Genomic DNA, 247786 nt, shown 5'->3' with positions numbered 1-247786 from the left:
TGTGAGACAGAGTAGACCTGAACATCCATCCTGTCTTGTTTACTTGACGCACTGCCTTTTTTTTTTTTTTCTTCTTGCAATTGTACAAAGATCCAGATAATAAAGGCATTGTTTAATTATCTCCAATATTCACATGAGCCTATAGCTCCATTTATAAAAATGTAGTCTCCATTGTACTGAGCTCATTAAAAATTGAACAAGGTCAGGAATGAAACTGCTCTTACCATTATTCATTTTGTCCCTAATTTCAAGTATTATTCCATTAATCACCTGGAATGACTCGAGTAATTTACAATGTCATAAGTTTCCGGGGGATATTAGCCAATTTAATACTTATAAACGTACATCTTTTGTACGCTAAATGGAACAAGACACCTTCTAATGTCTTCCTTTTTCTAAATCAGAGCCTGTTGTAGTTGTTTTTGGTTGTATTTTATTTCCAACTCACTTTGATGGGGTAAAACTTTTATGTGTTTTTTTTTTTAGGCGTAAAGATCATTTTGTTCTTAAGCAGCTCACTGTCAGATTTTCTGACTGGTTGATTGCATCATAGGCACACAAAAAAAAAAAAAAAAAAACCTTGTTCTGTGTGTATGTGTATTTGTACGTGTGAGTTTCTGACATCGCCAGAGCCAGTCAGCAGGTGCCATCACTTCTCATTCCCACCATGTACAGTGTAAAGACATGTTGAGGACGAGCAGGATCAGGAGAATCTGCCAAAAGGAACGTGTGGGAGAGACCGCTCTAAATTTCTGCCTTTCAGCCAGTTCTTCTTCAAGGCATTTTAGCTACGATTCCACGTCAAGCTAGCGCTGCTGTAATTCAGTTTGTCAGGCTGTATAGCAGAAAAGCTAAAGATATCTGAATGTAATGTCACTGTTTACCTGTAGGCAGCATTTAGACAAGACACAGTGTTCCAGATTATTTCAGACACTTAATGCTTAATATACCATAATATACAATGCTGTAGGTATATACATTTTTTCAAAACATACAAAATAACATTTTCTTCTCACAAAGAGTTTTGTTTTGTGGTTACATTCTCTGTATCACTGCTGCAGTGCTGCCTTCAAACACTGAGTACAATATTCCATGCATATTCCCTCACAATGCTCCATTACTGCACAGCAGATTTCTAAAAAAAATTAAAAAAAATCCCTATCACACAATTGTAGGTAGTAGGTGCCCAGTTCTTCTTAAGCATTATGACTCACACCAGGCATAGAGCAGCTATCCAACTCTAATCCACATGAGATAATTTGGTATTCATGTTTTACAAATGTGCTTGAGAAAAATCCCTAAATCTTTTTGGCAAGTGCAGTCGAGAAAAAGTCGTGCAAGCATGTCATCCGGCGTGAAAAGGCGGCAGGATGGTTGAGTAAAGCTGGGCTTTGTCTCCTGAATTCAGCCTGAAAGACACTGCCATCATCAGCTTTCTTTGTTGCAGACTTTGTCTTTCCAGTATTTTACCGGTTTCTCAAAGGTAAATAGAGGCTTGACTCAGAGGGGCACATGCAGTTTTTCCTACAACAGGTAATAAATTTGCGTGTCAGGCCTGCGCGTCACAGATTAAACATGCTTTGTTTGGGATGATTTATGAGCACGATGTCGTGCTGGGTGCACTTGGCTGTGAGGAGCCCATGGTTTGATGGCGGTGAGGGGGTAGCAGGTGGGGCGGTGAGTTGGTGAGTGTCAGATTTGTCTTACAGGAAGACTGATCTGTAGCTGCTCCGAGGGTGCCCACTGCAACACACACCTCTGTCATTAATCACACACAGCCTCAGAGTACAGAGTGCTTTGTCTTCTCCTGCTCTCACTTATGTACTGCAAGCTGTCACCAGTCTGAGAAAAGCTTACTTCAGAATAACTATCAAGAAGTAGGAAACACTTCGGCTGCCTTCTAAAATCTGCTGGGTATATACTGTATGTGTTTCTACAGAGAAAGCTATAAAGTCACAGCAGAAAATGGGACTCAGTTTCCTCCTCACAGTACAGAAGTGGTTGTCAGTGTGTCTGCAAGTAACTTAAGAAAGAAAAAAAAGCTTCAAAACCAAAAGATTTTAACCTCCTGTATGAATATATTCTGTTTTTTGTCTAAACATTGCTCGACTATAAAGACTCCCCTATAATTCTGTACTCTTCCTCCTTGAGAGAAGGTTACCTATATATAGGATTAAGATCGTTCACTATCCTCACTAAGAAACAGCTGATTCAGCAAGCAGCCCTGCTAAAAGCATGTTGACTTATAATCCAAATACAGCGGAGCGCTGATGCTACTCTTTCTACTGATCCTGCACACTCGCTCCTTCAACATGCAGCTTGAATTTGAGGTCTTTGATCACGGCGACAGTATGAAATTAAAATTCTTCTCCAATGAAATATTGGGTGATTTTTGTCCTGAAGTAGAATATCAGGAAAAAATACTGACAATACATTAAACCATGTGACATACTTGTGTCTGATACTCGTTGCATAGAGTGCATTCAACCCTCCATAGGAAAAAGAGGTAGATGTTATCAAACTTTTAAAAAGACATCTCTTTCATTGACTGCGTAAACAGTGGAAGTAGCCACCTGGATTTTTACTCATTTGTTTATGTATTCATATTCGCCCCAACTACAGCATTTTGACCTTTGCCATGTTGGTTTCCTGGAGCTTAAAGATACTATATTTTAATAAAAGAAGGTGGAACAACATTTGAGAGGTTGGCAAATGCTATATTACACAGTGAAAGCCCACGGCTAATTTATTAGCTTGCTAATTAGCTAGTTAACAGAAGTGCTTCCCTCAGAATGAGATTCTATTTGTGGTATTAGCTAACCACAAATTAGAGTTGTCAGAACTTAAGAAGCTTGGAGAGCTTGTGCGAGTAACACCAGCTCGTACACATCTTTGGTAGGAAACAAGCGCTAGTTTAACAAAATAAACTGGTTAAAAAAAGCAACCAGCCTTCGAACAGCCTCTGCCAGCCATCTTTAATCCTGACTCATACACACAATTAAATCAATGTACAATAAACACTGACTGTGCTAACAAGTTTCCAATAGGCACAGGGAGGGCAGACACAGATTCCTGCTAATTGGTTCTAACTTTTAAAGAATATTATACTGGATTTTCAGTCTTGGAAAAAGCTGGAGCATAGGCTTTTTGTTGAGTCTGTCAGCCCGACAAACCACACAGCAAACCACATGTTCCATATTTGCATGAAAAATCCCAAAAAGGCACGACCCATGAACAGAAGTTTAATGACTAACTGATGTCTTAATGGGCATTGACTCCCTTTTGTATAGTTAGCCTCAAGTGGCCACTAGAGGAACTGCAGTTTTTGGCACTCCTACATTGTCTTCATTTTTTTTCTTTTGCCCTGGAGGCTTCTGATACCTTTCAAACAAACAAACAACTAGATGGTTGGTTATGAGTGACATGAAAACAATACTATAACTTATTTTTCATGTACATTAAAAGAATGATATGTGACACAGGGTCTAGGATATTTTTTTTTTTTATGAGGCAGAGAGTGATGACAAGAAAACTACACAGAAAGTAAATCAAAAGTCCTTGAAAAGGTATATTCAGAAAAGAAACAATGCAGATAAGAGAACATCATATACAGCACACACTCAAATATATAGCATCTGACATATCAATGACACTTTCATCTGTTTTCTCAGTGCATTTTAATATGTTCTCCGCTCCCTGAAACTGTGAAAATCTCCCATCAAAATCTTTATTTTCTTCACACTGAAATACAGGCTCAAGTTTGCCCTGCACCCTGGGCATCTCATAAACAGTTAATTTCTAAATGTATCCCTCGGTGGTCAGGAAGGGGAATAACGATCTGTCAAAATAGAGCTTGCTTCCACAAAGTGTGCTTTCAGTGTGCACGGCCAGATATGTGAAGTATATAATTGCACACACTGTTTAACATTTATGACATTGGGTACACCATTGCGGTTTGTTTATCGTAACATACCAGGCAAACAGACTTAATGTGTGCATGAGCAAATATTTGCAGCACTATATCAAATTCTGCTACCAAATTAAGGATATCAGAGAGGCCAAATAGGGTCGTGTGTGAAATAACAGAGATGTTAGACCATCCACTGCTCCGTACACAGATTGCCCTATCTCATGAGTTGTTGAAGTGTTTGCACACAGAGCTTTGCCGCCTGCGGGCTTATATCACACTGTGCCTTATTAAGAGCTTTAACAAAATCTGGCTTTCACTAGCCCCCCCTCAGCCACCAATGTGAGGGCAGCCGTCTTCAGGACCTGGTTTGTACACGGCCTCCTCTAAACGCCTTAACAGATCGAGCCAGTGTACATGTGCTGGATAGATAAAAGGCCAGGACGGAAGATATTAAGGTTGTGCTGTATAAAACTCAGAGCAGAAGTGGTTTAAGAGATATGCTTCTTTCTGTAAGTGGTGTAGGAGATCAGTCACACTCAGCTTTATTGGATGTCATGGCTTGACGTGATTCATTTCTGACTATTTAGATGCATGCCACAAAATCCTTAACATTATTCCAATAAAGTTCAGAGTGGCTTGTGTTGAAAACATTTTCTCACTTATAAATGTCATAAAACAGATTTTACAGTAACAAGTTCTGAAAACCATGACCAGAGTACGGTTATGGTCTCGTGACACAAGTTCAGCTGCTAAAGCCTTTTACATTTATGCAAAAGTTACAAGCAGTGGTCCGAAGAGTGAACCACTGACCCATAAATTGATTATTTCCAGCTGCACACTGACCCACTGAAATGATTTCACTGTAATCGTTCAAAGTTTATGATGTATTTTGGGTGTAGCCTGACTTTGTCCTCTTTCTTCGGTCGCTAAAATAGACGACTCCATTTTATTATAGCATGCTGGGAATTCCCCTCCATTTCCTTCTGCTCTTGACCTCTCGCTCTCCATTGTATGGGCGAGGAGAGGGTCTGGGGCCTGAGTAGCCCGTGCAGCCCTGCCAGGCTGACAGATCGGCTGGTCGTGCCCTCTGCTGCTCCGTCTGCACTGCGGTTCCATTGTTCTGCCCTCACAGACCGAGCTGCAGGGCAATTCCTCACCATTGTGTCTGACAGACCTGCAACCTGATACCATGGCAGCAGGCGCCTGCCTCCATCCCAGTGGAGCATGGATGCAGCGTGTACATGTTGGTGAGTATGCATATGTGTGCTTGTATGAGTTTACCTTGAATTTGAACAAAAATTTAAAAAAACTAAGGCTTAACTTCAAATCTTATTTACATCTTTTGCATGTTTTAGTTTTAGTTTTTAGCCCTTTTGACATCCAAATCCAGAACTGACTACAGAGCTGCCAAGTCTCATGCATTGACCGTGAGAGTCACGCAATTAATCACCTTCACACGGTCACACTGCTGCTCCTTTCACATTTCACACAATGAGAATCATAAATTGCACCTCTTTATTTTTCTCCCCTCTCATATGTTTCCTTCCTTGCTGCTTGCTGTACTTGACGCCCACCTCTGACCAATCATCTGTCCTCATGCCTAAATCTAACCAACCCAACGAAAGGCAACAAGTACAAACCAATCAGAGGCAGAGTAGGGCGGGTCATGCCGTCACCATCTCAGGAGAAGGAAACTTGCGCAAAATTTTTTTCCTTGAAAGTTTATAAATAAAAATCTTTATTTTATTTGTCTGAATTTTTCTTGTTCTATGAGATTTCACAAATATATTAAATTCTACTTATGCTGGACCATTAAGAACAATATGTAAAATTGCAGGAAACTGTTTTTTAAGTTGCAACAAATAATTGGGAGATGGACTGTCTGAATAATGACAGCATAAGACTTAATAATGACATCACATCAGTCTAATCTTAATGTTAACTCGGTGTATGAACATTCTTTCGAGTCACTAATTTAATTAAATGTTTCTTGCATGTTCACTGGTTGTATTTAGAGTAACAGAGAGGGAGAGAGCACACAGAGACCAACAGGGCAGGGAGAGTAGCTGACATGGAGGTTAGTAAGAAAATGAGCAAATATTGATGTTTACAACTAAATAATGACATCACAACAGTCTAATCCTATAATGTTAATTTAAAATGAGATATTACTGTAAATCTGGCTTCAAATTGCCCCATTTTTCCCACAGCTTCCAAAGGTCCCTTCCCCTGAAGTCTCACTACAAACCTGAAACTTGGCATCCTTGTAACTATACTGTTTAAATGTTGTTTAAATAAGAGTTGGAAACTTAACAGACTCAGAAATAAGATTCGATCAAAAGCAGAAAAATAACCATTTAAGTTTCTTTTAAGTTTTTATGTAATCAGACTCCTATATTAACAGAAATGTAGAACCCATGGGTTAAGCTCTGTTATTTTAAGGCACTTTCTAAGACTACAAAGCTATCACTTTGCATTGCATTCAGCTTTGAGAACAAAAAGGGGCATTTCAGCTAATGTTGAATATGCTAACTACTAACTATGATATGTATATCAAAGAATTTTGTAAGTCACCATTCATTGACAAATTGAAATGAATGTTTACTGACAGCAGAGCCAGGGAGATGTCAATCAAAAATGTGATAAGCCACACCCACACAGTATAAAGAAATGGTCCAAAATGCAAATTGAGCTATTTCTTTCTTGTATTTTCATTGATGAACTTTTATTTATGAAGATATTTTTGGAGTAAAACAGTGGAATTTTTACTTGAAGAAAATAGTCACATGTGTATCTGTAAATTTGAAGGTTGTTAGGTACACAAGTCACATGTATGAGTATATATATGTCACAGGTATGTATTATTATTATTTTATTTTTTTTTAGGAAAAAGCTTCTGGTTCTGCCTTTAAGTCTTGTAAACATGTGAATTAAAATCAAGGGCAACAGAGTAGCCGGAACATGTATCTTTACTTACATAGAGGACAAATGAAGATGATACAGGCAGCACCATAAGTAGAGGAACAAACCTGTGACTACACTGTTGTAGGATGTAGGTCTACAAAGGCTCAATGCTCCTATTTAGTGGAAAACTATACACCCACAGTTACATCTTTACTGCAACAAGACTGACATCTTATCTCACCTCCACAGAGAAATAGAAAAACTGAGCCTGAAGAAGCCTATAGTGCAGACACAACACAACAGCCTATACACATCAAAGCAAGCCCCGACCAAGCCAAGCATGCCGCTGTGTGTCACTGAGGAATAGTCCTCTTTTTATGTAACACACAGATGATTAAAGAGTTCAACACAGCAAGCAGACTAATGACTCCACTGGGTTGCAGGGGAACTCAGGAGAGAAGAAGGCACGGCCTCTGGAGAATACTTGCTGAAACAGGGATAGGGTTCTAAAATATACAAATTTATTCATCAGAAAGCAGTCTTTTTATGTCATCGATGTGTGCGTATGTGAGGGTGTGCAGGTGGCAGAGAGCGAAGAAGACGGAAGGGGGAGAGAAGGAGATGAGAGAGAGAAAGAGAGATAGCAGGTCTGATAGCATCAGCCTTCTGTGAGCTAAAAAACATCAAGCTGAAGGTAACAACCAGCAGGAAAAGAAACTGAAACTCTGCCATAATGTTGGCTTCAGTCTCTGTATCCTCTAACAAAATAATAGATACATTAAATATCATTGAAAAGTTATCTTAAACCGTGTTAACAGATCTACATGCTTTCTTGTTTTGTTGTCTAGTATCAGTTTTCAAAGCTCTAGAGTGTGTACAAAGAATAGTCTGATTTGTTTTTCCAATGGCAAGATACCCTCAAGTCTCTCCTGAGAGGTGACACAGTAATTAATAACTGTCTTCACTATGGCTCATAAAACAATAAAAATGTTGATTGTCATAGCAATGCATATATTTGTTGGTTGATGTCTATGAGCCTGGCTACAAAAACAGAAATACTTCAAACCATTCAAACTCAACCAATGCCACAATCAAAGACACATTAAAATGCACATTTATCATAATTGCATGCTTCTGTATACTTTACCTTGAATTATACAGAATATTTTTTGCAAACTAGTAACATAAATTCAGCGTTGCATTCAAAGTGACGGACTACTAGCGCTAACCTGTCTATGTATCAGCCACAGGACCAAATACATGAACACTGGAAACACTTGGAAAAGCTAGTAAGTTGTCAAAATAATATTTTTTTTGAATTTGTGTGAAACTTATCAGCTTTTGACCATCAGAAATATTTTATTAAGTGGTCACAAACTGGCACTGGTGCTACAAAGTTATTTCAGTGAACCCTAGTTTTCTCTGTTTAGAGTTCCTGTGTTCATCAGGGTTACGGTCACACACTTTCAACCCACTCCACTGAGATCAGTCTAAGCTGGGGGGGGGGGGGCTTTAAAGCAGCAGTAAAGTGACAACATTTTCATTTGTTTTACCTGGAGATGTTTTCTGCAGACGTTACAGAGCTTCAGTTTAAGGACCATGTTCATGGATGTTTATAGAGATTCATGATGTTACATTAATAAACCCACAGAATGCAGCCGTGCAGTTACTGTATTACATACATTCTCTATGCATCTCATCATGGAGCCAATTAATTCAGTTTGTGATGCAGGCCTATATAAAACCACCCACCCTTCAGTCTTCATGTATGATTCACACTTTTAATTTCAACACATCAATCCTACAGTAAAAGAACTAGGAGCATCTTCAGATACTTTAATGTTTAGTCCTGATATCTTGAAAAGTTAGTTTAATGTGGCTGGTTTTACAACACAAACCCAGATAATAAAATTGAATTATTCTTCAGAGTCGACTGTTTTTTAAAAATTAATCAACAATCTAGGTTCAGAGTTTTAATTCTGTTCAGGGTGGTAGCCTGTCCCAGCACACACTGGACGAAAGGGAAACATCTCCTTCATGGTCTATAAGGGCTTCTTTGTTATCAATGCATTTTTCATAACATGCTTTTTTTGTCATCAGCAGAGTATTCCATTCTCTGCCGAGGCTGTTCCAAAATCACTCCCTCTACTTGTAAAGAAATTGGAAAGATCAAAGATCACATTTGTAAAATTCAAAATCTGAAGTATTTTGACCTAGTCTTTTTTCAAAGTTGAAAGTATAATCATTAACAACATAGTTTTAATTCATATATATATATATTTAAAAAAGGTCTCTCACTCTCACAGGAAAATAGTTTGTACCCTGTTGTCGATGACACACTGCGCATTAAACCACAATACTGTGTTTCTAGAGTAGTATATATATAACTACTATGTAATCGCATTGCAAAGCATTTAGAAGTGTAAGGTTCCTTCAGACTTCATTCAAAATGAATATTTTAAACATGGTCACTTTTAGTTTTAAGCATGAACAATAATCACAGAGGACATTAAAAAAAATGTGAGGTAACCCTTTTTTAAGCAAATCTATTTCATTTAAATGTATTAAAGCTTTTATCCCATCTACTTCAATTTCAATCTTTTCAATTCCATTTAGGGATTGTTTAATTTCAGTCTCATATCTGCGAGAGCTTTGCTACCCCTTCTCTTTAGTTTAAGACCTCTTTTAGAAATAGAACATAATACCCAGAACAAACGTTATTTTGGAGAAAGCGCTCCTCATCCCTGGATATGGCAATGGAAGAGTGAAGGCAAATCCAGTCAAATGGTTCCTCCTCATGAGTGCAATCCAGCAGGGATGACAACACAAACAATGGTACCGATAGTTGTTCAAACCAGCTGCACATTGCTTTTGTTAGGATTAGCATGGTAATCTCAGGGCTGGAAAAGCTTACTATAGAGACACCTGATCGGCCAGGATGGATGAATGTGGTTCTTTTTCATTCCAGACAATCATTACAAACGGGGAACCTCGGTGTTATAATGGACGTTTAGGTTGATCTTGATTGAAAATAGAAAGTGATGCAGAGAAGTGATTGCAAGATTGAAATTACAAGAGACGCAATGTAGAGGAGGGCTTTAAAAAGGCAAATAAAAGGAGGAAGAAGCTGATAAAGGAAGAAAAAAGACAGTCAAATAAGAGCTGGTGTTAGTCTGGACGGGCAGAAGGCCTGCAGAGCTTGGCAGGAGTCCTGCTTCTGACAGCAGCTGTGGCCTCAGCCTTATATCTTAAGGTGCTTCCTTTCTATCTCCAGCTCTCATGTTTCCAATCTGAGGGGACCATAAATTATTGTCAGCAGTAATCACAGCTGTCTACAGCGGGCCTGCTGAAGGGTCCCCGCTTGTCTGGGTGCATCATGTCACTCTGGATCACGGCACCTCTGACATGGGCAGAGGGCAAGACCTGCGAGCGGGCAAAGAGACCACAGAAAAAAGTTTTTGAGAGGTGCTGTTTGTCCAAGAACCTAAAGCAAATGTAAATGATCTGCTGGATAAAGAAAAAGAACTCAGATTTAAAGGAACAGATCACCTGAAAATAATAATAGTCGTAACTCGTATCATTCTTAAAAGTCACCAACTTTGTTAATGTTCTAACTTCAGTATACTTTAAATGACAAAGGGATGTGTTGTTGACTGCTGAATATTAACAATCGAGTGAACAAACCCTTTTTTTCTGAACTGTTGGAAAGCAAAAGAAACTGTCAGACTGTACATCTGTGCTTAAACAGGATCATTAATTGTTGCATTCCTTAAAAAAAAAAAAAAAGATGTAGTCTCATTTCATATTAACCCTGAATGAAACAGAAGTTCTTGTTAGATTCCTCGCTAAATGCTGGCACAGTTCCCCTCCCTAAAGTCGTAAAGCAGACAAAGTGGGTTTCCCCTTCTTTCTTCTGTCCGTAAAAATTCATCTGGCTCCTTTGGCTGACTGCCCGGGTAATCGTGGCACGGTCTGTGTTTTTCACGACAGCGCTGTTATTTTGCTGTGAAAACTCTCAGCATGGGGTGGCACACCCACCTCTGGCAAGACACTGCTGTCGGAGCTGATCACCAGAGAGCAGCCTTCCCTTTCAATTAGCCATGTCTGTCTAAGAACAGGGCCAGGAGGGCCCGCACGAACGACACGGGCACCCAGTGACGGAACAGAGAGGAGAGCAGGTGGGCGGAGAGGGGAGAGCTGCAGAAGTAAGCCCCAAAACTCCAAACGGGGACTGAAATACCCTCCACTGCTGTGTGCTAAGTCCCTCTGTACCAGAAAGGGCTCTGCCATGGCACGTCACAGTAAACACAGCCAGGCTCCATGGAAACACGGCCATTTGGCAGAAAAGCATGGGATGAGATATGGCACCAATGAGGCAGATAATTCCCTGAATAACTCTATCTTCCCCCTCATGTGCTATCACAGTAATGAAGAGAGTGTGTGTGAAAGAGAAAGTAAAAGAGAGCAAGCAGCAAAAAAAAAGCCATGTCAAATGAAACCTGTGAAATAACACACCACAATTTCGATGGCACTAATCAAGGCATAAATATGAGGCTGTTTGGGGAGCTTATGAGCACTGTTGAAGGGGCTCAAGGAGGAGTCCTGGGATTGGAAAGAGAAAGGGTGGCAGCCATGCCCCTAGGTTGTTTATTACAAATGCCACATCCAGGTGGGATTTGCAGAGTTGCACCCTTGCCAGCATCTTTCTCTCAGTGGAAAGAGCCTGAGGTGGAGGATGGTAAACATGGGCAGCTGTAACACAAGCACAAATGTCCCCAACGACTTGTCTGAGGAGGAACTGCGAGAAAAAAAAAGAACCTTATCAATAACCCGATGAAAGTCTGTAGCGGTTCGAGCATTTAGGAGACGGATTAGCAGATTTTAAACATTTTACTTTGAACACAGTCAAGTCAAAGTAGATTCAACCAGCGATGTAAGTCCGACTGGTAGGAGAACTCTTTTCAAAGGCCTCATTCAGTCTAAAACAGAGCATAGCCTCTGGACGGGGCCTTTTCTTCAGACTCAAGTGTTTTACTCTCCAAAGCCAAGTGGGCTGAATAAAAGCAAGAAAAAAGAAGTCAAAGAGAGAACAAGAGAAGACTTTGTTGGTGTGCTGCTCCAATTTTCCAATCTTCAAATACAGAGATGTTCTGCTCTAATGAGTATTACGTGTTTCAAGCTGTTGTTGATGGCCAGTGTACCTATAAAACCAACAGCTCTGACAGCAGCAGACTGAAATCTGGGGAACACATCACTGACTACAACTTGTAAAACTTCAATTGAAGTAAAAAAAAGTTTTTTTGTCACATGCCTTTTGTTTTTATGCCACCTTCAAAGTAAGAGCACTTTGTTTGTTTTGTGACAGAGTGCTTTCAATACCAGGACAAGGCCTGTTTAGAAGTGGTTTAGGACCAATCATATACCATTATCTTCATCAGTAGATAGTTTTCCAAGAATTCACAAACATCAATCAAGCGGCAACCATAGTTGTTAAAAAAAACGAAGCCAATGCGGAATTGTCAAAAAAAAAAAAACTGCGGTTCCCTGAGTGTCCACTAGAGGCTGCCTCCAAAAGCAAAGGAATTCCCTTAGATTCCATATTAAAATGTGAATTTCTTTAGCATATTTCTTTTTTGGTAAAAACTATATGGGGTGCATCTGGTGTGATTATATTAAGGCTGAATGTTCTGCACATATTTTCATAATTAGATCACGGCTGAGTTGCCTGACAGGTGGCCACCTAGTGTTTGTTTGCCAGGAGTTTTAAGGCCGCCTTAACTTCAACTCTTTGAATCTTTTTAAAGTTAGTTGGAGTCAGTATCTCAAATATGGTGACTGCCTATAAACTGATGGGTATGTTGTCTGTGACATGCTTCATATCAACTGTTGAGTCCGTGGCCTTCAGAGTTCTGATCGGTATAATACCTACATATTGACAAAGAATACCATTGTTATTTGAAATGTGCGAGTTGTCACAGCACAATTCTGCCACAGCAACAGTAAATGATGTGAACATTTATATGAGTATTGAAGCAAAAAAAAAAGTATGCTCAAGTTACTTTTATAATGCATTAACACCGGTAATTACTTTTTGATAGTAGTAACCAGTAACTCATTTTCAGTAACGTGCCCAACACTGCTGGCTACAGAGGCTAATTTGTTGAATTCTAGTTTAGATAAGGTTGTAAGGATTATATTTACACACTGTGTCTAAGTTAACTTCAGGATCGACAAGAAAAGAGAGAACTTTTTGACACAAGATGGATTTATATACAGTATCTATTCGTTTGCAAGCATGAGACATAACTTGCGTTTGATGACTTCCTGCACCCAGTAAAGCTGCTAAACAAGAGACAACAGTGACACCGATAACAGTACAGTCAAATGTTACATCGCAATCTGTTATGAATAATATCTGCAGGGATGTACACTCTGCTGTCAGACTGTTGCTTTCCAATTAGTCGTGAAAATGATCATAATACTTGCTGGGTTAGTGTAACAAGTATATGCATATGTAGTATGCTGAGTCTGAACGTTCTGTTTAAGCTGCTGTTACGCAAAGCTCTCACCCACATGAATCAATGCCTGTCCAATATTTCCTCTCTGGTTTCTTGTTCTGTAGGTCCCTTTTTTTTCTCCTCTTAGCTTCATCCGTCATCGTCCTCATCTGTCTCTTAGCTTTAGCCACAGTATCAAACAGTACAGAGACGGCTGAAGGCTGCTGTATGTATGTCTGATGAAGGGCGAGGGCCTGAAACGTTACAGGTGGTCATTTTTCCTTTTATTTGAATTTAATTGGAGCAGCTTCTGGTGACTATTTTTCCTACTTTTCATGAGATAACCACGCTCTGCTGCCTCAGTAAAGTAAAACATCTAATGGCAGGCGCCTGGGCCGCACTGTGGACATGAGGGAGACACTAGTCTCCCTGTTGAAAGCCATCGACTTAAATGCTCCTATTTTAAGGTGGGAAAGTTACATATTGTTGCTTTAATCTGTATCTAATATCCTGGTTGAATGCGACACTGTTGTTGTAATCATAGTGAGGACTTTAAATGAGTATGTTCATTCTGTAGATGTCACAAATCAAGATTAGAGCTGTTTCAATGTTTACATGTCACCCAACATGTTGGTATATTTCTGTGTTTTCTGTCAGAGCGTCTTCAGGGAACAAGACCGCGTATTGTTGTTGGGTACTGATGAGGTTGTGAGATGCTCGAGTGAATGTAATGCTATTAGCGGCGCAAATGTAATTCTATTAGTAGTGCAATGTAATGCCACAAAAGCAAATCTAATAAGACAGTTATTATGAATGTCACAGCACAAACACAGTGTTATGATTGTAAAGTGGTATGGATTTCTCTGTGTCTATGAGCTCCTGCTTTCATTATTACTTTTCCATCACTTTCAAGCAATGCCAAACTCTAAAAAAGCAGCTGCTGTTTCATATCTCTGCATGCTCCCACATGTATCATGTTCAATCCATATGTAACTGAGGATAAGACTCTGTCTCTTTGTTCTTTTGCCACTTACAAAATATCAATATGACATTTGTGTGATATTTCATCCATATTTGACCGAAGTTAAAATGATAATATGGTCTGACTTACGCTAATAGAAAAAATGTCTTTAAATAGTTGGTGAGCCAGAACGAACATGTTGTCTTCTGAGTGAGAGAGTAGAGGAGTTTGTGGACACCTGAGAGGTGTAGATTCAAATACATATGGATATATAGAGAGTATATATGGCTGTGTTTCCTCTGTGTAAGGTTCAGAAAATACATTGAAAAAGAAAATGCACATTTTTAAAAAAGTACAAGAATTTTCGAAAAGGAGAAGATGAAGATGCAGCGCTCGAGATACAGAGGGAAGGACGACACCTTCTCTCACCTTTCCCAGCTGATGTGTGGGATGAGGGGCCCCTTTGGTGAGCCGCTGTTGTCAGCCGAGACAAACTGCCGCTCCTGGGAGCGCCCCAGATCTGACAGAAGCCTCCCCCTCCATCAGTCACGTCATCCGAGTCAGTGAAGGAGTCTGCGCCCTGCTCGCGGTCACACTAACCAGGAGACACAAGCTGTTCCTCTCCAGGTGCTCATTAATGCACGTGTCCTTGATACCTCCAGCATACAACAACACAAAGACAAACACATGCCTGCCCGTGTTCTAATTACACTCGTATGCGCACACTTCGCAAAGGGTGTGCATCGTTCGTTTCACTAAGAGACTTGTAAATGTCAAACAAAGGCAGACGCCCCCTTTACTCCCCCCCCTCCCCCCCGCCTCCTGATGTTGTTGTGTTTTTGTTTTTATTTTTTTTGGAGGAGGGTGTGCACACTGATAGGGACTGTTGTTGTGCAGCAGAAAGACACAGAGTGAATGAAGTGCTATGCAAAGATGGTTTGAGCCTTTGAAGTTGGGGGACGTTTGGGATAGCTGATAGGAGAGCCAGCACTGAAGTGGAGAAATTCATCAAGCTTCCTGAGCAATTAGCATATGGGCCTAATTATCATATGAAACCAATCCTCCATAACCAGCCTGTACTTGATATGACTTCCTCTGCCTTCTACGTTATCGCCCATCCCTCTGAAAAATGGTGAACATGGATGACCCCAGTATTGTCTTATACTTTTCCTCTCCAAGGCCTGCGTGAATAACTACCATACCTCCAATGTTCCTTTTCTCCATTATGCAGTTAAGTCAGACAGTTAATTATCCAGGAGCAGGGAGGCCGGGTCTCTTTGCTGGCTGCGATAACGATATGCTTTGCTGGACACAGAATGAAGAGGGCCAGCCCACAGGGAACCGTGCTGATGTCAGGCAATCTTTCAAAAAAGGGCCCAGGCAATTAGATGCACCAGTGCTACCAGGGATGACTAGTGTTATTGAGGATACTGGCTAGCCTCCCTAATGGGGGTATTTAGGGCAATTATGATAAAGATGTCAGGGCGACCTCCCTGCGACTGCTGCTTTTACAAGGGGTGCCTCTAAGTGCAAGATCACAGAACAGGAATAAGGAGTGACTAAAGATGCGGCCGGTCCCGTGTGGAAGTCTTGCCACCAGCATAACTGCACTTAAGACTCGTCTCATGTGGAAAACAGTGTCTGGAGGTGCTAAATGGGCTAATCTGCCCTCACAGTTGAGGTTTTTTTTGGAGTCGATTATGACAGTCTCAAGAAAATAAACACTCCAGCGCTCAATTAAAGAGTAAAGCCGGGCGGATTTGTTTCCATTTAGCATCACAGAGGTTCAACACATCTGGCCCGGGGAGAGATCGGAGCGCTGTTATTATTAAATGGACGAGGGACGTTGGCCATCTGTAAGGTAGTCGCCGGGGCCCAGAAAAGGGGGCCTTTCATGCAGCTTCTGTTGTACATCTGAATTGTTTCCTTACACACATTTACCCCCAGTCATCACCTTTCCACCCACCTCACATCAAAGTAACAGCTCAGGGACAAAACCAAGAGCTACTGGTCACAACACACACCTCCAGCCAGCCAACCCAACTGCAATGTTAGCATATGCCATCCACATGGCTGGCATGACACTAAACACACACTGACTAATGTTTGAAGTAAGTTCAAAGAGGAAAGTGCAACGTGGAAGCAGCATGTATCCTCTTTTCCTCCAATAAAACAGCCAAACAGCTGGTCTTATTCCTGCAAAGTGCTCAGTACATTTCCATGATTGTTTTTATATCATGGCTGTGGATAATACAGAATGATATCCCTCTCTGTGTAATAACCTCTCAGGATAGATATTAGACTGTCAGGAAACAGAAACCCTTCAATCCAGATGGAGAAAAGCTCTTCAGTGAAGCACATTCCTGGAGTAAGTGTTTCTTTCTGGTGTAGTTTGTGGAACAGAGCCATACACTACTCAGGAGGGACTGGAGAGATTAGATAGGAAGTTTAGTGCAGTGAAACACTCCAAGTACACGAGCCTCTCATAATAATACTGTAATGAAGAACTGCCACAAGAGAAGAGTTAACAGATGAAACCATTCAAATTTGCTTCAGACATTCACGTCATCCCCCTTCCTTCCCCTTTCACAAAATTTGAACATGACCAACACTTTGGCTGATGACCTAAAACCTGCAAAAATAGATATAACCGTTTAACATGAAACACCAGGATGTGAGGGAACATCATTAGCATGTTAGTGTTGGAATGATGCATACTGGGCCTGTTGTAAAGATAAAGATAAAGATAAACTTTATTGATCCCCCATTGGAGGACATTTTGTTGTTACAACAGCTCAAAAACAGGAGTATAATTAGCAAAAATAGCAAAAAGTTAAAAAATAAAGATACATAGTCCCACACTCATTAAATAAAGCAAGAACAATACAATAGTGATAAAATAATACGAGGCATATACTATATACACTTTCACTTGTGTACAGTCTCACAGAGCAGCTAGTTATTCTTTATGATCATAGTGTTGTTGTTCATGTGTAGACACGTTGTTTGAGGCGTTGCAGTAACTTGTCCAAATAGAGTTTTTTTCATTACCGCTGCATTAACTCTATTCACTACAATGACGTATAAAGGCCACAGTAAGGAGAAAAAAATCAGGGACTTGGGCAACAAAATCATAATATTGTAAGTAGAGGCCATCATTTTTTTTTTTAATTCAATAAAAATGTAACATTAGTAGAATAAGAACAACAACAAGAATGATATCTTACTATTTTGAGTGAGAAGGCAACATTGTAACGTGTGTTAAATTGAGGAATGTGGAGCATCTTGCAAAGTTAAGACTTTAGAAGAGGTTTCACAAATAACTGAATACTTTTGGCACATCTTTTTCTCATTTTCAAACAGTATCCTGACTCTGAAAAGATTATGCAAGACACTGAGTTTGTTCCTGAGAAAGGAAGTGTAATCAGCAACCTGAGGATTCTGGTAAAGTTTTGACTTTTTTTATTTTGTACTTTTTTCCTGGAAAATATACAGCAGTATTCTCTTACAACTTTTTCTCATGACTTCACTACATGAAACATTACATTTATATTCTGGTCAAGTTACGACTTTATTCTCAAAACCTCATATTTCTATTCTTTCATAATTCTTTCTTAATCTTCATCGTATATACTGCATGCACCCAAACTACAAAAAAAATATATATTTACCTCTAGAACATTAAAGACTAAAATAACCAGGATGCATTCACAAGTTAAAAAGCACTCTGCTTAAATATAATATTTTCATGATCCTCCTCCCATTGCCCAATTTGACCTTTTTCCTAATCCCCTCTTAATGTTTTTTCATCCAACATTGTCTGTTTGTTTTTTTTTATCATTTCTTTACTCCTTTTACAAAATGCTATACCAAAGCATTCCAGCATCATAAGCAAATGGGAACGAGGTTCCTCTCTGAAATACATCCAATCAATCAGAGGAGGTTCGCCCTTCTGGAGAAACAAGCCCCCATAGTACTCCTCCATCAGTCATGCCCCACCTTTGAATGTCCTCTTTCCTAGTTTCACACCATTTCTTTCACTCCGCAGCTAACACCATGACTTATTATGTTTTCCAACTTGATTCCCCTTGATGTTTGCTCTCCAACTCTCCTGGTGCCTGTGAGTTATAATCCCATCTGACGATTTTTTTCCATCAGGCTAGCTGAAGAATTAGCTCCATATATTCGGTGGATACTCAAGAATAAGAAGGGGAAACCAAGAATAAAAAGAGATGTGTTTATTAATCGTATCCTAATATATTCCATTTATTTATCTTAATCAATGATATCTATATTGCAACTGAGACGGGCCCTTGGTGGAGAGTGGCAAGCAGTAGTTACATCATCCATGAGCTTATAAAAGCTTTTTTTGAGCCCAATTGGAGTCTCTGTAAACACTGATCGACAGACAGAAGTGACATCTGTATCCTCACTTTGCTGCCTTATTATAAACTAGAATGAACTGTTAGTCGTTCACCTTAAGCCCCTCTCTTGTACTTTTGATTTTCACCAGCTTCAGAGTGGCCAATTTGGGCTTCTTGCTTCAAGGTGTCAATAATAAACTTTATTATGTCAATTTAATTATTAATCCAATGTAATGATATGTTAGAGCAAGGGCGTTATGGAATATGCTATTACAATAATCGCTCAGAAGACAAAAGTTATTGTATAACTCAGGTACCAAAGAAGGTTTTTGTAAATTGTCATATGTATGGTCTTAATCAGAATCAGAATCAGAATCGGGGTTTATTGCCAAGTACATTTACACATACAAGGAATTTGACTTGGTGTATTGGTGCTAAACAATTAACAAGGAAATAAAGCAGAACTAGCAACAACTTAAATAATACAGTATAAGAAGCTATTACAATATATAAAATATCATTTAAAAATAAAAATATAAAAATAAAAAACACAAAATGTACAAAAGGTGCATTGTAGGAGCTGTGGAGTGGACTATGAGAAAAAAATCTTCATGTGTGTAACAACTCACAGAGTGCATGAAAGGAAGACACATTTTTAAAGTCCAGTGGGCGTTAATGTAACGCATAAAGAACAGTGCCCTGAGAAACTTAGGGCAACTTGTGCAGCCACTGAATTATGGTCCCTTGGTAGGTTAAACTTACAGCACAAGGTCTGTTGAAAAGGACAAATACTACTTGTGCTAATAAAGTATGCTATGCCTGTATGTGGAGGTGTATGGGGGATCAGGCTTCATCCCAGTGTGATGAAAATTAAACTTATTTCGAAGCTTTCCCCTAAAGGATCCAACAAATGCCTGACCTTTAAGGATGATTTGCTCTGTGCAGGTGTAGTGAGAGACAGAGTAAGTGCATTTGTCTTTTCATAATGTACCTACATTTGGAGCAAAGGTTCATAATTCAAAACTTGCAGATAGGCATCCTTAGAAAGCAAAACATAACCATACAAATCTGCAGCTGTGTGGGTCATGTAGTTCCATTAGAGGGAGGTGTTTCTCTTAATGCAAATGGATAATAAAGGGCTCTGCATCAGGCCTGGACAGCGGACCAGCACGACCTGCTGTGTGTACATAAACCTCAGCTGTAGTGATGGATGGCTGGCTTGACAGACTGTTGTTCTGTGATGTAGTGGAAGAAACTCCCACTGTGACCCTCATCCACCACCCCGCTCACAAACCCCTCAAAACAACACATGTCTCTGTCTGCAGATGTGTAAATGAGGATGTACGACAAAGGGATTTTTTGGAAAGAGAAGGTGTAATAAAAGGGTAAAAAATATGCGTTGTTGCATAATCGAGCACACATAACAGCTCTCTTTTTCTGATTACATCAGAGACACAAAAGGAGTGAAAATCTGTCACCTTTGCTACATAAGCTCTTCTCCACTGTTGTTTTCTGCTCCATCTGTGGTCAACAGGAGGATAACAAAAGATAAAGCAAGAGGAAAAAAGAGTGAGAAAAAGACACACCGTGCTCCACGAGAGGACCCTGAAGGGTTTGGGGCCCTGAAAAATAAGGCTAATTTGAAGGTCATTTAAAGAGCGGCAGGCAGTGCGGCACAGGAGGGGGGCCACTGAACGAGTGCAGGGGAGCAGTTTGGTTTGCAACCGCTGTGAGGTAGGAGTTCTGCCGCTCTCCCTGGTGCTCTTCATCAATCTCCCCCATCCACAGAGAGCCTCCTCTGACCCACATAGCAGCCAAAGAGAGGCGGCTGCCTTTCTTCCATTATTGATACCACTGCATCACACAACATGCTCTCACCTGGGCCGAGTCAGCAGAGGAGCCACAAAGGTCAGAGAACCACAGGTGGACATTTAGCCCCTCATTCACATTCATAGGAAAAGGCAAGACAACATGCCTTAATTTGATTTCCCTATTCTTTTTAAAGTCCCTCATATTAGAATAATAGAATACGGATATAGATTTATGGTCGTTGAAGTCAAGCGTGGAAGAGAGGGAACCTACTGTATGTCTTAAGTGGTCAGCATCCTTCACCCACCGGGATAGCACGGACACTTAACTGCTGTAACGATTACCTGAAGGAATCGAAAAACTTCATCACTGAATAGCAAAAAGGTGCGTTAAAGTGTCATTTAATCCATAACTGTATGAGGAGATCTGGGTTGCGCACAGAACACGACAAATGTTGGACACCGAGTTTGAACATGTGATGCCAGACGTGATCGTTAGACAGAGGCTAAATGAAATACAGAAAAGAAAAACGACAAAGTGTCCAATGTTTGTGATCAAGGAGAAACATTTAAAATATTCTCAACTATGTCTTTTGTAAGACCTTCATTCAGACCACATTAGCAGAAAGCATCCAGTCTGTGCAGTAAACCTGACACAAGCTTGTCACTCTTAAAGTGTGACGTTGATCTACACGAGTTCTTGTTGAAAAGGTTACTTAACAAAAGATAAATATGGCAAGATGGTGAAAACTGCAAAGTCGTTGAAGTTGAACACACACAACGCAAGATCGTCCTCCTCCTTTCTCCTGCCTTGCATCACTTGATCTGTCACAGCATCTCACACTTGTCAGCTGGAGAAGTTGGCCTTCAAGGTTTATATGTAAGTCAAGTTCATGTAAGTGTAGACATCTCCGAACTCGTCTCGTTGTTGATGCTGCACGTTTTACACGTTTTTAAGAAAAGCAGGTGAAACGTGTGTTCATTCTGGATCTCTCTTTGCACAATTAACTGTTAATGTCAGCACTTTGTGTGAAAGGAGAACTTACAGGTGTTCCCCTGGTTACCAACTGGATGACAGAGGGTGCAAGGCTGGAAAGCAGAACGCCAAGGATGAGGAGATACACCTTTTTCTCTTCATTTATAGGGGTGTCCTTGGCAGTGCCATCTTTGTGTTTATTGTGTGTGCGTTTTAGATAAAGTTAATGTCTTGGTACATGGCCTCTGTGTAGTCTTGGTAACAGTTGCAGATCCATGTTTAAGCAGCTGAAAACCTTATTTCAGGGCCATTGGAAACTCCCCAAAACACATATCTCCCCGTCACAGTGCAGCTAAAACTGCCATTTGAAATGACGCTGTCGGCACACAAAACACAGTTATTGGTTTAGTGCACCATTGTCTCAACAAAGAATGGCAATATCACCTCCAAAGCTGTACGTAATCTTTGATTCTGACATAGAACATAAAGGCGAGACGAAGCTTTAGTGGTGAACAATAGTCGATTTTGTTTGCTGCGTATGCTTCAAATTAGGGCAAGGTTTGGGTAAGGATAAACACAAGTTTAAGCCATTCTAAGTCTGTTTCATAGCAGGGGGAACAATTCACATTTGAATACAAAACTACTGTCGAAACAAAGCACTGGCATGGAGCGAGATGCTGCTGGATGGAAAGAGAGCTTATCTTATCGTACTATGACAATGGTGTCTCTGCCGTGGACAGCTTCAGTTGGTTGAAAAGGAAGGGTTGCCTTGCTTAAGTGCCTTGCCTTTGTTTCTACCTCTTAACAGCAGCATTACTCGCACATAAACATTTTGATTACGGTTCTAAAACAGATTACGTATATCCAAATGTCACTCTTTATCTGAAGTGCAGCAGCTGTGAAGACATTGGCACATTTGCCGCGATCACAACAGAATAACTTCTGCAAGTTAAAGACGTGAGGGGCAGATGCAGTTTAACAGAACTGTGCCCGTTTCCCCAAATATGGTGCTAATAGAAACTCAAATAAAAATATTAAGATCAGAGTTTCAGACAAATAAACAAATATGTCACATTGTAAACCACCTCTTCCAGAAGTGTGTTTCTACACACTATTTGTCATGACAGGGTCTGGTGTTCATGTCAGAGGGAGTAGGGGGTCTGTGGGTTAACTAACACAGGAAGTGGAGACATCTGTATAAAGGTTAGGTGCTAGTTTGTGGTTTTAACAAATAACTGTGACACATCTGAAAAGCTTGAGCATATATTTATTCATGGTTTTGGATGATTGACAAACAGAGTTATTAATGTTCTGTCTGATTGACACATAACCTTTGTCTGCAGGTGAAACACGTTTGGAAAAAGTTGTACATGAAGACATATCAATATCTACAACCAATTGCCTTTTTAACCCACTAATAAGAAAACAACACAAATGATCTCTTCATAAAACTGCTAAAACAGTTACAAAGAGATTGTTAAGTTTTCTTTTTTTTAATTTTATCAACAGTATCTGTACATCAGTCAGCTCTCATTCTGCCTGTAAAGTCAGAATTTCTGCTGCTGCCTCCTCTAGGGCTGTTTTCTGTTTACATCTAAAGCTTTGGGTTTACAACTGAAGTTGACAGGGTTGCCATGAGCCTCTTGAACTGTGAACAGGAAGGGCAAGTGCTGAGGTCCTTGAGTGAACATTTCTATGGTTGAGATCCTTGTCTTGCCCCCCCTCCTGCTGATGAAAATTAAATCATTGCAATCTCATCGTCATTGCGATGTGAGCAATAGCAATAACCAAATCTCAAGGATCTAAATACATCACTATAGATAGATAAATAGATATATAATAAATAGATAAATGTAAACAAGCGATGCTTTCTTACACAGCATGTGCACATTTTACCTGTTGGATGGCGACCTGATTATTATGACCTTGCTTTCACATCATTTTAGTTAAAATGCTAGAGAGAAACATGTTGCAAACAAAGGTATTTGGTAAAACATGAGGAAGAGCAGACAGATACAAAAAACTGTGAGCTTTAGCTAATATGCAACCTTTAATTTGTGTTTATTTACTGCATCTCATCTGGTTATCGTGATATTGAATAATGTTTTTGCAGATTGCATATTTTCTCTTATTGTGCAGGCTGAGTACAGGAACAAGCTCAGGGACTCGGTACAAACTAATGACATAACAGCTCTTATTAATATCAAATTGTATTTGTTGTGAACTAGTTCTTTTGTGTTATTTTTAATATCAAATATGAACAGTCATTATTTTACTATTACATGAATGATTACTGTGACCACTTCCTGTGTCTTTCACTGAAATGGCCTCAATGTTTGTTGGACTGGGTTCGGATAAAATAGAGATGTGTTTGATGTTTAAAGGGTAAACATACATTAAAAACACGACGCTTGAATAGTGTTACTAAACTTAAGAGCATGCAACAATGTTAAAATATCTCTAAATGATCTCAGTAGTCACCTTAACATAACAGAACTGACACTGTTATTACAGTTTTAATGTCTATAGTGAATATGACGTGGACATGCATATATTTTTTCCCAACTCCAAACTGTCTCTGTCTGTTTAAAAATGTCTTTCTACGCTAAATATGAATAGAATTTTTCATCATTAGATTATTTATTGCCATATTCAAAGGCAAGCCCTTTAAAGAGGAGCTCCGTAGGATCCCTGCAGCTGACCCCGCTGTCTGTGTGGACACGGTGAAGGTGTAAGCCGCAGCAGCGATGCACCTATCACACACTGGGAGTTAAGGACCATTAAAAGAAACAGCACTATAATGCTACACACCCATCACAGCATCACATGCATACCTTTTTTTTTTTTTTTTTTGGAGAATTTTAGCAAATGCTTTGTAATTGCTCTTTCAATCACAACAAAAAAAAAAAAAAAATCAGACAACAGGAATGCTGTTTCATCTTATGACTCAAACATAATATTGAGGGTTTCAGGACACATGCTTCATGGATGCTTAAAAACATCATTAACTTTCAGGCCAAAGTTCAACAGCCTTTAAAAATGATGACTAAACCCTTACCAAAGGACACAGATGTGACTTCATGTCTGCAGAGTGAATATTGAGAAACTGTGCATGCTTAAAATGCTAGCGTGACCAACCACTGCTGCTTGTTAAGTTTAATGTTTCATTCAGAGAATTTAACAGTTGAGCTTAAAATAACCAAAACAATACTACCTTATGTGAAGCCCAAAATGAAGCTCTGCTGTTTGGCTGAAGACAGTGTGAAAAACCCCTAATATTTTAAACACTTTCAATCATTTGCACCAAAGAGTACAGGTTTACTCTCCAGCCTCACAGTGTTGTTGGAATAAAACAGAGAAATGATTAGAAGTGTTTAAATGGACTTTGGCAAAGGGGGTAGAAATTTTAAGTGCCCGCGCTGCACCTCTCATCATCCACCCCCACACACTCCCTTGAATGTCTACACATACACACAAAAAGACACAGATGTCAAAGAGGTAAGAGTGACTCTAGACCTGTCACTGAGTGCCTGCTGCGAAAACAGCCCCCCCACCCCCCCCTTCCCTCGTCTCTCCTCAGCCACCTCCCCCCTCTCTCCCTCTTCTCTGGACGCCAGCCTGACATACCAGACCTTGTTCGTTAGCACATATTTTTACCCACCGTTACTAAATTAGGAAGCCAGAGGGAGCAAATGGAGTGTGGCTGCCAAGGCAGAAGAAGAAGGGTCTGATCAGACCTGGGTTTGCTGAGGGCCCATGCCAACCCTACGGGCTTCATTAAGAGCCACTTGGGTTTCAGAAATAGAATCCCAACAGGGACCGGGGCCAAACAGAGCCCTCAACGGCCAGCCAAAAACTCACGGGACAAACAAACAAATAAACGGGTTGTCTCATGGCCTGCCAGAATCAACCGGCAGCAGCCATCCCAAGGAGCCATAAGAAGTTATCTTAGGCAGTCTTGCACACAAAAAGTGCCCTGCCCAAGGTTTAAAAGTGGTGACAGTACACACAACGCCAGCCCCAAACAGAATAAATTAACCTAGAAAGCTGTCTCCGGAGACCAATCTCTCAAAGCAGCCACTGAGACATTACTACTAGTTTGTTTGGCATGGATTCTGGGTAGATGTAAGAAGGGATATTTTCACAGGGAAATGTACATTTCCTCTCCTCACTTTTGACAGACAACATTTATGTCTCTGAAAATACAAAATGCTGTGGAACACAGAATCATTTCTTTATTTTAAGACCATTTATTTTATTTCTGGAAAGCCTCATTCAAATATAGTTTTATGCCCCTAAATACACTCTCTTTGTACAGTTAGGACCCGGTCTTTGACAATAAACTGCTAAGAGATTGTCAAGCACTGATATAGGCTACAGTAAACTCCTTGCTATAAATTAGTAAATGTTCTTATGTGGAAGATTTAATCAGTTTTAAGAGTCTATCTCTTCACAGAGCCTGTGAGCAGATAGATTTAAAATCAAAACATATAATCTGGCAGTGACAAATTGAAAACAATGTTGTGTAATGTGTAATCTTTCAGGTTCATTGGTCACCATTTTATAGAGTGGCACCTCTTTCCTGTTTACTACATCAACTTCAGTCTATCAAGCACCTACCCATTAAAACTACTGAGCTACAGGCTTTGGTTATACAGCCCTTGAAAGGCATAGTTATTTTCATATTTACCATTTTTTTTCTGACTGCTGGCATTGATGACAAGAAGATGGTTCACCAAAGTCAGTAATATCTTTTGAAGTCTGAAAAAACATGATATTATAAGTATGATATGTGCTGAGGATGCGGTTCAGATATTAGACTACTTAAAAAAGGAGGATGGCCCTAGGAATCACACGTCCCTAGTTTGACACTCTGAAGTGAGGAGGCCCTTAGGTGAGGCCAAAATCCCAGCCAAGACATCTCCAAAGAACACAACAATATTACAATACTCCCATGAGTACAACTGTAACACACACACGCACACACACACACGCACACACACGCACGCACACGCACACACACGCACGCACACGCAAACTATATGTGGGGATAGGCTATAGGCTACACTACTACTCTGATGTTACATTACCGACATCTTGTGGCGACATTAGCATACTACAACTCATCTGTTTAAAAAAAGATTACATCTAACCAGCAGTCTTTGCTTCTAACACAAGATTTTTTTTGTTACACCCAAAGGCAGAGTCAGTGGCATCTTTTAAATCACTTCTTAAAACTCACTTTTATAGACTTGCTTTGATGTGATTTCTCCTTTAAAGATCTATCCCTTCCTTTTATTCATTTTATTGCTTTTAACCCTTTTTTTTTCTTTCTCTTCTTTAAATGTTTTAGCCTTTAAATGTATCCCTTCCTGTATTAATTTTACTGATCTTAGTCTTTTTTAAATTCCTACTCCTTTTATCGTTTAACTCTTCAGCTCTCTGTTGTTTTATTCATTTAACCAATGTCCTGTTTATCCCTTCTTTTTTTATCTTCATTCTGTGTTTACAGCCTGTGATGTGATGTCGTCCCACTCTCTCTCAATTTGTATTTTGTTTTCTCCTGATTGATTTTAAACTAATTCTTCCTTCACTGTCCTGAACTGCCTCTCCATACCTGCCTGTTGACTCCACATCATTCCTGTTATTTGCATTTTTACAATTTTGCCCTCTCTGTTGATCTCTGTACTGTTGTTGTTTTGCTGTATTTGCTTTATCTGTCACAGCACTTTGTAAACATTTGTTTTTAAGTTGCTATATAAATAAAAATATTATTATTATTATTATTATTATTATTAAAGTTACAACTGATGTTGAACTTAGGTGGGTATGCGGGGAATGAACATATGTATCCAACTAAACGATCTAGTAACAATAATAATGGTGTTAAAAACTCAACACCTACCTTTTTTTTTTTTTAGGCGAGCTGTTATTGAATGTTGTTCTTGAATGCACCCTGCTGGCGCTTCCTACGCTGGGCTTGCGTGCGTTTTGATTTCCGTCCATCGTCTAAAAAAAAAAAAACCCACTGTTTTGAAAACAGAGTTTGTCTAAAAAGGGGAGCTAGCTCCAGTAGCTTTGAAGAGGTTGAAACACCTTCTGAAAAAAAGGCGAGGAACTGTTTCCGCCTATTTTAAACTATCTACATAAAACACAGAAACAGAGAGCGAGGCGCTGCGTAACCACGGAAACGGCCCCGTAAAGAACACAAACTGCAGACGACGCGCTTCATGTTGCATCCAGATCTAAACGGATACATGTCACACTGACTGCTTTAAAAAAACTATGGCTGATGATGAAGCAGTGACCAAACCGAATCCCTATTCTTCTTCTGAATCTCCCGAGTAAGTGATTTTATTTTAACTAACATTGGTGTCGCAAATGCTTTATTGTTAACCCAACCAACAGAAGTAAAACATGTTTTTTTTACAGTGCATTATCTGTATCCTTGAGTGTGTCCTTGGTGCATTTTGCATTTACAAAGTGTACCTTTTTAACAGACTTTTTACCTACCTTGTTTGGCAGCATTGAAAGCACCAACAGTAGCGTGGATGCATCTCCTCCCTGTGCCTCACAAACAGGATGTGCCAGGAGGGACTTTATCATGATGCCACCTGAAGAAAAGCTCAGACACTTTGAGGGACGAGCTCAGAACCATGAAGAAAACCAAGAGGTAGATGTACACTATAGGTCAGGGATGGGCAACTTTGGTCACAGCAAGGGCCACATTCATTTAATTCTCACTGCCAGGGGGCCAAATTGTAGGATACAAAAACGATAACAGTCGATTATGTCTCAAATTTAACTCAACATATACCAGTGATCAAATATTATTATGGACATATTTCTGGTTTTCATGATTTCATGGCAGATTTTCGTCATGTTTTCCAATTAATTGATATGTAAAAATTGCCCTGAGGGGCGACGTTGAGGGTTGATGGGGGCCGCATGTGGCCCCCGGGCCGCCAGTTACTCACCCCTGCTATAGGTAGTGACAAAAACACATCAGATCCATTGTTTGCATTTGTCATTTTGTAACTTTAAGAATAGGCCTATAAGATTTCAAAACATGTCCTGAAGACTTTACCGTCGCTCAAAGGACTGATACCTATTTCTGAATCTGCTGCAAGTACACCCTTGCTATGTATACACATTTTAATTATCATTGAGTCCAGGGTCTGAAATGAACTCTTTGACTCACTGGCCAAGGTGGCAGGTAGATGAAAAAATTCACAGGCCAAACATATTTTGTTACCGGCCAAAATAACAAATTGTGTTTTTATGTCCCATACACGTCTGTTACAGTACATGTAATTGAGAAGGCATTATGTTCTGTTTAATCAATAACAGATTTAAGTCACAGATTCAATCATTTCATCAGATCAGGAAATTGAAAAATTGTAAAAAAAAATACATATTTGCTGGCCTTTATTTTATTTTTTAAAGTGTAGGCATGTGAATTTGAAATGTACTCGCCAAGCGGAAAATCTACCCGCATTTGGCGCTTGGCGGGTGTTAATTTCGGACCCTGACTGAGTCTATTTAAAAACATCAAAAGTAGTATTCATAAACTATCATAACAGTAATCAGGTATCTGATTCCTCAAAATCTCATCCACTAATTCTCCATCAGAACAGTACGGTGGATCAGGGGTTTAGGGTAATAATATCCCAATAGAGATCTGCACCATTTGGAAAGTTGGATATATTACAATCAACTATCAAGAAATGTGATACTAACAGTCAATTACTGTACCTCCTCAGTTTGATGCTTGCATCCAGGACCTGGTGCGTTGTGTGGCTCTTACGAGGCTGGTGTATGGAGAGGGACATCTGAAGCTAGCCCAGGTCCATGTCAGACTGGCTAAAGCTTATTTCCAATTCAAAGGTAATTTATTTTTTTAATATACATACATATATACATATATATAAAGCTACTACATTGGTCATATTGTATTTAGAGTTGCAAAAATTGGCTCTTTATCCTTCAGGCTGGGGTCTGCAGGCCAAGGAGCACCTGGCCCTGGCCAGAGAGCTGCTTCCCTTCTGCTCCTCCATTTCGTCTTGTGAGGTCGAAAAGCTCGAGGCTCTCTTATGCCTCCTGAGTGTTCACCTCACACAGGGAGGTTCTGCTCTTCTGACAGCCAAATATCTTTTCAATTAATATGTTTTACAATAATATACACAATTTAACAGAAATTAATATCAAGGCAATCAACAACATGAACAAATCCTTAACTCGCTTAACTCTCGAGGAGGCAGAATCCTCTTTTCTGGAGGCAGAACAAGTTCTTGAGGAGCTTCATCAACTTGGGGACATCAACCAGGAAGAGAAGATAAAGACTGAGCTGGAAATCTGCAATGGCCTATTCAGGTGTAGTACTATAAGCTTCTTTTTTTAACCAGCAGATATGAGATCAAATTAGAGAACTGGTAAATACATTAAAGATAAGAGGGTTTAGCACAGATTTTGAAGCCTCAACAATGTAAACTTCAACTTCAACTTTATTTGTCCCCAAAGGACGATTGGTTTTGCAGTAAGGGAAAAAGACTAAATACATTTCAAAAAGCTAATGAGGTAAAATGTAAGAGGCACTGAATGTAGCAGCCTCCTAGAAACAACAGTGATCCTTGACTGATGCTCTTAGCAGCTTCCATTACAGATAAAGTGCTGAGTCAACATGAAATATTAACAGGTCACAGATATTCATCATTAGTAATACAAGTCAAAAGTGCAAATTTTGAACACAGTGAAATACACACTGTACATCACCACAATGATATTAGCCTACATACACATGTGAGTAACTGCTGACAGTGTTTTCAACAGAGAACATGCGACACAGCCAAGGTCAGATACAAACTGAAACACAACAATAGCATCTGCAACAACAGCATAACCAACACAACTATCTCCCTCCTGACTTCAATTAAGGAGAGAAATGGCACTGGGGACAAAAGAGTCTGTATCTATGGCTTTTTACAGAGAGAAAAAAGCAGCGTCTACATGTTTTGGAAGCTGTCTGGTATTCAGATGATTTGTTCTATTTATTTCCTGTGACACATGTGGTATCATGTTTAACCTGGGCCAAATAACTTGGTGCTTCTCAAAATAATATTGTAACGGGTTAGGCCTTTCCAGGGTATTCAGAGTATAGCATGGGTTATTTAATATTTACACAAGTTGTTATTAAAAGTACATCATTGTTTATTTTTCTCCATAAAACTCCACAGTTCTTTTCTTTGGCCACAAGGTGGCAATAGATTGCTGCAAATTTGCCCAATATGAGTCCTTTACATAGCTTTGTTGTGAAAGTGGTTTCCTGGCTCAGTAACAACATTACAACATCAGTAACATTATTTGATGTGCTCTTACAAACAACAGCTTAACAAATCAGGGTTTTCCCCATTTGCTGTCTCGTCCACTCAGCAGTCAGTGTGGGTGTTTTTCATCGATGCTTGCAGTGCAGCAGGGTGGGGTCTCTGCATCTCCACTGAGCCAGTCACTGATCAACCAAAGGCACAGAGTGGGGAGAAAGCATTTCTTCTTTTTCAAGCTTCATACCAACCTTAAATATGTCCTTCAATGTCTGTTTGAGTAAAGTCATGTATTTCTCTATCAGCTGTTCACCTCTCACTCAGTAGTATTACCATGTTATTGATTTGGATCAAACATTCTACAATGTGCATTTGTTACTTGATAGTGTTGACAGCAGAGGTTCCACATGCTAAGGAAACAGTTAGAGGCATAGTGAATCATAGAGGAAACAGAGAGCTCAGACATCAAGTGTAGGAGAGATTGATATCATTGAGCCTGTTGACGGAACTGTGGGGCGTGGCAGCATAACACATTGCAGCCTCAGTTTAATTAGTGTGGTTTGACACTGTAAGCATAACAATGAATTTAAAGTATTGCTTATCCTGGATTACCACCAATGCCTGAATGTTGATGTTAATATTTTTATAAAAGTGAAGGCTGGTTTTGGCTGTATGTATTTTGACCCAGTTAATAGCTTCTGCTCTCATTAAATGTTAATATTTTATACATTTCAGGTATAATTTCCACATCAGTATCGACATTATTCCTGTAATAGGAGTTGTGGTCTTTCAAAAAATCATTACAACTCAATACAAATCTGTCTCAATCACAACTTCAGACAGCTGCACAGTGTGTCTGGAGTCATGTAGGCACCCTGTCTCTAAGGATATGCAGCCTCTTATACAAACTGTACGTGTAGTCAAAGCTGGTCTTGGTATTACGTAAGAAACTTTGGACGCTTGTGTTAATTGAGGGGCTGCACCATAGAAATAAGTTACATCATAACTGTTTATATTTATCAAAAAGTTACACACGTGTTTAGAGTGGATCTAATTCATAAAATGACCCAGAGTGATTATCATTCATGGTAAAACAACAGATGTTCCTGCCACAAAGCAACCTTTTTTTATTTTTTCATTATTATCAACTGTCTGCCATTTTCAAACAATTGAAACCTATTTTATTAATGTGATATTTCAATTCAGATCTTACTAACTACTTTGTGATACAATATCAAGTGACTGGACATCTAATGCGCCCAGGAATCATGATGGTGGAACAATATCTTTAATCATTGATTTACCTTTTGGCTTGATCATGACTTTACTTCCAAACCAGTAATAATGAGTGTGCAACTCATTTTAGTAGCTGATTTACTTACAAGTTACTTTAGTTTCCACTTTACTTGCTAACCTTAAAATACAGCCAAACCAACCCAGTGTGGGTCTTTAAAACAGTCTCTTATTGGTTTAAATAAAGAGAACAGGTCTAGGCTTACACATTGTATTGCTAAGACAACACTGTCAAAGATCGAGAGTGTTTCAAAAGGCTTCCCCCTTCCTATAATAGCAAGCTTTACACCTTAACTCTTACGCTTTGTATGGTGAACCCTGTTTCTAGGATTCTGTTGCTAGGTAGAGGACTAATTCTTCAGCAGGATTGACTGTAAACAAACCATATCAGCTGCAGAGGTGAGCTACACTCAGAGGAATTTGAAAATGATGCCATCTTGGTCTGTTTCAAAGAGAGTCAGAGTTTGTTGACATGATGGTGTGTAATTGAAAAAATGTGCAGACTCTGGCTGGTGTGTAAGCTCGCTAAATCTCTTTTGTTAGGTGGTGACTAAGAATTTGGCATGCTCCTAAAGCCCTGTCAGTCAACACTGTTGTGATGAGGGGGAATGTTCCCACCAAAGCCTGGAAAAAAAAAAAAAAGTAAAGAAAGCTCAGCTCTCCTGTAGAACCTGGTCCAAATATTCTACTGGCTTTTAGATCCACATTCAAGGTGTGCACTTATTTTAGCAAGCTGGCATATCATATACAAGGAGAATGTTTTTCTTTATGTGTGATCTCATAATTTAACCCCCTCCCCCCCATTACTGCTGGCCTAAATCTGAATTTTGGTCAATAGATTCATTTAATTTTATCATCAGTTCTCCCTTGTAATCATAAATTACCTAACATTACATCATATTTCCCCCACCCTTAACTTAATGATCATGTTCATGCATCATATTAATTTAAATTTCCTCTCTGCTCACAACTTTGTGCAAGTACATCAAAGACTTTGTGCTTTTTCAGGAATCAGTTGCCCTGGTCCACCTTCCTTATTCACAGACCTAGCACCAATACACAACAAAGCTAATGTACATGAAAGACCAGTGCTTTTATTTCTAATAACACTCCTGTATTGTTATGTTTGAAAAGTGGGCTGAAATACAAGCAGCATCTTCAAGAGATGATTTTCAGTTCTTCCTCATACACTTTTATCCAAATTGCCTCATCAGTCAGAGTGCCATCAGGTTATAGCACTGTACAGAGTTTCTGGAGGACATTCTCATTCTGTTTCTACTTTAACTTTGCCTTTCTGTGTCATTTTCTGAGTGAAAGCACAGAGAAAAACCTACGTCAACCCTCGCTCTGGAAACATTTACAATAGTGGACTGTGTGGCTTGCTTGGCAACACATCTACAAATCCTTAATTACATAAATACCCTGCTCTTTGGCCTCTTCGTAGATTGCAGTGGGCCGGGGCATATTACAGTTTTTGGGGGCAGGATGTGCGTAAGGATGTGGAGTGAATGAGAGGATAGAGGGGTATTGTGTTTGTGTCCATGCAGGCAGGCTGGCAGGACTCGAGCGTTACTGGAATCTGTTGCCCTAAAAGGACTTGGAAGAGTCTACCCCGTGAAAACTAACGGGTGGGGTTCTCATCTATCCGTCATGTTAGGATAACATTGGAATCATGGGAAAATTTTAGAGAAACAAGCCATCATAGTAACCTGTACAGGAAGTTATTTAACCACAGAGACATAAATTCTCTGATTCATGTGGTCCAGGGACGCGAGCATTACATGATACTGTCAAGCGGATGTTTCCCACTCAGGCTTCCTCTTCTAGAAAATATAAACATACTCATGCTGAATCAAATCTTAAATCGAAAGTAAGACTTGCATAGTGTGGATGCGGGGAGACTGATTTGTGAAAACAATTATCCTGTAGTGCTGCAAGACAGAATATTAGCGAGTTTAGTGTCCTTTGAGAAAAGGTCAACCTCTCGACTGGAGAGAGAAATTAAATTTAGAGTCCATTAGACGGTTGGAAGCTGCTAGCAGAGTAGGCTGATGGATTGAGTGTCCTTGCAGGGGTTAATCGTCTTATACTTTCTCTCTCTCTCTTCACTCACCCATCATTGCTCTGTAAAAGCCTGCACAAATTCAAAGCACAACAGGACAAGACATATCTGTCTTTCATTTTGAAGATGAAGAACTTGGTTTGCAGCTGCACATTTACACATGGGTGACAGATTGTTTTAAGATGTTGAACTCTGAGCTTTTGTCTCACAAAGGATCATGAAAAATATTTTTAACCCTTGATTCGGTGGTTTAAACTGAGACTGCAAGAGTACCCCCTTATGGACGACACCTTACACTGAGTGTTTGGACACACTGCAGGAGTTATTTGTAAAAAAAGCTGAAGATAGAATCGGGGCGGGGGGGTTAGAGGCAGCATAACTTTTAGCCTCAGAGGAGGAAGTTACGAGAATTGTAAGAGAATGCAACCAAAAATGGTTAAAAGGGTAATGTGCAAGCTCTCCCTATTATAGTCTGCACACAAAACCAGGCTTCTGCTGCAGCTACCAGCCAGAAATCCTTTTTACACCTCTGCTACGTCTGTGTTGGCCGGAGACCAAGAAATGTCTTCAGTGAGCCAGTAAAGCAGGCTCAATGTAACCCTATGTGAGTATATGTTGTAACCTCATAATGCCATCAGCAGGGGGATTGATGCAAATAAACCTCTTGAAGGGGTCCCGCTTGAATCATTACCGCCCTATATAGTGGGCTGAATTGGTCACTGTCTGTCTGGTTCTAAATGTCTCTTCCTTTGTGTGTCCTCTCTATAGGGTCTATAAGAGGCAGAACAGACCAGAGGAGGCCCTGCACCAGTGTGAGAAGTCTCTGCATTTTCTGAAGGACTGTGGTAAACCAGAGAAGATGTGCTCTGTCTACAGGGACATGGCTGCTATCGAACAGGACAAAGGTCATCTGGACCAGGCCATAGAGCATCTAACCAAGGCAAGGGGCCTTACGCATCAAATGCAATATATTATATATATAAACACGAGGGTTTTTTGAGCCAAGCTTGGTTGTTTGGTAATGTCCCCACGCCTCTTATTTGGTGATATGTGATCTGTCTTATTTCACATGGGGGTTACTGCTAGGCTCATGCCATTGCTGTGAGTCACAGCCCAGAGGAGGTAGAGGGGGCTCAGATCTCCCACAGCCTGGCCCTCATCTTCTCTGCAGCTACAGAGCCCCATCACAATGGTGAGTGTATTCACAGACAGAGGCGGGGATTGAGCAAAACATGCACTGTGGGTTAATTACGATTTGAATGAACTATTGTCTTTCTATATGTGGAAACCTTTAAGATGGTGCCACTGAAACAAGATCACTTAATATCCTCATTGAAGACATCCAAGTACAGTTATGTCGGTTAAAATGTTCCTATATATGTTTCCCATATTACTGTAACTGAGTGTGTAAACAAAACCTCTGGAAACAAAGAAAGAATTCATGTAGAACACCTAGAAAATATTTTTTAGGCACTGGTATTGTGACATTTTATATGTGTCTGTCATTCAAGCTGACTTGCAACATTTGTTTGTTCCTCCACATGCTAGTGTAGACTCCGCTGGTCAATACTTTGAGCAGAGTCTATGTGCATATAAGAAGTCTGTAGGTCCACAGGATCCAGCATTTCTTGCTGTGCAGGATGACTTCTGTCGTTTCCTCCTCTTCAGTGGCCAGCAAGAGGTTACACACACAACACACAAACATGCACATCTGCATAAACAATGCTTTGAAACCATTAATAGATTTCATTGTCCACATGCTGTTCATAGAGGACCACCATGGAAACCGTTTTTTCATCAGGGGATTTATTTCATCTGATAGACGGGGTGGAATAAACCCATGCATGGAAACAGATGTTTTACCTTTTATTTCCTCGACGTTCCATTGCAGAGATGTGTGGAGATACAGAAAGCTTCTCTCCCTTCAAAGAGATCCACATTCGGTGAGCTGAGTGCTGAGGTAGCAGAAACTCTTCAGCTGATTGGCAGTGTGGAGATGACTGAGGGCAGGATGAAGCAGGCCCACAGGACCATGACAAAGGTGATCACATGTTACAGATCATGAGCATCACAACTAATGTTTATCTTGGTGACAACCTTTTAAACGAATTCTGGAAATGCTGGACAGAGTAGAAGTTAATGTCATCCAACATGACATTGAACCTGCCAAAGTATTTGAAAGGCTTTAATAAAAGGCCAGCAGGCAGTGGGTGTGTCCATCTACACCAGTGAGGAGCCTGTTCAAAACATACACACAAAGAGCCCCTGTCATTTTGAGATGTGCTATTTCCACCGTCCTCCCTAAGCTCGGTGCTATCAAAGTCGAATGCTAATCTTGGAAAGGGTGCAGTGTGCAGAGGCGCCATCCCTGGTGTAAAATATCACACAGTGTAAGTTTGTGTTTCCTCCGTCTGGATGGAGCCTGACAGATGGGCAACACAACTCTGAAAAGAGGAAGGCAGTTCGCTAACTGCTGTCTATCAAAGGGACTCTGACCCCAATTAGTGTGGCATGCCATTATGTCCTCTGCAACATAATTTAATTTCCCATGTCTTTCCAGCACACATGATTTGAATCAAAAACTGCATTTTGAGTTATTTAATTAGACTCCTCCTTTAAATCTGTTTTCACTTTTGTCTTATGTAACAAGTGTTTTTGTTTTCACTGACACAATGACGGCATAAGTTTATCTACAACTTCAATTCTGCCGCCCGACGAATGCACAAAAATACACCACTAAAGGGGGATTTTCTTATTTAAGATTTAAGTATTGGCATGACTGTAAGTAAAGGAGCCCAGTTGCTATGATGGTTTGTTTTGGCATGTAAGTGTCAGAGGGGGTTTCAAGTCCCCCTTTTACACTGCCAGGGTACACCATGACTCTCTCTCTGTCAGCACCACGTCCGACTAGTAACCTTTCTGAAGTTCACTTACACATCCACATATGTTTTTTGTTTTTTTTCCCCCCTGTCATCATGACACCATCTTCACACTGATAGAGGAACTTTTGTTTTTCCAAACGAAACATACAGTACGAAAGATCTACTGAAAAAACATAGAGAACAATGGTACACACACACTGACTTACACTTGACATTCCCCGTTCCTCTGTAGTGCTGCTGAAAAAGGCCTTCCATTACATCAACCTTAGCAACAGTGAAAACATCCAAGAGGCCACATGGATCTACTCCAGATTACTGAGTGTTTTACTTTCCCTGACGAGGAGGGGGACTTATTCACCCTTTTTTCCCCTACTTCAAAAAAGTTATTTTCACATATTGGTATGTTCTTTGCCAAAAAAGCAGACATGCTTTTATCAGGTCTGTTTTGTATCTTATGTTTGTGACTGAACGTTTTAACTTTTTTATGTTTCTTTTTTTTTTAATAAGGCAGTCTTTCCTGACAACACAGACCCACACACGTATTACTCTTTCCCCTCATTTGATTGGACTAAACTAAAAGTAGAGTGGAAAAATGACTCAGGCTTCTCTTTTAAATGTGTTGACTTAACTACCACAGACCATGCAATGTCGGTTTGGAGACCTTGTTGTAAGCCCAGCACATCCCCCTTGTTGACCTGAAACATGAATGGTCAGCACAGGTGTTATATATAAACCTTGGGAGTGCAACAGTGGTTATTTTTGGGATGTTTAGTGCTTTCACATGTCGCTGGAAGTGTTTTTTATTTAATCTCTGAGTATGAGTTTCACCTATCATCTTCCCTTGACCCATCTCTCTGCTGTCATTATTTTTGTTTTATTTATAGTGCCTGGAGATCCTGAGTTTGTTGTATGGTCATCAACACAAGAAGACAAAAGCTACTCAAAAAGCTGTGGACATGCTAGCCCGGTAAATCACTGCATACAATTCAGTTACATTTGCCCCTTATTAAACTCAACTTAAAAACAATGATGTGTGATAAATGAAACTTCTGAAGTCTCATTTAGTTCAGAGGAAATATTGGACTGAAGAAATTAGGCATGTTTCAAGTAATGCAACCATGTACTGTTTTGCAGGGCACCAGAGGTTGTAGCTGAGAGACATCAACGGAAAGGTAGAAGGAAAACAAAACCTCAAACATCATCAGTTGTACCATCCAGTGGGGATGATGGAAACTCGATGTCAGATTCTTAAAATCTTTTTTAATGTCTCCACAATAATCTTTTAGTTTTGGACCAAGAGCTCAAAACTCCTTTTCCAATGCACATGTTTATCTGTTAGATAACACAAGCAGCAGCCACTGATGTCAAATAGCTTCTGCACTAATCATTTCTGCTGGCATTACATGAAGAAATACTCCCACTCAGAAAACATAATCACAATCATCTTTTATTGTGTTAGTATGTCAATCCGTTTCCACATATAGGCCGGTACTTTTGTAATCAAATCAATCATGTTCAGTCAACAGAAATCATGATGACAAGACAAATGATGGGTTATCAGTGAGGACAAACACTTGTGTCATTAAACGTTCTTTAAACACAAATCATTTGTCTGTATGCTGATGATGACATTGATTAATGCTTTGAAATGGCACGTTATCTGGAATACAGTGAACATCGACATGTTCATTCCTTTTGTTTGATACAATTTAAGTGCACTGATTTATTCATGTATTAGTTTAAAGTACTGCAGCTTTCAGAGGAGATTGTGTATGAAAATATGTTTTACCTGGCACCTACATTTCTAGGATCAACCTATTCATAACAGCATGCCTTTCACTCTAAGCACTGCAGTTCTGAACAGTCTGCTTCAAAGAATAGATACAAAAAGCTTTTATATTATTCAAAGACACTGCTCAATTGTTTCAAATAGTACATTTTGAAGTCACTTAGAGAAGACATCAAATGTGAAATAAATGAACCCAGGCTGTAATGGTAGTGGACTATTACATCTTCTGCAACTAGTAAACAACATAACACAACAATCTACAGTGAACAGTCAATGCCACTAAGCTGATGACCATGATGAACAAACACTTATTTGAGTAATGGTGAATGCTTCAAGCCGAGGTGAAGAACACATCTCTACAAGCAAAAACTGTCCAGACAACACACACTGTACATCAAACAGATGGAATATCTTTTCTAAAGTTCCTTACTAAACTATCAGTGACTTGTTTCAATGCATGTGGTTCTACTCCTTATTTACATTCTTTAATGTTACTATATACTTTACACATTTATAGTCATGTTTTAATGATTTCGCTTTTTATTTCCCAGACCCCGAAACTTTTGTTCAGATCAGATTGTTCACTGTTTAAAATTCAGATATTTATGGAATTGAAACAAACATTTAAGACACAATTGCCAGACATTCTTTCCAATGTTCGCAGTGACTATGTTTCCTTCCTTTTTTATTATTTAAGCAATCATTTTTTAAATTAAATGTGTAATATCAATTGGTTGCGTGTAAAGTAGAAAGATCTTGAAATACATAACTTGTAACAAGCGCCTTAAAAACGTGCATTACACATTAATTCTATCATTCTAAACTTGCTAAGTTCCTCACGACAAATAACCCTCTCTTTCTCCTACCCCACTATAATGTCCTCAACTACAAGCTTTGACTTTACTCTCTACACATCACTTACTAGCGCCTCAAAAAAACTGTTCCAGGATGCAGTTTATACTATAAGTTTTCCATTTGGCAGCACTGCCCAAGTTAAAATAAAGAATCAATTTTAAATCTGCAAACAGCAGTGAAGCACCTCAGCACTCTAAACTGTCTTGTGCAGCTGTAAAATGCAGAGTGTGTAAGCTGTACAGAAAAAGGTTAGTACAAAAATAGAGAAATCTGGAAGGTAAATAACCTCTTTGGAGAGAAACTGCAAGCGATATGGGTGAGCACATACCTGAGCTCACTGAGCAACACCAACATACACGTTTCTACAAAGGTTAGATGTTACAGTCTTTAGTTTAACTAGAAGCTGTTAGTTAGAAATCAGTATTCTTAACAGTAGTGCTGCCATGATTTAACAAGTCTTATTATTTTATAAAATAATTGTTAAATGCTTCTTCACCTGCAGTTAGGTACAGAATTATCACAGTCTCACACTCATAGTGGGTATGGTCAAAGATATTTAATGTTTTACTGCAAAAGCTTAAGCGTGATGTTGATGTCTGCAAACAGCATTGAAGCCATGTGTGGACTGCTTTGTTTCAACCAAATATATCTCAACTGTATATGCCTGTCAAAAAGTGACATTGGCAAGTTATAACTGACTTCTTTCTTAATCATCTGTTGGACTTTCAAGGTAAAGTGTTGCAACTCTTTTCTCTTGAGAAACCTTCACTGGGGTCTCGATGATGTCAGATTGCAGCCCTTGCTTTGAGGTTGTCTCAGCATGGCTGCCTTGAACGTCCATCTGGAAGGGGAAGGACTTTTCTGATGGCCCCAGCTCAAACTGTTCCTCAGTGCTTTGAGAAGCAGACTCTCCTTCAAACTCAAAGTCATCCTCATACTTTACATCCTCTTCTTTGGACACTCTGAAACTGTATCCTGCTACTGCCCCACCTTGTAAGACTTTCTCAAGCCCCAGGTTAGAAGATCTGAGAGTGGCCATGATCTGCTCATCAGAGAGGTCGTCTCCTTCGTCCAGCAGCCCGGAGTCCTCCAGGGTTTGAGAGACGTTCAGCTCTGCCACGATAGTCATGGTGCCATTGTCAGTTGACTGTTGCACTTTTTTGATCGCCACGTTCTGTGGACTCTCACTGCTGTATTTTGTGAGCAAGGCCAACTCTTCCCTCAGTGGACCTGACACTGAGCTTTGCAGTTTCTCCAGCGCTCCCTTCAGCTGCTCTTTGGGCTCCAAAGACTCTTCCCGCAGGAACTCCAGCATCGACTCCTGGACTATCGGAGAGACGCGAACCTCTTCTTCGATGATGCACTCTGGGAAACTCTCCTTGATAAACGAGTCCTCCCCTGACTTTAACTTGTGTTTGTCACTCTGCTCTACGGTCACTCTTTTTGGCGGAACATCTTCGTCTTGATAATACCTCTCGTCTGACAGGTCATCTACAATACCGTAATGGCCGTATGAGGTGATGCCAACACCCTCCTCGGATTCAGAGAGATTTTCATCTGGTGTGGAGACAAAGTACTCGTCAGGCTCTCTGCCGTGGGAGAAATATTCACTCTCTTTGGAAACTTCTTGAACTTGTACAGATCCACCCTTCCAATGATCGGTATCTGTCTTGGAGGTTTTCATGGTATCCCCTTCATTTCTCTGAAACTGAACACTCTGAGGGACATTTTCCAGCTCCTCAATTTGAAAATACGTTGAGGTCGGCTCATAAAAAGTAGATCTTGACTTCAGTTCGGCCTCAAGCTCCTCATCACTGTAACTCTCCACCGGCTCCTCAATAATTTCTACATTGACCGACTTATTTTGCAGGTCCCCGCTTCCCTGCAGGCCACTCAGCAGGTTCTTGATCATACTTCCTGTGGTGGTGTCTTCGATGTCCTTCAGTGACACCTTCTTAACCCCTTGGCTCAGTAGTTCCTCCAGGGTTGAGTCCTCTGAAAAGTCAAGCTCCTCTTCCACTTTCGACTCCAGGACAATCTGCGTCTTTGTAGTGCCATCCTCTTGCTCAGTTTTCTCCACATGATACTTCACCTTAGAATCCCCCGATGAGCAAACACTGGCCTCCAAACCAGCAGGTTTCATCACTTTTTCTATAATCTCTTCTACAGTCACAGAGTCTAACATCTTTTTCTCACTCGGGCCTATCACATACCCCTTATTTTTGAACTCATCTCCATCAACAATATCTCTCTCTTTTTCATCAGACACTTGCTTCTTGCTTTCTGCTTCTGTCTTCCTGCTGATGCTCGTCATCGGAGGCGAGACCACTCTCTTTGATTTGGTGACAGTAGTGGAGGATTTGGTTGGACTGCCTTCGTTCTCCAGCTGAGAGACCTGTTTGATCGTCACAGTTCTCTCATCAGCTCTTGCTTTCTGTACATTTTGGTTAAGTAGGCTTTCACTCGTGCCTGATTGTTTATCTTTGGATACACTGACAGTGGTGGACATGGGGGCGGAAGCAGAAGCCCGAGCTTTGTTGAATGAGATCATGTCCCTTCTTGATGCAGGACTCTGATGCCTTTCTCGGCCCAAAACTGAAATAGGAATGACCCTCGAGGGACTTATGGATCCAGAGGGATGCATAGGGGACCTTCTCAGGTTGGACGTTGGCGGTGTGTACCTGGTTTGTTGTCTGGTGGTTAAAGTGGAAGCTCTTTGAGAGTAGGCTTGGGCAGGCACCTTGATATCTAAGGCAGAGAATTAATTAGATTGGATAATTAGACAGATACTTTCTTGGCAGGATGAGGATAAAAAGGTTGAAGCTTAGCTTCACAAGAATACTGCAAACACAAGCAGAGTGTAAGCTGCCAACAAGCTCCTCTAAATCTCACTAATTAAAGTTCATCTTGTTCTTGAATTTGGACCACAACATAATTTAGAAATTGAAAATGTAACTTTAGAGAACGTTATGTGCAGAATTATTTCTTGGCAGGGAGCAGTGCCAGGAAGTCACCAGCAAAGACCCCACTGCTACAGTGAAAATAAATATCACACACACACAACCCCAGTTAAACCTCAAGTTTAAATTCTTACACAGAGTACTGACAATGTTATTAATCTTCTCTCCTTGGTCTTGACCTGAAGGACATTTATTATATTTAACTATTCCTGAAAAAAAAAAGTTTTAAAATGAACTTGCTACAAAAACCTACCTATTACTCTTTCTCTTTGGTGTTGATTCACTCTTCTGTGAGGACTCAGTCTCTCACCTTCCAGGAGAGCCCTGAACGAACAAGAGAGAAGACAAAATACAGATGAACGCATGAGCTAATTAGTAATGATAATTTTTCCCTTTAAAATAAAGAGTTCAGAGGAAGACATACCTCACAAGACGGTTTACTTCATCCAGCTCAGCCATGACAACGCTCTATAACTAAATGCAACAGGCTTACAAGAAACTATGAGCACCGGAGACGGCCATATAAGGTGGTAATGATCAAAAACACAACAAGCCAGTGGCATGTGATAAAGAGATCTTAAAAATGAGCTTAGCTGCCTCGCTTCTCCTTGTTCATACTTACAACAAGCAAACAACAGAAAAAGCAAAGTGTCTCAAAGGACTCAACCTCTCCAGAGAGTGGCTTCCCAAAGACTGACCTAAAAATAACAGCCACAATGTGGGGCTGTCCATGCTTCCTTTCGATCCTAAAGCAAAAGCTGACTCGTGACACATACAAACACATGCCACTGCTACGTCTCAGAGCAAACATTCAGTCTATTCTGAAAATTCAAAACAAACTGGATGTGCTGGCCAACTATATGCCATATATAGGAACACACAAATAGGAAGTCTTAAAACGCATTTCCTGGGAATTGGTTTAAAAGTGATACACTTTTGCTCTTCCTCAAAAACTTCTGCACAGCACTTTAAACAACAGGAATGTCCTGTGAATTGCAGGTAAGTGACTAAAAATTGTGGAAAAAAAAGAAATGAAAGTGGAAAATGCAGTGTGTTCATCAAAACTTTTCCTTGGAGTAAAAATAGTCTTAGTGAGTGACCTTGTGTAAATCTGTCTATGTTTGGAGGAATAGCATTCTTACATACCATTCTTTACAAGACACAAAGTGCAAGCTATAATTCGTCTGGCTTAAAATGTTAAAAACCTCGATTAAAAATGCATGTTCAATCTGTGCAGTGTTTATGAAATGGTAAATGTGAGCTGCTAGTTTTCGGTTTATTTATGAGTGACAGAGAGCACTTATTGTCTTGACAGCACAAAGTAAGCAGATCATTTCTTCTAATGTGTTTGAGGAAATCACTTATTAAGACCTATTAAGCTTAGAGGAATTCGCTCAGTGGGGGGATGGTTTAACTAGTAATCTGGTCAGCTCTATTTTCACAGACTATTTATTAGATCACCAAAATGACAAAAAGAAAAGAAGAAATCCTTGTCCCAGTGTTTGTCACTTTGTGGTTTGGCCAATGAAGACACTTTGAGAAACCCATATAACTATTACGCTTACAATAATAGCAGAATACTTCCATGCACACTATACTGTTTGAACATGTCGGAGCAGGAAAAAGCAAAGGTGTAATGAATAAAATATACGCTAGCTGATTTATATTTAGCAGCTCCGGGTTTTGGAGTACTGGTGTTGTGCATGCTGCCTCTCCATCACACTGTTTTGACTTACAGGAACATTTGAATAGAAAATTATAGAAAAAAAATAGAAAAAAGAATAGAAAAAATAAATTGTCTGTAATATTTAAAGTGATTAAGTAAAAATCTGTTTTCCATTGTCAGCTGAAAAATAAAAAAGCTCATCACCTGTAGGAAGCCACCTCCATGCCCAGATCCATCTTCACCTGCAGAAGGTGCTGATGCTCTTTCATCTTTTCTTCCATAGTGTTTGCCATCATGTTCCTCTCATGCTCCAGCTGCTCAATTATCATCTGGAGGGGGAAATGAAGTACAAAACATTCAGTTTTTTGCTTAGCAAATAGTTACATTTTAACGTCTGTCATATTTCAATTTGATACAATAATTGTTTAGTCAAGCCCAGAGCCATATCAAATAGATTTTAGCTCTCGTCAATCCCTGCAATTTTAATTAAAAATACTGTGATCATTCATCATGTAATAACTTGAAAATTTTCATTGTGTTGTGAATTGCATTTTAATCAAAGACAGTGGGACCTGTAATGTCTGATCCCACCAACAGACTGCATTGATCATTTCACCACTTAATCCGATGTCTGCCTCTTTAGAACGCCATTTGTCCAACATCAACAACAGATGTCATAGATATAAAACTGTAGAGTTATTCAGGGAAAATGTAATGATGATGGTCTCCATATTATTGATGATGATGATGGTAGTGACGATGGTTTTTGTTTGATAACGATGACTTATAAGATGGTTTCTATACTGATTAGAGCTCTCAAGAACTGCCCTCAATGTTGTGCTTTGCCTCTGGTCACTTCCTGTCAGCACCTGTGTGTCCAATCAGACTCAAAGCTGATCGTTTGCTCTTACTGACATTGTTCCCTTTTTTCTAGATCCTTGCTTGTGTTGTTCTTACTCTCTGATGTACGTCGCTTTGGATAAAAGTGTCTGCTAAGTGAATTGTAGAATAGTAGAATTGTAGAATTGTAGAAAACGTGTGTTACTATTTTAGAAGGCATCCCTGCAGCCTATGACTAGTGTAGACATCTGTTATTGACTGACCTGCTTAGGGCTCCGTCTTTGGGCGGCTAATAGGGATTTGTTAGTCTGACAGCTAATTGGTTTAAGTGGCTGGTGTAATCTAGCAGCTATAAAGTCCCACAGGGAGGTCGAATGTCATTTAGACTTCAAGCTGATCGATCCATTTATACTTGGGTCAATGTTGCACGCAAAGATCCCATGTTTGACAGGTAATAGTGTCAGACATTACTTCATTTTAGAAATGTCATTATGTATCATATTATACAATAAAGATGTTTGTCCTTTTTTGACGAAAGGGAGTAGGTATAGTATGTCACCATTCTTTCTTTTCAACCTATATTTAACAAGTAAATAGATATCTTGCATAGGCACCAGGGTCAGTTTGATCACAGAGCAGACACAGGAAGCTTCAGCTGCTGCAGCCCCTTTAAGCACAGTGGGTGTGGCAGGTTGAAGAGTCAGGAGCCTCTCCCCCCTCTCTCTCTCTCATGCTGGCCCAGTGCAGCACATTATTCTGTGTGCATGTAGTAAAGCTGCTCTCATATCTTGAATGATGTATTTTGGGAGTTCATAAAATATACTAAATAAAGCCTCTAGAGTCGTCCATTGGAAATACAAACCATGACATGTTCAGTGTTTTTTTTTTTTAATTACCTGGTATTCACTGAAGTCCACTCTGAATTTCTCCTGCATGTTCATCAGTTGTTCCTCAAGCCGCAGCTGAACCTGACCCTGTTTTTCCGCCTCTCTGTGCAATTTGTCCAACTCTGACACATACAGCATCTTCTCCCTCTGCATGTCGGTCAGCTTCGCCTGGTCTGCTCTGATCGACTGCTCCATCTCATCCACTTTGTGCTGGTACATCTCAAAAGTCTCCATCCATCCGTCGGACAGACCCCGGGCGCACTCTTGCACCTCTTCCATGGAGGCCGCAGGAGGACCGCGGTAAGTCTCCGTGAGGATGGGCACCACCCGGGAATCCACCTGGTGCTGCAGACGGACCATTTGTTGCCTGTGCGCGTCCTCTAAGCGTTTGTACTCGATCTCCAGTTGGACTAATCGCTGCTGGAGATCACTGTTGGTTTTGTGCGCCTGGTGCAGCTCCACTCCGCGGCCTTTCAGCTCACCACTGATGTCCCTGCACACCTCCGTCTGCTCGCTGCACAGAGACTGGACCATCTGCAACTCCCGCCACAGCTTCTCCTTCTCCATCTCGGCCTGGGACTTCTCAAACGACAGCTGTCCCAGCATCCTCCTCAGCTCCCGCATCTCCTCCTTGTACTTCGGCTGCCGCTCCGCCGTCCTCACCTGTCTCAGTTTATTTATCTCAGCAATAAGAAGTGCATTTTCCTGCTCCAGCTGCTTCGTCCTGGAGAGATACTGAGCAAGTCTGCCGTTGAGCTGCTGCAGCTGCTGCTTGTCGCTGTCAAAAGTTCTCTTGAAAGGCAACATAGTGGCATCTAATAATAAAAAAGTACGTTTTCAAAAAAAGATCCTATATTTATTCAGGAGATAGTTTGTCCCGATGTTATTTGCGTCTAATGGGTTCGACTGTGATGTACTTTGCGATCAGTGCCCTTTGACAAGTGCAGGAGGAGGAGGAGGAGGAAGAGGAGGAGGAGGAGGAGGAGGAGGGCGTGTCCTGCTGCCTCACAGGATCATCCCATACACCGCCCTGCTAGATGTAATGTTGCATTTATGGATTGTCTGAAATGTAATCTCTGATTACACAGTAGCCTAATAGAAGACTTTTTTATACACTCAAATAGAATTGAGGACTTAAAACATTTAGGAAAAAAATCAATCGGTTGTTTAAAACTATATAGTTTAGGATTAAGATATAATATGTAGGCTATGACAGACTTTCCTCATTTCGTCTAAAATTCTTTATCAATCCAGCAGTTAATATTCAGATATTATTTAGTCATTATTTATAACAATAGTCAAAGAACAAACAAAAACGTATTGAGAAAACTCTTGTTACATTGTCATTTCTTCTTTAAAACAAAAGTGAATGTAGACTAGTTTCAGTTTTTTTTAAGAATAGTGCAAAATATGAGATATTGAGTTTTAAAAAAGGGTAAAAAATTAATGATCACACCGTTTAAGAGTTTATTTTTCAGATCTCAGAACTCACCGGAGGTACCTGAACGCACCACGTCCAGAGCTTACAGTCTATGGTCCAGACTGACTCTTCAGCATTTATTTACCGGAGAGTAGCTCCCCCATGTGGACAATATGTGAGCTGCATGACTGGGTCGTTTTGTTTTTCTCGTTCCAGATAACTCGACATAAACTAACTTTGTGAAGTTTGCTGCGTCATGAGTAACGGAGACTCAGTCATGGTCACAGGTGAAGTAAAACGTGGATGTTTATGAACAGGACACACAAACTTGTCATGAAGACGTTACATTTCGTGCTCTTTGTAAATCTGTTATTCAGGCTTTGGACCTTTCAGGCAGTTTTTAGTGAACCCCAGTTGGAAGGCAGCACAGGTAAGCCTACTCATGTTTGACTAACTTCTGTTTCTCATTGTTGTGCAGAATGTCGTGAACATGTCTCCTATCTTATGATTTCAGGAGTTGAAGTTGGTTGGACTCGGAGAGAATACGGATATTTACATCAAGGAGTTACCAGTTAGTTATGTTAAGACTGAACAAATCATTGCTGAGATTTGGAAGACTTTGAACCCAAAGGTAAAACAAAAAAAACAAAAAAAGTGTACATGCAAAACCAGGGACGTAGACATTTTATCTTTTAGAAATAATGAAACAATGACTTAGTCCCTCTGAGTCAGGAAATTGAAAGACAATTTAGAAGAATAAAAAGTGTCAAACTATTATTTTGGACACTTCAAAACATTTTATTTTTACTATTTTTTCCTTAATTATATTAAAATGTTCTTATTCACACCATGGCCTTTATCCAGTTTCAAATACACTAACGGGAAATAATGAATCCTTAATCAGTTTGTCAAATAACCAGTCCAAGTTATCCAAAAAACATCAATATCCACCGCTTGTGAGTGTTAATCTGTTGAGAATAAACCACAAGAAACATAACTTTGACATTCACAATGGTGGCTACAGACCTTGTGTTAATATAAAGTGTATAAATGAAATGAATACAGTCTCATTATTGTGTGAGAAGGTCAGCATCTCACTTTGACCTCTGTGTTTTATTTGATCCAGTTTGCCGTCCATCTGGGCATAGCCCGAGGTTCCAGTGGCATCATCCTGGAGCAAACGGGGAAGAACTGCGGATACAGAGACAAAGACGTGTGTGGCTTCTGTCCAAAGAGTCTCTGCTGTGTGGAGGGAGGACCTGAGAAGCTGGACTCCATCGTTAACATGAGAGCCGTCTCCAAGGCGTTTAGACAAGCAGGCATGGATGTTATTTATTCAAGAGATGCCGGCAGGTGGGTATTTTGTTTCTGTGCTGTGTTGACAGACACACGACGAGTATGTGAGATAATGTTTCTTGTTTGATCCTCTCAGATACCTGTGTGATTTTGCATATTACTGCTCTCTGTATCACGGTCGGAGGAGGGCAGCCTTCATCCACATTCCCTCCCCTAGCAGCCTGAGCTCAGCGGACAGATTGGTACCTTTGCTGCAGAGCCTCATCCGGACCATGCTTGACCAGCTGGAGGATCCTTCAGAAGCAACGCGAGAAGACAACGAGCAGCAGGCCCATTGAGGTAGATCTCCTGATGAAAGATAATTTAACTCAGTACGGACATGAAGCCATATCGCTGAAGGATGTGGATGAGAAAGTGCAGGCACAGTCATAGTTCTCATTCATTTATTTATTCAAAAATTTCAGAAAAAAAAAAAAAAAAAGAAAATACAAGAAATTCTCAGATACACATTTGTAGTGATGGCATGTCAAAAAAGATACCATCTCACCTAATAGATTGAAAAAACTTTTGAGGCCTCAGATACAGAACTTGGGAAAAAAAAAAAAAAAAAAGACAGATTTTAGTGAAGGATTTTTTTTGTCTGTCCCCACTCAGGAAAAGAACACACAGATTTTTGTGAAAGTTTTATAATAAAATAATAGTAGTAGAGCAAGGCCCCTTCAGAAGGCATGGGAATGCAAATAATAAAAACAGAGGCATGACAATAATAAACCTCATACTCATTATTGCAGTTTGAATGCACTGAAGCATACTCCATGAACCTGAGGTCTGCATGAAGAACATTCGGAAGAATTCAAATGATAAAAGATGATTAAAGTTGAATGTGTTTTTTTTTTTTATTTCTATTAAGTAGCTGTAGTACCTTTACGCTGAAAAATCTGGTAATGCAAGAAGCGAAACGTAGCAACTAGAGTGAAGCTGTAAACTTAAGCGTATCATTATTTTTTTTTTTACTAATCATGTTTGTTTACTTTTAACCTCTACTACCCGTAATCTACGCAACATCCCTGTCCTTTATATGTCCGTGTGTGTGTTTAAATGCTGCAGTTATGAGACGTGTGTGTGATCTAATAGAAACTAGTAATGAATCAGTACTTCACCTTACTACAGCTCAATGTCATGTCTACTGCCAGAACTGAGAGGATCTGAAATAAATCACTAATGTCTGTATTTTATCGTAATATACAACGGAACAGGTAAAAGACAATAAATGCACAGATATGTTCAGTTACGACTCAAGCTGATGCTTGTCAGTGGTGATTTGTGTACCGGTGTGATATTTAGCAGCAATCAGACTGTTTTTCATCCAAAAGAAAAGTTCACTCTTTGATTGTTATTCTCTTAAATCATGCACTAATCAGATGTTGTAGATTCAAGCACCTAAATTTCACATGTGAAGCCTGTTCATCGTCCATGTTTTTATTGCTTTTTTTGTTTTTGTTTTATTTTAACAAACATTTTCAATTGAAGCCTCCAGCCCCAGAGCGCTCTCTGAAGCAGCACTCGGAAAGAGTTTTGTGAGGCGCTTTGAAAAATGTAAAAAAAAAAGCTCCGTTGCCGCCTTCCCACTCGCCATTTTTAACTCGGATGGCGACGTAAGGTCCACTGAGGTGACTGTTTGAGGAAGCAGCGCTGATTTACGTTTCAAACAGGCCAGAAAAGGCATGACGAGTTTGCTTCCACATGACCAATAAGAAAAAAAAAAAAAGACCGATAATGGCCACTTGATTTACCTTGATGACGGTGGAATTGAGCCATATGTAGAGCTAAAATGCAATGAGGGCATTTACACAGCCACAAAAAAAAAAGTCTAGAGGTTTAAAAGAGGTGGTGAAATCTAGACAAAGGACTTAAGTTGTCAATGTAGGACTGGAGCTGCTGCTATCTCTATGTATGTGTTGTGTGTTAAGTACATCAAAGTCCTTGTTACATTCACAGTACTGACCTATATACAGAACAATATGTCGTTTTTTTTTGAGAGTGTTAATGGTATCTGGATGCTTGGAATACACTGAAGTAGTGGTGTAAAATAAAAAGATTTCCCTTTGTTATAAAAAAATTCCACATGATAACTGTCTAGACTTTAATATAAATGCATTTAAAGATGAAAATGTTGGTTTCTGTTTTGAGGATTTGAAGGTTGTGACTATATATTTGGAGTGAGTGGAGTGGAGATGGGATATCTGATGTGGATGTTGTCTGATCAATAACTGTGTAGCACCTGCTTTCACCCCTGCAACACCACTAATTAAACAGCCTTTATGAAGGCTACTCTCATCGTTCTGCGTCGCACACACTTTCTAGGCGAGAACCTTGATGGGCCGAAATGACAACATTGAATCCTCCACACAGATATTCCATTTCCTGTCCTGGTCTGCTGTGTGAGGTTTCTTTAGCTCCCTGTGGGTTTTTGATCCAGATGTTGAGGTTGCTATATAGAACTGACGAGAAAGAGCGAGATGTATTTGTTTTCAATGCGCGTACATGTATTTTAAAAAAGAGTGAGGTAGATATATACTTAAATGAAAAAAAAAAAAAAATGTTTTTTTTAAGTCCCTCAGTCATGACACCAAAGGAAAAAACATACAAAAAAAATCCAACTTTATACTGAATCATGGGGCATTTATACAGTGATTTAAACTGATATCACAAAAGGAAAAATAAAAAAATAAATAAATAACACAGAAATCTTTTAAAGATAAAGAGATAAAAAATAATCACCAGGCAACATTTCCAAACGATGAGGAGAAATCCTTCAAAACACTTTCACTGTTCAGCCTCTGCTTTTAAGACCTTTTTTTTTTTTTTTTCCATTCATGACATTGAAGTGTGTTCCCTTCCCTGGCCTTTAACCCATCCTTTATTTGGTTCTCAGAAGCAGTGATTATGAAGACAAACAATGAGACCTGTTCTCATTGTCTAGAAGTAACTCAGCAGAGGGAGCAATGGATTGCGCTCGAGAAGCTTAAATGTTTGAGGGACAAATTTTTTGAATAGTTGCGAGATGGTTGGCGTGATTAAGGCAAATAAGACAACCCAATTAGCCCTGTTCAGTCAAGAAGAGCCAGGAAATGGATGGGTTAAAAGACAGTATCTGGTGCAAAGTACGTATCTCAGATACTGGGACTAATCCTGACTTCAAAAGGAGGCACCAGGGGAGGAAACAGGTACAGTTTGTTATGAGCCAATGAGGGACCAGAGGGGAGAAAATAGGGCACTACTGATGGGGGCAGGAGAGGAGGGGGGGGAGGTGCAGCTGGGACAAGTAGAGGACAATCATGAGAATGTGTGGAGAAAGCAAAGCCTTTACTTTGACCTGAGATTGAGTCGCACCTAGAGGGCAATGCTAGGCGCAGTGCTAGACAAGTACAAAAAGGGTGCAGAAAGTACACACTCACACATCGAGCTAAGGTGTCCATTCCAAATAATAATAATAATAATAACAATAATAATAATAATAACAATAATATAGACATCCACAAAACAAATACAGGAGGAAAGATTTCATAAAAATAAAAGGCAATGAGCAAAGTATAGTGTTGAAGAAAACCTTTAGGGATAACAGAAAAAAAAGATGTCTTATACCTAAATCAATGTTTTTTTGTCCTTGTTTTATCTTTTTTTTTTTTTTAACAGAGTTTGATGATATAAGAAGTTGACATTTGTGGAGACCGTAAAATACCAAACCTGAAGGATTTCTTTATATATAACATCCAAAAAGAGAAAAAGAATAAAATAGCAGCTTTGTTCTGTACAGACATAGAGGCAAATATTTTTGAACCGTAAAAAGGTTTTTTAAAAAAGTGACAAAACCAATGATGTGTAGAAAAGTGATCTTGCAGTCTAAAAATACAACTGTAAGACCTTCATATGTGTTTGAAATGCAGACTAGCTAACCACTATTCCAAAAGAGACCTGTTGTGATTTTAAAAGTCCTCTCTAGGCTGCTAAAAAATCCAATCCAACACCTTCTTGTTTCTTGTCTCAGTTCTTTTGACTCTGCTTGTTTCTTGTGTTTGGTGTCATTTTATATGAACAGCAGTTTAACAACCTGCCGCATGAAACGCACACTTAGAAAAAGAAAAATCTGATAAATAAAAGTGGAGGCAGAATCGTATCCTTTTGATGAACATAAGTGATTACAATGACTTTGAAATTTGGTTTATACTAGAATATAAATAAAACATCAAAGTCAGGTATATACCTTTCATTCATATAGTTTATGGTGCTTTTTTCACAAACCCAGACGAAGGCTGTGATTCAGAGTTGGCACTTGCAGCACACTCACACTAAGCAATCTGTACTGGTGCTCAAGCATGGTGGCACCTCGTTGGCTCCGGGCACGGTTGGAAGAGGTGTGCTTTGGTACCGAACGGCTGCTCATGCATGAGCACAAGCACAGGTACGCAACAAGGAAAAATCTATCGGCGCCTCGCATTATCCAGAAATCAAGGAGCGTTAGAGGGCAAGTTCTGACCAAAAACGACTCAAAAGAAGTCACAAAGTCAGTAAAGTTGTGGTCATGTTCTTTGTCATGTTGTGCTGAATCTGAGACCGCAAGTGCAAACCAGCAGGGAACAATCTTGTTCAGGATGGTACGAGACTACTGGGCCTAGTGTGAGTGCGCCTTAAGTCTTACAAAATTCAATTTAAAGTATCACAGGACCAAAAGGATTTACTACATCCTTTAAGACACTGAACATTTTGAGAGAGCTTTTTCCTGCAGGTGTCAATGCAGCCCAACTGAAGAGTAACATTGTATTTTGTTCTGTTACAAACCAACCACACACACACACACACACAGCTGTGTCAGGAGCAGCTGGGCCTGAAGATAAGCAATAAAGTCTGAATATCAGCAAACAGTTTGGCTGTTATTCCACACGCAGATGGATCTCAACTCTGAATCACACCCTTTCACAAGAAGGCTGACCTGTTTGAAATTTGAGAGAAAGCGAGATTTGGCAATTTTGGCAGACACACAACAGGCCCTCGTCTTCAGATTTTTGACCTGCTCCTGTCGGGATCTACATCCATAGAAACATCAACAGGGGAAATTAAAACGACTTTCTCGGTCCAAACGTTCTAATTGAGGCGTCCTCTCACATGACATGAGCCACTCTGCTCACGTAAACAAAGTCTTTTTTTTTTTTTTTTGATGGAAAGTCATTTAGAAATGAAACTATACCGTATCATAGAGAGAGAATCACGTTTGTATAAATACACACTCAGATATCCACAACATCCTCTCTGAAATCATGAGGAAAAAAAGTGCTCTTCTGTTGGATTTGCTGGCGGATATGCTTAGAAATGATTATTCTTTAAGTCCAATGTCGGAATCTGTAAGTCAGGATACATATGCCTGTGTAAGTTTCCTCCTTGAAGGATTCATGTAACAAAGACTGGAGTACAGGCTGCACAGGAAGGAAATTCCCAGTGTTGAGTCTGAGCCACCAAACTCCAAATGCTTTCAACAGGTTTCTGTGCTCTTTTGCAGTTTTTTTAGAGTTTATGTTTGACCTTAAAAAGAGTGGAGAGACAATCTACTGGCACACAGTAGAAAGAAAGTCATCCATCTCTCATAATGAGATGGAGGAGAGTTTGTGTTACCCTGTGTAAGAGAAGGAGGAGGAGGAGGGGAGGGGTGGGGGGTGGTCTGATATCAGCAGGCCGACGACTGGGGCAGCGGTAATGCACGTTCGTTTTTTCTGCCTCCGTTCATGTGTGCATAGGGTTGTATCTCGTCAAAGTTAGGCCGCAGCACCACCACGGGCCCGTTGGCCGTCACATGTCCTGAGTGCTTGTCCAACGCTTGGCCTGGAGACGCCAAACCTGAGGCGACGGGGCCCGGGGACGAGGGAGATACAGGTCCCAGTAAAGGAGTACTCGGGCCTTGCACAGGGGATAACTGCTGCTGCTGCTGCTGTGTCGATGGAGGGGGTGTGCTTCCCATACAGCCTGATAATGGAGCAGCTGACGAGGGCTGCCTGGTGGATGCAGGGTCCAGTGGAATGTTCTCCATATTCTCTACCTCCATGTCGAGCTCCTCTGTGTCCGGCGGCTTGTTCTCCTCGCTGTAGAAGAAGCTCATTTCCCTGAAGGGAGGATCCAGGTCATCTTTGATGCTGCTGATGATCTCGAGGAAGGACGGACGCATCTTTGGGTTATACTGCCAGCACATCCTCATCAGCTCGAAACTGCAAATGATGTTCAAAAGACAAAAAAAGGTGAAGGTCAGTAAGGGAGTCTTTCATTCTCTTCCGCATTGGTTTAGAAGTTTAAAACACTCACAGACATATTGAACTGAAAACCTGTGCAAAAAGACCATATTATGAAAGATATCAACGGACTACACTTTTGTCAATAGCTGATCTATTTTTTATTTTTTTAAATCTATTTTTTAGTATCTATTTTTTTTGTACATTCTTAATTTTTCTTTTTTAATTTAAATTGTACTGTGTTCACTTTTTGTCTGCACTCTTTGCTGCTGTAACACTAAATTTCCCCATTGTGGGATAAATAAAGGATTATCTTATCTTAACTGATTATATGATACTGATGCCTCATTAAAGCCTCATATGAGCTTTATCTGGGGAAAAAAGGTCAAAAAGTGGTGTTACTGTGCTTAAAGGGATACTTGACAGCTAGTGGACATGAGGATGGAGAGTATTGTTTAAAGAAAGACTTGAACAAATGTGAATCCATCCGTCCAAGGAGCAGTAATACTTAACATTTATCTCCAGCAGGTGGCAGTAGAAACCTACATTTACCAATGTTTTAATGCTCCAGCACTTAATCTCAGTAACATAACTTCAACATAAACAAGCTGAACTTGTTTTTGTTTTGCTTTCACTTTGTTTTCATTCTGCTGTGTTTGTATGTCTGATGATGTATGTGCCATATGTTCACCTCCTGGATGTAGAAGATTCATTTCATAGAGGTGTGCTGTTAAAAATGTCCAGTGCAACGCTTACTAAGCAACTATTTACTTAAACTTAATTACATGCATTAAGTTTATTTATTTGTTTGTTCAATAGGACCTTTAGAATTTGCATACATGTGATTCATTGCTACATTACAAATTTGTCACTTAGATCAGTAATGCTACATAAACTTTGCAGCACAGTAAATCATTCCTCAGGTTACTGTGCCAGGCCAGCAGCCGAGCTTTGGAAATGTCAAAACAACATCATAAAAGGAAAAAAAATTTACAGTGTTGTGTGGTGAAACACCACAAACCACAACTTCAATTATACAAAAAACAAGCTCAGAATTCTCTGCAAGGCCTCCTGACATTAACACCTCAGTCATCTCTCCTTCACTCTCGCTGCTCCCTGGCTCTTGTTTTCTGTCTCTCCTACCCTCCCAGTCGTCTCTGCAGTCCTCTGCAGCTCAGTGCCAGCCTCTCTCCTTATGGGTAGAGGCACGCGGATCAGTTCGTTCGGGGGGGGGGGGGGGCGGCTCTAGATTGTTTACCAGCACTGCAGCAAGTGTTTTAAAGTTGAGGTTCAAATGTCCAAAGACCTCCCATGAAAAGATGTGCAGTGCTCAGAGCTCCAGGGTGAACTCTCCCTCCACCATCTGTTGCTGCACCCCAGGCATGTTGATGCAAATTTAGACAACAAACACCGCAGTAAATCTTGACATCTTGTCAACATCTTACCAACCATGGCACATACAGACACATGCGTATGCTATTAAGTTAATTTGACTTGTATTTGACCTGTCAGCTACAAGATAAGCAACATGTAAGTGCTCATTTTCTTAGAAGAGCTCCTATGAACGGAATAAAAAATGTTTTTCAGCCGCTACAAAAATAGCTCCTCAAGGTCAAAAAACACATTTTATGTCTTGTTTTTTTCCCACTAGGTTTTTTTTTTTTTTGGGTTCAAGTCTTTTTTGTTGTTGCAGCTTTTTATGTTGTCACTTGTGTTTTTTATTATTCAATTAACATTTGGTACATTCAAGTCTGTTTTCATATCCAAAAGTCCTGCTTTAACTTGAAAGCAGTTAGTTTTTAAATGACCAACATGGTGCCATTCATGACACGCTTACACCAGGCTTTTAGAATAATAATAACCTTCGTGAATTTGAGCCTTGCAGTATGTTTAAGCATACTGACAGCTTTTAAAAAAACATGATACTAAGGTGTACAAGCAAGTATGTGTTGTGCTACTTGTTCAAGTCTTCCAAAATAAAATCTTGGAGGCAGTCTGGCTTTTATAAAAAGAAGAAGAACAACACTGCACTAGTCCAGCCAAATGTTCAACAGAGAAAGAGATGGGACAAAAGACCTTGAAGCAGTCAGATTAAAATAAGAAACAGACACACTTTCAGGCCCAATGAGATTACAGAGCCGTCTCCCCAACATCTATGCTAAACGTTTAATCAAACGGAACAGGAGTCTTTTTTTTTTTTGCAACAGGACTGCAAAACTTTCCAAATGCAACATCCTTGGCCTGCTGAAACCTTGAAGTAAAATAGGGCTGTAAGTGATACTGCAACATTCCTCAGTAAATTGTGATGTTTACTACGAGCACAGGGAGTCTGCATCTGATTTTTGCCCAACCCTGAGAGGAGGGATGCACTTTCTGTGGATAGGGAAACTCTAGACAGAAACATGGGAAATCCAATCAGTGACCCATAGCTACCTGACCATGGGAAAGACGGAACAAAGAGGCGTTCAAAGCTCTCCAAATATGACTCATCCCCCCCGCCTGTTTTCCAGACTTTTCTTCTCTCGTATCTTCCTGATTGGTTTTTTTGCATCGACTTCTGGCTCCACCACACTTCAGCACTCTTATGGAAATCTCCATTAAGTCACAGCAGCAAAGGGGACCTGTGGTGAAACCCTTGACTTCCCTGTGTGTTGAGCAGCAGAATAACCCACCCACCCACCCTACCGCCAACACCACCACCACCTCTGTAACACAATCCACACACTCCTGTAATCAGGACAAAAAAGTCAGGCTGCCATAGAAACCAGAGGTTTGTGTCTGCACAACACTGGGCCCTCTTTTTTTTTTTTTTTTTCTGCTCACACTCTCTTTCTAAGGTGAGGTCAGCCGTGGAGAGTGGGAGGGGAGAGAGAGAGCAGAATGCCTTCTTATTGAGGTCAGAGAGGGAGAGAGGAGACATGCATATATGTAGCACTGCACGCTGACACGCAGGCTGTGTTTTCTCTCTTTTAACAGCCACATGGGTAACTAAATGAACTATGAATAAATTGAATTCTTTCTCCGTCTCGTCCACTCTCTGCTGACGGACGGACACCATCTCCCCGCTCATGTCTGCTGCCGGCAGACGGAATGCAGGGCATCTTTCACACACGGCTCGTGGCATCCCTTCTATGGGCCGAGGCAGGACGGGTGAGGATGCTCCTCTTGTGCCAGCTGACCCACCAGAGCAATGTCGTCAACAGACCACATTTAACCTATGACGTTAATGTCAGGCCCTCTACCTTAGCACACACATCACATGATATCCCACACACGTAAAACCCACAACTCTAAATAGACGCCGGGATAAAAATTTAATGGGGAGAGAGGACATGTGAGGCGGTGCAAGTTGAGGATAAAACAAATACATACTCTAAGGTCAACCGTAAATCTGCGAGGCCTATCAAAAAGCACGAGAGTGAAATGTGAAACAGTTCATGTTCGAGCAGACTTACAGCATGTCGGGGCAGTTGTCGGGTTTGTCCAGGAGTCCTCCCTCCATGACAAAACGCAGCACTTGTTCATTGGACATGCCCTGGTAGGGCTGTTCTGCTAAGGTGGCAATCTCCCACAGCACCACGCCAAATGACCTGCGGAACAAACAAGGAATTTGTACTTCATACATATCTTTGAAGTTTATCTGATGCTTGAATTGAGCGTAACAGCAGATAAAATGTTATGGGTGTACAGAAGGAAGGCAAGCCCAGCTGCTTTTTCTTACTGGACTCAACTATTTTCTTTCCTTTTCCATATTGTGTCTATTACATCACATCTATACGTTCAGATCAAAACCTTTTGACACACACAGCAAGGACACACACACTCTTTCTAGTCACTATTTTTCTTGTGAAATTCTTTGAACTGATTTCATTGAGGAATATCTAATAAAAAGGTCTGAGGTCCGGAACTTCATTGATGGTGTACAAATTGGTTGGCCGGCGTCTACAGGGGAAACTGGAGTTGTGTAATATAGAACAACAACCCATCTGTTTTTCTATCATTGGCTTCAATTCATTTCTCTATCGAGCCCTGACTCCGCTGTAAACACAAGTTGCATCATTTCACCTTAGAAAGTTGAGAGCAGAAAACTACAACCAATTCATCAAAGTCACTTTTAATGGAATTAGTATTTTAAACTTGTATTGAATTTGAAAAACCCAATAACACTTTATGTATCCTGTTGCACACTAAACTAAATAATGCTTTCAATTCTTACATCTTACCTACAGGACTAAAACATTACAAGATGAGAGGATGATCTCCTCATGTTATATTGATCAGGTTAAACTAAGTCAAAGCAGCCTTGGTATTAAGAATAACAAGTTCATTACTCCAAGGCTCGAAATACTTTAAATTAAAGGGGGAAATAATTATACAGTAGTACATATGTTGGGAAACAAACTCCTGGAATATTCTACAACAGGACCTGAGTTTGAGCACTTTTATCCCTTATGAGATATTATTTTTAAGTGCCCAATACCTGACTGTAACTGTTTTATTTGATTTTAATTACTGACTTATCATTGTAGTGATTTCAAGCTTTTAAATTATTTTAGTGTTTATATTTTATTGTTCTTATTACTCTTTTATTGATTTTATTTTCTGTAGTAGCTTTATCTCATCTCTCGTTGTTTATCATTTATCATTGTAAATGAGGGTCGCCCTCAATGATCTCTCCGAGAACTTCAAGAAAATAAAGGATGATGATATCTATTGACTCTCGTTGTTCACATTTTCACCGCTGTCCTCAGTCATGACAGTAAACTCCACCGTGTAGAAAACAGCCTCATCACAACACTGAATCTGCTCAAACAGAGACAGACGCATTCACACAGCTTTTCTCGATCAACAAAATAATAATCATCAACTTGCGGATTCTTCAGGAGACCACACTGGGGTTCGTCTTACACTCGAGTTCATTTGTACGACTTCAAAGAGGAAGATATAGTACACAAATGTGGAGGTGGGTTTGTGCGGGGAACGGCAAACCTATCATTTGAGAACATCTGGAGTAGTTTAAGCCCACTCTTAGGGACCGACCTGAGGGACATTCTGAGTTGGGAAACAAAAACTTGCAAGGGGGAGCTAGTAAACACTTGTATTTCTCTACAACAATATCGGTCTGGATAGAAAGATGTGCAGCACTCTTAGCTGAGATTTCAGTGCAAGCTGGCATTAAAAAAAGGTGTCTGAAAAAAAAGATGAATCTTGTTTTATGCTCTCCTGTCACACAGAGAGGAATTTCCAAAGAGCCAGCAGGAGACCAAAAGATTTTGATGGTTTTGGAAGCTTTTATAGCGCAGACACACAGACTGAATGTTCAAAGTGTAACGTAACAATGTAGCTGAGAATACAGGCTTAGAAGTGATCTGTGTGTTTTTAGAACTTTGACTCCCCCAGCATGAATAGTTTTAGCTGATCCACACGCACAAACACACAATATGTAGACATTTCTGGAATCGTTTCCATGCCCCGGATTAGTGCAGGTTTACACATGTTTAATGAAGGGCCTTATTGTGATGTGTTCTCATACCAGACATCAGACATTGTGGTGAACACGCCGTCTTTCAGTGACTCCGGAGACATCCAGCGAACAGGCAGCAGGCCCTTCCCTCCTTTTCGGTAGTAATCCGTCTCATAAATATCTCTCGTCATGCCAAAATCTGAAGAGAAGAAAAAAACAAAATCAGAGGTTGGGAAAGCCACTAGAAATCACTCATTCTGTGTCGGAGAGGAAGCTCCTGAGAGCTCATCCATCCCCTGATCTCCTCCTCCCCTACCCTCCTCGCTCCCTCCGTCCATCTACATTAAGACTCCACTGCCTCAGGCACTCAGTGAAAGCCAAAGACTTATTTCACAAGGCTGGCAGAGTAGGTTCAGCATTGAGCAACCAGGGGAGGCTGATGCCACCGTATTAACTGGACTTACCTCCAATCTTCACAGTGAAGTCCTCTGCTACCATGCAGTTCCTGGCAGCGAGATCTCTGTGGACAAATTTGTTGGCATTAAGGTACGACATGCCATCGGCGATTTCCCCTGCCATTTGGGTCATCTTTTTGAGCGGGGGTAGGACCTGGGTTGTGGAGTTCTGGGAAGGAAAAAAAGAAAAAAGAAAAAACACTGTTAAGCTCTGCAGTCAGTCATCTTTTTCTTGCTTTCCAAGATGCCAGCTCAGAAATACAAAGTGGGTGAAGGACGCTTTGTGTGGACTAATGAACAGGAGTCAGGGAGAAAGACTGAAAATAAAAAAAAAGACAGAATATTCAGTTCAAGTCTAGATAAAAGAACACACCATACTTAAAAAAAAGACAATTCAAACAACCCAAAACAATTTACACCATAAAAAAAAAACAGTAGTGAAGTATGTGAGTGTGTGTGCGTATGTGAGTGAGGAAAAGAGGCTCACTTCTTTGCGCAGAGAGCGCAGGTGGCTCTTGAGATCTCCGCGGGTCATCAGCTCCATAATCACTAAGGTTGGCTGTCCCTGAGAGACCACGCCCAGCAGCCGGACCTGCACCAATCACAAAACAACAGATAAGTTGTTCATAACAGATAGTGGGGGAAGTCAAAAGGTGCAATACGAATGAATGCCCCATATTACAATTAAGAAACAAAGTTTGAGAACCTGAGTACTGTCGCACAACTGGATTAAAATATAACAACCAGCTGTGCCGTGATTCATCTGCAGGATTTCTCACTCAGGTGTCTCATAGTTTTTTTTTTTCTTTTTTCTTACCACATGGTGACAGTTGAACTCCTTCATGACTGAGGCTTCGTTCAGAAACTCGATGCGCTCTCTCATGCTGGCCGACTCGTTGACCGTTTTGATGGCCACTCGCGTCTCAGGTTCGTCCTTGACCACTCCCTTGGCGATCCCTTCATACACCATGCCGAAGGAGCCCTGGCCCAGCTCCTTGTGCATGGTGATCTTCTCTCTGGCCACCTCCCACTCATCTGGGACATACACTGGAACAAAAAGGATGGGACAGCAGGTTCAAAATAAATAAATAAATAAATACATTACCGGAAAAACATACCGTTTGTTTTTCAGATATCAAATGTGGCAATTTTTTGGTCAGTCCATCCACTTAAACGTACTTGTTGAAGACATTTTGATACATTTCATACAGTATAGTGTTTTGTTGTAACATCAGGGACTCATACTGTTGTCTTGCAAATCAGTACAAAGATATTCCGGTCTATGATTTGATGTTACACAAAAAAAAAGAAGAGAGAGAAAACAGATATTCTTACTCTCAGCTGCACTGAAGTACTCTGGGTTAACAGAGGCGTAAAGGACTCCATTCCCCAATCTGTCACTGTTCCTGTTGACACAAACACAGCCGAGGTTAGCGAACAGGCTTTTTTCTGACTGTGGACGGCGCGTGGAATTCTTTACGGGAAGTCTCCGTTTTACGACAGGGGAATGTTAATGACAACAAAAACACCATGTTAATGAACATTACACCGGCCATTAAGTTTCATGAGCACAGTGATGCAGAACATCATCGCCCAGACAGTTTGCCTGGCAATGTGCATGTTCGTGGAGGTACTCGCCTTTTTTTGTTCACAAAGAAGAGAATTGTGGTGAGGCTGGCAATGAAGAGCGTCACTATGATGGGAATAATGATGACCAAGTAGAACGTAACACCATTGTCTCCTGTCAGACACAGAGGAAATAGAAAGGTTATCAGCACCGACTTAAAAAGTGTGTTCTCTTTTTTGACAAAAATATGTAAATGTGCAGAATGTGCAGAATGTGTTGTGTGATGTTTTTTTTAATTTTTTTTACGTTTTGGCGGAGGCACGTAGAAGAACACGCTCTCTGTCCATGAGCCGTTGCTTGCGAGAGAGGTGGCGCGCACACGAGCAGAGTAATTCCCTGAGCCCAGGTTGGACAGCCGAGCTCCTCTGTGCTCGCGGTAATGCTGTCGTGACACACACTCGTGTTTCTCAGGCTGAAAGAAACACACACATCCTGGTTACTGTTTTGAAAGACATTAAAAAAAACAGCCAATGGCCAAAGTCCATCAGGTCAGGCTTGGACTGTAAAATGTAAAAATCCGCTTTACAAAAAAAAAAATAACAATGCAGAGTGATGTATGTGAGTTTGATCCTAGAAGATCATATTTTTTTTTTTTTTTTTTTTTTATAAATAATACAGATGAAGAAACATTTTGCTTTGAAAATGGTTTTGGAAAAATGTATTGGTTACTGAGGGTGGGACCAAATATCCATATGGCAAGCTTCTGACATGAAGGAGGGTATTGTGAACAGATGCTACTTGGAAAAAGAAGAAGTTGACAGCAGGATAAAAAGAAGAAGAAAAAGACACCCGGATAATGTTGGACAGCGGTGAAAAGAAAGAAACTGACACCTTAATACTTTTCCTTTATAGGGGCATTTTGTGTTCAGTTAAACAGATAATGGATGTCTCATTCTCTGATCGTCAGTAGTGCAGAAGTGATGTATTGACTCGTTATGGTAGGCCATGTATAGGGTGTCATATCGTGAGATCCACTGCCATTCCCACCCCTATTAGTCACAAACATTATTTCAAGCAGTGCTTTAAATACATTCTGAAAACATGCCTGGTGCCTTTGCTTTAATTAAACGCAGCCTGGCTTACCTCAGTCCCGAGGCGGTACTTGATGTCATACATGAGGATGACTCCGTTGGGCATAACGGGCTCCTTCCAGTGCAGCACCACACAACCCTCCACCTTGTCGCTCCTCTCATAGATCACCTTTCCGGGGATGTCGTCTGCTCTGACTGTGCAACAAAACCACATACATCATTTTACAAACAAAAATATGTCTGCACTAAAGTGAGAGAAGGTATTACTGCACACTGTCGCACATTTTTTTTATCACAGAGTGGAGTATTTTCTGACCTGCAGGTTTGGTCCTGGAGAAAACGAAGGATCCTGCGCTGCAGCGGCCCACCTCCTCGTTGCAGGCGTGGAGGTCAATACGGTACACAGTGAAAGGTCGCAGGTTTGGGATTTCTAGATATTCTGCTCTGCTTTTTTCCTCGGAGAACGGATACTCCCTGATGGGAGGTATTCCATCTGTAGTGTTATCCCCCGGGCCAAAGGTGCTGTTCCCCCTACCGCCAAGGTCGTTTAACAGAGTGTCGTTAGCCACGCCAAAAACATCTCTACGTTTGCGGTCTGGAGGTCTGAAAAACAGAGAGACAAGCGATGCAGCAGGTGTGAAGTCGGTCATGATCATAACAGACTAAAAAAACACTGAAATTCTACTGTAACAAATAATTGTGGTTTTATAACTCCCCAAACTAAAGCATCCTTCTAAGGCGGGTGGAGTGTGTGTGTGTGTGTGTGTGTGTGTGTGTTTGTGTGTGTGTGTGTGTGTGTGACATGTGTCCAGATGCTGTATACAGCTCCCTGTGGAGCAGTTTGGGAGGATGAGGTCAGACAGATCATAGTGAGGAGAGCAGACACAAAAAAGAAAAAAGACAGACTGAGAGATTTTTCCACAGTGAGAAAAAAAACAACAAAGTCCAATGAATTGAATCAAGAAAAATTAAAGACTACAAGGAAAAATAAGCCGTGATGATAAGCCGTGGAGCCGTCTTGTGCGGCACATACACAGCAGATGACACACGGCACCTCGCCTACAGTTACCTTTAAACCGTTACCTGCAGAAAGCTGCGGCTGAGCCAGACGAGACAGAGAAGAGAAGCCTGACTCTGATTGAGCAGGAAAAAGAAAACCGTATTGACAGCAGGGTCATATATAGTGAACGGAGCCTTTATAGGCAGCCTGCAAGGTGATAAATGTCTAGAGGTTGTTTGGAGATGTGATGAGAAGAGCATGAACGGGTCACTAGGTTTTTAATAACAGCATGTGAAAAAGATCAGGGGTGATTCATTCTGTGTCCGGTTACTACTATGTGCTGAATTGAGACGATTAATATTGTATTATTGATTCATTTTCACATAGTTAATTCTATAACATAGGAAAAATACTGAACACAATTTCACACCAAAACATCAAAAGTACAACAAATGAGCAAATTCCTTAAAGTCTTTATATGTGATTTTTCACACTTAAATATAATAGAAATCAAGGATATCCTCTGAAAATAACTCTGTGAGTCATGACTGCCTACAATGGGTGTAACACCCGAGTCCCACTGTCTCACAGACAGTGGGACATCTGCATCTGCTTTCAGAGTTTTCAGAGTCCTATCTTCAGTTTGTTTACATCGCCAGGACGGCCGGCTGACTCCTCCCCTCGTGTATAAAAGTTGTTTAATTGAGGGACTAGAGAAAAGAAGAATAACATACTGTACTCACTGCTTAACTGTGTTTCTAGATCACGCTCATTTCAGGTAAATTTACATGCAGTGTGAAGATACCAGCATAATAAAGATCGCTAGCATTAGCATGCTAACACAACAATGCAGCGCGAGTTGTTTTGGTTTCATGCTGGTGCTCAAGGGCGACATCTGCTGGATCAAAAAAAAATTGTGTATAAAGCCTTTAAAGTTCAAAGACTAAACAATAACCAAGAATTATTAGAATTTCCATTTTTGCTTCATATGAAATGACAGCAATAAAAAAAATAGCTTGTTTTTTTTTTCTGTCAATTCACTGACAGTTTGCTATACAGTACAGGTTGCTCTGTCCATGGGGGCTTGGTTAGAGATAACAAGAGGGAAGAAATAGGTTTTCCCCTCAGGGATTAATAAAGTATATCTTCTTTTTCCTTCTTCTTCTTCTTCTACACAAGGAGGCCTGGCTATCTGTACTAAACTAGAGTCCAGTATCTTTTGTGTCCGTTCAGACAAACACCCACAGACTCAGACAGTTCTGTGGGAGAGTCAAGTTGCACTCACATGTCAACATTCCTCTCCGGCAGATATAACTGGTGTAGTACAATCCTGCTAGTCCTGACAGTACATCAAACGGATACACCTTGACATGGGGGAGTAGCCTGCAAATCTTGGGTCTATCCTGTATATTTTATGTGAGAGTAAGAAGAAGACAAATTGATCGACCACACGGAGAGGCCAGACAAAGAGAAAACTGGAGAGATCTCATTTCTCTGTGTGCAATAAGAGGCTCCACAGCTGACTAAAGCATGTCCTTAAAAACTAATGAGTTACTACAGTTAGTGTCCTGACCTCGCGCGCAAAAAAAAAAAAGGTTTTATGCAATGGGCTCCACAGAGGAGTACACATGGAGTCTGTGGTAACCACACGTATTGCACAAGAAGAGTGAAGGGTGTCTGGAACTGACAGAGGAAGAAGTAACGTCCAGGGAGTCCCTATCAATCTATCTTGTATATATTCATCATGAGTTTTAACACCAGGTTATTACAGTAAATAAAAGCTCCTGTGACATGATGACAGGTTTTGGATCGCATCAGATGCTCTCCTTAAGCAACACTGGCAGCAAACCTCCTCTCCTCCAGTTAATCAGTCTGCCTGCCTTCCTTACTTTCTGTTTGTCTTCCAGCGCTGATGGGGCTCTTCCCTCATTCATTTAAATTCCAGATGGATTCACTGTACATTTCCTGGCAGCTGTCTCACTCGAGAGAGAGAGAGAGAGAGAGAAAAAAAAAAAAAGAAAGACCCGAACAAAGGGAGCGTGCAAGGGGAGGAGGAGAGTGGAGAGCCGAGTGGAGCGGGACAGAATGGAAAACATTTCCTCTTCTTTCTGTTTCTGTTTTCACCCACCCTCCTTCTCTTCACCCCGGGTCTAAACCCCTGAACTTTTGAAAAAACCTCGCCGTTTTTCAAGGCCTTTTTCCCCGTGGAGTGAGCTGTTATAAATGTTGGCTCTGTTACAGCGGAGAGTCTGTGCATACGCAGGCTGAACCCTGAACGCTGAACGCTGCAGGCTGCAGGCACGGGGACCTGCCACACGACTGTTTCCTTGACAGCTATACTATAACAAATCAACACAGCCTGAGAGAGCAGCAGGGGCGCTGAGGAGGGGCCGATATGTGTTTAATTACAACAGAAAGCCATGTTTTATTATTCATCCTTCAGAGGCATATTGAGCCAATTCCTCAAGTGCAGAGGAGGACGCAAAATGTTATGGGAACGCAGCAGCAAGTATAGAAAAGATCTCCATGTTCGACTTTGGCGGATGTTAAGAGATGTATATGTTATGTGTGACTGTTCTCCTCCCACACTCTTTGTATCCATGTATAGACAGAGTGGGACTCTCTGAGAGTCTTAGCCACGAGTACGTTAAATGATAACACAACACAGATGTCAATCTCTATTGTGTGAAACACGAGTGTCGGCCAAACTGGGCCTTCAGACTCCTTAATCACATCTCTCTCCTGGGTTTGTTTGTGTTGCTTAAATTGCCGCCTGCCAGGTCTCCTAGCTCTCCCCCCCTTGCCACTGTTGCCATGGCAACAGAAAACCACAAGCGCTCAGAAGACTATGGATTGGACTCAGCGTGTCTCCTCATCTGTGCCGCCTGACAAAAAAAAAGGCCCAGCGAAAGCCCCCCCTCTGGTCCATCTACGCCCCCCATGGCAGGATCCCGTCAGCTCAAAGAGGAGCCTATTACCCCCAGTACCTCCACCTTGTTCCTCATTCTGACCCGTCAGGGCAAACAAGCTCAGCGCTTGGCAGGCTGAAAGACAGCACTGAGCAGGAGCTAGTAAATGGTTTAAGCGGACCACCGCGAGGCCGGTTTGCGTCTGGTGCTTTACCTCGGCAGAAAGATGGCGTTGTGAAGAAAGTTCTCAAAAACTTTGAAGAAGACGCGGTCGTCCTTCTCCCGGTCTTTCTCCTCGGGCGTCTTCTGGCAGGCGCAGCATGGACCCTTCTCTCCACCCGCCAGGTCAGACTTGGTGGGCTTGGTGTTGTCTTCCATGTCTGTGAGCCCTGTGGCCGGGATGCGGATCGGGGTCTTCAGCTCTGCATGAGGAGAAATAAAGAATGTTTTTCAGAATAACAAGAGATAATGCTTATATATTTCCTAAACACAGAGAATTAAAAACACTATAGGTATCAATTCATATTTGGGGAAATACTTCTTCATTTTCTTGCAGAAATTAAGAAGACAAGACCGATACCACTCTGTAGGTCTGTAAGTTCATTATATATAATATTATAGGTAGGAATAAAGGTGTTCAGACCTTTGGAGCAGTAGTTATGTTGGTAGAGCTCTCTGTCTTCAGCTTGTCGCTGCCAGCGGATCAGGTAGTACGTCAGATTTCCGTTTGGGAAGGCTGGAGGTGACCACTTCACCAACAGCTTGGTCGAGGAGTTGGCATATGCACGGGGGTCTTTGGGCATTGATGGCACTGTAATAGTAAATAGTGATAAAGTTATATTAAAGTGTTAGGAGACGCTGAGATTACCGTCGATCATGATTTTTCAAACATTGTGAGTAATAACTGCAGTACTGACGATCAAACTTACATGATGGGCGCGTTCGGATGTAGACTATCTCACTCTTCGCCCCTGTGATGTGTTTGTCCTCCACCTGCAGGGTAATGGCCTTCACAAAAATAGCATACTGGGTCCAGGGTTTGAGGTGTTGAAGACTGACTTTGGGGTCAGCGTTTCTATCCGAAGGGAGATCCACGTCCACCATGTGCCAGCTGTTAGAGCCGCAGCCATCTTGGCCATCAAACTCAGTGATGTTCTGAAAAGGCCTGAGAAGACATAAAAATGGGTGTCTATAAAGCAAAATAATTCATTTAATTCCTGTCCAAATTTGAGGTCAGAGCTGTACACGTTCTAGTTAATGTTTGTGGATGGATGCCTTCAAATACTTTCAATAGTTTCTGTACATTTGAGCTCTCTCTTTTTTTTTTACAAATGTTGTGTACTTTACAAACTGCCAACCCGTTTTCCAAATCATAACAATACAACGTTTGATTGATTTACTCCCTTCAAGGCAGCCATTTGTTCACTTTGTTACCCTTCAACAAGAACATCTGACAGGTAATCAAAGCCAGACTCAGAACAATTAAAGGACACGTTGTGAATATGACGTAATCTTGGTCGGTTGTTTTGCATTAGAGGACTTGTTCCATTGGTCATCTAAAATAAGAACACCTAATAGGCAGGAAATCCATCCAAAAGCTGGAAACAAAAAGTGCACAGAGTAAGTATTTATTGGGCTTTAATATACAAAACCGGATTAAGATCATATTTTTCAGATAAAATCTTTTGTATTTGAAAGCAATGTTTGAAAATGTAGATCTGACTGTTATGAAATAATAACAAAATAGGATTTTACATCCTAGAACCCCATTTTTCAAACCCTAACAGCCTCTGTGTAGATTCATGTAACTGTATTTTAGTTATGGAGAATAATAAGTTGCTTGTTGTACTTGTTGTGAGTACTCACGACTCTTTGTAGTATACAATGAAGCTGATCAGGTCTCCGTAGTCTGGCGGCCGGTAGCGCTCCCATGTCATCATGATCACGTGACTTGTTGTGATGTTAGAATTGAATTTTAAAATATGACTTTCACCTATAGGGGACAAAGAAATACCATTAAAGCGCACATAGAAAAACAAAATACACCATGCAAATAAAGCTCTGGACATTCTGCCAAAGTTCATGTAAATATACTCACAGCTTGCTCGTTCACCATTGTTCCGGAAATCTCCTTCCTCTGGCTTCACAGTGATGCCCGACTTATCCCACATCTTGTGGATCTCAGACATGCAGAGTTTGGGGTTCAGACGGAAGAAGAGACGCCCGTTCAGGACAGTTATATTGTGGTGATTCCAGTCCCACAGGTACTGCAGGTGCTGGTTGTTGATGGCTGAGAAGGCGTACATGCTGATGATGGAAGAGATCGAAAGGGTTGAGGTTAAAAACCAATCTCTTATAGATGAACCGTGTGGTGTCGAATGAGCTGTGGAAATGTTTTGTGAGAGCTGAAGTTGACAGGGAAGAGGTTCAAAGTTTTGCCACCTGGTGGCAGCGTTAAGCACTAACACAGGTACACTAAGACTTCTCACGAGCTCAGGTATGTGTGTCTGTCTGACAACGAGCCAGGGTTTGTACTGCGGACGACATGAATCAGGAAACAGCGCCAGGCTAATACTTTGAGCTCAAGCCGTCCAAGTAACGCAGCAGCAACACTTCCAGAGGGAAGCGAATGCCTGCCATCCTCAGCATTCCTCCGACTGAAACTTTACCCTGGGAGAAACGACAACAAGGAGGGCGACAGGATTTCCCATGACCTCTTTGGCCATTACCAAAAAAAACTTTCCCTCATATCTCGAAGTGCTGCTGATATGAGGATGAGGCCGAGGCTCACAGACCTGTTGGCAATCCATAGACACGGTTATTTTAAGATCTATGCACTAATGCAAACATCCACTGTCCATGGCTCTATCTTTGATCGAACATTGGTGGCAAAAACCTACTGGCCTGCGTTTTGCTCGTGTTCTCTTATTCACTCAGCCACCACAAACACACACACACACACACACATCTACTGTCAGACAGAAGGAGCAGGCGAGCCGTACTTCTCGATGAGATCCTGTCCATTGATGTAACGTAGGCTCTTGAGGAAGGACAGCGAGCCAAGTGCGTGGGAGTGTCGGATCTTCACATAGCCCGTCACTGTTTGGATCAACCCCATGAAGCTCTCCAGCTCAGACGCTATGTTATCTGGGGACAGGGGATAAACACACACACAACAGCATATTAAAAGGCACATTTAATTATACACATGGACATCCAAAGCTACTGTGACACCCAGGCTATCTCTGTCTGCAAATATACCACAGAGCGCTGTATTGTAGGAGCTTTATCATATGTGGAGATTAGCTTGTGAGTCATCCTGTCCACTAAGCAAATAAACAGCACCATAACATAATGTGTTAATGTAGATTTAGTGGCCTTCACAGTAGCTAATACAATCAGGACCTTTACTTTATCTTTCTTTATAAGTGAGGTGCAACACAGCAGAGTAAAGTTTGTTTAGTCTGCTCACATTTCCCATGATGCAGTGTAGTTTGATCTTCCTATTTAAACTGCAACACTAACTGTATGTGTCGTGTTAAAGGCAAATTGTTTTTTTTTTTTGCAAAAAGTGCACTCACTTCCCCGGCGGATGTTGATGTCCAGGTTGCCTTCGATGACGGTGCACTCTTTAAGAAGCTGAGCAGCATCCACAGAATCGATGACAGCGGATGCGCACGGCTTGTCACAAGGACCGTTGCAGGCGCTGCATAACATGCTGTGTACATGAACAAAACAAGGAGGGAAGATCGTGAGAAGAAACAAAAAAAAAAAAAAATCGAAAATCGTGAAAAGAACGAGTAAATCAACCGACGTGAACTCTTAAACCTCACTCTGAATCCATCCGTCCACTCCCCTGCCTCCCCGAGCATTCCAAAAGGATTCAAGCAAATAAATTCACAGAATGATACAAGGTCACAGCTACAGACTGAGAGTTTAATCTTTTATGGGCCCTCGTCTGAACTCTGGGTTTTCGTGAGAGTGACTCACTGCGTTTGACCTCAGAGACGAAACAGCGGTACTTTGGGCCAAAAAATATACAGCAGCTGAGACACGAAAGTGGAAACTTTGGGAGTTGTGGAGACAAAACAGGGAGGAATGCTGCAAACAAAAGACATTTTCTTATCCACTTTAACAAAGGAAATGTCAGGTGGCCGTTTGAGCTGGGTCTCAAGGCACCTTTAAGTCTTTTTTTTTTTAACGGTGTTAGAAGCGTGAACTTGAATTTTTATTAGTGCGACGTGCTCTTAACCTTTAGCACTTCAAAGCTTTGTTTAAGAAAGGAACTCATTAAGAGCACGGTCAGGTGCAGTTCAGCTCAAGGATGCTGTACTCAAATAATTACTTTCTGCAAAATAAACATTGCGCACATATAGCTTTCATAACTGAAAGACTCCACACTGCTATTCACAGTTAAACCATCAAGAAATCTATACGATGACCTTTCAGTCTCTCTATGAAGAGGCTGAGGTTTTACTCTGTACACACAATACAGGACATTGGCTACTTAAGACTGTGGAAACCTGTGGAAGTTAAGTAGAAAAGATTCTTTTTAGGAGCTTTTTTGAACAATAAAAATGACAAATTAATTCTAACATTCAGCGTGTCACCTGGATGACACTTTACACACCATCAGGATCTAAACTAGAAGTGAAGGCTACCGTCTTTACCGATTGGTATCGTTGCGCGTGAAGCCAGGCGGGCAGTCGGGCATACACTCTCCCCCGTGGATGACGAAGTTATTGTCACCCTGCAGGTGCACTTGAGAGCACACGTCCATGGTGATGCACTGCCAGCCCTCGAACTTGTAGGTGTTAGGGGGACAGTCGGGCACACAGCGGCCCCCGTGGTGGTAGTGGAGGCAGGCCGAGCACGCCATGTCGTTGTTGGGTTCGCTGCAGCTTCCCAGGCACTGGCTGTGGCAACACTCCCCTCTGTCTGTGCAGGCCAGCTTGCAGTGATTTGGGCAAACTAGAAGAGGCAGAAAAAGATGGAGAAGAGGTCAGTTAAGGATTGATGGGAGAGGTTGGCACTGTAGGACACAACAAAACAAGGATGATACAAGTCAAAAAGATGCTACGAGTTTTTTTTAATTAATTTAAAGCACACATCTAGTTTTAAATTCCGTTTACTATTAGAGAATAGCATCTAGTAAAATATTACATAGAGTTGTTTCTGTTTTATAGTCAACCCTCACTGATTTTTACGGGGTTGAAAAAAAGTCCTAGAAAAACCTGTCGATAAAACCCAATACAGTTCAACAGCACCACAAAATCCACACCCCAACAGAGCCAACAAGTTGACACAACACATGTAAGTTTGAGCAAAAATAAAAAATAAGTCACTGTAATTAAGGCCGGCTGTGTGTAAGCTTATTTAAATCCATGTGTTACTAAATAACAGATCTTTGTACAGGATTGATACGTCTGTAAATGTGCCAGAACAAGTGAGGGTTTTTTTTTATTTAAATACAAGAAAGGATGCAAAGGTTAAGACATGAACGCAAATGTTTATCTGTGACAAGATAACAATACTGGAGTATATGTGTACGCTTGCTACTTGTTTATTAACCAAATGTGAAATCAAATATTGATGAGAAAAGGAAACTTTTAAAACAGGCATCAATTAAAGTTCACTAGTGGATTGGTTGGACAAAAACTCCTACTGTTCATCCATCCAGGCTGTGAGAAGAAAAAAGCAGCGGTGTAATGACGGTGTGGGGTGTTTCAAATTAAGCTTGAGCAACATGAATAATGGAAGCTCCTCACTGTTTACTTAGCATTACTAAAGAACCCTAAACTCATAACAATACGTTCTCAAAAAGCCCCTCGTGGCTTAGGGTAGAGCTGGCGTCTGACAGATTGTGAACTCAGATAGATTGTCAGATATATTTAACAGAGCCAAGAAAAAGACCATCAACGTTTCAACCTCAGAAAACAAAAATTGTTATGACAATTCCAAGTCACTCATCACAGGAATAAGACTAATGTGAACTGTTCCTGACTGTAGATTCACAGTTTTCTTCTGATAATCAGCTCTACAACTTCATAAAACGGCAGGTGGAAAAGCATCTGTTATTAATGTTCAGAAGGTGTTTTTTTTATTTTTTATTTGAACTGTGGTCTACTTATAGAGAAGCACATGGATGAAGCAGATGCAAAGTGAGGAAAGCAAATGACTCCTTCTGTTAACTACTGTGGAGACACTACATGCAGGGCTGTCCTACTTTCAATTGAGTTCACACTCTATAGTAAAAGAACCTGGAGTGTGTGCGTGAGTGTGTAAGTGCATGAGTCTCCTGGATGAATGATGGTGAAAGGACTGGTTACAATGATTTTATGTTCTCTGTTTAGGGATAAAGAGCTTCCCTGTGAAAACTAATCTAAGGCTTCACGTTTCTTTTGGGAACTGTAAAACAGATAGAAAAAAAAAATCCTCTCTCACTGTTTGTTGAAAATAATATTTAGCAATAATCCTGATGATTAGAAATTGTGCAGGCAGGAAAACCTGCCCTTGCCCCCCCCTCCCTTGCCCTTGTCTTGTTTGTGTATTTGGGTCTTAAGTGTTTGCTATTTATTGTTGTGGTCTTTGCTGCTGCAAAACAAATTTCCCCACAGGGGCAATAAGCTTAACTGAACTACACTGAACCGAGCTGAAATAAGAGGCACAGCACTCCTGGTTTCTTAGCAACCGCCTCATGGTGCAAAGCCAGAGCTGGAGGAAACGTGCACATAATGTACAGTCACGCACCTACAAACACACTCATTTCACCACTCTCTTTCATGTGTGTTATTGCAATCTGCACGACTGTAGTATGCATTGGGACATGTGTGCACAATGCATGTTGGTATGTGAGAACATGTGTGTGCCAGGGAGCAAGAGGAAAAAGGAGCTCTGCTTTGTTTATTTTCTTTGAAATTAAACACGGGTGCTGAAGCATCATTGTTTTCTCTTCAGCGAATCAGTCAGGAAGAGAGAATGAAGTCGACTGCTGAGATAATCTCTCCATGAATATTTCATGTTGCCTTTAGAAAACATCTGTGTAGGTTAAAAAAATGTGACGGTGCACTACAGCAATGCTGCAGAGCAAACACACACTCCCACAGTGCCAACTCCGGTTAGGCTTCACGAGGAGAAAGGGATGAATGATCATTCCTGCCCTTGTACAGATTCTCCTGTACAGCTCTTTTCTCGTGCGGTCAAAAATAATCACACTGAGGTGAAACAGGCTGTTCAGAAAATTCCTTTAGAATTCTGTGACTAAAAACAACATAAAATGTAGAAAAAAAAAAAAAAGCTCTCATTCAGTAGACCAGATACGGTATCTTTGTTCTTTAATTAACTGCAGTAACTCATGAATTTCTGGCAAACCATCTCCTGATCACACAGACCTTGACCAGGTCTTGCATGGCGTGAGAGTATTCAGCTATCTGGCCTTTGTGCTAAGTATAGATTCACATTACGAGTCGACCCCGGTACTGGTACTTCATGAACAGTCTAACTATTCTGGATCTGGTCCAAGAAAAATGGTAAAGACCTTTTTTTTTTTTTAGACTACAAATGCCAACACGTACAGGTCCTCACATGACAACTGGGATCTGATTGGAAATGTGATGTGGGATTTAGAGGTTTAAAGACGGCCAGCCAATGATGCACATTTGCAGGATGAGCGAAGAAAAGACACACATAAGTGAGGCTTAGTTTTCTTGGAATCTGACCAAAAGGGGGCAGCAAAGGCAAACTCTAATGAGCAGTTCAGGAGGAGGTCGCTTCTTTTCCTTCAGCAGAGTTTTTTTTTTTTAATTCCTCAATGAAAAGAAATTACAAACTTCCAGTGGGGGCAGCAGCCTTAAATCCTTATAAGTCAACCTGGTTTCACTGTCTGACCAAACAACCAGTGGTATCAAGGATACAATCCACTATATATAGATGCTCTTAATGCGGCCCTATTTCCACACTGGTGCTCTCCACACAAAGCTATGCAGGGCATTGTGGGTTTCCACTGCTTCAAAGGAAAGGGACTACCTAACAAGGGACTCTTCTTCAGTCTAGACATCATCGTCCTCGTAGTAGTTTGACAAGAGCAGGAATAAACCAGACGTATCAGCACGTTGGCATCTGACCTCATTCCAGTTCTCGCTATGTTACATAAAAGAGTGTTGCAAAGAAGAAACTGAAGAAGCAAAAACTCTGACACTGATCCGATGCTCTAGAGTTGAATAAGTCAAACTGCTGGGCGTGGCAGAGGGGAGGTTTATGATGATGTTTCTCTCGTACAGTAGTTACTGTACACAACCCTCCTCCCAAATCAAGTTGTTTTAATCTGAATCCCCCTTGAGCAAACAAAATCTAAAAGCATCAGAATGCTGCTACCGCTCATCAGAGAGCTGCAGCTCAAGTGACGGTCGGGTTTATTTCATCAATAGAATGTAAACTAAAAAAAAAAAATCATAACTGAGGCTCCTTTTTAACAGCTGCTCGTGGTGAATCCCTACAACCGTTGTAAAATGCAACCACAGAGGGAGGAGTAGGCATCGCTAAGGCTGAAGAAAAGACAAATGCTGTGTGTTTGTTTCTGTTGTTCTAAAAGGTATCAGTCAGTCACTGGACTATGCCAAGAATCTGCAGAATGTTTTAGGCTGCAGAGGATTCAAGGAGGAGAATGTTAAGTCCATGTTCTTGCAGCAACAACCACACAAAAACTGCGTCGAAAAACTTGAGAAGAGGACGCTTCTAGAGGCCTCACACATGATCATGAAGGTGTCATATAAAACCAGAAGAGGATAAAGACTTAAAAAAAAAAACATGTGTGGATGTCAGTGTTATTTTACAACAAAAAAAGAATAATTATAAGCATTATAAAAGCAGTCATGGGGCAGCAAATTTTTTCGTCCATCAGACTGGCCTTGCTTTGTTTAAGGGCGACTTACAGGTTACAATTTTTTTTAAATATTTGTTATGGCTGTTGACATTGAAGGCTGAAACTTCATTTCATGTGTTGTAAAAGACAAATTTAGTGGAACAAGCAGCTAAAAACATTTTTTTTCGTCATATCACTTGAAATGTGGGACTCATGTTCTCAGACTCTGCCGTAGTTCAACCTATTGCTCTACGTGTATCAGGTGAAAAGTTTCATCGCGTCTCACTCATCTCTCTTTCTCTCACTTCTTCTCTCTTAATGCATTACATGTGTGCAGGGACATAAAGATATATTGTGTATTCATTCATATCATACTGTAATTTACTAAAATGTTATTATCTCAGATTTATGAAGCAACCGGGGGGATGTGACTTCAAGCAGCTGCCAGTGATTAAGAGTTCAAATAATCCAGTGAGGTGGGGATACAGATGTTTAACGTGGATATGTGTGACAACCACTCGGCTCTTTGTTTGTTTTTTGTTGTTTGGCACCATGAAACGTTATTCAGATTTACCATTATAGATGGCAATATGAACTGATACAAGCTGATACGCTCTTATAAGTAACTGTGGAAGTAAAAGTATTAATCTCCCACTTATAACAGCCCTCATGATCAGATATAACCTCTGATATGTGATATATAACAGAACAAAACTGTTACATACAGAACACAGCTTTAAATATATCATGTCAACATTAGTCATTCACTACGACACCTGCCCAGTTTTACCCTTTGTATCCGTCACACCGAAACTCTATTTCTCCCAAATCTGACCTGTTGTTGGTCTCTCTAATACCAAGCAGCGAAATGATTAGAGACTGCGGTCCGTTGTATGTAAATAAAAAAATGTAAAATCCTCTCGATTGAAAAGATTGGCATATTGATCCGTGTTTAATAATGTTAAATGTTAATGATTACTATAACCTAAACCAGCGGGACTCCTCGTGTTTCATCACATCTGGTCGTCTGTTTTTGGTGCTAAATAAAGGAAAACAAAAAAACTGTAGAGTACTTATTCATATAGTTTGTCCAAATATATATTTTCTAAACAATTTCATAAATCGCTGGTGTGTGAAAAGATAAAAAAAAAACCTTTCAGGTAAAAAAAAAAAAAAAAAAGGGTCATAGGGTTCATAGTAAAGAATGAATGGCTTTATTGAATAAAAAAGCCGGTGCATGACAAGAAGAGGATTGCAGTGCAGCATTCTGCTCATCTGAATGCAAGTCATGTCCCGTTTGCTGGAGAGCACGCTGTGTTAGTCGACTACTACACTGTTTACATTAGGAGGCTTGTGACGTGTTACTGCCAGCAGCCTGCAGCCACCTCTGATAGAAGAAGAAGAAGAAGAAGAAGAAGAAGCAGCATGGTCTGGAAATACAAAAAGTTTGATTTAGCAGCAGACATTTTCCCATGGGTGTGAGGCAGAAAAAAAAAACATTAAATGATGGATTGAAAGATGAAGTGCTTCATTCTTCAGGACATATCACAGCATGGTATGTTTTCCCTGTGTCATAGAAGATAAGTAGTAACCGTGACAGGCTGTTGGGAAATCTTTCATTTTTCACAGTGGGTCTGGGGGGGGGGGGAGGAGGAGCCGGAGGGAGGAGGATGTCGGGAAAGAGGAGGGTGGGGGTTAAACTGGGAGCTATGTGCTCGACCAATGGCAGGTGGGCAGGGGAGGTGCTAATCCTGATGACTGACATGTTATTGAGTCTGGAGCAGAGATGGTAAACAAGTCCTCTCTTGAGCAGGCGTGCAAAGGGGGGGCGGGGGGGGGGGTGGCAGTAACCATAGTGATTAAGCACAGCTTTTCCACTGATTCGGAGAAACCATAAGTTCAAGGAGAACCTGGAGAGACGTACTGTAGCATTCCCAACCACAAGCCTTCCTTTCCTTACTCATTAAATACGTCTGACCCTTCACTGGAACGACAGCTAAATAACAAAGCATGACTGGGCATTATGGCAGCAAGGGTGAAAATTATGCAGGGCGGATCACAATTTAACTGAATGTATAAAGCCGATTCAATTAAATCTAGTATTTGAACTTGCAGGGTTTTAATTTTATTTTAAAGAAATATTTACTCTGTTAAAAAACAGAGATGTGTCAGGAGAGATTAAGAAGCACGAGGCATAATGGAACTTAATTTAGGAGGAAAATAAAATAATAAGCTTAGATAATTAAGAAAAAAAAATGTATAAACATATTCAGAAAAAAAGCTGAACCCTCATTTACTAGGCAGAAGAAGAGAAAATAAATAAACAAAAAAAAATCTGATAAAATGTAAACTTGAATTAAATGTGAGGAGTGAAGTTGGGATGTTTTATAGTGCATATTGCATCATGATTTGGTCATGATAGCTGCATGATGTGAAATGGGTTACTGTAGCAGCTGCACGCCTAACCGTCAATCACAGCGCCTGTCCTTGCTCTACGGTATAAACGGGGCCATAGCTCCATTAGGACATGATTAAATTTATCTCTACATCACCTCTATTTACTCAAGTATTCACTCTACTGCACACTACAGTAATCCACAGCACTGCCTCCCACTCTGCACACTCAGGTTACCACAGCTGAGAGCAGGAGCAGACCGGGAGTACAGTAGCAGACAGTAGGCCTATCAGGGGCTGCTGCAACCCTGGATCGCAGGCTGACCCCCCCCCCCCCCCAAACTCCCCGAGCTCCATCAGGCCACATCCTCATCCGGCAACCCGATCCTCCCTGGGAGCCCCCAGCGGATCACTCCAGACACTTGTTTAAACCACATCAGCCCAGACGGCCAGAGAGAGGATGCTTCCTCCACTCACAGCAGAAGTCAAACCACATCACAGCTTCCAGCGCTGCAACGTTGAGAGAATCTCAAGAGCCCTGATGGACTGATCTAATCTTTAGTAGTGTTTTTTTCACTTTTTTTCAGCTGTGCATGTTCTGCTGATGAGAGGTTGTTTTTTTTTTCCAACATTGCACAGCATCATGTTGTGATGTTCTCATGCAGACGGCTGGCTCAGAAAAGCTTGTTTAAATCTCTGTTCAGTCCTGTGCACAAAGGTGTGTGTGTGAGCCCGCTCCTCCCCGTCCCAGTGTTTCTGGTTCCCTTCCACTCTCATGCCCACTAAAGACCAGCAATGTGTTTTTCACACAACTATGTGCTGGTCTGTGTGTTCAGGCATGCGTGGCATTTCCCCTCACTCGCTTTCAGTCACAACAACACACACGCATACATACACACACACACACACACACGCGCATACACTCACAAAAAAACAGACCTTCCTTCTGCCCTCAGGCTTCGTCCCATCCTGCAGCTGCTGCTGTTTTTGTTGTTGCTTTTGTTGTTTACTTCACGAACTCACAGGACACAGGTATGCAGCACCGTCACATGTGAGAACACTTTTGTGTTTTTATTGCTAAAGAGGAAGAGGATGGTCTGAAAGCTATTAAAGTTTAAACAGTGGAAAAAGTGAATAAGTCGATCAAGTCCACTCTTTTTGACCCAAAAAGAAAATGAAAACACAATCTAGATGAATGTTCTGATATAAGAAGGAACGATTCGTTGTAACAAATGATTCAATACTGGCCGTCATAAGCTTATATTATGGTAAATGGAGGTTGTTGTATGGTAGTTAAGGATACAGGCACATTACCCAGATACTGTGTCGTCCGAGCACTATATTCAAATGACTCATCAATCTTGTAGCTTTCCTTTAGAGCTGAAAGGGTTGTCAATTGGACGACTGACGGATAGTTCATTACTCTAATATTATTTTAGAGCAATAGACTTCACAGAGGGGGGGATTTCTTAAGGTTTCAGAGTACTTAAATCCTTAAGCAATGATTAAAAAGCTGCCTTTGTCAAGCTAATTGCAACAGATGTTTTCTGGTGGTAGTAATGATAAGACAATTTATGTTGCACCACCTGCTGTATTTATGATGCTTATTTGGGCATTAGAAAACAAATCCTAAAAAAGAAACTGCAACATTTTTGTCGCGCAGCAGATGACAAACCGCACAGCTGGGATACGAAGACTGGCATTATTATGAGAAAAAGCAATGTCTGGGAGAACTCGGGCATTTTTCACAGATTCTGGAGGTGTTTCCTCTCACTAAAAAAGTGGTTTTCTAAAAATACCTGACTTCCCAGATCTGCTTCATTAAATGCACTGTGTTTCCTGGCAGTGCTGTGTTGGCTGAGGGTTAGTAAGAGCATGTCAGGCTTTACATCCCTTCAGCCTCCCACGTACTGCAGTCTAATAATTTGTTGTGTCTGTCGAGGAGACACTCATGAAGAGAATCACTAAATTCAAACACTTTGTTACGATCATAAACTGTACATCATACCCATCAAACGCACACTTGACTATGCACTTGAGACCAATATAACAAACCAAACACATAAAATGAATCGCTTCCGGTTAAGGTGCTGGATGTTTGCAGGCTCAGTGTACCCGCCTATCCCCTCACAGGCAGCTTACCCAGAGAAAACCTCCAGCCATATGGACCACCGTTGATTCTTAACTCATTCACATGGACTCCATTAACAACCCTGTTTAAAAAAAAAGTGACCTTAACTTTAAAACATTTAAAGCATGAAGGGGCTGCACGATATGAGCATGGTGTGCAATAACATTGTGTGTGATGAAGATATGATGTGTGATCATTTGATATTGTAATGTGTAGTACGCTGTCCAGCAGACGTGCTCCACCCTGTCTGTATTTTAAAATGACACATCTTTATTTCACTTTGACTTCCAGGAGGCTCTAATCCTTCTTAAGCATAGCAACATTTTCCTTGAGCTGACAGGATAAGTTTGTGTTCATTGCAGGCATTAGAAGCAGGTTAAAAAGGAGTGCTTTGCAAACACAGCAAAGGGCATTTGTCTATTACTGAGCTGATAATCAGTGCACATATTGGCAGCCACTAAAAAGGACCATGTAACCCACTTGGAAACTACACACATGGTAGTCTGTATGCGTGTGTGACTGACTGCAGTTTCCTTGTTTTTACTTGTTCCTTGCACATGCAAACAACATACTGTAGTAAAAATTGTGATATCCTGTTTATCTAGTGCATCTCCCTTTGCCTCAGTGTCTGCCACCTCAGTGGAGCCTGAAGTTCCGCACAGTCCCATTAGCCACTTCAAATATGACATCTGGATTTAGGGTTTCCTTTTTCCCTCCGCTTAATTATATTTTCACAGCGAGTTTTTCTTCAGGGTACACACAGTATCCTTTTTGTGAGGCAGTGCTCGTTCTCTAAAAAGGACAAGCTGTGGGTTCAGCAGGGACAGTCGTGCCCAGAGTTAACATCTGTTACAGATGGACACTGAGACTACTCTGCATACTTTTAAAGACGCACTCAGACTGTAAACAAGCCCTTTCAAGTGTAATGGTTTAATAAGATACCATCCTGTCATCTGTCATACACAACAGGAAAGTTCCTAGTAAGTCATTTTGTAGTTGTTTAAATGCAAATTTAGATTCAGACTAGTCGACCTGTTTATAGTTAAGAACGCTGACAAAGAAATAGTCATATGTGAGTTGAATTTGTTTAACATGGCTTTACAAGGGACCAGTGTCTGAGGGTAAATGATGTCCCATTGGTTTGCTAAGTGTGGCTAATGTTAGCAGTGTTAACACCGCCAGCCTTTGGTCCTCCTTGCAGGTAAACATCCACATGCCTGACCTGGTTATCGCTCTAGTAGGTTCGGTTATAAGCCATCTAAACCTATCGCAGCCTTTATCTCCTGTTCTATATCAAAATACGTCCAAATCGTTCCACATGAAAAGTAGAGCAGTGTGGCTGAAGCCATTGAAGACTTTCTATGTGATTTTTCACACTTAAATATAATAGAAATCAAGTATATCCTCTGAAAATAACTCTGTGAGTCATGACTGTCTACAATGGGTGTAACACCCGAGTCCCACTGTCTGTGATGTTTTCAGAGTTTTCCGAGTCCTATCTTCAGTTTGTTTACATCGCCCGGACGACAGCTGACTCCTCCCCTCGTGTATAAAAGTTGTTTAATTGAGGGACTAGAGAAAAGAAGAATAACATACTGTACTCACTGCTTAACTGTGTTTCTAGATCACGCTCATTTCAGGTAAATTTACATGCAGTGTGAAGATACCAGCATAATAAAGATCGGTAGCATTAGCATGCTAACACAACAATGCAGCGCGAGTTGTTTTGGTTTCATGCTGGTGCTCAAGGGGCGACATCTGCTGGATCAAAAAATTGCATATAAAGCCTTTAACCAAAGCTAGAGCCCCCGCTAGTGGCCAGTGGCTGCATTACAGCTAGTTTTCACCCTAGATTACAGAGCTTCATTCTTCTTAAGAAAGGGACACACAAACCTAGGGCTGGGCGATATGGACCAAAAGTCATATCTCGATATTGTTTAGCTGAATGGCGATACTCGATATGTATCGATATGTATTTTATTAACAGTGGAAAAATAAACCACCTGTTTGTGAATTTAAAAAGCAATATTATAAAATAAAAAAATGTTCCTTAAATACAATAAAAGAGAGAGAGAGGAGGAGCAGGGTTAAGAGGGACAGACAGTCAGTCATCAGTGAGATGAGAAAAAGGTGACCTGACACCTGACATAAACTATATCCATATTAACGATATTGTCTTACCCTATATGTTGTTTGAAAATATATCGATATATCTTAAAAACTCGATACATTACCCAGCCCTAAACCTCTAATATGTTTGTCTTTATTTCACATCTGTTGAGTTCAAACTTCCAGCTTGCAGGTACTTCACAGGCAGCTGAACAAAACAGACAACTAAAGGCACTTACTGCCGACTTTGTGTCATGTTTGGACACTGTTACGGTCGAAGACGGCAGTCGTGGGGGATGTTTGGCTGCATATAACAAATGTGCTGCTTTTTTTTTTTTATCTGAGTGCATAAATCTGACAAACAGCCTGTGAGTTAGCATGTAAATGTTATGGCACTGATTACAGTAAAAAAAGTGCAGGGGGAAAAAAAAAAACAGTGAACTCATAAAAGCATGTCCTCATTAGTAATTGGGTAACAACAGACCCAAATATGGCAGTCTCACAAAGCCTGCACAGTGGAGTGTAAAAACACGTCACTGTTTACAAGTCTCAGATTGTTGTTTACGTCACTTTCAGGAAGTTTCACTCGCAGGCTCAGCACAGACACGGCTCCTCAGTTTCAACTTAAGTTCTGGTGTTAATCAGATTTTACCATGACGCAAGTGTACAGTTTACCTCTGGTCTCAAACACATGCTGCACAGTCATGACAGAGAGGAGCCACTGAAGTGAAATACCTCCGTCTACCTCTCTGTTCAGCATAGTGGAACAGTTTCACAGAGCACAGAAGACACAGAGCATGGGAACTATAGGTGGGTCCCGTGCACAGAGGTCAAAGGTTAAAGCCGAGAGGTCAGAGGCCAGAGATGAGGCCAACTATTAAAAGTCTTACGGTACCAACAGGAGACGGGCAAACCGATGAGGACGGAGCCGGACAGCTCAACAGTCCCCAGCCCACACTTCCTATTGGCTGCCAGTGACATCATGCCTCTACCCCCATTTTTCACCTCCTCTTTTCAGGGTGGGCGGAGAATTTGTATCTTCCTCCTCCTCTTTTCTCTCTCTCACACACACATACTGTACACACACACACACACACACACACAGTCAGTTTAATTTGCCCCTTTTAGGGACCTCAGCAGCTTATAGGGCCACTCTTGCTCATGAGGAGAGAAGAGAGAGAAAAAGAAGGAAGAAGCAGAAAAACAAAAGAAGATTGAAAGAGCAGCCAGGCCCTCTCTCTCTCACACACACACACACACACACACACACACACGCCCACAGAAGCATCCAAACACTACAAGTATGCCATGATTCAGATGGACAGATACTTCATGCAGCCCGTCTTAACCAACACGAGTGTGTAAAGTTTAGATTGGTGCGTCATGCTTCATGATGTTAGATTTCTAAAGACGAGGTTTGACATTTAACAGATAGCGCACTAAATTACCAGCAATGTGATTTGTCTTCTGCAGTGAAGTAAAAGCATGGAAGGCCATCAGGCGAGGCACATACTGAGAAATAATTGCTTGATATTTAAAAAGATGTGCTGGACGTAAAAAAAGGACTCCGACCATCTAGTTATCTCGAGTATGAAAACAGACGTGAAGTTACGCGGAGGTCTTAATCAGGGGGGATCGATCCGTGTGATAAGACAGGTGCTACAAGTCAGATGAGGCTGGAGACAAAGGCAGCTAATAAGAGAGTGTGCAAGTTAGCCGGTCGTTTTCCTTTACTCTGACACAGTCAGTGTTGACACTCCATGAGAGATTAACTCCTAGGCCGATTAAGGAGGAGTCAGCACACGTAGGAGAAGTGAAATTTCATCAGAGTGCCACAGGAGGAAGTGGATGAGGCTGCATGGAGTGAAGAAAAAGGGGGCAGAGGGGTTTGCTGGCACTGGGGAGGATTGGAGGGGGATTTCCCTGCTCCTAAATAGACTTCAATCTAGCTTTTCCAACTAGGAATATAATCCACAAAGTTCACTGAACACTCCGCCGGTGTGAACATACAGTAAACGAGAGCGTTCAAAGGATGACACGGAGAGCAGAGGGGACAGATGCCAGTAGCGAGGCAGGGAAATGGGCACAGAGAACAAGCGTTGCCTCGAACCACAGGAAGTGCTGAGCCCCCACCGTGTCAAACACAAGACTTCGAGAAATGATTGAAACAAAATACCCACGCTTTCTCCCCCCAAACAAACAATGGCCTCCATTGTGAAGTGCTGTGGCACACTCACAGTCAGGAGGAGGAGGGGGGGGGGGAATAAAGACACAGTTTGAAAACAGTGGGCCTGCAAATCCCCCCCCTCCTCCTCTCTTTCGCTCTACTCTGAAGGCCACAGACAACTTTCTCTCCTCAGTTTGGGGACACGCAACACTGACACCCACTTGGTAGCCCCCCTGCTCAGAAAAATATGCCGTTGTCTTGTTGTCGTTAGAGACCTCCACCACTCAACGCACCAGGCTGCAGCAGTGTCAGAGCAGCCACAGGGGGCCGAAGCCACGCTGCACTACAGACACGTTATATACACTGAGAATGTAAACACAAGTCTGGGGAGCCTTTTTTGTACCTTGTATAACTCAAAATCTGTAAAGTCACAATAATGCCTGATGTTTGATAAGTGGAAACAATTTCAATCTTAAAACTGACACATGTTGTAGATCATAACAAAGATTGAGTAAGAAAATATTCTGAAAATAGACATGTATACAAAAAAAGGCTAAAAATACCACATTACAACCACAAAGTGAAGCAAAAAAAAAAATGTATATTTTCTCACACTCCAAACTTGTTGGGAACAAAATTCTGAAGCTCAGTTGCTCTCAGCCTGGTCATTTCCTTCAAACTTCATCAGTTTTATGCCATTCTTTAGAGATCCCCCCCCCCCCCCCCCCCCCGTTCCACTGACACTTGTGCAGGGAACCTGCAGAAAGAGGACACTGCAGCAACTGCATGCACAGTTTAAGACTCCGTTCTATATTTACTTAGAGAACCAGCGTGTCAGTGCTGTTCCCGGCTGCAGTAATTTGTTGCAGTTATTTCATAAATGTCTTGTTAACTATTATTGGTCGGAAAGCCGCCAAATTGCACATCATAAACTGTAACAAGCCTGAGGCTATATTTACTGTTCCACAGTAGTACTGCTGCGGCTCTCGAACCGATTCAGTTAAAAAATAAAAAAAACAATGCTTGGTAATTGAGGATAGATGAGATTCTACTATTTACCTCCACAAAAAGCCTGCAAGTGATGGTACAAAGACGCCTTTGCAACACATATCCAATGCATTATAATCTTATGTTAAACATTGTCTGACTGACTCTGAGATATGCATTATATAGTCCTCAAGTTTGAACAATGATACAAGTGGCTTGAGAGAGAGGATGATCCACACCTGCTAGATGAGTGATTTCCTCCAGAATGCACTTAGACAAACATGAATGTGCACACACTCGCATACTTTGGAACAGCCGGTGCTGGGAGGCCGGCTGGCTACTCACAGCCAGGGGACAGATATCTGGCTAGAAAGAGAGGGAACCGAAGCACGCTGCACAATCACTGAGCCATCAATCACAAACACACACACACACACACACACACACACACACACACACACACACACACATAAACACACACAGCTAGACAGAGCAAACACAGGAAACAGGAGACCATATCCTTTAGCTACCACTCAAAAGAAAGCCATCAAAGTGCTGGCTCTGGCTTCAGGCCTTTCTCCAGGGCCAAATTTCCAAGCACTGCTTTTGTCTTGTGGTTGGTTTGATTAGAGTTACTATTACTCTGCTCTGACCCCTCTCACAGAAGGTGTGTGTGTGTGTGTGTGTGTGTGTGTGTGTGTGTGTGTCCTGTACAATGTGCCACACCACAACAGTTATCTCCTATCCTAACAAGCCTACTGCTCTTTGTGTACTCTGCTCTTTTTTTTTCAGACAAAGAAAGGCAGGCAAGGAGGCGACGGCAGATAGGAACCGTTTTTGTTGTCAATTTGGTGGTTAAAGGAAGAATACTGAGGGCACGAAAACAAGCATTATACAGCAAAGTAGGAATGCCTGTTTATAGTTATAGTTGAAAAATCAGCTGATTTTTTTTGATAGCATTGTATTGGACTGAGTCAGATGTTTTCAAATATCTCCCAGAAAGAACGCTATAATTTGAACTTGAAAAACTGTGAATCACACAGGATTTTAAAATATTACACTTCCAATCAATAAATCAATTCCATTTTCAATCAATTAACTAATTAATTGCATTTACTTACAAGTCAAACCAAAGATCATTTAAGTTGAAGCCAAAAAGTTCAACTGAAAAGGGAATAAATCTAATGAAATGTTGGCAAATTTTATGAAGATTCTGAAGTTTTAAGTGACAAATTAAATGAATGACACATGAAATGTTTTCAATAATGAACTCTTTTGTAAATTTATTGGCCAACTATTCAGGGCCACTGGCGGAAACAGACGGCGTTCCACACACCACCATCACCTCCTGGCCCCATTGTGCCTGCAGAAGCACATTCCTGCAACATGAAGGTACAGCAGGCACACCTGCAGCGTGATCCATGGCCTGTCCTCCAGGGGAAAATCACAGGTTTACAGAGTAGCCCAGAGAGAAGATGATCTCACCCTGCTCTTACACTATTTAACATTTCTTGGACTCCATGAGGAACAATGTTTTGAGTGGTGTTCAGGCGAGTTTCTGCCTTTGGTGTAAGGAAAAGGCAGCCAGCGTCGCAGGCAGTATCAAATGAATTAATGTACACAGTGAGGAGTAAACAACATCAGAGGACGTCCTTTTGTCCCTGAGCTACTGTGACAGCATGTCCTCCTGTCTGCACTGTCACTCTGTGTCAGCTCTCATTACCTGCAGTGTTACATGACCGCCACTGAATGACTGCGCTACTGACATGCTAATGGCACCTGCTACCTTTTGCTGGATGGGCAGGAGAGCTTGCACTGTCACTGACCTCGCTTATGCAGACTCAATGGCTCTTAGAAATATTTGGCCAAAGGATGAATTAATTAATAAAACATATGAAATCAAATAAGGCATGTTTCTGGATGTGTTTATAATGTTTTGACTACAAGAAAGCCACAAAACATAAAACAATGTAAAAAAAAAATTAGTGCAAGGATCAAATTTTGATTCTCTCAAAAATCTGATCTCTCTCACAAACGTCCTCTTGGCTCATTCACCAACAGCCATAATTCATTTGTAAAGCACTACAGCTGAGGGGGGGAAATACAAACGAAAGCAGGACTGAAGCTTCAACCCCTTCTCCTGTAACACAAGACAACCCCCTCCCGCCATGCATCAAACGGAGTCGCACACCCCTAACTCCTCGCAGAGAACATCTGACGTCATGAGCGTCGATGAAATACACAGCCTCAGAAATGAAGAACAATCTCTGTGACTTCAAAGATAAACACAAAGGTGAAAGAGGGGATCTGCTTTCTTGACAAAAAAAATAAACTCCATAAAAGGAAGAACCACTTAAAATGACTTTATAATTAATAGAGTTAAACTAATATTACCTTTATTTCCAAAACAAAAAAGAAAAGTTTGATTATTAGTTGCAAACATGTACAGAAAAGGTGTATTTGTATTCCCTGCAAGGAAAGAAAACAACCTGGATGTAGCAGTTGGGAGTAGAAAAATGTTTACTTGAAGGCTTAAATGAAATAATAGTGCACGTACACTATCGAACAATTGTGTCATTCATCCCCGGGACTCTGCTCAGTAGAACAGCAGGTAGATTTCAGGATGGGACAACAGGGGAGTATAGATATGATGTTTACAGACACACACCTCACAGGTAAACAAAGGAGGGGCAGGAAGCTGGTGAAGACTTTTGTGAAAAGGGCTTGCGATGGGCCCGTTACTCCTCATCGGCGGGACGGAGCCGCTGTGGCTGCTAAGCGAGCAGCTCCTCGGGCGGAAGCGCAGCCCCAAATTGGGCCTTTGTTGCAGGCTGCACAGCGTCCCAACAGAGGCATGAACAAAACACAAACACACAAAGCCTGTTGAAGAGGCAGGATTGTACGTGTGTGGGCCTACCCCAGGCTCCTCCTCAGCCTCACACACACACACACACACACACACACACACACACACACACACACACACACACACACACACACACACACACACACACACACACACACACACACACACACACACACACACACACACACACACACACACACACACACACACACACACACACACACACACACACACACACACACACACACACACACACTCACTCACACGCAACCAACTCCACCACAAGCGCCTCGGAGCCGCGTCTCACCCACCCACACATATACACAACACACAACCTGACCCGCCTCCCCTCTCGCTCTCTCTCTCTCTCTCTCTCTCTCTCTCTCTCTCTTTCCCTTCTTGTTCCTCTCTCCTTCCCACCCTCATTCATAAAATGGCCGCTTCACAACTCCAGCTGCTGGCACGGAATTTAAGGATGAGGGGCAGCGACAGGCCAGGAGGGGCTTGTTTGTTCTATTCTTCCCCCAGCTCCTCGAGTCTGTCGAACTTTTTAAACTCCGAACTGCAGCGTTAAGTTTGGTCTACCTTGTTCCCCTTCCTTGCATATGCCAACCTTCCTCATCCCTGTCCCCTTCCATCTCCTCCTCCTCCTCTTCATCCCCCCCCCGCCCCCACCTCCCCTCCCCTCCAAAACAAACCTGATACCCTCATGGCCTGGGAGGGAAACTGAAGCTATGTGTCTGGCAGGAGAAGGCAGGCGCAGAGCTAGAGCGGGGGCAGGAGCAAAGCGCTGGTGGCTCCTCCTTAGAGGCCAGCGAGAGGGGAGCAGGGACATTCTCAAGTTCCATCCCTGGAACACATCCTCCATGTTTCTGCAGTTTTACCACATCACACGTACATGCAGGCTGTCCAGGCATGCGTTCAAAGCAACAGGATGGCTTTGACGTTTGCCTCCTCCCACCCCCCCCCCCCCCCATTTGCCCTTTGTAGTCCAGAAATAGGAGGAGAGTTTTTTTTTTTTTGTCTTTTTTTTATACTCAAACATTTTTTGCAAGGTGGTTTTTGTGCAGAAAGCAGGATCCATGTTAGAGGCGCGACAGAACCAGGCAGAGCAAATAGATTGTGTCCCTGAGCAGCTCATTTCAGGCTGCCACAGAGTTTTATAAACTGATCAATCAGACAGTGTCTGCACACCATGGCTTGGGCTCAGGAGAGAAAACAAAGACTACAGTGCCAGAACCATTTAGACAACACCACAGGGTGCAATAATAAGTGTCACCGTGTGTGTGGTGTGTGTGTGTGTGTGTGTGTGTGTGTGTGTGTCTAACACTAACGCATCTGTCCCCCCCCCCTACACACCTCTGCAACGTCTTCTGCTGTAAGCACACAAATTAAAACTCACTCAAGCAAGAGCATTGGCTGCCCCCCCCCCCCCCCCCACCCCACCCCACCCCCCAAATACAAACACATATCCCCCAACCCAAAAAGCTCCTGCTGCTGTAGCCTCAGTCAAGCAGATGAGGGGACAAGGAAGTAAGAAACGATGGAGGGGCCCCAGTGAACCCAATAGACCCACCTCTAGCTGAAATCACTTGTAATTTGTGATGGTGGGGCGGGGCTTCTTCTGTGGTAGGACATGCACATCAGCATGCGCACACATATGGCAAACAAAAGTGACAAGGGTCAGTGGGATAAAAGAGAAGAGCGTCAACCAGATAGTTTGGTCTTTGCTGCTCACAGCTTCACTCTCCTCGTTTCAACATCTCTGTAAGAGGACGACCATCTGTTTAAAGGAGGGGTTATGTAATCTCTACAAGTCATGGAACTGTTACTGTAAGCAGCTAATTTCGTTGTTCAGCTCAAACCCGAGGGAGTTGCATCTCCCCTCCTCAGCCTGCAGGCAATCAGCCCACGCAGGCCACCTTCACCTACCAACCAACCAATCACCCACTCTCCGTCTGCCTGTTCTTCACTGGCCTCCCTCTACTCAAACTTTCCACGGATGGGCAAAGATCAGCGTGGTCAGCATTGATCATTCGGTATAATGCGTCAGCCGTACCACAGAGTTAGGGATCCCAGGATCAGAGTTGGAGTTCGGGGACTAAGAGAGTAGACGCCGGTGTTGCAACATCACACGGTATATCTTAGCTGGCAGCGCGAGAGAGAGAGGGACCGAAAAACTGAAAGAACCTACATCCAGGCCGCGCTGCATACTGTGGTTACGGCTGCACGGCTATTTATACGTGTCCCTCCTTCAGAGGAGGAAGCCGCTCCTATTGGATCCAGATGTGAGAGGAAGGACAAACTGAAAGGTGGCAGCCTGGACCCAGCAAAAGGTTTCTGCCTCTGCAGCGCTACTGTGCTGTCAGAAACGAGACGTAGGTCCACTTTTAGAGCGACGGAGAAGAAGATTATCTTTGAGGTGGAGCAACACCGCAGAAATATTTGCTTCATGATTGGTAATCATTGGAGAGATTGTTCATTCACACACAATGTCACACTTTCTTAAAATAAAAGAACGGTGTCTGCTGAATGGGGAACTATCTTTGGACCTGGATATTTCATTTGACCCGGGTCAAACTGCGTGAGCGTGCCGCGGGATGAAGTGGTTAAGGTAGAGAGCATTCTTCTGACAAGCTGAGGTCACAGCCCCATCAGTGGCTTTTTTCAGATTAAATCATGCAACTCTCAAACGGCCAACTAACATAACTTAACACTGCTCTCTGCTCTCGCTGTGCTACTTGAATGACAATGAGTGCTTGTGAGACAGGGCTAAATGTGTTGTGACCCCTGATGATGGATCGCCAGTAGCCGGCCCCTAGTGGGCTACACTCCCATGGATCCACTGGAGGATCCAGTGACACATCATCAATCCCTGGACTAAACTCCCGCAGATGCAGAGGTGGAGACAAAAAGAAGGAAGGTCCTCAATATTTTCTTCCAGAATAACTTCAAATGACTGAGAAACTTCAGTTTGCGTCGCCTTGCTTCCTCTCCCTGCCACCTCGTTCTGTCCTACCCGCTAAGTCGGGCTATCGCAGCCATTGGATTTGATGCAGCAGACAATAGAAGCTGCGGACAGCTGCTAATCTAGTCACATCTGGCTCCCTCACCCCTCACTTATGCCTCCTCTACCACAGTGAATGAATAGGGAGCGGGAAGAGTATTCTCAGAAATGACATACTGATCCCTTGATCTGCTGTTGCATCAGATATGTCTGGCATGAGATAGTTGATGCAAGCGCGGAGGCACACATGCACGGGTTGCTGTTTGCGGCTGTGGGACATGAGGTCTGAACAGGAGCCATTGTGGACTGCTCTAGCTGGCAGCCGCACTGACTGACTGGGGCCCATAGCCCCTCAGATATGAACACCGACGTCAGCCCACAGGCAGCCGGCGTGACGTCAACACATGTGTGCTTTGACCGACGCCTCGATGCATTGGTTTCACGCAGGAGAGGAGGAGGAGGAGGAGGAGGAGGAGGAGAGGACAGGAGGGCGGGAGGGGCAGCAACGGAGATCAGCTTTGATTAGAGCAGGCGAAATAAAACAGCAGTATTTCATAGCAAGCATCACTGTCAGCGTAATGGTATAATTATGTGTCTGCTCTCAAATAACTCTGAGGCATTCCTGGTGGTCACAGTAGGGCCAGTGTTCAAATAAAATAGCACTGTCTGGTTGACCAGTGGATGCTGGCTCGCATTTAAAGAGAAGTGATACAGACGGCAGAGGAGACGGCACAAAGATTAAATAATTTCTGCAGCCAGAGGTACATCAGCAACGTGTCAGATTTCATAAACAGGTTACTTTTATTCAATCTGACCTTTCACTAAATTTAATATTCTCCTCTCTTCTTGTGTTTTTTTTTTTTTTGTGTGTGTGTGTGTAACATAATGTTTCTGTTCAGGGTAACAAATAATTGATTAACAATGAAAAAAATCTGATTTGTCTGTTCAGCTGGACTGCGAGCGCTAAGAGTAGTGTCTCAAGAATTCAAAAAAATAAAGTTCCCCCTTGAAAATAAATAAATCGGAAGGAAGACACACATATAGAATCCAAAGTACACGCCATTGATCTGTGTATCAACCTGCTCACTGCAGCCTCCTGGTACCCCCGTTCGTCTGGCTTCACCCGCCCAGGCCACCCGTCATGAGGGAAGCAGAAGAACAGTCCGCACATTCCGCAAGCCTACGTGCTACACGACACAACCTCACAGTACTTACACACAGAGGGGCAGGGTGAAGGGGCCCCTACCCTCATAGCGAACCCTGTCACATTCAATCACAACAACACACACACACAAACTTGAAAAGACTTTGAAACAGGGCAGGAAATGATATTTTTTTGCTGTTTTCTTTGGAGTTTCTGTAGCATAGAGGATAGCATGCATGTAGGATTTCAGAGCTCAAGTGAACAAATGAACATGAAGCTCCACACGGCTACCAAGACATCAAAATAGTTTTTGAACTTGGGGTTGTTGACCAATGACGAGTAAAGAGGGCCTAATGGGCTTAAGTCATAGTCCAGACTGCACACTGCTCTCCTAAGCCTGTTTGACCAGCTGTCTGTCTGCTTAAAGACAGACCAGAGTGCACCTCACGCACACTGCAGGGAGGGAGCACCAAACACACTCCAACCTCCGCTCACCCCTCCCATCTGCTGCTCCAACCGCCAAATTCAAAACACAATAACAGCAATCGAAAATCTGTTTTTGGCTTCCTTCAGTTTAACCCCGGGATGATTGAAACACACATCAGCAGGTTTACATCCAGCAAGATGTTTTGTGTTGATGTGAATAATTACTTTTAGATCGGCTTCTACTCATGTAATTTAAGGTTAAACATCCTGGGGGCCACATAAATGTTCATTGTTACATGCATGGTATCCATTTTTTGTAGATAGATAAACTTTATCATTGCCTGTCCAAACACAGCGACAGAAATTCTCCTTTGGCAAAGTTCAAACGATACACAGAATTGAAATATAACTCACAACTAAAATACAAGGTACAGGCACAAAAAAGGAAGGGGACTGTAAAAAGCAGCAACTGATAATAACGGGTGAAGTAGTAGATTGTTCAGAGTGGTTATTGCAGAGGGAATCACTTAGACAGTCTGTTTGTGTTTATGTATTTTTAAAGGTAATGTCTTAGGAATGTATGAATATCCAACAGAGAAACAGAGGGGCAGGGCAGTGTCTACCATAACTATGGAAAATACTGTGTGTGTGTGTGTGTGTGTGTGTTGGGGGGGGGGGGGGTCTATCACCTGGCTTGTAAAGACATAAGGTTTTTGAATGTTTCATTCTGATTCTTCAGATAAGTTGATTTGGGATTTTTTTTCCAAATCCTTTTGTTTTGCTTTGTCTGAAGATAAATGTGTGAGTAAGCTTGCAAGAATGCTGCATCAGCTCTTTGTATCATGATTCTGGTCTGTTAACCGGCAGCATACACTGGCTTATTGACACGAAATAAAACTAAATGATGCTCTTAATAAGAGTGTATTATGGATCTGCAGTGCACAGGGCAAAGGAAGTTAAGAATGCATCTTAAATGACTGATCATTTCATCTTTATTAATAAGAGAAAGTTTCCAAAATAAATCAAAACTAAACTAAAATGCACAAAACAATTTTAACAACACACACATGCATTCACAGTCTTAAATACTTAGTTCTTTCCACGCACATAGAGCAGGGTCACTCAGAGCCCACCCTCATCAGTGTTCCATGCTCCCTGCTGCTCTCCTCCAACTCCCCTGGCCTACATTTCCTTGAGTGTTAACCAGATAACACTGCGAGATGAATGACTGCAGTAATTGTCTTTGATAGCTCTGGGATCTGCCTTGTTCACAGGAGGGAACAGTGTGTGCTGGACGGGGTCATTCTGTTCCACTGTGCAGGTGTTTGTACCCTTGCGTGCCCGTTCACAGAAGCAACTGGAAAACTGCTAAGTTTGGAGCGAGCTGGATGGGTGATTCGTCCCTGCGCTCCCTCTGTCTCCCGCTCTAAATGAAGCTCATAATAGAACATGGCAGCGGGCTCTTAACCCCACTTTGTCAGAAATACACATGGCTGCCTCTGGTCTCGAGCTTTTCCCTCTCTGCAGAGGTGAGCCCCTTGTTAAGCAACCAGATCTATACCTCAGGCTCTCAGATTGCTACAGCTGTCAGGGAAGGGCCCAAAGGACTTGCTTGTTTCCTCAGCTCACTGAAGAGATACCCTGCTTTTGTCTTTTTCACTCTCGCTCGCTGTCATACACACTCGTTTCTCCCTCCGTCTTCTCCTCTGGGTGGGAAGTGGTCAGACAATGAAAAACATACACACAGCAGGAGGGCTGTGAACACCTGTGTCAAAGCATCCACAGGTGTCCAGCCGTAAGATAGAAATTGTTATCCACACATGTGGAGGATCTTAGGACTTCCTATCGCCCCAAAGCGCACATTAAGAGTGTGGGGGAGCTATGCAAGCAGGGCTGCCTGCATGTTTTGTTGTGCAGAAGTGCTGTATCATTATGGCACCTTTCTCCAGAGGGTACCTCTAATCCAATTACAGATTTAAACAGGGGAAATGGTTCCAAGGCATCCATCCCACTTTTCCTCGGATCACAAGGGGAACAGAACAGCGTCTTGTCAACCCTGCAGGAACTTCAAAGGGTTCAACAGTCCAAACATTTGTAGAAATGTGTGGAATTCAACGTTAACCTAATTGCACCTGACCTGCAGGTACGACCTGAATTCCACAAAGCCCATTAATCAAATCCTGGGAGGAAAAAGACAAAAAACCACTTAAACCTGGGGTGTCAGGCATGTGAGGGATAAAACAAACCACATCTATTATTTGTTGTTAAAGGCTTTATATGCGATTTGTTTTTGATCCAGCAGATGTCGCCCTTGAGCACCAGCATGAAACCAAAACAACTTGCGTCAGCCAGCCGTCCGGGCGATGTAAACAAACTGAAGATAGGACTCTGAAAACTCAGAAAACATCACAGACAGTGGGACTCGGGTGTTACACCCATTGTAGACAGTCATGACTCACAGAGTTATTTTCAGAGGATATACTTGGTTTCTACATTCAAGTGTGAAAAATGGGGCGCTCCAGTGGTTCAAACTGGAGTATTGTTGTTGCTGATAAAATGGTTATCCTGTTTTGATCACAGTTATCAAACTATGCTGGTAGTCTCAAGCGGGCGGCCCGGGTTCACATCCCACCTGTGGCTTCTTTCCCGCATGTCATTCCCCACTCTCTCTCTCTCCCTGATCTCTGACTCTATCCACTGTCCTATCTCTCCATTAAAGGCACAAAAAGCCCAAAAACAAATCTTTAAGTGTGAAAAATGGCATATAAAGCCTTTAACATCAAGGACAATAATTGAAAGGCAGGCATCTTTGCTCTGATTACAAGAGACAGTACGTAGCCTTGCAGTAGACCACGGTGGCATGACATCCACAGAACGTGATCGTATATCTGTGGGGTTAGAGAAGAATGTTGCCCCCAAAGCCTAGAAGCCTCAACACCAACACAGCTCTCATTACACAACAACATATAGAGAGCATTAACACTCCATGTAGTTCTAAGCCAAGCCCAAAAACACGATGCATTATGTGCAGATCAAAATTTGCAAACCAAACTTGGGACATCCAAGTTCTGTGGGTAAAAAGACAGTATGTCTCTTACAGGAAAAGTGACAGCAATGGACAGTGTCCCCACGCAGCTTTTAGCATCGACTGTGTGCCCACTTAACCTGACCTTTAACGTTATAGCTAAATAATACAACCTCGGTAGAGAAAAATAATAGATATGTCGTCAGCAGCTAAACACTGTTAAGAGGAATAAGACGGAGAGGAATTTTCTAAAAATACCCTGATTTGTTGGGGTCTTAAAGGCTAAACACTGCATTCTGGAGGAGCTGAGCTGAGTGCAAGTGACGTTTCAGCGGATCAGTTTCCGTCATGCATTCTTCATTTGAGCCGTTTCCCTCTTGATCGCTCCTAGGTAACCTTACAACGCATGCTGAGGAATATTAAGTTGGAGTGGAAACAGGTCTCCAGTTTGATGACTTACACAAACGCATGACACTGGGACTCTCTTGCTGGTGTGGTGCTGGTTGCTAAATGCCAAACCTCCACTTTACAAGCCGTCACAAAGCTCTGGTGTCTTTAATGAAAACTCAACATGATGGCCTTTGAGGATTTATGCGTATGTTTCTCTTGATGGTGTGCTAGAGAGAAATGGCCCAAGGAAAAAGTAATGATTCACCCACTGCGCTGATCCACTGAACGAGGCTTACTAGGAGAGCTAGACAGTCGAGCTGCTGTTCTGTAAAAAGCTGAAAAGGTAAGGGATTGAAAAGTAAAGTTTTTAGAGGACAGAGGTTATGTCCTCTTTCTGTCTGTGACATTACATAAAGGCACCAGGGTTATCCTTTTATAACAGTGGGGATGAACTGTGCTAACAGCAAAGACAGTAGTCTTTATGTAATCCTTGTCCAGACTGAGGCATTTTAACCTAGGTAAGCAGGCCAACAGTGCCCAAGGGGTGAGATCTTCCAGCTCAGCAGCTGCTCAGGGGGGAAAGATCAGCTGGAGAATGGGGAGGAAGAAGAGGACAGAGGAAGAAAGCATATAGGATGGGAGTCGGGTGAGTAAACGGGGAGAAAAGTTGGTGGTGATTGAGTGTCGACAGCCCAGAGTTGGTGGAGAGTTTATCAGACAAAGCAAGCGATGAGGAAACAATGGGCATTCTTCCAGTTCTCCCAAGGGTCAGACAGTGAAAGGAACAACCCCCCCCCCCCCCCCACCCCCACATGCTGTGCCCTACAAAAGCATTTAAAGCAAAGCACTGTCTGCAACTAAGGCGAATACTGAGCACTATGAACAACAGACAATATCATGATGCAGACATGACATCACCAAGGAAATAATACCAACACTGTGACAGTATGTCAGACGCAGTTAGCCTGATTCAATACCAATTGTCTAGTTTAACAGAATTTGCACATTGACTGGCCCCTTTGGCATCCACTCTTCCTCGTTATGGTCGCATCTCCTCTCCTTATCTTGCTCATAGACAGAGGAATCTTCAGTATGCAACAAGAATGCCAGCAGGGAGACCAGCCAAAAGACCGTACTTAAGTAACCCTGGCTGAGGGGTTGAAATGTAACACCATGGAGAAATATAGATCTGCAGAAGCTCTAGAGACCACCAGTGTGTAAATGTTGTTTAATTATTATTATTATTTTTTTAGGTCTATAACATCTTAAGTTATCAGAGATACTTCGGTGGGGTGGGTCAAAGGTTCCAGCGATTAGTGACCGTCCACGGATTTGAAAACTTTTCCTTCAGTTTAAACAGACCACCTGAACAATGCAGTAGATCCAATAGGGGCCAATGCACCTATAACCTCGAAATTCAGAAGTGATAGCAGCAGTGACAATCAGACAAAATATACTATTCTACCAATACAAATCTAAACACTCTCTCCATGTTATCCAAATTCTAGTGTCAATTCAGAAAACAACAAGGAGCAATGGTCCACCCAACACAGTCTGGGATTTAACTGACTTAGAGAAGAGTCCAAACCTAAACTAACAGACCATAAAAGGCTATTTGAAAGAGGCCAATGGCGAGGAAAAGGCTAATTCATTTCTACTGAGCAGCGCGGCTGAGTTAGAACAATGACACTGGGCGCTGATGAGGGTCTGAGACCACACTTGAATTAGCTTGTGATCCCGACAGTTCATTAATGTCATGGAGTAGGAGCATTGAGGACGCCTGAAAACTGATCATTAGAGGATCTTGAAACAATAAAGCATGTGTTTCTTTTGACTTGAGATCAGAGATTACAACAGAGGCCGTGGCTTTGTAATTCCAATCAGAAAAGTCTTTAACTTTCGGAGGATGCCCACGATGAACCTAGGACGGGGAAGGATGCCAAGCAATTAACTGGAACACTCACTGGTTCAACAGTCACAGTCTGGAAGCGTTTTAATACGCTGGAAACTATTCCCAAAATGGTTGTCGGTTTTTGATGCCGACAAAAGACAAAGGCCGGCATTGTAGAGGCAGAGCGTGTATTTTTCTTCACTGATCAACTTTACTGCCAAGAAGGCAGGGAACAGGCGACAGACCCAAGAGCAGTCCTTGTTGTTTCTTTAGGCCCGACCTCCCCCCCCCCCCACCCCGATACTCCACCTCCTAACACACACACAAAAGTGGCCTTCTTGACTACAAAGACACACATGTAAGACCTCCTCCATTAAGCTATGTCAGAAAAAAATGCCACACCTTCCCCCCCCACCACCAACACCCCAGTGGCTCACGGCCAATATCTTCAATCAATCTGCAAAGTGATCACCCTAATTTAGGCCGCTCAGAGGGTTTCAATGAGAAAGTTGAAGTCAGTCCACCAGAAATTCCTGGCATGGGTGTGTCAGCGAGTTTACAGAGAAAATGAAAGAGAGCAAAAAGTCACAAACACACTTCCGAGCACAATGCCTCCGTTACGATTCCAGACGCACGACAGAGATGCTTTCCATTTGCGTCCACATGTGTCACCCCACCTACTTCACCATTCAGTCAGTCAAACACAATATATACAGAAAAGCAAATACAGCCAGCTGAAGGACATGTTTTCTAGCTGTTTTTTATTATTTATTCATTTTGACAGGAAGCTTAAGCGGTTGCCCTGGTCAGACATCTGAATTTTAGTGGTATTTCTTTGACCATTGGGGGGGTGACAGACGTGTTTAATCTTGAATTTGTCTGAAACAGATGTCAGAGTCAATGTGACCTCACTGCTGTGGGTTGTGATGTGTGACCCTCTTCCTCTCTTCTCAATCTCAATCCTTTTTCACTCCTGACTCCCCCCCCCCCCCCCCCCATCATCTTCCTCCAGTAGCTGGCCCTCTCTGGCAGAACATGACCCGCCCAGCTCATGCGCACGCCATAAATCAGAAGCTGTGTCTCTGTCACTGCACTTAAAAAATAAAATAAAAAAAAGAGGCCGCAGCGCTGCCTTTTCTTTGCCCTGAGAGGCCGCTTCCTCCCCGCTGCACCCGAGCCAAAACGTTAAACACACACACTTGTATGCAGAATTTCTGACACCCGCAGGCGCAAAGTTCCACGCCGAACACATAGGTGTCTGTCTCCATGACAGCACCGAAGAGCGCATTTGGGCAGAGCCTGTACTAAAATGCCAAGAAATAGATCATGCCCTTCAGTATTTATAATCACTCCAATGCGAAGTTGAAGAGAATCAAAAACTGGAGCAAGTAGATCAATCGGTGTTTCTCAATAGGGGGGGTGATAATATTTACACAGATGAGAGCTTCCAAAAAATCCATACAAGGAAAGAACAAATTCCAAGGACTTTTAAAGTGTTCATAATCTTACAACTCGAGTAGCAGTGAAGGCAGTGACTAAAAAAGGTCTGAGTCTCAAAAGCATCCCTGGTGGTCTGAAATATTTCATTTACTCAGCTTCTGTAATCGCGCAAGCCACTTCAAGCTTTTACCTACCAGTAATTAAAACACTGGCCAGTGTACCAAAAAGGTGTAAAAACTTCAAGAGCATTCCAGGATTGTGAGTCTGTGTTGTGCCTTAGTCCCTCACCAGGCTGAAGGGGGGGGGGGGTGTTAGCTGGGTTGTTTTTATGAGCAGGAGGCCTCCAGAAGCACAGAATGCTAATAATACCAATGCTGCAGAGAGTCCAGACCAGTGTATCTAACTGTTCCTCAATGTGCCAGTCTTGGTGCCAACCCCATCTGTAAACCCCGGGCTGTCGTTAACTACATGTAGAAGTGCATGACATCACATGAATCTGCCACCCTGAGTTCACATGTTTTGCCCATAATCCATAACGATCCAAAGAAGTGCTCCCAGTGAATTCCCCGCTCTAATCGCAGCGCTTCAAATTGAGTAATGGATTCTCCAGCGCTAATGCCGCAAATTCACAGAACCTTTCCACACCTCGGTGATAAAAATTAAGTCCGTCTCACGATCTCTTCACTCTTGCCTCACTCTCGTTCATACTCTTTCAATCGCTCTCATGCTCACGGACAAAGTTGTAGTGTGTCAGAGGAGCGGGCTATGACCGGCTGAGGTCATGTGTTCAAAATGGGAGAACATTTTGGGTATTGTCGGAGACAAAATGGTGGAATTTAAACCACAAAAAGACAGTTGGGTTCAGTTGCTTCAGGGTACAAAGAATATCACAACTGTCCATTTGTTTTTGCACAGACATAGTTTAACATTATATTTCTCAAAACCTTCATTTGACCAGCTTTAAGTTTGAGATTTTTTTAGTTATGTTATTGGTTATTTTAAATAATGTTTGATGTCTTCATTCAGCTCACAGATTGTGGGTGAAAGAACCACTAACCCTTTAAATCTGGGTATGAGCATTGTTATTAGATAGTAGGAGACTTGTTTGATTACACGGTACTTAAAATAAAGTTACTCTAAATTTGTTATCACATTCAAAAATCTGCAGAAGAGAAAAAAAAAAGAGGAATATTTGATGCAGGTTTCCAATCACAACAAGCCTCTTTAAGTGTGACATAAAAATATGTGTGACCTAAAAAAACCTGTTTCTTTTCATGAAATTTCCTAACAGCTCAATCGCAAAGCTCGGAAGTTAAATGCATTTGTATTTATCACACTGCATACGCAACAGTGTCCCAGTGTGTGATTTCACATTTGCACGATAGCATCTGCCGTGGCGTCATGATAAAAACTGGCCTTTTGTTTTTGAGCTCTCTGAGTTTCTCCAGCCTGATTTGGATAAATCTTATAAACACAAAAGTGTTTCAAAACAACTTTTCATATTCAAACTAGACTGTTGTATAACAAGAACTTGTATTGCTGCAGTTCTTTTATTATGTCAGCAGAGGAAGCAAAGGTCCTCATAGGAACAGAGAAGGATCTTAATACTTCATCGTTTTAATAACTGTTATTTCAAAATCCGAAGTAAACGTATAAAAGGGGCTCTCTTCTTTTAATGACACAGTTTCAGAAGGAGGAAAAAACACTTTATTTAAAATGTAACATGGATCTTTTTTCTAAGTTTCACCCCCCCCCTACGACAAAGGCATCAGTCCCAGCCACCAAAAGTGTGCATCCACACCTGAGCTGTGAGTATTAACAGCAGAAAAGAAAGTTTCTGTTTTAACTAAAACCCCCCAAAAGTCTAATCAGTATGACTTCTCAGGGGTTTTCCAAAACAGAAGTATCAGTGTCATTACCCCACGCACAGGCAGAGGAAAGCAAAGGGCTGGAATATAATACCATATATTATACAGTGAGGTAGGTGGAATGCAAAACAAGCTTTTTTACAAGCAACTACATGTCTGGTCTGGAAAATTGCTAACAACACATATAGGACAGAACAGAGTCTCTCTGCTGGGAAGGGCTGAGACACAGACCACAACACAGCAAAAAAACATCATGGTTGACTCCTGTATTTCTTAACAGATCATGGTGGGATGGTTCAGGATTTGGCTTACTGTAGTCACGGTATTTCAGACCACATCATAGTTAAACAGAGAGAGAGGTGGAGCAGAACAAAAGCTGGATGGAGCAAGCTGTCTACCATAATGTGGGCTCTGCTAGGAATAGGCTATGCTGAGTAAATGAGTGTGAGTAATAAATTATGAATTGGAATTGGTGGTGTTTACATGCAGGCTGTGGGCTAGTGTCTGTCATGTTTATCAGACAGCAACAGAGAGAGAGAGAGAGAGAGAGAGAGAGAGAGAGAGAGAGAGAGAGAGAGAGAGAGAGAGAGAGAGAGAGAGAGAGAGAGAGAGAGAGAGAGAAAATCAAGTGCAAACGACCCCTGCAAGCCTTGTCTCTGTAATTGATGCAGCATGGTAGTGGGTAGTGGGTAGTGGGTAGTAGGTAGTAGGTGGGAGGTGGGAGGTGGGAGGGAGGTGTATTACTGAGCCGAGGGGGACGAGTCCAGACTCAAGACTTCAAAAGGCCTGCTGGACGCTTATTATCAACAACTGCGCTCTCATCAGACACAAGAGAACCGAGCACATGAAAAGAGTGCTAATGCAACCCCACCTCCAACCCCATCAAGTGTGTGCTCTGCTCTATCAGCGGCAGACCTGAGGAGCCAGGCTGGCATACGGAGGATGCACAGTATCAAAGACACACACACACACACACACACACACACACACACACACACACACACACACACACACACACACACACAGCAGGAGTCAATGAGTTCTTAAAGTCAGTAGGCGAGCTCATCATTAGCCCTATTCAGATTGCTGTTTCATGCTGCGTTATTTACGCCCCTGTGACGTTTTAATCTGTATGTTGCGGAGGCGTAATAGGGGACAAAGTGATCCCCCCCCCCCCCCCCCCGTAACGTCTTTGGAGGTAGTAACAGAGGCGTTACAGAGGCGAGACCGTATCATCTGAGTCAGTTTGGGGGGGGGGGGGACAAAGCTGTGAGTGTGTTCATGTCTCACTGTGTGTTTATGTGGAGCTCCCGCTGTGTCGTGCTTATACATTATAATTCTATATATTACAATGTAGTTAGTGAAATTCTTCTCCAGAATATGTTTGTCTAACTGATTAAAGCAATACAATACAATATGGGTAAAAGCCCCTGAAAGAAAGTGGTAGGTTCTCAGTGAATTGTCAAATTGCTATTTCTAAGCATAGGAATAAATCCCGGGGCTTAGCTTTAAGGCCAACCAGTCCTCAAAGTGCAACGACTGAAATATGAGCAGTGCTTTCTCTTCATAAGATACACACTTTCTTATTGGAGAAGTATTTAGCCAGGCAGACGGTAATGGATTGATCTGACATATTCCTCGCCATCCAAATGAAGAGCAGGTGAACGGATCGCCGTTTGAAATTAAATAAATATACATTTTTCTTTAAGAGGCTTAGATGACAAACTCTGATGACCTCATTATGGATCAGTATTGTGTTGTCATGCTGTTGTCCTGTGGGCTTAGAGGAAAACAAAGACAACACTGTCCTGTCACCTCACTCTACCTTATCAGCCACCATGGAGTCCCAATAATCTTCAATGTCCTGCGAGTCTAAAGGCAATTTAGCAAGGATGAATGAGGATAGTGGCAGCTCCCAGGTGACATGGCCTTTCTCTCCCTCTGTCCCAGCAGCAGGCAGAGATAGAGCTGCAGTAGAGGAGCTCCAGAGACCTCTATATTTATCTGACACAGTAACAAGCCTCTGCCTTGACTGCTGCATGCTGCAGTACAGCTGTACGATTTCTCCTCAGCCAGACTCTGCTTGCGCGGTGGCCAGTGATGAGGGAAGCAGGGATGACCCAGCAACTTGTCATCGCTTAGAGAGAAGTTGTAAAGAGAAAAAAAAAAAAAAATTGCATCTGCGAGAAAGGGAAGAAGAAACATAAAGAATTATGTCACCGTACAGCTCATCGGGCATCGCCGCACACAGCTGTAATTCTCACCGTGTTTCAAAGAAGAGAGCAATATTTCATTCTGGGCCACCATGATGCTGACAAAGCACCAACTGGTGATTGCTGTGTTGGAGTGGCCCATTGAGGCGGCTGGCCAAGGAGCTGCCGGTATGCCAAAGAGAGCCATGCCAAGAGAGGCTGGAGAAGTCAGAGGAGCCCCAGCCACCTGTGCCCATTAGGCAGCGTGCTGACAACTGCACTAGCCCCTGGAGATACCACAGAGGGTCAAGGTCATTTTTTTTTTTTTTTTTAAAGACGTTGACAGAAAGCAGACGAATGACATCATGACAAGCCCAGGTTGCTTTATGGGTTGTTGACACTGAAAGTTGTTCTGAACGGTTTGTAAAGAGCTGACATGATCAAAACTTTGTTGTTTTTTTTCAAAAGTCATACAACATCAATCCTCCTCACGTCAGCTTACGGCGAAGAAAAGGGTTTGGAGGGGAAGTGCGTGGTTGTTGCCGGCATTTCATTTAGCTGCGTAATTCATAAGATTTCCGTTTTGTAATTTTATGGCGCTCTTTCATCTGCCTCATCGTGCATACGCTCGCAAAGAGAACAGACGGTGAAACACTACTGGCACGCTGAGGCCTGCTTGATATCTCTTTCATGGGATGGGAGTACAAAAACACACAACACACCCATTACTAAGAATGACTCATCCTGAGCTAAGCTGTAGGATACAATAACTGTTCTTTAGTCATTGTACAATAACTTGTCTATATTTGTATAAAACGTCTCTATGCACGTTTTAGACAAAAGCAACTTGCTCTGTAAGCTTTAAAGAAAGACACACACAGACACGTCCTCGTGAAGTTAAATCTGTTTTTCAAGAAAACACACATTTCAGCCATGTGTGGAGGGAGAGGTAAGGGAGAGTAGATCACATCCTTTAATTCAACCCTTGTGTTCTTATAAAACACACACACACACACACACACACGCACACAGGGGAAGAAAATAGAGGAGCAGTGTTACTGTGATCTCAGTGAACCTAACTAACTATTCTGGCAAAGCAGGGTCCTCTCATCTCTCTGTGGTACTCCAGCATACGTCCTTTCCTTCGCAGGAGAGATTTGTCAGCAGGTGACTTATTTTTTCCCCCCTGACGTGGAGTTAACCCGTGCTGTCAGAGCTTACTCAGAGGCATGGCACGTTATCTCGCAGGAAGCACTGGCAGGCCAGCTCCAGCAGCGAGTAAGTGACCGCTCTGGTCTACATATTCTAGGTGATAGAGCCATGGCAGACAGGCGGGAGAAAGACCGAGGCTCGACTCGGCTCAGGCGCCAAGGACAAGCGAGGGGCAGCAGGCGTGGACACTCGTCTCTCTCACCTCTCTGAGAGGCGTCACTAAGAGGCGGAGACAGCCCTCATCCTTTCTGCCATTTAGAGCAGGAGGGGGGGGAGGGGGGGGGACCTTCCACAGAGCTGAGGGGGGCCCCACAGCTCTGTGAGAGGAAGTTGTACTATTCACGCAGATTTATGAATGAGTGGTGAGAGCAAAGGATGAGTCACAGCTTCCCAAAGCTGCACAGCCAGAAGGCAGCAGTCAGCAGCCTATCAGCAGAGGAGCTGAAATCAATTCAAATAAGCATGGAGCAGGCGGAAAACACACTTCACACACACACACACACACACACACACAAACACAGCGTGGCGTACACTTACACAAGCATGCATACATTTAATAATACACACAGCTGGGACAGCCGCACTGTGCACAAGGTAAGGGGAATTTGCAAACAAAATGAGATGGCAGAAGAGAGAGGCATGACTGAGTGTGTGTGTGTTTGCACAAGTACCTGTGTGTATGTTAAGTGTGTCAGGGAGTCTCTTTGGAGGCTTGGTAGCATGACATGCAGGTCCTATTTTGGTCAATCAAGACTATAAGAAGAAACGTTGGAAAAGAGGCCGATCTTTTTCAGGACTTTGTGAAGTGTCCTTTGCGGGCCGCGGAGGACAGGAGTCGGATAAACGCCAGCGGCAGCCGGCAACAGACAATAAGTCCCGCTGTTCATTCATGGACAATAACAGTCTGTACTACCATGTCATAATGGATTATCTTTGTTTACTTTCAATCAAACTGCAATTATGTTAAAACACTGTTGTTGTTTATGTTAAAAAAGTTAGCAATAGCCGTCAAAACGTGTCTTTGGCTTTTCCTTCAGTTAATCCACGCTATGCTCAAGAACTGAGGAAAATATAAGCAGTTACAATTTTGCGTTTGGGAGGGACTCAGCACAAATAAAAACTTGAGGCAGAAAGAATTCCTTTCGGACCAATCACACACTCCCACTCGTGCTCAAGGCCTCTTTCAAGTCCAAAGGAAACTAATAAAACCAATTGAGCAGAAAAACCTTTTTTTTAACCAAACTGAGTTTTTCCCCTTTCTGCTGTAAGAGAGCTCAGGTTCTGGGGACTCGGTGAAAGAAATCTCTTTTTTTGGGCTCTAATATCAACTGCTGTAAAGAATTACATTCACAAAGTGACATATATGGGAGATGAAGGCAGAATGTAGAAGTTACAGACGCACAGTTTTAGTCTTTCTTTTTAAAAATGACAGGAAATGATTGTTAACAACTTTGATTTATAAATTGAACAAAAAACTATTTCTTACACACAAATCTGCTTTTATGATTTATTTATACTGTACAGCTTTAAATCTAAACAGTGAACTATTTACTATACTGTTTAATACAACTAAAATAATGTTTTATTTTAAACTCTCTTCGATCTCTCATTGAAATAAGTATTCTCCTCTATTGAAAAATTTCAACTAAAACTTAAATGTAAAATTGTAATTTGTAATAGCAAATAGTAGCATACAAAGTGGGAACAGGGGCACACAGCTAGCCTAGCTCTTTCCAAATGTATCCTATTTATATCTGTCAGAAAGCTCTTTAGCTGACACACAGCAGAAATATATGTTTGTTTTAACGCTCCAAACATTGTACACTTAAAATGCCTTAGCTTTAAAGATTATTATGTAATTTGTAAATTGACCCTTTTTGATCATGAAAGACAATTTGTTTAAAACTCAGCTTACAGTGCACAAGCAACATTTTCCTTAGCTTCTTTTGAATTATTTTAGATATTTACTGACATAAATCCTGAAAAACGTAGCAGATCAAACATTAATGAAAACTTGTGTAATTATTTTTTAAATACTTTTTAACATTGAGGTGCACACAGCAGCTACAGCATGAAGGAATAAGAAAAGAAGCTGCCACTCACTTTACACACACAGACATAAAGGACACACACACACACACACACACACACACACACACACACACACACACACACACAGGAAGCTATTTACAGCCTGTTGTTTCTTCTCTTGCCCTTGGACCGCTTTTCAAAAAGAAATCACGTCTAAGAACAAAAATAAGGACGAAGAGCTGCTGTCTGCGTTCTCTGATGTTTTTTCATTTCAACACCATTGAGTTGTAACACTGTTAAACAAAATTCCCCTAGACCTCCCTCTCTCTCTTACACACACACACACACACACACACGGTCAGATTTGTGTGTTACATGTTTAATATCAGCTGTACGCCATCTACAGTAATGTGTTGAAATGCTGGGCAGTTAGCAATAACAGACCCACTTTCTCCGCTCCCAGGACGCCGTGCCGACCCAGTGAACGGAAAAGGAAATCGAAAGCGCAGCAGCAGCGGATAGATGGATCTGATTATTCCCTTTTTAGTAAGCTGGTTGTGGGAGGGCAGGGATGAATGAGTGTGATTGACCACAGTGCCATCTCTAACGCTGGCACCCTGCCTAAGCTTTGTACAAAATGGAGCAGAGTGCAGGCGAGCAGCTCATGCCAGGTGGAAACATCGGATGCATGGGCACTGAGTCACGGTGCTCAACATGCCCCCAGGAAAGCATCAGACTATCAAAAACTGGAATCTGAGTCTTTTCCTGCTTCCCGTCCCTATAACCACAGGACTTTGATAAGCTTTAGAAAAGCCATTAAATATTTAAAAGCTTCCTCCGATCTGTTGTTGGATGTTGGGAACACAGAAACAACCACATTTACACAAAACAAAACACAGACGACCTCGTTGACTTGCACATCATCACCACAGTCAGTTTAGCTCCTTCTTACAGCCAACAAATAGTCTCTGTATGACCCGGCACATACAGCCTGTGTGCTGTGTGTTTTCCCCTCTTTATCCCCTCACAACTGCAATGACTAAGCCAGCAGGAATTTCTACCTTATACACTTAAAAAGGGGCAGACTCACCCCACCAAACCCAACCTGCTGAACATACACCTAAAAGTAATAAACATGGCTCTTAGTGAACACATTCACAGCATTGTTTCTGCACAGTGATGACCTCACGCTCGACAACAAAAAGTGTGAGCTGTGTTGTACCAGCAGAAATCAATTTACACAAACAAGCCCCATGGAAGGTTTAACAGTCAAGCCTGTTTAACTTCTGTAATGTTACTTTGAATCTTTCCTGCACAATAAATGAAATGAAGGTGAAATATTCTGTTTTTTAAGTTAGTATTTTTGCTTTAATATCTGTTTTATTACATTAAGAATCAGTCAAATTAGAAAAATTAAACAAAACATTTCTTAATAACTGGTGGCCACGTCACATAAATCTTGTGATTTTTTTGTTTTATAGACTATATTTACCAATGTGATGCAAAGGCTGGAATCAACCTTCATTTTTCTTTAGTGCTGAAGTGCCAAAACCTATTTAACATACATTCTTAAACGAAAATGTTGCACATGGGGAGATGTCCTTTCATGCAATTAATAAAATGTAGTTTTGAGTCAATCACACAAATGTCATTTCTGTGACAAACACTTTGCTGAGGAGCCAAATACCCCGGTGAAAACATTTGGTCAACATTTGCAACAGAGCTAATTTTAACAAAAGGAATTCTAAGCCTTTCTCATGGCTTACACAATATAAATTCTGACATTTTTTCCCAAAGGTTAAAATCCTCAGCAAGAACCAGTGGACCGCTTAATGCTGAAGTTAAACAACACATAGTTTGTTTTGTAAACTGCAGAACAAAAGGAGACACCAGAAGGAGTAGAAATCTGCGACTATCTGAACCTGCTTACCCTACAGTAACAGCATCTTACAAAAGAGACTGTTTTCCCCCTGCTGTGAAGTGGGCTCAGGTCAGAGCACTTAGACCAGAGATATCGAGTGGGTCTCTGGCAAGGACGAAGTAAACATGTTATCAAATGCAAAAAGTCTCCCAGGCCAGTGGAGAGCTCTTCCAACTGCCACAGGCTCCAAAATGTTTTAGTTTTCTTCTGGGTTCAGCACAAGGACATCACAGAGCACAGACTGTCTGCAGCAGAACAGGACAGCAGGTCCCCTCACGCCACATTTCATCTCACACAACTATGGATCAGACTCTAATATGCAAACTGACAACACGACAATTGAGCTTTAGTTTTGATTTCTCAAAAAGCAAAAGGTTAGTGACGATTTTTACGGACTTAACATTTCTCTCTCCATATATAAATACAACATTTAGGACATGGTGTCCTTTCGAATCAGGCAGCAGGAGGAGGTAAGTGTTAAGAAATTAGATCAGAGTGCCATTGAGGTTGTTCGTATTGTAAGCTAATATTCTATCACATAAAAGGAGACATGTGAGCTATGTGAGGACGAGCGAGTGTGAGAGTGTGTGCCTTCCTGTGGAGCTATGAAGACTAACCTGCCCTGAGAGCGGGCATGGACACAGCAGCATTTGAAAATCTTGTCGTCTATCTGGTTTTGGCTCGGAGCCAAGGGCAGAAGGCAGGCCTGTCTGCAGCAAACACAGAGACCTGAGGACGGCGATTTGAGGGAAGCCAGACACTTTTTAATGTCACAAGATCGCCCCCCCCCCACCCAAAAAAAAAAACTCAAAGCAAACAGTGTGCCGTGTCAGAGGATCCAAGGCCTCGGCCAAACAGGCCGTTTGGCTGTGACCACTGCAGTGATGAGAGAATGTCTCCGACAAGTAAACAGAGCAGAGCTATCTGACAGCCAGAGCTGTTAACAGCCCCCTGATAAGCCCTGCAGAAAAGGAGTGAGGTGAAAATAGAGGAGGAAACACCAGCAGACCAGCTGACAAGGACAATCAGAGATGAGATCCAGGCTGAGGCTAAGCCAAGTGGAGAAAACAAGCGTGGAAAGAACAGACAAGACGGACTTGAAGAAGGGAAGAAAACAGGAGCACAGGGAAGAGAGGGAGGATTTATGAGGAGGTGGCGGAGGAGGAGGGAGGAAGCAAGGGGAGTGACGGGAATTTTTTTTTTCAACCCTCCGAGCCTGCCGTCGAGCTTGTATACTTGACATTTGTCTGACATTTCCCCTGAGTGCCCCTCCTCCTCCTGCGTGTGGTTCCTCAGTCAGGGCCTCTCTACGCATCACTGCCTGCCACTAAAAAGGCATCCAGAACCTCTGCTCCAATCTGTACCACCCTGCATCGTCACTCCCACTCACTTCAAGTACAACATTAACCTGGCTTATCCTGTCCAGCATTGTATTGCTGCTCCCCTCTACTCACCCCCCCCCCCCCAACACATACGCACACAAATCTGTTATGGGAAACTGTTTCTGCTGGGTGGAAAAACATGTGGAAAGAGGAGTTTTTGTTGTTTCTCCATGAAGCACTACAAGGCCCAGAGGCTAAAGTAGAGTGCAGGGCAGACATCTCTCCCTCCTCATGTAGCGTAATTAAAGAGGAGACCGGGCTGTATTGACTAAAAAACCGCTGAATGCCCTTGAAGGAACATCTGTACTGGAGAAAAACAAGGCAATTATGCAGAGGGGAGGGGGAGGAGAGATGAATGTTAAGCAGGAAGAAGACAGAGAGACACATGAAGCTTTAAAAAACAAAAAAACAAAGACAGGGTGGGAAGTGATACCTGTGCATGAAGCCTGGAATATTAATTCACCTTAGAGACCTGATCTAACTTCAATCTGTCCTATTAATACTTCAGAAACTTTTCTCATAGTGAAAACCCCTTTTTTAAGACATTCCCATAGAGGGACATACATTTCTAAATTCCCAAAGCCTTCTGTGTGGATCAATTAATCAATAGCAACATGCAGGGAGCTCCAGCAGGGCACTGTAACCAAGAACAAACAGAGGCACAACAATAAACACCATAGTTTTCCTATAGAAACAGACCTGGTCACCAGGGAAGAAACACAAGCTTGATTTCCACTATTTGTTCTGAGGGTCCCCGGAGATGAACCAGGGTGGTGTTTGACCCTGAGAGCTGTACACAGGTCTTCAAAAGAAAAGCTCTGGAGGGATATTTTCCCACCGTTACTTCACAATGATGACAGGACAGAGAAAACGGGAGAAGACCAGGAAGTCTGCAACAAGGTTTCTGGGACAAACGAAGTTCGACTAAATAAAAGCTTTCATAGATACAGTATGTCATGGATTTAAAAACAAAAAAAAAAAGGAAAATACAACAAAATGCTAAAAGCTGCCCAATCAATGTAACCCTCTGAATGGAGCATAGCAACATCTGTATCTGCATCTATCGACTGAAAGCAGTCAAAAGGTAGAAGGTAATCCATCCTATCTTATCAGGTTGTTTAAATAGCTGAAGCTCTTTATTGCGATGTTATTGATACAGTAGCATAATGATTTTATAGCATTCACAATGTTCTCGAATACCTTCAAAGATATTTTAATCGAGTGGAAGTGTTTAGCAATAAAGAGAAGTAAAAGCCTTAAGGATTTTTGTGATTACCCTTTCGACTGTTGAGATGGGAGATTGTGTGTTTTTATTTAAAGTGCAGTCTGCAGAGGAATGTGAACTTCTGATAAAAAATATCAATGGCCCTTTTGTGTTTGAAGAATAATATATGTGGCCTTGGCTGCCACAGTGAAAAATTATTCACAACCCCTGCCCTCTGCGCTATTCGAGAAGAGATACAAATAAAGCACAGAAGGCCTTTAGAAGGGGAATAAGCTTTATGTGTTCAGACAGCTGCGAGAAAAAAAAAAGATATGGTAGAAAATTGTCGCATTTTTTCGCCAGAAAGCAACAAAACATTTCTACCAAAAACCATAAAGGCTGAAGTGTCTTACAAAGGCTTGCACTGCCTTCAGTAGTGGTTTTGAAGAGGAACATGACAGCTGATCCGGTTGTCCTAGTTTCTTATGAAAAAGCACTAGCTGTCCCTAGCTTTGAAATCTGAGAGAAAAAGAGGGATGAAAATATGTAATGTTGGTACAAGCTGCGACTGTTTTTTTTTTCTTCTAACAGCTACACAAATGATGGAGAAACAGAGGTAACAGTTATAACTTAATTCCAACTTGCAGATCAAGAGGAATTTTTATTTTAAAAAAATGATGTGACCCTCCTCTGAACTGCTTTCAAAACTCCATGACCCTAACACAGGTCTGACGTTAAGCAAGGACGACTCTCCCTGGGATTCTTCAATAAACCCCCTTTAAATAAATTGAAAAAAAAAATAAAAAAGTCCCTAAGGCAAATATTTAACTGACATGGTCCAGACAGGTAGACCAGCTCATTTCTTGGAAGAGCAACTTTAACCTCAACCCAGTATGCCTTCCTAATACCTGGCACTCTATATTGCAGCCATCCTTCACTCCACAAATAGCCTGATCTGAAGACAAGGTCTCTATAATGAACAGAGAGGAAATGTTTGCACTGGCCCGTGGACAATCCTCGCAGCCTGACGGAAATGAAGGAAAAACACTGCGCAGATTCATGGGATTTGTTCGCTGGTGAAAAACAAGCAGTTTGTTTATGTGACTGGAAACCACCTACCTAGATCAAAGTCAAATCTGATTTTCCCAAATTCCTATCACTAAAGATCACTCAAACACTGCAGCTATTTAACTGATGAAGAAAACATGACCTTTAAAAGGCATCCCTGACATTCATAAGTACGAAACAAAGCCCAAAACTTCACATTACCTTTCTGGCACTTGGTGGATGTCCAGCAGCGGTAGTCGTACTTGTCATTGATTAACGTCCTCTGACAAAGAGGGTTATCCTCCATGATGCCCGGGCAGACATTATCACACTCCTTTGATTTCTTATTCTCATTGATAACATTGTTGAACTCAGCATCCATAATGAGAGACCAGTCCACCGAGTCCAGGTAGCAGAGCTCAGGGTTCTTCTCAATCCGCATGGCGCCCCGGGTGATGTTCCTAAGGTTGTACAGGCCTATGTCCTTTAGGCTCGTCATCTCGTAGATCACCAGGGCGTAGTTGTAGAAGAGGTTTCGCCCGCGGATGACGCTCAGGTTGGGGAAGAGCGTGCTGAGGCTGTCCAGGCCCGTGACGCGAAACAGCAGCAGGTAGTCGGTGATGACGGTCAGCTTGGGGAAGCTGAGGGAGCTTAAGACTTCCTGTTGGACGTTGTTGGTTTTCTCGATGATGAGGAGGATCTGCAGGTAGCCCTCCACCACCGTGCAGTTCTCCAGCCGCTTGAATTCGCTGATCTCATTTCGGATGTCGATACTCGGACCACAGACTGAAAGACACAGAGAGACAACGTGAACATTTCTCTACTTATTCTCAAAGAAAAAGAAACGTGAAGTCGAAGAGAGAGTGCAACAAATTCTCTTCTTTAACAGAACTGAATGCAAAATACAGTACAGCTACATATAGATTAGCATTAAGATTACTATTGCCAAAAGCTTTTAATTATAATAATCTTCTTGTAGCATATAATCCTGTTAGTCAAGATGATAAGGGTGCTACTTGTGATACATGCAGTTAACGCAGAGCTGTGAAAGACAGCGCGCGCAGTGCTGGAACATCATGTCTCCGCATGGTTTCATAGAAGTTCATGTTTGTTCCCAGTGTTCTCTCAGGCCAGCTTTTGACTTTAACAAGAGTGATTTCCTAACATAAAAGTTCGCTGAGCAGAAGATAGTTTTTTTATATTAAAAGGTTACTGGGGGGGGAATTGAACAAAAAACCGTGCGTCTCTCTGTCCATGTTGTGACTGTCACCTCAGACAACCCCAACGTCTGAATCAGAAATCCTACTGTGCAAACAACACCTGAGGCCACATAAAACATCAACACACACAATCGACAAAGACGTCATCTATTATTTATGGATCTAATAATGCCTATCAATTGCTTCACATGGGAATTAATAATAGGCGGAGTGTAATCATAATGTTTATGGGTTGTTAATGAAGTGGCTGTGTTTACTTTTATTGTCTGATGGAGAACATACTCAACGTCATAATTCATGTACCAACATTTTTAAAGGCATGTTGTTTTATACTTTAGACAAATTTAAAAAGTGGGTACTAAACATGATTGGTTATTTACAGCCTTTATTACAACTTCTAACAATTTCAACCACTAATCCAGTGTTTTCCAAGTATCCGTTTCCACCTATAAGCTTTCTATGACCTGTTTTAAACCTTTACCCTGCACTTTAACCATGTATCTACAAGTACAACGCTTAGCATTTTCACTATCTTGTACCCTTTGTGTAAACAAATGAGTTCACCCATTTTTAAAATCACTTTCATCATTATTTCAATAATTTATCAGGGAGGTGATCAGTATTATCTCTATTTCCTCCTTACTACTACAGCCGTTCCAAAAGGCTTTAAAGAAATCTGTAGCAAGACAAAAACATATAATAACAGAATCATAACAACAGAATTGAGAACTACAACTGGTTGCATATTATTGTGAATGCCTAAAAGAAGGTCAGCACAGGAAATGCCTTGACATATGAGCTCCTTGGTTAAACCTGTTAAGTTCTTACAGAGGCTTAAGATGCTTTCGCAGTGAGCAACACCGTCACGTCTCCTGTCCAATGAGACAAACTGGCATGTTTTCAAATCAGAGCTTTTGAGACCAGTCAAAACACTGACCAATGGCACGGGGATAAAAGGGAAGAGCTAAACGTTTTTTTAGGCCAAGAGTACATTATTTTTGGCACAAAAATTGGAAATGTGTTCTAAAAATCAGACAGAAGTTGCTCTACTTGGGTTATAGTCAATCATACAATGTGGCGTGCTTTCAAAGTGTCCCTGAAAGTAGACTAACTCCACTTCAGCGGAGGCAAAAAAAAAAAAAAGGCCATGTTTGATGTTCTTTGTCGAAACCATTCTGCTAAAAATAGAAGCAGCATTGTTTTGGGGGATGAATGGTCTATATTTGCTGCTGACAGGGTGTTTCACTCCTCCAAATTTAGAACGGAAACGATTAATCCAGTAGAAAATAGTATTTGCTTTCTCCAATCAACACCAATGCCCCTGGGCTCCACTTGTGAGCCATCGAACTGCATGTCTTCTTTGTTTCATTGAGAATTTTCTTCCAGCTTCTCCGGCAGCCGGAGTGGGAGGGAGGAGGGGTGGAGCCACTCAAATACAAAGACTAATTTGTTTGTTAGTAAAGAGAAACTCTAGGCCCTACTTCCTGATGAGGGCATTAATAAAATCGGGGGCGTCTGGCAAGGGAATGGAAGGGGGGGGGGGGGGAGCCGAAAGAGATACTGTGTCAAGGGGAGAGAGAGATAAGGTTTCTGCCAAGCAGAGCTATCAGAGGCCATTCTGCTGGTCTAAAACCAAGACAAACATAAACCTCTAAATGCTCATAATGTAATCCTGAGTGCTTCAAATGTCACTCAGATATCACTGCTTCTTAACTCATCACTTGAGATTAATTAATACTCCAAACACCCTTGAAAAAGGAAAACAGAAGAATGGAAGAGAAAGGAATGAGGAAAAGAAAAAAGAACCATCTCTTTGTGACTCTTGTTCTTCTCATTAGGCATGATAAGTAGAAGGAATTCCAATCATTTCCTTGGAAAGGGATTGAGTAGGATGTTGCCTCAAACTAAGCCTCAAGGCTTCTCTCTTTCTTGCAGGAAATCCATTTGTTGTGAAGACAACAATGCTTGAATAAGCTTTGGATACCAAACCTCTGTATTCATTATTACGTAAACAGGAAGAAATGGAGGGAAAAGACGTAAAGACCTGAGAGTGATGTGGATATTTTAAGTGCCTGGGTCAGAACAGAGTGGGTACAAGCCTGTGTGTGTGTGTGTGTGTGTGTGTGTGTGTGTGTGTGTGTGTGTGTGTGTGTGTGTGTGTGTGTGTGTGTGTGTGTGTGTGTGTGTGTGTGTGTGTGTGTGTGTCTCCCCCTGCTCTCTCTCCCTCTCTTTCTTTGCTCTTCACACTGCTGAGTAAACACACATATCTCCACAGCGTAAGGGGATCCATCGGCTCATGTTTATGATTGATAAACCTTGCCCTGGCCCTCAGTAGAAATGTCATCACACAGACACATACACACCTGCACATGCACATGCACAAACACAAATACACTCAGGCACGACCTGGTGTAAGTTTGGCAAATTAAGCCAAGGCTAATGGGTCTCTCTTTATCGCAGCTAAATATGAACGCAGATAAAGGTTAGATAAACATCACCTTTGTGTTTAGTAATGCTAACTTCAATGAGGCCAGAAAATGTCCACAGAAATATCTATTATTTTAAGGTTTAAATATCAGGATTTTGTGAAATGATAGCTCCGATAGTTTATTTTAACTACGATATCTTATCTTAATTATTTTTCCAATTACTAATATGTCATGCTGAAACGCCATGTTTTGGATTCGATTTAAGGACAGCTTTGCCAAACAAGATATAAAACAGAGTTAAAGGTTCAAAAGGTATTGTTTTTTTAATCCAGTGTAGCCTACTGTTAAGGTTCCAAAATCATTTTAATTGTTGTAATATCTGCTACATTAAATTATATTTTTAACACTTTAAAGTTGGATAAGCTCTTGCAAAGCACTTCCTTTTAATTCATGTGAGATTTAGACGAGTGGCATCGATAAAAGACATATTATAGTCAACAATTAACTCCCAAAACTTAAACATGTTCATTTTAACCATGATTAAAAAATTTAAAAAAGCATTAGAATAAAACAATTCCAATAAACTCCAACAGGAACTGAAGCAGCAAGGGAGCTGGTCACCGAGCAGTCGTATCCCCTCACACCTGCCACATCAACGGGCCCTAATCCGCAGCATACTGGAAGTCATCTGACCAGCGGTCTGGTGGGCCACTTCCCCTCAGTGGACCTTACTTCACACAGTGTGGCTCAGATGTCAGCAAAACCCCAAACAGTAACATTACACTGCCCATCATAACAACTACAACCACAAATAAAATCCCCCAACATGAGGGGAAAGGGGGCAGGGGGGGGGGGGGGAATGTACAGAACCTGATCACTTTGACGAAAACCTTTAAACTGACTTTTTAATAACAATAATGAAATATAGTTACAAGAAATCTGTTAAAGCAAGACATGACAGACATGCTGCTACTTTAAAAAGTCCTTACTACAGTGTAATGCCACATTTCTATTCCTGCTCCAAAAGTATTTTTGAATTAATTCCTGTGATTGGCTAATGCTTGATATCCTACATGCACACTCCAAATAAACGATAATGTATGAGAATATTTCCCCCTGTAGATCAATTTATAAACTTGAATGTAACTGTTCTTAACAGTGCTCTATCTTAACTGGTTATATGTATATATATTTTTTGTATTTGTTCAGTTTATTATACTACCAATGTTATGGAAATATTACACTACCCCACTGATTCCTTTAGAATTAAATGAATCAGTGAATTAATTTTATAAAGTGTTAAATTCAGAAATTATAAGTGGAATAAGGAGTTTAATAACAGGAGAAAGAAAATTTAAGGACTTGTTTTAATTTTGAAAGGTTGTTTTTTGTTTGATTAGTATAAAATTCCCTAAGGTGCTGACTGCAAAACAAAAATGAAAACAAAACAGTTTTCCTATGATGCAGCCATTTGTGCAAAAACACACAAGCTCCCATGGAATTTCACACAATAACTTGTCGTCAACATGGGTTTATAAATCAAATTGAAGAGAACAGCTCGACTAAGTGCCAATTTCATTTGTTAAACTATTTGAGAAGAATCTGAAGTGGAGCTGCACAATTTCATCCCGATCTCAATATAAACTTTGGCAATTAAAACATTGCAAAAGTCTAAATTTGTTGCAATTGAAATACGATTTTCTGAAGTAAACAAGAAATGCTTTCTTAATTAGCATGCATATATTTGACCTTTTGGATTGATGCCTGGGTATTTCTAACATTTACTTACCCTGAGAATGCTTACTGCTCGATTAATAACAGTATACCAACATTTACATCTTCTACTTGGATATTAAAAGCAGCCTGACACCCAAACGTACTCATAGTGATGATGAAACCATCACCATCTTGATAGAATAGAATAGAATAGAATAGAACTTTGCCTCATGAATTCTCCGCTCAGGACAGATCCACATTAACTCTTTGATAACCAGCTTTTACTAACATGGTGAGTGCTGTCCATTAGAAGAGCTCACATTTGCAATTACCTCACAAATTGAAACAATACTCTACGGGCCATTAAACTAGCAGCCAGTGATGATGTATGTGCGGCTGGCCAGAGACTGCATTTGAGCAAATCCAATGACAGACCACTTGAAATAAAGTGTTTAATTAAGCATTGTAAACCTCAGCTGGCAGCCTGCAGGAGCTGCAGGATGGCATTCGAATACACTCGCACAAACTAGCCCAGTGACACACTTTCACATCCTCACACAGGGGCACACCACTGACTCAGGCTGTCACACTGAGTCCTGCTGCAAAACACACACACACACACACACACACACACACACACACACACACACACACACACACACACAGATGCACAATGAACTACTTACACACTCATACACACAGCAAAAGGCTCGAACACTCACTACTCTCTATCGCTAGGGGTGAGTCAAGGCATTCCTGCATCCAGCCGAGCCACGGGTAAGGGGGGGAGGGGAACAAATAGTGGAGGGAGGGTGTGTGGGTGTGTGGGTGTGTGGGTGTGTGTGTGTATAGAACCATGTAGCCCCAGTCACAAGATGGAGATGGGACACCTTGGAGTAGAGTGACAGCAGTCATATCTGAGCCACTTGCTCCATCGTGACAAGGAGATCTGCACCGCAACCCACCGGAGACAAAAGGGTAAAGGTGGGAGGGCCGGCCTGTCAAACACAATACTCGCTGACGTTTGATTATTTAAGCTGCCATTCAAGTTTTCTGGAGCAACACGTCCCTTCATAAATAACTGAGCAGGAACACTGGAGTGCCCTCATGGAACAGGACAGAGGATGCCTGTACTCACACAACCCCTGAGCCAATGTTGCTGGTGACAAATCTATTTATAGCACTAATAGTAGTGATGCCAAGTGATGAAGTAAAAAAAAAAAAAAGTGCATCAGTCCATACCGGAGGGCGCTCCTCTGTGTAGACAGCTAAAAGCCAATAAAACAGTACATAAACTCTCTACTCTTCCAATCAACAAAACCAAGTCTGTTTCTCGTGCAAGTGTATTTTTGCACGTTCTATTTCCAAACACCAAGTCTGTATCTCTCCCTCGCTCTCCCTCTGTAACCTTTTGAGACTTGTGTGCACCATACTTGGAAGCATGGCATGGAAAGTTAACTGTGGTGAGAGTTAAAAGGGAGCGTAATTACATTTTATATGTGTGGACGGATTATCAAAACAGAAAAGGCAACAAAAAGAAAAATGTTTTCACCCCTTATTGAGACTTTTTGAGATATCTGTAATTTTCCACTAAGTGATGACAGAAGCTGGAAATTCTGACCCTCTCTACAGGCTATTGAAGCACACATTCTTTCGTGAGTGATCAACTGATGACACCCAACTCTTTCTTCTTCTTCTCCGCCGCCACCGTTGTCTCTGAAGTATTTGTTCTGATGTATTATAAACCAGGGAGCTCAGAGATCTAATAAACAGCAACTTGTCTCCCAGCCCCCCTGCTGTGTTCATGGGTGTGACACTGGCTCAGGGTAGGTGCAAAGAAATGCGCCCCCCCCCTCCTACATGGCTGCATTAGCATCACTGCTCAATGAGACCAAAAATGATGTGGGGTTTTTTTTCTACTTCTATTTGGATGCTAATAGAGGTCAGTCACTGTGTCTCCTTCTCGTGTCAAGTTGCCTTCCCCTTCACACTCTCAGAAACAGACAAATTAGGTTAAACTGAAGTGAGGTAACAACCTAAACACAAAAACCCAAACAAATCATGGCTTCGACCCCCAAGTTATGCAGACACACTACACCAACGTTTGTGTTCAGGTTTAGGGGATGCAACAGGAGATGCCTCAATGACCAGCAGGTAAAATGAGAAATGTTTCTTAGAGGATCAGGTCTTTGACTTATTGAGCAGAGGCTAATCTAAATATTTCCATCACTGACATATACAGTATATAACCAGGGGAGCAATTTGTACAGATTTTGGCTATTTAAGAAACTCCTTTGTCCTAGTTTCAACAAAGAAAATTAATAGGACTTATAACTTAACCCCAATTATATAGTTTATATATTTTTTTAAAGTTCAGAAACAGTGTTATTGAATAGACCAAATCATTGTTAGAATCGGGATTGATCATTTAGACACATTTCTCTGACATGCCGTATACTGCTGTTCATCGCAAAGCAGTAACAGCATTTTATGTGCTTAGCAATAAAAATAATAATAATAAAGCAGCCCTCATTTACCCTGATTATACAAGCTTTTCTGTTTTCATAATGGCCAAAAAAGCAGCTTTGATTCTGGCTGTTATTTACAGAGTATTAAGACAGACCTTGGATGAGTAAACTTAATAATGCTTGCATTTCTGAACCACCAAAACTCATCACGAGAAAAAGACATGTTTCAAACAAACATACAGTTAAAGCATGAAGAGTTTCTGAATTCTATGAACTCCACACTAAAAAAGAAAAACACACACACCCACTAAGAAGAATAGATTGACAAAATTAAAAACAACGAATTACTTCACTTGTATCTTTTTACAACTTTAAGCTGTAGTTTATATTTTCAAGAGACGTTCAGGCTGTTTCTTAAAGCCTCCAAAAATAGAAAGTAAGATGATAAAATCGGATTCAGGTGTGTTTTAAGTCTAACTTTAAGACTTTCCATATGAGAAGAGATTACAGCTGTGTGTTTACAGAACACGGGCTCCGGGGATGAAATAAGAAGCCTATATACATTTTATTCACAGTGATTAATGTAAATGGCAGAACGGCAGATCTTTTCTATTTTGTTGCTTTATGTGACGTCCTTCAAACAAGCAAATGTTCAGCCTGCTTCAGGTTGTTCATGCGCAGCGACGCCTCACCACCAAATGCAAAATGGCCACATGGTCGTAGTAACCTTCAGCTCTGGTCTTTGGATTCATCCTCTGCTTTCTGACTCTCTGGCGTGAAGTTTAAACGCGACACGTATCGAGTGTCTGTCCTTTTCACTAAACAAATCAGAGGGCTTCATCACACGAGGTGCTTATTGCGCAGAATAAATGAGATTTTGCGTAATAGTGTTCATCCAGTGACGGACAGCTTTAGCTATAGCACATGGTCCCTCAGCTAATATACAAGTGGAAGGTACACGTCGGTGAGATGCATTCTCATGGCGTTTATCCTCAGAGAATAAGTCGAAATGTGCTAAAAACATAACCCCCGATTTCTGTTTGAATTAACATAAACATTTTAATACATTTTTTAACCCTCCAGTCATAAAAACACAGCTTAGGAAGAGGTTAAACTGGGAAACAGAGCACACTGTGTACTGAGTCTGCTCTTTCCCTTTTAAACGATACTATTGCAACACAAAATGTTCAATACACTTCTATAATAAGATAAGAAACTTACTCTCTCCATGTGTGGACCAGATGCAGATGGTGGAGACAGACAGCATCAGACCCCAAAACAAGGTCGGTGTGTCAGATCTCATGTTCTTTAACATTATTCGTCTTCCAAAAAAAAAAAAACACCTTAGGCTAAATGCAGTGACTAGTAGCCTACACACCTTTTTCTTTTCTTTTTTTTAAAAAAGAAACCTTTAAAAAAAAAAAAAAAAGGAGAAAAAGGGGGAAACAAATGTAGCCCAGAAAGCTACAATGCGCTACAAATGCGCTGTTTCCGATTGTAGGATGATTGGCTCTATAAAAAAAATAAAATAAAGCCTAACTGTGTAGGCTGTAAATCGTAAGAACAGAGAGTTCCAAAAACAAAAAATGCTAAAACAGTCTGCTATTTTTGCCAATCACAAGATACTTTGATGTCGGTTGGTATGGCACACAAGCCAGTGATTTTTCCGGATAAATGATGGTAATCCCCATCTTCAGTCTCCATCTCTTGAAAACAGCAGTGCGCCCACAGTGCTATCAGGCCCGGTGTTTGTCCAACAAGAAATTTAAAGATTAGATTGTTTGTTTTGTTAGCAGCCTTTTCCCAGCATTATAAATAATCGCCAGTGTCGCTCGCCTGAATGCCTGTGTACGAGGGGAGGAGAGGCTCTGAAAACGCGTCCAGATCCACAGGGGTGGTGGCTGGGAGGCTGGAAAAATGAATGAAAAACCCTCCTTTTTCGCTTATGCCATTCAAGCCAGCAAAGGCTTCTCGATCAAAGTAGGGTTTTTTTTTTAAACCGGTTTCCCAGCTCCTCTTGCTCGGACTTAGCTCCGCCGTTCAGTCGGGATTTGAAGCTGAAAGAAAAACAGCAGACTTGTGCCACGCAGGAGAATGGGTCTCCAGCTCTTTTCCAGCTAGACGACCTCGGCTGAGGGTGGGAGGAAGGGAGAATAAAAAAAAACACCAAGAAGTTGTCCCTTTTTCTTCTTCTTCTTTAGAATGTATCCTCTTTTAAAAACGAGAGAGTGCATAAACTACCCCTTTTGCGTGTATATCCAGGGGTGGGGGGGGGGGGGTGGGGGGGGCCGATATTGAAGCGGTTCGCCCTCCGTAGCAGCAGCAGCAGCAGCAGGGCTGTGGGTCTCCGCTCCTCCGTGGAATCTCTGCTGTAAACAAGAGTCGGCTTCTCTCACTCAGAAACACATAGTGCTACGGATAAGGTGGCCGGGGACAGGACGAAAACACGGAGTGGATTTCTGAACCCCGTGTGTTCCCAAATCCAAATTGGCACTTTTAGTTAAACCGTGCAAAACACTCTGGGTACGGACTAGACCCCCCCCTCCCCCCCTGAGTTGCAGCCCTTTAATAGTGTATCCCTCCATTTAGTCAATTAAATCTAGTTTCTATAGGATACTGCGAGGAGGACTTGGATGTGGACACCGTTTCTGAACGTCATGAGTTTCTTTTTATGTCTAGCTGGTTGTAACAAACAATTTGATTGGACTAGAGGCACTCCGTGTGGCTCTGATATTATAGGACCTACAGTAGCTACAACAGCGACGAGACTCACAACAAGATGTATCACTCCGCGCAGGTGATCAGAACACCGTTAGTTAGGATAAAAGCCAAATGATTATTTTGTCTAGTTCGACCTCTTACCTCGGAAAATCCCACGCCAACAACTTAACTGTCAACAGACTCTTGTTTCAATAGTTGCACGACAAATGGAAACATGATTTGTATTTAATATCAGCGCTGCTTTGGACATCTGCTGCTATTCAGCTATAAAAAAAGTCAAACAATAGCCTATATAGGCATCTTGTGACACAAGATAATTACTTTAAGGGCTCCATAACAAAGCTGTTCCTCAGTTTTTGGTAGGTCTTCATAAGTTTGTCTGTTAGTTATCATGTGGTTCCAAACCTTTACCAACTTTTAAAAAATATATATTTTCATATTTGATCTTCTTTGGTTACTTTATTGGATTTTGAATCTCTTCTTTTTATGTGTTTTTTTTTAAAGTCTTGTGTCTTGCTCAAAATGTGCTGAAATAAACTGGCATGACAAAAGGTTGCAAAATGATTGTCTTGGACCCATTGTACTAAATTCGGGAACATGAGATAGGCTGTTATTTTTCTCAAATTCAGTTTAACACTTTACACGAATAAAAACAAACGCCCAAATTGCTTACAGGTTACCAGGCATTGTGTCAAACAATATTGTCATGTGTTTCAAAATGGACACCTGCCCAACAAGATGATTTTTTTTAGTATAAGATTTGGGCTTTGTTTTAAAAAACAAAAGTCTATTAAATGCAGTAAATTGTCAGCAGATGTGTTTTTTCAGTGCATCATTAACTGTATTAATATACAAGCATTTGGAATACAGTTTGTTCCTCTGACAATGTTGAGAGCAGTAGCTTCCTGTCTTATAAAATATCCTGGGGATAACTAGGAGGTTGGCTAAAAGTCTTGTTGTCAGTCAGATTTAGGGAGATAGCACACTATGTCCTGCCCTGACCGTGTTAGACGAGGTACAATATAACTTTGTTGGTTAATGCAACAACTGTATGCACACTGTGCTGTGTGGGATTAACATCGTCTGAGACTGTCCACCTTTGACTCAATAACTTTGTGTCTCGTGCTGCTTTATGGACTATTACATTTTTTTACAATGTGTGAGAGTTTTGATGTTAGGAATCTTGACTTGCCTTGTTATCCACATACAATCATCTGTGATTTGATAAGCTATACTCTTTACCTCTGGTTGTTGACAGCTTAATATCTTACACACCATCACAGTTGTTTGGAGTAAGGTTAAGGATTAACCGTGGCTTCATGAACACAGTTAGATAGCGTGTTTAAGAAAGGGTCTGTTGTAATGCAGAATTTGAATGGGATTGGCAACATTGCCACGACTGTTTCACACATGATTTTTGAGGATTGCATTTGTTGTTTAAGTCACTTTTCAAAGTTGTTGAAAACCTTTTATAGCTTTGCGTATGACTATCAAATCTATTTTTGAAGTTAAAAAAAACAGACTTACATTTTCTACAGACTGTGAATTGGCACTAGGTGTTTAAAATACTATTTGGGTTGAGTAAAAAAGACAAGGCACTCAATTTAAGATTTATCTTTGGAAAGGCTAGATCCTCACTGAGAAATGAGTTAATGAGAAAAGAGAGGACAGCAACAACTGAGTAATTAAAAAAAAACTAAAAAAAATGTAATGTTATCCTAGTCTGTCTTTTTTCATATAGTCTATCTGGTTCCCAAGATTTGGCATTATTCTGTAAATAATCAGTTATTTCACAACAAATGAGAACATTAGTCCACCTGTAAAAAAAAAACCTTGAATCTCTGGTAGGCCTAGTCTATTAAGAGCACATTATTTACATCCAAATACCATTAAAACACCTGTTCCCTCAAATTAGATCTTTCCTGGGTTCTTAAAACTCTGATTGTTTTGTTTTAATATAAATAACACTTTTCATCAGCTAAACATGAAAAGTCGTCCCTGTAGTGATTAAATTTTTTCGTTTGTGTTTCACTTCTTTGATTTCTTGCCTATGGGTCAAAACAGGACTTTCTTCCAAACCTTCTGTACCGTCATGTCTATTTTGTGCACCGGAGCTGTACCATAGGTTACACTGCACACGACCGTCACAGGTCCGCGTTAAAACCTGACATGGAGCCTGATTCCGGGAACGAGCAGCTCCCAGCGTTCATTCATCCCACACACAGAACAGAAGCAGCTCGATACAGCGTGCGGGGGCGTCGCTGTTCATCGTGATTCCGTTTGATCCTCTGGAAGGAAACACCTCACATACAGGTGCGTAAACTAAAACGTGATTTATCCCCCCCCACCCCCCCCCTTCATTTCAGATTTCTTTCTTTGGACTACAAATTGTCTACAAAATTACTTTTGGAAATTATTGCATTATATTGTCCACAGCGGGCTATTATAGAGGAAACAACATTTTTTTCTAAAGTAATTCAATTCACATGATCATTGGGGTTTGTGATTTAATAATCTATATCAGTAAACAAATTAAACCTAAACGAAATCCACAGAATAATCCCATCATTGACATTGACAACATTAGTTAATTTAATTAAAATTATTTTATTTTTAGCTAATTTCAGACGATACCTGATCATTTAGCCATGTAAATGACTAAATTGTACATGCGTAATAAGGAAACTCTAATGTAAACAAACTTTGTGTAATGAAATATCTGCTTTTAAGATGAGTGCGTGGTGAAAAACAAATCTCTTGATTTATGCAATGCATCAACTTTGTAATATTTCCATGGGTGAGTATGGTGATGAATACTAGTTTGTTTTTGTAGGAGCTCGAACTGCCTACACACTATCCCCCTGATATTCAGTCTGGTTCAGGCTGTTTATGTGCTTCAGTGCTCATGTGTCGCCCTCTGCTGCCAAAAAGAAGACATTGCAGTTTAAGCACAGATGTTAAGTGTTAAAGTTACATCAAGTCCATCATTGCTCTAAAGGCACCAAAGGCAAAAAAACAACGTGTTTTTGTCATATATACAGTTATATACAGTCATATATGTTTTTAAAAGATATGGTACTCTATGATTATGCAGCTATTTGTTTAAAAAATATGTAGGGTTTAGGGCGCCGTTCTTTCTATCTTTGGCAAACAAATGGACACTAACGGATTCTATCTGATCCAAAGATAACACAGAGTTTGTTTCATTTTTTTATGAACACTCGCAATCACAAAACAACAAAAAATAGTTACTCTAGTAAATCTATATCTTGATTGACCTTCAACAATGTTACCGTTAAAACATAATAAAATAATGGTAAACACTTTTAACTGTCAGCTTTTCGTTGACAGGAAAATGCTTCCTCAGAGTCCCAAGACTCGCATTGCTCCGTCCCCTCAGTGCTTAATATATGCAGAGAGGCAAAGGTGCTTCTTAAGAAAGTACGACAATGGTTAATGATTACACAATTAAATAACATCAAGTGGGTTGAGCTTAAGGTACTGAAAAGGTCTGAGTGGATCGACTACATAAAGAAACACTGAAAATGTTTGTGTTAACCATGATTGGAGATTTAGGAGGAAAGGGTTAATAGGTTAAAGACTTAGTGGAAAATTGAATTCTGATATCAAGATCAGAATTTGAGGTTTTTTAAGGTGGTCTTAATCCTGTTCTGTTAGAAAGAGGTACAACCACTGTGCATCAACTTCCAACTTGAATACCTCTTGACATACTGCTGGTCAGTGATTGGTGCATATAAAGTGTATAATTCAGTATTAATGTGTGGAGAATACAGTACAAGTAGGAGTGCGTGTAAATAGTCTGTGCAGAGAAGGAGGATGGCAGGAATTTGCATAAAAAGGAGTTTGTGTATACTTTGGCTGAGGATGTACTTAAATTAACACTATAGTTTTGTATTAAGGATAATGTTCTTTTCCTCCAAAGGAACAGGGACCTTGCCCATCTCTGCCTCTTTATCCTCCTCAAACACCCTCAGTATATCCCAGGACCGAGGGATATACTGGCGACAGAAGGCCAGCCTTACCAGCCAGGACACTGTAATAATACATATCAAAGAGGAGACCATGGCCAGAGTCCTGTAGGGGAAGTACTGTGTGATAACACCATCCTCCTCTCTCCAGTCGGGGTACAGGATGAGAGGAGGGATCCCAAGCACTGGCTCCCCGCTCAGCCCACGCAGCAGCAGTCCCACTATATAACCACTGATAGCCCCGTAGATGTTAGCGTAGCTGACGTGCAGTACGCAAATGAGCTGCGGGAGGACCATACAGTACAGGAGGTCTCCGCTCAGCAGCCACAAGGCGAACACGCTGTCGTCACCGAAGGCTAGGCCTGTTCCTGCCAGGCCCACCAGCAGCACACTAACACGGATCACCCGCTGCAGCTCCAACTCCGATGCCTGTAAGGAGAAACGATGAAGAGGGGAATAAAAACAGAGTTATTGTGAATAAAGCTAAACACACACACACACACACACACACACACACACACACACAGGCACAAACACACACACACACACCTGCTTCCTCAAAGTCGTCTTGTATATGTTTTGCGTAAACATAGATGCTGAGGACAGCAGCACAGAGTCCATGGAGGACATGACTGCTGCAGCCACAGAACCAATGCCTAACACTGACAACCAGCCGGGTGTGAGGTTTTGCAGGGCCAGTGGCAAGATCTTCCCTGCCTCCCCTCGTTCAAAGGGAGGGGGTAGACCATACGCTGTCTGGTTCCAGTCTTAGAAGAAAGGAGAGAAAGAGAGGGTAGCAGGTATAGAGGTAGAAAAAGAGATAGACAGGGTCGAAAGGAAAATAAATAATGGGGGGGGGGAGAAGAAGCTTTTAAGATCATGGTGATGAAATAAAGATAATTTCATAAATAAATTGAGCACTTGGGAGCAGGAGGCTGGATGAAACTGGTAAATGTCCAGATAAAATCAGTATGATATGCTAACCATAACGACACACACATACATATGCAAACAAGACTAAATCTGTCCACTGTTTATCTGGGACCTCACTGTGAGAACATGTCAGCTATTTTTTTATTTTATTTATTTTTTTTAAAGTGGACAGCTGACAGTTTGCAATCATGTGTACCTGCAGAAGCAGCCACCGCTCCAATGACAACAGAGGGGATTCCCATGATAAAAGCCGTCCCTGCAGCAACAAAACAGGTGACCTGAGCCTGAGCTGAGGATGACGCAGAGAGGATCCTCTGGTAAAACGCCTGATAGGCCAGTCCCCCCAAAGCCTGCAAGAGTCGCACATTGGACGCACAAAAAAAACCCACAAGATTTATAAGTTAGCAACTTGAGCATGCAGTTTTCCTAAAAGACAATCTTACCAGTAGAGGGATGTGCAAGGTTTATGAAATCTGGAGTTGAATATTGTGGGCTTTGGTTAAATACACATAGCATGTGACGTTAGGCTAAATTTTATCCAGAAATGTTAATGACTACAAAGCTCCAGTGATGATCAACAGGGTTTCCAGGGCTTGGCACTTCAATCATCTAACACAGTGACAAAGTAAAATGTGAAACCTAACCAATAAAAGCAACTCATCCGCCCATTTTCCTGCATCGGCCAGCTCCAGCTCTCCTAACCACGATTGTCCATTTGACTGGTTGAAGTGGGCTTGGCTTTGTGAGATGTCTGTCACTGCCGGACTTAGCAGCAAAAACGGAATACAGAGCCACTGAAACAGAGACACAAAAAACAGCTGTCAGAGGAAAAACTGAGCAGAAGTAAGTTAGTTAATATTATATTGTGTTTAGAGTTGCTAACATTGTGTTTTTTTACTCATATTGTGTGTTTGGGTAACCTGCTGCTGTAACACCACAATTTCCCAGTTTGGGATCAATAAAGTAATTCTATTCTATTCTATTCTATAAGTAAAGTCTACTTGATTGCTTCAACGCTTATATTTTATTGTTCATATTGTTCAATATTTTATTGTTCATTTATTAATCTGTCTGATTCAGGTCTTCTTATTTCTGTTGACTTCACGTTATCATCCTCCTTCTCTCGTCTGTGTCATTTCTGTCACTCCCTCTCTATGTCTCTCCATGTGTGCTTCCTGTTTCTTACCAGGCTGACAAAGACAAAGCAAAGCTGGATGATGTCCGTGTATGCAACCGAGTAGAGCCCCCCTAAAAATGTGTAGATGATAGAGACTGCTGCTGAGAGGATGATGGAGAGGGCAGGCGACAGCCCAAGAATTATGCTCATAGTTCCACCTAGAATAGACGGAACAATAAAAAAGATGAGAAATAAGATGGAACATTTAGTCTTATAGTGCGTATCTTAAGCTGGTCTATGAAAGACTAAGGTGCTACACATTACTCACCCAGAGCAGCAAGGATGCAGGCCACCCACAAAATATCACTGACCAAAGCAGGAAGCAGCAGTGTTGCAGTGAATATGTTGCCATAGCGATGTTGAAATGGGTCCAACATGGTGACATAGCTCTTCGACCTCATTGGTTTCGCGAAAAACAATCCACCTTAAGAAGAAAAAGAGACAAATTTAACATACATTTTAGTTCAACACTAAAAAGATGGTGCGGCTGTGGCTCAGTTGGTAGAGTCGTCGCCTCTCGACCAGAAGATCGAGGGTTCGATCCCCAGCTGGGCAAGATGTCCGATGTGTTCTTGGGCAAGACACTTAGCCCTGAATTGCTCCTGCTGCTTCAGTGATATACGAATGGGTTTAGTTACTTCTGATGGATGATACTACATAACAATCACTACCATCAGTGTGTGAAAGGGTGTGACATGTAGTGTAAGACTAGAAAAGCGCTATATAAGCTCAAGTCCATTTACTGTTTAAATTGAAAAGGAACTATAAAGAAATAGTTGATGAATAATCTTTACAACAAAAACATTTAGTTTGTTGCAGCTTAAAGCTAATTTAAGGAGCTTTTAGCTTGTGTGGATGTTTTTGGTCCCCCAGTGGACAAAGCAGTACGTCTTTGCCTCTGCTGATCATGTCCTGTACATGTGTAGGAAGTGTTTTCAGCCAAAAATGACATCCTTGGCTTCAGAGGAACCCTCCCACCATGAGACTCTTGAGGAACATCGTGAATTCCATCAGCTTTATGGAAAAAATGACGTTTGTCCTGCGACTTCAAAAGGAGAAGAATATTGTAGAAAATGGGAATTATACAAAGATAAAGACTCGTAAATATATATTTTCTCATTAGAATGTACCATCCATTATGTACTGTACCTGTGCCTTTTACATTCTTGTATTTGATCTTATTCATAGTGTCTTGCCCTAGTCCTCACTTGTTCTGTGTTTCTTGTAAAACAAAAACAAAAAATAAAGTATAAAAAAAAAAGAACAGTCAAGCCTATCACTGTGAATCTTCGCCAAGGAAACTGTAAACAAGTGTGTTACTCCAGTGACTTCGTCGGTCACCTACCCCCGAGCAATATATCACAAATATAACTCGGAACGCACGTTGAGCCTGTGGAGGGATGGTTCAGATAGCTGTCATTGTTTGTCTCTGTTCACAGACTCCAGACTGCAGTGGATTTAATAAACATCTAGGATCAACCTCAGAGTTAGAGAGCAACACAAGTTTGAATGATTAAGTTTCCTGCTTTCATTTTGCGTTTGCACCTCCGTCCATATGCATATCCGTGTGTATTCCTCTGGTGCGCATGCGCAGCACCGTTGGAGTAATTGTTTAAATATGAGAACTGCACTGTGTTCAATTATGCAATTATTAATACAATTGTTTTTTTCTTAAGGGCAAAAATATATATTGGGGACCCATTTGATTTTCTTGGGACTCCTGTGGGATCAGCACCACTGTTACAGACTAAATCAAGTGGGAAATTCTGAAATGATCTGGAAGTGCGGATATGCACTGTTAACGTCTGTAGGTAGTCAGAAATGAGGAAAAATAATGATGAGATTTAAAAACACCTGACTGCTGCCCATCTTCATCAGTCAGTATCTTTATCTACACTCTATGGCCTACATCTGTGTCTGTGAGTCATTATTAGTCATGGCTAGTGACTAATACATAGACTAGAAGTTTCTGCTGCTAATGCTGCGATGATTGTGCAAGTCACTGTGCCATTTCTCTCCTTCACATAGCAAACAACCACATTAGCACTAAAAACACAAATTCAATAAAAGACAACTATTAATACGGATCATTCTGAACCTAAGACTTTATATTGTGTTTAAAAGAAAAAAGAATCAGCAGTACTGTAAATGTTAATCTGTTCATTCTGATGCATTAATGCGTTACGTCTTTTCAATCGATTGATCACCTGCCTTTTTGTCCCTTTCAGCGCACCGTAGCAAAAACCACCACAGTGATGGAAAATGACGCCACTGCGCTTTTCAGAGGTTCATTTTTTTGTATAAAAATAACTCCAGTTGACAAGACAGAAGTAATTTGCACCTCGTGTCAAACGGAATTAAAATGTCCCCTAAGTACTTCAAGCTTCAGCTACCGCCTGCAAGATAAGCATGGACAGTAGGGGGAGCTAGTCAGACTGATGTCAGAGGGGAACTGTATTACCAAAGCAGGTGTAGTGCTGAGAACTGCATGCACCTTGAGGGGACTTAGACCTCTTGTTGTAATGCCATCTCCAGCAATTTAAAGTTGAAAAAAGTATAACCATTCTTTCCGAGGGGGGGTAGATCAGTGACTAGAAATCTACCCACTAGAAATGATCTGAAGTTTAGTGTTGGTAAACGTGTCCTGTCTCCCAAGTAGACATGGTCTCCTTTTCTTTCACAAAACGAGTAGTAATCTTAAAAGAAAAAGATTTTCAGTCCTATCACATCACAATACTGTTTGTGTGGCTGCAAAGAGATGTTGAAGGCACTACTGGTTCAGTAAAAGTTTAGTCCTGATTTATCTGCCTGAAACATGCCATTTTGAGTCAGAACCTCTGAAAAGCTGAAGATGCTGCACATGTACTTCTTCTATGTGAGTGAATAATAATTTCTAAGAACAATAAAAAAAAAAAGGCTCATTGCCAGTTGAAATTATAAACAATTCTTTGTGTCTTAACAGAGCTGGTGGTAACGACTGCACAGATCGTTTAATCAGGGGTTACATGGTTTCAGGGATGTCGACACCTGCATGTAGGGTCAAACTTGTTTCACACATATGGATTAAGTCTGGACATCACGGGACTGGCTGATCTTGTTTGCTCACTCCAAGGAGTATGCAGAGTAAAAAACGACGAAAAATGGTATCCAATTAGACATGTCGGAACTTAACAAAAAAATTGGAAATATAGCTGCCTTGTCCCCTTCCAGCTCATCATCTCTCTGGGGAGAGCATTGAACTAGGTCAGTATGAGAGCGGGTATTGGAGGAGAGAGGAAGGTTTGACAGCTCCTCTCCACAATCAGACTAATAACATCAAATTGCACTAAGCTGCAGAGCTTAATGTGCAGGTTTGAAGCTGTAATATCATTACCGTGATATCCTTAGTGAATCAGATCAAACAGAACCCACTTTCTTTATTCTGCAGCTAGTCCAATGCACAATTGGATTGATAAAGTCGGATAACACCCTGAAAGATAAGTTGTATGAAAGTGTAACATAATGTGTTTCTCTTTAAATGGGCTCTGATAAAGGATTTTGTTAGACTGTAGTTTGTAAAATCGCTGCTGTGTAGTTCCTTTTTTCAAACCTACCAGTATTTCATTTTTTGAAGATTTATTTTTGGGCTTTTTGTGCCTTTAATGGAGAGATAGGGTAGTGGATAGAGCTGGAAATCAGGGAGAGAGAGTAGGGAATGACATGCGGGAAAGGAGCCACAGGATTCAACCCTGGGCCGCCCGCTTGGAGGACTACAGCCTCCATACATGAGGAGCGTGCAGTTACCAGCGCCCCAATGTTTTACCCTTAAATTTATTCATCTTTTAATAAAATATAAAAAACATGTCCCCCATAACACCCAGCATTGCCTTTACATACTTTTCAAATGACCTCAATCCTGGTGAAAGCCTTTAGTTGTTCGCACACACAGGACTTCTCCTGTCTGCCAGAAGTCTGAACTTTTTAGATTTCATTTCCGCTTCTCTCTGATTATGTATCAGTGACCTCGAGCAGGTTATTGCAAGCTCTTTGTGAAAATGACATGCGTCTGTAGTGATCTATGCATTGCAAGTTGTTTCTGAATTACTTCCAGTGTCATCTTGGTCAAGCTATCTTTGAAGATAAACAAAGCACAAGTGAAGTATCACATCCTTCGTTGCTTCAGTATATGAAGCGAAAAAAAACCAACAACCCTCAGGTGCTGCTACCAACACAAAACAGAGAAGGACATTTTGTTGTCGCTACTTACCCAGGACAAAATTGATAAGATACGCTGGAGGCCCCAATGCCCAGATGAGACCTTGAGTAGGAGAATAAACAGCCTCAGCAGTTCCCATAATGTAACCTCCACCAACCCATGTGGCTGTAAGACAAGCACAGAAAACAACCCAGTTCAAACTCAAGACAGTGAGGATTAGTCACTCACAGTAATGTACACCAATAAAGCACTGAATGACACACAAAAGTAATAAAATAGTTCTACCTGTCATGGTGAAAACCCCGACCAGGACGTTGATGTTGCGGCCACCCACCATGGTTACTTCGCTCTTGCTGCCGGCACATGTTTTCTCCACTTGCCTTGACTTTCGAGATGCCCAAATCCCAATTACCAGGATGACAATGTAAAAAAACACCACCGCCACCAGTCCAGGGACATCCACTGCCATGATTGTCTAGTGACACAATGCAAAGCCCAAATATTACACCAAAACGTAACATAAAAAAACACAATATGTACTCTGGAATATATAGCTGCCATTTGTTAAGATGGAGTCAGACTGACATTTTTAAGTTGTGAAATAATCCCCAATGTCTCAATTTAACCTTGACAAGCTGTGGATGGGCACTGCAGAGTCCTGCCCCACTTATCTGGTACACAGGGTTGCTCAACAAAGAAAAACATTATGAAGCCAAGACCAGACGACTACTGGATAATCTTTGGGAATTGTGATTATGGCAACCTTGGTGTTGTCTAGTTTCTTCAGTGAAAAGCACATTCCTGTAGTTTGATCCACTGTCATTGGCTGCAGTATTTTTATAAAAAGGACAAAGTGCTTCTCAACCAAGATCTTTTTTTTCCCCCCTCAGTAAGGTTACAGCATGCTTGTGCTGGGGAAAAAAATGTTTTATGTATGACACATTTAAGGCTTGTTAATGAATTGTCAGTTTCCTGGGAAATGCTATGCAATCTAGTGCTGATTGTAGGGAATAAGTGTAAAGACTGGTCTTTTAATTCTAAAGGTTTACCAGCTGTATATTTTCAGAAGACTCCCAGGAAAGAACTGCATTTAAACAACGGTAAGGAAATCATAGTGGAGCAGTTATCTTTGGGAAATGTTTACGAAATGTAAACAGTTTAAGAATAATGTTTGTATTCTGAGTTTTTGTAACTCTGTTTAGGTTGTTCAGATCGTCTGCTGAGGAAATGAAGTGGTATGGCAGTGATGTATTTGATGCTTGGTAGCCAGTTTATTATTAAGCAGATTGTTTAGGACGAAGTTCTTCCTGGTTATTTAGGGTAGGTAAGCTTCAGAATCAGAAATACTTTATTAATCTCAGGGGAAATCCTGACATTACAGCTGCTCTAACACACAATATAGAAGTAGAAATATAGTTATGTGCAATTGAGATACAAGAAATGTAAGTAAGATATAAAGCAATAAGTAGAAAAAATACTGAGGACGATAAGGAATATTTTCCTCACTGGACACTTAGCTTAAAAGATATGTATTATTGGCAGGTATTTTTTAATCCATGAGAAAATATTTTTATTTGGGGGTGGCTTTACACCACTGGAGTTTTTATTAGGAAAGTCTGCTCAAAAAAATGCTTGTTAGATTCATTTTAAACATGTTCTATTGTGAAAAAAAAAACAAGTTATTATAACTTTGGTATAAAGCAATATGTTACAGATCGAGAAAACTAAGAGGAGGACCGAGATGCAGAATTAACAAAAACTATTTATTCTTTAAACAAAAACTTACTTCAAAAAAATCCAACAAGAGAAGGAGCCACGGGTAAACTGACATACAACATACACACCGACAAACGACAATGAACTGACACGAGAGGGGAAGAAACACAGAGACTAAATGGACACAGGTGAGACTAACAAGACACAGGTGAGGACAATCAACATGGAGGGAAACACACACACAGGGGCAGGAATACAAGACAAGAAACACTGAGGACAACTACAAAACTAAATCATGAAACACTAAAAGACACACAGAACTCAAGAATGAAACTAAACACATAAAAGGAACACTAAACACTGAAATACAAAACTAAATTAGACCAAATCATGACACAATATGTTTAACACTAAATGTATTCATGCCTAGTTTAAAGATTTATACCACCTCACTTACCAGATTAGATATCTAACTAACCCCTATACGTACAACCTGTACTTTCCAATAATGTGTAACCTCTCCAAAAAAAAAATACATTATATTTGATACAAAAACCTCAGTCTATGGCCTAAACACGTATTTAGTAAGTAGCATATTATATTGCCTTTCAGTGTACAGACACAATGCTAACGGTACAGCTCATCCTGTCCTCTATTGGAGAAAAAAAAAAAAAAAGCGTGCCTCCTCTGAAATCACCATACTAGCGTTTTTTTAATCCTTCAAGTCAAAATGAAAAACGAGTCCAAAACCCGAGGGAGTCTTTCCAGATGATTTGTCTATGAGCTGGATCTATGAGAATATGTGTCTATAATGTCGCTTTTACTGATAGATCACGTTACGATCATTACATGACAATAGGAGATCTGATTTGAAGAAACACCAGACGCGTCTTACATTAATAATAATAATAATAATAATTAAGAGGAAGCCTTCATTACAATTGATGTGCTATCTATACAGTTATCGATACACGATATTGAATTATTGTTTTACATGTGTATCCAATTTATGATATAAACGCTCGTCCTCACAGGCTGAAATTACACCGCAGCCACATTAAGCTTTGTTACATAGATACAATACATGTAGGCCGATACATAGATACATAGATACAATACAGCATATTTACACGACCACTGCAATTCACTTATATAAATCCACTTGTTTTGACAATAAAAAATGAGTATGGCGTTTCATACTCATCGGAAACATCGAATTCCAATTGTCTTCGTATTTTATTTTTTTTTAGCTTACTAACCTTTGTGTAGAGTCGGGGTCTCGTCCACGCATCTGCTGCCTCCACCAAGGCTTTTGTATTGTTAAAGCGTCGGCCGCTCAATTATTCTCTATTGTCACCTTCTGAAACGTGACACCTGGAGGGGTTGCGTTCAACGGCGTCAAAAAAAACCGTGACAACGTTTTAACAAGAGGTGACTCTGCTGTCAAATAACCGATTTAAACTCTGTTGGTCGTCTCCCACTTGAAATCGAAAGCGTGAAGGATGCGTTTCCGCGCAATTTGATTAAAACAGCTGGTTCAAACAGTTTTAGCAGCAACACTTTGTCTTGAACGCAACCTGGAAAAGAGACTCTAATAAACCACAGCGTTATCTATGGTGCAGTGCTTTTACCTGTAAAAAGACACACGTGGTTTTCGCTTAAACTTGAAAATGTAGGCTAGGGTCCACTTTAAGACGTCTTCTGTAATGTCTTCCACCCACTCTGTTGGAACCAATGTGCCTGAAATGTGAAACCAGCAGCAGCACAGAACCGGGCAATCTTGAAGGCTGTGTGGAGTAGGTGTAAAAGGTTGAAAAATGTGTTTTGTCTTAAGCTAAAAAAACAACAAGGTTATTAAAAGGTTAAAAATGGATCACAAGATTCAAGGTTCAAAGCCATTGGGACATTGTAAAAGTTAATTATAGTGAAAATACAGTTCATTGCTAAAAGAACAAGTTGAATGAGTTAAAAAGAGAACCCAATATATTGGGGTCGCTATACTTTTCAGACCCTTTCCACGACAATGTGATTAAGGCTTTTGTCAAGTGCAAGTGTAAAATACGAAATGCAAAAGTGACTTGTAAAAAAAACGGAAATAATGACGTGTTAAAAATGTTGATATAGAGTAATATAAAGGTTGGATCGCTCACGCAGAATTATACAATAGGCTTACACACAGTGGCGGTTCTAGACCACTTTTACTGAGGGGGCCAAACGGGGGCCAGTTGTTTAGTCAGAGGGGAACATTAAAGGTCCCATATTCTGCTTTTTCTGGTTTTATATGCTCTTTGGTGTGTTTTCCAAGCGTCCTGTGCATGTTTAGCCACATCTATGTGCAAAAATTCAAAGTCCGCGGAAACGTTCTGCGGCGTCATTGTCAGTGTGAGATCACTGATCTAAGCCCATTGGCTCGTTGTGGCAAGCCCTGCAGCTCATGTTGAAATTTCCGAGAAGCGTGCTGAGCAACTGACCAATAACGACAGAGCGGATCGGCAGACCAATCAGAGCAGACTTGGCCCACGTGGGGTCTAACAGTGTGGGCTCAGCAGAGCGTAGCTGACGGACTGAGGGCGCGGTCACACTGGGTCACGTGCTGTACGTGCTGTACCCAAGCACGAAAAATAGACAAATATGATCGTTGATGATTTAAAAAAAATATAAATATTATGCCAAATAATATCATCATTAAATACCACAACATTAAATACCATGATTTACATTTGTTTCAGTAACAGTATTTAATACTAGATTGTGAGTCCGGTTGTTGAGTCAAATACTATATATGTGTTATTAGGGGGGCTCTTCCTTTTGGAAGGGTGGCCACGGGGCGCATATCTTCACAGCTGACACAAGTTGCACAGGAAACCGGACTCTTGATTTGTTATGTGATAATGATTTTTGTCTCAAAGTCACTGAACACACATTTTCATGACTACAACTAAGTTTACCCACATTAAGTAAAATTATACATTATTAGTTACTGGGACTATCAGACAACTTCAGGCAGTAGCAAAACCACCAATTGTATGTTTTGTAAGGGTAGGCCTATTGTTACTTATGAATGCAGCCTCTATTTTAACAGTAACAAATTGCTTGGGCTATTACTTTCCTCGGGTAGCTTACATTGTCCAATGAATCCTAGTTCTTACATCACAGAAACATTTGCTATTGGCTACCTGCCATCACATGAGGGAGAGATGATGTACAATGAATTTTCACTGTATTTCAGCAATGGGAAGACTGGGTATCCGTGAAACCTTTTAATTCAAAAGTAAATGCAAACGTCCAAAACAAATGCAATGGCTGAAACACACTGAAAATGAAACAAAGGTGCGGCACAAAGCTGACAATGCATTTGCTTTTGAATTTGTGTTTCTGAATTTGCTCTGCGTTTTTCAGTCGTTTCAGCCTTTGCCGACTGCTGCATAACTGCAGCTGGTAAGGATGGTTTGAACACCTTTTTTTTCTATTTTTACCAAGTCGGAATTTACTAGAGATACTTCATTTCTTTAATTTTCAAGATCTTAATTCAAATATCTTAAAGGGGATTTCCAAATCCAGGGCGGATTGGCCAAATTGTTCTACTTTGTCATACATCATTTGGTTTCTTACGCTATTGCCTAACTAGAATAAAGAAAGAGTCCCCTCCTTTGTTTAAAGAAACATATCAAATGCTTCTTTCTACAGAACCTCCTGGTGGTTTGCTGGCTAATGTGTATCTTGTAACCTTAACGGCCTGGTTGGAGTCCAGTCTGGAATCTCTTAGCAATAAAGGAGAAAAAAAACCCAGCCTCCAAAAAAAGAAAACAGCTTTATTTAAAGACAAATAGATGTTTATAATGTGGTGTTGTCCTTTTCGTTAGAGCATGCGTGTTGGTTGTGTTAGATTTTAGATGTCAGGGTTTTGCGTGTGTGAGCTCCTGGTTATTGGCCGCTGACAGCGGGTGGTTGAGAAGTAAAAGTCCACTCCCTGCAGGGTCAGAGGTGCACAGTATCCAGTGGTTGCTGTCCTTTTCCGCTTTGTGAGAGTCCAAGAAGGTGTGAGCTGTAACCTCATACTCTTTACCGAATGCTGTCCTGCAGAGACACAACTGTTACCTACAGATCAACAAGTTTCAGGTTACATAATTTACATATTAAGCAATACTACAGGTCTGTTGGGCAGTGGGCCCACCAGAGAATAAACCTTCATAGAGGCAAATAAGGTGGTGAACAAACACATCTGGAATGACCTACACAAACACGACAATGGACTGCCATATTGGAGCTCTTTATTTTTGACTATTGGATGCTTGTTTTGTTTTTTTCTTTGAAATCTTATTGAACCAGGAAAACCTCATTGAGATTCAGATCTCATTTACAAGAGTGTCCTGGTCCAGACAGGCGGCAGTATACATTTAACAAGTAACAGACATAAAAGCGCAAAAAAGAAAAGCTAAACTGGACCATGACAACACAAGTGAATCTGCATGGAGTGTTTTCTGCCATTCCTTCACAGGAAATAGAACTTTTTAAATTAAGATCCATCAGATTTTTGTTTTGAGCGTGTGTTAGTACGAATTTTCATGAAATTAATTCATTTTGGTAACTTTGTGAAACGTGCTATTTAAGTCTGTCTACCACTTGTTAGCACTCCTATTGTGGGTCTCTGACGCTGTAACCTTATATGGGTGAAAAACCTCAATTGTTGCAGATCTTTATTTGTGAAGGAACCAACCATATGTTGTCAACAACTGTTTGCTAGACAAAGAGTGTACATCTGTTATGAATACAAATCAGTGTCATCTCATCTTTTTTGTTTTATAGTGATGTACCCAAATAGAAAGGGATTTGTGGGCTGCACCTTTTAACAGAATATAAGCAGCACCGTGAACAATGTTACTTTGTCATTGATTTGTAAGCATGTGTGTTACGTAAAGTTGTCTGACCTCGGCCGATTAAATGCCGTGACATGTCAGTGTCACCTTGCACTGAAAAACCTGATAAAGCTTTTCCCTTCCCAGTCAGCTGACCTACACACATATTGTTGTTCTTCTCTCTCTTTCATTTTGATATCGCATATTTCACTAAATTTATTCTGATCTTTTCAAATGGACCTCCAGGCTGAAATTTAGGCAGCAACACAAAGCAAATATACCTTTCATGCACTTCATAAAACACAGAATCCTAATCTTCTCAGGCTTGGGGTATATTTGATAGGAAAAATTGAAAATTACCAGAGGACTTGATCACCCAGAGCTGCAAGTGCCTTGTTTGTCTTGCAGTGTTTTATAACCACCTTCTGATTAGCCTGTAAAAAACAACAACAACCCAAAGCTTACTTAACGATTATGTGGAGATTCTAGATGCAATTAAGATGAGGGACAACAGAAAAAGCTGATGTTGCAAAAGGTAGAGCAACGAACCAGTAATGAAACAGTAAAGACTCACAGGGACACGTTGACCCTCATATTCAAGCCTCTCCTGGGGGTCAAAGTGCGCTATCTTCCACCATGAAAGAAAGGAACAGCCTTCATCCAAGTTTACTTCTTGTAGACGGGAGTTCTTTGCACACTACACCAAACATCACGATAGTGTGAGATTGACAACAAAAGAAATCCTTGTAAAACAAAAAGGTCAAGCATCTCAGTAGTATTCTTGTTTAACTTAAGATGTGCTTGAAAACTTTTCCACATTTCTGCAATGGAAGATATCTCATCACAGTTGAAGGTCGTTAGCAGAATGTACTCTCCTTGATGGTCTTAATAAATAATTCATGTTAAAACTTGATCTACCTTTTGAAAACTTTGCAGGTCACTCATCAGGTAAAGCTGGGAACAGAAAGGAAGAGAAAAACATACAAGCACAAAGTGATAAGCACAGTTCAAAGTGAATATTTGCTATCTGAAGTCGACACTATCTTAAGAAGCTTTGTGTCCTTATAGCAAAGCAGTCAAGCTGCATCTAAGGTGACTATTCTCTTACCCCTCTGGCAAAGCCACATGTTGTTTTCAGGGCAAAACTTTGCTCATAATTCAGAGTCGATCCATCAGGACTGCCATCCACACTGTAGTTACACAGGCAGAGTTACAAATGTGCTGAATGGAATAGGTTGGGGTGATTTTCAGTGTCTTTGTTTTTTACCTGGTAAGGATGAAGGCAGTGCGCGTGCAGGCCTGAATGTCTCTTCCTGCATTGACTCCACAAGGGGCTTTTATGCCAGGGAAAGGAGTTTTAGTCACACTATTAATGTCTGCATTAATGCTTATTGCGCTGCACTCCCTGTTTTCTCCTCCTAGATTCACCAACACCACGACATCCCCAAAGTGCAACGATCCGTCCGTTGTCACAGAGAGATCAACCTGGAGCAAACACAATCAGCGTTATCGTTTCCATATCTTTCACTGTTATGATTGTTATTGCTGCTGTTAACGGTGTTCTCAGTTAGCTTGAAGTCATTTTACCGGACTCAGCATGTTCTGTTTGAGGAAGTCTTCCTTCTGGTAGAAAAGTTCACCCCTTTCTTTTTCCTCCAGATACTCTTTCTTCTCATCCTGAAAAAGAAGTTAGCATATAGGTCTACAATGTTGTCTTCTGTCCCCACCACATCACTATATACTCTAAGTCAAAGGGTTCCCAAACTATTCAGCCCATGATCCCCAAATTAAGGGTGCCACAGAGACTGGGGACCCCCCAAAGTCCATTGAGCTGGTTAAGGCATATAATGTAGAGCACAGCCCATACATGCACTAATTGGCCTATTGAAATATGGTGACACAAAAGAACAACACAAAAGAATACAACAGCCTTAAAAACTGTACACTTATTTCATATGGTTATTTATGTATTGTCTTATCTTTTTGAATAAAGAGCAGCAGACACCTACATTGTCGCTGTCATGTGCAAACTTACATTTGAAGTATTTTTCCACGGTCATTTTAATTTCAGTTCTCTTAATGAGAGGGTTATATTTGAAACTGAACTCTTTTTTGTGCCTATTTTTACAGTAATGCATATCCTTTATACAATTTTATATGATTTATTTCGTTGTGTGCTAGGAAGGCACCTTGCAACCCCCTCATGACCCTCCGGGGATCCTGGCTCCAGTGTCTTACAATTGCAATTCAATGCATAAAGCTTTGCACCTCCTGAGTGGGTCAGTGCCTCAGACCTCAAACTGCAAAGTGGCTTTTGGTGTATTAGGCTATATTACTATAATTCTGAAGGAGATTGAATATTTTACTTACAGTTAAACTATATCCTCAATTGAGAGTAGGCTACGGCAATGCCAGACAACATGAAAATATATTTCAACTGATCCAACCTCAAGAAATGAACAATTGATTATGAGGCCATCATTCAGTCAGCTCTTTGCTTTAAACTCTTTGTGAGCTTTTCCAGCAGTATGATGTAGCCTATGTTTTGTACGCCCCTTCTCTTTAGGCTGCCACATAAGGAAACACATGTTACTTTATTTCTATATTAATAACTAGAAAGGATCAGACTGTAACACTCGGTCTGGAGTGCTTATGAGTTAGGCAACATCAAAATCGACCCCCTTGTTATAATCAGTGAATCCTTGTGATTTCCAGTGAATGCTTTCATTTGAAAACGTTTAAACATATTGACGCCTTAATGTGAAAACAGGTCGATTATGTTGAATAAAAATTGGATAAATTACTAAAAGATATGATGGATGTTTTTTTTTTTTTTTTTGTAACAAACCTCTCTTAAGCGCAGCTCCTCATACCAGTTTCCAGTTTTCACGTTTCCGCGATGAGACATCACATGAGACATGATGAACTGATGCAGGCGTACTGATTAATGAACGATGAGAATGAATACTTTTCTGTCTGTGACCTGGACAGTGCAGCGCAAGCGTAGTTTGTATTATGGGTTTCCATGGTAACTGGAACGAAGCAGTCTCATGCGGCCCTTCTGTGAATTCTCGCCGGTTGTCGCGAGATGGCCACACGAGCAGTACGAGCTCGTAATGAAGACAGATAGTGTTTAAATAAACTTACAGCAGGAGCAAGTCTTTAATACTTTGTGTTTTTTCTTCGATTTTACATCAAACTAATCCACCAAAAAACACATGGTAGCACATTTCAATACACAGGCACTTACAAGTTATCCATGACAATATCATTATCATCCTCAAAAACATGGTTAAATGCAAAAAAAAAGGGGAAATAAAATATAATATTTTCGATTGGAAGAAGAATTACAAAGTAAGTAGCCTATAGCACAGAGTTTAGTGACTTTCAGGAACCATGCGGCTTCATATAAGTTTATGTAAAAATCTTTAACACTTTCCTAAATCTTTGCTCAAGTGTGTGTTTTTGTATTAGCTCAGAGAAACATCAATTCAGTCCATGTGTCTTCCATCACCGTGTCTCTTTCTTTTTGTGTGTCAGTGGCCATTGGCCCGGCCTCTGACTCCGGAGCCATTTTTGTGATTCATTTTTTGATTTCTTTCCTCAGGTGAGTCATCCTCATCTTCATCACTCCTGTCATCGCCTTCCAGCTGAAGGATGGAGCCGTGCCACAGGGAAGAGAGATACAAGATTTGGGTGAAAAAAAAAAAAAGAACATCTTAGTTGTAGAATTTGCACAGTGAATCCGTGAATCTCTTTCCTTGTGCAGGAATCAATAACACATAAATGCACACCTTGCTGAAGATACACTTGTAAAACATCCGTGAAATCAAAACAGCCCAGTAGAAGTGGAGTATTTGAAGAACACACAACATCACATTGAAGAAGTAGTAGCCAAAGAAGGGCGCAAACAGCTCGACAGGGTACACCCATGTACAGTGGATCAGCCTGTTGAGAATATCAAACACATCAAATCTCATCAGAGATCCGTATCTTGCATCATGCTGCATCTGTCAATTTTCACACACTTACCAGAATGGAAATATGACAAGTCTGGTCGTCATAAAGAGAAGTGTGAACACCACAAACATGGCATTAGCAGTCTGGTGCCACTTGGCGTAGTTTAATACTTTGGCACCCTGTGAGATAAAAAAAAAACAGGGGGGAAAAAAATCTGATTCAGATTTTTGTTTATAATAAATATTTCAGCTCGCATATAAAATCATGTGAGGCATACTTGGTAGTGATGTTGAGTTTGAATGATAAAATAATTCCCCGTAACAATTGTCTCTGCCACTACAAGAGGATAATACTCAAACACTAAATAGACTGCAGTCTATAATCTGTTGATTCAATCCTGTGTTAAATGACCCTCTTAAAGAGCAGTTTGCAGATGGGAGATCTAACTGAATCAATATATAAGACAATAGTTTAGAAAAATATATTTCAACAAAATATTTGAATTACTTCTCTACAGTGACTTCTGGCGTTCAGTTTGTTTGTTTGCTTTTTGTTTCCACATCAAATACAGACAACCGGATGTAATATAACTCCAACATTATCAACGAGGATCCAAATGCCTGTCTTGTCAATGAAGAGGAATTTGTATTTGTTTATATGCAAGCTTTAAATCGTTAGCCTGCTCGGTATCAGAGGGTCCAGGAACAGGTCGGGATTGTGGAGAAATAACGGCCACGGCAGAGACATTGAGTTGTGATGTGGCAGAAATCAGGGGAAAACTGGGCAGGTTGTCATAGTGATTGACCAGTTAGCTAGGGATATCTAAAGCTGTGTTCTGTTCATGTGACAATTTTGTTCAGCTTTGTTATCACGTATCAATGAGGAGAACTAATCATGATGAGTGATAAGTTAATAATGAGCAAGTATGAGCGTGTATCACTTCATATTACCATCTTTAATGGTAAATCTGTACTGCGTTTTACAGTGCAAAAAAAAATTATACACAATATCTACACCATTCAACCCTGCACATTTTCTTTATTTATATCTGTAGATATTTGTTCATGTATTCAATTCCCTGTGCTTGTGCATAGCTTATTATTCTTCAGATACTCTCACTCGGAACTTATTGCTTATTCTATTATTCATATTTTCATTAATATTCTATATATATATTTCTATATTTCCTACTGCTATATTGTGTGTTAAGAGCAACTGTAATTACCACATTTCCCCGTAGAATGAATAAAGTATTTATGACTCAGACTCTGATCTGTGTGGTTATCACACAGATCAATGTTAAACATCTGTGAGCTCATCGCTCTGCATTATTTTATCTCCTACTAGCCTTCAGGTAACTAACAGTCACATTCCCTGATCAGCATGTGGAGACGCACTTCATGCATTTTTATGGGCTCTGTACATAGATATGGGACATACAGAATTATGGGCGTAGTCCGACAAGTCCACATTATACCTACTCCTTTCCTCTGTATATCATCTGTATCTTCACTACACTGCGTTATAACCTGTCAAAAAAACTTCTCGTTGATTAAAGTATCACCTGTGCACTCAGCCTCCCTCCCGAGTGCGGGATCTGATTCTTAAATTAAATGCAGTCTCTTATTGAATAAATACAGACTTTATATTTACTGTGTAGCTGTACACACACAATTGTAGAACATTAAATACATCTTCACCTGTTGGAATGAAATGAGAAGTTTAAAACTAAAGATTTTTACGACCCTAAATCAGTCAAATATGACTATTACCTCATGCAGAGAGATGGGGGGAGGGGGGGGGATGTGAGAGAGACAAAAGAGAGTAGAGCAATGACAGTGTCCTGATAAACTTACTACCCCCCATGTGATTTAATATAATGTGATGTTGATAAAAAATTTTTTAAAAAAAACCTTTCCTCTAAATTTATCATGTAAAAAATGCAAAATGAAGTTTTGGCCTTGTCAACAGCCATGTTTCCAACATGTTTAATATTAATATTGTAAAAAATGTAACCTGCAAGTTGCCCTCTCATTATTGCTTCTATGTTGCAGTCTCAATACAATGCAATATTGATATTGCATAGTTGTGATCTATAGACTATCTGCAAATATGAGTGTAAATGTAAATATGACGAGGTCTTCTTCAATGTATTTCAAGAGCAAGAATGAGAAAACAAATATCATTCATGTATAGTTTGGCCAGTCAGCAATCTTTTACTAATGTTCACTTCAGTTTTCAAATGTAAATCGGTGCATATATCGACAGAAGGAAAGGGATGAGTACATGTATTTTTCCCTTTTTGTAATTTGAGCTGTTTAAATCCCTTCTGTTACAATTTAAGCGATCATTCAGACAACTTGGTTGCTGCACGTCTTGAAATTACTGACACAAATACTTTGACATACAGTATTTGAACCCTTAGTGTAATACTAAGTATTATCTTTTCTTTGAAGATAAGATAAAAGTGTTTTGCAGGCATCAAATTACTTTTCAGTGCAGTTTTAACTGTGTGTGTAGACGTCAGTGTATGACTGTATTGTCATTCTGATGCTGCAGGACTGTGACACGTCTAAATCGGTTTTCCTCTAATTGTACAAAGGCCTAAAGTACGACAATAGATATCAGAGTGCACCAGCTCTGATTTAATCTCTGACCTCGAGCAGTATGTCAGCTGAGTCATGAAGCGCCATCACGAGGGTTCCAACACGGATGTAGTTCGAGATCCAGGAGAAGCTCAGAAGAGTCAATGTGGCTATATGATGAATCACCTGCTCTTTGAAGTCCTACACACAGACACACAACAGATAAACATGTATGCGTATGACATAATAAGAATCCTAAATAAATGCATCATTTAAAGTTAAAATGCATGCATAGATGTTGCTTTAATATTGATCTTTGGTACATTGTGGATATAATATAAATACCTGCAGTAAGTGCACATGCAAATATCAATATGCTCACCTTCCGTTTCACATCAAATGTGAGGCTGAGGAGCAGAGAGAGGTAGAAGCCCATTTCCAGGAGGTAATACCAGTACTGGGATAGCAGCATGGACTGTATGGGAATATAACACACACTTATAGATGTCTATCACACTACAGTCTGTACTACTGTACAGGCCATGCTAGTAGCAACAGAAACCCATACCTGTTTAGGAAAGCCAGCCCAAACCTCCCTCAGATTATAAAGCCAGGGTTTCTGCAGCCAACAAAAACAAAGAGGGGAGGATTTAGAGAGCAGCCTTTAAATGATGAACTACAAGGGTAAATGTTGCCCACGAGCTCATGCATGTGTGTCTGCCAGAGTGTGAGGAAAAAACCCTGGAGCACATACTTGACACAGTGAAACCAGAGCAGCGCATCCACATAGGGACACAGAGACAACACAAGGACAGAGAAATGTCCCACAGCAGCAAAATGAACACTCAACAATGGGAAATTTGTCCTGCACAAAATTCATGTTCCTGTTATTAAACTGAAAAAAAATAAAAAATAAAATGTACTTACATCATAGAGAGCCCAGACTCCGTAGACAAATGCAAAAAAATAAAACACACATCTCCAACTGTTGACAGACAAGAACAATGATGTCACATATTTCAACAAATCAGTATTTAATCAGACATATGAATGCACAAAGCACACACCTGGCCTCACAGAACCTCTTGCGAAGCCCTGGACGCTCCTGGTTCCTCCTCCTCCTGAACCAGATATGAACTCTCCCTTCTGGCAAACTGGTCTTCTTACAAAGAGCCCTCACATCAGCCTGAGGCATGAGGGAAACAATCCAATTATCATATTCTGTGCATTTAGTCAACACTCTTATGAGCAGTATGATGATTTACTGAGCATCTTATTTCAGCGACAAACTTCAAGAAGCCTTTTCTGATTTGACCGATGTATCTGAAATACTAACTTTTATTCATTTACAAGCTTATGTTCAAGGATAAAGGAGGAATTTCTCAAAGGCGTCTGCAACATTGGTTTGCGTTTATTATGCTGTGGATAAAGCAGTAACCCTAATCTTTTTGCTGATCTTGTTCTGTGCATGTGTAAATCGGACTTTCTGAGAAACAAATCTCATCCTACTTTCTTTAAACGGTCAATCATTAACGTTTGCTGTGAAAAGTGTCAACAAAAGGATGTTTTGACAGCTTGCTGTATCTCACTTTGTCTGACACCTACCAAGCAACAGCATTTACGAGCATTAAAAATGACTATATATAAATGATCAATCTTCTCGCCGATGGTCTCGTTTTAATTTGTGGGTCATATAGAGGCTGATTAAATGATTTCAGTCTGTTTCATAACCAGCAAAAAAAACTACCCACAGGAGCTTTAATTAAGTAGTGTGCCTTTTTCTGGGGCGGCAGTAGCTCAGTTTGTAGGGACTTGTGTTGGGAATCAGAAGGTCACCAGTTCAAGTCCCAGCATGGACCAAGTGCAGAAATTGGCCTGGTAGCTGGAGAGGTGCATGTCCACTTCCTGAGCACTGCCAAGGTGCCCCTGAGCAAGGCACCAACCCCCCACCTCTCCATCAGTGCATGTCCATAGGATCCTGTTTGTGCATGTGTGTGTATTTTGGCCTATGTTTGTGTAGCATGTTCACTAGACAGAGTGTAAAAACGAATTTCCCCTCGCGGGATCAATAAAGAATAAATTTAATTATTTTGTTAACCTGATATATTTAAAATGTCTATAAATAGCCCCAAAGGTGTTTGTTGATACTTTGACTTTTGCTTTAGATCAGCTTTTTCTTTGATAACCCAACACACACAATGTTGTGGATGAATACTATATATTCGATCTGTGATCTGTGATATTCGACTGTCTTTTCTGTGTTTAGTAACTGAAATGGCCCCTTTGAATTTACCTGTGATGGAACCCGTGTTTGGCTGCAGAAAAAACTTTCCAGGATGTGGTTTGATTCTGCTTTAAGTCGGACCTTGTCCTTGATTCCCCACGCATTAGCCAGTGGTGTGGCCAGAAACCTGCGAGCGTTACATTAAAACGTGTGTCAGTGTTTCATATTGTGTAAATACACACAACAGTGTCCTGGTTTATTGCGTCACTCAGCCTGTGTTCTGAAACCAGACTCGCTGACATACAGGCACATTTTCCTCACAGACTGCACACTCTCACCTCTCGAACAGGTATCTGACGAGGAGCAGGCAGAGGGCGCAGGGCACCGCTGCATAAAGCTGAGAGGCTTTAGCGTAGACACGACCTTCACTGTCCTCCAGATTAGCCCAGGAGACGTTCCCGGGCAGCCACAGACGCTCCCACCATAGCCAGTCACTGACTGTCTGCAACATGCTGATTGGAGGGTTCACCCAGGGGCAATAAAACACTCAATCAGAGAGCCATGAAGCAAGACGTGAAGTTTCAGGGTCAGGCTTTAAAATGAAATCTTTTTTTCAATTCAAACATGTAATTGTAAAAGAAGATAGTGACGTCTGTGTAGGCTTTCCTGAAAACCTGCTGCAACGGAGAACTTTGACATTTTGAAAAGCAAACACAGTAACTTGCCTTTTTATTAGGTCTCTTATATGTATGAACTTTATTAGGAAACATAATTTTGCATTTTTACCTTTTATTTGTCTTTTACTTCATTTATTCATCTGTTAATATATCAAGTATTTTGGTTTGTTTTAAGTCTTAGTTCACAGCATTCTTTTCTCCCTCTCTCTCTCTCGTGTTATTTTGTGTAAAGCACTTTCTGTGACACTTACTTATATAACTAAGGCTTTATAAATAATGTCTGATTGATTGATTCAATTATTGATGGATAGGTGTAACTTCAGAAGTGAAGAAGTCACGCAAAATTTGTCATTTTTTCCTACATATTGGTTAATTTTTGGACTCCGAATATGATTTAGATCAAATATTTTTGTTAAAGTGGAGAGCACAAAGTAGAGCCAATGCAGAGCTCATAGAGTGTAACTCTATGGCAGAAACAAACAGTTAATAAATGAACACTGGAAACAGACTGGCAAGAATTTCAAGACAAAAATGCACCACTACTTATTTTGTCTTGAACCTTCAGTTGTGATTTGCCACTACCTCCTACTGGTCACTTGCCAGTAGAACCACTGTATTCACCACACTGTGTGAACTGGCCTGCAGTAATGGAGGAAATGAGTCATTTGGAGATGGAGAACAACTATAGATATCAAAGGGCAACAAAGATAAAGAAGGGTGAGGACCAAGATTAGAGAGAAGTAAATTCCTTGCTCTCGTGGACTCTGCCCACAACAGAATAGATAAAAAAGAACATTTTATCTGAGCAGTTGAAAAGCAACGTTAAAAATTTGCAATCAAAACTGTCTCGACAAATAGGCATGCTAATAAAAATTGCTTAATCTGATTAATTCAATGAGATATTAGGGTGTCCATGATACTTAATGCGAGTTAAGCCAGCATGGGAAGACGAGCATACATACCTGCAGGCAGTGTCCTCTTGACAAGTTACAACATAAGAGAGGGGAGCTGAGCAGATGCAGACAGTGTGTGACAAATATCCAAAGAAAGCAACGTCTTTAAAAGTTGGAATATCTGAAAATCTTAAATTTTCACACCTTCAAGTGTCCCGGTATTTTAATTTATGGTCAATCGATGCACATCAGTGACAGAAAACTGTCAATACTGTACACACTCACACAGAATCCCATACTCACCTTCAGTTAGTCAAGCTCCCACGGACCTGTCTATGTGAAGCCAGTCTGTTAATCATACAGTTTATGTAAAACACCTATTCCTCATCAGATAGTATATGTTATCACTCTCTGCTAAGACCTCTGGGAGAGTTTAGATAAAACAAATATTGACTCATGAGCTAATGCTTTCCCTAATGTGCTTGATATTTGTGTGAGGCGACAGGCTCCAGTGAGCAAGTCGTTTTTTTTTTTGAGCATGTGTGTGTGGTCGCTCACCTGGTTAGAGAGATCAGGATCCTTTCCTCCCACTCGGTCTGCTCGTGTGGTCACACCCTGTTGCTTGCAGCAGGTCCTTCAAGGAGAGGTGAGCTCAGCACTGGAAAGTACTCTCATGCTGTGGGAGCGTTCAGTATTCTCAGTTGTAACGGTAAACTACTGCAGTTATTAGAGTGTTTTGCATACCCTCACCTGCAAGAATTCCCTAGGAATGCTGGGAAGCCCCCCACAAAGGCCCCATTCAGTGGTGGAGCAGGGGGGGGGAGGGAGGAGGAGCCAGGGCAGGTTATGGACGGAGGAGAAAAAGGGAACTTGTTCATGCAACAGAGAGAATAAAACATCACTCTGTGTAGACTCCTACTCTGGTTAATAACAAACCTGTTAATATAAATTATATGACCTTGGTTACAATTGACTGTTTCCCCTGCACAGGTTGTCTGACACATTTCACCAGGTGTCTTTTTATACTTCAATGTAAAAATAAGAGAAGTCTGAAACAAAACAGAAAAGGACCTGGAGGTGATTAATTATGAGTCTAAATATTAAGCTTCAATATTGAAATACAGAACAATGAATTGTCATGGTGTTTCTCACTTTACACCAGTAGGGGGCGACAGAGACAACACAATACATGCAGGTTCCCTGTCAATGAGGACATATTGGTAACACCCTATAAGTGATGCATAAGGGATGCATGATAAGTGATGTTATTTTTAAATGAGAATTTCTCAATACTGACTGCAAAACAGGTGATACTTCCAATCTTCCATTTTTATGTCAGAGATAAAAACACTGAAATAAAACACAACACCACATTAAGGTTTAGAAGGAAAAAAAACAATATAAAAAAACATGTCCTTCTTTATTGATAATTTTAACATTTTTTTATATATCAAAACCTCTACAAGCACTTTTGTTGATGCTAGCTTGCTGTACATGTTTTCATCTTTCGCTGGTTCTACAAGGCAGCACTGCTACATGTGTGGAAGTTGAGATAACAGAGGAGCAGTGGCCTAAGTGCTGGTTTCGTGAGCAAACACACAAAACAAGAAAAAAACAGCAACCAAAAAAAAAATAAAGAAAAGTCAAGTTCCAGTAATGTTTTTTTGGGGGGGGCACGGCAGGGGGAGTCTTTCTTTAGATTGTTCAGCGCTCCATTTGTCTTATTCAGCCCGAAACCAACGAGTGGTATAAACAACTCTGGAAGAGATTAGGAGGATAAAAAAAACAATCTGTTGGTCTGGATGGTCTCTTCTCAGACCCCAGGTGTTATGTATGCAGATAGGCAGGACAGACGGAGGGGTGAGGCTCCAGGCACAGACAGGAGAGGCTAATCTGGATTGTCCTCCCCCTCCCTCTGCCACCCGCTGTCCCTTTCCCTCCTCTTTCTGCTCTCCCTACGCCAACCTGTTGCGCTTTAGTGTCACTGGGTGGCGTGGTCCCCCAGCTCTGTAAAGCTGGTGGAGTGGCTAGGCTTGGTGGAGTGCTCCTCTGGACCGGGGGCTCTTTGTCGCGGAGGCAGTGTGGAACACCGAGCTTTGCCTCGGGATCGAGGCTGCTGAGGTGGAGGGCCTTTCAGTGCAAATAGTTCACTGGGGGCTTTGGGCCGTTGGGCTGGAGGGGACGTGGTGGGGTTGGTGGATGAAGGTGATACCGGTGTGTGTGGAGGAGTAAATGGGTTGGATGAGGCTGATAATGAGGAGTCAAGAGGAAAGAGGGGGGTGAGCGTGGCTGTCTGATTGAACCTGGTGAGGCTGGTGGAGTGGCTGGGCCGTGGCAGGCTGAAACAAGTCTCGGCCCCTCTGTGGCGGGAAGGCAGGGTGGAGCAGCGGGCCTTTGCCCTTGAGCCTGGCTCTCTGGGAGGAGGAGGAGGAGCAATAAGCGAGAAGAGCCTCGTGTCAACACTCGATTCTGTTAGTCCTGCCGTTGAGCCCTTCAGACTTTGGGTCGAGCCCGCGTGAGATGACGGATTCGATGGAGGCTCGTGGTCTTTCTGGACTTCCTGTTTGGAGCCTGAGCGAGGAAATTCTGCATTTAGAGTGACGCTCAATGATGGTTCCTCATCTGCATGACAAGAAAAAAACGCAGATTAGTGTTGAGACACGGATAGTACGACATCACATTGAAGACAACAGATGAATTCAGTTTTCTCCTCTTACCCAGCAGGCCCAGTTCCATCATTAAATCGTCCAGATTGAAATGCTCGTCCACAGCCGTCTCCACTTCCACTTCCTTTTCTTCCTCCTTTCTTTCTGTTTCTTCCTCTTCTTCTTTTTCTTCTCCCCCCTCTTGCTCAATATCTGCCTTTCCTTCTTCTCCTTTTAGTTCTCCCTCTTCCACTTTTTGTTCGCTCTCCACCTCCTCAACTTTTTCTTCTTCTTCTCCTTCACCTCCTCGTTCTTCCTGTTCATCGTCTTCAACATCTTTGAACATCTTTTCAGCCTCCGGATCACCATCACTTGTTCTTCTGAGTACATCCAGACTGAGAACATCTCCCTCCTCCTCCTCGTCCTCCTCCTGCTCTTTCTCCTGCTCTTTCTCCTGCTCCTCCTGTTCATCTGGTGGTTCCTCCACCACAATGTCTATGGTGCTGGTGGGGACGCAGGTTACAGATGGTCTTGGAGAGAGAAATTTGGCACTTGCTTCTTGGTCTTGATTCAGCAAAAACTCCATCAGCATCATGTTCTCTTTCTTCAACTGATCCCGCAGCGATCGTGGTACGTCTGGGACCATCCAGGCAACCAACATGCTGAGGAACATGGCGAGGTTCTGTCGGGAAAAGATGATTAAACCTTTTATTCTGCAATGTATTATTGAAATTCACAAGAGTGTGCTTTCAGTTAATGCTTCCTATTTGTACAGCAGACACTGTTTTTTTTTTTGGATCAGAGGATATCTACTTTTAGGGGAGTAATTGGTTCTTACAATCCACCTGGTCCATAGAAATCCACTGATCCAGAGTCAGGTCAATATCGACCTTGTTATACTGACTGGGCGTCAGGGACCGACATAACTGATTCAGATCTGTCGTATGGATTCACTTTGTCAATGGCAAAGCTTTCCATCAGCATTTACTGTATCCTCAAACACACCCAGTCACTGCAGTTTCCAGATTTTTTAGTGCCACTATAATCCCTGAAGTTATTACATAAAAATAATCCCAATATGTTCCACAGAGGGAAGTATACAGATTTCAAATTTGGGATAAAAAAAAAAATTATATCAAGAATCAGTATAAGCAGATAATCTAGGTTCAGATGTATGATATCTTTAAGAGGACCAGAGCGTCCCTACTATCTATTACACTAAATTAATGTTAACTTAATACCCGCAATAAGTGCAGACAAAGGGAAAGAATTTGTGAAAAGGCAATTCAAAAATGATAGGTCTCCTGATTGCTTTTCTGAAAGACAACATAATAAGCAGCACACCTGCCATTAAAGAAACCCTGGTTAATATATTAGAGAAAGAAATAATTGGAAATCGGACAATTTAAAAAAAAACTGATATTAATATAAACACATTCTTTTTAATACCTGGAAGAAAATGACAAAGACAAGTTTTGCTGCCAGCGTGGACCAGTACTCTTTAGAGAAGCTGTAAGGGTCTGCCTCCCACGGTGCGTCTCTGTAGTCCTTATATCTGAAAAACACAGACACTAAGAGTGTTAGTCGGGAGGAACTTTGAATGCATGAGTGAACATTGCTATGGCATGGTAATTCTTGGAAAGATTAGTCTCAGTAAAATCCCTGCTATAAATGACATTTTACACTTTCTGAAAAGTCCTGGACAAGTTTTGTATTTAGATAAAGTAAGAGGTAATCTGCAGGGCTCAAGGATTTAAAGGAAATCCAGGTATGTCAAGGTCAAGATAGTCACTCTGACCTGCACATGGAGATGGTGGTGGGTGGCGCAGTGCCCGGTGGAAAGTTGCTGACATTAAAGTAGGCCAGTGAGTGCTCGGTGTATCCATCCATAGTGCCATTCACACTGTACATGTACTGGTAAATCATCCGTGGGACAAACTCCGATGTGAAGGAGATGACAAATGCCTGAGAGGACGAATAAGAAGTGGAAATGACGAAACTGTTCAACATAAAAGTTACTGCAGGGACATGATATAGATGCTTATTATCAATTACATACTATATCTAACACAACTACATACATGTCAACAACATTTTACAAAATATCTTATACATCCTCTTGAATTTAAGTCTTTATTTTTTGACTATGTAACAGTCATTTTCTATATCCCTGTGGCCACACATTGATGTTTAGAAATTAGCTTAGCTTCTTGAGCTCATCAGAGATAAAGGGGATGTTTTTCTTGTTTTTTTCTTGTTGTTCTTTAAGAAGGATTTTTGTGTTTTAAGGACTGGCTATTTTCATTAACGCACTTGTAACTGTTTTAAATGATCTCAGTGGTTTTCTGAGTGTTTCATGTGTTTTTGCTTGTTTTACTGTGCTTGTAATCTCGACGGCATTGGAAATGAGGGAAACGTCGGTGTCTTTTTCGAGACTGAATAAAGGTTTGAAAAAAAATGAACACAACAGTGGGGGGAAAAAAAATGTGCATTTGTTAATGCTTATAATCAAACTATCCATCCAATTCTCTCAAAACGCTCCAGCTAGTTTAAAAAATGTCACATGCGTACTGATAAGACCCGTGGGAGACAAATCATATTGAATTCATAATTAATTCCTTCAACTATCTCACTAATCTCCTTTGGAACAATCTTTCAGCTTAAGTGTGGGAGGCAGCAATCCTCTATATTTAAAGGTAAGTCTAACACTGTGCTTTTTAATCAGACATTTAGTAAGGGTTGGCTCAGGCTCGCCTTACTCCAGCTCCTAATAATGCAGCAAAAGGGTTTAGACTGCCAGAGGAACTGAGTGTAAATCATCACAGGATTTGTTGTTGTTTTGGGCTTTAGAAATAAAATACTCTGATACTTTAATACTTTCATAATCACTACCATACACCACAGGAAACAGTTCACAGCTTAAGCGGGACAACATTTTACCCAGAGTCATTGAGGAAGACTAAGACATATATCTAAAGATACCCTGGGAGATTTGTCACCGCTGGATGCACTACAGAGTGCCTGTTTTGTGACACCATATAAAAAACTGCCACTTTCTTTCTGCTATATCACTGTGTGTCATCGGCTGTAACACACAAAAGCATGTGGCAAAGAAGAAACAGAGTCAAGATAAATGAAGACTGTCAGCTACTGAGCACAAATACATTGATGCCAATTAATAAAAACACGACGCAAAGTTTCAAGATGAGAGAAAATGCATTCAGTGTGTTTGTTCGACCTCAATTATCCACGAGTATTAGAAAAAGTTCATGTAAACTAGAGCCTGACCGATTAATTTGCCAACCAATAATACCGGCTGATATTTGCACATCACTTGACTATCGGCTAATTTTAAGTGCTAAAACAAGTAGGCTTATTCAATTTTATTTGTATTATTTCATTTTATATAGTTTATGTTTACAATTGTTAATTTAGGGGTTCAGTGCATTGTTGTTATTCTGGCCAATAAAGACTTTTGTTCAACTGTAAGAAAAAAAATATTTTCCTCATTAAATGTATTTTTCACAAGTGTTTGATAACTGCATTTGAGGGATCAACGCAATAAATGTGTTTCTCTATCTCTCTATCTTCGATCTCTAAAGATCTCTAAAGAGCTCTAAAGATCGAAGATAGATCTAAGAAAGATATCGGCCCTTATATCGGTATCGGAATTTTTTTTCCTCCCCAATCAATATCGGTATCGGCCTCAAAAATCCAATATCGGTCCGGTCCTGCCGTAAACATTTCTTTTAAGTTTATCTATTAAAAACATCCTGTTTGAAAAGTAAAATGGTTGTATTGAAAACGAAAAGATAAACAATCATTGATCATTTTTAAATACATACATATACAAACTTTAGAAAGACATTCTCCAGCAGAGTTCAAAGGATATGATCAGAATAGACATACACACTCATTCACACACACTTACATTGGTTATGACAGAGAACTTGCTGATTCCACAGAGAATTTTGTACCAAACCCCTGAAGCGAGCATGTTCATGCAAAGAGAAAAAGAGAGCAAGGGAAGTGTGGCCAATCATGTGATTGTGTGTGTGTGTGTGTGTGTGTGTGTGTGTGTGTGCGCGTGTGTGTAGTTGTGTAAAGGAAAGTGACAAACAGACAAACATGAAGACAAAAAGATGGAAAAAAAACAGAGGGGCAGAGTGGAGGAGAGGAAAAGAAAGCCATTGTTAAAAGTTGAAAGAAAGCTTGTATCACATCCACACAGAGACTGATAAGAGTCGACATGCTCATGCCTGATCTGTACCTATGTCTTTACACCTCACAGCATCAGGCCGCTGGATCTCAGTGACAAATTTTGCAGCATCGAGACGGATCTCGATGATGTTGTTGAGCAGAGCGAATGCCGGCGCCAGTGGGAAAGAGGCGACGAAAAGAGACACAAACCCGTACTGGATCACTGTGAATATTTAAACACAGGTGGAAACAGAAATGGTTTAAAACATGAAATGTATTATCTAAGCATTGAGAGGTTTCATGAGTCAAAAGGCTTGGGAGAGAGGCTCACTCATTTCCATGTACTCTGGGGTCACTCCTTCGTACGGTTCAAGGATGATATCTTTGTCAAATTGTTGCTTTGGTCTCTTCTCTTCTTCATCATCCTCATCTGCTTCTCTTTTCTTTCCTTTATTCTCCTGTATTGTTCTGTACATTTTTTTCAGCTTACTGCAAAGCAACAAAGGGAAGTGTTGCAGTGAAGATAGCAAGGGACTGGACAGTTTTGTGAGAAATGTTTGCAATTAAGTTCATCAAAATAAACTGACGGTATGAGAACTTCGAACACATTGTTCTGGATGAGCTGCTTTCCGAGCATGATCATGCTGAGCTGGATGCACAACTCAATGAGGCAGCCCGGTGGAGCACACTGTGGGACAGAAAACACACACCTCATCAAGCAGATGCACATTTTACTGTAAACAATCAAAGACACTAAGTGTAACAGAAACTACCTCCTCCATGCGATAGTCCCCAAAGACGTAAACATAATCGCCAGGCCGCCCAGCAAACCTGCAGGATGAGAGGATAGAGGCCACATGATCAGGAATAAGAAGAAAAGAAAATGTTTTCAGTGCTGTTGTACTTTATAAAAGACACACACCTGCCCTTAAAGAAGGCAACGTAGAAAATAGGTGCAAAGGCGTTCATGGACTTGAGAAAGAAAGACTTAAAGATCAGCCTCTCTTGAAACTCTTCCTTTGTCTTTGGCAGTTCTGTAGGAAAGGAGACACAATATTTTAAACACACTGTGATACACACCTGGTCATGTTTAATTCCCCCCCCCCCCATTAGAAACTTGTGCTTCCTTAATCAGCAACTTTGCCTTTTATGTTAAAAGCACTTGACTTGTATTGTTTTACAGTTTATTTTATCCTTCAATGTTTTTAAAACAGAACAAGTGATTCTGTGGCTTTTTGTTTGTTTTGTTGAGATATTTCTGTCTAAAAACAAAAACATCCCCAAAGAGTTTTCCTTAACATTCAAAGGATTGGATGAAGAGAAGAATATCTAAAATGAACCATATTGTTTTTTTTGTTTTTTTTTTTAGATTTCTTTCTTGAAACATTAATTGGAGAACAGAAAAATAAATGTGATTGATAATTACAGAAATCGTTTTTGTAATCCGTCTTATTGTCTACAGTATAATGCAATGCTATGTGATGATTTTTTGTATTTTTTTGGTGCCCTTTTTATATTTGAGAAATTTTGTTCTATTTCATTTAGATGAACGTAAAAAATCTTAAAGGTACAGTACCATCTACAAACCTTTAAAACATAATTAATCAACCCAATAGCAGGCATTTCTTTGATTCAACCTTAAACAAAATGTTGCCACTTCTAATCTCCAGTTAAAACATCCGGGTACTCATTTGTTCAGCCACAACACAGAAGCTGTTAGCTAACATTACAAGTCATAAGGCCTCCTTATTTGATGCTTTACTTCATAACAGAATTGAATCAAAAATACCCAGCTCGGTCAGCCACTCAGCGATTGCTCCATAGACCTCCTCCAGCACCAAAACAATAAGCATGTTCAGGATGATGCCTGTGGTGGTGACAGTCATCCTCACGCTGGCCTTGGCGTCGTGATCGGGGTTCATGGACCACACGGTTAACATGCAGATACGGTAAACTGCCACCCCGACCACAGCCGAGAAGGTTACGAAGATCTAGAGCACACACAACAACATCATACAGTTAGAGGACCAACAACTCTGGTGTATTTGTTTTTCTTCTTTCATTTCTGCTGGATGAAAGTATGTTCTTTTTATTATTATTTTCTAGTTATAGCGTTTACAATTTTCCCAGTCTGTCATCTATTGTATTCTTGCTGTGATCTATTGTACTTAAATATGTGGAATAATCTGAATTAACATACTAAATGAAACATGATCTATGCCCCTAATTAAGATGAGGAAATAATGGATTTATTATATGACACAGTGAGGATAAATGATTTTGAAAAGACAGAAGGAAACGCCTGGTTTACCATCGTAAAATATGATCATAATCTGAATGTTGTGTGATTAGCTGGAGGTTAGAAAATAGACTAGAGTAGAGTAGAAATGCAGTACCAGTAGTAGTAAGGTGGACACATTGATGAGTAAACCTGACAGGTGATCCTCAATATCCAGAGACTCCGGCTCTCGCTGTGCAGAAAAAAATATTCATATTAATTTGATAAATTTAAAAAAATAAAAAATACACATTACATTGTGAAATCAGTGAATACATGCACAGTAATGTAATGTGTAGTAATCCTTAGCACATGTTTTGCCCACACATTATGTTTACTGTCTGAGAGGTGTAAGTGTGTCGTCTCAAAGGACAGATATCCCCTCCCCTCCTTCCTCTCTTCTCCTTGTTTCTCTCTCCATCCGTAATCTGGGCTAATCTCAGGCAGGTAAGCAGCTTTGGACTCAACCACCCCACTGTTGGTGGGGGGGGGTTTCCTTTTCATGGGCTAACATAAATTGAAACAGACAGAGATTCTATTACGTCCTAATATCTGATCATTTTTCAAAATCGTTCTTGAAACCTTTATGTCCATAAAAACTTTAACTTGTATTTTAAAATAATTACATTTTAGTCTCTAATAACGTTTCTGTAATCAAAGAAAAGCTAGACAGGCAGTCATATTTTGTCATGCAGTGACAGTTGTTCACCTTCGCCATGTGTTAGAAAGGCTGTGCATCTGCGCGTTTGCTAATGAACAAGTTTAAATCCCCCACCCAACCCCTCCCCCCACCAAACCCCCTGCAACTCTGTTCGCATGATGTCCCATCCCAGAAAGCGATGATACCTGGGAGGACAGCATCTGATCCGTTTCTCCATCCACACCAGGCACCGCTTGACTCATCTGCGTCACAATAAAAACACAGATTTAGACAGATTGTCAGTAAAATTCTGGAATTTATTTCTAAGTGCAGTTTTCTGTAATAAGTCCTAGAAATGTGATTCAAACACACAAATAAAACGATACCTTCTTCTTAGACATTGCTTTCATCTTAGCTTTTTTCTCCTTCAGAGCCTCTTCATATTCAGGCCTCAGCTCCTCCTGCAGCACACACACACACTTGTTACATTTGGTCATGAACACAAACACCAAAACAAAAGACTTTGTAACACATTTTTAAATGAACAAACAAAACAACATTGCAGCTAAAGGAATCAATGTCCAGAATTGACCTTTGTTTAACCGGAAAACCTCGATGAGATCAAAAGTCTCTTTTCCAAAGTGTCCTGGCCAATACAGGCAGCAGCACAGTTAAAGTTTCTGACACAACGAGCAGCCATACATAAAAACATAATATAAGATACATAATTGTGATACTTTCAAAAACTAACAAACTAACAAATTAAAACCACAAATACATTTCAAGATCACCCACAATCATTAAGATATCTGGCAGAACATCCACACCTAGATGTGTCTGCCTCCAAGTCATTTAGCATTCACTTATAATCATCCAATGAGAGCTGCTCATTAAGTTTCAGGTCTCTGGTACTCCAGGATAAAGTCAGAGACGTCATACCAAAAGCCCTAAGAGGTGATAGCCTATAAGGTGTCATGTTTCCAAAAGAAATTCAGATATTTCAAAAAGGGAGCAGACCTGTAATGTTCTTTTTGTTCACAGGAAGAGAATATTCATCACAGTGTAAACCTGGTCTTCTAGCTTCCAGCTAATCTATTTCTTGTAAATATTTCTTGCACTTATTGCTTGATATCTTACTTACTTACATTCCTATTTTAGTAATATTTGATTGTATGTAACTATTTCTATTGCAATATTGTGTTTAGAGCAACTGTAACGACCAGATTTCCCTCTGGGATTACTAAAGTATTTCTGATTCTGATTCTCACGGACAGCTCAGTTTCTGACTCTTATTTTAAAAGTGAAGAGTAAGTGTGCAGAAAATGTGACCAACTGAAGAAATAAGTTATATTTAAATGCCTTTAAAAAAAAGTGTTTTCTTTAGGTGATCTTAAACAGCTTATAAATATACCAATAAATACAATTACTAAAAAAATACAGCTTAAAAAAAAACAGATTACACAGTATTAATGTGGGTAAGGATTTAGACACAATGCCCACCTGCTTCCGGTCCTTCAGGCCGCAGAGACAGAGATAAACAGGACAGAAACACACAAAGAGAAACGAGTGTTAGGCTTGAAGTGTTTATGTTAACGACCATGCTGTGTCATTTCATCCAGTAAGCACAGTGCTTTACCAACACACCAATCCCATTACAGCTCCTTAGAGGGGCAAAGAGTCATGTTAATACATGTATGCATGGGTGACCAGCTATATATGTGTGTGTGTGTGTGTGTGTGTGTTGGGTGGCTCGTAAAGTGTTTAATGATAATCTGTGAGGTGAATTCTTGACCTCTGACTGTCGTCTTTTCAGGGTGACACTGCCACCCTAACTCACCTTGAATCAAAAAACAAACAAATAATTGCTTTTACCTCCTCGTCCTCCAAGCTGGTCAGATCCCACGTATGTTTCAGACACATCTCTCGCCTCTTCCAGTGCTCGAGGAAACAGGCGGCTTCAAGACAATACAGAAAAGGACTATGTTAGAAATCATTGGTTGTTTAAAAAGAATCAGACCTTTGATTGAGCTTTTTTGTCAGACAAGAAAGAAAAACATATTTTTTCTCAGAAACAGAGTGAGGATGAATTTCTCCTTGTTTAACAGCTGCCCTCTCTAAGCACACGAGCCAAACACTTAATTTGAATTTCTAAAAGTTAAGATCTGTTGTCAGATATCACATAAAACAAAAATGATTGTGCCCACTATGTCCTAGTCTAGCGAAATATAATTGCAAAAATCTTGTGTGAAAAATGCATTAGAACATATAGTTACCCCACAGGGACATAAAAATTGCAAAGAGGGTCGTGGCTCCGTTGTCAAACAGGTATGATGCTCGGGACAGAGAGCAAACAGTGCTCAGCTGCCAGTAGTCACAGACGCCATCACACAGCGGACACATGGTTATGTTCAGGTTGTCATCACATGTCTCCTGGCTGGAATAAACATTTTAAAACAAACATAGAGAGTTAACTAAACCCCAAGCATAATGATTAAATAACCCTGAGAAGCATTTGTAAGTCTGAAGAGTTGGTGTCAGCCTACCTTGGCACATTGGCATCCACAGTGAAGAGGCCGTACAGGAAGACAATGATGCCAAGTACAGAGGGAGGGATGAGGAGCTGAGTATAAACACCCAGCCAGGCAAAGTAAAACCCAATCTGCTCTCCAAAGTACTTCCTGTTAAATGAAAAGCAATGGGTCAACTAGCTGCCCTGGTTTAATAATGTGTCAACGCTATCTTTTTGGTTCCACCTAAATTTGAAGGAATTTCCATTGCTATCTAATTGGTCCATGTTAAGTAGCTGCCTAGAGGGCAAATAAACCATCTCTTCTTCTTTATAACACAATCTATCTACTGTACATGTTCCATTTTGACATATTAAATATCAGAAAAAATGAATGGAACAACAGAAAAACACTCCCTTGTTCTTCAGACTGGACAGCCTTTCTTTTTTTAACTTAACTTAACTCTATTAAGCACCCTCAGACTAAACTATCTACAAAGCAAGTCAAGGATTTACACATAAGTTATTATCATTTCAAAATAAAAATATCCAGAGCACATCATGACACATTTATGGAGTAGTAATCTTTGAACAGTCACAACAAACTTGACATATTCAGCCCCACTAGTAAATCTATGTCAATAGCAAAACAAAAAACCATCAGTCTATCAGTTCAGTCCAACACTTTCTGTTTTAATTAGTATGTGTTTCCTGTATTTTAACTGTATTGATTTGTACAGCACTTTGATTTAAAGCACTTTATAAATAAATGTATTATTATTAGAGGTTAGTGGATGTGAGTCAGTACCTGATATGGTCCACAGGCTGATATTTATGCATAACTCCATAGTTAGCCCATTCTTCATGTAGGAGCTGAAGGACAAGCAACACAATAACACAGCTCATTAGCAACATAAGCTGTTAATCATATCATTAGGATACACAGTCAGACTGAACACACGTGGTGTCGATGCAATGTCGTCAAAAACAAACAAGCAGCTTTGTAGAACTAAAATACTACGGCAACGAGGCTAGTGTCAATAAACACCACCTGATATATAATACAGATGAAGTACTCTGATATTTAATTAGTTTGACTTGTACTGTAACTTGTAAAAGATTTTTCTATCCCATTAATCAACACGTCATTAGAAGCCACTCACCTGTCTGTCATTACGCTGATCTTTTCTTCCTCTTCTTGTGAAGGACCCCTTAAGAGAAAAAAAACAAGACAGGATCTTTAGTTTGGATAGAAAGCCTCATATTATGGCATGTTGTGTTTTCTTTAAACATTGAAGTCAATACTGCAAATATATTGACTAAACTGCCTCATATGGTTCAATCAAGTTTTAATAAATGCATTATGACATGAAACACAGACAGGCGGTGCTTGTCTGGTAGAGTGTCTTCTGTTATACTCACATCATGAAGAGGGAAGGCAGATTCATAGACACCCTGAGACAATAATGAGTTCATGCCTTGTGACACAAAGAGGAGGGGTAACACAGCATCACAGAAACGCTCAGCATATGGACACGGGAAGAATAAGACTTAGACTGACAGCATGCATATGAACCACATATGAGTGAATGAAACAACAGATAGAGTTAGAGCTTACCAGTGGTTTGGCAGGTTTGTCTGCAGGTGATGCGTGATATAATCTCAGCCACCTAGACTCAAACAAAAAGCAAAGTCCAAAATATGACGTGTGCTCAGGTGAACAAAAAAATCTCATGACAGAAATTTAGTGGATGTTCATTTCCTGACTCACTATTCTGCTGCGTGTTGAATTGTCAAACACCGTGTCTGTCGACTTGATGTCGTACCTGCGGGACATGACGAGAGCGGTCACAAACCTGCTGTTCATTTCTGACACTGTGTGTGTGTGTATAAGTGTGTGAGAGTTTAGCGACTCACAGGTGGAGTTTGTCTCTGATGAAAGGGTATTTAAGGGTTTTTGTGTCTCTCTGGATGTCAAAGTCGGGGACGTCTGGTTGAAACGGTGTGTTCAGTGTCGTCATAATGGAATCCCAGACTCCGGCAAAGCCTGTCGGTTTCCGCAATTCAAACTTCTGCTCAATGAAACAAAACAGTGCACTATGTCACATTTATCACACAAAATATCCGTCCTAAACCTATTCATGGCATGCAATTGATTTCTGACATACAAACTCCTTAGTCTTAAAATGCTCATATGATACCAGGATGTGTGATTGACTGTGAAAAAACAACGCTGACCTTTTTCACAGCAACTTTGATTTTCTGAAGCTCTGCTTCTCGGCTGAGTATTGGCCACGGGATGTGCAGCCGAAGAAACCGAAGACTGTTTAACCTCTGCACAAGAAAAAAACAAAACACAGAGATAAAAATGGAATAAGAAACATTACATGTACTACTAGTAACTACAGTATACTACCTAGCATAGCTTCACAACATCAATCAGATGTATCGTCCAGATACGGATAACAAGAGGAGGAATATGTTTCATAATTACTCCTGGCCTAATTGTAGGAGATTAATTGTCAGCCTGTCTTCCCTACTCCATTTGTCTTTGCATTTAACTGCTCCTGCTCCTTGTCCCGAGGCCACCAGATGAGCCTTCTCTAAACCTGTAAGTATGCTACTTTGTGTTATAATGAGGCTTTTTTGTGTGGAATCCCATTATTTCAAGCCCTGAACCATCCAAATCCTCCAGAGTATAGGACATGAGGGCCGATCATTATGACCCCATGGGAGAGGTGCATGAAAGCCTCTGCAATAGTACCAATTATCAATTTGGATCATGAGAAAATTGACGAGCTATTATCCTGCTTCCGCTAATGCCATTACTGTCATCATTGCTGTCATCATGACATTGGTGCAGGTCAGATACCAGAGTTCATGTCGTAACAGCACCTGCTGCTGTGTGATACCATCCTCTACCAGCAGTTTTTCTACATCATTGTCAGGCTACTGAAGTCCTGATCAGAAATGAAAGTATTGAGGCAAACCTGGCGAATTTAGATACAACCAAAATGACTTTACAATATTGAAAAAGAGATGTGTTTTGATTGAAAGTTGATAAATTCATAGTCTGTCTAAAGAATGAGATTGTAAAAAACTAATATAGACTCTCCTGTCTGTGCAAATAAACTTCACATTTTAGGTTTTCTATGTGTTTTCCACGTGTGTTTTGATATGTTAGTGATTGTCTGGGATTTTGTTTTTGTCTGTGTATACCGTTGTGTGGGATTGTGTGTGTTGTGTATTTTGGCAGAGGATTAGGACTGTGACCGTAAGTGTGAAGCCAAAAGCCAGATTATAGGGCCTTATTAGAGAGAGTGATCCACTGCTCGGAAGTGTGCTAGCTGACACATGAAGTTGAATGAGGGGGGCGGATGGGGGGGGGGTTGAATGCTGGGTTGGATGTTTCATTGAATGGGTCAAAGATGGCGCTCAGTCTTGTCTAATTGTTCTGTATCAGTTTGTGGGCTTGCTTGAGCTACAAAATTGAAAAGTCATTCTTGAAACTATTAATCGAAAATAAAACCATCATGACCCACTGATGTTAATAAGTTCTCTCTTTAATTAGAGGTCAGCCATGTTCCTCTGCTTCAGGAGACAGACTAAGTCTTATCCTTAACCTGTATGGCAGTCATCCAATCCAATGGCTTTGTAGTCACATGACCTTAGGACGCCATCTGACCCAAAATTGTCAATTGAAGTGTACACGAGATTAAAGAAAAAAAGAATCACCTTGAAAGCACTGTAAAAGCAGACACAAACAAACCTCTTTGTCACGCTCAATCTGCAGTCCGGCTTCCAGTAGATTCGTTTCAAACTCCTCCCTCATTACGGCCTTTTCCTCCTCTGTCAGCTTCGACTCCTCCAGGTCTATTGCAGCCGGACCTACCTCCCCAGACTCCACATCAAATCGGCTTATAATTGGTATCGGCATTGGTATACTCCCATTGGATGCAATGGAAAGGCGCGGCTTGGATGCTCGCCTTTTTTTGTATTTGTAGCAAAGGACGTAGTCCACTTTTCTTTTTCCATCAGCAAAGTAAAGCCCAGGGCCGAGTTCGATGCCGGACTCCTAAAAAAGATCGCACACAGGTCATTGTTGTAGGAAGTGGTGAGGCTTACATGCAAACATTTAGGAACAACTTAGGGGTCATTTCAGTTGATATAGAGCTGTCATATTACTTCAGTATGATTACACTACTAGATGTGAATGTTTAAGTTAAGAAGAGACCATACTGGAGGCGGGGTGTCGTTGTTTGCAGGGAAGTTGACAGTGCCTCCATTAGAGGCTTCAAGCCCGAGCCCGGATATTGATCGGGCCAATGAAACCAGCTTTGCTGAGTGAATGGACGATGTCTCACTCATCTCTGTGGTGACAGGCAGATGTTCTTTTCCGCCTCATCCCTCTGGTGGTTTAGAAAAGAAAAAAACAGGACGTTAGAATTTAGAAGTTGTTTGTCTCCCAGTTCTGAAGTGTGAATTTAACTCTTAAATAATACAAACATTGTGTGTGTGTGTGTGTGTGTGTGTGTGTGTGTGTGTGGGGGGGGGGGGGGGGGGGCAGGTCTGAAAAAATGAAAGAAAAATTCCTTTTTCTTTAATGGAAGCTCATTAATGCCACTTGGTTAGAAATAACATACGTCAACGTTTTTCTCATAATTATGATTTATAAACTTAGGTAAAGGGTTGTGAATCATTTTCAGAATATACCACAACATGTTTCAATATATTAACATACTGTACATATATTGCACTTTATTTAATTGACAGGTTTTTGGAATAACAATAAATATATATTAAGAGCTGATTGCGATTATTATATAATCAACTCTTGCAGGTCAATTTTAGGTTGATTTAAAAAAAAAAAATGTCCTGTTTTGAAAATCACTCAGTAGTGGCTGTTTTAGACTGACGGATCAACTGTGATCCAAAGTTAAGCTGCCTCATCTCTTTTTTTTACCCAAATGAAGCTGTAGGCACAGATTAAGCTCCGGATGGAATCCAAGCTGCACAGTTTACAATCTGCTGAGGTAATTTTATCACTGGGCGCATTCTTTAGAGATAAAGACTGAAGCGTTGAGAGTCAACTGAGTTGTTAAATCTCACACCACTCAAAGACGATTACATTGAACAGAAATTAAATATGGACCAATTTCATTCCATTTTAATGCAAAACTGATTAATAGCAAATGTAGTTTTTTCTTTTTTTTTTTTGCATATTATTTATTCAACTGTAACTGGATATTCATACAATACTTGAAACAGTATTCAGTTTCATTTCAAATTAAAAACAAGAAAGGTCTGTAGATGTTATATCTCATGGTTGCAGTAAACAAATTTCAAAATGTGTAGATACTCTTCTTTAAGTCCTTTCTATAAGGAGTTGATCAACAAAATAATTCATGTATGCACGGGTTGTCAATCTAAGCAATGAAGATGTTCAGGATCTAGGGCTGTTCCTGATCAGGTGGCAACACATTTGAGACATTTAGTGCATGGTAATTTTCACTGTAATTAGACTCATGCAGTATTATGTTATTAACCTCTGCGTCATAAAAATCGTTACATCAGTATGTGTTAGTGGGGATGAAAAAGAAACAGGAATAGCTTGTCCTTCCATGACTGTTTCTACCAACAGTCAGGCCGCTTGAGACATAATGAAAATCCATGAGACATGTAAACACACCAACAGCCAAACAAGCGGTGTGTACACAACACATACAGAGGACTTCAGGAGCCAATCCCCTTACATATACGCGCTCACGCCAACGATAATCCCACTTTACCATGTGTTGACAAACTTGGAGCCAAGGTGGAAATGGAGAATATGTCTTTAAGAGTTCAGTAGGTCATACAGAGGTTATTTAAACTGTTCGGATACATCAGATCAGTGTTTCCACCTAAACGCTGGCATGTAAACATCTGTAAACCAAATTTGACTTGTGAGCCATTGTCCCTTTTGAAGACTTACAATCGATATAAATCAGGAGCAATGAAACCACATAGATGGATGAAAGAAGCCAGATAGCTGATTAGATGAATTACAAAAGTGTTTTAAAGCTATACAAAGCACTGCATAACATAATTTCTAATTTGGCTTTAGTTGGAGAAACTCTGAGTTTTTTTTATGTCATATGCTGTAACTACTTGCTCCATGTGTGGTGCAGAAGTTACTTATCTTAATAAATCTAATGTTTTTTCCCCCTTATATTGAATTTTTATTGTACACATGCTAATCAATATGGATGCGATCTTTGCAGGTACCTTTACTGAGCATCTGTCATATGATCAAAGTAAGACTCTCCTGTTTTTAAAAATGATATTTTTCCTAATATGAACTATCTCTAACAGAGTAATAAAATAATAATAAATAAATAAATAAATAATAAATAAATAAATAAATAAATAAATAAATAAATAAATAAATAAATAAATAAATAAATAAAAAATAATAAATAATAATAAATAAAAAATAATAATAATAAATACTAAAACAACATAGAGACCAGTTTGGACACTGAAGACATCGTGTATATTTTTCTCCATAAAGGCAATTATCTAAAAAATGGCACAATAATTGCACAAGACATCAATGTTTAGGAGTGCGAGTCCTGAACAGCAAACAGGTGCTCTTTGGGGAGGGTGGAATGATACGATGTACCATAATTGGTTTTAGGTTTTCTTTGTTAATCTGGTCTCTTTGTTTAAAACATTTTAAATCTGTATGGTCTGAATACCTTCTAGTTATTTTTTTTTTTTAAAGAGGAAGGAACCTTAAAACCAAAAAACATAGGTATAAAGGATCCAGGTCCAGGCCCTCAGGATGGTTTAAAAAGTACAAAAGGCTTTTAATTAGAGCTAGAACATTTAAAATACACCAACACATATCGGTGTGCGCCTTCTTCAGGGTGCAGTGACACACTGAGACAAAAAGAGGAACCATCTTCCAGGTTTTGTATGTATACCGTTGTGTATTATTTGAGGTTGTGTGTTGATGTTTCTGATATTTGTATGACATCTTATGTTGCTCTCTTGCCCAGGCCTCTCATGAAAGATTATTTATTAACAACCAAACAACACATTTCCAGTATATTTCCCATAGCAAGGAAGAAATTGTTGAGTATAAATGTGCAACAGCTTTGTCAATAACAAATTCTGCAAAGTGTAATATTAGGGACTTGATATGATGGTAAGACAGTATAAACTGCTTCTTTGCACTTAGTAGCTAAATTATGATAACAGTGGGCCACTATTATAGTTACTTTTATTTCCAATAGTAAAGTATGAACTTGTTTTTGTGTACAGATGCATAAACACACGTTTAAACTGCTATGGAATGGATTGCTGTCAGACAACATTTCATTGTATTAACATCTATTTACTTCGATTAATTGCCAATTTATACTATTTGTATACATTTTCAATCCTTGTTTATGTTAGGATAGATTTATCCCAATATCCTTTCCTGTTCACTGTGTAGGTAGGCACAAGATGAGTGCGCATATGCGTCCAGTGTGCGTCTCAGCGTGGGGGCTTAAGGGCCTGTAAGCTTTGCTGACAGCTCAACAGCAGAGGCAGGAGGGTCAGCTGCACCCTCACACCAACATTAACGGGCCAGAGGGCAGCATGGGAGCGGTCTAATGCTGTCCCATTCTAGAACACAGCAGATTACACATCGCTAATTTTAACAGCTGCTCGCCACTTTCTAATGCCACAACAGGAAAAACATAAATCTCAGTCAGAAATGTTAAAAGTCTGGGTTTGAATTCAACTGACTTGCAAAAGAAAAAACTCCCACGCAAACCTGAACACCTTTCTGTGGCCAAGTTTCCATTTAGTAGGTCTAAAGCTTATTAAAAACGCACAGGCTCCATCAGACGAGTGATTGTCATTTTGACTAATTAATCCCCGGGCAGTTGTCAAGGGCTGCTTATTTCACAGTATGTGTTTAATCACACGCGCAACAGCACCCACAGGGTAGGATGGAAAAACAAGCCCCATCATTTTTTTTTTTTTTTTTGCAAGCATCATGAAATTAATTTAGAGGTTTCAGAAATAAAGGCACTGTTTGGGACAGGCTTTGTTTGCAGCGTACCGTACACAACAAGCAGCTACAGTTTACAAATTAGTGAAAACGTGCACAGAGACGTCACCAGCGCTGACAGCAGGGGGGTGAAAATAAGTCAGTTAAAGTGATAAAGGTCAAGTGAATGTTATTGTTTAAGTTCAGGCGGAGGCAAAGTGAAAAAGTGTACTCACCAGAGCTCTTAGGAAAATGCGTTCTTCGCTGTGGAGATGAAAGACAAGACTGCGGATTGTCCACCAGCCTTTGCACCTCGCGCGCTCCCGGAAACCCCCTGGCTTAACACGCGCGCGCACTGAACGGCTAATTCCCCCGACTGTTTCATACGGGACAGAGAGACGGTGTGTTGCACATTATCGATGCATTAGGTGTGCGTGTTTGTTGTGTGGCTGCTCAAGGTTGGGGTAAGTTTTTACCCACTTCAAGAGTGCATCACGTTACATAAGTACTTATGTAAGATCTGTGAAGTATTTAAATCACAGTAAAAAATACAATATTTCCCTCTGTGGTAGTTGGATTGGAATTATAAAGTAGCAGAAATAATTTAAGGAAAGTAACAGTTAAGCCTGAATAAATGAAAAAATATCACTTTAAAACTTTCCATATCTTTAACATAAGGTTTTTAGGTTTTAAAAATAATAATAATAATTAAGGTTTTTTTGGTCGCAGGTTCAAGTCCTGGAAGTTGGTCTGGTAGCTGGAGAGGTGCCAGATCACTTCCTGAGCACTGCCGAGGTGCCCTTGAGCAAGGCACCAAACCCCCTCCCCACCATCAGCTCAGGAGCGCCCACTGTGTGCAGCTCCATCACTCTGACATCTCTCCATTAGTGCATGTCCATAGGATCCTGTTTGTGCATGTGTGTGTTGCATGACTTACAGAGTGTTAAAAACAGAAATTTCCCTTTGCGGGGATCAATAAAGTAAATCTTAATCTTAATCTTTATTTTATAAAAACGTGTGCACTTAAGGAGGAATGTTCTTATTACAAACAGACAAACAAACAGACACAAAGAGTCATAACAAATGGATAGATTTGTTTTATTCTTATTTGTGCTATTGTTTTGTTTTTGTTTTATATGAGCACATGTTACTTGTATACACATAGAAAAGTTTATAGACTCTCTCCCTCTCCCTCTCCCTCTCTTTAGGTGCAGTGTTTGGATAGACAGTCACATGCTGTGACAGACAGGACAGTGTGGTGGCTTTGGGTACCATTGGCACACAGTACAGGAACCCTGAGAGGCTCCGTCTCCACGGCAGCACAACACACACACTCCTGCTCCACAGCAGATCTCTCCAGGGAGTACATGGACTTACTGCGACATTTGCCCTGACAGACGGACAGATGGAGGGCACAACAGGGAACACACAAAGGTGTAAAAGTGAGTGACAAGGTTATAATTTCATTTTAGTTTTTAGGCTTATCCTCGATAGAATAAAGTATTTATTATTCTTAAATATGTGAATGTGTGTCTCTGTGTGTACTTGTAGTCTCTTACCTCACAGTAGTGCATTTCTATTGGATGCTCTGATTGGCAATCATCCACTTGGATTGTTTTAAGCATTCCCACTGTCTTTCGACACTCTGGCTCTGTACCTTCACACACGCACACGCTCTAATTAAAATCCCAGCATCTAGGTTTTTTAAAAATAGATGACCATCTGCAGATTGGCACTTCTGTACTTACACATCTCACAGCAGGTTGTTCCAATCTTGCTGACTTTCCCCTTGAAACAAAAAGGACAGAGCGATTAAAAAGTGGACAGATACAGAGATGATGAAGGTGTGTGAATACTGTAAATTAGTCCAAGCAGCAGTCGTACCCCCTGATCCAGACACGCTTGGCGATTAAAAGGAGGGCAGACGATTACTTTGGTCATCAGAACCAGAGCTCCTTTACTGTTTACACTACAGGTATACTGGTTGCAACCATCCTCAGTCGTAGTGTTCACCTTAAGAAAGAAAGGCACACACTTATTAACAATAATCATGTCTACATCTGCTACTTAAAAAAAAAACGGTTCCCTCTCAATTTAAATTGAACCAGATCAATTGAAAGGAACAATTCAATCCTGTATTGATCCATATCAGGAAATTCAGGCCATGTCTTTTAGGAAGTGTCCTCCTTTGCTGACTGTGTTAAATGTCCCAAAGGTATCGAATTGTAAATATTACAGTAAAGTACAGTGATGTAGTTTAGTGAGCATCTTATAGTACAGTATATTCTAGTGCTGCATAGCACAGGTTATGAATGTATTGTATCATAAAGAATAATTGAGAATAGAATAGTGCACTATAGTGTTCTGTAGTTTAGTACAGTGGGATATAGCAGAGTGCAAAAGAACAGTGAAGTGATGCATTAAATAATAATCAACAAACTTGTACAGTATATATAGTAATATATGCATAGTATAGTTTTATGATACGGTAATACATGTTACATAGTACAGTACAGTAGTATAGTATTGTATAGTATAGTACAGTACAGTACAGTAGTGTAGTATAGTATAGTATAGTACAGTACAGTACAGTACAGTACAGTACAGTATAGTAGTGTATAGTACAGTGCAGTAGTATAGTACAATACAGTATAGTAGTATAGTACAGTACTGTAGTATAGTGCAGTACTGTAGTATAGTGCAGTACAGTATAGTAGTATAGTACAGTGCAGTAGTATAGTACAGTATAGTAGTATAGTACAGCACAGTAGTATGGTATAGTACAGTACTGTACAGTAGTGTAGTATAGTATAGTAGTATAGTACAGTGCAGTACAGTACAGTGGTATAGTACAGTACGGTATAGTAGTGTAGTATAGTACAGTAGAGTACAGTGCAGTACAGTAGTATAGTATAGTACAGTACAGTACAGTAGTATAGTACAGTACAGTAGTATATCACAGTATTTGATAGTATGGTAATAATGATATTGTATAATAATACAACAAGACAAGAATACTGCATAAAAATACATTTGAATTTTACATCATCATTGTTAGGATTTATTCTTCTAACAGTAGGCTAGATTAGTTCTGATTTGTGTGTGTGTGTGTGTGTGTGGGGGGGGGGTCTTTACCTTTGCATTGTATTGAATGTATAGCACCTACCTGCACACTGAACATTTCTCCATCGGGCCTTTGAAGTACGCATGCTGTGGGAACACATTGTCCACAGCAGGAACCTTCTTCTTCATGCAGAGTGTATCCCTGAAAACATTACATTTTATCATAAATGTGCGAGGTCATGCAGAAAGAGATCAGAAAGACGTTATTGTAAAAGCGAAGAAAATGAGAATTCTGTCTTTGGGGAAAGGAATCATTTACTACTTACCTCTGTGATTGGAGTCGATCAAAGAAAACAATGTGGCCACAATTTGAAGATGAGCAAGAAGCAAATGTCTATAGTGCATTAGACAGTCATTGATGAAAATGATGAGAGTTTGAATGTTTTTGGTTAGTCATGCTGATGCTGATGGGGATGACAAAGGATAACAGGTGATGACAGTAAACGATGTTGGGACGTTGGTTACCATTGGGCATGTGGGACACCTGGTTCTTCTGCAGGACAGTGTGTATTTCCTCACAGCACCGGCCTCCACCATACACTCACAGTATGTACACAAATCCACCATCAGCGTCTCCCCTGCCTGAAGAAACACAAACATCAATATGTTGCACTGAAAGCTCAGTTCAACAGTTTAAAATGAAAGAGTACTTGCAATTCTGCTTGACTTACTCCTATCACCGTGTGGTTGAGGACACAGGCATCCATATTAGCTACAGAGGGGGAAAAAAAACACAAATTATTTTCAGATTAAACAGTAATTAAAGACAGAAACTCTCTAAGGTTAGGTCAGGATAACTGACTGTACTTAATATGACAGAGCCATCTACTGGAAAGACACTGTAACTGCATCTTTTGCTCTTTAAAACATTGTGTTTTAGATATGAATGAAGGGAAAGTGAGAGGAGTTAGGATGGTGGATGATGATTCACTCATATTTAATCTAGGCTTTTGGTGTATATTACGTTTGTGTAACTGTGTGTGTGTGTGTGTATTAACCGCAGCGGCAGCGGGGGCAGCAATCCTGGAGGTCGCATTGCAACTGCGTTCCCAGAGGGCAAGATGGCGTGTCCATAAGAGGACAGCTGACATTTCTTTCAGAGATGAACACCTCATCGTTCACTTTCAAGCATTGATTTAGCAAACATTTATCTCCTGGAGACTGCCAAACCTCTCCAACCTGTAAACAGACAAAGAGATGAGATTATAATAGGGTATGAGAGGAGGGAAACAAATGCATCCACATTATCAAATTTGCCGTACAGCAGTGCCAGCTGAAAAGCTATAGCTAAAGCAGGATTCATATCAATAGTTGAGATGTATGATTTCTCTAAACACATACTTGTCTGAGTTTTTCCCCTCTCAGTGTGTCTCCCCGCATCACTCCCTTTGACTCCACACAGCTTGTTGGTGTGCACTTTCCACAGCATTGATCCTTTGACACAGTGTAAGTGCTGCCCTGCACATGAGGAAGAAAAACAAAGTCAACGTTTATAGAAGCGAAATGACAAATCTTCTATATTTGTTGTGAGTTGTATGTGTGTGTGTATGTCTCACTCGAGGGCAGGTTCGATCACACACAGGCGGAGTACACTGAGCAATGTGCAGCAAAGTGTCTTTGTCCTTGATCTGGGTGCAACTGCACTTCTCACACCCTGCGTCCCATTTACTCCCAACTGGATGAACCACACCACCAACTACACACACCTGGAGAGGCACACACATAGTTATTGCATTAGTTTAGACAATTACAGAATTGGATAGAACTTTTTTAACTGCCTTTTTTTAGTTAAATTCCCAAGATTGTGTCTGTTTTATATCTACAAATATATTCTTGTCAACACTTTATTGCTTTTAACACAGTCCCAATCTTAACACATGTAAATATCTTTGTCCCAGTAAATACAATGATGCCTCTTAAAAGTAACACTTGCCTCATCTGGCAGGCAGTCGGTTTCTGTGCATCCGCAGTCGTTAGTGGAAGAGGAAGTGATGAACCCAACTGGGCAGGTTTGAGCGGTGTTTTTGCAATTGCACGCACATTCAAACACATCACAGCACTTTGTTTTTTTCACTGACAAAAGGCGGTGGGCTGGACAAGCAGGGCGCGCTTGAGGAACACACTCTTCTTTTTTGCAGACTAGTAGGAAAAAGAGATGAAGAAAAAAACGTGCAGAAAGATATCACATAGTTAGTTGTAAGCTATATTCTATTTGTGTGTGTGTGTGTGTGTGTGTGTGTGTGTGTGTGTGTGTGTGTGTGTGTGTGCCACACAGAACGTGTAAATGTCTTACCACAGTCATATACAGGCTGACATTCCCCAGGGTTTTTAAGGACCAAAGTCTGTCCATCTTCACATCGGGGCACCTCAGGCCGGTCACAACTCTCCAGATCACACACTTGAAAGTGAAAAAGTTATATGTATAACAAGATAAGTTATTCACTCTGTGAAGCAAGATAATGATAAAAAAAAACAGAGCTGAATATACATATATGGAGATAACTCAACTTTATGTCTTTTTTCATGATAAAAGAAGTTTTGTTATTCTGTTCGGGACAACCCTTTCATTATCTTTTCCTAATTGGAAATAAGACCTAGTTGTACTTACACCATTCACACACACACACACACACACACACACACACACATACACACACACACACACACACACACACACACACACACACACACACACACACACACACACACACACACACACACACAATCATTATACAGTTAACACAAAAAGATATGATCTTCCCCCCTGTGGTTTTAAGAGGCAGCTGTCATACTGGACCTTAAAAAAAAAAAAAAAAAGGTTGCACCTACCACATTCATATTCTGGGCAGCACTTGGACGGCCTCTTCTCTTTCAAGGTCTCACAAGGTCCACACAAAGGAGCTAAACACATATGGACAGATCGTTCGTTAAGAAATTGTGCACACGCAATTTAACTCTACAAATCGACATAATGGTGTGAGGCGCTTGCCTTTGACATCATTGCATGGCCTGGCAGTGCAGTTAATGTGCTGTTGGTCTAAACACATGCAGATCAAACATGGGTTCTCATCTGGTACCCAGCTCTGCATAAACTGTGAAAACAAATAAAATGTGATTATTTTTATTGCGGTAACCACTAGGTGGCAATCACATTACAATTTTATAGTGGTCCCATAGGTGCTATAGGTTTATTTGGTTTGGATTTGTAATTACGTCCTAGCTTTCTTTTCCTTTAATACGTCTCACCTTATATGTGTGTCCATGATGGTCTACACACTGCCTGCATGCCTCTGGTGATACACACTGACCATGATGCGAAACCATCCCACCGGTACAGAAGCAACCCTCAGTAGGTGTGTCCATACAGGAGGACTCGTTACCCCTAGCAACCGACCAGTCACCTGGCAACGTCTGTATGCTACCACAGTCATCCACACATCCTGTGCGACACGCTTCATACTCCATGGAGCTGGGGCAACGTAAAGCTGTAACGCACAGATCAGGATCAAAGTTTAAACATCCCTGAATGGGTGTTACTAATGTATATGAAACACACACACACACACACACACACACACACACATCAAAAACAGACTTACGGCAGAGGTGGGGGCTCCTCCAGTCCACACACACACCTCTCTGTCTACAAAGGTTTGCGTAGGCAGAAATGAGCTCACACACATCCGACTCCTCACATGCCTGCTCCTCACACTTGGCGAGGAACACCTGCACAGGAATGTGCGCGTGGCACGGTTCGAACACCTCCGATCGTAAGGCCTGACATCCCATGGACGCTCCAGACAGACACACTGCCCTCCGTTTCGGCAGGCACATGCCCTCATTTGCGGCCACAGTCCATTCTGAGATAAAGGCTTGTTGATTGGTGGTGGTGTTGCCATCACGTAAAGACAGGACATCAAATTTCTCTTCCTCACAGGCCCCTGGTAGAAAAAGACAGAGAACACAGCGGTCAAAGAAGACAGTCGGCTTACTTACATTACAGGTTTAAGATAAAAGTGTCTGTATTTGGTTTACCGCAGAGGCCAGAAAACTGGCTAGTGGTGGAGGAGCTGAGCAGTGTGATGGTGAACTCATTGCTCTGAGGCGTGAAAGTCAGAACGTAGCCGTGGTCTGATTTAAGCTGCAGCATCACCCCTCCATAACGCACCAGCTCCAGGCCAGCGTACCGCCATGGCAGTGCAAGCTCTTCTTTACTAATTACAGCCTTCTCAACAAACACACACAACATTAGTAAATAACTGCTTATAGCAAACACATTACGATCAATCTTAGTGTCAGTGTAGGGAACAGCAGCGCACCGTCATGTCATCCTTCAGCAGCAGTGTATGTGGTCCGTGGATAACCTCCATGGCCTTCATGCAGACCTGATTGTAATTCTCCGAGCCTTGACAGGGTCCACTGTGGAGTTTGACCTCTGATCTTTCATCGATGCCTCTGCTGACAGTGAGAAGTGTGTAGGAGCACAAACCCTCTCCATCCAGCCTGAGAGCCGAGCCATCAAATCTCACCACATGATTGGTTGAGCTTCCCATACACATGCCTGTGAATACATGAGCGCACACACACACACACGTACACACACACACACATCACACACGCACAGGCATCCAGAGTCATTTGATCCATTAACACTCACTATAAATAGCCAGGAACGCAAGCTTCATTGTTCAAATTGAAACTGGTGTGCACTCAGTATAGCCATGTTAAAATGTGGTGCTAGAAACTGCAAGAGCTATTTGATCCTTTTGATGTACATACAAGGGCATTCCCAGTGGCAGCCACAGGTCTCCTGAACTCTGACAGGAGGCATGTTGTGTCTGCAGGCCGGCGGCTCCAGTCTGTCACAGCTGACTTTGTGGTTCTGTAGAGTCACAGACCCACCCGGGTGGCACAAGAGAGAGTGGCAGCCGTCCTCCAGCAGCCAAGACTCACCAGGCTGAAAGACAGCCACAAGTCGGTTTGAAGTCATGTTTCATTCTTTAAAAAAAAAAAGGTCACTGTTCCGGTGTGAGATGTTTCAAACCTCAGCTGACGTCACTCACCTTTCTCTCATTTCCGTTATCATCAACACACAGTCCTGGTGGCCCAGCTGGGAAACCAAAGCAAATAACTAATTATATTTCTATCATTTACACTGATAAAATGTCTTGTATAAAATATAGAAATTATAATGAGGCACATTTTTTATTATTTTTGCATGGAAACAACCAAACCGTGTGTGTGTGTGTGTGTGTGTGTGTGTGTGTGTGTGTGTGTGTGTGTGTGTGTGTGTGTGTGTGTGTGTGTGTTTGTATGTGTCTGCAAGCACCTCTGCAGATTCTCTCCATGTAACCACGATCCAAATTAAGCAACATCCGTAACTGATCCACGCTGTTCAAATGCAGAGTGTTGTCTTGGTTGCCGTGGTGACCCAGTATGCCAAGTTCACCTCTGTCGTAGCCTGGACCCACCCCGATGGGAAACACTGACACACCTGAGTAAAGAAACCTTTATATGAGAAACTGCATAAAACATGAAACAGAAACTACTGAATTTCAAATGAGTTTGTTTTCAATCTAAACGGTAACATCTGCGACCTGACTAACCTGCTGCCAGCGCTTCATTAGCTGCTTCTTGGACATCGTCAGCTGATTTATCAGTCGCCAGCATCACCACTACCTTAGCTACACCAACTCGTCCACCGCTGACTGGCGAGATAGCAGTCTTCACAGCGAATCGGAGGGCAGAGCCTGCGGACAGAGAGACAGAGCATTGAGCATTGGCAAATGCATGTGAACAAGTTTGTTAATCCATTAGCCTACCTAGTGTGGGGGCAGAAGTAGTTGTCCTCATTTGGATGCTCTCCACAAGCTTCAGAAGACGGGACTGGCTCTGTGCATCCTTCCAGGTGAGCTCTGCTGTGTTTGTGTCTCCATACTGAACAACAGCCACCTGAGTGCCACTCAGCCCTGCACATAGCAACAAGTGTTGAGTTAAAATAATTTATCTGAACATCATTGTATAGTTTTTCTATAAAAAAATAATCTTAAACTTTGATATTATATTTTAGACTCAGAGAAAAGATGCTATTTTGGTATTTTGTTAATTAGTTTTTAAGTTGATCAATTTGATGTTTTTAAGTGTGATATGTTATTCATATGTTGAAGGCCGTGGGAGGGATTTCAACACCACAGCACCTCTGGTGTGGGTTTCCGGGGGAAATGTAGGTTTGTGTCAGATACAGACTGAGCAAACTGTGAGCCAAAATCCAAAAGCCAAAAGATGTTCTAGGCTGAATTTTTATTTAAAAAAAAAAAATAGATTGAGGCAAGTTTGTGATTCTGTTTCTGTTGGGAAGGTAAGACTCTGAAGTCAGTGTCTTCAGAGCACTTAAACATTTGTTCATTCATGTCATTTGTTTTGATTATTTGTAGTTATTGTAAATTTGCTATATGTTGTGTAATGTTTGTGTAGTGTAAATATGTGTGTAATGTGTATATGTACAGTAAATAATATGAATGTGTAAATTGTATTGTCACATTGTAAACTTCAGACCCCAAGAAGAATACGGATCCAAATAAACAAGCAAAACAATTAAACTTGCAGATGCACGGAGCATATGTCTTATCATTAATTGCCCAAATTGAGTTTATTTTCATATATTTTGTATTTTAATGTCCTTACTGTTGTAGTTTTTTTAAAGTCTGGTAAGCACTTGCTTTATGTATTCATGGTCCTTTATAAATCCACTTGCTTTGCCTTATTACTTTCATAATAAATGACAAGAAAACATTAGGTGACAAAATAGACAAGAAAAAATTCAACAAATTGCCTAAAAACCTGTATTTACTCTGTAAGGCATTCAGTTAAGTACCACTCCCTCTTTATGAACTCAAAAGTTATGTTTAATAAATAAATGGACCCTCCTTTCTCACTTCTTTCTGTCCCTTAAATTAAAAATAAAAACAATGTCAGAATTTTGAATTATCGTTGTGACAAATTGAATGGAGTTAGATTAAATAATGACACACATTAGTGAAATACAGTTAACATTAAAAAAGGGGATTGGTAACACCTACCGATGTCAGCGTTGTTGATGAAAGATTTGACAAAAGTCTTCATGTCCTCTAATTGTTTTCCAGCCTTCACCAGGAACAACACATCCACAGGCTTCTTACACGGAACTGTGCAGAGACACACTCAAGTATAAATACAGGACAAGGACTCTCTGTAGCCTATATGACTGAACTAAGTGTGACTGCTGTACCTGAGGGTGGCAGACTGGAGTGTGTTGGGAGGACCAGGGGAGGCAGTATTGGGAACCTGACTGTGGTCCGTGTAATGTTTACTACACGGTGAACCAGAGTTGTCAGTTGGCTGTAGTCATCAACCAGGATCGGGTTTTGAGGGGAGCTGAACTGAAACAAGTCAGTATCGCTTACTTTTTTCCCAACACCAATGGGATACACGTGCGTGTGGAATTTCGTAGATGGTGGGCGTATCACTGTGTCAGTCGGAGGGTTTTCTGTCACCAGGAAGACCAGCTGAGGAGGAGTGGGGCTGCTTGGAGGCTGGCCAGTAGTTATTTCTTGAAATGTTGTCGTGAAAGCTGCGCCCGTGTTTGTTTTGCTTCCACCTCTCCAACGAATCTCCCTCAGTCTCTGCAGCAGCAGAGTCCTCTGTCGCTTGAGCTCCCACCGTCTGATCTCCACAGTTACTGTCGCCGAGTACTGGATCACAGTGATGCGTATTGACTCCTTCTCCTCCGATAGCTGTGATATAACTTCCTCCAAGAAGGCGAGCGACTTGTTAAAGTTGCCTTCGCCAACTGACTTCGAGCCCTCCACAATAAATGTGACATCTGCTGCTGGAGAGGAGGGAGAGGACGTGGGGATGAGTGGTTGGCCCGAGGGTGATGTGGATGTAGGGGCATTGAGGAGGTGCTGTGTGGGGTTGGGCTCCAGACGAGGAGCTGAGGTCGTGGTGGTGGTTATCTTATGAGCCCTTCCTGGAGTGGTTTTAGGTGTTGGAGGAGTCACCACCTCAGGCTCCAGTCCCAATGTGCACAGGTAATCTGTCAGCTCCAACAGACGGTCAGGCAGCTCACCTGTGCTGCTGAGCACATAGGCCCTGTTATCTGGGTTGACCTTTGTGATATCATTGATCTGCCCCATGTTTACCTCTGGACCCAATGCCACTGTCAGGGTGGTGATGGACGCTTTACGGAGCCTACTGAGCATGGAACGGATATGGCGGGGGTTTGGGCTGGCTGTCAAGATGATGGCCACTCGGCCAGCATGCTCACGCTTGTTCTTATCATAGATGTTCAAGACGAGATACTTGACAGCCTCATCCAAGAAAGCTACATCTCCTCCTGTGTAGTGCAGGTCACGCACAGCCTTCTTAAAGAGCCACTTCTGAACCTGCAGGCAAAAATGAGAGAGAAATGCAGAGGCAAGTATGACATGACATGAAGCAGCTTATGTGGAGCTATATTTGTTACATCCCATTGCTCAATGCAAAGCTGAATATTCATGGTAGAATTCACACTCTGCTAATGGAATGTGTATAAAATACAATAATCTACCTGCAGATCATATGTTTTGACCCCGGAGTGGTAGAGCAGCACTGTGGCTCGGGTATGAGCTGAGCCCATGCGGAATCGCTCAATGATTCCCAGTATAAACTCTTTGGTTGCTTGAAATTCATCTTCGCTCAGACCTTCTGAACCATCCAGCAGGAACGCCAGATCCATGGCGCGGTCACATGTGCCCTCGGGCATCAACGTAGTGAAGGGCAGGGTTGTGAAAGTTTCATATGCAGATGTTGGCTTGGGAGTGGTGAACACCGTGCGGGAGGTACAAACTTCACAGCTCAGGGTGTTGTTGTCACAGTGACTTCAAAACAGAAAAAAATGCATCTTGAACAGTGCAAAGAACCAGATTATTATTATTATTATTATTATTATTATTATTAAGAAATGAGAAAACACAGCTATGTGTCTTGGCGCTCTCGTGTAGTATTACCATATCTTGCAGTGCTCAGGGTCCTCGTGGTTCAGGATGACCTTGTTCCCGTGGGAGATTCTCTGACCCTCATGGATACACACTTGACACTGAGAGGGCTCGACGCAACGCATCGCCACTTCATCCAAGAGTTGACCTATGACAATTAGGCAAAGGTGGAACTCAGCTCCACTATTTTTTTCTTATGTGAATGTATTTTTTAATTTGTAAATGCTGTATGTCCATCATTATTTTTTGGCACCTGGGGGACAGTAGGCATGGCAACCTTCCACACATGTGAGTGAACAGTGGAGGGGCTCCGGATGCTGGCAAGTTTTTGGACAGGTTGGACCACAGGTATTATACCTCCACTGGCACAACTCTTCCCCTACACCTGGACTCCTGGGGTTCAGCTCCTCACAGCTTATGGCTAAGGAAGAAAATTACATTAAATAACAGAAGTTTTTAATTTTTTTTTTTTTTTTTTATAAAAATGATTTTTGGGGCCACTGGTGGTCAAGCAGTTAGTTTGCGGGCGCCCCATGTACAGTGGCTGTAGCCCGCATGCTCATGATTAATGGACTTGAGCTTGTAAAGCGCTTTTCTGGTCTTCTGACTACTCAAAGCTAGTGATTGAACCCCCAACCTTCCATTTGAGGGAGGACCGACTTCACCAACTGAGCCACAGCCGCCCCCTTATGAAATCAAACAATCACTTTCCATGTTTCCTTTTGTTATTTTCATTTCGTTTTTGATCTGTAATCAGTTCCTTGTTTCTGTGATTTAGTTAATGTCGTAACCTTCAGTTACTGGAAGGTCCTTACTTTTTTTTTTTTTTTCTAAAAGCAGATTTAAATTAAAAAAACAAGTAAAGTACTCTCAGCTTAAGATGGTACAAAAATGCCAAATAAAAATCGAACATTTATATTTTTAAATGCAAAATAATGGAATTTCAAACATGCCATTACATTAGAGATTAATTGTGATACACTATTGAAATTCAAGAATTAATTGTGAAAAAAATAAAAAATGTTATACTTTGACAGCCCTAGCAATTATATGAAAATAATTATCAGTTAAGGTCAAATGTAAGATAACAAAAACAATGAACAAGTGTAGTGTTGAAATATGTATGTTATCATTTTCATACTTTTTGCTCTGTTCCTCATTTTGAACGTTTAGAAGACACTGTTAACCGCATTAGTTCAGTCTTGTTTAGTCAGACTGATAAATGGGAGAATTCTTCATACTCACGGCAAAGATCATTGGACCTCCAGCTGATAGACACACCCCTTTCTGAACAGACCTTAGCATAAGCTGCGATGACATCACAAAAGCATGCACAGTCTCCCACTGATGGACAAGAACATGCAGCCTCCACACACATGTCTACATATGGCTCTGCATCCACCTGGAGGAACACAGGAGCAGGTTAACCAACACACAGGAGCATAACAATGGATGCGCGTCCATGGGATAATCTTGTGTGTGTATAATTATACTCACCTGGCTGTTGCATTCTTTAAAAAGTGGACCAGTGATCACACGGCATGACTCCTCCACTGTTACCAACTTGACAATGTTGTCACTGCATGGAGGGGGGATCTAAACACACAAGATTACACACACGTATGAAGTGTTTATCTGTTATATATATACTGTATAATATACTAGAAATATAACAGTGGTTTTTAAAACATAAACTAAAACATATAAAGGCTTTGAGATGTTTTTAAGATTAAAATCAACCTCAAAATCGAATTTATACTTGAGATGATAATTTGGAACTGGCACAGACTTGCCTGAGGTAGATAATCCATCACAGTAAATAAGTAGGCTAGGGACCAAGGTAAATCAGATTTGGATGACTGATCTGGAACATGTTTTAAACCTCTAAGCAAGTCATATTAAAATGATGGGCATTAATTGTCTCTTAAAGGGCCAGAGACAAGGTTGTAGCACTGGATCCAGATATCATCATCAAAGCTCATTAAGCCACATATCAACTACAGTTCCCATGTTGACAACGTTTTCCACAATTATCTGTTCATGTTACATTCATGTATTTGAGAAGTTCTTTAGCTTATGTAAAAACAGCTTAAACAGGCTAGCTCTAACCCTAAAACAAAGTTTTTAATAAGCATTTATTTAGATGAAAAAGGAAGATCCAACGTGGAGAAATAACTGAACTTTTTAATTTCAGGACATTTCTTAATGGAATAAGAGAGTGTTTATTATTTATTTTACTCCCTATGCCAAAAAAATGTTTATGTACCTCAAACAAATGTATTGGGTAGAAAGCAGTTCCAAAGCAGATTTTCCATAGTCAAAACATTTTCCTTGGAAAGAGATGTGACAGTAAAAAAAAGATAATAACCTTTGTGACGTCAGCACAGCTGGGAATAACCTTCCAGGAGTTCCCAAAGTGTAAGGAGTCCACCTCCAGCTGGTTGTTACTGCTCATCAAGTCATTGTTAACGTTACCATCAAAGTTACCGCACAGTCCACACACTCGCCCCTACACATAAAAAAAAAAAAAACACTGTCAACAACACATTTTTAATGTAAACAAAGAAGGTTCAACCAGTCAAAAGTGGGGTTAGAATAAATCAGTACCCTGTAGCTAGATGACATGTGAACCAGAAGGCGAGTCCCCTTGTCCCAGCTGAGAGAAATGTGTTTCCCCAGCAACAAGGTGTAAAACTGACCAGATCGTATAATCTCCACCTGGGAGTCATATCGCACCGGCTTCTTCATCTTGACCTGTAAGAGAGAAAAGTGGCAACCATGGATACAAACAATAAGGAATACTCATAACAAGAACCGTTTGAAAAGTTTGCGTCAACTCTAAGACTTTCTAAAGCAGAAAATCAAAACATTCAGTTTTTACTGATTTAGTCTGCTGCTTTAAGGATTACAATGCTTCTTATGGTTTCTATACAGACATTATGGGAAGGCAATGCGCTGTTTACTCCAGTATTCAAATTGATGAACCATATTTAAAATAAAAGTCAACACTTTTTCTACTATTTAGAAAAAAATAAAACGTAATAATTGTATGTTTGACAATATTGCATTGACTAAATATGCATATCTGAGTTGGTTTTGTTTACCTCTCCTTCTTGCAATACAATCAACCCTCCCTGGTAGTCGATCCTGACAGCTTTCGAACAGCGATGTCCAACAATTCCACAGGCCTCATTCTCCACCAGCACCCTGAATGACCCTTCTTCTCCATTACACATATCCTTTATAGTACAGGATTGTGAAAGCAAAAGACACAACATGAACAGAGTTTCCTGGAATTCATTCATCATTGAGCTCTATGTGGATCTCTTTGCCTCTTACCTGGACCAGGACATATTGGCAGAGGCCAGGGAAGGAATATTTGAGGCCATCAAAGCTGATGTAGTGCCCCTCCCCCACCGTGCGGCATACACCGTCACACGTCTTTTCTGTGCAGTGCCACTTCCTGTTTTCACATACACTGTAAACAAATAGAAAAACAATCCTGCTCAGAAAGCACAGTGGAGCCATCCCTCATCTATAAACATATACACACAAACAATCACTATACCATGTGTTGCAGTCCACAGAGATGGTCTGTCCTGATGCATATGGCCTGTTGTTATGGTAACAGGGACACAGATCCGGTGCAATGCAGTCTCTACGGTGACGTACCTGAAATCAATCTGCTGATTAATCATTGTTGTCTGCTTAAGACTTTTGGTGGTTTAAATATAAAGAACACACACACACACACACACACACACACACACACACACACACACACAGGGAGATACAGAGGAACATACTGTGCCTGGTGGACAGAGGCAGCCAGGGATGCAGGCAAGGCTAACACAGGGCAGATCCAGATTTTGGCATGTTCTGGCACATTCAAGGCCTTTCTCTCCTGCATTACAGTCTGTTCGGGTCAGTGGAGGAGGACACTTGACTGACCGACGCTCTACATACACACACAAAAAAACAAAAACAAAAAACAATATATAACTAAAATCCAATAAAGACATAAGTGTTTCATTTTAATTGGGTGTAAAACTAACAGGACTTTTTGACCAAGAGAAAAAAAAGAAATGAGCAAATTATATGAAGCAAACCTGGGCAGCAAAGTCTCATATGCTGAATACAAATGAGTAACATCAAAGATACCATACAGATAGTGGAAGACACAAAACACATTGACATAAATAAAGCTTCAGTGAAATACAAAAAAACTGTACCTCTGGATGGTGCCAAGTCATCGTCATAGAAGAGATCAGACAGTAAATTACTCATTTCAGGGGAGCTACAGCGCATGGAGCCATTCTCACAGTAGCTGCACACACAAAAACACACAAAAGTGCAGGTTTATGAAACACAGTGATCTGTATATTAATATGTTATATAAAGACAGTTTGAGAATATGCACAGTCACTGACCAGATGCTGTTGTGTTCCGCATAGACATCATTAGGCTGGTAAAGCTGTCCGTCATGCAGGCAGGTGCACATATCAGCCGTAACACATTCTCCTGAGTCGCTCAGGTATTTTCCAGCAGGACAAAAGCAGCCCTCCTCACACACCCTCTCCCCATCGCAGCCGGCCTCGGACCCTGATAGAGCACGGCATGTCCGATCACACACACTCCCACAGGCTTCGTACACTTGGCCTCCAGTGCACTCCAGCTCTGCAAAAAATAAAATCAAGGGAGGGTTAGTGATCCCAGTGAGCTCATCTTTTATCCCTAAAAAGTTATTTACTAAACCTTTGAAATAAGAGATTTTTATATTTGCAATTATAGTTTATTTAGACGTGATGATAAACATTTTAAAGAAACATGTTTTCATGACTAGAAGACATTTCGATCTTATATTTGAATGCTTCATTTTCTCCACAGTGCTTTTTAATGTCTAAAAATAGGCTACATTTTTTCCATATGTGTGTATGATCAGTCGTTATTTAGTTCGGTGTGAGAGTTACCGCAGAGTGAAGGAGACCTCCAGTTAAGCAGCACTCCTCTAGCAGCACAGGCAGCTGCATAGGCAGACAGAGCCGAGCAGAGGCACGACTCCTCGTCCAGACACGCGCACACATCATATCGACAGAACCGTTGGAACGGTGCAGGGTTCACCAGAAAGTGGCACGCGCTGAACACATCTGACATCATCACCAAACACGCCTCTTCAGCAAAACGCACTAAAAGTGAAAAAAAAAAAAAAAAAAAGGAGGTTAATAGGTTGATTTCTGCTCATTGCTGTGCTCATTTGTTCATCATTATTGGTTTGTACCTCTTTTAGGGTTACTAGCACATGGATCCCTCTCATGTCTGTGGGTGGATTCACAGTCTCCGTTAATCCTCCACAATTGGCCGAAAGCCTGAGGTCCCGCCTCGACTAGACCGGATCCAGACAAGAAGTCATCACCTTGGTTCCCATTGTAGTTTCCACAGAGACCACAAGTGTGACCTGCCCACCGTGGACCCAGCTAAGGAGATGGATAGAATTCAGTACAGCTGTTTGGAAACATTTAACGTGCATCAAAACACCTTAAAACTATTTCACCTTCAAAAGCACACGGCCACGACCATCCCAGTCCAAGTGAAGGTCGTCTCCAAACTTCACACGTACAGACGACTGAACGGATCTCTGAATGTGCAGATGACCTGTAATTTTTTCACACACAGGGAACTGAGTAGCTGAATGTAATACAAGGTGGTTTGGAAACAGCTACAACAACAAATTCCTTCCCTTATTATGCTGATTATAATAAACACAAAATGTCAAATTCAATGTACATTAGGTCTCAGAGTCAGAGAGAACATAAGTTAAATGTATTGCTGTTGTGTCAGAGTGGGATACCGTGATGCATACCGTGATGCATTGGAGTCTGGATGTCCATGCTGTTGACAGAGACAACTCCTCCGTGCTTCAGCTTCACTGTCATGTTCTCCAGAGATGGCAAACTGAGCGTTACCGAGCGTGTGCACACAGCATCCCGATCATCTGCGCACTAACACACAACGACAGCAAGAGATACCTTAGAAGAAAAGCAGCTAGAGGCAAGAAAATGACACAAAAATGTCCCATTTAATTTGTGTGTCAAAGGAACATGTAAACTACCTTTACCTGTACATTCTCAATAATGACAGAAAAAAGGCCGTCAGTGCAATCTTCAGCAAGCAGATACTGACAGTGACCGGTGAAGGTGAAAAACTTGTTGTCAAAGGTCTTGAAGTGTGACTGGCCAACCACCAAGCACTCGCCTACACACAGACAGCAAAATCATTACAACAGAAAAGATCAAGCCTGGACGTATTTATCAGTAGAGTGTGTAAGTGGTGGTTCATGTGCTTTGACTATCACTGTGCATATCTCTCACCAGGGCAGCCTTCATTGGTGCATTCCCAGGAGCCGTGACGGCACACACTGCAGATAAAAACAAACATTTAGAGGGTATCTGCGTATTTTTACATATTAATAACAATAACTCTTTCCAGTGTAGTTACTGTGTAATTTTCCATTATTGTATTTTTTTATTTAACTGATGTAAATATGTTGATTTTTAACTTCTATTTGTATTTTGAATCATTATATTCCTGTTCCCCTGTTTTCTTGAGCTGCTGTCATGCAAAAATTTCCCCCATGGGGGATCAATAAAGTTTATCTTTATCTTTATTTATACAGGTTACTGAATGATTATTGCTCTCTCACCAGGTGTTGCAGTCCTGAGAGATAGAGGCTCCTGGAGGGAAATGTCGCCCCATGTGCACACAAGAACACTGAGATACCTCCACACAACGATTACCATCCAAAACCTTACCAGCTGAAACACAAGTACACATCATGATGTTACCACTGCTATAACAGTGCCACAAAAAAAGAGGAGACAAACTGAGTTTGGAGGTTACCGGGGCATGTACAGCCATCCGAACACTCTTCCTTGCAGACCTCCTGGATGTTGAGACTGTGGCAGGTTGTAGAGCAGGACTTGGTGCATTCACTGTACTGCATCCCAATGGGACATTTGGGGACTAACCACACAAACATTGAGATGGATGAAAGTTTGTGTATTATGAAATTATTGTTGAACTTGCCTTTTTACTCACTGACATACTTACAGCACTGGCTCTCCTCCTTCCAGCCATGAAGAAGCATCCCGTGTGCGTGACACGTGCGAGTGTACTCCAACAGGATTGGACAGTAGCAGTCTTCACTCTCCCTCAGGTCACATTGACACGCCTCCTCCTGACACAGCAACAGGAACGCCTCAGGAGAGACCAGGTGGGCACAGTGCAGAAACACACTGGAGGTCTGCAATACACTGCAGCTAGACAAAATCTACACAGACACACGTGAAACAAATGTTTAAAGGACAATCCCATTATTTTAGGAAAAACTTAATTTCAATCTGTTGTTCTGAACACCGGAGTTCACTTGTAATATTTTCTATTGAAGGTTTCTATAACTTTATTACAAAGACTCCAGCTGTAAATGACTGATAACCCTTCTTCATTTTTTATGAGTTGTCATGTGTTGTCAGCTCATGTTCATCACGAATAACGGATTCTCAGAAATTCACTTTCACACTAACGTGTAGTTATTGCTGTTTTCTCACATGTGGGTGTTCTGGTGGTACAAAATGTTCTGGCAGAGTTCTTGATCTACCCACCAACAAGGCAAGTGTACACATATGCCAGGATATAAAAAACAAGATGGAAACCCAAAGTTCTATTGGTAAATCAAAATTAAAAAAAAAAAAAATTACTTGTATACTCAACATGTTCAAAATTACACAATTTTTAGAAAACTGAATTTAGAGAATTGACAGGAAATGAAGAAAGGGAGACAGATGACTCCAGACAACAGCAGTCCACAGGTAACAAAAACAGACTATAGGTCGTACTGTAGTTAATCTTTTAGGATTTGTTAAACATTTTTTTCAGTCTATTTGCAAACTTTGTTATCATCAATGAGACTGAACAAGCTGCTTTTTTTTTTTGCTTGTAACAAAACGAAGAGACATTTCCAAACATTTTCATATTGTTCGCTCTGAAACTTAAAATGTAGAGACGACCTTAAAAATGTAATGAAACATACATGTTTGCACATACAGTGAATATACACAGTAGGCCTATATGTCCACAGGTCCTGTTTGTGCATGTGTGTGATTCAGACCTATGCGTGTGAGAAGCATGTCCAACCCAAATTTCCCCTCTGGGATTACTAAAGTATATCAAAATCAAAATATGTGTGTTTGAAGTGTTCTCACCGCTGATGTCTCTTTTGTGCTGTTACAGGAGTGGCTGGGAATAGAGACACGTCGACATGATTGACCGGCCCCCTTTACTGCCCAGGAATTTGCAAAGTCATAACTGTCCTCTGTTTGGAATCCTAAAAGCATACACACAGAAGAATGAAAAACACAAAAAAAACAGTTGAAATATTTCTCTTTAATCTCATGATACACCCTCTGTTTCTCTTGCTTCCTAAACCTCTTTATCTTTTCCTGCACTGACCCGATACTCTTCCTGTTGCTGTGTGCTGGTGACTCAAATCATTTCCTAGATAACAGCATTAATGAATTCTCCTTGGTTGCACTTTCCAGCCTTAGCCACATACGCACACAGTTACAAACAGGATTTACCTTCTTGAGCGGTATATTCATCGTCTGTTACAGAGTTGAAGTTGCCGCAAAGGCCACAGGTGCGGTTGGCATGGTGTTTGGTCAGTGTCAGGGCGATGTTGGCTGCATTATCGATGGTTACAGTGAAGCCAAACTCCTCACTCCAGAGTTTATAATAGCCGAGCTCTGAGCCCGCGAACACAGAGTTAGAGGCATAGGGCAGAGACAGACTACAAAAGAGAGAGAGACACACATCAAACATCTTAGAAAATTTAAAACCATTTTTTTGTTACCATAATTCACCATGACATCATTTAACTTTTTTTTTTTTTTGCTGGAACATTTTAATTTCCCAACCTTTTTTCCCCTTGTGAGAGACGTCCATCCACAGACAGGTGCAGCTCAAAGGCATCTCCCAGGAACAGAGTGACTCCAGTTCTTTTGCCCCCAACAAAATCACCTGTGGATTATTTTACCATTAATACACTAAAACAACAAAACTTTGACTGACAGAAACAGAAAACAAGGAGTGGCTATTTCAAATGCCTTTTAATAAAACAGTCAAAAAACACAATACCATTGTTGTTGAAATTTTTTTTTTTTTTTTATAGAAGTGTCTTGAGTGTGACTCACCCAGCAGCGTGACAGAGTGACGGTTGCAGTCTCCAGCCAGCAGGTAGCTGCAGTCTCCAGGGAACTTGTATAAAACCCCGTCAAACGTGTGAATGTGGTGACTTCCAAACAGGCTGCATCTCCCTGTTATACCTGCAACGCAAGCTGGATACAAGCAACAAATAAAACCTTTAAGGAACTGACTGAAGAAGAAACACTTGAGGAGATCTATCATGAAATACTTCAAAAAGTAGACTTCAAGATTTGAAGACACTTTGTCTCTCTCTTATGTCACACTCACCTGTCAGATGAAGGAGAACCAAGACTGCTTGCCAATAACTCCTCACAGACACCTAAAATATAAATATACTCACAATTATCACCCCATCAACCTTTGCCATATTCATCTTCTGATGTTTACTGCATTACTATCTGCACCGTGCACAGTCCTTTTTTTTTTTTTTTACCTTCATGGCTCCAGTCTCAGTTACTCCACAAAGTTGAAAAAACAAAATCCAATCCCAAAGAGTCCAAGTGTTGCACTTTCACAGACAGTCAAGGCATAATGACACAGTCAGATGGCCTGTATCAAACAATGCTGCGCACAAAGATATTCAATCACACTGGAGGCTTTATTTTATAGCAAAGAGCGTAACCCTGCCCAGCTGTTATTGGCTTTTTCTTAAAACGCCTCCCCCCCTCGCTGTCAGGTTGTCGAAAAGGGAAGCCTATCGTTCTGTCCACAATTCAGTGCCTGAAGACTGACACCATCAAACACACTCAGTGGGACAATAGCAGGATATGCCCACTGATCGCCGGGCTGAGTGATTAGTCTACTCGTACGCATCTGTATCGGCGCCAACCTAAACAATTCTTGTGAATAACACTCTCACTGGAGATATCACACGCAACAGCACTGCTTTGACAGTGTCACATGCACAAACAGATGACTAAGCTTCACCAAAGTCTCACACACACACACACACATCAAGACGCACACTGGGAATGTGAACAGATCAACACTCTCAGGTGAAAGATTTCGCCAATCATTAGGCAAAAAGACAATAGCAGATTAAGAAGAGAAAAAAAAAAGATTTCCTCACACATACTTTCCCAGTCCATGTCACAAACTATGACTTAGTTTAAAAGTGTCAACATTGTATATCTGTAACCACCTAAACATCTGTATTGTGTAAAAATATATGGCAAAAAGTTGGATGTTGGATGTAGATACTGTCATGACTTGGTCTTGTTTGGTTTTGTGTTTTGGCGTTTGGGTTTCCATGTTTTGATTTCTCTTCTCTAGTGTTGCTGGTTTTTCTGTGTTTTGTTGTGTGTTTCTTAGTTTAGTCTTTATAGTGTTTCAAATCTTTGTGTCCCTCTCTGTTCTAGTGTGTCTTGATGTTTAACAGTGTCTTCAGTGTTTCATGTATTTGTCATAGTTGTCCTCAGTGTTTCTTGTCCTGCCTCTGTGTGTTTCTCTCCATTTGTCTTCACCTGTGTCATTAGTCTCACCTGTGTCTGATTACCAGCATGTCTATTTAGTCTCTGTGTTTCTTGCCCTTTGTGTCACTTCATTGTTGTATGTCGAATGTTAGTTGTCAGTCTAGTAGTGTCTCCTTGTTTTTACGTTTCGGATTTTGATAGTAAGTTTTTGTTTGCCTTTTTTGATTATTAAATACTTTCAGTTTATTCTGCACTTGGGTCCACCTCTCCTTGTTTTCCAACCATTCATGACAGATACGTTGGAAAATTCCATGACTTACTTCATTAACCATTATAAAGTCATTAGATTTCAGCTAGAAACAATTCTAACAAGAAAACCATTCTGACCTCTTCCCAACATATGAAGAGGAGAAAAAACAATCTGTGTGCAGAACTTTGAAAATGTTTTGGTATTAGCTTGTTTGTAGTTTATCAAAAGTTGCTGGTTTCTCCATAATACATCAAATTAATATTTTTGGCCATGTTTAACCGTTTAATAAAAAAAAGTAGGGATTTGTAGATACAAATTAAACTTTAGCAAGGTCTTAAATAGATTATCTGCTATACATATTTCATTAATATTCAGTAATATATTCATAATATTACCAGTTTATCAGGTCTCTAATTTATATCAACACATTTAAAAAAAAAAAGAAGAGAAAAATAGCCCACATAATATTGCCTTTTCAGGATTAAAGGGTGAAAATGTTGTTCATGAGTTACATCTAACCCAGGGATGGGCAACTTTGGTCACAGCAAGGGCCACATTAATTTAATTCTCACTGCCAGAGGGCCAAATTGTAGGATACAAAAAAGATTCAAATCAATTACATCTCCAATTTAACTCAACATATACCAGTGATCAAATATTATTATGTTTTTGGTTTTCATGATTTCATGCCAGATGGCTTTGATTTTGTTTTCTTAATTTTTCCAATTAATTGATATGTAAAAATTTACCTGAGGGCCACGTTGAGGGTTGATGGGGGCCGCATGTGGCCCCCGGGCCGCCAGTTGCCCACCCCTGATCTAACCCATAAAGCAATAATAAACAATGTAGCCATACATGCTTCAATTCAAGTTATTGAGCTTTTAAACGGCCCACAATAGAGGGTAGACTGTATATATTAACAGTCTAGTTGTTGTTTTGAATAAAAAGATGTTGGTCAATTTTTGTTTTGTCGTGTTTGTGTGTGCGTGTGTGCGCGCGTGTGTGTGTGTGTGTGTGTGCGTGTGTGTGTATATATGTATCTTCGAGTGTGCTGTTCGTTAGCCTGGGCCATGCTCGTGCACCGTGTTCATTCATGTACAGTATATTCAATCCGCGAACGCGCCTTTCTTATTCTGAGGGAATTACGTCATCGCACTGCCCAGGGTGCTGCAGTAACTTGCGAGCAAAAAGCTCCAAACAGGCTACTGTTGAGTGCACTGCTGTGCTGTTCCACAATGAGGTACAGACTGACTAGCTGAGCGTTGACCAAACTTTCTCTGAGCTTTAAAAAAAACATGTCACCTTTAAAAGTAAAGAAATGTGTAGTATCTTAATTTGAAGGCACTAGAGATATTTTTTAACCATGTGATGAAATTATACACTAAAAAAAAAAAGCAATATGAATGGCACAAATCATTACATCACAGACAAGTCCCATAATAATATGTTTTATTAACCAGGAATTGTAAGTAGCCTATCCTACTTTTTTTTTTTAAGATTAAGAGCTGAGCAGAAAGTGAAAAAGAAAATGTTACAATTAGTAAGAAATAAATAAAAAAAGCTACAGGAGGCTTTGCCTTTGCGGTCCGTTATGTGTGGGGGCGGACCACTACAGGCGCGCACAGCACGACGCGCGTATCAGAGCCAGCGCGTCGGCAAATAACCTCATTCTGCAAACTGACTGTTATTTAGAAGGTCTTCTCTTCTCCCGTCGGTTTGAACAAGTGACACAGAAGAAGTGCGATCCACAGCTCCAGTACCGCCATGGCTGCGCTTTCCGGAGGAGAGATGTGCATCAAATACCTGATGTTTACCTTCAACCTAGTGTTCTGGGTGAGTTTACAATCGAGGAGATGTATTGTTCTCAATTCAAAATGTGCATCCTGTTGGTCGTCTCTGTGTGTGTGTGTGTGTGGTGTGAACGTGTGTAAGACGTGCGTGCAATGCGCGTTCATGCGTGAGCTTACGAGCCTATAGTTAATGAAATGATTCGGTGTCCCAGATGCAGAATCGTGCTGAGCGTTCACACACAGCCTCGGTCACTTATCACAGCAAATATTTAAAACGTGCCTCTCGAATTTATTTTTGGCAATGGCCACCATAAACACAGAGAGTGCCCCAATGCGTGTGGAGACCGAGTGGACTGGAACAATAATCCCCAGTGGCCAAGTGACCCAGTTCCTCAGCGCAGACTACTCTTTGGAGTTTGCGCGCACAGCATTTTAATAATTGCAACGAGGCAGAGAGAGAGAGATTGAGAGAGGCGTTTACTTGTGGAGGGGGAGAGTTACTGAAAAGCTATATTAATAATGTATACTTCTGTTACGTTGCGTGATGTGAAGGTTTGCGCATGTCACGGAGCCAGCCTCTCTGTCTGTGTGAATGAATCCTGGCTATCCCATAGGCTATTTGTGTCCTATACTTAGCCTGCAGGGTGTGTCTTGTCGCGTCTGTTTGATTGTGATCTGTGTATGTGAGAGTCAGTAAGTGTGGTTTAGGATGAACGTCTGCCCTTTTATGAACGTTTATCATTTCTGCAGCTAGAGATGGAGCAAATGCACCCGTTCTTTACAGGGTTGAACTGGGGTTCCCCAATCTGTCTGTGTGTGTGTGTGTGTGTGTGTGTGTGTGTGTGTGTGTGTGTGTGTGTGTGTGTGTTTGCGTGTTCTAAAGATTTACAGATGCAAAAACTGGATTTATAGAAACCCTGCATAGTCACTGACAAACAAACAAGGTGACCAACAACCAACCACTTGTCAATGTGTTTCTTTTGTTACTTTGTATAATCCACAATTTCCTGTCCAACATTTAGATTTTAGATTCAACACACAGTAAAACCCTGCTCTAACCTCAAGTTCAGACACTCCCCCTTTTAATTTGGATGAAGCAGGAAGATGAAGATAGGACACATGATTATGTGGGCTTGATTCACATGACATAAATATCTGATCCGTCCACTTTGGACACAAAAATACTGTCAACTTATGTCAGTGTATCAAGCAAAACAGGTTTCACTAACCTTGCTTTGATAAAAAAAAAAAAAAAAAAAAACAGCTTCTAGGAAGTATAAATGGAAAGTATTCTTCTTTAACTGTCAATCATTAACTGTGGTCATAAACAGTACGGATAGCAGAGCATGTTGCTAGGCAGGTACTTGACTGAAGGTTTAAAGTCAACATGCCTCAACAGAGCCCACTGTGCAGCTATTTTAGCTCATAAACCACCTGCCCGCATGTAATGGTTAAACACAAACTCTGCATGTATGAACAGTGAGCTGAACAGAGAAACAGGAATTCATATCACACACACAAACACAATAGAGGTCAGTTTTGTGGGCGACACTGCTCGACAGCTCTCTTGCCACTCCCTAAACGGGATAATCGGCGGGGGGCGTGGTATTGCAAAATGCTTCGCCTTTTCATTACATTTTCCAACTGACTGACACCATTACGCTTCTCTTCCTTCCTGGGAAGAAGTTAGTTGTTAAACCTTTGCAGCAGTGAATTGTGGCTATACTCAATCAGCATGGCTGTCACTGGGGGAATCAAGTGTGTGAAATATCTCATGTTTATCTTCAACGTTTTCTTCTGGGTAGGTGTTCGTGAATTTGACTTTGCCTAGAAGGTGTGTGTGTGTGCGTGAGAGAGAGAAAGAAAAAGAGAGGAAGAGAAGCTGTATGGATTAGCATTTTTGTGGTATGTTAAAATCTGCCATATTGTTGATACAATGTTGTGTTAAAAAACATTATACATCAGCAAAGAAAAGGTTGAAAGAGTCCTGTAATATGCATAGATATACTAAACCTTTGAATGATCCTGATACTTAAGAGTTAGTCAGTTAGGCTCTCAGAGTTAAATATTCACTGACCTGCTGGCAGGGTTTGTAAGGGCCTGCACATTAGACGATATGGCACATGCACGGGACGAAATCCCTGAAGTTAAGACTTAAATCATTTTGGTGAAATGCTTTGTAACAAGTGTCGACTGAGAACAGAATAGTGTTGCAGAATATAACCACATCCTGTCAAAAAACATGGAGCTCAGCGCGATGGTTTGATGGTTTGATGGTTTTAACATACTACCATTTCTCAATATAAAATGCAACTATAACGTAACATTTGTAATTTATTGTGTCAATAATCATTAATGTTTGATATATTGGTACCCAGGCGAAAAAACAACCGATATTACTACTGAGGAAATGAAAAGGCTGGAAACAGGAACAATCGTGATATGATCACTTAACCAGAATGGGATCAAAAATAAATAAAAATTCCTGCTGCTGGAGATGTGACGAAGGGGTTACAAGAAAAAAAATGTTCAATAGTGTGTTGAAAGCTTATCAGTTTATTGACTTGCAGACAGGGCTTATGTCAGAAATATTCTTCTTCCTGTCTGAAAAATGTAATGCTGTGATCTCAAATTGAAGCACTGTATTGAAGTCTATACATGTTGTGCTGCTTCAGATTGCAGGTACTGCTGTCTTCGCTGTAGGCTTGTGGCTAAGATTAGACCCCAAAACCAAAGGCTTGTTTGAAGGACCAGACTCTCCATATGTTTTTTATACAGGTAAGACGCTTTCAGTCCTTAAGACAGTTTCACCATGCAATCACCCGTAAGCAAGTTTTGCTCCATGGGAGATTTTCAAAACACCAAATATGCTTGAATGTTATTTCTAATACACTGTATGCGTGTAGGTGTATATATCCTGATAGGTGCTGGAGCACTGATGATGGTGGTGGGTTTTCTTGGATGTTGTGGGGCAATCCAGGAGTCTCCCTGTATGCTGGGACTGGTTAGTAACACCCCTTTTTTTCACTTCCATTTTTGTTGTATTTACTTGTTTCTACTAAAGATTTTAACTTATCAAAACTACAGTTCAATTCTCTTTGAGTACTTTATACCCATGATTTCACTCGGTACAGCTCCCAGACTTGTTAGCAGGTGTGGGTCTGGGATTGAGCTTGGCGCTCGCTAGGAAATATGAGATGTCTGCTTTGTACATTGTTTACTGAACAGTGTCAAGGCCAGTCTCTAGATTTCCCTGTACTTGTTCCCTCCCTCCCTCCCTCCCTCCCTCTCTGGCCCTAATCTTCTAGCACTAAATCTCTCGGGAGGAGGAGTCTATGTAAATTGTGTTCAGCTACACTTAAACGACCTTACTTGTCTACACATGCATACAAGACATGCGCACAAACTCACACTCTAATCTGAGTTCAATTTTGTCTACTCCTTTGTGCAGTTCTTCTTCTTCCTGCTTATCATATTTGCCATTGAGGTGGCAGCTGGTATCTGGGGATTTTCCAACCAAAGCAAGGTAAAGTACAAGTTTTAGGTTTGTTGCACTAATAATTACACGTATATATGTATATTTAACACATTAATAGCAGTTTCCACTACGTTGCATAGATACAAAAATCACAAAATCACAATATTAAAAGAACCAGTTCTTGATTGTATTTGTATTTCTTTGCTGATGTTAAACAATGCAAACTCTCCCCCTTTGCTGGATCAATAAAGATTGATCTAATCTCTGTGTCGCGGTTAAGAATGAATGATGACAAAATGTTGCTTTAGTCTGATATTGTGTCAAAACTTTCTTTCGGCTTGCTACTGTCTTGCAGGTGGTGAATGACATCACAACATTTTACATGCAAACCCACAACAACTACAAGGCAACAGGGGATGAGCGCCTTAAAGAGACACTAATCGTGATTCAAAAAGGGGTGAGCCACGTCTGACACATTTCTGCTTTACCATGGTACAGACTGCCTCAGGTTTTGTCCTTTCACTATCAGATTGTATGAAGTTCACTATGCATGTTGTGTTGTTTTTAACTTCTCAGAAACAGTTATGTAAAAATAGTTTTTTATGCAAGTCAGGTTAATGGAGGAAACATGTTTTATATGTGTTCAGTATTTCTATGAAGCATTTTTTCTAGTTGCATGGCCAGCTTAGTGATGACAGGACCTCAGAAAATAGAGACCGAAAAAAAAAAAATGTTAAGCTGTTTCTGCAAGTCAGAGATATGTTTTATGTTGTGCACGTCACAGAGATCTAAATGACTAATTTTTTTGTGTTTACAGCTGGACTGCTGTGGACCAACAAATAAACCACAAGATGCTGCCAAGGATACCTGCCCCCCTCGAGACCTGCTTGAGGGCCTCATTACAAAGGTACAACTACCCTCAATTTGTGTTTATATCGGATGCCATCACCGTCAGGCACTTCAGTGAGGAAACAGGAAATGAAAGAAATTGTAATTACTTGTGAAAAATGAAAACATTCAACATCTTTTAGGAATGATTCAGCTCCGCCAGAGAGAATACAGATACTATTTATTAAATACTAAATAATGACGTGACACGTGTTAAAGGTTGATTAGTTTTTTTCTCTGCAGACTTTTACCCTATGCCTCTTTGCAGTGTTACTACGGCAACAATGGTTTACTGGAGCCTGCACGCTCTCAGGCTGTCTGTAACCACTCACAAAAAGTCATGTACAGCATAGCTATAGATAAGCTGGAAGGAATCTTTTGTGTTGCAGAGCTGCCCTGATGCCATTGATGAGGTGTTTGACTCCAAACTACACATCATAGGAGGAGTGGGCGTCACCATTGGTGTTGTTATGGTGAGTGTGGGATTGGCTTCACTTGAAATCGTCGATAGCATACGCGATTACAAACAGAATTAATGAAGGCCTCTTGATGTTGCAGGTGTTTGGGATGATCTTTAGCATGCTCCTGTGCTGCGCCATCAGGAAGTCTCGGGAGGTGGTGTGACACCCGCCATGACACCCTAAACTCTTTGTTAATGTTGCATGATGTTTTTCCTCGAGTCCCATGACTCTACACTGCCAATAAAAACACAGCTTGGCCAAGGGTGGAAACCCAAGACAGGCCGGGTGCAGACATTTTCATACTATTTCATTATACATTAATAACAGCCGAGCTGCTGACACTTAGGCCCACCTTACTGGAATATGTTAATGCAATGTGGTAATTTGGCCCATTTATAATATGGGTGTCATCTGTGCTTCAGTGACTATGTAGTACAGAAATGTGACATCTTGTGGTCATTTGATTGAAATTAGTGTTTGTGAACAGCTTATTATCTAAACAAAAGATCGTGTTGTGTACTGGTCACATTTTGCACCTACTGGCAAGAAAAGTCACAATCTAGGGCCATCAAAAACACCCGCCATCACGTCAGCACAACACAGCAGTAGCCAGTGCAACTCTACCATCCTCTTCTTAAGACGCAGGAGTCAAACCTTGGTGACGAGAAGCCAATTGAATACTGAGCTGTGAACTGCCCCCCCCCCCCCCGCCCCAGTTTAGGATTAGAGTAGCACTTTGGGTTTTTTCATTGTCACGATTGATTTGTTCCTTTTATTTCATCCTCTTTACAAAATTGCCTTTCATTTTGTCACTGTTTTGTTTTTTAAATTTGTTTTTTTTATATATATATATGTAAAACAAAAAGTATGCACTTAGCTGGTTCTATGCTAAATTGGTGTGAATGATGTATTTTATAATGTCATTATCATTTTAAAGAAATTGAGTTTATTTATACCATATGCACTGTTTTACAGAGACATCAATTAAAAGAACCAAATAAAGTAAAAAAAAAAACTGAGTCGACTTTGATGGAGTTATATATTCAAAAACATGCAAAAACATAAATACAGATTTTTCAGTAAACAGTTAAATCAACTATTTTGTCTTCGGTCTATTCCTCTTGGGTCACTGAATAAAGTTTGCTAATTTTATTGCAAATTCTTTATTCCTATATTGAGGCACTATGAGACAGACTCTGACCTGTGTGTAACATTTACTGGTAAAGGATATTGAGGGCATTCGAGGGTTACAAGGGTATAGGTGCTTGATAAGCCTGAAAACAACTTCCAGGTTCTATTTATAGTGTACAGTGCAAAGAAAACATGATTTCCCCATCTCCCCTGTTTTTATTAAGTGTGACTCATGTAGAGTTTGAGCAAACATAAGAACAAAGCCAAGACCTGTCTCTGTTCCCAAGTTATCCCATCACAAATAATTTACGGAAAATGTATCTTCAAAACAAGGCGCAAACACTGATTACAGGACGCGTCTGTGTGTGGCAGTGAGTGTAGTTCGTTTCAAATGACTCACTGTTTCCTCAAAACAAGGTGAGAATAAATTTGACGTTCTCACCATAACTGTTTTAGGAAGTTAACTTTGATTTGGTTGTTGACAGTTGGGTGTGGCTCTCTCAGACAACCCGCCCCCCCACTTTGTAGATAACACTGATTATAAAAAGAAGTGTGTATATTTATGAGACGAATGACCTTTGAGGCTCTGTGTGATTGCCTTTTGTTTGACAAAAGTGTTCTAGCCAAAAGAAGAGGGCAGGAAAACTGAGATAAGAATGTGAAATTTAAAAAAATCAGCAATAACAATGAGAACTAAAGAGGAAATTTGCCAAAATCAGCACCGACATACGCACACTATTTCCCAACCAAGTTGATGAACACCGAACTATTCAAAAACAACTGTAGCCTGCAGCCTTAAATCATCGATTTTAATGTGAAAATTATTTCATATACCACTAAAATGATACACAAGTAAATACTGAGGGAAAATGTAAAAACCTTAAGAGGGACACAATACAGAGTCATTCCTCGGCCTCCTCCTCCTCACAGGAGTTATTTTCATGTTCTTCTGACCGTGAGGCGGTGCGTATGTGCAGCATAGCGTCCACCTGGAGAAGACTTGAGAGACACTGCAGCACGGCTAGAAGCAGATTGTATTTACAGCTCACGGACTCGAGGCCTGAGTCAAACATAAACGCCTCTGATGGCATGTCAATATCTTTATATAAATGCATGCTCTGTATACCCTCATCTAGAGTGCATTCACTTGTATCCTCACACTCTTTAAGAACTGTATCCTGTTCTAGTTTGTCTGCAAAACCAGAACGTTGGGAATGACTTTGAACTAAACGCAGGAGCCTGGTTTGAGTCTGCAGGAAACATCGTGGACTGTGGGAGTATATCTGTCTTGGCACACTCAATAGAGCGTTTGCCAGCAGCTGGGAAACAGCAAGGATATCCATATCTGTTTCATCAGAAGCCGAGCAACTGTGGCCATGTTGGAGGAGGGCATGGTGTAAGAGAAATTCAAATATCCCACCTGCAGGTACAACACAGCCTGGCATCGACAAACAACGCTGGGAGGAAGTGGAATTTGGGATCTGTTTCTCTGCAATTGAAGATTTGCTTTTGTTACACTGCAAGGTCCTCTTTGATGCCGTCATACCCGTGGGCTCCCAAGTTGAAAGTAGCATGCGGATGGCATCGTGTAATGCACATGCATATTGGTCCGTTTGCCCTTCCCCTGCGCCACAAATGATCAGACTGCAGGGTTTGACAACGGGCCTTTTGTCCGAGTCATGGAAAGCAACATGAACATACCTGTGGAAGAAAAAAAGAATTCACTTTGACCTGCACAAATCAAACCTGATGAGAAAACAGTTGTAAAAAAAAAACAGGAAATCCTGCATGTGTGTGAAAACAGAAGTATAGTTTCCTACCTGTGTGCTCCTAGCAGTATTGGACGGCAAAAGGTCAACGTAGCAATGTTGTCTGGTTCAATCATCCAGCAGTCTGCGACAGGTTTGGCTCCACTTAGATGAGCAAAGAGAGACAATTCATCTTCACTGACACACTCGACAATGCAAATCTCTGCCTGTGCAGCTAAGGCCAGGACAGCAGCAGACTGTTTCACAGCAGAGAGGATCACAGAGACACCCACACTCTGCAGGTTTGCAATAGCACACTCTAGTGACTTTTCTGCCCATGCACTAAACTGAACAATACTCCTCTCCTTCCTTGAATTCTCAGCTGTCTGTTGATCGCCACATCCCAGCTCCAACACCTCTCCTGCACGGAGCAGTGTAGGCTGCAGGCAACCAGTCAAAATGACAGCTGCTACTGGTGGTTTGTCACTTCGTATGCAAGACGTAGCAAAGTCTCTGTGAATGACCTGCCCCTCGATCAAACGTGAACAACTAATAGGGAAGCCTGACACAGGTGTATGCAACGTGGGCAGGTTGTCATTTATGAACTGTAGCGCTACGGAAGGATGATCATTTTTTAATTTCCAGTTATCGAGCAGTTCACAAGTGAGGTGGCTGAAAAAGTCACAGTGTGTTTGACCCAAACGTGAATGAAAGAAAGATGCCAGCAGCTTTTGAACACAGGGAATGCTTTTGGGAGGACGTGTTTTTAAAGTGAAATCCTCTCTGGGGAGACAGCATCCATATGGGACCACTCCCACGGCAATGAGGTCATCGAGGTCCTCCAAAGCAAATTCCAGCAGTCTCTTAGCCAAGTGTCTGGCAGTAGAAGCCACCGCTGCTTTCCTGGGGTTGTAAGTGTGAGACACATTAGGCTCCTTGCAGGCTGTTGCATGAATCATCCTTAGTAATGACGCCAAGAGAAGGATAAACGTCTTAGATCCATCGCCTGTTACAGTGCTGTGATTTAAGACGGACGCCACGATCATCCTAGAATGAAAAACACACAAATCAATAAAAAAAATTAAAAAAAAAGAGAAACATGGTGCATAGCTAGTGTCACACTGAAAAAGTATTTTAGTTACCTGGCCAGTGGATTTTCCAGACGTAGTGCTGTAAGAATTTTCGTCCCACTGCGGCTCAGCATCGCCTGTCCTGTGTCTCGGGTAAACAGCACCTGTCCCCCTTCAGGTCCGAAACTGCTGAGGACAACTGACTCCAACACGGATACAGTCTGCAGAACATGTTCCAGGTGGGGAAGTTGAGCCACGGGCAGCATCATCACACACTGGCTGGAGGATCCAACTGTAAATAACTAAACATAAACATACATTTTATAAACAAGAAACCCACCCATGATAGTTTGTTAAAAAAAAATCAATAAACACACATCAAGAAATGTATTTTGAAAACAAAAAAAAAAGGTGATTTTACATACCAATCTCTTAAATTATGGAAAATTCAGGAAACAGTTTCTGGTGAAAGGTTGACCCATACTTTATCACTAAAAGAAGAGAAATATGTAACTCTGACACTTAGCGTTTAAAATAGGTATTGCAGCCCAAATTCAAAACATTGGAGAGAGCAGTCTGTGGAGAACTGGTTTCTAATGAGCACCGAGCTAAGTTACGTTGATAGAATTAACATGATCTATCTTAACTAATGCAATGACCTCGCTGCTCATATTACGCGTAATGTGAAAAAGCTTTAACGCCCAATTTTTTATGTAGAAAAAATAATTCATGCATTGTCGTGAACGTAATACTTTAAACCAAGAGAACTCACCATGAGCAGGGACGCTTCATCTGTGTCCTGGAGACGAGACTTCCTCTACGATTTACTGCGCACATACAATATGGATCAAAGAGGAGTGCTGCCGCCTATCGTGTGGAGGGGTGCCTTGTTTTTCTATAACGGATCATTAGTATGAGGGACAAGAAATGACTAAAGTATAAATAAATAAATAAATAAATAAATGTTGGGAGAAATGCATACAATAATGTATAAATAATTAAATAATTAAATAAATGCATCAACAAATATATAAATAAATATATAAATGCTAAAAACAATACATCAATGAATAAATAATAGATACACTTTGTTAATGAAAAAGGCTATTTATATATTATTACATGTATTTATTCATTTATTAGCGTATTTCTACAGTTATATATGTATCAATGCATACATTTCCACATTAATTGAGTTATTAATTTATTTCCATATTTTTACATTTACACATCTATTTATTTCTGTGTCCAGGTCGTAAGAGGAAAAGTATTTAAGTAAATTTGCTTCTGTCTGTTTTTCAAAATTGACCAATCCTACTTCAGTAATTTTAGGACGGCCCATTTAATTTACATATTTACTTTTCCTTGTACAACATGGACACAGAAATACATAAATATGAAAAATGTACATTTTTACATGAATTGTAGGATTTATTTATATATATATATATTTATTTATATATTTATTGATGCATTTATTTAATTATTTATTTATTCATACATTATTGTATGCATTCCTTCCAACATTTATTTATTTATTCATTTATTTATTTATTCATACTTTAGTCATTTTTTGTCCCTCATAATTAGTAGTGTACAATTGACTGTGAATAATTTAACAATCATCTCGTACCGTACAAAAAATAATATAAGTATGTTAATATGAACTTAATACATCTAGGCGTAACTTTCAGTGTCCCCCATGATCTACTTGTCGTTCATTAAAATGTTTGGCACAATTGCCTAATTTTTAAGGCATAATGACAGTTTAAAATCAAATCTTAGTTTTAAACATTAAAATAAATAAGGCTGAATTCAGCAGAGCTGCATCTGTTCCACAGTTATTTTGTATGATGGCAAACTGTTAAAGCTATTGTTATTGTTTTTGTTGCTGATTTTGTTCACTATTTTTAACTTCTTAACAAGAACATGTGTTAGGCCTGTGATGTTTTCCTGCAAATTAAAATACATTTAAAACAAAATAATTATTTTAATAGCTTAATATTTTCCATCTGTAGAGTTATTTTACATTTTGTTAGGTTCAGATCTAATTACCACAACGCAAGATTTCATAATATATGTAACAGTTTTGAACTGTGTGCCAGTGTGTGTGATGATTTCTTTAACATTTGTCCCCAAATCCTGTTTTAACAGATATATGAAATATATAAAATGCATTTCCCTTTTAGTTTGTGTAGCTTTGTTGTACTTGTCATGTTGTGTTTCTTTGAGTGCACGAATATGGTAATAAAGAAAAATGAAAAACACAGAATGTTCCTGTATACTGTAGGTAAGCAGTCTTGGTGAATAAAGCTGATTCTTATAGAATTTTGAAATTGTTGCCATGATAGTAATGAATGCTTCAAATATGATTGCAGTTTTAAAAAATGTTTAGTCTTAAACATGTTTGCTTCACACATCATCATCAGCCCAGAAGATCTATACAATCATCACAGCAGTGGACACACAGGATTTCATTGAGTCAGAATGCCATGAAATGTGACATTTAATCTCAATGTCCCCTACTGTACCTCAGTAATGTGGTTCAAAAATGTGTACAAAAGGTTATATGAACGAGCAGAATACAGACTCAACCATCAAGCAAATTTTCCCTTGTTGGACTGAAATTAGTCAATCTTCAACACATTGTTTAAAATACAATGTTTTAATGACTCTCACAGACAGGGAGTTTTTGCAGGACATTATGCTGATCTTTAACTACAACTACAACTACAATTAACTTCTTAAACAGACACTTTTATCCAAAGCGACGTACATCAGAGAGTAAGTACAACACAAGCAAGGATCTAGAAAAAAGGGAACAATGTCAGTAAGAGCAAACGATCAGCTTTGAGTCTGATTGGACACACAGGTGCTGACAGGAAGTGACCAGAGGCAAAGCACAACATTGAGGGCAGTTCTTGAGAGCTCTAATCAGTATAGAAACCATCTTATAAGTCATCGTTTATCAAACAAAAACCATCGTCACAACCATCATCATCATCAATAATACGGAGACCATCATCATTAAGTTAGTAGGTATTCAAGATAGAGCTGGGTCTTTAGCTTTTTCTTAAAGGTACAGAGGGACTCTGCAGATCGAATGGAGTTTGGAAGTTCATTCCACCACCAGGGGGCAACAGAGGAGAAGAGTCTTGTCAGCGTCTTACGACCCTGTTGTGAAGGTTGGATCAGACGCCTTTCATTGGCAGAGCGTAGTGGGCGGGAGGGAGTGTAGACCTGGATGAGATAGTTAAAGTAAGGAGGAGCCATTGTTGTCACTGTTTTGTAAGCAAGCAGCAGAGTTTTAAATTTGATGCGAGCAGTAACTGGGAGCCAGTGTAAGGAGATGAACAGCGGAGTGACATGTGCTCTTTTAGGAAGGTTTGAAGACCAGTCGTGCTGCTGCATTTTGTATCATTTGCAGGGGTTTGATAGCATGTAGGAAGACCTGCCAGTAGAGAGTTGCAATAGACGATGCGTGATATCACAAGAGCCTGTACCAGGAGCTGTGTAGCATGTTCTGACAGGTAAGGTCTGATCTTCCTGATGTTGTACAGGAAAAATCGACATGACATGATAAATGTTAGCTGGTCATCAATCATGACACCCAGGTTCCGGGCAGACTTTGTGGGTATGAGTTTGGTTATTCCAAGCTGGATATTGATCTGTGGTTGCATAGAGGGACTGGCTGGGATGACAAGGAGCTCAGTCTTTGAAAGATTGAACTAAAGGTGGCGTTCATTCATCCATTTAGAGATATCAGCAAGGCATGACGAGATTCTTGCAGAGACTGTGACATCGTCTGGTGGGAATGACCGGAAGAGCTGGGTATTGTCAGCATAGCAGTGGTATGAGAAGCCATGAGAGCGGATTATTGAACCAAGTGAGCTTGTGTATATGGAGAAGAGAAGGGGACCAAGCACTGACCCTTGAGGTACCCCTGTGGATAAACTGTGCTCTTTGGACACTTCTCCTTTTGACGACACTCTAAAGGATCGCCCAGAGAGGTAGGACACAAACCAGCAGAGGGCAGATCCTAAGATGCCAAGTTCAGAGAGCGTGGATAGGAGGATTTGATGGTCGACTGTGTCAAAGGCAGCAGACAGGTCTAGCAGTAATAGAACTGAGGACTGACCCGCAGCTCTGGCAGCTCGTAGCGATTCTGTTACTGAGAGTAGTGCAGTTTCAGTAGAGTGGCCCCGCTTAAAGCCTGACTGATTTGGGTCTAACAGATCATTTCTGGACAGGAACTCAGAGACTTGCTTAAAGACAGTGCGCTCAAGTATTTTTGACAGAAAGGGCAGAAGAGAAACCGGTCTGTAGTTTTCAACCTGGGCTGGGTTTAGTGTGGTTTTTTTTAGCAGAAGGGTGACCCGAGCTTGCTTGAATGCGGTGGCGAACACACCCATTGACAGAAAGGAGTTAATGACATGCTTAAGTGCAGCATTAAGCGGAGAGGAAATGGTCTGCAGGAGGCTTGATGGTATTGGGTCCAGAGGACAGGTGGTGGGCAGAGAGTCTAGCACAAGCTTAGAGACTTCATCCTCAGTCAGAGAGGAGAATGAGTCGAGTGAGGCACTTTTGGTTGGTGCCTTTGGGCTGAGTTGGTCAGGCTCAGAAAACTTTTTACTGATGGTTGCAACCTTTTCAGTAAAATACGAGGCAAACATGTCTGGTGTGAACAGATCGAAGGGTGGAGGAGGAGGTGGTTGAAGCAGCAAGTTAAAAGCAGAAAGCATTTTTCTTGTATCTGTGGCATTGCATATCTTGTTCTGATAATATGTTGTCTTGGCCGTTTTCAGGCTGGAGGAGAATGAGACAAGTCTTTGCTTATAGTCATTGAGGTCAGCGGACTGTTTGGATTTTTGCCATTTTCTCTCTGCTGACCTCAGCCCTGCTCTTTGCTCTCTTATGACTTCAGTGAGTCATGGACTAGGGCTGGTTTGGACACCAGAGGGCAGAGCTTGTTCAGAGATGAGGCTAGCAAGGAGCAGAGGCCGTATTCGAATTGCCAAGTACATACTCAATCTTTCAGTAGGCAGTATGTAGTACATATTATCCGTGCTGCATACTGTTAGTACCTACTATTCAGTAGGTGCGCACAGTAGGCAGATATTTGTGCCTACTTCTTTTGATTCATTCAGTATGGAAGTGACGTCATTTACGTTTCCCAAACCAGCCGCATTCACCCATTTTTATTTTCTTCTTTTTGTTTAGCTTTATTCAAGAAGAGTAATGCGCATATACAGTCAGGTAAACAAAAAACAATATCACACTGTAAATCAAGTCAAAGGCAGATTAAATAACTAAATAACATACAGTACATAAAGGAAAGTACAAATGAAAGACAGTAATATACAGAATATAAAATAAATCAATAAAGACACATTTAAATAGTGAAATCATTATTTAAATAGTGAAATCATTATTTAAATAGAGGGGGAAAGGTTTTATAATAATGCAGACATTTCTTATATTTTCTTTTGTTAATTAAAAGTAGTGATTTCAGTCAGGAGTTTAACTCTAGATTAAAAATTGATTCAATTAATCCACGCTCGTTTGTTTTGATTTGGAGGCGGACGTGAAGTGACGATTTACATTTAATTTCGCACAGCATTGTGGGTAAATTACAATTCATTTCCTGAAAGCACGCATCCGATCCATACTGCAAGAAACCCGGAAGTTAGTATCCATACTGAAATGTTCAGTATACTGAGGTGGACCCAAAAAATGCATACTGAATGACTACGAAAGTGCAGTATACTGAAACTCCATACTGAATAGTACGTTCTGCATACTGAACTGTGACAATTCGGAAAGGGCCAGAGTGTGTCTGTAGCCTCGTCTGTAGAGAGTGCGGTAAAGACCTTATAGGCAGGCATGGCGGCCATTACCTCGTCAGACAGCTGAGCTGAGCAGCCCAAACAAAGCCTGACAACGACCCACTATCAATATCTATTCAAAGCAAGTTTTGATTCACCCACCTAGCTGACAAGACCTTCCTAGTTTTCAGATCAGAGCTTGTTCTGACATATTGCATATGAAATATCATTACTTCAACACAGGTTTATCTTTGTTCTTTTATCTGAGACACCATATTTAACTCAAGGTTACCCTTATTCTTTGTGTTTTAGGGAACTTTTTTTTAGGTGACAGCCAAATTCTAGTCAGTTCTTTTATTTTTTTTTAGACATTTGTATGAAATTCATAGATTTTGTGTTCTCAAGATTCCAATGGGTACATAGAAAAACGGCTGGACAAACTGAGCGAATTGTTTAAGGCATACAATTGTATCCATAAGCAAGTGTATATTTCTATGTCACACACAGAGGTTATGTTGATGCCCTGCCCATCCCCCTACCCCCTCCCCTCTGTCTCATCCCTCCTTATGTACAGTGTCTCAGTGAAGCTCTGGTACCTCAAGGTGAACGGGGCGGGGCCGGAACTTGATCTCTGTGTTGCTGCAGAAACCACATCCTAACTTTCTAAATCAGGCAACATCATCTATACATAGACAATATGAGACAGTTCTGCAGCCAGAGGCACACACACCATTACACACACACATACAGAGCTGTCCACGCTGAATGTAAATGTCCTCTATTGCTGAACCCTCACTATGCTAACGAGCCTTTAAAAAGCCATGTCACTACACTGATGAATATGCATCAGAGGCCCAGTGAGGGTGACCTGTAGGGATGGGACAGGAGGTCACAGGAGGTGGGGCATCAGAAAAAAAGAGCTAGTGCCCCCGAATGGACAGAAAAGAGCACATTCACCCCAACACACGACAGACGAAAACACAGGGAAGCAACACATGATGACAGGGCTGCAATTCCACCAATACCAATCACCACACTGTCTTGTCCAACCCTCCCTCACTCTCTCTCTCTCTCTCCGCTCTCTCTCTTATCCAGCTTTCAAACACCTGCACTCTTCTTCTTGTATGTTTAACGACTGGTGAGACCAACCGGTGAGACACAAAAACTCTTTTACCTTACTGTCTCGCTCCGTCTCTCCTGCCCTCTCTGGTCCCGTCCAACTCTCTGTAAGGAAAAGGAGTACCTGTAAGTCTGTGCCTCCCTGCTGGAGCAACTTTATCACAGGTATGTCTCTTTTTGTCATTAATTTAAAGTATTTGAATTTGTTTTTATCTTGCTGGTGTTAAGTGAATGTTAGTTGAGTGTAAACGCATGAATGCGTGAGAGATAAATGTTTATCAGGTCTGTTGAGGTAATTCTGTATAAGGTTTACAGACTGGGGTACAACAATACAATTCTTGTAAGTTATTCATTTTGTTGGTTCCTCAACTTTAATCCCCCCCCCCACCACCAATCTACTTTAAAAAAAGCATGTTTTAAGGGATGAGGAAATGCCTGCTGTTTTAATCCGTCTGTCTTCTCAGACTTGTTATTTTAGATAAACAGCCCTCTAGATTTCATATACTGTAATGAACTTTCCAACCTTGTAAGATCAGGTGCAAGAAGCAGCAGCTGCATTGTGGGGGACCATATGGTGCAAACACTGAGTCATTCATTTTCACCTCTGCAACAAAAAATGAGGAAAAGATGAAAATTGACAGAGACATTGAATGTATACATGACATGTACCATGCTCCAATAATTATCATTTTTACAAGTTCGTAGCGTGTCCTGTTTCTCTTTTGTACGGGCATTCAAAAGATAAAGTAACACTTTTACACAAGGACATCAGAACACAAGAGCATCAGAATAAAAAAACATAATAAATATTCAATGATAATAATAACAATAATAATAATAATAATAATAATAATAATAATAAGTTGGTGGACGGAGAACTGTTATGGGACATGCTGTTCTGTTTTCCTTCACTATCTGCTCCTATACCTTTTGTTGTTGCTTTGTTTGCTTCTGCAGCTGTTAAGTGTTTTAGTGGCAGCTTCTGTCTGAGACGCGGTCATTTCATGTATCCTGAAAAAAAAACACGGGATAACCGGAGATCAGTGTTTGATCACATCTGCTGACTCAACCGCAGAAACTCAATACCTTTGATGTCTGCAGGGAAAAAAATCGAAACATTTTTGCACTTGGGAGTTAAGTCTTGGCATTGGAACTTTTTCTCCCATGTATTTTGCTCATCTGCTCTGGGCATGACCTTGGCTCATGATTCTCACCTCTGGCAGCCCACTGAGGGAACAGCAGAGGTCCACGCGTGACGCTTCAACTTCACTTCTCCCCATCCTCTCCCCTCCATGTCAGCAGGTTTGGCAGGGACAGCGGGTTGCATATCCTGTGTTAAAGTGTTAGTGCCAGGCCAGCAGAAACAAGAGAAGTCACTTGACACTAATGGTCATACAGCGTCTATAAGCACATTATTGCTTTAAATACGCCTTATCAATATGATTAATGAACACTCTGCCTTTGTGTCTATGAGGCGTGTTTAGATGATTTCTCAGATGCACCTATTTATGTGTGGTAAGTTTTATTGCACAAACTGTCTTGTTATGGCTGTTAAATATTTTCCCGTATTCTGCCTCCCTGACAGTTTTCTTCTCGATCTACTGACACTTCTCAAAAAATGACTGGGAGCCATCAAGCTGCCCCTGACGAACCAGGCAACACTGTTGCCCCAACCCAAATGTCAAAGTCAGCAACCACTCAAGGCCAGAAGCAGTCCCACAGCCCCAATAAATTCATTAGTGAACTGCACAGGACCCAAAGTGAGTTAGACACCCTCAATCATTCGTAATCATCATGTACTTTTAAAGTGGTACTTATGCAATACCTGACTCTGTGCCCCTGTCTTGAAAAGTGCTCTACAAATAAAGTATTATTATCATTATAACAATAAGTCAAATGAAAAGCAAGACAACATTACACTAGGTTAAAGTCAAAACCATCTCAGGGGATGTTTAAGGTTAAAAATTGTATGCTTAGGTTTATACACATCGGTTATCCATCATGTATATGCGCATGTGTTTTATTTGGGTTGCAGTGCCATCGTGGGGTGTTGCTGCCCTTTGGGTGGTGAGTTTGTTTGTGGTGCTGTCCTGTGCTCTATGTGCGTGGAGAAAGAGCCAGAAAAATAAGGACACAGAAAAGGACAAGAAAAAGGGAAAAGAGACGAGCAAGGGGGACTTTGACACTGAAATGAATGGAGGTTACAACAAGGTAGACCACACACACACACACACACACACACACACACACACACACACACAGTCTCCTCCTGCAGATGTATTGTCCTTGCAATGTATCATGGTCCTGACATCCAGGTCGGTCAGGACTAGTAAAACTGACAGTGTGTGTTAAGACTAATGGATGTGTTGCACAGTGCTCATGCTGTAATAAAGATAAAGGTCTGAGATGAGTTGTGCTGTAGGACAAATTTAGACCCACATATTGTGTGTTTAAATAAACTTTAGATGGCAACATTCCCTCTAATTAATTGCTGGTTGTGTAATGCTAGGCAACACACTGTAGGAACACAGCACAAAAGGTTGCTCCACAAGTTGACGAAAGCTCTTCTTTGATTACTCATAAAGCGGATGTATTTCACCTGCCTGTGACGTGCGTCTCTGTTCATGTGCAGCCGCTGAAAGATGAAGGTAAAAAAGAAACGGAGCTGTCGGATAATGAGCCCAAGGAGGAGGAGAAGCTGGGCAGGCTACATTTCACATTAGACTACAACTTCACTGATAACACGGTGAGATGCTGCTATTCACTGAGACATGTTTTTGCCAGCCATCTGCCAACTGTTAAATGTCACATCTGAATACTTTTCATTACTGTCAAATAGCAAGCTACTCTTTTCTCTGCATCATTTCCACCCTAGCTGGTAGTAGGCATCTTGCAGGCTGCTGAACTGCCTGCGATGGATGTGGGCGGTAGTTCCGACCCTTACGTCAAACTCTATCTGCTCCCGGACAAGAAGAAGAAATTTGAAACCAAAGTTCATAGGAAGACTCTTGAACCCAACTTCAATGAGACGTTCACTTTTAAGGTTAAAATCAAACCTCCTAGATGAATACAAATTGAGTTATTTAGCCTGACGACCAGCTCATGGGTGCATATGTTTCAAAGTGAGTGTGTTCTGTAGGTACCGTACACTGAGCTGGGTGGGAAGACGCTAGTGATGACTGTGTACGACTTTGACCGTTTCTCAAAACACGACGCCATTGGAGCTGTGAAGATACCAATGAGCAGCATGGACTTCAGCCAGTCTCTGCAGGAGTGGAGGGATCTGCAGAAGGCAGAGAAGGAGGAGGTGGGAGCACACTGTGAGAGGGGGAGAGGAGTTCAACTTGGAAAGAGTAGTATAGAAGATGCATACCGTTAATCAGAAGAAACCTTTTTTTTTTTAAAATGTTTTTCCTTTTATTATTTTATGGAACATCCTTTTCTTGGTTTTTATTTGATTTTGGTAAAATCAGTTTTTTTCTGATAATTGAACTTGATAATTGAAACCTGCTTTTGAGGTACCCTCTTTAGAAGACCACAGCTTTTTATTTCATTTTGATATTTCAGCCTCTGTGTTTTGTAAATGTAACCGTAAGGAGATTCAAACAAAGTCTCCAGCAATTCTCACTTTCTTTGTTTTAGAGTGAGCGGCTTGGAGACGTGTGTTTGTCCTTGAGGTATGTGCCAACTTCTGGGAAGCTGACAGTTGTGGTCTTGGAGGCCAAAAACTTGAAGAAAATGGATGTGGGTGGATTATCAGGTGAGTCAAACATTGAACATATTTCCATTTACATGACGTTTGAATCAAAGTTCAATGACAATAAATATACTCAGCAACAGAACAAAATAAAGCTTTTTTAACAGCTTAACCGCTTAATGAAAGACTAAATGTCTATTAATTTTTTGATGTGATTGAGTGTACATTTAATAGCCCCCAATAGGCATAAAGCTACTTTTCTTTTATCAACATGTCTTCTTTCAGGTTATTTCGATTCTTGTGGAAAATATTTGGAGCTACCAAAATAGCTGTTGTTGTTTAATGACTGATGGAGTTACTGCATCAGTGCCAGGCTGTTGCATCTGTAGCTCTGCCATGAATGCCATCTGTTCTCTCTATCAGACCCTTATGTGAAGATCCACTTGATGCAGAACGGGAAAAGACTCAAGAAAAAGAAAACAACGATAAAGAAGAACACTCTGAACCCTTACTACAATGAGTCTTTCAGCTTTGAAGTTCCATGTGAACAAATAGAGGTACATAAATGTCTTAACACTAACACACACTGATATGCAATTTATCAGAAATTAATTAATTCAATTGTGTGTATTTTTATTTTACAGAAAGTTCAGATAGCAGTGACTGCCTTGGACTATGATAAGATTGGGAAGAATGATGCCATTGGGAAGGTGCTGCTGGGAGGTAACAGCACTGGGAAAGAGCAATGCCATTGGTCAGACATGCTGGCTAACCCCAGGAGGCCAATCGCCCAGTGGCATAGCCTTCAACCAGAGGATGAAGTCAACGCGCTTATTTCCAACAAGAAATGAAACATTGACATCGGCGGGCAATCAAACCTTGCTACATTTACCCCCTCTACTTCTATTTTATGTTCCTATCTCCTCTTTTCCCCTGAAACCCTTTTTAAGGTACTTCAATAAGTAAATTTGCCCAATAATAACATGTTTAACCCTGAACAGAATCCCTTGTGGACTGCAAGTCTCATAAATTCAGATTTTCTTTTTGACCTGCTTAAAACTAAAATGCTGAAAAGGAGTTTAAAACAAATATGTTTCACAATGTACATTGCTTACACCCAATAAGATTTCTTAAATCATTGTGTGAAGGTCAGTTCATCTACATGCAAACTTCACCGGATATTCACGTGATCAACCTACAGAGGGAGCCAATCCAAAGGACTGTGTAAAAGGTTCCTCATAGGACTACTACCATATCGCTACTTCCATGATATTCTTTGTTGCCTTTGTGGAGTTTATAAATTGGTTGTTTTCAATTAAAAAAGCAAGAAAATGATCATTCATTATGGTGTTAACTAAGTTAAGAATGAGATGATTGACAGGATAAACTATGTTTCTTTGCCCCTTCAGAGACAAACTACATCATGCCAGAATCAGGAAAAGGAACACAATCAGTTATCTTTCTTCTTTGTCATCGTCTATTTATAGAAGATTTATGGCATAGATAGGCTTAACCATTTTCACAGCACACATTTTTACTTGTGAAAGAAGTAATAATAACAGTAATATGGCCCGGTTTTAATTAAGTATCCTGAAATTTATATTAATCCACATTAGGTTGCAACGGTTGGCCAGTGAATCAATTTATAGTATAAATTAACCACGAAAATGCAGTAATTTGTGGAATTCAAACATGTGTCTGTGTGTTGTGTTTTTTTTAAACAAATTATATTTTGACCACGTGAGAAAAGGTGGATAAAAAATTGCCACATTTCCAGGTACCGTAGTTCGAAAGATATAGTCGCAAACTGATTAAGTGATGAGAAAAAAACACTAAAGTACTCATCACAAAATCTAAACAATTAAGGTGAACAATTAAGGTCCTGCTGGTAGTATATCCAATCACACCTTACTGTGGTACATACAACATGACCTAACTGCAGTACCCCAGATATTACAATGGTTCCTCAGATAGGCTATCACCATGGTACAACAAATCATTTTAATCACTTAGGTCCCACGGTACCAGCATAGTAACACCTGAGTTGCCTTAGTCCACACCATAGGACACTTGGGTGCCATGGCAGAACCAATGTAGATCACTCTGAAAGGCAATTGTGACACACCAGGCAGAATATAGTGAAATACAAAAACACACACAAGTGCTATAGTACCTTTTGGTACTAGGTGCACTAGCAGCTTCTAGTATTTAAGTTTAATTTAGGTACAATTTAGTACTGTCTGTTTGCTATAGACAGTATGACACAAGACATGTTTTCAATGTTGTTATTGAAGGGGACTTCATACAGCAATACATTATACTTAAATCTTCAGATAAAAACATGAAGATACAACCTATCACATCACACACACACCATTAGGTCGACTAGGTTCAGTGAAGGGTTATCTTTGTCTTATTTTCTAATCAACAAAGCACAATCTTCATAGTGTAGGGGGAGCAGTGTAACCTTTTTAAAAACCCGCTGGAGTCCGATCACCCACTGGAACCAGTGATCTTATCATCAAAGGGGTTTTTCTTTCATTGTTGGTTTTTCTGCTTTTTTTTAAAGATTTATTTTTGGGCATTTTGTGCCTTTAATGGAGAGACAGGACAGTGGATAGAGTCAGAAATCAGGGAGAGAGAGAGTAGGGAATGACATGTGGGAAAGGAGCTGCAGGCCGGACTAGAACCTGGGCCACCCAGGTGGCTGTGGAGGACCACAGCCTCCATACATGGGGCGCGCGCACTAACCACTGCGCCACCAGCACCCCTGGTTTTTCTCCTTGTTTGCATTGTGACGTTTAAAGAATGGTGGATGTATCCCCTGCAAATGCCTCAGCCCTTGTCTCACAGGTGAACTTCCCATTCTCAGCATCACAATAAACCCGGGGGGGACAGCATCTTCAGCTTTCTCTGAGCAAACTTCTGGATTCTTGAAGCATTTCAAAAACCCCGTTTAATACATGTGGGCCAAACTTAAAAAATAATAGTGAACCAGAAGCGACCCGAGTATTCTTCATGCAAACAACATTTTTTAAGTTTGAGGCAAGATCTGAGCCGTTTCCCAGGATATCTCCACCACAGAGATGTATGTTTGTTATATTATGTAATAAATGTATGATTATAACATGAACTGAACGGAATTTTACTGTCATGAATGCATGTTCCAGTGTGAGTTATTTTTTTGTAAATACCTCATAAAACAGTCAAAGTTAGATTTTTTTTAAATTACATAGTTTGTTGTGCAAAAAAATGATCCTCATACACAAATATTCGTATGTTATATGAGCTTGAACTTCTGAGGAAAACTGTTTTTTCATTGCACACTTCAATACTTAAATGAATATAAACACTATAGTGCCTTAAATCCACCATTAACAACACAACGACGGGCTGAGCGGCAAGCTGCAACTTAATGTGCTGAAGTTGACAGTGCTCTGATGACTGCTGCAGGATCGCAGCGAGTCACAAAGACAAACATAATAACTATGTGGTCACATGGTACATTACATTTGCAGCAGTTTTGTATTGCATGTACACAACAGATGCAGATCCCCACTCCTTCTGCACAAGACAGAACACACAAACGCCGAGAACAGCAGCACATCAATTTATAATCAAGCATCTTTTATTGCTCTGTGCTAGTGACATATGGACTGAGACTTACAATCTGACTAAGAAAATATCCTCCAACCTCCCGTGGTCAGAGTTACAAATCCTTACCACAAAAGCAGATCACCAAAATATGATCATGAAAATGATCCTGTTGATTGTATGCTTGACAGAAAACCAAAAATCATTTGGCATTAAGACAAAAATCTGTTTACAGAATCAATGTCAGCAGGATAAATGATCCATGATATCCATGACAGGTACGTTTGGAAGATCTGTAAACATTTGTCAGACCATCTCATGATTCATTTCAATTCATCATCTGCTTCTGACTTATTTTTCTCCTGTTTTTAAAAGTCCTACAATATTAGTGCAATAAATGGCTTCAATAAAAGCATATATTTTTTCAGTCACATGCTGAGACAAACGTCATATAAACAGAAATTTTTTTTAAGCATTTCCAATTTGTGAAGTGTGAATTGTTGGTATAATTTACAAAAATTCCAACTGGTCCAAATTAACTTCTTGTTATTACAACTAGGTGAAAAGCCCTGTCCCTTATGTATAGCCTTACATTGAAGGTCAAACATTATTCTCTTTTTTAACCAGTTTAAATAATTCTCAGAGCTCCCCAAAACATGTCTGTGAAGTTTCTTGTTCTAAATCCACTCTGATCCTGTATTTGATCATGCCTATAAACCCCTCTATTTCAGCCCTGCTCAGAACAGGCTGTTTCTGTGTCTGTACCTTTAAGTGCAAATAAGCTGTGTCAGACCACGCCCCCTCTCTGGAAGGGCTCGGGCTTTCTCGCTCTATTGCCCTGTTGTTTACAGTGAAAGGGCAGAATCAGAAGGCAGAACAAACATCTAGCTGTGGGAGTGTCACCCACCTGGGGGAGGGGTTACTGCCCTTTGTGATGTCACTTTGTGAAGTATTTGTAAACTGGCTAGGAACATGTAGTGGAAGAAAAACATGGTGAAGTGTATTTTAAATAATATGTGACCTTTAACAGCCTCTACATGTGACTGTTATGAGATAAAACTCTTCAGTGTTTTTCCAAATTAGTATTCTCTCTGGAGTTTAGACTTATTTTAATTGTTTTATCTTATTTTATATAATTTTATAATCCCAAGGTTAATTTAACTTTTCATTCAATTATTTTGACACACACACACTCACACACACATTGGTGCAAAAGCAGGACCTATAGCCATGCCTCTTTTAAAGGAAGAACGGAGTACTTATTGAAATACTCGAATAATGTATTGTTTATTTCACTTCAGTTTCTAAACTGAAGGAGTGATATGGTTAACTTGCTTTCTAGCTTTCTGTTTATTTCTATTCTAGTTTATAAAATGCAGTGAAAAAACATCTGTGAAAACGTTTTTGGCACTGATTATATTTCTTATTTGACAGGCAAAAATGGCTGATGAAGATGCCTATATGGAGAAACCTTACAAGTGACCCAAAGCTGCGCTAGGTGCATTCATCGATTGATTAAGAGTAAGATAGCTAGCTGAGTTAAACATCACATAGATTAAGTCGTCTCTTATTTTACGCCTAAAGAAAATGATGCAAGCTTGAATGAAGAAAAGGATGCTGAGGACTTGAATAAATAAGTCTTCTTAAAGTCTTTTGTGTGTTGTAAGTTATTTTTGCCTGTCAATGTTAAAAAGTTGATTTATTTTCTAAATCCATATACAGGTTTTAAAAGTCAGTGGATGTTGCATGATGTCACCGATGTTGCAACGTCCCAAGGACCCTTGTGTGATGGATGCTGCTGTTTACACAGGTATCTGTCAAAAATGCTTCAGTTAATATTTTTCTTTAGTTTCTTTTGATCAAAAAGTTCTCAAGAAAATCACTATTTTAAAAAACAACAAGAAAATCCCCATTTGAAGCCACTATTTCTTGTTTTTTTATTACCTATAGGTCGGTCAAGTAGCTCAAAGTTAAAGAACGAAGGACTTGCTTTTCCATAAATACATCTTGGAAATTCAGAAGAGGATTTACCTCAAAGTTTTTACAGTAAGAATTTCAGTGAAGTAAGTATTTGTCATGTCAAAATCGATAATTTTAACGTATTCGTAAAGAGGAACATAACCTTTCCCCCTTTTTAAATGAAATATCGAAACAACTCTAGTTAAACTCAAAACCCATTCTTTCTTAGCGTTTGTGCCTCAGGATATTGGACACACTGACTTGTACCCTTGATATCTTACACATTATTTTCCCCTTGATAACAGTTTCATGTAGATGCTGATGTTGCTACATGGGCCAGATAAGCAGACCTTTTTTTTTTTTTTAAATAAATAGATGCATCTAAAGTCATTAATAGTCCCTCTGAATCGTTAAAGTCCCTGTAAACCAAAAAAAACAACATGTTTTTTAGTTTTTTATACAAAAGAAGAATGTCTTATTAACCACCGGTCCAAATTTCAGCAACGAAAAAAACGTTTAAGTTTCTAAAATTAAGCTTCAAAATCATAAAAAAATGTAGCTGTTCTATCCTCTGGGATGCTGTGGGCGTGTCCATAGGATGCACCGAAGCCACGCCCCCTGTGTGTGCTGCAAGCAGCTTAACGCCGAATGTAAAGACAAATAGTCTCCTTATACAAAATGATCATTCAAAGTATGAAAACACAAGATTAATACTGGATCGTCAGAACAGAAACACCTTCTAACACATACTCCAACAGGTTCAGAATAAATGTCTGGAGCTTCCAGAGGAGCCACACTGCATGAGTCTTCATCCAGGCCTTGAGCCTGTCTGCCTGAACCCCTACTCCCTGCAGAATGCTCTGAACATTTATCAGACAGACCACGGACCGCTGGAGATGAAAGAGAGAGCTGTGTAAGTCTGAAAAAAAACATTTTTATTTAGGAATGTCAAAATAACAGTTATGTTAGTCAAATTGAATGCATTTCTTAAAAATAAGCTGAGAGTTTTAGGAAACACAGAGTTGGTTTAGTGTTAGTTTAACTCAGTTTTGGTATTGTCAGGATCAATGCACAGCCAAACAATTAGAATGTAAAGTGTCTCTGAGCTATAAATAAAAAGCCTGCACTCATGTGGTGCCTACAGACAAATGTAAATAATCCAAAATAATGTTTTACATTCACAAAAGTTCTAGACAGTACAAATACAAGTTAGTGAACATCCAAAAATGACTAGAGAATATACTCAGTAGAGAGCAGTCATCCACCAAGGGCAAATAAATCAGAAAAAAGCAAACAAAGAAAAAAAACAGATGTCCAGGCCAATCCATACAGCCAAATAGATTTCAGGCACGTTGCAGGTTGATCCATCTTTCATCTTCTAGGGATCATGATGTGCTGTATAAGACAGACAAAATGAGAAAAGAAGACTATAAGACCACTTAACCCAAAATAAATCTTGATGAATATATAATCACATTACTTTTTTACGTTTGTCATTATAGGCGTGCTCGCTACCTGGCATCCTTCGTTTCCTGGTGCTGGGGATACCTGGGAAAGCACAACCGGGTAGTGATACCTTCTTGCATTGTTGTCCGTATCCACCAGGAGTACCCTGATGAAGAGGAGAGGTGGAATTTAAATTATTTCCAATTTCAATTATTTCCAAGTTAATGTATTGTTATGTTTGGACATGTGTTTTATATAAAGTCATTTCATTTATTTAATAAACTTTTAAAACGTTCCTCCATTCCCTCTCTTTCTGTACAAATCCATTCCCACACATGTGCTGTATGTTACTAACTTGGCATCCTCCCATCCTCATAGTTCTGGGTTCTTCTGCTGAGTTGAAGGTTGTGCATGATGACTGGTGATTTCTGCCAGTACTCTGAATCATTTATATTTACATTAAAATCACACAATCAAAGGCTGTTACATTTGAAAACACCTGAACACATCTTAAAACATTCATCAGATACTCAAATTACCATCTCCAGGTTTTTTTCTCATTAGTGGTTGTGGCAATAATTCACAGTGGTTTAGTTTAATCTTAGGTCCTGCTCATGAATTCATCAAAGAGCTCATTCAATGTTAAGGGGCAGTCCATTCTTTTCTCACGATGCACTCTGGTATTAACCTTTTAAGGAATGAATTATACTCAGGTCAAACAATAAATGTGAGTTTAGGTGGCTGGGTAAAGTAAAGTGTTTCCCTTAAATGGGATGAGGATGTAGGATGTTATCAGATCTGCGGCCTGTTCTGCTGAATAGCTTCCTGTGATCTGATGAAAAGGATCTTGACATAAAATATTCACATCAGATAAGAACCAAATCATCAGATACATATATACAACAGATGTAAAAAATACAGATATGATATCAAGAGTATGGGCCAGACCTTGGTAATACTACTTCATATTCACTGTATTAAAGCTGTTAATGAAACAAAATGAACCTTCAGCTGACACATTGTTTATTTATACTGTATATACGATCATGTTTAATTTCTGAAACCACTTACATTGGGTTGGTGTCAGAAAAAATGCTGACATTGCATTTTTTTTAAACATTTTCAGCTGTGAATATTCTCAATAAGTGATATATATTTGTCTGTTAAAAAATTCATTAGAAGGAAAAAAACAGAACTTTGGGCGCCGGATGGTTTAGCGGTTTGCAGAGGACATAATCCTCACGGCAGCAGCCGGGGGTTTCGGGTCCTGCCAGTCCTGTCTCGGCCCTGTCACCCCCACTCTCTCCTCCCAGTGTTTCCTGTCTCTAGCTGTTCTGTCCATAATCCAGGCAAAAGCATGATTTACAGACGTACAGTACATAATCAGCAAAGAGATAAGAGGTACCATTTTGTCAACATGAGTAGCCAAAGATGACTGAAACTTCCTCACAGGAGCTTTCAAATAACTGATTCCCTATAAATGTACTCAGACACCTAAATGTTTAACCATGCACTGAACCAATTTGGCATGAGACAAATAGTTGTATCACAATTGGAAGAATCAGATACTTTTTTGAACTCATTAAACATTTAGAATATTTTTTTTAAAGCTTGTCTTTTTCTTCTTCCATAATCAGTGTTTGTAAGTAAACAAAAGAAGTACTAATTCACACAGCATAGCACCAATTCTTATGTCTTTATTGAAACCAATCGTTTACATGTCAACATCCAGTAACAAAAAATGGATCAGTGACCAGCTCAAGGCACTTTGATTTAAAACTAAGATTTATTTGATCGAGGAAAAATTCAGATTTAATTCTGCCAAAAGATGAAATTCCATATGTAAGCAGCAAATTCAGTAAAGAGTGCCTCAAAGTGGTCAGTGTTACATTCTTAAACCTGTAGTTTGTAAAAGATGAACAGAGGTGATCATTTTCAGTTTCACAACAAAACCATGGGGTGGGGTTTGTTTATCTGCTTTACCCGTTTTGCAGTCAGTTACCTGAAGGCTCCTTGAAAAGTGTAACAGCATGTTCCAACTTGGTTTGAACGCGTGGATTGACATAGAGAAAACATTCATATCCAAAGCAGGAAAGTAGAAGAGAACTCCTGAGAGCAAAAAATAACAAAGTGTGAAAACAGAACAGACAACGTTTAAAAAACAAACTTTGAGGACCCATTTACACTCCGGCTAAGGCTGGATAAGTATTCAAATGTATGAATGGACATATTTGATGACACTCCACTGGAAAAATGCCATTGTCCAGTCTTAACTGTTGCATAGGAAGACAGGGGTTATGGTACTGTCTAGGCTAAGTCCTCTTCTCTCTCCTCCTCTAAATCTCCCTCCTCCTCAGCAGTGGCGTCCTGATATTGTTGGTACTCGGACACCAGATCATTCATGTTGCTCTCAGCCTCAGTGAATTCCATTTCATCCATGCCCTCGCCAGAGTACCTGAAACAAGAAACTCTCACTCAGATGTGTGGTGACAAACTCGTTTGAGTCTAGCGGTACAATGAGAAGTCCTGCACAAACACAGGGACATCATTTCACTGTCCTGATCAAAAAAATCTTCTTTTACTTACCAGTGGAGGAAGGCCAAACATCTGCTGGGTGAGTTCAGGAACGGTCAGTGACCTGGAAAAAGACAAGATAATGGAGTTAAGATTCATGTCACATGCATTTGAAACAACAAAGTGAGGGTTTGATTAAGTGTGTAAAAAGCATGTTTGTGCCTCTCTATCTGTACTGCTGGCTGCCGCAGCTGGTCAGGGGGGCGAAGCCCGGCATGAAGAAGTGCAGCCTGGGAAAGGGCACCATGTTCACGGCCAATTTCCTCAAATCGGCATTGAGCAGCCCGGGGAAGCGCAGGCAGGTGGTCACCCCACTCATGGTGGCTGAGACCAAGTGAGAGGCAGAGGCTTACTATACATATAATTAATTGGGATACTTTTCATTGTCTTCCCTGAGCCAGTGAGTTTATTTTTTTATTTAAATCGTCTGTCATTCATTTTTCAAAATAGGCTACACTGGGATTTTCAGGAGATTAGGAGTAAAATGATTCTCATGTACAGAGAAAATGGTCTGCTGTTATGAGGTGTAAAACAAAAACACAAGCTTACTGTCTATGAATAACCAAAAGAGGGGCGCCGGTAGCACAGTGGTTCATCAACACGCCCCATGTACAGAGTCTACAGTCCTAAAGAGATAAACCTTTGTAAAAAAAGAAAGTATAACCCAAAAGGCAAGGATGTTGTGTATAGGTACAGGAACATTAGCTTTAGCTTGAAGGTTTAATGCCGCCCCAAAGAATGTCTGCATGTTTTTTTGCATGTAACTTGAATCTGCTTTTTCCCACAATGATCTATTATTGATAAAAATGTTAATCAGTCATATCTGTTGAGCTGCTGCTGCAGGAGCACACAAACATGTAGCATGATTACAGAACATGTCTGTGTTCATTGAGAGTTCAATCTACTTGTTTGTTGTTGACAGAGCGGCTTTGTGTCCCGCTTTGGAGCGAAGCAGGGCTTGGAGAGCCAGGTGAAGAAGGTGTGCTGTTGGACTCTGCTGGCCTTGGCTGTGAGCATCCTGACCTACTGCGTTTGGAAGAGAGTGGTTTAGCCAACACTGCCACCTACCGACCACAACCAGGAACTGTCAGAGACTGAGCGACAGTATGAACATTTCTGCAGAGGTGGTTTAAGATGCATCATTTTATCAGTAATCAGTATGTTACCTTCAAACTATCAGTAGAATTCAAACGCCAAACACTGCATGTGATATCTGATGAACACTTTCAGCTTGTAATTTAATCATTTTATTAAGTTTTAATTAATTTTTAGCGTATGTATATATATGTGCTCTTTATCTAAATTTTAGCAGCACCTTTATCTACAATGAATAAAATTAAGAACAAAACATGAACCATTTATATCCAGAATCTCCATCATGATCTGACTACTTTTCATTTAAGTGACATTATAACAGATTTTAAATGTTTGTTTACTTCTGTATTTCTGGCTAAACACCAGCCATGCAACTACACCTTATCTACAGTGTAGAGCCTCTACTCTAATAAATACTTCATAGTTATATCTCATTATTTTGAAAGTGGCCTGTGAATACTATTAAACACATTAAGACTTCAAAAATGCAGAAGAAACTTTTATTCACACAAACAGCAGACAGAACACTGAAAACAGAACACTCGGTTGGAACATTACATTTAATGGCAGATTTGCCAAGCTTTAGGCAAGCTCCTCCTCGCCTTCCTCCTCAAACTCTCCCTCCTCGTCGGCGGTGGCGTCCTGGTACTGCTGGTACTCCGACACCAGGTCGTTCATGTTGCTCTCAGCCTCGGTGAACTCCATTTCATCCATACCCTCGCCGGTGTACCAATGGAGGAAAGCTTTGCGCCTGAACATGGCTGTGAACTGCTCAGAGATGCGCTTGAACAGCTCCTGGATGGCGGTGCTGTTGCCGACGAATGTGGCAGCCATCTTGAGGCCACGGGGAGGAATGTCACAGACAGCGGTCTTCACGTTGTTGGGGATCCATTCAACGAAGTAGCTGTTGTTTTTGTTCTGCACGTTCAGCATCTGCTCGTCCACCTCCTTCATGGACATGCGGCCACGGAAGATAGCGGCCACTGTCAGGTAGCGGCCGTGACGTGGGTCGCAGGCAGCCATCATGTTCTTGGCGTCGAACATCTGCTGGGTGAGCTCTGGTACAGTGAGGGCCCTGTACTGCTGGCTGCCTCGGCTTGTGAGGGGAGCGAAGCCTGGCATGAAAAAGTGCAGACGGGGGAATGGCACCATGTTTACAGCCAGCTTCCTCAAGTCAGCATTGAGCTGTCCGGGGAACCTGAGGCAGGTGGTAACGCCGCTCATGGTGGCAGAGACGAGGTGGTTGAGGTCACCGTACGAGGGGGTTGTAAGTTTAAGGGTGCGGAAACAGATGTCATACAGAGCCTCGTTGTCTATACAGAAGGTTTCGTCTGTGTTTTCTACAAGCTGGTGGACCGACAGTGTGGCGTTGTAGGGCTCAACGACTGTGTCTGATACTTTGGGTGAGGGCACCACGCTGTAGGTTTTCATAATGCGGTCGGGGTACTCTTCGCGGATTTTGCTGATGAGCAGTGTGCCCATCCCAGAGCCAGTACCGCCACCAAGAGAGTGTGTGAGCTGGAAGCCTTGCAGGCAGTCACAGCTCTCTGCCTCCTTCCTCACTACATCCAGGACAGAGTCCACCAGCTCTGCACCCTCCGTGTAGTGACCTTTGGCCCAGTTGTTGCCAGCACCACTCTGGCCTAGAAGAGGAAAAGAAAAGGGAATTAAGCTTAACAGTACTAAAATGCAGAATGAGAAGTAGCTAGGAATGTAAGGACAAATGAACAATTACCAAAAACAAAGTTGTCTGGCCTGAAGACCTGGCCGAAGGGTCCGGATCTCACGGAGTCCATGGTTCCTGGCTCCAGATCCACCAGCACAGCACGAGGAACATATTTGCCACCTTCAAGAAGCATATAGGACGCGAGGGTAATGTTCACAAAAAAAAAAAAAGCCAAAAACGTTTACGCCTATTAAAACATCTAATTCAACCTTACCTGCGGCTTCATTGTAGTAGACATTGATCCTGTCAAGCTGCAGGTCACTGTCACCGTGGTATGTGCCAGTTGGGTCAATGCCGTGCTCATCACTGATCACCTCCAAAAACTGAAATATAATAAAATGTATGAAGACACAGTTGGCTGATAAAACAAACAGGTGACAAGGGAATGAGTAGGCAGTAGTGGAAAGTGGATGCAGGTCATTATGTATCGGTTTCTTTCATTTTTAAAGCTGATGTAGCAGTTCTGTAGAGGTTGATTAGATAATTGTTCAGCAACAACTTCCCGAGGTGTCGGTCATGAACGAGTCGTTCAAAACGAACGAATCATCTGGGTGAACGAACTGAACCGAATCACTTGCTGAAAAGAGTCGTTAATTTCTCAACTTCAGTTGCGCTCTCCTCTCTCCCGTCTCTTGTCTCTCTCTCCAGACCGTGAGAGTCTCTCAATGCCCTCCCTCTCTCTTCATGTCAGTGATACATACTGACTGAACCAACAGGACGGAGTCGGTCAGGAGCTCTGTGTCTCTAAAGCCCGCCCCTACTTCTCCCTGTCATGTCTCCAAAATTGAGGAAGTAGAAAATATATCATTTAACATTTAGGTGTCGCAAAACTGTATGTGCTTTTTATAGCGGCTGTCAGTTTACAAACGGCTTTTATTTCCAACTTAATTTCACTCGGCTCACTATTTTAACGATCGTGTTTCAGTCAGGTGTGTGTGTGTGTGTGTGTGTGTGTGTGCGTGTGCGTGTGCGTGTGAGGCTGGTGACTCGCAGTCTTGCTCGTTCACTGAATGAACTGAACGAGCGCTCCACCTCCGAGTCTCTCTCTTCCTCTCAGTCAGACAGTCAGTGAGTGATTTGTGTACTGAACCTACTGAACAGAACGGTCGGGGAAAATAAGTGTGATTGTTTTAGCAGCTTTCAGTTTGCAAACTGTAGCTTTATCCAACTAAATTCTCAGCTCATTGGTTTATTATTCACCACCGGCTGTTCTCACGAGCAGAACTAAACGTTCGGCCGTGTTTCATCTTATTAAAGTCTGATTCACAGACAGAGCTGCAGAGAAGTACTGAACGAATCACTTTACTGAACTGATTCAGTACACTGAAAATAATTGTTTTTCACATCACTAGTTTGGATTAAACGTTAAAGTAACATTTTCATAAGTAGGACACAAAGCAGCACAGAGGACGCGGCGTTTCTTTTCTAAATTACATCGAGTTCAACCGCACAAAAAACATAAAAAGCTGTACTAACCTTGGCACCAATTTGGTTTCCGCACTGACCGGCCTGGAGATGCACAATTTCCCTCATTCTTTTTTTTTTTTTTGGTAGACTGGTTAATTGCTTCGCTGAATGACTTTAAGTGTCTATTAGCGTGTACCAATGGCGCAATCATCGGCTTTATACTACAGCTGAGCCCCGCCCTCTACCCCTCAGCTCGAACGCTGGTTGGCTCATTTCTTGACGTACACGAACAGATTTAGACCAATGACATCGTCCCTGTCTTCTGCACTATTGGTCCAGTGATAAGTAATTCCCTACTTCTGGAGTATTCGCCTTTTATTTCCTGCTAAGGCTACAAAACATGGAATTACTCGGAAAATAATTGTCTGTATTAACCTCACTATTTTTGATATCTTTCAAGAATGAGTGACAACACAAAAGAGTGATGATTAAAATATTTATTATAAAAACAGATATCACATACATAGCATGGTTTGGGTGAAAAGTTGCAAGACGCAGTCCAGACTGTTTCAGTACATTTAGGGGACAAAGAAGACGGTTTCTTTCAAATGAAGCCAGTAAACGAGAGGCAGACTGAGCTGTTCATCCTGGCCTTTACACAACCTCTAACTGAAAACACTACAGTCACATTTAATGGGGATTCCCACTTCAGAGCTGAGCTTTAGGTCACATGACAACCCCCCTTTGCCTTTTAAAAAGCAAAATACAAAGACAAGCAAGCACACAGAGGAAAACATGCAGAAAAAGAGCAACTTAATTACATGCAAACAAAATAATTCAATGCAAAAACTCCACATTCAAAAAGTAAACTTATTTATATACAGGTTGGCTTAAGGGTTCTTCAAGGTTTCATGGTAAAGAGATAAATACAGCAGATTTGGCAACACCCTTCACAAGTAATGACCACTACTGTGAAAGAGAAGAAAAAAGAACATGCACACAACTTTTAACAATTCTAAACAAAACTCAGGAAATCATTTATAAGACACATCACTCAAATAGAAAAAAATGACACATCAAACAAAAACTGTTCCTGCAGCAGTAGCATCAACTTCATCTGATTATTTTACAGACATGAGAGGTATTAGCACTCAAATACTGCACTTCACATCTTACACCATGAAGACAACAAAAGACATGCTGCCCAAAGGGCTCTTCAGCTGGAAAATAACCATTAATTTACAATGACTCAGCTACATGTTTACTAGTAAACAAACTTCATATCCCACAAATCAACACGTCTCTCCCCACCGGTTCACACTCCTGCAGAAACAGAAAACTTGCATGTACAATGATCTTTAACCAAAAGATGGAACCACTTTTGCAAGAAATTAAAAATGTTCCTAGATAATGTGCTAACATCTTCTAAAGCTGTAATGTTATGATACGTGTGAGGGGAAAAAAGACATAACATTACAAGCAAACATTTTCTTGATATTTAAAGGGAAAAAATGGAACATAAAATCCAGAAAAAAAGTTTGAGAAAAGTGCTCTTAATAATCCATTTTAAGATCATTTAATGGTGTTTCTATCCAATATTTTAGATTGTGAACACTGCACAGCTGCACTGATCCAAATCATTCAAAATCCAACTTGCACCATGTCGCACACATTAAGATCAAACTGTGAAACCAACTGTGTTTACATTTTTGTATAAATATATATTTGATATTTGATTATATAGTCAGCACGTTGAGTGATTTATCTTTGTCCCTCAATCGCTTATTTTGGAAAAAAATAATTGGCAGACATCAATTAAAGGCCAGCTGGTCAGTAGCAGCTCAGGTGATAGGTAAGAGCACACTAGTCAGGATCCACAACGACTGCAGGTTTAAAGCCGTAAATACATACAAGACAGATAAATATTAAAGGAGGACCAGCCATGGCACTGTTTTCGGGCTGTTTGTATATTGCACTTTGTGTAGTAGAGAGAGTTGGGACCTGTTAATGATTTAAATAATTCAGGTTATATCTGTTTCATGTTAAGATGAAGTACTATCCACGATAAACTGCTCAATTTTTCCTCCAAAATCTGAGGCAATTTGATGTGGAATATCATTGTGCAAGTGAGTGAGAGAGCTGAAAATAGCATGATTACAATAAGGTTTATCTTCTTAACTTTGAATAGATGTTGATTACCTGAATACTGTACCTTTGTTGTCTGGGTAGTACACTGTTGAATTTATAAATGTACTCTTACACACAGATGAACACAGAAAATGCACAAACAAATTGATTTAATGAATAACTGATATTTTCTCTCTTTCTTTGCCATCCTGAAGACCCCGCACTAAAAGTCCATGTTCTCCTGGATCCACGTTAACATGTTCGAGCTTCTTCAGAATGACTTTTCAACAGTCGAAGTTCTGGTGAGAGAAGATGGCCAGCAGATAAGACGGCAGTACATCAAGGAGCTCCACAAGCTTCAGGAAGAGAAGGGTTTGCACCTTGGAAGACTGTATTCATGCTGTTCAAATAAAAATAGATCTCCTCCAAACAACTTGCAATCAAACCATTTTCTTCCCATTTTAAAACCCTTTGTCCAGTTTAGATGGGAGAAGTTGATATTATGTGATACTAATCTGGGAAGACGACATTTCTAAATCATTTTAACTGTTTTTATTCACAAGTTATTAAACTTATTTACTCTCCATGTATCTTGATTTAAGAATGGGGCTGTGTTTAAGGGCATATTTTTGCAATGACTCTGTTCCATCCCATTTTCAGAAATGAACTGAATTAGTATTTGGTAAAAAAAATGTCAATAGAAGACAAAGTTGTGTAAAAGTAGACTTCCTTCCCTTAGCTATTGAGTTGAGCAATAATGCACAATTGAAGTCTTGTCATTTCAAATCTAAAATGTTGTATACTCATAAGTAGAGACAAAGGAGTGCATTTATATAGAAATATTTATTTAATCTGAAAAACTACATTCAAAGAAGTCTGTTTTTACGGGGGGTGAATGTTTTGATGACTCATCAGTTTTGATTTGATGAAGGATTATTATTATTATTATTGACAATAAGGCGTGTAGTTGACCTGATAGTAGTTGATTTTTCCACTTTTCTCAAAACTTTATTCCATTTTTATTTCTCATCTTCACTTGTCATCTTTTTACTTCTCTTCTTTATTTCTCATCTTTATTTCCTCTCTTTTATCTTTTATTTCCTACATTATATGTTTAATTCCAATTCCCCTGGCCAGGGATCCCCTTTATTTTACTTTTATTTTTACTCAATTTGACTACTTCTTAAAGCCAACTTTCACTTCAGTGTCTAATTTACACATGACTTACTGTTAAGAGGATGCGGGCCCTGTCCTTGTTAAACTCGCATGGTTATTTAGCTAACTGGTCTCGTTACTCGTTGCGCTTATCCTATAACATTACCTTTCAACTTTATTCTCTTTTCTTTTATTTATCACTTATTCTGTTTTCTTTTCTTTATTCCCCTTTAATTACATACTTTTTAACTCAATAAACATCAATTTAGACGGAGAATTACTCCAACATCAACACATCATTGCACTTCAGTTCTTTGACAGTGGAGCCAAATTTGCAGACAGAATCAGCTTCTCAATGTATGTAAAAACAGACACTCACGCTCTGAGGTGATAGAGGAATGCACCCATTGAAGCTCTCGTCCACTGCAGAAGGCCCCAATTGATCCTGTTCGTGACGCCAAAATTGATGTGGATTTCCTTGTTGTTGATATGTTTGATGATGAAGAAATTCGCCGTTGAGACTGACTTGCTTTCAAAGAGTATAATTTTTATTAACAAGCAGCATCTCCAGGCTCGCCATGGTTCGACCTGGCAGAGACCCAGCCAAAAATGATCTCCCCCGAATATACAGAGACAATCTCCTATATGCATTCGTCATGGGTCATAAAAACCATCAAGTAACACATCCATATTTGGCAATTCCCTTACACAACACCTTAAAGTAAACATTCAACTTGAGGGGACTCCTAAATCTCCTTCAGATACAAATTCTCTCCAGATGTATACGTTATAAACTAAAAGGAGCAGTATATTATCTCTGTCCTAGTTACGTCAGACACTTCACTAATGAAATATACTGTTAATGATAATACTGACACGTATAATAATCTCTAAAGTGCAGTAAAATAACGTGCAGTAATCGGTCAGAGAACCGCGTAAAGGCGGTCAGGGACGTGCGTAAAGGAAGCCAGACAGTGGCGTGGTGGCGGTCACAGACGCGCCGTTTCAAGCCATCTCTGTCTGGTTATTTAGACACAGAAGGAATCATTTACAACATCAACAATAGCCGTGCTACTAGCGGAGATTAAGGGAGATCCGCGGCTGTTGCAGCGTGGTCATCATGCTAGGCTACACAATATAATCACGTTATATTATTTCATTTCCCAACAAAAACTTTGATATAGATTAACGATTAACATGCAGCAAAAAAGGGAAACTTACCCTCACATGTAGGCATCCACTGTCCGTGAAGGAGCCAGGTGTCTCCGAAGCGGGCAGGTGACGGTCAGGGGGGAGAGACAGACGTTTCGAGCCCCACTAAACAGCCAAAGGCGGTTAACCAAGTTGACAAAACCATCGGGGAAAAAGTGGGCATTGCAGAGGCTGGTGATATTAGTGAACACCAGCTATCCATCGTGGTACCGCTTCACAAAGCTAAGCCACCTGTTCTTCATCTCTTCATTCGGGGAATTTAAACAAACAGACCGAGCTGTCACTGACATCCAGGGAAGATACACTTGCTGCCGAGGGCATAGCTAGCTAGAAGATGCTACAGCGCTCAGAGTTTTTAGCATGGAACGTTGAGATGAAAGGCCGATCTACGTAATAACGACCCGATTTAGCTCCGCCCATTAAAACCTAGAACTGAAAATTGAGAAAACCGTAAAAACTGTCAAAAATCGGAAATCAATCAAACATAGTTCTCAGTCTTTTCACATATTTAAAGCTATCCTCTTGCAACATATTTAGCGTGCTTGGAGACGTATTGCTGATTTCACTTTACAGGGACTTTAACAACAACAAAAATATATCAAACAGACCATAAAAAAAAGTTATAGCCTAACCTCTAAGAAATATCTTCCCTGCAAAATATGATTATATTACAGAAATAAAAAATGTCACATGCACGTTGTGCAATTAAAATTCTTATGATTTACTTTAAATACTGATAGTGTTCAAAAACACAGTGACAACAAGAAGCCTAGCAATACAAGAGGGCCTGTAACTGACAATAAAATGTAATCACAGAGCACTTTGCTTTTTTGTATTTTATTTGGTCACGCTGTGCACATTACCTGGTGAAATAAAGAGATCACACCTGACATTATTCAAGCACATCTTCAATGAGGGGGGCGATGTATTCTGAGTGACGCAGTCCAAATGAAAAGCTCGGCGCTTTTGCTCTTGTGTTGGTCACCTGGGAGAAGAGAAAATAAAATCAACAAAATGCTAAATATGTCAGACCTTTTTTTTAGGGTGATCAAATTACAAACAATTGGAAGATCACCTACCCTCTCAGGATAGTGTGCACCCGGGCCTGGTTTCATTGTGGAATCACACGGTGTGTAGTTGCGGCCTGTCATGCTGAAATGTGGAGGTTTTTTCATGTAAATATATGGGTCCACAGCTTTGTAGGCAGCAGGGCCAGGAGTCTAAAAGAAGACGAGGAATAGAGGACAACAGTAAAAAACATGATTTTTTACATCTGCCAAAAATGTGTTTTTAGATACTTTATACACATACATTCTTCAGGTCTTCATCGAAGTTTCCAGTTTTGCTGCGGCCGCAGATGGAGAAGCAGGGAGCTGCAGTTTTACCCACAGTTTTAGACCCGAACACAGGAGGCAGGCTATAAGCGGCTGGACCTGCAATATATAAGCAACAGGTGAAATGTATGTTCTCTGCAATGAAACTTTGTTGTCTAAATGTTTAAAAAAGTAAAATGCAACATGTTACCTGGTGTTTGGTTAGTGCTTTCTTCTTTGCTCCTTCCAGCTAAAGAATAAGCCGGAGAAGAGCGGAAGATCCACTTTTCTGAATTCTCTGGGGAATATTTACCTGAAACACCAAATACATTCATATGAATACACTGCTGACAGCTTAACTCAAATGTCACCTACATAATGAAGAAAGTTCCTTATTTTGTAGTCCTCATGTGTCTAGGATTACCAATATATATATATTTTTTTGTTATGCCAGAGGTTTGACTGACCTGGTCCAGGGGCCTTGAACACTTCAGGATCCTTTTGACGGCTGTGGAGTGAAAATGCCGGTGTGCCATCTCGGCCTGATCTGGTGATGTTAGAGGGGATGAGGTATTTAGGTCCAGGGGAGGAGTCATGATTGGGCTGATGATGACGTATCCCAAAGCTGTACATGGGTGCTTTGCCTTTAGTCGGATCATGTTTAGTGTTTCCTTTATGGGGGAAAAAGTACAGTTAGTTAATGCCAGTTAATATTTGTAATAGTAACTGTTGCTAATGTTGAAAAAACAAAACAATAATCTGTGTCTTCATGGTCATTTTGTCTCTACCTGTCAGTCCAGGCAGCGCATATTTGGGCCCCGGGCTACCATAAAGGGCAGCAATGGGCCCTCTTGGCTTGTGGGGCCTCCAGGTCCCAACCCAGGCTTCCTTGTTTGACATGACCCTGAGAATGAGATTGATTGTGATTTTCAGGCTGTGTTTGTGTTTGCAATACTCAGATTAAGAATTTTGATTACCGCAACAAACACAAACTAAAATTAATAAACCAATGTGTCATAAAAAGAAAAGTTAAATGATGAACCACATTTTATATGTTTATTAGATTTAGTAATATCAATCTCTTTGTGTTGCATAGTTGATCATTTCTTAAACTATAGTCACACTTTATGAAGGGAGCACTTGCTGAAAAGCAGCAGGCAGGTGAATCTTAAATGATCCGACTGAAACTCTCCTAGTGTTTCACAGCAGCGTTAGGTACAGCAGTGTTTAGTTAATCTAATTAAATATGTAAACAAACATCAGGGTTCACAGTAAAATCATCATTTGTAGGTGAAGTGTACCAAACCATCACAGTGGATTTAGTATCACAATGTTTACCAAGTTCATAAAAATGAATACATCACTGACTGCCTTAAGTTGAGTTTAGAAAGTGACTTCAAAAGAATAAGTAGTAAATAGTTTTACCTGATTAAACTGCTGATCCTCCCCTGAGATTCACTCTGTGTCAGGTTATATCCCCAGAGCACACAAATGTGCTCTGAACCCAAACAAAAAACTGTTTAGCGATTTCAACTTTGCTATGACAACGTTGCCATAGCGATGACTCTATGACAGGCATTCTTAATGGGTACATGAGGGAGAGTGTGTGTGTGTGGGGGGTGTGTGCGTGTGTGAGAGAGAGTGAGTGTGTTTGTGTGTGTGTGTGTGTGTGTGTGTGTGTGTGTGTGTGTGTGTGTGTGTGTGTGTGTGTGTGTGTGTGTGTGTGTGTGTGTGTGTGTGTGTGTGTATGTGCAGGAATGCCCAAAATGTAAAAACATAACACGTAAGTGTTGTAAATGATTTATTAGGTTGAAAGGCTGAACCAGACTCTGTTTGGACCTAATAAGTTATTGTAGCTCGTAAGCTACAATAACTTATTAGGTCCAAACAGAGTCTTAATTTAAGTTTACATCAAACAAAAGTTGTACTGAACATTAAAAACTGTATGAGTGACAAAATGAAATTGAATTTGGGCACTGTATTTTGAGTAATCGTTTAACATTCAACACAGGGAACAGTATGAGGGTCCCAACCTTTACACCTACTTAGAATACATAGAGGGTATATATAAATACTAAGCACTAAATTACTAATTCACCTACTATCCTGTTCATAGGATTAAATATGACTTACATAAAATAAAAACAGTTTTGTTATTTATTTATTTTATTTTCAGTGCAGCGCTTCAATTGGTGCTGCAGGTTCTGGTGAGGTTTCTATAGTTGCGGTAGGTTTCTCTCAAACTCGCCTTCAGGACTTTCATCAAAGTTGAAAGGCTTTCCATTTCCTCTTGGGGGCGCTGTTGGTAAGACAAAAAGAAAATCAGTTGTGAAACTTTAACACCTTCATATCAAAGGTATCTATAAATACCCCAGACTCAATCATACTCGTGTTAGTGTCCTCATCAGTCTTGACAGCAATGCATCCTCTCTGTGTGGACAAAACCTGCTCACTGTACTCACACAGCTCAGCAGACAGTAGATGGTGTGTCTCTGTGGCTGCAATAAATGCATGAAAATATATAAAAAAATGTTTTGCTGAAGAGGTTTTTAAACTCATAGGTTGTATGATGAGGCAAGATAAGATTTAAAGATGACTTCTCATATGATGCCTCACCTTCTTTAGCACACTGAGAGGCTTCGGGTTGTCTGCTCCTCGACTCAGCCTGTCTACATCCTCTGCTCTCAGAACTGGCTCCTGGATGAGGTAAGAAAAAGGAAAAGAGTGTCATGTTTTGATTTAGAATAGAAACTGCAAACCAAAAAAATAAGCCTAACAATTTAAGGCTTAATATTTGTCTTCATATTTTGAATACTGGCAGTATGCCTTCATACATTATACCACTGACCCTCAGCCTTTCCAACCAGGTCCATAACAGACAACTGAGAACATGAGGATCTGACTCGGTAACCAGCAGAGCCCAGCCACAGTCGCTGCTGTTCAGCTCTTCCTGTGGAAATTATTATTATAGTATGTATCCAGTTTCTTCAGAGCTTTAAAACATACTGATACTTTCTAATGAAAAAAATGTTTTTTTTTTAACCTGCAGCAGAGCTGATCTTTGCAGGATGGTTTCCCCTGGAGGAGCTGGTTCAGCCATTGCTTTGGCAACAGCACGGACAGCCGAGGTCGAGCCTGGATTATGGGAGTTTCTGCACAGCTTAATAAGACAGAGGTTGTGAATGTTTTAGTGCATGTATGAAAAGTGTTCTGCATCATTAAGCTTTTCAAGAATCAAAGGTACCTCAATGTAGGAGCTGGATTTAGAAAGAAGCTCTTTAGCTGGACAGGTTGACCTCTTAGCACAGCTTTTTCTTGTGCTTGAAATAGGGATTTGTCCTTCATGAGATTCCTTTTTGGTGATCTGGTGGCTCGGTGAAAGGATCAGATTTGCTGATCGCAGATCAGGTCTTATTAGGACTTGCAAATGCCAGTGTTTCACATGTCCAAGTGCTGGGGTGCAGAATGGGCCCATCTCCAGATACTAAACGACAGATGCAACACAGTTAGAAACACTTTGATAGGAAAAGACAATTTATTCACTTCATTAAATTCTTAAACAAGTTGCACCTCGCTCACTGCGATCTTGCTGAGGTCAGAGTCACTGTAGCTGCGTTTGTCGAATAACGCCTCTCTCTTCCTCTCGAAGAATCCCAGTGGCTCGTTCCACGATGAAACTGAATCTGCGTCCACCCACGAGCCTTGATGACCCTCCCTTAGTAAGGGCAGGTGCTGTTTGGCTACCAGGGTCTCCCTCACGATCCGGCCTAGGGACCTCAGTTCTGACCTCTTTTCCAGTTCAGCATGGACCGCTGAAGGAGCAGGGAGGCCGAGGGCCAAGCAGCAGAGTCGCACACACAGGAGGTACACCACCTGGTGAGAGGGTCAAGGAGGTCAGAAAAAACGAGGAGGTAAATAATGAATCAAATCAAATCAAGTTTATTTGTATAGCACATTTAAAGGCTTTATATGCGATTTTTTGATCCAGCAGCATGAAACCAAAACAACTCCCGCTGCATTGTTGTGTTAGCATGCTAATGCTAGCGATCTTTATTATGCTTGTATCTTCACACTGCATGTAAATTTACCTGAAATGAGCGTGATCTAGAAACACAGTTAAGCAGTGAGTACAGTATGTTATTCTTCTTTTCTCTAGTCCCTCAATTAAACAAATTTTATACATGAGGGGAGGAGTCAGCCGGCCGTCCCGGCGATGTAAACAAACTGAAGATAGGACTCCGAAAATTGGGAAAACATCACAGACAGTGGGACTCGGGTGTTACACCCATTGTAGACAGTCATGACTCACAGAGTTATTTTCAGAGGATATACTTGATATATATACGCACATAAAGCCTTTAAAAACAGCTTCATCTGACCAAAGTGCTTTACAGGCAATGCATAAAAAGAAAGAAATAAAAAAATCCATCTATTCATATATATACATATAGATACACATAAATACACACACACAAACATATAAAAAAAAGGTGAGTTTTGATTTGAATGAATCTAATGAGTTGATTTGTCTGATGGAGGGAGGCAGTTGATTCCACAGACGAGGGCCAGCCACTGAGAAGGCACGGTCGCCACTGAGTTTTTCGAATATGAAGTACTATAATAAAGTCCTGACCTTAGGTGTGTGTCTGAGTGTGCGTGCCTCCTGGCCGTGCAGCAGCAGGGCTTGGCGGTTTAGGTAGTGCTGCAGGGTGAAGGGGACTCCATGCCGCAGGCCGAGGTCCGGATATTGGACCAGCTGGGTGCTAAGCAGGCGAGCAAAGTCAAACACCTGGCTAATCTGTGCCCGGGTTTGGATAGAGCGGGGACGTTTTATCCGCACGTAGTGGACAGCCTCACTCGGGCTGATGCGCAGTGTGTAGATCAGATAACAGGCTATCAGGACACCTGTGTAACAGCAAGATTACAGACAGCATGTTAATATAATGAACATACGTAACGCTTAACTAAAAACAGGATGTTTGTTTATTCCCACCTGTCCTGCCAAGGCCTGCATGGCAGTGCACAGCCACTCTTCCCTCCCTCACCGCAAAGGCCAGAACCTTCACTGCATCGATTACACCGACGAGGGAGGACACACCGAAATCTGGCATCCCAAAATTGTAAAAGTAAACTGCAAATAAACAAACATGTGCATACATGAATTCTTTTAGGAACATACTCTAAATCAGGGGTTGCCAAACTTTTCATCAAATAACGATGCGAGAGACCGGGGACCCCTTCTGTTCCTGGAAGTAGTTAAAGCATAACAGTGCACACAGCAGCACACACTAATGGGCCTATCCAAACACTGACATTAGAACAACAATAAGCCTTAAACTAATTGAACAACATTTTTGTATGTAATTTCACAATAAAAGGTAAAATATGTAAATTCAAGTCATTTCCAGTTTGCATTTGTTTTTGGAAGACAACTCGTGACCCCCCTCCCAGTGTCTCGCGACCCCCACTTTGGGAACCCCTGCTCTAAGTGATGATATGATAGAGATACTTACTACTACAACTACATAACATTGAAACACAGATTTTGCTGTATAAGCAAAGTTGTTGCCCCCATTTGCACAAATAGCAACTGTCATAATACTGATCTAACTTCAACGGGTTTTGTTCAATCATTTGTCACATTTTATAAATGATAGAGAATTAAAGAGAGCAGTTTTTAAGTTGTCTGCCTTGTCTGCACGTAGACTAAATCACTGGCATATTTTTATTCATAAGGGTATTCTCGGTCTGCTTCCATCCTTCCTACAGAGCTACATACTTCAAAAAAGTAATGGAAGTTACCATCTACACCTTCTAACCATCACTAAAGCCCGTACTGAATTAGGAAAAAGGGTGTTCAAGTATGCTGCTCCCTCTTCTTGGAATCGGTCGCAAGATACTTTAAATTTTCCGGAGCTGGTTTCCTTGAAGGTCGTCTTAATGATCTGGAGGCAGAAACATCTGACTGTAGATGTTTTTAGCTAACTCGTATTGCCCTTTTTGATCGCTTTGTTGCTGATGACTTATGACAGATTCTGATGAATGCTTCTTTTTGTGATTCCTGTATTTATGTTCATTGTTGTTAAGTGTTTTATGTCTGAAACCCTGTAATTGTGCTTCTGCCTGTCTCGGCCAGGACGCTCTTGTAAAAGAGATTTTTAATCTCAATGAGACTTTTTCCTGGTTAAATAAAAAAAAATAAAAAAGTAATCTTATATGTGAACAAAAATACCCAAGTGTTCTATCTACAGTTTAATTACTGTATTGAGATCTTACTGTCATTCTCCATGAAGGTCTGTGGAGAGTAGGTGAAACCACTTTGAAGGTCCAGTGGTGGTCCACAGTGAGCATGCTCCCCTGGCAGCTGCATGTTGATGATTGACTTGATGTTCAACCTAAAAAAAACCCAGAGAAATTATGAAGAAAACAGTTAATGCTAGTTCTGTTTTTGTGACTCAAAATCAAAAAGTGAGTACATGGGGACTTAATCTTGTCACACCCTCTAACAAAGTTCCTCTTACTGTATGAGACAAATAAAAGAACAACACAAACATTACAGGTGTTATAATGAAAAGTGATTACCTTTGAAATTGATTTATCATCTTGTACGTTTCTATCAGACAATTTGACGGCCTTGCCATGGCAATAATGTCATCTGTCACCCTGCAGCAGAAAGACATTCTTAATAAGTCAGGTAGTAATTAATGTTCTTGACACAGCACACACAAACACACACACACACACACACACACACATACACACACAAAACACACACACAGCACAACTTTAAGAATATAGACACGGAGTCTCACCAGGAGGAGTAAACACCTCGGATGACCTGCTGATTTTGTTTCCAACACTCTGGTCCTTCATAGCGACAGTCTAGTCCTCCGCAAGCCAGCAGACAAAGGAGCTTGGGTGGGATAGCCTTGACCAGATTTTCCCTGGCCTGGGAATATGATGGCCGGGGTACTGGTATGTTCGGGATCAAGGTGGGTATCATCCTGCACACAGGTAGACCTCGCCTATTAATGAGCCTGAATTATCAATGCCACTAACAACAGGTAGTCTCATGTTGCCTCAATGCCTGCGTATTATATTATATACAAAAATAAATACATCTCATTAAAAGTGACAATTCATGCCTTTTTGTACCACCGACATTTAAAGGAAATTTTTATTTTGGAAAGAGTTGTAATACTTGTGTTTAGAACACCTGTTCCGGTAACTCAAGTTGCTGCTACACTTTCCATCCACAGAGCACTTTGGTGGATGCAACAGTGGGGACCCCACAGAGTATAGTTCTCAGGGAACTCCCTAGTGGATAGTTCCTTTTTAAAAAAAAGCCCCCAGAACGGTCTGGTCCGAAAACATCTAATGATTTTATCGGTTTAAAATTCATTATTATATAAAGCAATTACCCAAATTCAAAACCTACCTTACTGATTATGATGAAAAGTGAAGCTGTAAATCCAATAAAGTGAGGAGAAGTGTACACACACATGCTCCTCAATGCTGACCCACCTTGCTGCTACAGATACTCACACACACACACACACACACACACACACACACACTAAAGTGTGTTGACCCAGCTTCACTAAGCCTGATTAGCTATCATAAATGCATAAGAACTGACATGCACACATCACAGCAAGCCAATTATATCATGCTTATGCCTTCACCTGTAAACACTATGTAAAGGTCCCATTCACCCGACACAAGCTGAAGCTTCAAACAGGATTGTATTGACATTGTGATGCAGAGAACATAAAAATTGTCCATTTCACAGCTGTGATCATGCATCAGTACGATGAATGTTTAGGCAAAAATAACAATTTGTAGTGTTGTCCATGTTCCCTGGTCTCTATCTTCACCAATTATTGGAGCAGATAACTACAGGTTAATGTGGATGAGTGAATTAAAGACCCTCCAGGGAGTAGTACTGAAACCTACTTAAAATAAAAATATAGAGATTTTTTTTCAGAAGTTTTATTTCACTAGGATGTTTTTATCAACGGACTTTGTATGATGGAAAGCTTACACATATCAGAGGCATTAATTTGGGCCAGGTCTGCAAGACTGGTCTTGTAGACAGCGCCCCCTTTAAGTGCAGCAGTTGAAACAGCTCAGTAATAATAAGGTTTAAACGGCCCAAAAGGTATCAGTTCCTCTTCTAACTTTTTGTCCTTTAAGAAACAGCATCATCACATGAACCTTGGCTGGGTTTATACTTAGCTGGGATAATTTAATTCCCTTAGAATTCCCTGTTCTAAAGACAGATTTATCATTAAATATTGTGGGGTTCCACAGGGGTCTGTACTGGGTCCATTGCTGTTCTCACTCTAACCTATACAATGGTTTCATTCAACCTGTCTCTCCCTGTTGAACAAGAAGACATCACTCAGAACTAAACAACAATGCATAAAAACCATCATCGTGACATGGGTATGCATTTTTTCTGTTTGTGTGTGTGTACCTTATATGAGTGTGTATTATATGAGTCGCCTGTGACTAATGTCAGAAGTCCCACTGAGCATTTGTCTGCTAAAACGTATCTCTAAGGGCAATTATATCAAATAACCCCCAATACAGAATCCTGTTTGAAAGCCAATACTCAAGGAAACAAAAAGCATAATGTTTTTTTATGGGCCTACTCTCTATATTTAAGATTTCTGAGGAAGCATAGAAGCCCCTATCAAATAATGCTCCCTGTATTGCGCATTTCGATGGGTAGCACTATTCGATATTACACCGGCACACGGATAACAGAGGCAAGGACCCCGAGCCTGTCAGCCAGCTGAGGATGTCGGAATGAAAGAGGGGCAGTGCTGGCTCACCTGCCCACACAGGTGTATGCTACTCGTCACCTGCTCAGGTGGGCTGTCGCCACCAGGTAGGTTTACAGTCAGGACCGAGCATCGTCCCGGTGCTACCAAACATCCTTTATCCTTTCCTCCCGGGACAAGTGAGATGCACCGTTAACGTTTCTGCGGGTTTTTTCTTTCGGACTCTGAGATGAACTTAAAGTGGACAGTGGAACGATTTCTTCTCGTGTCGTTTTCAGTCTCCCACTTGCTGTTACTTGAGGGTGAGTTTGACAGTGTTTTACCAAACTGTTTTTGATAGTCTTTTAAGTCCAATTCAAAGATATTTGTAAGCAACGTTTAACATCATTGTAAGGGCTATTAAACTCCCTATTAATTTTATAATGCAAACACTTTATTTAACCACTCTCCATACCCCTTCATGTTGTTGTTTTTGTTTGGCACATTACTTCTGTTCAATGTTAATTGTGTAAACTTTTCAGGAGCTCAGAGTCGACTTTTCGGGGCAGAAGGAAGACTTCAGAGGTAAGTGAAATTCAATGAACACTTTTCTTTTGTTAATAATGAGGCTAAAATACAAGTAATAATGTGTGAATGAATACCTCAAGCTTATTGGCTGCGAGTGATTATTGCATTTACACTTGCTGTCACTAGAGTGTGTAAAAGAGACAGAATATGGGTGTGTGTGTGTGTACGTGTGCTTGTGAAGCTTCAGTAAGGAGTATCTTGGAGTCTGGATTCAAGTGGTGTAAAGTGCACTTAAAAGTCTCCCCTCTGACTGTTTCTCTCCACTAATGTGCATGTTTGTGTGTGTGCAGAAGGGCTAATGCACTTCGGAGGAAACGGGATCTCCTTGGGGAGGAGGTGGGTACACTACACCTAAGAGAACCAGAGGAGGTCAGGGCACCCACATGCGCACAACACCCTAACAGGCACAAAGATGTCTTTGTAAAGAAATGAGACACACTCACTGACACATGCATTCTCTCTCTCACTCAACTTGACGCAACTTTTAACTTACAGGTACACCACCAATTGTATCAGCACCCCGAGGCTATTAATACCTGAGAATTTTGTATACAACCAAACTGAGTGTGTGTGTGTGTTTTTTATTTTTTTCCCCAGACATACAGACCACTGCTGTCGGAAAATACTCTGTCACGCAGCATTTTGCACAACTACACAGCCAGAGATGCCTCTTCAGGTAAATTTTCTGTCTTTAAGGTGGCCCAAAATGCACTCAGGGAAGCATGAAACCATAATTACCAAGATTGACTGACTAAATTAACTTTTTTTTTTTTTTTTTTAATTGGGATAGTGCACATTAATCCACATATCAGTAATATGCATCAATGTAAATGCCAGAATAAGCACAACAGCTTAATGTCATCCTAAAAAAAACACAAAACAAATGTACAGTTACAGGAAACCTCACAGGACAGTCTACAGGACAGCACACAAAATATTTAACAGACAGTTTTACATACATAATTGGCACAACTTGGGTTTGATTGTGTCTTTCCCAGAATACTGCGGCTGCCTCAATGGCGGCTGGTGTCAAGAGAGTGGTGTGTGTGACTGTGCTCAGTTCCAAGCACTGGGAGATCGCTGCCAGATCAGTGAGTAATACACAAACACACACGCACACACACTTTGCATGTCTTACTTTGGCGACAGCTATCATACATCACTATCTCATACCAATGGTAAAATGATTGTTAAGTAAAAGTACCATTCTTTGTATGCAACAGACTTGCTACTTAGCATACATACAACCTTTCAATAAAAGTATGGAGTTACACACTCAGGAAATGACAGGAATGAGTCTGTGTTTGAAATTGTTCATGTGTGCACATCGGACTCTCCAATCATTCAGCAAATATTAATTATCCACACACACTATATTAATAATGAGCTTTTCCCATTTTTTCCCCTCTTTATCTCTTTTTGTTGATATCAATCCAACCCCACACACACACTCTCACACACACAGACACACACATGGGCTTTTTTTCTCCTCAACAGCCGATATAAAATCACTTGCACTTGGGTAATAGTGTAATTGCTGAGTGATGGAGTTTCTGGTTTCTATATTCTGAACAGAGTCCTTATACAGTTTATCAGGAGATCTGAGGTGAATTAATGTAAGGACGATTTTCATTTCAGCTACCTAATTTAGTGTTGACACACATGTTGGGATTAATATGGTTACTAAAGGGACCTGAGATTTAGCTGACCATGTAAATCAAACCCTAAAAAAGACTATTTACAAAAGATAAAGAGTTCATTTTTATCATTTTAAGTAGGCTTTGACAACAAAAATTTATCTTAAAAAAACAACTCCAGAAAGCTTCATCCAAGTAAGTAATCATGTATTTCTTTTCTACAATCAGGGTAACAACGTTAGTCTACATGTCCTAAAAATACAAAGTTGAATTATGCGTTTTTCTTGTTATAAACATGGGTATTTATCATGGATAAATGTTAAATGTCATTTACAAAATCAACTGTTGCAGATCGATCCCATACACATGACAAGCTACTCTGTAATAAGATTGGAAAATGTGACTCACTGTCACCAGACCCCATTCCCTCAGATTTAGGAGTCTTGGGCAGCATCTTGGCATAGCAAGCCGTGGGGATTTCCGGTAACAAAGGGCTTTTTTTAGAAAAATCAGGTATTCATTTTCAATGTTTATGTTCAATGAAATAAAAGATGGTGAAGGAAATAAAGATTATAAAAGAGATAAGACGTATGATTTGACATCTCACAGTCCTGTCTGGGGTGAACTGCCCCTTTTCCTCTCAGTACCTAACCAGGGCCAGGATAGAGACGGCATTTGCAGGTCGTGGGGTCAGCACCACTACGAGACATTTGATGGAATCTACTTCTACTTCCCTGGAACCTGCTCGTACATCCTGGCCCAGGACTGTCATTCCACTACGCCACAGTACACGGTGTGGGTAAGAGCATACAAAGAAAAGTTACCGACTGTATCATTAATATCGTATTTTTCACCATAATTTTATTTTACAATTAAAAAAAAGCCGAAGACAAAGAACACATAACCAATATAATTTATTTGACACTGTAAGATAAGATAATCCTTTATTCATTGGGGAAATTTACAGTGTTACAGCAGCAAAGAGCAAAGATTGCAAACATAAGAGAACACACTCTGCACAATTTAAAAAAATAAAAATAAAATAAAAATGTACAAAATATAGATTCCACAGTATAGATTTAAAAAATAGATTAGCTGAGAGCTGCTGTTTTAACAAATATGTAGAAACTTAACCATCTAAAATAGAAATAAGATAAGGCTTGTATAACTGTTTGTTTTCTTCCAATCACCATTTTTTTTGTCACACACAGAAGATGTACTTGATATATTTCTTTGATTGGTTTTGAATTCTCTTTGTCAAGCAGACAGTTTGTTCTTGACACATTAAATATTGTGTCAGTGAAAATGTATGGAACAGTCGACTCTGACCTTTTTGAGCTGTCTTTGTTTTGACAAAGTTCATTGAAAATGAATCTCTCAACCTCCCAGAAAACACCGTATATCCCTCTATAACTATGCCCTGCTGCTTTTCAAGTATATATTTTTAAACCTTTTTAAAAGACTTGCTTCTTCACAACTATCATACATGTAGGGGCTACAAACTAGTGAAGGCAGATTGTTGAGTTTGGGTTTGTGTTCTTGTTTCAGTATTTAACAAGATCAATCCAGAAAAATTACAAATACTACCAAAAGCACTCGTTGTTTTTTTTAATCTGGAACAATAACATAAAGCACTGATTTAATTAAAATGATTTTTTTTCATATTGAACATAAATAAATGATACAACCAGCCTCATACTTTCAGAAACATTGTTTTCAACCATA

The 247786-nt window shown here is 40.8% G+C and overlaps 16 protein-coding genes across 23 annotated transcripts in view; 5 read left to right on the top strand and 11 right to left on the bottom strand.

Moving 5' to 3' along the window:
• Positions 1–27406: 27406 nt before the first annotated feature.
• ttc23 (tetratricopeptide repeat domain 23) lies at positions 27407–38578 on the top strand. The gene is made up of 11 exons (XM_065957279.1): positions 27407–27764; positions 27946–28093; positions 29184–29307; positions 29411–29567; positions 29668–29793; positions 34861–35032; positions 35179–35284; positions 35646–35773; positions 35984–36133; positions 37859–37941; positions 38109–38578. The coding sequence occupies exons 1-11, from the start codon at positions 27706–27708 to the stop codon at positions 38224–38226; spliced, it is 1371 nt and encodes a 456-aa protein (XP_065813351.1). The 5' UTR covers positions 27407–27705; the 3' UTR covers positions 38227–38578.
• synm (synemin, intermediate filament protein) lies at positions 38404–46913 on the bottom strand. The gene is made up of 4 exons (XM_020643544.3): positions 45981–46913; positions 44449–44573; positions 42832–42902; positions 38404–42366 (listed from the first exon to the last, which is right to left on the bottom strand). The coding sequence occupies exons 1-4, from the start codon at positions 46776–46778 to the stop codon at positions 40325–40327; spliced, it is 3036 nt and encodes a 1011-aa protein (XP_020499200.2). The 5' UTR covers positions 46779–46913; the 3' UTR covers positions 38404–40324.
• Positions 46914–47045: 132 nt separating this feature from the next.
• On the top strand, positions 47046–50483 carry pgpep1l (pyroglutamyl-peptidase I like). The gene is made up of 5 exons (XM_029279264.2): positions 47046–47678; positions 47769–47821; positions 47906–48022; positions 48518–48744; positions 48824–50483. The coding sequence occupies exons 1-5, from the start codon at positions 47648–47650 to the stop codon at positions 49023–49025; spliced, it is 630 nt and encodes a 209-aa protein (XP_029135097.2). The 5' UTR covers positions 47046–47647; the 3' UTR covers positions 49026–50483.
• An 848-nt stretch (positions 50484–51331) lies between these two features.
• On the bottom strand, positions 51332–123246 carry igf1ra (insulin-like growth factor 1a receptor). Its single transcript, XM_065957278.1, has 21 exons — positions 122197–123246; positions 113365–113928; positions 72119–72419; positions 71030–71166; positions 70451–70595; positions 69547–69755; positions 69315–69441; positions 68378–68613; positions 68092–68259; positions 67663–67870; positions 63856–64142; positions 63592–63734; positions 62755–62920; positions 62520–62622; positions 62217–62287; positions 61699–61928; positions 61369–61473; positions 60891–61050; positions 60496–60625; positions 58418–58552; positions 51332–54941 (listed from the first exon to the last, which is right to left on the bottom strand). The coding sequence occupies exons 1-21, from the start codon at positions 122288–122290 to the stop codon at positions 54407–54409; spliced, it is 4254 nt and encodes a 1417-aa protein (XP_065813350.1). The 5' UTR covers positions 122291–123246; the 3' UTR covers positions 51332–54406.
• A 3647-nt stretch (positions 123247–126893) lies between these two features.
• LOC109991299 (high affinity choline transporter 1) lies at positions 126894–137478 on the bottom strand. 2 transcript variants are annotated; one of them, XM_020643578.3, is made up of 9 exons: positions 137338–137478; positions 134276–134465; positions 134042–134155; positions 130064–130219; positions 129805–129953; positions 129263–129412; positions 128815–128968; positions 128235–128452; positions 126894–128114 (listed from the first exon to the last, which is right to left on the bottom strand). In XM_020643578.3, the coding sequence occupies exons 2-9, from the start codon at positions 134457–134459 to the stop codon at positions 127599–127601; spliced, it is 1641 nt and encodes a 546-aa protein (XP_020499234.1). In that variant the 5' UTR covers positions 134460–134465; positions 137338–137478; the 3' UTR covers positions 126894–127598. The 2 variants fall into 2 exon arrangements, with proteins under 2 accessions (XP_020499234.1, XP_020499233.1); XM_020643577.3 differs by lacking the exon at positions 137338–137478 and adding an exon at positions 136966–137287.
• A 2022-nt stretch (positions 137479–139500) lies between these two features.
• On the bottom strand, positions 139501–143570 carry cfap161 (cilia and flagella associated protein 161). Of its 2 annotated transcripts, none has more exons than XM_020643575.3 (8): positions 143411–143570; positions 142150–142239; positions 141830–142047; positions 141671–141752; positions 141481–141516; positions 141137–141259; positions 140923–140996; positions 139501–139783 (listed from the first exon to the last, which is right to left on the bottom strand). In XM_020643575.3, the coding sequence occupies exons 1-8, from the start codon at positions 143480–143482 to the stop codon at positions 139603–139605; spliced, it is 876 nt and encodes a 291-aa protein (XP_020499231.2). In that variant the 5' UTR covers positions 143483–143570; the 3' UTR covers positions 139501–139602. The 2 variants fall into 2 exon arrangements, with proteins under 2 accessions (XP_020499231.2, XP_065812788.1); XM_065956716.1 differs by having other exon boundaries at positions 139636–139778.
• Positions 143571–143700: 130 nt separating this feature from the next.
• cers3b (ceramide synthase 3b) lies at positions 143701–151670 on the bottom strand. 3 transcript variants are annotated; one of them, XM_065957277.1, is made up of 12 exons: positions 151652–151670; positions 151460–151577; positions 149670–149843; positions 149401–149518; positions 148175–148293; positions 148035–148092; positions 147676–147726; positions 147490–147582; positions 147180–147308; positions 144595–144701; positions 144357–144510; positions 143701–144212 (listed from the first exon to the last, which is right to left on the bottom strand). In XM_065957277.1, exons 3-12 carry the CDS (start codon positions 149840–149842, stop codon positions 144099–144101), a joined length of 1116 nt encoding a protein of 371 aa, XP_065813349.1. In that variant the 5' UTR covers position 149843; positions 151460–151577; positions 151652–151670; the 3' UTR covers positions 143701–144098. The 3 variants fall into 3 exon arrangements, with proteins under 3 accessions (XP_065813349.1, XP_020499227.2, XP_020499228.2); XM_020643571.3 differs by lacking the exons at positions 151460–151577; positions 151652–151670 and adding an exon at positions 150971–151453; XM_020643572.3 differs by lacking the exons at positions 151460–151577; positions 151652–151670 and adding an exon at positions 151205–151453.
• Positions 151671–152304: 634 nt separating this feature from the next.
• On the bottom strand, positions 152305–171568 carry ano2a (anoctamin 2a). The gene is made up of 28 exons (XM_029279260.2): positions 171433–171568; positions 167410–167579; positions 166940–167245; positions 165409–165504; positions 165088–165242; positions 164942–164996; positions 164789–164840; positions 164593–164648; positions 164334–164381; positions 163979–164043; positions 163208–163342; positions 162938–163098; positions 162537–162619; positions 162165–162176; positions 161051–161125; positions 160871–160927; positions 160143–160217; positions 159536–159737; positions 158669–158780; positions 158520–158577; positions 158334–158434; positions 158078–158235; positions 157817–157969; positions 157478–157530; positions 155345–155511; positions 154996–155101; positions 153619–154228; positions 152305–153523 (listed from the first exon to the last, which is right to left on the bottom strand). The coding sequence occupies exons 2-28, from the start codon at positions 167536–167538 to the stop codon at positions 152883–152885; spliced, it is 3921 nt and encodes a 1306-aa protein (XP_029135093.2). The 5' UTR covers positions 167539–167579; positions 171433–171568; the 3' UTR covers positions 152305–152882.
• Positions 171569–172277: 709 nt separating this feature from the next.
• On the bottom strand, positions 172278–193166 carry vwf (von Willebrand factor). Its single transcript, XM_065957275.1, has 53 exons — positions 193025–193166; positions 192859–192910; positions 192579–192722; positions 192303–192405; positions 191967–192175; positions 191592–191713; positions 190441–190660; positions 190231–190353; positions 190034–190145; positions 189702–189748; positions 189449–189585; positions 189194–189332; positions 188885–188985; positions 188612–188807; positions 188304–188519; positions 187764–188010; positions 187566–187660; positions 187140–187291; positions 186902–187005; positions 186673–186811; positions 186438–186572; positions 185941–186087; positions 185702–185842; positions 184831–184929; positions 184579–184735; positions 183587–183754; positions 183346–183481; positions 182907–183216; positions 181587–182742; positions 181399–181503; positions 180142–180288; positions 179926–180069; positions 179649–179813; positions 179383–179429; positions 179099–179276; positions 178639–178880; positions 178355–178544; positions 177919–178260; positions 177566–177804; positions 177309–177411; positions 177149–177220; positions 176613–176717; positions 176253–176458; positions 175876–176025; positions 175661–175777; positions 175318–175498; positions 174991–175031; positions 174785–174901; positions 174363–174461; positions 173081–173209; positions 172945–172984; positions 172756–172853; positions 172278–172586 (listed from the first exon to the last, which is right to left on the bottom strand). Exons 1-53 carry the CDS (start codon positions 193028–193030, stop codon positions 172401–172403), a joined length of 8556 nt encoding a protein of 2851 aa, XP_065813347.1. The 5' UTR covers positions 193031–193166; the 3' UTR covers positions 172278–172400.
• Positions 193167–195878: 2712 nt separating this feature from the next.
• cd9a (CD9 molecule a) lies at positions 195879–201885 on the top strand. Of its 2 annotated transcripts, none has more exons than XM_020643559.3 (8): positions 195879–196086; positions 198719–198821; positions 198950–199047; positions 199495–199569; positions 199877–199978; positions 200339–200428; positions 200799–200882; positions 200968–201885. In XM_020643559.3, the coding sequence occupies exons 1-8, from the start codon at positions 196018–196020 to the stop codon at positions 201031–201033; spliced, it is 687 nt and encodes a 228-aa protein (XP_020499215.2). In that variant the 5' UTR covers positions 195879–196017; the 3' UTR covers positions 201034–201885. The 2 variants fall into 2 exon arrangements, with proteins under 2 accessions (XP_020499215.2, XP_020499216.2); XM_020643560.3 differs by lacking the exon at positions 195879–196086 and adding an exon at positions 197682–197844.
• A 906-nt stretch (positions 201886–202791) lies between these two features.
• bbs10 (Bardet-Biedl syndrome 10) lies at positions 202792–205664 on the bottom strand. 3 transcript variants are annotated; one of them, XM_065957274.1, is made up of 5 exons: positions 205592–205664; positions 204892–205121; positions 203822–204796; positions 203422–203702; positions 202792–202990 (listed from the first exon to the last, which is right to left on the bottom strand). In XM_065957274.1, exons 1-5 carry the CDS (start codon positions 205592–205594, stop codon positions 202941–202943), a joined length of 1539 nt encoding a protein of 512 aa, XP_065813346.1. In that variant the 5' UTR covers positions 205595–205664; the 3' UTR covers positions 202792–202940. The 3 variants fall into 3 exon arrangements, with proteins under 3 accessions (XP_065813346.1, XP_020499213.3, XP_065813345.1); XM_020643557.3 differs by adding an exon at positions 205245–205310 and having other exon boundaries at positions 202792–203702; positions 205592–205657; XM_065957273.1 differs by having other exon boundaries at positions 202792–203702; positions 205592–205662.
• A 5967-nt stretch (positions 205665–211631) lies between these two features.
• syt1b (synaptotagmin Ib) lies at positions 211632–216795 on the top strand. Its single transcript, XM_065957468.1, has 9 exons — positions 211632–211928; positions 213349–213523; positions 213799–213974; positions 214396–214509; positions 214639–214806; positions 214903–215070; positions 215406–215523; positions 215884–216017; positions 216105–216795. Exons 2-9 carry the CDS (start codon positions 213382–213384, stop codon positions 216309–216311), a joined length of 1227 nt encoding a protein of 408 aa, XP_065813540.1. The 5' UTR covers positions 211632–211928; positions 213349–213381; the 3' UTR covers positions 216312–216795.
• Positions 216796–226614: 9819 nt separating this feature from the next.
• On the bottom strand, positions 226615–229434 carry LOC109991279 (tubulin beta-1 chain-like). The gene is made up of 4 exons (XM_020643548.3): positions 229331–229434; positions 228069–228177; positions 227864–227974; positions 226615–227771 (listed from the first exon to the last, which is right to left on the bottom strand). The coding sequence occupies exons 1-4, from the start codon at positions 229385–229387 to the stop codon at positions 226711–226713; spliced, it is 1338 nt and encodes a 445-aa protein (XP_020499204.2). The 5' UTR covers positions 229388–229434; the 3' UTR covers positions 226615–226710.
• Positions 229435–234560: 5126 nt separating this feature from the next.
• On the bottom strand, positions 234561–236639 carry cimap1b (ciliary microtubule associated protein 1B). The gene is made up of 7 exons (XM_029279259.2): positions 236494–236639; positions 235857–235972; positions 235536–235739; positions 235280–235381; positions 235067–235188; positions 234835–234975; positions 234561–234740 (listed from the first exon to the last, which is right to left on the bottom strand). The coding sequence occupies exons 2-7, from the start codon at positions 235966–235968 to the stop codon at positions 234648–234650; spliced, it is 774 nt and encodes a 257-aa protein (XP_029135092.1). The 5' UTR covers positions 235969–235972; positions 236494–236639; the 3' UTR covers positions 234561–234647.
• A 238-nt stretch (positions 236640–236877) lies between these two features.
• Positions 236878–242597, bottom strand: LOC109991274 (protein tyrosine phosphatase domain-containing protein 1-like). The gene is made up of 13 exons (XM_065956804.1): positions 242507–242597; positions 241881–242072; positions 241651–241731; positions 241345–241463; positions 240062–240199; positions 239702–239973; positions 238639–238941; positions 238313–238552; positions 238112–238228; positions 237917–238018; positions 237685–237765; positions 237456–237566; positions 236878–237367 (listed from the first exon to the last, which is right to left on the bottom strand). The coding sequence occupies exons 2-13, from the start codon at positions 242069–242071 to the stop codon at positions 237254–237256; spliced, it is 1869 nt and encodes a 622-aa protein (XP_065812876.1). The 5' UTR covers position 242072; positions 242507–242597; the 3' UTR covers positions 236878–237253.
• A 1387-nt stretch (positions 242598–243984) lies between these two features.
• Positions 243985–247786, top strand: part of otogl (otogelin-like) — a 22725-nt gene continuing 18923 nt past the window's right edge. Inside the window, exons 1-6 of the mRNA XM_065957395.1 lie at positions 243985–244159; positions 244379–244421; positions 244715–244760; positions 245022–245100; positions 245423–245515; positions 246706–246860. Of these exons, the coding sequence (XP_065813467.1) occupies positions 244087–244159; positions 244379–244421; positions 244715–244760; positions 245022–245100; positions 245423–245515; positions 246706–246860 (489 nt within the window). The 5' untranslated portion in view covers positions 243985–244086. The remainder of the gene's footprint in view (positions 244160–244378; positions 244422–244714; positions 244761–245021; positions 245101–245422; positions 245516–246705; positions 246861–247786) is intronic.

This window comes from Labrus bergylta, chromosome 7, assembly GCF_963930695.1.
Source record: "Labrus bergylta chromosome 7, fLabBer1.1, whole genome shotgun sequence".
In the NCBI taxonomy this organism is placed as follows: Eukaryota; Metazoa; Chordata; class Actinopteri; order Labriformes; family Labridae; genus Labrus; species Labrus bergylta.
The sequence above is the reverse complement of the archived record's forward strand: the minus strand, read 5'-3'. Positions and strand labels throughout refer to the sequence as shown.

Coding starts and splice junctions, on each gene's coding strand:
- ano2a (XM_029279260.2), bottom strand. CDS start 167,538: ATGAGTGAGACATCGTCCATTCACTCAGCAAAGCTGGTTTCATTGGCC. Junction 158,781..159,535: donor TGAGTGGCTGACCGAGCTGG/GTATTTTTGATT, acceptor CCTTTCCTACAG/AACTGCCAAAGACAAAGGAA. Junction 155,512..157,477: donor AGTTCTCTGTCATAACCAAT/GTAAGTGTGTGT, acceptor TCGTCCTCTCAG/GCATTTGTCATCTCCTTCAC.
- pgpep1l (XM_029279264.2), top strand. CDS start 47,648: ATGAGTAACGGAGACTCAGTCATGGTCACAG. Junction 47,679..47,768: donor AGACTCAGTCATGGTCACAG/GTGAAGTAAAAC, acceptor TCTGTTATTCAG/GCTTTGGACCTTTCAGGCAG. Junction 48,745..48,823: donor TATTCAAGAGATGCCGGCAG/GTGGGTATTTTG, acceptor TGATCCTCTCAG/ATACCTGTGTGATTTTGCAT.
- cd9a (XM_020643559.3), top strand. CDS start 196,018: ATGGCTGCGCTTTCCGGAGGAGAGATGTGCATCAAATACCTGATGTTT. Junction 198,822..198,949: donor TCCATATGTTTTTTATACAG/GTAAGACGCTTT, acceptor GTATGCGTGTAG/GTGTATATATCCTGATAGGT. Junction 199,570..199,876: donor GATTTTCCAACCAAAGCAAG/GTAAAGTACAAG, acceptor ACTGTCTTGCAG/GTGGTGAATGACATCACAAC.
- LOC109991299 (XM_020643578.3), bottom strand. CDS start 134,459: ATGGCAGTGGATGTCCCTGGACTGGTGGCGGTGGTGTTTTTTTACATT. Junction 130,220..134,041: donor TCTTATCAATTTTGTCCTGG/GTAAGTAGCGAC, acceptor TTTCTTCTTAAG/GTGGATTGTTTTTCGCGAAA. Junction 129,413..129,804: donor GCTTTGTCTTTGTCAGCCTG/GTAAGAAACAGG, acceptor TCTCTGTTTCAG/TGGCTCTGTATTCCGTTTTT.
- vwf (XM_065957275.1), bottom strand. Junction 187,292..187,565: donor TGACTTGGCACCATCCAGAG/GTACAGTTTTTT, acceptor GTGTGTATGTAG/AGCGTCGGTCAGTCAAGTGT. Junction 175,499..175,660: donor GAGGGGAAAAACTCAGACAA/GTATGTGTTTAG, acceptor GTCTGTTTACAG/GTTGGAGAGGTTTGGCAGTC.
- LOC109991274 (XM_065956804.1), bottom strand. CDS start 242,071: ATGATACCCACCTTGATCCCGAACATACCAGTACCCCGGCCATCATAT. Junction 238,942..239,701: donor CACTCAGACACACACCTAAG/GTCAGGACTTTA, acceptor CCCTCTCACCAG/GTGGTGTACCTCCTGTGTGT. Junction 237,567..237,684: donor CTCTCAGTGTGCTAAAGAAG/GTGAGGCATCAT, acceptor CATTTATTGCAG/CCACAGAGACACACCATCTA.
- cimap1b (XM_029279259.2), bottom strand. CDS start 235,968: ATGTCAAACAAGGAAGCCTGGGTTGGGACCTGGAGGCCCCACAAGCCA. Junction 235,740..235,856: donor TGCGCTGCCTGGACTGACAG/GTAGAGACAAAA, acceptor TCCCCCATAAAG/GAAACACTAAACATGATCCG. Junction 235,382..235,535: donor GTTCAAGGCCCCTGGACCAG/GTCAGTCAAACC, acceptor TTGGTGTTTCAG/GTAAATATTCCCCAGAGAAT.
- ttc23 (XM_065957279.1), top strand. CDS start 27,706: ATGGCTGATGATGAAGCAGTGACCAAACCGAATCCCTATTCTTCTTCT. Junction 28,094..29,183: donor ACCATGAAGAAAACCAAGAG/GTAGATGTACAC, acceptor GTACCTCCTCAG/TTTGATGCTTGCATCCAGGA. Junction 29,308..29,410: donor AGCTTATTTCCAATTCAAAG/GTAATTTATTTT, acceptor TTTATCCTTCAG/GCTGGGGTCTGCAGGCCAAG.
- syt1b (XM_065957468.1), top strand. CDS start 213,382: ATGACTGGGAGCCATCAAGCTGCCCCTGACGAACCAGGCAACACTGTT. Junction 213,975..214,395: donor TGAATGGAGGTTACAACAAG/GTAGACCACACA, acceptor GTTCATGTGCAG/CCGCTGAAAGATGAAGGTAA. Junction 214,807..214,902: donor ATGAGACGTTCACTTTTAAG/GTTAAAATCAAA, acceptor TGTGTTCTGTAG/GTACCGTACACTGAGCTGGG.
- bbs10 (XM_065957273.1), bottom strand. Junction 204,797..204,891: donor CTGGAAAATCCACTGGCCAG/GTAACTAAAATA, acceptor TTTTCATTCTAG/GATGATCGTGGCGTCCGTCT. Junction 203,703..203,821: donor ATACTGCTAGGAGCACACAG/GTAGGAAACTAT, acceptor TTTCTTCCACAG/GTATGTTCATGTTGCTTTCC.
- cers3b (XM_065957277.1), bottom strand. CDS start 149,842: ATGTTGCAGACAGTCAGTGACTGGCTATGGTGGGAGCGTCTGTGGCTG. Junction 149,519..149,669: donor GTCAGATACCTGTTCGAGAG/GTGAGAGTGTGC, acceptor TAACGCTCGCAG/GTTTCTGGCCACACCACTGG. Junction 147,727..148,034: donor GAGTCTGGGCTCTCTATGAT/GTAAGTACATTT, acceptor TGTTGGCTGCAG/AAACCCTGGCTTTATAATCT.
- synm (XM_020643544.3), bottom strand. CDS start 46,778: ATGTTGCCTTTCAAGAGAACTTTTGACAGCGACAAGCAGCAGCTGCAG. Junction 42,903..44,448: donor ATGGAGGTGGCTTCCTACAG/GTGATGAGCTTT, acceptor TTGTTCGTTCAG/GGCTCTCCTGGAAGGTGAGA. Junction 42,367..42,831: donor CCAAAGAGAAAGAGTAATAG/GTAGGTTTTTGT, acceptor TCTCTGCCTTAG/ATATCAAGGTGCCTGCCCAA.
- igf1ra (XM_065957278.1), bottom strand. CDS start 122,290: ATGTTAAAGAACATGAGATCTGACACACCGACCTTGTTTTGGGGTCTG. Junction 62,288..62,519: donor TTCTTTGTGAACAAAAAAAG/GCGAGTACCTCC, acceptor TTGTGTCAACAG/GAACAGTGACAGATTGGGGA. Junction 60,626..60,890: donor CTTCACTGTGAAGATTGGAG/GTAAGTCCAGTT, acceptor TCTTCTCTTCAG/ATTTTGGCATGACGAGAGAT.
- LOC109991279 (XM_020643548.3), bottom strand. CDS start 229,387: ATGAGGGAAATTGTGCATCTCCAGGCCGGTCAGTGCGGAAACCAAATT. Junction 227,975..228,068: donor CTACTACAATGAAGCCGCAG/GTAAGGTTGAAT, acceptor TGCTTCTTGAAG/GTGGCAAATATGTTCCTCGT. Junction 227,772..227,863: donor GCCAGACAACTTTGTTTTTG/GTAATTGTTCAT, acceptor TTCCTCTTCTAG/GCCAGAGTGGTGCTGGCAAC.
- cfap161 (XM_020643575.3), bottom strand. CDS start 143,482: ATGTCTCATGTGATGTCTCATCGCGGAAACGTGAAAACTGGAAACTGG. Junction 142,240..143,410: donor AGGAGCTGCGCTTAAGAGAG/GTTTGTTACAAA, acceptor CTTCTTTTTCAG/GATGAGAAGAAAGAGTATCT. Junction 140,997..141,136: donor ATGAGGGTCAACGTGTCCCT/GTGAGTCTTTAC, acceptor TGTTTTTTACAG/GCTAATCAGAAGGTGGTTAT.